This window comes from Pseudophryne corroboree, chromosome 10, assembly GCF_028390025.1.
Source record: "Pseudophryne corroboree isolate aPseCor3 chromosome 10, aPseCor3.hap2, whole genome shotgun sequence".
NCBI classification, from domain to species: Eukaryota; Metazoa; Chordata; class Amphibia; order Anura; family Myobatrachidae; genus Pseudophryne; species Pseudophryne corroboree.
The window spans coordinates 43,461,339-43,749,080 of record NC_086453.1 but is presented as its reverse complement, the minus strand read 5'-3'; the positions used below and the strand labels follow the sequence as shown (position 1 = coordinate 43,749,080).

At 44.2% G+C, this 287,742-nt stretch overlaps 3 protein-coding genes across 3 annotated transcripts in view; all 3 read left to right on the top strand.

Moving 5' to 3' along the window:
- The first annotated feature begins 49,175 nt into the window (after window positions 1-49,175).
- On the top strand, window positions 49,176-91,479 carry LOC134965160 (sialic acid-binding Ig-like lectin 13). Its single transcript, XM_063941681.1, has 6 exons — window positions 49,176-49,329; window positions 50,435-50,791; window positions 54,256-54,555; window positions 55,800-55,829; window positions 57,453-57,575; window positions 91,355-91,479. Exons 1-6 carry the CDS (start codon window positions 49,176-49,178, stop codon window positions 91,477-91,479), a joined length of 1,089 nt encoding a protein of 362 aa, XP_063797751.1.
- Window positions 91,404-197,556, top strand: LOC134965926 (sialic acid-binding Ig-like lectin 14). Its single transcript, XM_063942329.1, has 8 exons — window positions 91,404-91,488; window positions 111,193-111,299; window positions 124,838-125,197; window positions 150,963-151,259; window positions 175,868-175,990; window positions 176,956-176,999; window positions 189,890-190,001; window positions 196,350-197,556. The coding sequence occupies exons 2-7, from the start codon at window positions 111,242-111,244 to the stop codon at window positions 189,986-189,988; spliced, it is 981 nt and encodes a 326-aa protein (XP_063798399.1). The 5' UTR covers window positions 91,404-91,488; window positions 111,193-111,241; the 3' UTR covers window positions 189,989-190,001; window positions 196,350-197,556.
- A 41,517-nt stretch (window positions 197,557-239,073) lies between these two features.
- Window positions 239,074-287,742, top strand: part of LOC134965924 (sialic acid-binding Ig-like lectin 8) — a 155,259-nt gene continuing 106,590 nt past the window's right edge. The window contains exons 1-2 of the mRNA XM_063942328.1: window positions 239,074-239,213; window positions 264,111-264,220. Of these exons, the coding sequence (XP_063798398.1) occupies window positions 264,160-264,220 (61 nt within the window). The 5' untranslated portion in view covers window positions 239,074-239,213; window positions 264,111-264,159. The remainder of the gene's footprint in view (window positions 239,214-264,110; window positions 264,221-287,742) is intronic.

Sequence of the window (287,742 nt, the reverse complement as noted above, 5' to 3'; positions counted from 1 at the left end):
ACGGAGAGGATCCGACACTTCACTATTCAATTTGCGGGCATTGCCATCAGGTTTTTGCCCATTTTCGATAATGCCGTTCCGACTTTTTTTAACGTCAAGTCAGCATTGTCGAAAACGGGCCAAAAACCTGTCAGAAATGCCAGCAAATTCGGCAAAACAGGTGTATCGTGAGCGAGTTCGCCGATCCACCTGTTTTTCGACATGTTGGAATTTCCGAAAAGTTTAAAAAACGTCCCTTTCATTGAATAGGGCGAATCGAAATTCGCCCTAAAAAGGGTGAAAATGGAAGTTTTTTCGACCTGTCGGGCATTCTGACATGAATTGAATATACAGCTATGTGTACATACGTACATTCACATATAACGGTACAGTTTAATTTACTGTGAGCTAATTTGTGTCTATAAACTTTTACAGTGAAAATGTATTTTGTATTTCTTTTCATGTAATATTGTCTAGTCTCCTTTTGTTCTTTGGATTTATAATAAATTATTTACCTGTTGTACTTTTTGCAAATATATCCTGGGCTTATACATTTACGAGCACTAAGAACTCCTTATTTTTCTCTGTGGTCTATAAACTATTAATCGTTATTATGTGAACTCTATGTAGTTAGTTATATTATAAAAATGGATTACATTTCATAAAATTTAAGATGGTACCATAACATGGGGAAACACTATGGGATACATGAGTTCTAGATCTGTTTCCAGCAACAAGCATTTTACTAAAGAAAGACAAGAGGCCACTCACAGCTATCGAAAGTAGGCAGTTCATGCAATCAGGGCCAGGCCAGTTCAAGGTTTCCTTGTAGCTTAGGAAAAGCTTCGGCCATACTACCTCTTCTCCTTCAATGCCCAATTCCTAGCCCCTCACACATATCACATCTGCATAGGCGTGCGCAGCACATTTTATTAGGGGGTGCACCGTCGGAGGGGTGTGTCTAGCACCACCTTTTGGGCGTGTCTAGCACCATCTATTGACGGTCAGCGCAATATAAAATATCCACCCTTGTACCAATCCTAATAAAGCAGATACATTGTCAGATGTTGTGGTGTGCACCAAACAAACACCCCTGATGCAATTACAGTGCTCCTCCTCAGCCTGGTCTGGCTCCCTCCCTCTTTCCCCTGCAAGCTGCAGCAGCTTACTTACAAGTCAGTCACTCACTGACAGTCGCAGACTAGTACTGCTGCTGCTGGAAAAACGAGTGACGTGTCAATGCTGCTGCCGACCGCCTGCCAGTATTGAATTTGTCTTCCTAGGAGGAACACTGGCTGCATGCTGATCCTCATCAGTGGCTGGCATTGGCACAGCATAGAAGGAGAGAGGTGGGCATGTGGTGGGTGGGCATGCGAGCAGCATGACGTACTCACATCACGCAGTTTTTGTACATGGAGGTGGAGCCGGGAGTTTGAAAGCCGGTGGCAGTGTCACCCTTGATTAACCCAGGCATCCGGTCAGTAATGCAGTCCTGACAGGGTGCAGCGCAGAGGGGACAGTAATCAGCCTGCTCGGCTATTGCTGCATCAGGCATGTGAGATCAGGTGTCAGTACATTAGGGGGTGCCTGTGCGCACCAGGCACCCCCCCTGCGCACACCTATGCACATCTGTACAGTAAAATAATAGAAAATTACCTACCAGTGGACTGTAAAGCCCCGTACACGGGGAGAGATGTGTACTGAGCGATCTGTCACAGACCGCTCAGCAAACATCTCTCCCCTGCTTAGCACACAGCGCAAGGTCTGCTGAGCGAGGGGGGGGGGGGGCGCTCATTTCACCCAGCGGTGAAATGAGTGACCTGCTAGATTGGCCTGCATGCAGGCCAATCTAGTACCAGTGAAAGCGACGCGAGGGGCCGTGCATCGCTATCGCTCTGGTGAATGCACACGGAAAGAGATCCGTGCTTAACTTCTAAGCAATATAGGTGGTCATTCCGAGTTGATCGCACCAAGCAACTTTTTGCTGCTGCTGCGATCAATTAGTCCACGCCTATGGGGGAGTGTATTTTAGCTTAGCAGGGCTGAGATCGCTTGTGCAGCCCTGTTTAGCAAAAAAAATTTCAAGCAGAAGTAGACTAGGCCTATACCTACTTACCCTGTGCGATGGATCCAGCCAGGGCCGTAACTACGTGTGTGCCAGGTGTGCCTGGTACACAGCGCAGTTGCCCTGAGGGCACAACGGCCAGCGGCATGTAATGAGTCAAACTGACTCACTACATGACGCCTCTGCTGTGTGCGCCGCACTGGTGAGCTGGAGAGGAGCAGCGCCAGAGGCAGCAGATGAGGGAGGGGGACTAGAGCCGCAGCAGCGCTATGTCATTGGTAGTGGCGCAGCTGCAGCAGTCCCCTCTCTTTCCGTATTGGCTGCCCAGCGCTGCTGTGAATGCTGGGATGCGGTTTATTCATCCCAGCATTCACAGCAGCAGCGGGCAGCCAATACGGAAGGAGAGGGGACTGCTGCAGTGGCGCCTCTACCAATTACATAGTGCTGCTGCGGCTCCAGTCCCCTTCCCTCCTCCTCCTCCCCTGCCTGCACCGAGGGAGCTGCCAGCACGAGGAGCCTGACTGCCAGTGGGGGGAGATGGTAAGTATCTCTCTCTCTCTCTCTATTTCTCTATCTAGTCTGTCTGCCGCAATGTGTAAAAAGGGGGACACTGTCTGACGTAATGTGTAAAAAGGGGGACGCTGACTGCCTTAATGCGTAAAAAGGGGGACGATGTCTGCCGTAATGTGTAAAAAGGGGATGCTGTCTGCCGTAATGTGTAAAAAGGGGGACAATGTCTGCCGTAATGTGTAAAAAGGGGGATGCTGTCTGCTGTAATGTGTAAAAAGGGGACGCTGTCTGACGTAATGTGTAAAAAGGGGGACGCTGTCTGCCGTAATGTGTAAAAAGGGGACTCTGTCTGCCGTGATGTGTAAAAAGGGGGACTCTGTCTGCCATAATGTGTAAAAAGGGGGACGCTGACTGCCGTAATGTGTAAAAAGGGGACTCTGTCTGCCGTAATGTGTAAAAAGGGGGACTCTGTCTGCCATAATATGTAAAAAGGGGGACGCTGTCTGCCACAATGTGTAAAAAGGGGGACGCTGTCTGCCATAATGTGTAAAAAGGGGGACGCTGTCTGCCACAATGTGTAAAAAGGGGGACACTGTCTGCTGTAATGTGTAAAAAGGAGGACGCTGTCTGCCACAATGTGTAAAAAGGGGGACGCTGTCTGCCATAATGTGTAAAAAGGGATACTATCTGCCGTAATGTGTAAAAGGGGCTCTACCTGGTGTAGTGGCGCTACTGTGCAGCGTAATTTGAATAATGGAGACTACTGTGCACTGTAGTATGAATTGGTATTGTGGCCACGCCCCTTCACAATAAAGCCACGCCCCCATCATTTTTTTGTGCGCCTATGGCGCGCACTGCCCCTGTGTTGCATGGGGGTGCGCCAATGCTGTTTCTTGCACACAGCGCTAAAATGCCTAGTTACGGCACTGGATCCAGCGATGATGGGCCCAGCTTTGACGTCACTCCTTTGCCCTCCGTTCTGCTGGACATGCCTGCGTTATACTCACCACTCCCCGAAAACTGCTCCATACAGTCCGGATCCGCCCTGGCACGCCTCCTTCCTGTCAATATTCTTTGCGGGCGGCTCTGCGACCGTTTCCTTTGTAAGTCGTGACGTAACCTGGCGACCCCTGTCACCGGGCAACGTCGTGCACGTGCACTGCACCCGCCTCGCATGCGCATTCTGCACCCGTTCATACCGCAGCAATAAACCGCTGCGTGCGAACAGGTCGGAATGACCCCCATAGTCAGATTACTTAAAATTTAAGCACGGATCTCTCCATGTGTGCACCCCTTAAGGGCCACATGCAGAATGCTGTCCAGGCTCTATTGCTGTCTGTGGGCAAATATAGAAATTATGATAGATTTTGAAACAAAAAAAAAAACTTGTTTCAATACGCCGTCAAAAATAACACACAATGCAGAGAGTATACTAGTGAACAATGGGGGTCATTCCAAGTTGTTCGCTCATTGCCGATTTTCGCAACGGAGCAATTAAGGCAAAAATGCACATGCGCATGGTACGCAGTGCGCATGCGGTAAGTATTTTAGCACAAAACTTAGTAGATTTACTCATGTCCGACCGAAGAATTTTCATCGTTGAAGTGATCGGAGTGTGATTGACAGGAAGTGGGTGTTTCTGGGCGGAAACTGACCATTTTCTGGGAGTGTGCGGAAAAACGCAGGCGTGCAAGGATAAAACGCAAGAGTGTCTGGAGAAACGGGGGAGTGGCTGGCCGAACGCAGGGCTGGTTTGTGACGTCAAACCAGGAAGGAAACGGGCTGAGCTGATCGCAGTGTAGGAGTAAGTCTCGAGCTACTCAGAATCTTCCTGTACTGTTCCCAAATAGCACGGCCATAGCGTTTAAATATGTTGGTCCCACTGCTGTGTACAAGGAAGAGGGGCAAGGCACTGAGGTAGGAGGCTGCATGGCCCCCACAAGAAAGTGCACTCTATTCATATTTTCTACCATGGATTGTAAGCACAGATACCACCCCCGAACATTATCCTGCCCTTCTATAGACTCCTCACTTGTTACTCTTAAGAAATTGAGGAGATGGCTGGCAGGCAACTATTACTGTCACTATATTAAACATCCATCTTTGGTAACTGCCAGCCTACAGATCATATAGAGAAAAAAAAATTCCTTCTGATGCCCTCCTCAACCCATCACCCAAAGCAGTTGCCTAATGGTAGCGATGGGCATGGTTACTGTAGTAACCTACAGTTAGTGGAAGTGGTGGGTGGGTGGAGCCATGACAGAAGACAGAAGGAACGGTCAGACAGGTAGCCAGGAGAGTGCAGTATCACGCGGACCAAGGGAGTGAAGGATTTGGAGAAGGAAAGGGTGGTCGCAGTGTCAAAGGCAGCAGAGAGGTCAAGGAGAATAAGCAAAGAGTAGTGACCCCTAGATTTAGCAGAAAGGAGGTTATTGCAGACTTTTGTGAGGGCAGTTTCTGTGGAGTGGAGAGGACGGAAGTCAGACTGGAATGGGTCAAGCAGTGAGTAGGAGGGAAGAAAGGCAGTAAGGCGGTTATAGACAATACACTCAACGAGGTTGGAAGCAAAAGGAAGGAGAGAGATGGGTCGGTAGTTGGAGAGAGTGTTTGGATCAAGGGTAGGTTTTTTTTAAAAATAGGGGAGACGAGTGCATGCTTGAAGGCAGAGGGGACAGTGCCTGATGAGAGGGAGAGACTGAGGAGGTGGGAGGGGATAGGGTCAAGTGGGGAGGTGGAGGAGTGTAAGGAACAGATGAGGGCCATGACTTCCTCACCAGATAAATGGGAGAAAGATGTTGGTAATAAGGAAGGGGAGGAGTGGTACGGGAAAGGAGGTGGCTGGTTTCTGATTCTTTGGTGGGATGTGATGTCCTGACGTATGGAGTCAATTTTGGATGTGAAGTAAGTTGCAAAGTCAATAGCAGAGAGCGAGGAAGGGAAACAAGGTGGGGGTGTACAGAGGAGGGAGTTGAGAGTGGCAAAGAGACGCCAGGGGTTCGAAGACTGGGAGGAGATGAGGTTCTTGAAGTATGACTGTTTAGCAAGGGACTTCGAGAAGAATCTCACAAATCCTGGCAGCGGTGAACACAAAGTGCATCCAAAGTTACCTTTAAATTCCACTGAATAATGACAGCACTCTGGGGTAGTAATGTGAAGTGAGTCCCCTCATCCAGCTCATATACAATTAGAGTAGTTCCCAATTCATCAATATACAATCCAAACCAATACAAAATATTGGTGACAGCCTCACAAGCTAGAACATATACAATTATTCCAAAGTTGCATCAATTTGTGATGACAAAGAGTACACAGTTGTACGGAAGTCATACTGTCCACCCGTGGTTGACAGAGCGTCAGCTTCCTTAAGCACGATCCCTCTGTGATCTGCACACTTCCTTTCTCATGTTAAACACACTTTTCTCACTTTAGCCCCAACAGACAGAATACGAATGCGCCTAATCAGTAATAAATGTAATTTAAATCCCCCCTTCCCCTGTACTTAGTACTTTCAGTGCTCTTCATTCATGCCATGCAGGGTACTTGATCTCCCAACGTCATGTACCGCAGACAGACACATAACACATTTAATATTTTACTCCTGTGTAGCAAGCCCAGTGATTCTAGCTATATGTAATTGCTAGTTGAAATTGCTAGCTTAGACCATTGCAGCTAAGCAGATCTATGTAAGGCACAGCTACATGACAGTAGGAGGTAATGAATCAGTCTTTGATATCCCCTACTAGTTTGCAGCTATGCCATACATACTGTAGATCTGCTTAGCTGCAGCAAGCTAAGCATTACTAGACTTGCTACACAGCAGCAAATTGCTTATGTGTAAAATGTCTGACTTTGGAACATGAGGTTGGGAGTACAAGTCCCCAGTATGGCATGCTGAGCAATGACTGTTTTAAATGCAAGATTGGATTTTAATAAAAATGATTATTGACTAGGTGCACATACTGTATATAGGCCCTCATTCCGAGTTGTTCGCTCGGTAAATTTCATCGCATCGCAGCGATTTTCCGCTTAGTGCGCATGCGCAATGTCCGCACTGCGACTGCGCCAAGTAAATTTGCTATGAAGATAGGATTTTTACTCACGGCTTTTTCTTCGCTCCGGCGATCGTAGTGTGATTGACAGGAAATGGGTGTTACTGGGCGGAAACACGGCGTTTTATGGGCGTGTGGATAAAAACGCTACCGTTTCTGAAAAAAACGCGGGAGTGGCTGGAGAAACGGAGGAGTGTCTGGGCGAACGCTGGGTGTGTTTGTGACGTCAAACCAGGAACGACAAGCACTGAACTGATCGCAGATGCCGAGTAAGTCTGAAGCTACTCTGAAACTGCTACGAGGTGTGTAATCGCAATATTGCGAATACATCGTTCGCAATTTTAAGAAGCTAAGATTCACTCCCAGTAGGCGGCGGCTTAGCGTGTGCAATACTGCTAAAATCGCCTTGCGAGCGAACAACTCGGAATGAGGGCCATAGTACTATTACCAATAGCTTACAAGTTAGGTCTCTGAAGATGGTATAGGAGGTTTGGTATTCAAATCTCTTAATTAGAGAGTGTTGTCTATTTTAATACAGTGATACTGTATTAATTCTTTGAAGGTTATCTTTACCATGGTGCAAGCATAAAAAATCTGATTACATTTGTCTCCCATGTTAAATGGGTGACTATGACATACTGTGTGTGTTCCAGAGTCTGATTTCCATGTGGGATAAGTTGTGATCTGTGTATTTTAATACAGAGAATATTGTATACTTGTATTTTTTTGTATTTGTGTTATAAGAGTATAGATTGAGAAGAAAGGGGAGTTAGGAATAGAACGGGCAGACATATAATCAAAAAGTCTTTATCTGCCCTGTGTCGGCAGACAGAGGTTGAGCTTTTCAGAAGCCTGGAGGATGAGTAGCTCCACCTCCTGGTGCGCTGCTCAGTGGGATGGATGTACTGTATGGCAGGATGTGATGTCATGACATCAAGTCGTGTATACTGGAGGAGGCTGGGAGCCACTTCAGCAGATAAGAGGAGGATGCCGTCACCGAGGTGAAAAGATTGCCCACCCATTAATCACATTTTAGTTAATTCATGACACAAAATAAAATTTTGTGTTACCCCACTCGACAAAATAGGCACCCCCCCCCGTTCCTACTCTGTACATTACAAGCAATGTCCCATTCTGCAAAATACAGTACCTCCTATTGGCCTGTACAAAGGCTGCCAATTTGCCCAGCAAGCCAATACAGTGTTGGAAATAGAGGTGCACCAGTGAAAAGTTGTGATTGTCCCACCAATATACTGTAGGAGCTATGTTAATATAATGTCACACATAGTAACATAGTAACTAAGGTTGAAAAAAGACAATTGTCCATCGAGTTCAACCTATTTGTGGTCTCCTATGCAGTCTTATTATAGGACTAGTTATTTTAATGTTAGGACTAGTTATATTAACTATAATGCGTGCCTACGCACCATAACCCTGAATATCTTTATCCAATAGGAATTTATCTAACCCATTCTTAAAGGTGTTGACTGAGCATGCTGTTACTACTCTCTCAGGCAGGGAATTCCAAACACGTATTCTACTTACTGTGAAAAAACCTTTTTGCCTCAAAGTGCGGAAACTCCTCTCCTCTAACCTAAGCGAGTGACCACGTGTCCTCTGTGCTGATCTTATAGAAAACAGGTCCCTCTCGAGCTCTGTGTATTGACCCCTTATATATTTGTAGATGTCCCCTCTTAGTCTCCTCTTTTCCAATGTAAACATGCCTAGCCTTGCAAGCCTTTCCTCGTATTCCAGGTTCTCCATGCCCTTGATTAGTTTGGTCGCCCGCCTCTGAACCTTTTCTAGCTCCAGGATATCCTTTTTGTAATATGGTGCCCAAAATTGCACACAGTATTCAAGATGTGTCCTCACTAGTGATTTATATAATGGGAGTATAATACTCTAGTCCCTTGCATCAATTCCCCATTTTATGCATGCTAATATCTTATTAGCCTTCTTTGCTGCACTCCTACTTTGGGTACTGCTGCTTAATTTGTTATCTATGTGAACTCCTAAGTCTTTTTCCAGTACAGAATCCCCTAATATTACCTCATTTAGTATGTAGGTGGTATTTTTGGTCTTGCCCCCACAGTGCATTACCCTACACTTGTCTGTGTCAAATCTCATTCTCCATTTAGCTGCCCACACTTCCAGTTTAATTAAGTCGTTGTAAAGAGACTCAGCATCCCCCTCCGTAGTTATAACCTTACACAATTTGATATCGTCTGTGAAAATTGACACCATGCTTTCTAGACCTACTGTTAGGTCATTGATGAAAATGTTGAACAAAAGTGGTCCAAGTACAGACCCTTGTGGCACACCACTTAGTACTTTAGTCCAATTTGAAAATGATCCATTGACCACAACGCGCTGCTCCCTATTATCTGACCAATTACTGACCCAAGTGCATATTGTGCTCCCTAGCCCTATTTCTTGTAGCTTATAGATAAAACGCAAGTGTGGTACAGTGTAGAAAGCTTTGGCAAAGTCTAAAAAGATTACATCCACCTCCTTACCCTGATCACTTGTATGCAGGGCCGGATTAAAGGCCACATGGGCCTGGAGTTGAAAATTTTCAAGGGCCTATATTGAGAAGTAGAGCAGCTGTGACCAGTGCTGTGTGAATGTGGCCAGAGCCATGTGGGAGTGTACACCCTATACACTATATGCCCCTATGTCTCCCTACATACATAAACATAGAAAAATGGGATCATTTCAGATCAGCAATGAGTTATCCCCTGGCCCTGTTCTCCGCACTGTGCAGGACACTGGTTTTGTACCCATCACCTACTGTCTCTCCCTATCACTCTCAGTTTCTCCCTGTCATCCACTGCCACCCCCTGTCACTTTCTGCCTCCCCTTGCCTTCCATTGTCACCCTCTGCCTCCCCCTGACTTATGCTGTCACCCTCTGCCTCTCCCTGTCACCTACTGCCGTTTGGCATATTGTGAACTTAGGTTGGGGTGATATTTTTGCACCTTGGCCCACAACTCACAAGTTCCGCCACTGCAATTAACTATGTACATTTTGTCAGTAACACTAGAAAAAATTGGCTGGTTAACATTCCATACAGACAACTTACAGTACAAATACTGATACCTTCAAAACACAGGCTGAGACACTTTTGTGATCATTTGTAGCAAAACAATATCAATCTAAAGAAGGGATATATTCAAGAGCACTACATCTAGATTGGTCCACTTTATTGGAATATTCAGAATCCAAAAAAAAGTAGGGAGGATCACCAGTTTTGAAATCTTTTCATGTTTCAAGTCTAGATGCAACACTGCATCGGGATCCGGTCATGTGACCGGTGCTCGGGATCCCGGCGGTGATCATTGCGACACCGGGATCCTGAGCGATCAAAAGTCCTACAGTTGGCATGCTGACTAACATGGACTATTCCCACTTGTGGGTGTCCATGTCTTTGTTGCGGTCACCTCACCCCCACTCATGGGCATTCTGCAGCTGGGATCCTGGAGTTAGTATGCTGACTGCTGGGATCCCCACCTCCGGTCAGCTTGCCCCAACCCACTGCATCAAGCAAATACTGCAGTATAGAGTTATGAATAAAAAAAAAATCAACCTTTATTGAAAAATTGTCTGGACTCCAATTCAAATGCAATCCTTAAAAGGTCAAACAACCTGGAGAATTATGTATCACCTAGATATTTCAGTAAAAAAAAAAAAATTCTATCAGCCTGTGGCACTGCTGAGGTGTTCTGATGTTGTTTCTTGTTCAGGAGCGGCTTGACAAGAGGAATACGACATTTGAAGCCCATGTCCAGGATCCACAGAAACATAGAAACATAGAATTTGACGGCAGATAAGAACCACTTGGCCCATCTAGTCTGCCCTTTTTTTTAAATCATATTTTTATCTCAAAACTTATTTGATCCTTATTTCTTTGTAAGGATATCCTTATGTCTATCCCATGCATGTTTAAATTGCTCTACAGTCTTAGCCTCTACCACCTCTGATGGGAGGCTATTCCACTTGTCCACTACCCTTTCTGTGAAGTAATTTTTCATCATATTTCTCCTGAACCTCCCCGCCTCCAGTCTCAGTGCATGTCCTCGTGTCCTATTACTTCTCTTCATATGGAGAATGTTTCCCTCCTGGACTTTGTTAAAACCCTTGATATTTTTGAAAGTTTCTATCATGTCCCCACTTTCCCTTCTCTGCTACAAACTATACATACAGTATTGAGATTTTTTAGTCTTTCTGGGTATGTTTTGTGATGTAGGCCATGCACCATTTTAGTTGCCCTTCTTTGTACAGTCTCTAATGTATTAATATCCTTTTGAAGATATGGCCTCCAGAATTGAACACAGTATTCTAGATGAGGCCGTACCAATGACCTATACAGTGGCATTATTACTTCTTTCTTTCTGCTGCTGATTCCTCTCCCAATGCAGCCAAGCATCTGACCAGCCTTCCTCATTACTTTGTTATATTGCTTACCTGCCTTAAAGTCACCTGAAATTGTGAATCCTAGATCCCTTTCCTCCTCAGTAGTTTCCAGTATAAGGCCATTAATACTATATTTAGCCTTTGGATTATTGAGACCCAAGTGCATGATTTTGCATTTTTGGGCATTAAACTGTAATTTCCACACTCTTGACCATTCCTCTAGTCTACCTAGATCCTCAGTCATTTGTTTTACCCCACCTGGTGTGTCTACCCTGTTGCATACCTTTGTGTCATCGGCAAAAAGGCATACTTTCCCTTTAATGCCATTTGCAATGTCACCAATAAAGATATTAAAAAGCACTGGTCCAAGTACAGATCCCTGGGGGTACTCCACTGCTAACATTTCCCTCCTGTGAATGCACTCCATTTACCACAACTCTCTGTTTTCTATCCTGCAACCAAGATCTTATACATTCAATAATCCTAGTAGCCAAACCCAAACTTCTAAATTTATTTGGCAGTCTGCGATGTGGAACAGTGTCAAAAGCCTTTGCTAAAGTCTAGATAAGCTATATCCACAGCTCCACCTTTATCCATCACTTTAGTCACACAGTCAAAAAAGTAAATAAGATTTGTTTGACATTATCTCCCCCCAGTGAATCCATGCTGTTTGGTATCCTGTAAATTGCTGGATTTTAGATAATCTGGATTTGAGATAATCCGTCTGTGTGTGGTGGCTTTTGATGCACTAACTCCAGCCTAAATCCACTCCTTGTGAAGCTCCCCCACACTTTTGAATGGCCTTTTCCTGACAATCCCCTCCAGGCTGCGGTCATCCCTGCACCTTTTTATTCCACACTTTTCCCTTCCACTTAACTTTCTATTAATGTGCTTTGATACAGCACTTTGAGAACATCCAACTTCTTTTTCAATTTCCTTTTGAGGCCTTCCCACCTTGTGGATTTTCTGCACAACTGTCAGTTCAGCAGTCTTCCCCATGATTGCGAATTGTACTAAACCAGACTGAGAGACCATTTAAATGCTCAGGAACCCTTTACAGGTGGTTTGGATTAATTAGCTGATTAGGGTGTGACACTTTGAGACTACAATATTGAACCTTTTCACAATATTCTAATTTTCTACAATTTTGGATTTGGGGTTTTCTTAAGATGTAAGTCACAATCATCAAAATTATAACAAATAAAGGCTTGAAATATCTCACTTTGCATGTCATGAGTCTATATAATATATTAGTGTCACCTTTTAAATTGAGTTACTGAGATAAATGAACTTTTGCACAATATCTAATTTTCTGAGTTTCACCTGTATCTATAAATCTATAGTTGTGGCTACCAATATATGGGGAGAATTACGGAGATGCTAAGATCGAAACTTATTAAACTTAGGAGGAATATCTGGAACTGCAAATTAGACCATAGTGTTCCCGGCCACTTTCTGCTATTCCATCAAAATAACCCAGAAGGTTTAGAAATAGTGGTTATAGAACACATAAAGCCTACACCAAGGGGAGATGACTAAACTAGGTATGAGAGAATCCTATTGGATCCAGGTCCTAGATACTGTGAGCCCAAATGGTTTAAGTGAAATATTAAACTGGACTTCTTTTTCCTTGTACCTGTCTATAACAATCCTGTATATACTGTAATAGAATCATTGGTGTCAATATTTTTGACTATTATAGTGATCTAGTTAATAGTGTTCACTAGTAAACATCTTTATCCCCTGAGAAGGGTTAAATATCTTCCATATAAAGGGTTTTCAATTTTTTTTTAATGACAATTGGGGTGAGAGGGGTGGAGTGGGGAGACAAACCAATATGTTACATTAGGTTTTAATTACATTTTCATACTAAGCCATGACTTTGCAGAAAGGCAGAACTACCATCTTTGTTAGGGCAAGCAATTTGGATGTAGTTCAATTGGTAGCTATATAAACTGATTCATGTATACTCTACTGTCTCTTCTGTGTTATCACGTCTTTCATTAATGAGCTTAGTGGTTATAATAATTGTCCATATTAACATTATAAGCAGTGTAGAAAACACAAACAGTCACTCTGTGATTCACTGGATATTAGCAATATCAGATTTTCCTACAGTGACACAATGCATTGGGCATTGTAACTTCTGCTTTCTACTTAAAATGAATTAAAAAATTCCCTTTTTATAAACAAAGTCAAATCTACAGTAAGTCAGGAAGAAGAGTTTGTTGGCTGGTGAAGAGAAGTACTAGTAGTATTAAAATATAACAGAAGAATAAACCAAGGTTTGCATCGAGAAATAGACACAGAGGAAACAATACACATTTGAAATTTAGAAAAGACACAACGCACAGAGGTAAGAAAAAGGAACTGACTTTACAAATGTATCTACATATTATGTCATTTTTTTAAATAATTCTACAGTACTGTGAGTGAGAATATAAAATTATAAATAGGGTTAGAGAGATTTCATAAAGGCAATTAATTTTAAAACATAATGCTTTAATGTTAATATCTAAAATAATGACATATAATAATGATTATATTATATGTATTATGGTCATATTTCTTGGAGTATAATAACCTACTGTAATAGTTTTTAAAAATATTAGAATAAATTCTCAATCAATCATACTGTACTCTGCATTTTTCAAATACAAGTGGGAGTAGGATAGGTGTGTGTATGTAAGTGTGAGTAGTATACAGTAGTGAGCGTAAGATGTGTGGGTGTATATACTACTCACGCTAACACACACACCTAACCTACTCTCACTTATATTACCCACACTAATACATCCTCAAACATACCCTACTCCAACTTATAGTTACTACCCACACTAATGCACCCTCAAACCTACCCTACTCCCACTATACACCTTAAGCTTACCCTACTAGCTGCACTAAGGGTTCCATGCACTAAGCCTTGCAGCAAGAAAAAGTAGAGAGAGATAAACTACCAGTCAATCAGCTCCTAACTGCCATGTTACAGGGCATGTTTGAGTAGTATAGGTGGAAGTAGAGTAAGTGTGAGGATGTATTAGTGTGAGTAGTATAGGTAGGAGTAGAGTAAGTGTGAGGATGTATTAGTGTGAGTAGTATAGGTGGGAGTAGAGTAAGTGTGATGATGTAAGTGTTAGTAAGTGTTAGGATGTACTAGTGTAAGTAGTATAGGTGAGAGTAGAGTAAGTGTGAGGTTGAATTAGTGTGAGTAGTATAGGTGGGAGTAGCGTAAGTGTGATGATGTAAGTGTTAGTAAGTGTTAGGATGTACTAGTGTAATTAGTATAGGTGAGAGTAGAGTAAGTGTGAGGTTGAATTAGTGTGAGTAGTATAGGTGGGAGTAGAGTAAGTGTGAGGATGTATTAGTGTGAGTGGTATAGGTGGGAGAAAAGTAAGTGTGAGGATGTACTAGTGTAAGTAGTATAGGTGAGAGTAGAGTAAGTGTGAGGATGAATTTGTGTAAGTAGTATAGGTGGGAGTAGAGTAAGTGTGAGAATGTATTAGTGTGAGTGGTATAGGTGGGAGAAAAGTAAGTGTGAGGATGTACTAGTGTAAGTAGTATAGGTGAGAGTAGAGTAAGTGTGAGGTTGAATTAGTGTGAGTAGTATAGGTGGGAGTAGAGTAAGTGTGAGGATGTATTAGTGTGAGTGGTATAGGTGGGAGAAAAGTAAGTGTGAGGATGTACTAGTGTAAGTAGTATAGGTGAGAGTAGAGTAAGTGTGAGGATGAATTTGTGTAAGTAGTATAGGTGGGAGTAGAGTAAGTGTGAGGATGTATTAGTGTGAGTAGTATAGGTGGGAGTAGAGTAAGTGTGATGATGTAAGTGTTAGTAAGTGTTAGGATGTACTAGTGTAAGTAGTATAGGTGAGAGTAGAGTAAGTGTGAGGTTGAATTAGTGTGAGTAGTATAGGTGGGAGTAGAGTAAGTGTGATGATGTAAGTGTTAGTAAGTGTTAGGATGTACTAGTGTAAGTAGTATAGGTGAGAGTAGAGTAAGTGTGAGGTTGAATTAGTGTGAGTAGTATAGGTGGGAGTAGAGTAAGTGTGAGGATGTATTAGTGTGAGTGGTATAGGTGGGAGAAAAGTAAGTGTGAGGATGTACTAGTGTAAGTAGTATAGGTGAGAGTAGAGTAAGTGTGAGGTTGAATTAGTGTGAGTAGTATAGGTGGGAGTAGAGTAAGTGTGAGGATGTATTAGTGTGAGTGGTATAGGTGGGAGAAAAGTAAGTGTGAGGATGTAAGTGTTAGTAAGTGTTAGGATGTACTAGTGTAAGTAGTATAGGTGAGAGTAGAGTAAGTGTGAGGTTGAATTAGTGTGAGTAGTATAGGTGGGAGTAGAGTAAGTGTGATGATGTAAGTGTTAGTAAGTGTTAGGATGTACTAGTGTAAGTAGTATAGGTGAGAGTAGAGTAAGTGTGAGGTTGAATTAGTGTGAGTAGTATAGGTGGGAGTAGAGTAAGTGTGAGGATGTATTAGTGTGAGTGGTATAGGTGGGAGAAAAGTAAGTGTGAGGATGTGCTAGTGTAAGTAGTATAGGTGAGAGTAGAGTAAGTGTGAGGTTGAATTAGTGTGAGTAGTATAGGTGGGAGTAGAGTAAGTGTGAGGATGTATTAGTGTGAGTGGTATAGGTGGGAGAAAAGTAAGTGTGAGGATGTACTAGTGTAAGTAGTATAGGTGAGAGTAGAGTAAGTGTGAGGATGAATTTGTGTAAGTAGTATAGGTGGGAGTAGAGTAAGTGTGAGAATGTATTAGTGTGAGTGGTATAGGTGGGAGAAAAGTAAGTATGAGGATGTACTAGTGTAAGTAGTATAGGTGAGAGTAGAGTAAGTGTGAGGATGAATTTGTGTAAGTAGTATAGGTGGGAGTAGAGTAAGTGTGAGAATGTATTAGTGTAAGTGGCATAGGTGTGAGTAGAGTAGGTGTGAGGATGTATTAGTGTAAGTAGTGTAGGTGTGAGTAGAGTAAGTGCAAGGATGTATTAGTATAAGTAGTATAGGTGGGAGTAGAGTAAGTGTGAGGATGTATTAGTATAAGTAGTATAGGTAGGATTAGAGTAAGTGTTAATATGTATTAATGTGAGTAATATAGGTAGGAGTTGAGTAAGTATGAGACTGTATTTGTGTAAGTAGTATAGGTGGGAGTAGATTAAGTGTGAGGAGGAATTAGTGTGAGTAGTAAAGGTAGGAGTAGAGTAAGTGTGAGGATGTATTAGTGTGAGTAGTATAGGTGGGAGTAGTGTAAGTGTGAGGAAGTATTAGTGTTAGTAGTATAGGTGGGAGTAGATTGTGTGAGGATGTATTAGTGTGAGTAGTATAGGTGGGAGTAGATTGTGTGAGGATGTATTAGTGTGAGTAGTATAGGTGGGAGTAGATTGTGTGAGGATGTATTAGTGTTAGTAGTATAGGTGGGAGTAGCGTAAGTGTGAGGATGTATTAGTGTTAACAGTTTAGGTGGGAGTAGAGTAAGTGTGAGAATGTATAAGTGTAAGTGGCATAGGTGGGAGTAGAGTAAGTGTGAGGATGTATTAGTGTGAGCAGTATAGGTGGGAGTAGAGTAAGTGTGAGAATGTATTAGTGTGAGCAGTATAGGTGGGAGTAGAGTAAGTGTGAGAATGTATTAGTGTAAGTGGCATAGGTAGGAGTAGAGTAAATGTGAGGATGTATGTGTGAGGATGTATTAGTGTGAGTAGTATAGGTGGGAGTAGAGTAAGTCTGAGGATGTATTAGTGTAATTAGTATATGTAGGAGTAGAGTAAGTGTGAGGATTTATTTGTGTGAGTAGTTTAGGTGGGAGTAGAGCAAGTGTGAGAATATATTAGTGTTCGTAGTATAGGAGGGAGTAGAGTAATTGTGAGGCTTGTCATGATCCTGACTGTATTTCTCATATTCTGTGGCTTACCTCAGCATATCCTGTAACTTGCATTTGCTTCAGCTCAGCATAAAGACTGCAAATCTGTGTTGCTTACCTTTGATTGACTACCTGAGTAGGTATTCCACTGAGGAATCAGTAATCAGCTGTGAGCAGTAGTGCCGAGAGAGGGGAGGAGAGGGTAGGAATTACCTGGGCCCAGGTCTGATGGAGGGGCCCAGTGGGGACCCAGGTCCATGCCTCCTGTGATTAGATCTTGCCCCCTGAAAAGTACCCGGGCCCAGCCAGGCTCTCAAATGCCCTGTCTGGAAGGCATGCCATTCTCCTGTGAGTGGGTGCATCTCATGTGCTAGACACACCCCAAAAAAGCCAAAGAGGTGTGGCTATGCCCCCAGCATGCTGTGGTCACACACCATCCAGGGGGGCCCCAGGAAGTTGTTGTACCGGGGCCCAGGATTTATCTTGGCAGCCCTGGCTGTGAGCAGCATTTGATTCTTCACTGTGTTCAGCAATCTTGAGTTTAGGCCTAAAAGTCAGCATACTCTGTTCATTTGTAGTAGTTCAAGCTTCAGTGTTTTTTCAGCCTGCTAGACCTCACTCCACAATCAGCGCCTGACCTGGAGCTCTGAAGTTACATTGTCTGATCACCTGAAAATGAGCTAGCCAATCCTGTGCCAGTCTGAGACTCCCTGAATCACCTGACTCCAATTACCAATCACCAAGGACCAAGAGGTATAAGTAGAGACATGTGTAACATCAGCTGCCAAATCCTTGAGTTACAAAGCTCAGTGTGACTGTGAGCTTAGTAGCTGAGCTCCCTAAGAGGTAACACTATTACCTTAGTCCCTGCAAAACTATTTTGGGAGTAGAGTAAGTGTGAGAATGTATTAGTGTAAGTGGCATAGGTGGGAGTAGAGTAAATGTGAGGATGTATGTGTGAGGATGTATTAGTGTGAGTAGTATAGGTGGGAGCAGAGTAAGTGTGAGAATGTATTAGTGTAAGTATTGTAGATGGGATGGGATCTACAAAGGAAGAACATGATTCTAGATTGAGACAAGTAATGGAACTTGTCAAGAAAGTGAATCTAAAGCTAAACAAGGAAAAATGTGAACTTAGCATGAATACACTTACCTTTATGGGCGACGTGGTCTCGGGTCAAGGTGTAAAACCAGACCCAAGGAAAATATCAGCCATAGTGAACATGGAACGTCCTAACAACAAAGACGACGTCAGAAGATTCCTAGTAATGATTACTTACTTAGGAAAGTTTATTTCTCATCTCTCTGAATGAACAGCTTCTCTTAGATGGTTGTTGGACAAAGATAACGAGTGGATGTGGTCACATGAACAAGAAGAAAGTTGGCAAAACTTGAAACAGATCATTACAGAGCAACCAGTGTTAAAATTCTTTGATCCTGTTAAAAGAATAAGAATTTCAGCAGATGCTTCGCAATTTGGCCTAGGCTCAGTGCTGTTACAAGAACATGAAGATACATGGCAACCAGTAATCTATGTATCAAGAGCACTGACAAGTGCTGAAACAAGGTATGCTCAGATAGAAAAAGAACTTCTAGCGATCACATATGCATGTGAGAGATTTCATCAGTTTGTATGGTTAAACATTTACAGTGGAAACTGACCACAAGCCATTGATAGCTATCATGACTAAATCATTACATGACTGTCCCATGAGAATTCAAGGAATGCTTTTCAGACTACAGAAATATGATGTACACTTGCTGTACTGTCCCGGCAAATACATGTACATTGCTGATACACTTTCTCATGCTGTGGACAAAAGTGAAGGTTCCAAAAGTCTGATGGATGAAGAGATAGAAGCCTATGTTAATTTGATCATAGCTTCTCTACCAGTGTCTCTTACAACAGACAAGAACAGATTGGGAAAGAAACTGAGACAGATGACACAATGAAAGTGTTGAAAGATATCATTCTGAAAGGTTGGCCAGCAGAAAAACATGCGTGCCCGCTGTCTATCCATGATTATTGGATGTACCACAGTGACCTTACAGTTGTCGATGGTCATTGGAAAAGGAGCTGCACACTTTCAGGACTTTCTGCTGATAAAACCCGTGGCGGTGGTGCCAGGCATATCAGCCTTGGACCACGTTTGCTATTCCATTAGCTAGCCCACCGCACGGGAGTGCAATGGTGAGAGATATATTTCCTATCCTATGTACCAGTCACTTTATCCTTGTTTGATTTGCACAGAGACATAACAAAGCAACTGTGTGTGATTAGATCGGTGGGGACCAGTTGTTGAACTCATCAGTTGCAGCTATACCGGGCCAATAGCCCTCTAGCACATCTGTAACATCATCAGCTGGCCCACCGCACGGATCACATATGGTGAGAGATCCCGCTCACCATTGGATGCACCAGTCACTTTATTCTTTCCATTTGTTGTATGTAAATGAACTCTTTAATGTCATGTCTGCACATGTTTTGTTTGTATAATAAACATTGTTCCCTTTTTACCATTCGATTGGGTCACATGTATCAGACAGGAATTGTTTTTACCCAGGTCATTAAGGATCATCTATAAGAGACTGAGCGCCAGTGGTGCCCTTTAACTCTTTTTGTTGATGGTATTATTTACAAAGGCAATAGGTTTGTCATACCTGCACGACTAAGAAAAACTATGCTGTGTAAGATACATGAAGGCCACTTAGTAGAAGAAAAATGTAAGCGGGGAGAGTGTGAAGTTATGTATTGGCCAAGAATGAACCAAGACATAGCGCAGACTACAGCTACATGTGAATTATGTCTTACGTATAGACCGAAACAGCAAGTCGAGCCACTGAGTCCTCACGCAGTGCCAGAGAGACCGTACCAGAAAGTTGGCACAGATTTGTTTGATTGTAATGGGAAAATGTACATTGTCATGACTGATTATTACTCTTACTACCCTGAGGTGAAGACACTACATACAACTACTAGTAAAGCCGTAATCAATTGCATGAAGCCAATCTTTGCAAGGCATGGTGTTCCTATGGAAGTGTTCACTGACAATGGTCCTCAGTTTTCCAGTGCTGAATTTAGACAATTTGCTGATGAGTGGGAATTTGTCCATACTACGTCAAGTCCCCACTATCCACGCTCAAATGGGTTGGTGGAAAGTTCAGTAAAAACTGTAAAGAGTCTCATGAAAAAAGCTCAAGAAGGTAAAGAAGATTTCTTCAAAAGTATTTTAATCTACCGCAGTACACCTTTACAGAATGGACTTTCTCCTGCACAAATGCTGATGGGAAAGAGAATTAGAGCCAATCTCCCGATACATGATGAACTGCTTAATACACATAACTCAGCGTTGGTCAGACTGAGTAAGGAACGTCAACAGGCACAACAGAAACTGTTCCATGACAGGCGAGCAAAAGGCTTATCTGATCTAAAATCGGGTGACCAAGTCCGTCTCAGAGATCACGAGAAAGGTATTTGGGTGCAGAAAGGTATTGTGCAAGCACAAGTAGCACCAAGATCTTATACTATACGTACAGAACGGAAGTAAGAAGAAATTGGGTGGATTTAAGATCTCAACCTAACCATAATGAAGACAACATGACTGAAGAATACCCTTCATCTGACATGTATGATGATCCTCATAATGGTGAAGAAACCACGATTCTAGAAAGGTCCAACATGGTTGATGAAACACAGACTGTGTATGAAAGACCCAAAAGGGAAATACGCAGACATGAGAGACTCATTGAAATGTGTTAGATGATGTTCTTAACATGACGTTGTTAATTGTTGCATTGAAACGTACAGGGCTTATCTTTAAAGAATAGAGGATGTGATGTTAGTGTATTAGAATGCATAATATTTATAGACACTCCCTTACTAATCTGTGTAAGCCTGAATCTTCAGTGATGGTCCCTGGGACCAGGGGAATGCTGAGAAGTGGGTGGTCCAGTGTGCCTGGAGTTGGTGATGAAATAAAACAGCACAGCAGTGAACTCACATGTCTCTGTGTCCTGATGACTAGATTTACAAACATATGAACAAGTTAATGGATAAATATTGTGATGACTGCACAAAACATACAGTATTAAAAAAGCAGCATATACACTTAAAGAAAAAATCACCAAATTTTCAAAGAAATACAGTACATAGTAGATAAAATGTATTATTGCGCTTACACTGTATATGATGAAACGATTCTATATATGGAGTTCTCATGTAGTCAGAGGTATGGAACACTAAGTCATAAAGGAATTTAACCCTTAAAAGATGCAACTATGGAAAAGAATAATACAATAGTGCAAATATGCTAGTAAAACATGAGATTTCTTTTAATAGTCTGTAGGTACAACTCACAAACGCAGATTTATAAAGGGCGTATCACAATTGAAGATGGTTCACAGCTAGAAGTAACCAAGCGAATCCAAAATACTTTCTTGTGACAAGATGGAGAAAAAACTGTAATGGAAGAAAAGTGCAATAGTGCAAAACCGGATGTGCAAATAAACAAAATTTAATTAGCACCAAATGCACTCACAAACAAAGATTTAAAAAAGCTTGTAATAAAAGACTGGATGGAGGGAGCCGCATATACTTATCGACAGATAAGTTCCACAATTGTCCCACAGGGTCCCGGATACTCAGGGGAGATTTTTTCAGAGGTGCTCCGATTCCAAACAGTTCCAGAATAGCCACAGCTGCTTAATGCATTTCGAACCAACGGGTTCTTCCTCAGAAGCGTTTAGTGGCTAGATTGATTTAGAGGGCATATATATACCCCCTCTTGTTTTTCTAAACATTTTCAGGTGTATTCCAAAGTAGTAACAGGTGTATCTAAACAAACTTCCGTCAATCACATAGACAGGAAGCGGCGGCATGCGTTCCACAGCATGATACGTCACTTCCTGTCCAATAGGACCAGAGACGCGGCGTACTGGGGAATCAAGACAGGAACCCACGTGGCGCGCTCCTTCATGTGGCGCGTCACTTCCTGTGCAATGTAGTCATACTTCCCAATGGAGACGGACGTTATGCGTTCCATCTTACAGACCTGCGTGACACGCACCTTAATGCGGTGCGTCACTCCCTGTGCTTTATAAAACACATTAAAATTGGAAAGTATGCATTCCATAATACGTCGCGTCACCTCCTGTTAATTAAAAAAGCAACATAATACAAATAAAAATATACTTTTAAACTCATATGATAATGCGTTCCAATAATGTCCATATATCCTGGTTATATGCGTTCCAGAATGCAGAGAGTATTCCAAACGAGTGATTGAGCAGCATTAAGAGACAAAACCAAATATCTCAAATATTTGTTGGAAAGTCCAGTGAATCCAAATGAGTGGTACCCAAAAAAGAAGAAATAAATAACAGTTCTCAGATACAAGATAGGAAAAAACAATCAGTATAATAAAATAAAATATGAGTGAGACATTTTAAAACATATATGTAACTAGGTTAAAAACCACTTCATTTCGAAATCTGTATTTAAACCTTTTGGTTGCAAGGTGCCTAAATTAAAAATCCATCTCATTTCAGATTTCGCCAACCTGCTTTCCATATCTCTAGTTTTCCAGGTTGGCTTAATCTGTTGGATACCTAGAAAGTTTTTTATTTGGCATTCTTTTTTGTCATGATGATTTTTGAAATGGTTAGAAAGTGAGTGAGATTCTAGACCTTTACGAATATTGTATATATGCTCGGCAAGACGTGTTTTTAAATTCCTGCTTGTCTTGCCGACATATATAAGGCCACAGGTACACTCAATAATATAAATAATGTTTTTAGAGTGACAAGTAATAAAATCTTGAATGATAAAAGTTTCCCCGTTTGCAGTAAAATTGACAAATTTATTTTGTACACTTTTTACTGTCCGACACATTAGGCACTGACCGCACCTATGAAAACCCTTAGTTCTATTGCTGACTCGAAAACCATCATCAAGGGTGCTCCTAACTAATTTGTCTTGCAACGATGGAGCTTTTCTATATATGAAAGTTGGACCTTCAGGAATTATCTTTCCTAAAACTGGGTCCTTTTTCAAAAGGTGCCAGTTTTTCTTAAAGATGTTTTCAATGTCTTTAAACAAAGGATTAAATTGACTTATAAAGGCCCAGTTAGCTCTATTATCATCAGCAGTTACTTGTTTAGGCTTCTGTATGAGAAGATCTTCTCTTTTTATATTACCAACTTTACTTTGTGCCTTTTCAAGTAATTTTTCAGAATAACCTTTAGCTGAAAATCTCTCTGAGGTTTCTTTTATTTGATTATCACATATCACTGGGTCAGTGCAATTTCTTTTTATTCTCATAAATTGGCTGAAAGGAATACCTTCCAGCCAGTTATGATGATGTGAACTCTCTCTTTCTATGTAACTGTTTGAATCAGTCATTTTCCTGAACGTCTTTGTTTTAAAAACGCCATTTTCTACATAGATGCACAAATCTTGAAAGGAGATTTTTTCAACACTGTTATTAAAAGTCAGACAGATGTTATAGTCATTAATATTTAGTTGATTTGAGAAGGCAGTAAGGCTCTCTTCACTGCCATTCCATAGGAACATGATATCGTCAATGTATCGATGCCAGGATACCAGACTCGTCCCCAGTTGATGGTCCTTGAAGATTGTATGATCCTCCCAATATGCCATATAAAGGTTGGCATAACTGGGGGCGAATCTGGTACCCATGGCGGTGCCCACCTGCTGGACGTAATAGGTTCCGTCAAAATAAAAATAATTGTTATCTAGAATAAAGGAAATGGCATCTAAAATGAATTTCTTAGTTACTTCATCATAATTGCTTTTATTAAGGAAATAGGATACAGCTTGAATACCCTTTTCCTTACTAATAATCGTATATAGTGTACTGACATCAGCACTACATAGAATACTTGAGTCGGTATGGGTAAATTTGTCAATAATTCTCAAAGCATCACCAGTATCTTTTAGATATGCAGGAGTTTCTAATACTAGGGGCTGTAAAAAGAAATCAATTAGTGCTGACAAATTTGAAGTCAGGCTATTACAGCCCGATATAATAGGGCGACCAGGAGGGTGGAGGGGGTCCTTGTGAATTTTAGGCAAAACGTAGATGGTTGGAACAGAAGGTTCTTTTATATTGAGAAAATCATGCTCCTTTTCACTTATTACCCCATCTTGTAATGCTTTGGTGGTCAAAACTAGTTGTAACGATTTCTAGGGTTCTCTGTGTGTGCGTACTTGGAAAGATGTCAGCTGAAGCCAGGTGAAAATTAAGTAAAGTTTATTGTGGAAAAAGTAATAGTAAAAAATAAATATAAACTGGATCCTTGATTGCATGGAACAAAACACGATAAATGGAATATTTCAGGTTAAACATAGATGCAAAATAAACATGAAGGTATCCGGGTTTAAATCAAGCAGGGGAAAAATAACATACCAAAAACGAAGTGATCAGGCAGGAATGGAAACAAACTGCAAATAATAGTCCAGGAATGTAAATGCTGAACCGGCAGGGTAAGAAGTCCATAAGCAAGGCACATGAGTTAGCAAACTGCAGGGAAGTCTCCAAGATGCATATAAGGCAGAATCTGGACAGGATTACTGGAGAGAGCCCAGTCTCACTCCATACGGAACCACAATGATCTGCACCTAGATGCCTGTGAGCTGGAGTTAAATAGCAGCACCAGGAGTTGGGCTCCAGGTGCACACAATCAGGTAATTACCCTGCAGAGGCAGTGTGCAACTGCCATTCAGACCTGAGGCAACAGGTGAGACCCCTAGAGGCAGGAATGAGGTAATGCAAGGCAAAAACAAACACAAACATTCCTAACATTATCCCCCCCTTAAACAGGCGGATTCCAGACGCCTCAAAGTTCACCTTCTCTTCTTTTTTCCTTTTTTCTTTATGGGTTGCCTAACCCTATTTGAAGGTGTCACAAAGACACTATTAGGCAATACAGGTCCATCAATAACGAGTCTAGGATCATACAGAAGCTCACTCTCAGAGTCGGAGCCACAACCCAGCGGTAGAACTGACTTCTTATTTTCCTGTATGGAATCAAGAGCGGATGGTAAACTTGTAGATGCTAAACTTGCCGAGCAATCTGCGTGAACACCTAGAGATACCTGCCCACATCTGAAAAACTGAGGGTGCTCCCCAGACTGCAAAGGCAGGTTCTCAGACGGGCACACCTTAATAGACTCATCTAGGAGAGTGAGGACAGTTGGTGGACAGAATCTTTCTGTCACAGCTTTGAGGAAAGCGGGCAAATCTTGTAACACTGGATCTCCCTTATCAATAAGACCATTTACCCACTTCAAGGCCCTCCCTCTGAATCTCATACATAAGTTAGCAATGATATCAATAGGGGACAAGTCATCAAAACTCAGAAAATATCTGAAGAGAGCTAAACAGTGAGAGATATTTCCGTAAAAGTAAGGCAGTTCCTCAACGACTTGGGTTTCCAAATTAGATTTAACATCAGGGAGGATAGACAACTGTGGCCTCCCAGACAAGACGGACTCTTCTTGCACCTTAGACGGAGAAGTCTCAGATGGCCTCGGCTGGGCAGATACCTCGGGCAAATCTTGGATCTCGGGCATGGCAGGCACCTCTATCTGGTGCTGGACAGGCGGAACCCCCTCCTGGGGCTGGACAGGCGGAACCCCCTCCTGGGGCTGGACAGGCGGAACCCCCTCCTGGGGCTGAACAGGCGGACCCCCCTCCTGGGGCTGGACAGGCAGAACCCCCTCCTGGGGCTGGGCAGGCAGAACCCCCTCCTGGGGCTGGGCAGGCAGAACCCCCTCCTGGGGCTGGGCAGGCAGAACCCCCTCCTGGGGCTGGGCAGGCAGAACCCCCTCCTGGGGCTGGACAGACCTTGGCCGGACCTCTGGCAAGGTGGACACCTCTCGGACCTCTGGCAAGGCGGGCACCTCTCGGACCTCTGGAAAGGCGTGGACCTCTGGCAAGGCGGGCACCTCTCGGACCTCTGGCAAGGCGTGGACCTCTGGCAAGGCGGGCACCTCTCGGACCTCTGGCAAGGCGGGCACCTCTCGGACCTCTGGCAAGGCGTGGACCTCTGGCAAGGCATGGACCTCTGGCAAGGCGGGCACCTCTGGCAAGGCGGGCACCTCTCGGACCTCTGGCAAGGCGGGCACCTCTCGGACCTCTGGCAAGGCGTGGACCTCTGGCAAGGCGGGCACCTCTCGGACCTCTGGCAAGGCGGGCACCTCTCGGACCTCTGGCAAGGCGGGGACCTCTCGGACCTCTGGCAAGGCGGGGACCTCTCGGACCTCTGGCGAAGGGGACACCTCTCGGACCTCTGGCGAAGCGGACACCTCTCGGACCTCTGGCGAAGCGGACACCTCTCGGACCTCTGGCGAAGCAGACACCTCTCGGACCTCTGGCGAAGCAGACACCTCTCGGACCTCTGGCGAAGCAGACACCTCTTGGACCTCTGGCGAAGCGGACACCTCTCGGACCTCTGGCCGTGAGGCAAGGGCAACAGGGACCTCATGCCGTGAGGCAAGGGCAACAGGGACCTCATGCCGTGAGGCAAGGGCAACAGGGACCTCATGCCGTGAGGCAAGGGCAACAGGGACCTCATGCCGTGAGGCAAGGGCAACAGGGACCTCATGCCGTGAAGCAAGGGCAACAGGGACCTCATGCCCGAAGGCAAGGGCAGCAGGGACTTCATGCCCGAAGGCAAGGGTAGCAGGGACCGACACCCCTCCTGGGGTCGCAGGGCCGGACACCCCTCCTGGGGTCGCAGGGCCGGACACCCCTCCTGGGGTCGCTGGGCCGGACACCCCTCCTGGGGTCGCTGGGCCGGACACCCCTCCTGGGGTCGCAGGGCCGGACACCCCTCCTGGGGTCGCAGGGCCGGACACCCCTCCTGGGGTCGCAGGGCCGGACACCCCTCCTGGGGTCACAGGGCCGGACACCCCTCCTGGAGTCGCTGGGCCGGACACCCCTCCTGGGGTCGCTTGGCCGGACACCCCTCCTGGGGTCGCTTGGCAGGACACCCCTCCTGGGGTCGCTTGGCCGGACACCCCTCCTGGGGTCGCTTGGCCGGACACCCCTCCTGGGGTCGCTTGGCCGGACACCCCTCCTGGGGTCGCTTGGCCGGACACCCCTCCTGGGGTCGCTTGGCCGTACACCCCTCCTTTTGAAATTTGAGCACCACAGTGGCATAACTGAGCAGAATTTGGCACTATGGCAGAATGAGGAAAGCTCTTTTTATGTTTGCGAGCAGGACATAACTGAATAAAATGTCCCGACCTGCCGCAATAAAAACAGAGCTTCTTATCCCTTCTATGTCTCCTTTCTTCCTCAGAGAGGCTGGGTCGTGGAAAGCTCCAAAACTTGCCTTTGCTTATGCTAGGAAAACAGCAGCCAGAATTGAGAGCACCAGACTGATCTTTTCCCCTTTTTTCCTGCGTCTCCTTAAAGGGAGCAGGTAATCTTACTGAACCTTCAGGCAGAGCAGACAGTATCTCTGAAGATAGGATTTGAATACCCTCCAGTTTCTCTCTGAAATCCACCAGAAATGCAGGACTCAAAAACGGCAAAAACTTGAGAGGCAGGGAACCTTTCTGAAGTGAAGCCATTTTATGAGATTCAGCTGAATCAAAACAAAACTCCTGCACACGTTTATTTTGGCAGATCATTCTGTAACGATTTCTAGGGTTCTCTGTGTGTGCGTACTTGGAAAGATGTCAGCTGAAGCCAGGTGAAAATTAAGTAAAGTTTATTGTGGAAAAAGTAATAGTAAAAAATAAATATAAACTGGATCCTTGATTGCATGGAACAAAACACGATAAATGGAATATTTCAGGTTAAACATAGATGCAAAATAAACATGAAGGTATCCGGGTTTAAATCAAGCAGGGGAAAAATAACATACCAAAAACGAAGTGATCAGGCAGGAATGGAAACAAACTGCAAATAATAGTCCAGGAATGTAAATGCTGAACCGGCAGGGTAAGAAGTCCATAAGCAAGGCACATGAGTTAGCAAACTGCAGGGAAGTCTCCAAGATGCATATAAGGCAGAATCTGGACAGGATTACTGGAGAGAGCCCAGTCTCACTCCATACGGAACCACAATGATCTGCACCTAGATGCCTGTGAGCTGGAGTTAAATAGCAGCAACAGGAGTTGGGCTCCAGGTGCACACAATCAGGTAATTACCCTGCAGAGGCAGTGTGCAACTGCCATTCAGACCTGAGGCAACAGGTGAGACCCCTAGAGGCAGGAATGAGGTAATGCAAGGCAAAAACAAACACAAACATTCCTAACACTAGTAAAGCATCGCTAATCTTCTGTGTGGGGTCAGATATAAGTTTTCTATATGTATTGCCTGATCTTAACTGCTTCATAATTTCTGCTACATAGTCCGATTTATTCATGAGGACCACCCCTCCACCCTTATCTGCCGGTTTTATGACAATATTTTTGTCATCTTTCAAGGCTCTAACTGCCTCATACTCTTTTTTTGATAAATTACATTTTACCCTTTTTCTTCTTTTTAGTAGCTTTTCAATTTCATCAATAATAAACTAAATATTAATGACTATAACATCTGTCTGACTTTTAATAACAGTGTTGAAAAAATCTCCTTTCTAGATTTGTGCATCTATGTAGAAAATGGCGTTCTTAAAACAAAGACGTTCAGGAAAATGACTGATTCAAACAGTTACATAGAAAGAGAGAGTTCACATCATCATAACTGGCTGGAAGGTATTCCTTTCAGCCAATTTATGAGAATAAAAAGAAATTGCACTGACCCAGTGATATGTGATAATCAAATAAAAGAAACCTCAGAGAGATTTTCAGCTAAAGGTTATTCTGAAAAATTACTTGAAAAGGCACAAAGTAAAGTTGGTAATATAAAAAGAGAAGATCTTCTCATACAGAAGCCTAAACAAGTAACTGCTGATGATAATAGAGCTAACTGGGCCTTTATAAGTCAATTTAATCCTTTGTTTAAAGACATTGAAAACATCTTTAAGAAAAACTGGCACCTTTTGAAAAAGGACCCAGTTTTAGGAAAGATAATTCCTGAAGGTCCAACTTTCATATATAGAAAAGCTCCATCGTTGCAAGACAAATTAGTTAGGAGCACCCTTGATGATGGTTTTCGAGTCAGCAATAGAACTAAGGGTTTTCATAGGTGCGGTCAGTGCCTAATGTGTCGGACAGTAAAAAGTGTACAAAATACATTTGTCAATTTTACTGCAAACGGGGAAACTTTTATCATTCAAGATTTTATTACTTTTCACTCTAAAAACATTATTTATATTATTGAGTGTACCTGTGGCCTTATATATGTCGGCAAGACAAGCAGGAATTTAAAAACACGTCTTGCCGAGCATATATACAATATTCGTAAAGGTCTAGAATCTCACTCACTTTCTAACCATTTCAAAAATCATCATGACAAAAAAGAATGCCAAATAAAAAACTTTCTAGGTATCCAACAGATTAAGCCAACCTGGAAAACTAGAGATATGGAAAGCAGGTTGGCGAAATCTGAAATGAGATGGATTTTTAATTTAGGCACCTTGCAACCAAAAGGTTTAAATACAGATTTCGAAATGAAGTGGTTTTTAACCTAGTTACATATATGTTTTAAAATGTCTCACTCATATTTTATTTTATTATACTGATTGTTTTTTCCTATCTTGTATCTGAGAACTGTTATTTATTTCTTCTTTTTTGGGTACCACTCATTTGGATTCACTGGACTTTCCAACAAATATTTGAGATATTTGGTTTTGTCTCTTAATGCTGCTCAATCACCCGTTTGGAATACTCTCTGCATTCTGGAACGCATATAACCAGGATATATGGACATTATTGGAACGCATTATCATATGAGTTTAAAAGTATATTTTTATTTGTATTATGTTGCTTTTTTAATTAACAGGAGGTGACGCGACGTATTATGGAATGCATACTTTCCAATTTTAATGTGTTTTATAAAGCACAGGGAGTGACGCACCGCATTAAGGTGCGTGTCACGCAGGTCTGTAAGATGGAACGCATAACTTCCGTCTCCATTGGGAAGTATGACTACATTGCACAGGAAGTGACGCGCCACATGAAGGAGTGCGCCACGTGGGTTCCTGTCTTGATTCCCCAGTACGCGCGTCTCTGGTCCTATTGGACAGGAAGTGACGTATCATGCTGTGGAACGCATGCCGCCGCTTCCTGTCTATGTGATTGACGGAAGTTTGTTTAGATACACCTGTTACTACTTTGGAATACACCTGAAAATGTTTAGAAAAACAAGAGGGGGTATATATGTGCCCTCTAAATCAATCTAGCCACTAAACGCTTCTGAGGAAGAACCCGTTGGTTCGAAATGCATTAAGCAGCTGTGGCTATTCTGGAACTGTTTGGAATCGGAGCACCTCTGAAAAAATCTCCCCTGAGTATCCGGGACCCTGTGGGACAATTGTGGAACTTATCTGTCGATAAGTATATGCGGCTCCCTCCATCCAGTCTTTTATTACACGCTTTTTTAAATCTTTGTTTGTGAGTGCATTTGGTGCTAGTTAAATTTTGTTTATTTGCACATCCGGTTTTGCACTATTGCACTTTTCTTCCATTACAGTTTTTTCTCCATCTTGTCACAAGAAAGTATTTTGGATTCGCTTGGTTACTTCTAGCTGTGAACCATCTTCAATTGTGATACGCCCTTTATAAATCTGCGTTTGTGAGTTGAACCTACAGACTATTAAAAGAAATCTCATGTTTTACTAGCATATTTGCACTATTGTATTATTCTTTTCCATAGTTGCATCTTTTAAGGGTTAAATTCCCTTATGACTTAGTGTTCCATACCTCTGACTACATGAGAACTCCATATATAGAATCGTTTCATCATATACAGTGTAAGCGCAATAATACATTTTATCTACTATGTACTAAACATATGAACAAAACAGTTATGGGAGTGCTATCCTTATCACTTATTTGTCAGGGTAACTGTCTTAGCTAGGAAATAGTGAAATCATCCATCCGGGTGTGTACTGTTTCACAATAGGTTTGAACATCGGTGTTTGAGTCATTGATGCAACATTATTTGCCTTTGTCTATTCTTTTGTCTGACACCAGCATAATCCTTGTGCAAGTGCCGACACTAATGATGTGGACAGAAAACTGGTGGGCGGAGAGGTCTCCCACTTGAAGCCACATGGATCTTCTCATTAGCATAAGGAAGTAAATTAGGCTTCCGTGGCTTCATGTAAATGGGTGTGGATCATTGGATTGACCAATATTAGGTCGACAGTCAATAGGTCGGCTTCATGTGGTCTACATGAAACTGGTCAACAGGTACAAAAGGTCAACACAGTCAAGATGTCGACATTCAAAGTCGACACATTCTTATTTTTTTGGGGTGTGTAAATTTAAACTTTAAACCATACGTAACCCCAATTAGTGTACCGTGTCCACCAAGGGGCCTCGCTCTGCTACCACTGCGCTCAGCTCTGGTTACTATTCTCAATTGGTGAAGGATGACATAATTTCCAAAAAAGAATACAAAACTTGTGATGACCCATATGTGTGTCGATTATTGTCATGTTGACCTTTTGTAGCTGTTGATCTTAAGCACTGTCGACTTTTTACATGTTTACCTAATGCATGTCAACCATACTGGATCAACCTATTGCCTGTCGACTTAATACTGGTCGACCTATCTTCTGGATACCCATGCAAACACAGCCACTTTGGATCCAACTGAGAATCAGGACAGAATGAGTTGTTGTGTACAATGGATATCGCATAGAGCTTCGCAATTGTTGTCGTGCAGGCTTACAGCACAAAATATTGTTGTACACATGGAATGCTGGAATGAATACTGACCAAGATCAGCCCTGACTCATATTTGTGTGCAGATCTGATGGTTTGCAGGGCAGAAGTGGATCCAGGAGAAAAAGTAAGGGAAGGCACAATGATAGCGGAAGGGGTGGGGGTAAGTAATCTAAAGGGCATGGCCTCGATACAAGGGGTTTGGCCTCACAGGATATGTTGTCCCCATGAGCCACACCCATAATTTTCATCACACTAGGGGCATTGGGTGCAACAATAAACAAGGCCTTGATCCTAAACTGCTTGATTTGCCTTTGGTCTAGCCATGGGCATGGCCACAAAATAGTACATTCACATTATACTGCACAATAGTGTCAGTTAGTCCCATTTCACCACACAGTAGTGTCCGTTAGTCACATTACACCACACAGTAGTGTCCGTTAGTCACATTACACCACTCAGTAGTGTCTGTTATTCACAATACACCGCAAAGTAGTGTCTGTTATTCCCATTACACCACATAGTAATGTCTGTTATTCACATTACATCTCAAAGTAGTGTCCGTTATTCACATTAAACCACACAGTAGTGTCCGTTATTCACATTAAACCACACTGTAGAGTCCGTTAGTCACATAACACCACACAGTAGTGTCCGTTAGTCACATTACACAGCACAGTACTGTCTGTTAATCACATTACACCACACAGTAGTGTCAGTTATTCACACTAAACCACACAGTAGTGTCCATTATTCACATTACACCCCACAGTAGTGTCCATTATTCACATTACACCACACAGTAGTGTCCGTTAGTCACATTACACCACTCAGTAGTGTCCGTTATTCACATTACACCACATAGTAGTGTCCGTTATTCACAGTACACCACATAGTAGTGTCTGTTATTTACATTACACTGCACAGTAGTGTCTGTTATTCACATTACACCGCATAGTAGTGTCCAATACTCACATTACACAGCATAGTAGTGTCTATTTTTCACATTACACCATATAGTAGTGTCTGTTATTCACATTAGACAGCACAGTAGTGTCTGTTATTCACATTACACCGCACAGTACTGTCTGTTATTCACATTATGTCATACAGTAGTGTCCGTTATTCACATTACACCACATAGTAGTGTCCGTTATTCACAGTACATCACATAGTAGTGTCTGTTATTTACATTACACTGCACAGTAGTGTCTGTTATTCACATTACACCACATAGTAGTGTCCAATACTCACATTACACAGCATAGTAGTGTCTGTTTTTCACATTACACCATATAGTAGTGTCTGTTATTCACATTAGACTGCACAGTAGTGTCTGTTATTCACATTACACTGCACAGTAGTGTCTGTTATTCACATTACACAGCATATTAGTATCCGTTATTCACATCACACTGCACAGTAGTGTCTGTTATTCACATTACACCACACAGTACTGTCTGTTATTCACATTACACCGCACAGTAGTGTCTTTTATTCACATTACATCTCACAGTAGTGAAAGACAAAGGTATAGAACCTGTAACGGTGCGCAGTTAGAGCAGCTTGATTTAGTAGAAAACACCCAGAGGTAACTCTCATAAAAGCCTCCCCCAGAGGGTCAAACAATTGCAAAAAAATGGTGTTAATACATACAACCAAGCGCGTCAAAGCAGAGATAGCATTTTCTGGACCCACTGTCACATGTGGTGCTGTCTCAGAATGAGTATCCAATATTTACCGGAAAAAAGGGAACAAATAAAGTGCATATAGTGAAGCACCGTTTGGACTAACTTAAAACAAATCAAAGTGCATAGAAAGTTGCACAGATAAAAACAGTTTTAATAATCGAACATCAAACATCAAACATATATAGCAGCATTAATGGTAGCCAGAGGTGTCCAAGCAGGGAGTCCAATCAAATGTAATTACGAGCAGCAGATAGGAATAGAGGCATATAAGATAGGTAAGTCCTCAGAAATTGCAGGAAACACCTCACCGCTTCCCCTGGTCCTTCGTGCTGGATCTCCCGGTTCAGTCTCAGATGAGTTTAAGCCAACGCGTTTCTACCCATGTTCATCGGGTCTTTCTCAAGGCTGTTTGGTGGTATGTCCTCCATTGTGTCCCGTTTGTCTATTTAAATATAGTGTCCCCCAATCCCCGTGCGGCGGGCACAGGTGGCTCCTATACAGTTGATTTCCTACAAGTCCCATGAGCACCTCCGCGCCTCGCCGTCACTTCCGCTTCCGGTCGTCGTGTCTGTAGCCATGGCAACGCGGCTAAGCACATCCGTCACCGTGGCAACCCGCTCCATTCAGCATAGCGTGTTTTACTCGTGAATAGTAGAAGTTCTCACAGATCATGATGCGGGCATGTAGTTTGTCATCAAGTGTGTTGGAAAGAAAAAATATATAAAGGAGATCACTTAATAGACCATATAGTGTACACAAATTGATATTACAATGGCTAATAAAATGATTAGAGAATACAATGTGTCACAGAATTAGAGTGCAACAATTTAGGTGCAATCAGACAGAAAGTGATAAAGGATAATATGAAGCAAAGCTGGGTTAGAGGAACCATTTTATCTCGAAGTCGAGATTAAGCCCACCCGGCTGTAATGTGCCCAGTTCATAAATGCTTTTCATTTCTACTCTCGCTAGTTGCGCTGGAAGATCCCTTTGTCTCCAATTGCCTTTTACCCACTGCAAACCTAGAAATCTTCTAATTGCCATGGGGTCTTTGTTGTGTGTAGTACAGAAATGATCAGACAGAGCATGCGTTACCAGACCATTTTTAATATTTCTAAGGTGTTCGCTGATTCGCACCTTTAAGGGTCTGGAAGTTCTGCCAATGTAAAAAAGTCCACATGTACATTCAACGGCATACACAACATTTTTTGTGTTGCATGTAACAAAGGTTTTAATGTTCACCTTCTTCCCATTTACCATAAGTTCGCTAGTTTTGCTGTTCCCATCGCCTTTAACTGTACGACACCCAATACACATCCCGCATCAAAAGAATCCTTTCGATTTAATCGTGGGAAGTGATTTTGTGGGTGGTAAAGCTCCCCTCACCAATGCATTGCTCAGATTCGGAGCCCTCCTGAAGATGCATTTTGGTTTATTGGGGAGTTTGTTGCCCACTATGGGGTCTCTTTTTAGAATTCCCCAATGTCTTTTGAGAATCCTTTCTAGATCTCTATGTTGACTGTTGAACGATGAAATAAAGGCCCATTCATAGGGTGTCGGTTTGATGTTAGGTACCTTATCTTTCTTATGTAGAAGTACTTCCCTAGATAGATTGCCTGCCGAGGTTGCTGACTCGCTTACTTTCTCCAGTTTGTATCCGGATGCTATGAAGTTGTTCTGCATCTCCCTGGCTTGTTCTTTAAAGGTCGTAATCTCCGTACAGTTTCTTCGCAAGCGTTGCATCTGTCCGCATGGTATGGATTTTAGCCAATCCGGATGATGGCAGCTGTTGTATTGGAGATAGGCCCTAGAATCCGTAGGTTTCTGTAGTTCTTCGTTTGCAATGCACCGTTATTTGGGTAAACTGTTACAACCAAGAAGTGTAACTCCTCATTACTTCTTTCGAAGGTCAGTGCTATATTGAGGGAATTATGATTTAAATGTTTACAAAAAGCATCCAGTGTTGGGCAGTCACCTCTCCATATAAAAAATATATCATCGATATACCTAACCCAGGACACCAGGTTCGCTCCGAAGGGATTATTGTCCCAAATGTATTGCTCCTCCCATAACCCCATAAAGAGGTTGGCATAGCTCGGAGCGAACCTGGTGCCCATGGCTGTGCCCACCTTCTGCAAATAAAATGTGTCCTTAAAATGAAAGTAATTGTTCGTTAAAATAAATTGCACACCATCCACAATGAAATTCTGTAGTCCGGTTCTGAGTGCACTTTTACTCAAAGCTGTTGTAACGGCCTTAAGGCCGTCCTGATGGTTAATCACGGTGTATAACGACTTCACGTCGGCTGTAACCATAATGTCCGACTCTTCCCATACTACAGTAGCCAGATGTTTAAGGAAATCTGTAGTGTCTCTTAAATGGGACCGGTTCTTTACCACTAAAGGTTGTAGATGGAAATCGAGGTATTCGGACAAATTGGAGGTCACTGAATTAATTCCAGAGACAATTGGCCTTCCCGGTGGTCTAAGGGGGTCTTTATGTATTTTAGGTAAGACGTAGATCACAGGAATGACCGGTTCCTCATTATAAAGGTATTTGTACTCTCTTTCCTCAAGGATGTTTTGCTCTAAGTACTTTGTCAACAAAGATTGTAGTTTGTCCATAATCTCCTGTGTAGGATCTTTTTTCAATTTGATATAGGTATCTAGGTCTTCCACTTGTCTTAACACCTTCCCCTCATAGTCTGCCTTGCTCAGGATCACTACCCCCCCGCCTTTATCGGCGGGTTTAATAACTAGATCCGTGTTGTCCTGCAATCCTTTTAGGGCTTGTCTTTCCTTCCAAGATAGGTTGAAATTAATTTTGCTATTGGGTAATTCCTTCAGATCCTGATGGACCAAACCATAGAAGGTGTCTATGAATTTACCCTTCATACAGTATGTATCGGATAAAAAAAATGATTTTGGTTTGAAGGGTGTGTTGTTGGTCCCTGTCATAGTGGTTTCCCCGTCATCCTTGCTAAGAAATAAATGTTTTAAAGTGAGCTTCCTGATGAATTTGTTTAAATCTATGAAGGTGGAGAATTTATTCATAGGGATAGAAGGAGCAAATTTAAGTCCTTTTTCCAGGATTGACACTTCCTCCTTAGCCAAAATATGATCGCTTAAATTAAAGATTTTAACTTTTCCTCCCTCAGTTTCTTTATCAGTGGTCTCTCCGATGTCATTTCTCATCCTTTTCCTCTTATTAGATCTAACCCTTCTTTTCCTGACCCTTTTGCTGTTCTTCCCTCTTCGACATCCTCTCTTGGTCATTTGTATCTGTGAGTGAGTCGTCCTCACTCTAAAAAAGGAGCACCCCCATTACGTAAATTTGGGGAATAGCCCTTTCTCCCCAAATCTGAGATGGCTTGACGTCTTTCCTTATATGAGCCTATCAATCTGGGAGGTGTTGTTTGTACAGTGTCCCTTGCTCTTTCCTGTGTCGGTGTGTTGTCTTTAGGGGGGGTGACGTATTTGTCTCTTGTCCCTCTGATAATTGTCTCTTTGTGGGAGGGGTCTATTGGCCGGTCTCAATGTATGGGGAATTTCTGTTAAGTCTCTGTTGTTTTTCTTTCTATCATTCTTTGTTGCTTGATTTCCTATGTAGTTTTGTGTATTATAATCCCGTTGAGCATTCCTGGCCCTTGAATTACTAGGAGTTTCCAAGGTCGCTCCCCGTCCGGCCTTTCCTCCACTCTTGTCCCTATTGAATTTTTTTACCTTTCTCTCCATCAGGATCCTTTCATTCTTTTTAAGATTGATCTCAATTTTGCTCTCAAAATCTTTGTACTCTTTGGTGTCAATGAAACGTTCTGTCAGATCCCTTTGGGCAGTAATAGCCCCTTCCAATTTGCTTAGCTCCTTTTTTCTATCTTCAATAATTAGCCTTATAAGTGAGAAGGAGCAAGTCTGGAGAATCTTGTCCCATTCTAGTTTAAAAGCGTCGTTGGCGGATGCAAAGGAGGCACTCTTCTGGATGATCAGACCTTTCGGTACCACTTGGTCATTTAAATATTTCTCCAGTGTTAGTACCTCCCACCAAATGCGACTCTCCTTTAAAAGGATCTGTTCTAATTCTCGCATAACAGCACGTTTCATTGACACCAAAGAGTACAAAGATTTTGAGAGCAAAATTGAGATCAATCTTAAAAAGAATGAAAGGATCCTGATGGAGAGAAAGGTAAAAAAATTCAATAGGGACAAGAGTGGAGGAAAGGCCGGACGGGGAGCGACCTTGGAAACTCCTAGTAATTCGAGGGCCAGGAATGCTCAACGGGATTATAATACACAAAACTACATAGAAAATCAAGCAACAAAGAATGATAGAAAGAAAAACAACAGAGACTTAACAGAAATTCCCCATACATTGAGACCGGCCAATAGACCCCTCCAACAAAGAGACAATTATCAGAGGGACAAGAGACGAATACGTCACCCCCCCTAAAGACAACACACCGACACAGGAAAGAGCAAGGGACACTGTACAAACAACACCTCCCAGATTGATAGGCTCATATAAGGAAAGACATCAAGCCATCTCAGATTTGGGGAGAAAGGGCTATTCCCCAAATTTACGTAATGGGGGTGCTCCTTTTTTAGAGTGAGGACGACTCACTCACAGATACAAATGACCAAGAGAGGATGTCGAGGAGGGTAGAACAGCAAAAGGGTCAGGAAAAGAAGGGTTAGATCTAATAAGAGGAAAAGGATGAGAAATGACATCGGAGAGACCACTGATAAGGAAACTGAGGGAGGAAAAGTTAAAATCTTTAATTTAAGCGATCATATTTTGGCTAAGGAGGAAGTTTCAGTCCTGGAAAAAGGACTTAAATTTGCTCCTTCTATCCCTATGAATAAAATCTCCACCTTCATAGATTTAAACAAATTCATCAGGAAGCTCACTTAAAAACGTTTCTTTCTTAGCAAGGATGACAGGGAAACCACTATGACAGGGACCAACAACACACCCTTCAAACCAAAATCGTTTTTTTATCCAATACATATGAAGGGTAAATTCATAGACACCTTCTATGATTTGGTCCATCAGGATTTGAAGGAATTACCCAATAGCAAAATTAATTTCAACCTATCTTGGAAGGAAAGACAAACCCTAAAAGGATTGCAGGACAACACGGATCTAGTTATTAAACCCGCCGATAAAGGCGGGGGGGGTAGTGATCCTGAGCAAGGCAGACTATGAGGGGGAGGTGTTAAGACAAGTGGAAGACCTAGATACCTATATCAAATTGAAAAAAGATCCTACACAGGAGATTATGGACAAACTACAATCTTTGTTGACAAAGTACTTAGAGCAAAACATCCTTGAGGAAAGAGAGTACAAATACCTTTATAATGAGGAACCGGTCATTTCTGTGATCTACGTCTTACCTAAAATACATAAAGACCCCCTTAGACCACCGGGAAGGCCAATTGTCTCTGGAATTAATTCAGTGACCTCCAATTTGTCCGAATACCTCGATTTCCATCTACAACCTTTAGTGGTAAAGAACCGGTCCCATTTAAGAGGCACTACAGATTTCCTTAAACATCTGGCTACTGTAGTATGGGAGGAGTCGGACATTATGGTCACAGCCGACGTGAAGTCGTTATACATCGTGATTAACCATCAGGACGGCCTTAAGGCCGTTACAACAGCTTTGAGTAAAAGTGCACTCAGAACCGGACTACAGAATTTCATTGTGGATGGTGTGCAATTTATTTTAACGAACAATTACTTTCATTTTAAGGACACATTTTATTTGCAGAAGGTGGGCACAGCCATGGGCACCAGGTTCGCTCCGAGCTATGCCAACCTCTTTATGGGGTTATGGGAGGAGCAATACATTTGGGACAATAATCCCTTCGGAGCAAACCTGGTGTCCTGGGTTAGGTATATCGATGATATATTTTTTATATGGAGAGGTGACTGCCCAACACTGGATGCTTTTTGTAAACATTTAAATCATAATTCCCTCAATATAGCACTGACCTTCGAAAGAAGTAATGAGGAGTTACACTTCTTGGATGTAACAGTTTACCCGAATAATGGTGCATTGCAAACGAAGAACTACAGAAAACCTACGGATTCTAGGGCCTATCTCCAATACAACAGCTGCCATCATCCGGATTGGCTAAAATCCATACCATGTGGACAGATGCAACGCTTGCGAAGAAACTGTACGGAGATTACGACCTTTAAAGAACAAGCCAGGGAGATGCAGAACAACTTCATAGCATCCGGATACAAACTGGAGAAAGTAAGCGAGTCAGCAACCTCGGCAGGCAATCTATCTAGGGAAGTACTTCTACATAAGAAAGATAAGGTACCTAACATCAAACCGACACCCTATGAATGGGCCTTTATTTCATCGTTCAACAGTCAACATAGAGATCTAGAAAGGATTCTCAAAAGACATTGGGGAATTCTAAAAAGAGACCCCATAGTGGGCAACAAACTCCCCAATAAACCAAAATGCATCTTCAGGAGGGCTCCGAATCTGAGCAATGCATTGGTGAGGGGAGCTTTACCACCCACAAAATCACTTCCCACGATTAAATCGAAAGGATTCTTTTGATGCGGGATGTGTATTGGGTGTCGTACAGTTAAAGGCGATGGGAACAGCAAAACTAGCGAACTTATGGTAAATGGGAAGAAGGTGAACATTAAAACCTTTGTTACATGCAACACAAAAAATGTTGTGTATGCCGTCGAATGTACATGTGGACTTTTTTACATTGGCAGAACTTCCAGACCCTTAAAGGTGCGAATCAGCGAACACCTTAGAAATATTAAAAATGGTCTGGTAACGCATGCTCTGTCTGATCATTTCCGTACTACACACAACAAAGACCCCATGGCAATTAGAAGATTTCTAGGTTTGCAGTGGGTAAAAGGCAATTGGAGACAAAGGGATCTTCCAGCGCAACTAGCGAGAGCAGAAATGAAAAGCATTTATGAACTGGGCACATTACAGCCGGGTGGGCTTAATCTCGACTTCGAGATAAAATGGTTCCTCTAACCCAGCTTTGCTTCATATTATCCTTTATCACTTTCTGCCTGATTGCACCTAAATTGTTGCACTCTAATTCTGTGACACATTGTATTCTCTAATCATTTTATTAGCCATTGTAATATCAATTTGTGTACACTATATGGTCTATTAAGTGATCTTCTTTATATATTTTTTCTTTCCAACACACTTGATGACAAACTACATGCCCGCATCATGATCTGTGAGAACTTCTACTATTCACGAGTAAAACACGCTATGCTGAATGGAGCGGGTTACCACGGTGACGGACGTGCTTAGCCGCGTTGCCATGGCTACAGACACGACGACCGGAAGCGGAAGTGACGGCGAGGCGCGGAGGTGCTCATGGGACTTGTAGGAAATCAACTGTATAGGAGCCACCTGTGCCCGCCGCACGGGGATTGGGGGACACTATATTTAAATAGACAAACGGGACACAATGGAGGACATACCACCAAACAGCCTTGAGAAAGACCCGATGAACATGGGTAGAAACGCGTTGGTTTAAACTCATCTGAGACTGAACCGGGAGATCCAGCACGAAGGACCAGGGGAAGCGGTGCAGTGTTTCCTGCAATTTCTGAGGACTTACCTATCTTATATGCCTCTATTCCTATCTGCTGCTGGTAATTACATTTGATTGGACTCCCTGCTTGGACACCTCTGGCTACCATTAATGCTGCTATATATGTTTGATGTTTGATGTTCGATTATTAAAACTGTTTTTATCTGTGCAACTTTCTATGCACTTTGATTTGTTTTAAGTTAGTCCAAACGGTGCTTCACTATATGCACTTTATTTGTTCCCTTTTTCCCGGTAAATATTGGATACTCATTCTGAGACAGCACCACATCTCACAGTAGTGTCTGTTATTCACACTAAACCGCACAGTGGTGTCCATTATTCACATTACATCACGCTGTACTGTCTGTTATTCACATTACACCGCACAGTAGTGTCTTTTATTCACATTACACCGCACAGTAGTGTCTGTTATTCACATTACATCTCACAGTAGTGTCCGTTATTCACATTACATCTCACAGTAGTGTCCGTTATTCACATTACACCACATAGTAGTTTCCATTACTCACGTTAGACAGCACAGTAGTGTCTGTTATTCACATTACACCGCACAGTAGTGTCCATTATTCACATTACACAGCACAGTAGTATACATTATTCACATTACACCGCATAGCAGTGTCTGTTATTCACATTACACCGCATAGTAGTGTCTGTTATTTTCACTACACTGCACAGTAGTGTCTGTTATTCACATTATGCCATACAGTAGTGTCTGTTATTCACATTACACCACATAGTAGTGTCCGTTATTCACAGTACACCACATAGTAGTGTCTCATACTAGTGTATTTTACTCACATTACACAGCACAGTAGTGCCTGTTATTCACATTACACCGCATAGTAGTTTCCGTTAGTCACATTACACTGCATAGTAGTGTCCATTATTCACAGGACACTGCACAGTAGTGTCTGTTATTCACATTACACCACACAGTAGTGTCCGTTATTCACATTACACTGCACAGCAGTGTCTGTTATTCACATTACACAGCACAGTAGTGTCTGTTATTCACATTACACCGCATAGTAGTGTATTTTACTCACATTACACAGCACAGTAGTGCCTGTTATTCACATTACACTGCATAGTAGTTTCCGTTATTCACATTACACCGCATAGTAGTGTCTGTTATTCACAATACACTGCCCAGTAGTGTCTGGTATTCACATTGCCCAGCACAGTAGTGTCTGTTATTAACATTACACCGCATAGTAGTGTCTGTTATTTACATTTTTCCACACAGTAGTGTCCGTTATTCACATTATACCACATAGTAGTGTCCGTTATTCACATTACACTGGATAGTAGTGTCTGTTATTCACATTACACCGCATAGTAGTGTATTTTACTCACATTACACAGCACAGTAGTGCCTGTTATTCACATTACACTGCATAGTAGTTTCCGTTATTCACATTACACCGCATAGTAGTGTCTGTTATTCACATTACACTGCCCAGTAGTGTCTGGTATTCACATTGCCCAGCACAGTAGTGTCTGTTATTAACATTACACCGCATAGTAGTGTCTGTTATATACATTTTTCCACACAGTAGTGTCCGTTATTCACATTATACCACATAGTAGTGTCCATTATTCACATTACACTGCATAGTAGTGTCTGTTATTTACATTACACTGCACAATAGTTTCCGTTATTCAAATTACACCACACAGTAGTGTCCGTTATTCACATTACACCACACAATACTGTCTGTTATTCATATTACACAGCACAGTACTGTCTGTTATTCACATTACACCACACAGTAGCATCTGTTATTCACAATACACTTCACAGTACTGTCCATTACTCACATTACACAGCATAGTAGTGTCTGTTTTTCACATTACACCATAAAGTAGTGTCTGTTATTCACATTCCACCGCACAGTAGTGTCTGTTATTCACATTACACCACACAGTAGTGTCTGTTATTCACATTACACGGCATAGTAGTGTCCTTTATTCACATCACACTGCACAGTAGTGTCTGTTATTCACATTACACAGCCCAGTAGTGTGTGTTATTCACATTACACCGCATAGTTGTGTCTGTTATTCACATTACACAGCACAGTAGTGTCTGTTATCCACATTACACCACATAGTAGTGTCCGTTATTCACATTACACTGCATAGTAGTGTCAGTTATTCACATGACACTGCACAGTAGTGTCTGTTATTCACATTACACCACACAGTAGTGTCCGTTATTCACATTACACTGCACAGTAGTGTCTGTTATTCATATTACACAGCACAGTACTGTCTGTTAGTCACATTACACCGCATAGTAGTGTATTTTACTCACATTACACAGCACAGTAGTGTCTGTTTTTCACATTACACTGCATAGTAGTTTCCGTTATTCACATTACACCGCATATTATTGTCTATTATTCACAATACACCGCCCAGTAGTGTCTGGTATTCACATTGCACAGCACAGTAGTGCCTGTTATTTACATTACACTGCACAGTAGTGTCTGTTATTCACATTACAATGCAAAACGAGTCTTGCAATTTTGCTCAAAGTGTGTGGAGGATGGCACGTGGCACCATTCTTCGTCCCCATTTTGAAGGCATGTTGGGTCCAGGGTCTGTGTCATCGTATGTAGACTTCCTGGACCCTGACATCCGGATCCTATGTCCAGCCTGAGAAAGCTTCAGCTTTCGCGGGCTGTCCAGAGGTGGTGTCACAAGGTGGGTGCGGGGATTGCTTCCCGCAGTCGGGTGTCATCCGCTGAGGGGTGACACCAAAGTGCCAGCTCCTGCTCAGTGACAGGTGCCGGGTGCTGCACTGTAACATTATGTGTAGCAGCCAGGCTCCTGTCACCATGTAGGAGCTAGCACTGCAGACACGCCAGTCTCAGGGGGCAGGCCGCATCTCCTGGACCCCGGAGTGACAAAAACACAGGTTGGGCACTTAGCCGCGCCCCCTCCCAGGAAGCCACGCCCCTCCTGCGGGTAGTCCTGCGAATCCACACCCCCTCATTGAAGTCATGCCCCCTGTTGACCCGGGCATATAAGAGGTGAGTGAGGCCTGTGACGCCTTTGCCAATGCCTGTAGCCATTGTGAATCACGACTGATGGTCTTAATGGTGATCCGAGGCCAGTGTCGAACTGGGGTGTGAAGGGCCCATCGGGGGATGCACTAATAGGGGCCCATACTTATGGGAGTGGCCAGCCTACAAAGGGGGTGTGGATAGCCTCCACAGAGGCTTGAAATACACAATTGTCTTTTGCAGTGTAATGCAACATATCTACCATGTATAATACAAGTGCACAGTCTGGAACCTGATCCCTAGAGGAAGGAGTGGGCCCTAAGGCAGTGGAGCCCACCGGTGGTTTCCCCTGTACCCCTGTGGGCCAGTCCGACCCTGTCCGAGACTGCATCCTCAGTTCAGCCCTCAGATTCTCAGTAATGCTAAAAGGGGGTGTCTGTCTCCTAGAGAGACGCCTCCTGCTGCATTTGAATTTTCATGAGACGGAGTTGCACAGCCACTTCCTTAAAGCTGTAATATAAATCAGACTCAGTCTACTTTCAATGGATGAATCCAGTTTACATGCAGTTCCCACCAAACAGATGCACAAATTCCTTTTTTATGCAAACAGTTTTTCTGCATCAACCAGGCATACTGTAAGTGAACCCCTATTCAATGCATAAAATTGGGCACCTAATTTATTATTGTAGTGCTAAGTTCTCCAGCTGCCATTCTTTTATCATTGGTTCAAACATCTACATTAGAATTATAGTATAGATTGTTACGCTCACTTTTACCTTCTCTTCATGTAAATACTATAATTTTTTTTTTAGGTACATAACAGACTGCGCCTGCAATACCAAGATGCGGCGCTTGAGTATCTGCTTCCTACAGGAATGCTACACTGCAATAATACTGGTTCTTCCTTTACTGTGGCAAAGTGAGTCATGATTGATTATTTTCCCTGAATTTAAATAACCAAAGAAATACATTCATTTTATTAAAATAACCTCTCTGTAATATAATGTAAATGGTAATGATAACAAGATACCGAGATATAAGGCAAATGTAAAGTATCGCATTTATTTCCTGCAACTCTGAAACTATTATTCTGGACTGAATTTAATGTCAACTGATCCGTAAAATATGGACAAATACAGTAGATAAATGTACTTTTAATGCATGTGACTTCACATTCGTGGTCGTAATAGTGTAGTCTATTAATTATCATTGGAAACTCCTCCAAAAAAAGATGGAGTGGAACAACTTCCCCATACCTGTTACAAGGTTCCTGCCCATGTGATGCCCTGGATCTCAATGCTTTCCCACAGTGCCATCTTTCCGGTGATATATTCAGAAAGATGGCATACTGTATGTGCAGAAGAGATCGAAGACCCTGGCCCAGTGCCAGAATCATTGCTAGCTCCTGTGCGGCACCATCTTTTGCAATATATCATTAGACGGTGGGATAAGCATAGGGATCCAGTGTGCCACACAGGCAGGTACAGTTGCTGGTCCTGTGCGCAGCGTGTGCATCACTGTAGGGCATCCCTCCTTGCTCATTGATTAGCTGAAAAGATATATACCAATAGGTAGAAGATCGGGCGCTGTAGGTTGCCGCACCTCTAATGCTGCTGCTAATTATAGTGGGGTAGTCACACCCAATTAGATAACAAAACACAAACAAACAGTAGCAGCGCTAATTAAATTAATAATACGTGAAGGATTGAGTAATAAAACGTTCTATTTAATAAAATGGCAATCTATAGCCACATTTAAACCACACATGTACACAGCTCATGAAATGAATAATTAAAATGGGTCTCAACTTATAATTGCCTCTGATAAACAATCCGTTCCTATTTAGTGAACTGGATAAGCAGATGATATGATTTAGGTGAAAAAAACAGACTGACTGCGCAGTCTTAGCCTTCCAACTTTACCAATGCCGCTAGAGGTGCAGTCCCTTGGAAATCTTTGGTGTATATAAACGTCCAAGCGGGTTCCTCAGTATTTTGCGGTGTCCATCTCCTTAGGGTGGTAAGTTGTTTGGTGTTGGCGGTTATTTCCACAATCTGTCTGCAACAGTGAACGTCCAGTTCTGGTCCGGATTTGAGCAAATATAAAGTGGCAGATGATGACCCAAAAGATTCCTGACGCGTTTCGCTGTAAGCACTACAGCTTTTTCAAAGGATATCCGCAAAATACTGAGGAACCCGCTTGGACGTTTATATACACCAAAGATTTCCAAGGGACTGCACCTCTAGCGGCATTGGTAAAGTTGGAAGGCTAAGACTGCGCAGTCAGTCTGTTTTTTTCACCTAAATCATATCATCTGCTTATCCAGTTCACTAAATAGGAACGGACTGTTTATCAGAGGCAATTATAAGTTGAGACTCATTTTAATTATTCATTTCATGAGCTGTGTACATGTGTGGTTTAATTGTGGCTATAGATTGCCATTTTATTAAATAGAAAGTTTTATTACTCAATCCTTCACGTATTATTAATCATTGATTAGCTGAGTCTGTTTTCCAGATAGAACTTGTGATTTATAACATCATACATGCTCTATAGATAACTGGGCGATTCAGCGTCATATGCATCTCCTCTTGCAACTGCACAGGAGTAACTGTAGCTTTAGGTCATTCACACATACGCTGTTTAGTGAGAGCATGTCAAGGGCATATAGTTGTACGTTCAGGATATGCAAAGTTAAGATACTCATAGATATATATAATTTCAGACACATATCTTGAACCAACTATGGTATTATTGCAATACAGGTTGAGTCTCCCTTATCCAAAATGCTTGGGACCAGAGGTATTTTGGATATGGGATTTTTCCGTATTTTGGAATAATTGCATACCATAATGAGAGATCATGGTGATGGGACCTAAATCTAAGCGCAGAATGTATTTATGTTACATATACACCTTATACACACAGCCTGAAGGTCATTTTAGCCAATATTTTTTTATAACTTTGTGCATTAAACAAAGTGTGTGTACATTCACACAATTCATTTATGTTTCATATACACCTTATACACACAGCCTGCAGGTCATTTAATACAATATTTTTAATAACTTTGTGTATTAAACAAAGTTTATGTACATTGAGCCATCAAAAAACAAAGGTTTCACTATCTCACTCTCACTCAAAAAAGTCCGTATTTCGGAATATTCCGTATTTCGGAATATTTGGATATGGGATACTCAACTGGTATAATGAGGACAGCTAATTGATAAATCATGTTGATACAGGTGGTGTAGTCGCACTTATGTATACAAATCTCATTGAATATCCACATTTGCCATTATTTGATTAATTCACATATCCAAATTAAAACCATTCAAAAATTGTGATATAACTAAATATGTGGTGAGATTTGCATCCTTAGTATTGCACAGATCCAGAGATAAATATGTACATGTTGTTAGTACTGTATCGGTATTAAGCAGAGCTTAGTAGATCATGGTTAGTTCTCTTAGCTCCAATCAGTTTACTGGTAACCAGTCAGCTGTGCAGACTAGGTCTCATTGTGCTGGGCTTCGTTCTGACTCCTGAATGCTGTAGCTGGAGTAAGAATCTTACTTGGGTCTTTGATTGGTGCTGATTGGATGTTTCAGCCCTTATGGGGATTCTCTTTGGACATTCTGTTGTGGGTTGTAATCAGTCTGATCCTGTCTTGTCCTGATGCATAAATGGATTCCTGCTCGGAGTTGCTCAGCCAAGTTCATCTGCCTGTACAATTTGGAAAGCCTGTTACCTGCTGATATTTCTCTATAATGAAGCTAGCATGGACTCTGTGAAAGATCTGCAAAGTATCTTGCTATAGTGCTAATGATTTGTGCCTATTGAAAAGAACTGTGTGGCATTTCATAATAGTACAATTAATCTGGAGTATTCTGAAGATCGTTTCAATAGCTTGCTGCTGTGCAAAGTACTTGTGCTGTTCAGCTGTTTGCAAACGTATATTGTGGATTATACTTGTGTTACTGGAAAGTAATGTGCAGAATTTAATTTAGTTAGGCATGCAAAAAACTGTTACTTCTCATCAATTCTAAATGGAGAAGACTTCTATTTATTTATTATTTATGATATTTGAAAAACTAGTGAGCATACTCTTCAGTGAAGATTGACCCGTGATATATTGAATATCTGGTATGCTATTTTCTGTATATAGTTTTTGTACAGTAGTCTCTTAGATGTCCTGATCACTTTAAATATATGTGTCTGTGATCTTGAGCTTACACTGCTTAGAGTTGAAGTTCTGGCGGCAGCTGAGTATTAGTGAACAATTGTAGTTCTGGGAAAGGGAGCTGTTATAAGCAAAGCACATGGCAAGTGGGTTCTGCAAGTTCGGGATCATAGTGGGTACTCATAAGATACAACTGTACCTGGATATGGGTAAAAGAACACTTAGGAGGAAATGTGATATAGTGAGAGTTTAGCAAAGTTGATTCTGGTGTGCTTTCACAAAGAGTACAACTACATCCAAAGTCACCAGAATCCCCAAACTACTGTTCTTGCCAAGATACAAAAAAGCTGGCCAGATATTTCTAATGTTAAATTTACAAGTCACGAGATGTAATAGTGAGTGTGTTGTAAACGTGCCAGAAACGCGCAGAGGGTCCCAGCAAGACTAATCTTCATATAATTGATTTATTACATTTTCCCCTTAGTTTCGAATGTAATATCTGGGTAGTTGCAAAATGGTAGTTGCAATAGATTATAAATGGCTGGAAAATTGGCATACTGTAGTACTGTGAAATTACCACCCATCGCCACAAGTCACCATCCCTACTTTTACAGTGTTCAAAGTACAAGTAGCCAGATGTAAAAAGTGCCAAAATTAAAATCTGCCAAATACCCAATGTAAAAAATTGATAAATAATAGAGATCTAGAAAAGTCCCTGGCCAATGAGAAGGCTGTCTTCGCGACTATCTTGCTGGAACCACTGATGTAAAAATGAATTAATAAACTGTCTCCTCTATACCTGAACTCTTTGGTATTGGTCCGCTAGGGAATGAACAAACATGTGAACATAACTTGGCCATACTACGTAAAGAGTATTAGGTCAATCTTGGTACTTCTGCCCTGAGAGTTCAAGGGTAATAACCAAATATACAGTAGTATGCTCCTTTTACAATATTATTGATATCACTTGTGTCCCTTATCAGAAATTACTGATAAAAGATGGGCCTGCATAGAGAGGGAGGGAAAGGGAATGGAAGGGGAGAGAAGAGAAGGGAAGAGAAGAGAAGAGAAGAGAAGAGAAGAGAAGAGAAGAGAAGAGAAGAGAAGAGAAGAGAAGAGAAGAGAAGAGAAGAGAAGGGATTGATCTTAGTAGGTTAAAAAAAATTAGAGGAAAAAAAATAGAAAATTGTTACTTACCCTAATTTGGAGATTCTGTGATGCCTGTATGGTATAGCACTGGAAATCCTCTCTCTTGAAATGAAAGGTCATGAAGGGGCAATAACTACACTTCTAATTCAGGTAAGTACTACACAAAGAAAAAATATCATTAAAATAACATTTCACTATTAGAAAATAAAATAATATAGTAGGTTCAATACATGCAATTAGTACAAAATGTGACTACATACATGACAACATAAACAAATCAATGGTTAATGAGCTTACAATTTTATGCAGTTTTAAGCAATTTTAATTTACTATGTGAAAAATATGCATTATTTTCTGGAAGAATGAATGTTTATTAAAATAATAATAATAATAATAATAATAATAATAATAATAATAATAATAATAATAATCTATCTTTAACTCTCTTTTCTGATATTTTATATACAGCACATTTTATTTTAGGTTTAATGGTCATTTAAAGGCATTGGGTAGTAGAACACCGATTACTTCTTTACTTCCTTACATCTTAGCTGTATTGTGTACTGAGAACTGTGGTGCTAATTGGTCAGTGACCAGCCTCAAGGGGAGGTGTGGCGATCCGTGATTGGCTTGCGGAAGCCATCTTAGATTTAAAAAAATAATGTTAAAGTGTCATTTTTTAAATTGGAACTCTGCATGTCCCTGTTGTGTACCCTGTATTGTTCTAGCGTGTGCTGTATGTACAGCGCTGCAAACCACTTGTGGCATCTTATAAACAAAATTTAGTAATAATAATAATAATAATAATAATAATTTATCAAAGGTTGGAGAGAGATAAAGTGGAGCGAGATTAAGTACCAACCAATCAGCTTCTGAATACCATATTACAGGCTGTGTTTATGAGCTGTTTGGTTGGTACTTTATCTCTTTCCAATTTATCTCTCTCTAAGCTTTGATAAATCTCCCCCCAATCACTGCATCCCAACCTTCCCCGCCTTGCAGTGTAAATACAGACTATGGAATTTGGATGTCCCTGAATATTATGAATAAGTCCAAATGGCAACTACTGTGGCTGATATTTGCACCTTTCTTTCCCCTGTTTCACATAGACTCCAACTCCCAGTTTTTGCCAGGATTTCAAATACAAGTTCCAAGGAAGGTGATAGTCCAGGCGGGACTCTGTGTGCACATCCCCTGCACCTTCACTATTCCATCAGTATATAAGTTGTCCAGGAATGCCAAAGGAATCTGGCACAAAGCCGACACAGCAAAACAGAATTTATTCACTTTTAAGGATGATTTTGCAAATGAGAAATTCATTGTTACTGGAGCAGTATGGGAAGGAGATTGCTCTCTGAGGATCAATGACGCAAGATCAGAAGATTCTGATCATTATATTTTCAGATTTGTAGACATAGCCACTCAATATTCTTTCCTTGAGGGCAAGCTCTACGTGGAGGTGGTAGGTAAGTAAAATAGGGTCTACTTGGTCCTAATGAACAAACAATGATTTATTTCAGTGGATCTCAAAATGTGTGCTGTGGCTCCCTGGGTGCCTCAGGACACTTGTTGGGGAACCTTGGATTGATGGTCCAGGACCAATTCAGATTCTTTAGTATTATGTATTAGGCAAAATCAGTGCTGGTGGCTTCCAATCAAAAAATATGTGGACAAACAAAAGCAAATCTTGTCCCTCACCACACAACTGGAACTTACGGATGACATATAAACACAATTTATGTCATTTAATATTTCTTTAAAAATTTCTGAATAAGAAACTTTTGTCCTAGGGGTGGTGTGAAAAAAAATCTGATACTCTAGGGCAGAGGTTCTCAAACTCGGTCCTCAGGACCCCACACGGTGCATGTTTTGCAGGTCTCCTTACAAAATCACAAGTGAAATAATTAGCTCCACCTGTGGACATTTTAAAATGTGTCAGTGAGTAATTAATACACCTGTGCACTTGCTGGGTTACCTGCAAAACATGCACTGTGTGGGGTCCTGAGGACCGAGTTTGAGAACCACTGCTCTAGGGCATAGGTTCTCAACCTCGGTCCTCAGGACCCCACACAGTGCATGTTTTGCAGGTAACCCAGCAGGTGCACAGGTGTATTAATTACTCACTGACACATTTTTAAAGGTCCACAGGTGGAGCTAATTATTTCACTTGCGATTCTGTGAGGAGACCTGGAAAACGTGCACTGTGTGGGGTCCTGAGGACCGAGTTTGAGAACCTGTGTTCTAGGGCACCGTGATTCAGAAAAGTTTTGAAACCACTGGCTTATTGGTTTCCAATTCCAGCTGTTTCATTGAGCTGATAAAAAGACACTACAGTAAGCTAAGATGTTTCCATCTGTAGCAAATTATCTGAACTTCACATGTTCACGTTTTGTTTTTGTTTTTTAGTACTCAGCAGTATTTGCACATGGACTAAGATATAACAAATTGCTCAAAGAAAACTGTCCAGGCTCTTGTGGTAACCAAGTGTCTCTGCACGGTATCCGATCACTAGGTCAGCCACACTTAGGTCGACAGTCATTAGGTCGACCACTATTGTTCAACATGTATTAGATCGACAGGGTTTCTAGATCGACATGGTCACTAGGTCGACATGACAAAAGGTCGACATAAGTTCTTTACAATTTTTTTTAATTTTTTTGAACTTTTTCACACTTTACGATCCACGTGGACTATAATCGGGAATGGTAACCTGTGCCGAGCGCAGCGTGGCACCTTGCCCAAAGCATGAGCCATGCAAGGGGACACGGCATACTAATTGTAGTTCCCGGTCACTCTACGAAGAAAAATACACCAAATTTTTTTTTTAAACTCATGTTGACCTTTTGTCATGTTGACCTTGCTCATGTCTACCTAATGCGTGTGTCGACCTACTTTGTGTGTAGACTTAGTCACTGTCGACCAATAGTGGTCAACCTAGATACTGTCGACCTAAGTGTGGTCGACCGTATGAACCACGCCCCTCTACACATACATGCATAATCATTACAGTGTGTATAGTGCAGATTCAGCAGAGATACTAGTCTACAGTTACCGATGTCAAAATGAAAGGGCACCTGGCAATCACATTTCATGAAAATAAATTAAAAAGGAAAGTGAAAAGCGGCACAAAAACATCAACATTTTTCGCTTTCATTTATCTAGTGGTACGTTAGCAGGGAAAAGGGAAGGGATACTACTGCACTAGCATATTGTAGAAAAGTTCCAAATTAGAACAAAGGAAACCCCTAGTTGTATTCTATATCAGATATTTGAATTATATAGAGGGGTGCTGCCACTGAATATATTGTTGCCAATATATAGTTATGCACAAAATGAAACAGAGAAGAATTGGACTTGAAGTGGCGCACTCAAACATTAAATTGATACATAAAATATAACTTTTATTAGAGTATATTTGTTAAAAAGGCCTGTAGAAGTCCAATTCTTCTCTGTTTCTTTTTGTGCATTTATCTAGTGGTAAAGGTCTGTACTACCGAGGAGATAAAAGAGCGAAAAGGCGGCAAGTGCCCTGTGTGTATGCCCCTCCCATCCAAAGTGACTGGGGATGGGGGTGTAATGCAGCCTGCTGGTCTACAGAGGCACTCAGGCTCTGCGTGGTGACCCCATGTGTGACGATGTTGGTGATGTTTCTGCAATCATGCAGCGCCGAACGCAAATGATGCAATGGCAGTGGGCGTTCTTTTGCTTGGCTAGGCTTCTGCCCATGTTAGTATATAATCGCAACTGCGCACGGCAAATCATTGCAGCAGGAGTAGGAAGCGCAACTGCACCTGAATGACCCTCAAAGATCATTGCCGCAATGTGAAATGTATTTCCAAAACCATACAAAAGCGTAAGACCTTAATCCCTTCAGAAGGAGGTGTGGTTGTTTAAGCACTTATTGGGCCTGATTCAGACCTGATCGGTGCTGTGCATTTTCGCACATTAGCGATCAGGCCTGAACTGCACATGCGACCGGCGCCACAGTGCGCCGGCGCATGCCAGACAGCCGACGGCTGTCTCAGCCCTGTGATCACCTCTGCCTGATTGACAGGCAGATGTGGTCACTGGGTGGTAGGGAGGAGGCGGGCCGGCGGCGTTTGGCCGCCATTTAGGGGGCGTGGTTTGGGCAACGCAGGCCTGCCCAGACTGTTGGGGGGGCAAGCTGCGGTGGCTGCGTGACGTCACACGCAGCCCTTGCGACCCGGGCAGTGACGAGTAGCTCCTGCCAGTGCGCAGGAGCTGTGCTGGCTGGGAGCTACTCTGAAAGTACAAAAGTATCGCCACTGTGCAATGCTTTTGTATTTGTGCGGCGGGGCAGGGCCTGACATGCGGGGCGGACTAGCCCTGTGCTGGGCGTCCGCCTGGAAGTCAGGGAAGCAGATCGTAGATGTGCTAAATTTAGCACAGCTACGATCAGGCCTGAATTAGCCCCAATGTGTAGTACCTATGCCATCTTCTCCATCTCAAAACATTTTTAGGGGTCATCAGGGGGGGTTTCCAGGTACTCAGAAACCCCCCTTGCGTGCGCCACTCTGCTTTAGCACCATTGAGATAAAACACTTTTGTTTATGTGCAGAGTATTTAGAGATTTGTGCAGTGTCTGATTTTCATCTACAGGCTGCCATTGTGGGTGTTTTTTCGCGCAATCCACAGATCATTGTTTATAATTTTTCATAAACTATTAAATAGGCTGTTGTGGCCAGCCGGAAACAGTGGCCGCCAATGGCCCATCATGTTTTATTCAATTTAAATGGCTAGTAAGAGAGAATAAAGGGAATTCCAACTAGATGTATTGAAAAACAAAAACTTGCAGATTCTTATTCTTAAACATGAATAATTGTTTTTTTTCCATTTAATATTTTTTGTAATTATTACACATACATAAAGTTGTCATCTTATATTTTATTGTTTCAATGTTATATTTTAGAGTTAACAGATATACCAGAGATCTCTCCAGCGAAGCGGTTTGCTGCTGGTGAGAAGGTGATGTTGACCTGTACAAGTCCTGGAAGATGTTCTGGGAAATCTCCACAGATCACATGGGAAGGAGACATAAACAGGAGAAACATCCAAAGTTATACAGTAAACCATGAAGACGGTTCCAGGACCTATCATTCCAATATCACATTTATCCCAACCATTGAAGATGACCAATCATCACTGACATGTAAAGTGACTTTTGTAGACAGCGGGACCTCCAGCAATAGCATCTTTCTGAGTGTGGAAGGTAAGTTTCATGTTCCTACAGAAGTTGAAACAGAAAACAACAGAACCATATACAATATATAGACTCATAGGGTAGCAGTTAGCATCCTGCCGTGGGGGGCCTGGAGGTTAGGTTTAGCCATGAGAAGGGGTGTTAGCGTTAGGGAGCAGGGAAGGGAAGGTTAGGGTTAAGGGACTGGGGAGGGAGGGTTAGGTTTAGGCACTTAGATGGGGAGGTTAGGGACTGGGGAGGGAGGGTTAGGTTTAGGCACTTAGATGGGAAGGTTAGGGACTGGGGAGGGAGGGTTAGGTTTAGGCACTTAGATGGGAAGGTTAGGGACCGGGGAGGGAGGGTTAGGTTTAGGCACTTAGATGGGAAGGTTAGGGACTGGGGAGGGAGGGTTAGGTTTAGGCACTTAGATGGGGAGGTTAGGGTTAGGCACCAAGCGGGGAGGGTTAGGGTTAGGCACCTCCGGGGAGGGTTAGGCACCAGGGTAGGGATTAATGGGGGTCTGTCTGGATTCTGATAGAGGGGATGCCACTGTCAGTATACTGACAGCCAGCATCCCATCCATCTGCACATCATACTGAACCCACAACAGTCTAATTTGTGGTACAACAGTCCCATTTGTGGTACAACAGTCCCATTTGTGGTACAACAGTCCCATTTGTGGAGCTCAAAGGAGCAGAATTTTGTCCAAAGTGTTAATTTCTGGTCAGATAAGGGCAGGGTTTAGGTGCATTGTGATGTCCTAATATTGAGTTTATAAATGTAGATAAATACTGTATGAGAATTAAGGAGCCCTGTAGTGTAGAGGCCGTGACCCTCATTTTTCTCATCTAATTAGCAGGATTTCCATACTGGCCAGCTTAGTGTGTAGTCACCTGATTGGATGTCCAACCAAAGATGGATACCATGTTATGTGGGAATAGCTATGTTATCAAAAGGTCTATTCACTTAGGGCTTTCACAACAGGAGAAGAGGGAGAACACACGGCAGTGGTCATGCTGACAAAAAGATTTTTTAGGGCCAACTGTAGAGGTTTGAGGGTGTGTTCCTTAATGGCATTGTTGATATGTTCATTGATACATAGGGTGACATCTAGGAAAAAAATAATGAGTTTGACCATCACATCGCTATTCTCTATTCTGTATGAGAACATGAGGTGACATACTGCTTGTTTGCTGGCTTCAATAGCTGTTTTTAAATGGTTTGTGATCCCCCAAAGTAACAATGCTTTGCTGTTTAATGTGTTTTTCTTTCAGATAATCCCTCCATAGTTTTACCTGCTTCAGGTAAACATACAGTATGTGGATACAATGATGTGGTTCTGTAAATGATTGTCAAAAATAAAAATAAAAACTGGTACTTTCAAAGTATTATTACTATTATTATTATTATTATTATTATTATTATTATTTGTACAGCACTTTTGTCCAGCAGGACTGAAAGTCACTTTACAAGCATCAAAAAGCAGTAGGCATAGTGAACATAGCGGGCACAATGAGCATAATGCAGGGTTAGTGCAGCCATTTTAATTAATAAGTTCTAAAGGTTACATAACCCACCCACAAAAGGTACCATGTGAGGCAGCCATTTTGGGTGCGTTATAAAGGTAACCATGGGTGTAATAGGCAACGCCTAGACAGTGCCGAATCTAGGATTTTGTGTCACCCGAGGCAAAGCAGCAATTTGGTGCCCCCCGCTACCAATATTTCTTTAGTAGGGATGGTGACCGAACTAGGGAATCAGGGTAAGCAGATGATGTAGGTAACTCAAAAATAGTGGTTGAGATAGAAGTGTGATTATTGAGGGATGAAACTGCCTTAGTAAAAGGGATCAATTTATTAATTGCAAGCATCTATTAAAAACAATAGACAAACACCTATTAAAAACAATACTATGTGCCATGCCACATGTTTCAAGGTACTCACAACACTAACAGGACCAGAGGCAAAACTTAGGCACGTAACCCTAGCAGAGGTGACTGACACCATAGGAATCAGATACTGCAGTGATGGATGGATGGAATAAATCCCAAAACAGCGGCATTAGAGTATTGTGGTGTCACAGGAGGCAGGTGCCATGTAAATGGCTCTGCACCACCCAGGAAGTCCTGTTTGCCCGCTTTGGCCCTTACCTTTAATCTGACTTTCATAGTCTGCTGTTTGGTCCTTTTGTCTTTCTGTGGGTTGACATCCTATACCCACTTCACTGTCATATCATTGCCATTGCCACCTCCTTACCTCCATAGATTCAGTTCACCAGGGAGCAATGTTTGCTAAACTCTGCCGGATAAAGAGGAGACAAGGTGGTGGGAAGATGGTGGGATGTCTGCGGTGTGTCTCCAGTGTGTATCGGCCACTCTGTATCACACAGCCACAAGTCTTCCCACTGCTGATAGATGTAAAAGTGCCCATCTGTGCGCCCCCACAAATCCAGTGCCCAGGGCACATGCCCCCCTAGCAGCCCTGGCCTAGAAGTTATTACACAAAGTGGGAAAGTTCCAGTGTACTAAAGCTAGAGGACAAGCCCTTACATAACAGACGGTTCCAAGTATTTTTCATCCTAACCACAGATGTACCAGGTAAGGCAGCCATCTTGGACGTAGTACAAAATGTACAATGTTTGAGATAAGCCTTACAAGGAAATAAGACATATACGGGTGACTGAAATGTGTGTAATATGGTATATGCACTGTGACTGAGTAAATAGATCCACATGTTGTTCACCCCGGCCATTATGGTTATGGTGACAAATCCCATAAAACCACATAAAACAACAGTGTGAGTGGCTCCTCAGACTTATACAAATAGGGAACTGAAAGAATGTACAGTAAGTTTCTCTACTACAGCGTAATCCTATCTACACTGAGCGCATTCTACAATATGCAGTGACTCACAGATCCTATGTTTTAGATTGCGGGAATGTGGATTCTAAAATCATTGCTGGGATTGTAGCTGGTAACGTCATTATCCTGATCCTGATTTCGCTGGGACTCTTCTGTTTTCTCAAGAGATACATGGAGAAAAGACCATTAGGTAAATGATAATGCATTTAAATAAGATAGACGTATTTCTGGCATTTCTTAGTACCTCCTGCTGCATGTATACATTACAATTTAAAATTTTCTCCATGAACGTTTTCCAATTCATTTCTTGGTCAATATATATATATATATATATATATATATATATATATATTACCAATATAAGGCGGTACTCGGAGACTTTCGCAAAAGTAGAAACGTGTTTAATGTGAGTCAACGTTTCGGGAGCCGAACTCCCTTCTTCAGAACACAGCAAACAAGTCTTGCCGCCTTATATTGGTACTACACATTGAGCTGCTGTCTCTCAAGGAGTGCACCGGAGCCGATACCCTGGTAGGACGAGGAGTGCCAGACCTATCTTTGGACTATATATATATATATATATATATAATAGATAGATAGCTAGATAGATAGATAATACAGATGCCCTCAATGCGCTAACATACTTATACACTAAATTAGTGTTAAATCACATACAAGCCAAATCATTTTCTATCCAACTGTCTGTGTCCCTAAAGATGGTCCTTTGCCATCCATGTACCAATACACAATAGATGCTAGTGGGTTCTTGGGTATGCCAGATAATACTCCTTTATATATGTCCAATGACTGGCTGAGCTGGATGGCTTTAGTGTGGCATACCTTTACATTCTATTAACACTTTTCACTTATTAATTTTTTAACACTATTTCTCTATTTTAATTAAATTGTTATGTTTGTATCACCCTCTCTATAGCTTCGGCTTCCTAAATACTAATTTATTAACACTATCGTTTTTTCATTGGTATGCTACGCTGGGCTTTCTGGCTTATGCTGGTGTTTTGGGGTGCCACACCCTGCACCTAAGATATAGCGCTAGGGACCCCAAATATACAGAGACGCCTTGATGCGGCTTTGGGGCTTAACCACACATTTGCGCAAATATGTGTAACGAAGATCTCTGAATTCTATTATTATGTGGGATTTACATCTAGTTACTGTTATCATTCAGGGTCCTGGGGGAAACCAATTGCCTTTTTTTCTTGTTCAGAAATACCCCTCCCTTTCGAGCACCTAAATGATATCACTAAGCTAATTGAGCATCTACCAATATATATGTCTATATGTCCAATGACTTCAGTAATATCCCTTTCTTAATATTCCTTTTGGTAATATACCCAATGGATGAGATATGTGATTAAGTTGGTGTGTATCTTGTACCAAACTTCTACAACCACATTACACAAAATTGAGATTTTATTAAAATTGATACATAGTTTACCAGGTAATGTGATATAAATTTTTCAGGAAACAGACGCGATGAGTGTGAAGGAACAGAATCTGATTATCAGGTATGATATGGTAATAGCTGTATTTGCATCAGTAGTAGCTGTATATATTTCATGTTAATACAGGTTGAGTATCACTTATCCAAAATGCTTGGGACCAGAGGTATTTTGGATATTGGATTTTTCCGTATTTTGGAATAATTGCATACCATAATGAGATATCATGGTGATGGGACCTAATTCTAAGCACAGAATGCATTTATGTTACATATATACCTTATACACACAGCCTGAAGGTAATTTTAGCCAATATTTTTTATAACTTTGTGCATTAAACAAAGTGTGTCTACATTCACACAATTCATTTATGTTTCATATACACCTTATATACACAGCCTGAAGGTCATTTAATACAGTATTTTTAATAACTTTGTGTATTAAACAAAGTTTGTGTACATTGAGCCATCAAAAAACAAAGGTTTCACTATATGACTCTCACTCAAAAAAGTCCGTATTTCGGAATATTCCGTATTTTGAATATTTGGATATGGGATACTCAACCTGTATTAGAGATGTGCACCGGAAATTTTTCGGGTTTTGTGTTTTGGTTCTGGATTCGGTTCTGCGGCCGTGTTTTGGATTCGGACGCGTTTTGGCAAAACCTCCCTTTTTTTGTCGGATTCGGGGGGGGGGGGGGGGGTGTTTTGGATTCGGGTTCTTTTTTTTTTCAAAAAACCCTCAAAAACAGCTTAAATCATAGAAATTGGGGTAATTTTGATCCCATAGTATTATTAACCTCAATAACCATAATTTCCACTCATTTCCAGTCTATTCTGAACACCTCACAATATTATTTTTAGTCCTAAAATATGCACCGAGGTCGCTGGATGACTAAGCTAAGTGACCCAAGTGGCCGGCACAAACACCTGGCCCATCTAGGAGTGGCACTGCAGTGTCAGACAGGATGGCACTTAAAAAATAGTCCTCAAACAGCACATGATGCAAAGAAAAAAAGAGGTGCACCAAGGTCCCTGGATGGCGGTCGCTGGATGGCTAAGCTAAGCGACCCAAGTGGCCGGTACAAACACCTGGCCCATCTAGGAGTGGCACTGCAGTGTCAGACAGGATGGCACTTAAAAATATAGTCCCCAAACAGCACATGATGCAAAGAAAAGAGAAAAAGAGGTGCACTGTGGTCGCTGGATGGCTAAGCTAAGCGACACAAACACCTCAATATCACAGGAATTATTCGTTCTAATCAATGGTATTATTGGTCCAAATCACTGGAAGAAAATGACAAAATCACTGGAATCATTTGGCAAAATCACTGTAATTAATAATTAATTATAAATCACTGATATTAATTGGTAAAATCTTGCTATCGCCTGCCTAGTGAAGTGGAATCTAGATGGGATTTTGTACCGAGGACACAATAACTTCATCAATTGTCTAAATCCCTATGCACTAATGGCGGAAAACGGGCGCACGTCTAACAGCGCACTGATTATACTGAGAACTGATTATACTGATCAATCACTGATTATACTGAGCACTGATTTTACTGAGCACTGATGATACTACGGAGAACTGACACTGAGCAGCGAGAACAGCACTGGACTATTGTACTGTAGTATACTGGTCACCACAATGCAGCACTGACACTGGGCACTGTACTACTGTACTGTACAACTATACACAGTTGGTCACCAAAATGCTGCACTGTACTACTATATATACTGCTCACAACAATGCAGCACAGATATGGATACTTGAAGTGACACGGAGCTGCAAGATACAGCAATGGCCTACTGTACTGTACAATTATATACTGTTGGTCACCAAAATGCTGCACTGTACTACTATATATACTGCTCACAACAATGCAGCACAGATATGGATACTTGAAGTGACACGGAGCTGCAAGATACAGCAATGGCCTACTGTACTGTACTACTATATACTGGTGGCCACCAAGGTGCTGCACTGTACTACTATATACTGCTCACAACAATGCAGCACAGATATGGATACTTGAAGTGACACGGAGCTGCAAGATACAGCAATGGCCTACTGTACTGTACAACTATATACTGTTGGTCACCAAAATGCTGCACTGTACTACTATATATACTGCTCACAACAATGCAGCACAGATATGGATACTTGATGTGACACGGAGCTGCAATTTACAGCAATGGACTACTGTACTATACTACTATACTGGTGGTCACCAAAATGCTGCACTGTACTACTATATATAATATATATAGTATATACTGGTCACACAACAATGCAGCAGATATTGAGCACTGATGATCAGGATACTGTTTAGAACTGAGTCTGACACGGAGCTGCAAGATACAGCAATGGCCTACTGTACTGTACTACTATAATTATATACTGGTGGTCCCCACAATGCAGCACACTGAGCACAGATATTTGCAGCACACTGAGCACAGATAGGGAGCTTTTCAGGCAGAGAACGTAGATATTTGCAGCACACTGAGCACAGATATTTGCAGCACACTGAGCACAGATATGGAGCTTTTCAGGCAGAGAATGTAGCCACGTCCTCTCCGTTTAATCTCCAATGCACGAGTGAAAATGGCGGCGACGCGCGGCTCTTTATATGGAATACGAATCTCGCGAGAATCCGACAGCGGGATGATGACATTCGGCCTCGTTCGGGTTAACCGAGCAAGGCGGGAAGATCCGAGGCTGCCTCGGACCCGTGTAAAATAGGTGAAGTTCGGGGGGGTTTGGATCTCGACGAACCGAACCCGCTCATCTCTAGTTAATATTATCCAGTTTTATACCTTATATGGATATTCATATTTACAGGCAACATTTCAGACTGTATAACAATGAAAACGTAAGCAGGATACACACATGTACAATCTCCTGCTGATTGGGTTAATGCCTCCATTGTATCCCCAGCTTCATCTGCTGTTACCCCCGTACACACATATACAATACTGATGTTAATGTTATATGTGTGAACGGGCTTCTATGGGATTGGGAGGTCGGCCAGACAAATATTAAAACAACACATAAGGGACCCTATTCAGCAGAAGTTGCAGTTTTGCTAAATTAACGCCCAGCACAGGGCAAGACCACCCAGCACGCAAATGCACACTAGCAATGCGATTGCAATTCAATTGCGATCCCATAACTTAACTAGGGATGCCCCCCTGCCTGCGCAGACTGGCTGAGAAGGCAGTGGCATGTCGTATTTTGGGGGTCATTCTGAGTTGATTGCTAGCTGTCGTTGTTGGCAGCGATCAGGCTAAAAATCAGCATTTCTGTGTATGCGACGTCCGGGTACAAAGCCCGTTGTGGTTGTGCACATGTTCTAGCGAAGTTTTCAGTCGCACTGGCGGTCGCAAGAAGATTGACCGGAAGGGGGCATTTCTGGGTGTCACCTGACCGTTTTCAGGGAGTTTTTGCAAAAACGCAGGCGTGTCTGAAAAAACGCAGGCGTGGCTGGGCTTTTGCTGGGCGGGTGTATGACGTCAAATCTGGACACAAGTAGGCTGAAGTGATCGCAAGCGCTGAGTAGGTTCAGAGCTACTCAGAAACTGCACAAACTGTTGTTTTTGCAAAGCTCAGCTGCACATGCGTTCACACTTCTGCTAAGCTAAAATACACTCCCCAGTGGCTGCTAAAACTAGCTAGCGAGCGATCAACTCGGAATGACCCCCATTATTTTAATCAGCAGAACCTGCTTGTGCAGCCTATTCACATAGCGATGCGTATAAGATGCATTTATGGCAAAAAAGACTCCTGAAATGAGCAGAGCTGCCTGGCAAATGATGTCTCACTCATGCCAGGGATCTCTCAATCTCTTGATGTATGCACAATGCTTATATGCCTTACAAATGAATGTGCCTTCTGGGTTCCCTTCCCCCAACCAAAGCCAGCATGAGCCATTCACTTACATACAGTACGTATCGGCCGTGTTGTGTTTGTCATTTGCTAAGCAGTACACCCAGTCCGTGAAATCACAAGTCTCACAGTGGGTGGGATTAGTGATGGGGGAGACTGCATAATAAAGCAATGGAGAGGCCAGGAAGAAATACAGTAAACTCAATCTCATAAAGATAACAGTCTAGTAATTTGAAAAGCCATACATGTATTGTATATCTGTGTGTAAAAAGTAGCATTATGGGGAGATTCAAATGTTTGAAAAGTCAGTTGGGAGTCTATTTTTTCCTATCTAACAGACAGGGAAAAACAGACACCCAACCGACTTTTCAAACATTTGAATTCCACCCAATATCTGTGTAAAAATAAGCGTCCACAGTTTTTTTTCTAATTTTCCCTAAACAAGTTCTGTCATACCTTGTATGCAGACTCAGACATGCACACAGATATACCGTCAAATTTAGAAAAAACTGTAGGTGCTACTTATTACACAAATATACAATACATGTGTGTCTTTTGCGGGAATCGAACCCTAGCTCACAGGCATGGTAACCATTGCGATACCACTATGCCAAGAGAGCTATGGAGTCAGGTGACTGACACCTGTAATGACATAGTGATGTCGCTCATTGTGTTTTATTTCATATATAGTGCTGTGTGTCCCAACTCTATCATTGATTGTAATGATTTTTTATATTTAGAGAGCTGTGTATACCTCTCAACTGTGCTTTTCTTTGTGTGCGTTGGAGACGCTGAGCCAATCTTTTTCTGTGTTTACATTTCTAATTAATGTATGGACCATCTAAAAAAGTAGTTCTTAAAGTACAAACATCATTTGACATTACAAAGGACACTTCACACACGTGCAATGGTGGTTTTCAAGAGCGACACCGGGTGCACGAACACCAGTATTGCACCCGACAGAGACTTAGGTGGTAATTCAGACTGGATCACTGCAGCGTCAGCGTTCACAGTCTGAATCACTTTGTGGAGTGTGCACGCGCACCCCAGGAGCCCAGTGAGATGCTAAAATGCTAAAAGCATCTCACGGTTGTGATCGCCTCTTTCTGATTGACAGGCAGAGGCGGTCGCAGGGCGGGAGGGGGCAGGCCAATGGCATCAGTATGCCGTTGGCAGGCTGCAGCGGCTGCGTGATGTCACACACAGCTGCTGTGACCCGGGAAGTGGTGTGTAGCCGCCTGTCAGAACAAGGCTAGGCTGCACAGGAAGGGAGCTACTCGCCGCGTGCAAAAGCATCATTGCCGTGCAATGCATTAGCGCCATTGAAGGAGGGGGGGGGGGGCAGAGCCAGACATGCGGGGCGGACTAGCCATGTGCTGGTCGTCTCTCCGCATGTCTGAGAAACTGATTGTAGATGTTCTACATTTAGCACATCTATGATCAGATCTGAATTACCCCCCTAATTCATTACTCTGTGACGGAATATACCACGCTGCGACAAGGGGCAGGCAAATGTAATGCAAGCTTTTCGCACTACACGCCACATGGAGACTACATTTGTAAATCAGTGCACTTATACAAATTGTAACACTTTAAATAAATGAAATTAGAGTGCACAATGTTAGTCCTTATTGTCATAGATCATGTAGTGTACTATAAAAATATTCAGTTGCTGATTACAATAAAACTGTAAGGATTAATTTTTATTATAGGAGTCAATTTGTTTAAAGACATATTTTTTAAACTGTAACGTAAACAGGTCTTTCTAGTCTTTCTTTGCTAGTCAGAAGATTATATCGTTTTTATTTATCTTTCAGAGCTGCTATGTCTTTGAGGATATTTTATTGTACTGCACAATACTGTCTTGTTACCATCTTCAGTTTATGCTATATTATACCTTATTACACATTCAAATCCATAAAGTTTCCCACCCTCAACAGAATGTAAAGATAACATATTAATATTTACATTAACATTTTTTTATGTTGTTATTGAAACCCAATAATTCCATATGCATGTGGTGTTTCTAACATAAGGCTCCTCTGTACATTGTTATTAGGACTCTTTAAAATTGAATATAAATACTATTCTTATACATTAACATTTCTTCATGTTTGCTTTAATATTCAGCACTTTTTTTCTTCTTTTTTGAAGGACCTAATAGGACAGAAAAACTACATCTACCACAATATTAACATGCAGTGAAAACAGATATCCACAATGAGATGTTTTTATGGAAATTGCAGTAACAACTGTTGGGTCAATAATCTATCTGTATGTTGTAACATTCTACGTAGAGTGATGCATTGTGACACACACAGGCAAGCTGATTTCCGAGATTTGGTCATATGCAGTCCTAACTCCATTACACCCTCTAATCATCTGAAAAACAATCTGTTAAAAACTATATCTTACTAATATTTGTCAGTGACTTTATCTTCACCAAAAAGCAAAGTACGGGACTATCTTAATATTTAACAGAAATATGGATTTGTTCTATCTATCTATCTATCTATCTATCTATCTATCTATCTATCTATCTATCTATCTATCTATCTATCTATCTGTCTATCTGTCTGTCTGTCTGTCTGTCTGTCTGTCTGTCTGTCATTCTGCCTGTCTGTCTGTCTGTCTATCTATCTATCTATCTATCTATCTATCTATCTATCTATCTATCTATCTATCATATAAAGTCAGAGTGTTGGCTTTCAGAATATCGACATTTATGATGTTGACATGGTTAAAATTATGACATCATGAATTTCAACACCTGTAAAATAACAATAGTGTTAGAATGTCGACATACTGTAGGAAATGCTGTCATTGCATAATGTAGACATTTAAGATTGGCTTAGGGTTAGCGTTATGGTTAGGGTTACTGTTGGGGTAAGGGTAACTTTTAGGGCAAATGTTAGTGTTACCTTTATAGTTATGTTAGGGTTACTGTTGGGTTTAAGGTTACCATTAAGTTTAGGGTTGCTATTGGGGTTAGGGTTACTCCTAAGGTTATGTTAAGGTTACTGTTAGGGCAAGTGCTAGGGTTACATTTTAGGTTACTGTAATAAAAAGTATCAACTGCGCTTAGGAAGTTTATAAAAAAGCTCTTAAAAGGGTAATAAAACAATGTGTAAATAATTTCAGAGCGCTTGATAATGTAATAGCATATGTGTTTGCACAAAACCTGAAAATAAAAGCATGATTAGATTGAATGAATACAGCTCTTTTATAGGATTAGTTATTGTCCATACGAGGAGGGGATTCCTTTCAATGCCGATTCCAAATGCAGGTACTTGTTAGATTCCTATCTCTCCCTGTCTAAAAGTACCTGTAACGCTGACCATATGCGTCTCCTGTCAGCGACTTCCTTTCAGCGCAGTGGTGTGTTGTAGTGCTGGCTGCTGGCGGCTGGTCTCCTCCAACGCGTTTCAGGCACAAAGCCCTTTGTCTAGGATAATTTGCTGGACACAATTGTCCTCTTTTTATTAAGAAAAACTGTAATTAAAAAAACGGAAATGAATGATTAAAAAAGGCGCAGCCTTATGTTCCTGTTTAGAGGGAATTCCTCCATCTTTCTTTTCCTATTTAATATAGGGAATATAGGTGGTAATGCGCATTCTGATATATAAAATAATTTTTTACTAAAATAAAAAAATTATAATTTATAAGAAAGCATTTAATTCTATGTCAATATTTAGTCCATTAGGACTGAGTGTATTCATTAAATAAATCCAATGGGTCTTGTTTCTTTTTAACTCCTGAGAGATATTTCCTTCTCTCCAATTAATATCCACTTTTTTTAAACCCATGAATTTTAGACTTGATGGATTTTTATTATGGTGATCTAGATAATGGTTTGATAAGCTATAGATCTCCAGACCTTTTCTTATGTTGAGTATATGTTCAAAGATTCTTGTGTTAATTTTCTTTTGGTTTGACCAATATACTGATAACCGACATTCCAACATATAAATTACACCTTCAGTGTCACAAGTAATTTTATCTTTCAACTGAAACTTCCTCTTTGTTGTATTTGATTCAAATTCTCTTACTGGCTGTGTAGATATTTGATTTGTTGTTTTACATGAAATACATTTTAAACAGTAGTAATTACCAGGACTTTCCTATAACTTCTTCTTTTTCGGTGCAGTATGGCTCTTTACTAAATTCTGTTTTAAGTTTTTGCTTTTTTATATATTATTTTGGTTTTTCTTTTATAAATGGTTTTAATTTATTATTGAGGTGCAAAATATGCCAATGTTTGTTTATTATTGCCTCATAGGCTAAGTGTTGACTATTAAACTGTGTCACTATCGCATTACTAAAATTATCTTGGTTATTTTTTTGTTGGTGCTGTATCAATTCCTGTCTAGGTTACTGTTAGAGCAAGTGTTAGGATTACCTTTAGGGTTATGTTAAGTTACTGTTACGGCAAGTGTTATCTCTAGGTTTATGTTAAAGTTACTGTTGGGGCAAGTGTTAGGGTTACCTCTAGGGTTATGTTAAAATTACTGTTAGGGTAAGTATCATGGTTGCCTCTAGGGTTATGTTAAGTTACTGTTATGTCAAGTGTTAGGGTTACCTCTAGGGTTATGTTAAATTACTGTTAGGACAAGTGTTAGGGTTACCTGTAGGGTTATGTTAAAGTTACTGTTAGGGCAAGTTTTAGGGCTACCTCTAGGGTTATGTTAAAGTTACTGTTAGGGCAAGTTTTAGGGTTACCTCTAGGGTTATGTTAAATTACTGTTAGGACAAGTGTTAGGGTTACCTCCGGGGTTATGTTAAGTTACTGTTAGGGCAAGTGTTAGGGTTACCTCTAGGGTTATGTTAAGTTACTGTTAGGGCAAGTGTTAGGGTTACCTCTAGGGTTATGTTAAGTTATTGTTAGAGTTGAGATTACTGTTAGGGCTTGGGATAGCGTTAAAGTTACTGCTATGGTTAGAGTCAGGGTTACTGTTAGGGTTATGTTAGGGTTACCATTAGGGCTAGGGTTAGTATTAGGGTAAGGGTTAAGGGTAGAGGTTGGTATAGAAAAACAATAAAAAGCATTGTCAACATTTCAACTATTTTGGAATTATATCATTGTAAACAAGCTTAATCTCGACATGGTCAGTCTTGACATTATGAATACTGTTGATATTATGACTATGTTAACATTCACAGGTCAACCTTATAAATGTGGTCAAGTCCCCATCTACCATACAAATATATAATTCTATCTATTCACTCCTCATTTCTCTGACGTCCTAAGTGGATGCTGGGACTCCGTAAGGACCATGGGGAATAGTGGCTCCGCAGGAGACTGGGCACAACTAAAGAAAGCGTTAGGACTACCTGGTGTGCACTGGCTCCTCCCCCTATGACCCTCCTCCAGACCTCAGTTAGAAATTTGTGCCCGGCTGAGCTGGATGCACACTAGGGGCTCTCCTGAGCTCCTAGAAAAAGAAAGTTTATTTTAGGTTTTTTATTTTCAGTGAGATCTGCTGGCAACAGACTCACTGCTACGAGGGACTAAGAGGAGAGAAGCTAGCTTGGGCTTCTAAGGCTACTGGACACCATTAGCTCCAGAGGGATCGAACACAGGGCCTGACCTCGATCGTCCATTCCCGGAGCCGCGCCGCCGTCCCCCTTACAGAGCCAGAAGCAAGAAGAGGTCCTGGAAATCGGCGGCAGAAGACTTCGGTCTTCAAACAAGGTAGCGCACAGCACTGCAGCTGTGTGCCATTGCTTCCCATGCACACCTCACACTCCGGTCACTGATGGGTGCAGGGCGCTGGGGGGCGGGGCACCCTGGGCTGCAATATTAATACCTTGGCTGGCAAATCACACATAATATAGTCATAGAGACTATATATGTGTAAAATACCCCTGCCAGATATACATAGAAAAAAGCGGGAGAAGTCTGCAGAAAAAAGGGGCGGGGCTATCTCACTCAGCACACTGGCGCCATTTTCCCTCACAGCTCCACTGGAAGGATCGCTCCCAGGCTCTCCCCTGCAGTTTCCAGACTACATAGGGTAAAAAAGAGAGGGGGGGCACTAAATTTAGGCGCAATATTGTGTATACAAGCAGCTATTGGGAAAAATCACTCAGTATAGTGTTAATCCCTGTGTTATATAGCGCTCTGGTGTGTGCTGGCATACTCTCTCTCTGTCTCTCCAAAGGGCTTTGTGGGGTCCTGTCCTCAGTCAGAGCATTCCCTGTGTGTGTGCGGTGTGTCGGTACGGCTGTGTCGACATGTTTGATGAGGAGGCTTATGTGGAGGCAGAGCAAGTGCCGATAAATGTGATGTCACCCCCTGCGGGGCCGACACCTGAATGGATAGACTTGTGGAAGGAATTACGTGAAAGTGTCAACTCCTTACATAAAAGGTTTGACGACATAGCGGATGTTGGACAGCCGGCTTCTCAGCTTGTGCCTGCCCAGCTGTCTCGAAAGCCATCAGGGGCTCTAAAACGCCCGCTACCTCAGATGGTGGACACAGATGTCGACACGGATACTGAATCCAGTGTCGACGACGATGAGACAAATGTACATTCCAATAGGGCCAAACGTTACATGATTGCGGCAATAAAAGAAGTGTTGCACATTTCTGATATTACCCCAGGAACCACAAAAAAGGGTATTATGTTTGGGGAGAAAAAACTACCAGTGTTTTTTTCCCCCTTCTGATGAATTAAATGAGGTGTGTGAAGAAGCGTGGGCTTCCCCCGATAAGAAACTGGTAATCTCTAAAAGGTTACTAATGGCGTACCCTTTCCCGCCAGAGGATAGGTCACGTTGGGAAACGTCCCCTAGGGTGGATAAAGCGCTCACACGTCTGTCAAAGAAGGTGGCACTACCGTCTCCGGACACGGCCGCCCTAAAGGAGCCTGCTGAAAGGAAGCAAGAGGCTATCCTGAAGTCTGTATATACACACGCAGGCATTATACTGAGACCAGCTATTGCTTCAGCATGGATGTGCAGTGCTGCAGCTGCGTGGTCAGATTCCCTGTCAGAAAATATTGATACTCTAGACAGGGACACTATATTGCTAAACATAGAGCATATAAAAGACGCAGTCTTATTCATGAGAGATGCACAGAGGGATATTTGCCGGCTGGCATCTAAAATAAGTGCAATGTCCATTTCTGCCAGGAGAGGATTATGGACTCGGCAGTGGACAGGAGATGCAGATTCTAAAAGGCACATGGAAATTTTGCCTTATAAGGGTGAGGAGTTGTTTGGGGATGGTCTCTCGGACCTCGTTTCCACAGCGACAGCTGGGAAGTCAGCATTTTTACCCCATGTTCCCTCACAGCCAAAGATAGCACCGTATTATCAGGTACAGTCCTTTCGGTCCCAGAAAGGCAAGCGGGTTAAAGGTGCGTCCTTTCTGCCCAGGGGCAGAGGTAGAGGGAAAAAGCTGCAACATACAGCCAGTTCCAAGGAACAAAAGTCCTCCCCCGCTTCCTCCAAGTCCACCGCATGACGCTGGGGCTCCACAGGCGGAGCCAGGTACGGTGGGGGCCCGTCTCAAGAACTTCAGCAACCAGTGGGCTCGCTCCCAGGTGGATCCCTGGATTCTTCAAATGGTATCTCAGGGGTACAAGCTGGAATTCGAGACGTCTCCCCCTCGCCGTTTCCTCAAACCTGCCTTGCCAACAACTCCCTCAGGCAGGGAGGCAGTGTTAGAGGCAATTCACAAGCTGTATTCCCAGCAGGTGATAGTCAAAGTGCCCCTCCTTCAACAAGGACGGGGCACCAATGTTTGTGGTACCGAAACCAGACGGTTCGGTGAGACCCATTTCAAATTTGAAATCCTTGAACACATATATAAAAAAGTTCAAGTTCAAGATGGAATCGCTCAGGGCGGTTATTTCAAGCCTGGACGAGGGGGATTACATTGTATCACTGGACATCAAGGATGCTTACCTGCATGTCCCCATTTACCATCCTCACCAGGAGTACCTCAGATTTGTGGTACAGGATTGTCATTACCAATTCCAGACGTTGCCGTTTGGTCTGTCCACGGCACCGAGGGTATTTACCAAGGTAATGGCCGAAATGATGATACTCCTTCGAAAAAAGGGTGTTTTAAGTATCCCATACTTGGACGATCTCCTGATAAAGGCGAGGTCCAGGGAGCAGTTGTTGGTCGGGGTAGCACTATCTCGGGAGGTGCTACAATAGCACGGTTGGATTCTAAATATTCCAAAGTCACAGCTGGTCCCTACGACACGTCTACTGTTCCTGGGGATGGTTCTGGACACAGAACAGAAAAAAGTGTTTCTCCCGGAGGAGAAAGTCAAGGAGCTGTCATCTCTAGTCAGAGGCCTCCTGAAACCAAAACAGGTGTCGCTGCATCACTGCACGCGAGTCCTGGGAAAAATGGTAGCTTCCTACGAAGCAATTCCATTCGGCAGGTTCCATGCAAGGACTTTTCAGTGGGACCTGTTGGACAAGTGGTCCGGATTGCATCTTCAGATGCATCGGCTGATAACCCTGTCTCCAAGGACCAGGGTGTCTCTGCTGTGGTGGCTGCAGAGTGCTCATCTTCTAGAGGGCCGCAGATTCGGCATACAGGACTGGGTCCTGGTGACCACGGATGCCAGCCTTCGAGGCTGGGGGGCAGTCACACAGGGAAGAAACTTCCAAGGGCTATGGTCAAGTCAGGAGACTTCCCTACACATAAATATTCTGGAACTGAGGGCCATTTACAATGCCCTAAGTCAGGCAAGACATCTGCTTCAAAACCAGCCGGTACTGATCCAGTCAGACAACATCACGGCAGTCACCCATGTAAACCGACAGGGCGGCACAAGAAGCAGGATGGCGATGGCAGAAGCCACAAGGATTCTCCGATGGGCGGAGAATCACGTGTTAGCACTGTCAGCAGTGTTCATTCCGGGAGTCGACAACTGGGAAGCAGACTTCCTCAGCAGGCACGACCTCCACCCGGGAGAGTGGGGACTTCATCCAGAAGTCTTCCAGCTGATTGTAAACCGTTGGGAATGGCCACAGGTGGACATGATGGCGTCCCGCCTAAACAAAAAGCTAGAAAGATATTGCGCCAGGTCGAGAGACCCTCAGGCAATAGCTGTGGACGCTGTAGTGACACCGTGGGTGTACCAGTTGGTTTATGTGTTCCCTTCTCTTCCTCTCATACCCAAGGTACTGAGAATAATAAGAAAAAGAGGAGTAAGAACTATACTCATTGTTCCGGATTGGCCAAGAAGAGCTTGGTACTCGGAACTTCAAGAGATGATCTCAGAGGACCCATGGCCTCTGCCGCTCAGACAGGACCTGCTGCAGCAGGGGCCCTGTCTGTTCCAAGACTTACCGCGGCTGCGTTTGACGGCATGGCGGTTGAACGCCGGATCCAGAAGGAAAAGGGAATTCCGGAGGAAGTCATTCCTACGCTGATTAAAGCTAGAAAAGAAGTGACCGCAAACCATTATCACCGCATATGGCGAAAATATGTTGCGTGGTGTGAGGCCAGGAAGGCCCCAACGGAGGAATTTCAGCTGGGCCATTTTCTGCACTTCCTACAGTCAGGGGTGACTATAGGCCTAAAATTGGGTTCCATTAAGGTCCAGATTTCGGCTCTATCGATTTTCTTCCAGAAAGAACTCGCTTCACTACCTGAAGTTCAGACATTTGTTAAGGGAGTGCTGCATATTCAGCCCCCTTTTGTGCCTCCAGTGGCACCTTGGGATCTCAACGTGGTGTTGGATTTCCTAAATTCACATTGGTTTGAGCCACTTAAATCCGTGGATTTAAAATATCTCACGTGGAAAGTGGTCATGCTGTTGGCCTTGGCTTCGACCAGGCGTGTGTAAGAATTGGCGGCTTTGTCATGTAAAAGCCCTTATCTGATTTTCCATATGGATAGGGCAGAATTGAGGACTCGTACCCAGTTTCTCCCCAAGGCGGTATCAGCTTTTCATTTGAACCAACCTAATGTGGTGCCTGCGGCTACTAAAGACTTGGAGGATTCCAAGTTGTTGGACGTAGTCAGGGCCCTGAAAATTTATGTTTCCAGGACAGCTAGTGTCAGGAAAACTGACTCGTTATTTATCCTGTATGCACCCAACAAGCTGGGTGCTCCTGCTTCAAAGCAGACTATTGCTCGCTGGATCTGTAGTACGATTCAGCTTGCATATTCTGCGGCTGGACTGCCGCATCCTACATCAGTGAAAGCCCATTCCACGAGGAAGGTGGGCTCTTCTTGGGCGGCTGCCCGAGGGGTCTCGGCTTTACAACTTTGCCGAGCAGCTACTTGGTCGGGGTCAAACACATTTGCCAAATTCTACAAGTTTGATACCCGGGCTGAGGAGGACCTAGAGTTTGCTCATTCTGTGCTGCAGAGTCATCCGCACTCTCCCGCCCGTTTGGGAGCTTTGGTATAATCCCCATGGTCCTTACGGAGTCCCAGCATCCACTTAGGACGTCAGAGAAAATAAGATTTAACTCACCGGTAAATCTATTTCTCGTAGTCCGTAGTGGATGCTGGGCACCCATCCCAAGTGCGGATTGTCTGCAATACTTGTATATAGTTATTGTTTAACTAAAGGGTTATTGTTGAGCCATCTGTTGAGAGGCTCAGTTATTATTCATACTGTTAACTGGGTAAAGTATCGCGAGTTATACGGTGTGATTGGTGTGGCTGGTGTGAGTCTTACCGGGGATTCAAAATCCTTCCTTATTGTGTCAGCTCTTCCGGGCACAGTATCCTAACTGAGGTCCGGAGGAGGGTCAAAGGGGGAGGAGCCAGTGCACACCAGGTAGTCCTAAAGCTTTCTTTAGTTGTGCCCAGTCTCCTGCGGAGCCGCTATTCCCCATGGTCCTTACGGAGTCCCAGCATCCACTACGGACTACGAGAAATAGATTTACCGGTGAGTAAAATCTTATTTTCCCCACCACTGTTTTCCCTATTTGTACTGAAGGTAATACATGAGGATTTTCTGTGTGCCTCTTCCATACATTTTGAGTGTAGAATTACACTGGGGAGAAAGTGGGATTGCTGAAAGTAGTAATTTGTCTTCCACATTCTGACATCACACCAATGCACCCAACTGCCAAAATAGCAAATACATGGCTTTTAGGGAAATATAACTGATTTCTGTTGCATGTTCATTCTATCCAAACAGAGATAAAGGCAAAAAAAATGACAACAAATTATGTGCAACGGTAAATGTGATGCTTGGCCAGTTTTATGCTACTACACAGTTGTTTCTTAATCTCAAACTGATGAGGTGTGGATTAGGAGTTTTACTTGTAACATTTGGTCATCATAACTTCCCTTTCAGCTTCACCTCAGAAGGAAAATACACATCCACCTCTGCACTTTAGCAATCCAGGAAAGTTAGTGGACAACATCTAGTATTTACTATAGGTTACACTATTTCATTTCTCTTCTATCTTCTCTTCTCCAAATTAATTACACATTTCTGCAAAGAGGTTGCCTTTTATAGTGCACAGATCTTGCATGCTTCATAGTCACATTTTATCTAAGAAAAAAATGATTTTTTTAATGTGTTCAGACTCTATACAAATACGAGGCAGATTGGAAAAACTGACCAAAATTGTGTGAATCATAACTTTGCTTACTCACAGGGCTTGTGATTAAGGCTTGTGGGGGCCCCGGGGCAGCTAAATTGTGGGAGCCTCCATCAAAATACTGGACCCATAATATACTCAATATGGCCACAGTTCCACCTCTGCCCCCTGTAAAGCATGCAGTGCTCCCCCTGGTGGCCCCACCCCATGCCCACCGATGTACTCACCTCACAGCCAGCTTGCATAGTGGAGCTGCTCCCAAGTCTATGGAAGTGATGTGTCATGTGACGCTGATGAGGGGAGCTGAAAAGTGCTCTGTGCAGTCTTTATAGCCACAGCAGCCCCATCTGAGAAGAAGTGGTGCTGGTCACCTATTCTCAACAATTGAAGGGTCAGACTGAGCCTGTGTGGGGGCCCCACCGCCATTGTCACCCCGTCCCCCTTAATCTTGCCCTGCTTACCCAAAGCAACTATCCATAAGAGGCTAATTGAAAACAACAGCAAAAGATTAAAGAAGGAGGACCCTTTAAAGTACAAGCGGGAAGCCTTAATCAAAAACGATAATGACATAGCAGATAACCTAAATGAGTTTATCTCATTGGTATTTAGAAGAGAGGACCAGATGCAGGGATTAACACGCAATCTCAACAAAGATAATGTCCCACTGATAAGTGCTTATTTAAGTGAGGAGGTAGCCTGTGACCAATTAAAAAATGTAAATATTAATAAATCACCTGGTCCCGATGGAATTCACCCAAGGGTTCTCATGGAGCTTCACTCTGAACTAGCAAGTCCGCTATTTTTGATTTTCAATGATTCAGTTATATCAGGTAAGGTTCGCAAAGACTGGCGTATAGCGGAAGTAGTGCCACTATTCAAAAAGGGAAGTAAAGCAGAACCTAGTAATTATAGACCAGTTAGTCTTACATCTGTAGTGGGGAAAGTATTGGAAGGTATTCTAAGGGTCAGTATACAGAAGTTCCTTGAAGCCAATAAGGTCATTAATAGGAACCAACATTGATTTGTGAAGGACAGATCATGTCAAACAAACTTACTTGGCTTTTATGAAACAGTTAGTGTGAACCTTGATCAGGGTAAGGAGGTGGATGTAATCTTTTTAGACTTTGCTAAAGCTTTTGACACAGTACCACACATGAGACTTATCTATAAGTTACAAGAAATAGGGCTAGGGAGCACAATATGCACTTGGGTCAGAAATTGGTTAAATAATAGGGAGCAGTGTGTTGTGGTAAATGGAACTTTTTCAAATTGGATTTAAGTGCTAGGTGGTGTGCCACAAGGGTCTGTACTTGGACCACTATTGTTCAACATTTACATTAACGATCTAACAGTAGATCTAGAGTGCATGGTGTCATTTTTTGCAGATGACACCAAATTGTGTAAAGTTATAAATACGGAAGGGGATGCTGAGTCTCTTCAGAATGACTTAGTCAAACTAGAAGCATGGGCAGCAAAATGGAGAATGAGCTTCAATACAGACAAGTGTAAGGTAATGAATGCACTTTGGTAGCAAGAACAAAAATAAAACCTACATACTAGATGGGGTAATATTAGGGGAGTCTGTAGTGGAAAAAGACTTAGGTGTTCACATAGACAGCAAACTAAGCAGCAGTACCCCAAGTAGGATTGCAGCAAAGAAGGCTAATAATTATTAGCATGCATAAAGCGGGGAATTGATGAAAGGGCCGAGAGTGTTATACTCCCATTATATAAATCACTAGTGAGGCCACCTCTTGAATACTGTGCACAATTTTGGGCACCATATTACAAAAAGAATATCCTGGAGCTAGAAAAGGTACAGAGGCAGGCCACTAAACGTATTAAGGGCATGGGGACGTTTGCAAGGCTAGGCATGTTTACACTGGAAAAGAGGAGGCTAAGATGGGACATGATCCACATTTACAAATATATAAGGGGGCAATACAAAGAGCTGCGGGGGACCTGTTTTTGGCAAGATCAACACAGAGGACACATGGACACCCACTTAGGTTAGAGGAGAGGAGATTCTGCACAAAGCGGCAAAAAGTTTTTTTCACAGTAAGGACAATACGTGTTTGGAATTCCCTGCGTGAGAGAGTAGTAATGGCGGATTCGGTCAACACCTTTAAGAATGGGTTAGACAAATTCCTAATGGATAATGATATACAGGGTTCACACCATAGTTATTATAAAAGATGAACAAACACAACAACCGACATCAGCAACAAACAAAATTAGTCCTAAAATAATACAGCATAGGAGACCACAATTAGATTGAACTCGATGGACAAATTGTCTTTTTTCAACCTCAGAAACTATGTTACTGTGTTACTAACCCAAAACTGCACACATCCATACAAAGGAACATTTCTCAAGATTGCCATGAGGAAATCTATTGTGAAAGACAAACATATTGAAACAATTAAGTAACTAACAGATTAAACTGTCTATAGTTTGAGAACCTCAGGATTTGTTAGCTCTAATTATAATAAACCAATAACCAATACACAAGAAATAAAGGCACAAGACACAAGTACTGGGATTTAAATAAGGTGACATCTTGTATTAATATGATATAGATTGGATAAAGGTGGCCTAAGAAAGTTTTGTGAAACTCAGCTCTAACCAAGATATACTTCACTAACAATTAGGACCACCTGTACTGTTCCTGACACAAACTGAGCTGAGGTCTACACTTCCATCTCTGTTAGTATAGTAATACTGGGGCCCAACCTTAATGAAAAAGACCAGGCCCACCTTTGGGCAGACACAGCTCACCCTGAGATCATACTTGCCTACCTGACCCTCTCAATGAGGGAGAAAATGCTCTGTTCCTGGACTTTCCTGGTAATGTATGATTGCCATCACCTGTGGTGAAACACCTTTCTTATCAATTACCTAGCTCACCACAGAGGACACATGGACACCCACTTAGGTTAGAGGAGAGGAGATTCTGCACAAAGCGGCAAAAAGTTTTTTTCACAGTAAGGACAATACGTGTTTGGAATTCCCTGCGTGAGAGAGTAGTAATGGCGGATTCGGTCAACACCTTTAAGAATGGGTTAGACAAATTCCTAATGGATAATGATATACAGGGTTCACACCATAGTTATTATAAAAGATGAACAAACACAACAACCGACATCAGCAACAAACAAAATTAGTCCTAAAATAATACAGCATAGGAGACCACAATTAGATTGAACTCGATGGACAAATTGTCTTTTTTCAACCTCAGAAACTATGTTACTGTGTTACTAACCCAAAACTGCACACATCCATACAAAGGAACATTTCTCAAGATTGCCATGAGGAAATCTATTGTGAAAGACAAACATATTGAAACAATTAAGTAACTAACAGATTAAACTGTCTATAGTTTGAGAACCTCAGGATTTGTTAGCTCTAATTATAATAAACCAATAACCAATACACAAGAAATAAAGGCACAAGACACAAGTACTGGGATTTAAATAAGGTGACATCTTGTATTAATATGATATAGATTGGATAAAGGTGGCCTAAGAAAGTTTTGTGAAACTCAGCTCTAACCAAGATATACTTCACTAACAATTAGGACCACCTGTACTGTTCCTGACACAAACTGAGCTGAGGTCTACACTTCCATCTCTGTTAGTATAGTAATACTGGGGCCCAACCTTAATGAAAAAGACCAGGCCCACCTTTGGGCAGACACAGCTCACCCTGAGATCATACTTGCCTACCTGACCCTCTCAATGAGGGAGAAAATGCTCTGTTCCTGGACTTTCCTGGTAATGTATGATTGCCATCACCTGTGGTGAAACACCTTTCTTATCAATTACCTAGCTCACCACAGGTGATGGCAATCATACATTACCAGGAAAGTCCAGGAACAGAGCATTTTCTCCCTCATGGAGAGGGTCAGGTAGGCAAGTATGCCTGAGATAGGGAAGGTGCCCTGCAGCTACCACTTGTGCCCCCTTTTGAAGAACAAACTAGAAAAAAGCCATCTACTGTTTGTGGTGGTCACTGGTTTCACTGATCACTTGTTTAAAATAATAGAAAAAAAAGAATCTACTGTTTGTGATGGTCACTGGTTAGTACATATGGAAAACGCCTCCAAATTCCAAAAACCGACATTTTCGGGTTTTGGGGCGAATTTTCCCTTTAATACATCCCGGCCATTAGGTGAATATACTTGGGATTATTACTATAACCTAGGGATGTGTGGCGGGCACTTTTCAGGTTTTGGTTTTGGATCTGGTTAATTTTTGAAAAGAACATAAAAACAGCTAAAACCACAGAATGTGGGAGTAATTTTGATCCTATGTATTATTAACCTCAAAAACATTAATTTCCACTAATTTCCAGCCTATTCTGAACACCTCACACCTCACAATATTGTTTTTAGGCAAAAAGGTTACACCAAGGTCACTGGGTGTCTAAGCTAAGCGACACAAGTGTGCGGCACAAACACCTGGCCCATCTAGGAGTGGCACTGCAGTGGCAGACAGGATGGCAGATTTAAAATTTTGGCCACAAAGAGCACATAATGCAAAGGGGAAAAAAAGGTGCACTGAGGTCGCTCGATGACTAAGCTAAGCGACACAAATGTGCGACACAAATACCTGGCCCATCTAGGAGTGGCACTGCAATGGCAGACAGGATGGCAGTTAAAAAAAAAAAGGCCCCAAAGAGCACATGATGCAAAGAAAAAAAAAGGTGCACAGAGGTCACTGGGAGACTAAGCTAAGCGACGCAAGTGTCTGGCACAAACACTTGGCCCATCTAGGAGTGGCACTGCAGTGGCAGACAGGATGGCAGTTTTAAAAACTAGGCCCCAAACAGCACATACATGACAATGTATTTCACTTTAATTTAATTGTCACGCAGTTGGAACTTGTCAAAGTTGTTGTCAATTAAGCTGGATCTACATAGGAAACCAAAAGCAGGAAAAGGGTGGCATTGGCGTTAAAGCTATTGACCACATAGTGAATGGCACAGTCACCTCACTTGGAGGACATGTAATGGCATAAACATCCCCAGCTCAGATTCACTTAGGCAGGACAGGATGCCAGTCAGGCTTACTTAGATGGTATACAGTTAACAAGTATGTTCTATCAAGGTGTAAGACACCCAGGGACAGCATGGGTGGTTGCCACAAGGGGGAGCAATATCTGTTCAATATCTCTGCCAGTGGGGAGATATCCCTGTTCAATAAGAAAAGCACAACAGGGGTTATGTTATGGCAGACAGTATAAGAGACAGGATACTCAGTTAATAACAATAAAGCTAAAATTTCATACTAGTCCTAAGGCTTGACCGGATTACATCTCAATAAACCATAAGTATTGGTGTTGAGTGCAAGCTCCAAATAGCATTAGATAGGGGTGCAGAATAGGCATAAACAATGCAGTCGGTGGGCAAGTGTGATCATATCAACCCTGCTTCTACCCTATAGCGTACTAGACCTTAGAAGGCAGCAACGAGGCAAGAGCAGCCACGGGGAGCTGGAAGGAACCAGTCATGCATGAAGAGGGCAGGCAAACCAGAGCCGACTAAGCCCTGTGTAGGTCCCTTCCAAGTCTGTGAAGTCTGCCAGTACTCCCAGTGTGCAGATTGGATCTGGGGTGCTGGTTGTGGAAAGGCCTTCACAAGATTGCAGCAAGGATCACTGGACCACGGACATTTGACCTTGTGTGCCCGTGGCCACAATGGAGTTTCAGACCTTCCCTTGGGCTTCTTTGGGGCAGAGGGCTCACTCAACGGGCACCCTTAAGCCTGAAATTTGGTGTGGTAGATAGATTGCAAACTGCAGCGATGCAGAAGGCGCCCTGGGGTCCATGGTCTGTAGACTTTGGGTGTAGGGTTGCCCGGTAAGTAGGTTGGAGTACTTTTGGCGGCCCGGTCTGGTCAGAGAGGGACCCAGGGATGGTTTTGATTAGCCGCTGCCAGAAGCCGAGGTGTAACACATTCTCTCTGTATGCACACCAGGCCACACCCCAAACCTGAGGACTAAACATATCTTTTTAAATATAATCTGTTGTGTGACACTTTCAAATGTAGTTTTATATGTGTTAGAGGACAAGTGAAGAAATCATAACCTGATCCAGACGGGATACGGTCGTTAGGTCAACAGTCATTAGGTCGACAGTCATTAGGTCGACCACTATTGGTCGACATGCAATATGTCGACAGAGTTGCTAGGTCGACATGGTCTATAGGTCGACGTGTGATAGGTCGACGTGAAAAAAAGTCGACATGAATTTTTCACAATTTTTAAAAAATGTTCAACTTTTTCATACTATACGATCCACGTGGACCACAATTGGGAATGGTAACCTGTGCCGAGAGCAGTGGTAGTGGAGCGAGGCACCTTTCCCGAAGCATAGTGAGCGAAGCAAGTCATGCAAGGGGACACGGTGCACTGATTGGGCTTCCTAGTAACTCTACGAAGAAAACAACATCAGCAAAATTAAAAAAACAACTCATGTTGACCTTTTTTCATGTCGACCTATCATACATCGACCTATAGACCATGTCAACCTAGCAACCCTGTCGACCTATTGCATGTCAACCAATAGTGGTCGACCTAATGACTGTCAACTTAAGTGTGGTCAACCAAACGATCCATACCCATCCAGACTCTGTCTTGGAAACATAACTTCTGCCCTGGAGCAGTGGTGGATTTCCCACTAGGCACGTGAGACACATGCCTAGGGGCGGCACTTGCTGGTGGGCGGCACTCCAGGACGCTAAGGGCCAAGTGATTCTTTTTCTTACATCGTTATGACTTTTGAAAAAACATTTTATTTAGCAAATGACGGGGCTGGGACAATGGGCAGCACATTGTGGTCCAGGAGTTGGTAGTAGTGTGAGGCTGGGCTTCTTTGGTGGTCTGTAGGTATCTGATATGAGGTGATTGGGGAGGGGGCAGCAAATAATGTGCCTATGGGCGGCCTGACCCCTAAATCCACCCCTGTCCTGGAGACTGTGTTAAGTTGCACTTTTAGGACAGGTCTGGGTTCAAGCTGGACCTCACAATATAGAAGGAAAAATATCTGGGTACAGGCTTCAAAGCAAAAGTGGTATCTGTTTTTAGTATTAGGTTCTGGTTTCCTGGCACTACTCATAGGGCCTAGTTCAGACCTGATTGCTCGCTAGCTATTTTTTGCAGAGCTGCGATCAGATAGTCGCAAACGACAGGGGAGCATATTTTAGCTTTGCAAGTGTGCGAACACATGTGCAGCCGAGGGGTACAAAAAAGTTTTGTGCAGTTTCTGAGTAGCTCAGAACATACTCAGCCGCTGCAATCACTTCAGGCTGTTTGGGCCCAGAATTTACGTCAGACACCCGCCCTGCAGACGCTTGAACATGCCTGCGTTTTTCCAAACACTCCCAGAAAACGGTCAGTTGCCACCCACAAACGCCCTCTTCCTGTCAATCTCCTGTGCGAAAGGATTCTTAGTTAAATCCATCGCTCAGCAGCTATCCGCTTTGTACCCGTGTGATGCGCCTGTGCATTCCGGTGCATACACAGTTCTAACCTGATCACTGTGCAGTGAATAAACCAAGCGTGTGATAAGGTCTGAATGACCCCTATTTAGTCTGTGTGTCTGCACATAGCAAGCAGTGGTGAGTTTAAATATATTAAACAATTTATATTTACAAATGTAGATCAAATTTGAGACATGTTGAGAAATGACACTGTCTCAAGATCACTTTATAATTTCAACAGCCACTGCTTTCTTCCTTGGGGTAAATTTACTAACATTGGAGTTCTATTTAAGATGGGATGTTGCCCGTAGCAACCAATCAGATTCTACTTCTCATTTATCTAGCACCTTCTAGAAGATAATACATAGAATCTGATTGGTTGCTATGGGCAACATCCCATCTTAAATAAAACTCCCATCTTAGTAAATTTACCCCCTTGTGTCTGTAGTGTTATAAACTGCTGAAGGTTTGAATAAAAAGCTAATCTCTGAATAAGAAAAACACACCATGACTATTCCATTATAAAATGTGTATTCAATATTGAGAATTCGACAAGAAACGGATGCCATTCAAATCTAATGGCATCGGTTTATCTGATATCATCATACATTTTATTCTAATTAGCAATTGTTCCTACCCACTGACAAAGGCCCTCATTCCGAGTTGATCGCTCGCTAGCTACTTTTAGCAGCCATGCAAACGCATAGTCACCGCCCACAGGGAAGTGTATTTTTGCTTTGCAAGTGTGCAAACGCCTGTGCAGCCGAGCTCTGCAAAAACATTTTGTGCAGTTTCTGAGTAGGTCTGGACTTACTCAGCCCTTGCGATCACTTCAGTATTTTTGGTCCCGGAATTGACGTCAGACACCCGCCCTGCAAATGCTTGGACACGCCTGTATTTTTCCAAACACTCCCAAAAAAACGGTCAGTTGACACCCACAAACGCCCTCTTCCTGTCAATCTCCTTGCGATCAGCTGTGCGAATGGATTCTTTGTTAAATCCATTGCTCAGCAATGATCCGCCTTGTACCTGTACGACGCGCATTGTGGTGAATACGCATGCGCAGTAGAGACATGATCGCTGCGCTTGCGAAAAATGCCAGCGAGCGATCAACTCGGAATGACCCCCAAAGTTAGTAATATCTATTGATTGACTACATGATGGTGACATTTAAAAAAAAAATATGGATATAGTTGAATATATTCTATTTATTGACATGTCAGAAGTTAGCACTGGGGGGTCATTCTGATGTGGTGTGAGTTGCTATCACTTCCTTGGAAGCAGCAGAGATAGCGATGAATGGTAACGCAGCAGGAGGCGTCTATTACAAGCATACGTCTTCTGCTGCAGTAGTGATCCCACCTGCATTCTAGGACGCAGAATGGGATCATTCAATCACCATCGGGTGGCTTATGGTACCCAGGATGCCGCGTAAGCCGCCCTTCACAGAGGCCAGGACATCTCAGTTTGCTGCTTATTTTGGGGATAATATATAATGACAAGCAGAATGATATACAAGTCTTTTCTTTATATACCTTGAATAGTCTAATGACTGGTTTATGAATAAAGATAACAAGGTACTCAGGGGGGATATGCATGAAAAAGAGATAAAGTACCAATCAATCAAGTCAGGTCATTTTTCAAACACAGCCTGCAATGTGACAGGAACTGACTGGTTAATGCTTTATCTCTCTACACTTTGGGGTGAATTCAATTATGTCTGAAAACATTTTTTTAAATGTTTTTTGTTTTTGTTTTTTGGGGGGTGACTGCACTGGCTTCACTGTGACTGGCAGTGTCTACATATTGGAATTCCTACCTGTCAGTCACAGACACACAGGGCAGTCCCTCCGGGACTGCCAGACTAGGCTGCATTTAGGAGAGAACTGGCATCCTGTAGGAAGCCACTCCCTGCCTCGTCAGCCCTGGCCAGCTTCTACGGACTGCAGCCAATGTAGTCCCCAGAAGCTGGCCTTTTTGCGCATGCACAGTACCTTCACCGCTACAGTGCATGCGCTGAGCCCCAGGGTCTGTGAACCACATAGTACAGGTGCCAGGACCTGGGTGATGGCGGGGACCAGGCAATGGGGTGAAGGTGGCGGAGACCCAGCAGCCCTCCTCCCCATGCATGTAGGAGCCGCAGCTGCTAAAAGGTATATAAAAAATGTAGACGAGTCTCCTTTGTCCACAACACTGATTTATGAAAAGCATTATGAGATGGTGAGAGGGCATAAAATGTGCCCTACCTCCTGCATACAGAGTCTTGTACATTTAAGGACACTCTCACTTGAGTTTCCTGAAGTTCACATGTTATAATCAGCCAACGACACCCTACACAAAAAAAACACTGTTTTCCAGAGATGTGGTTGCTCCATTTTTGGTCAAATAAAAACATGGCTCCCTTCATTTGATGCAGTAGGTTTTCTAGTTTTTAAAATGGTATGCCTTTGGGGGGCATGGCCTTGCTGTCTTTGGGGACAGACGTGTCTCACTGGAGTTCCCAATGCCATATCTCTCCCCTATATCCTTACACTAGGGGTAAGGCAAGTGGTGCCTCACATACCTTACCCCTCCAGCCTCTGCCAGCTTCTGGACACTTTAGAGGACCCTCCGCTGAGCACTTCGCTGTGCCCAAAGCCTTCCAGGTGCGGAGGCCTAGCCGAGCTCTGAAAATCATGTCTGGCTGTGCCAGTGATGCCTGGCACACAGCACATATGCACTGTGGACACAGAACTGGCTGCCAGGACCCGCATGGCTGCTTACTTCTTCTTACTGTGCTGCCCCAGCCAGCCACACAGCAGCCCGCCACTGCTGCTAGCTGCAGTGCTGCTTATAGTCATGCATATTGTGGTGCCAAGCACACCACTTCATACTAGACAGCGGGCAGCACTGCAGCTTCCCCCCTGCATGCTCTGCTCCCCTCCCGACTTACCCAGTTTCAGCAGCAGGGGCAGCATCTTCTGGGAGAGTCGTGATGACATCTCTCCCAGCGGCAAGTCCACTCCCACAATGCCTTGTGTCACGAGGAGCCGCAGCGTTTGGCCGGGGCGAGTCTTTCTCAGTGAGTCGCAGCAGTCATCTGAGTCAATGACTGTGGTCTATGAACTGTGGAACCACCAGTTAGACAGCCAGTGATTGTACCCCCACCCTGCCTTCAGTCATAAAGATTGGGCGGAGGTGAGTGGATATACAATGATTGTCATTTTATATTACAGTAACAATGTTTTAAATGCAGTAATTTGATTGGGGGAGGAGGAGCAGAATTATCAAGGAAGCAAGGAAGGTTAGGTTCTAATTGAAATAAAATGAAAGAGGCATGGGCAGTGGGGTTATTAATGGGCAGTTAAAGATATAATAAATATAGAGGGGGTGAGGTATAAAGAGGGGGATTGGGGGGAGTAGTTTTCACCCCACAAACCCCTCCTCTGTATGCCTCACTCTTTCTAAATGTATAATAACTTTACCTGACGGGCAGGTGGGGGGGACAGGGGCACACACACACACACACACACACACACACACACACACACACACACACTATACACCCTGTGGGTGGAATAGGGGAGAGGAATGGTGAGGAGGAATGAGGTATAGGTGTAGGGGTTCTCCTGCCATAATGTGTATAAGGGGCTCTTCTGGAGGTAACATGTATAAGGGGCACTACTGTGGTGTAATGTGTATAATGGGCTCTACTATGTGGTGTAACGTGTATAAAAGGTACTACTGTGGTGTAATGTGTGTAAGGGGCACTACTGTGGTGTAATGTGTATAATGGGCTCTACTGCGTGGTGTAACATGTATAAGGGGCTCTTCTGGGGGTAACATGTATAAGGGGTACTACTGTGGTGTAACATGTATAAGGGGTACTACTGTGGTGTAACATGTATAAGGGGTACTACTGTGGTGTAATGTGTATAATGGGCTCTACTATGTGGTTTAACGTGTATAAGGGGCACTACTGTGGTGTAACATGTATAAGGGGTACTACTGTGGTGTAATGTGTATAATGGGCTCTACTATGTGGTTTAACGTGTATAAGGGGTACTACTGTGGTGTAACATGTATAAGGGGCACTACTGTGGTGTAACATGTATAAGGGGTACTACTGTGGTGTAACATGTATAAGGGGTACTGCGTCGTGTAATGTGTATAATGGGCTCTACTATGTGGTGTAACGTGTATAAAAGGTACTACTGTGGTGTAACGTGTATAAGGGGCACTACTGTGGTGTAATGTGTATAATGGGCTCTACTATGTGGTGTAACGTGTAAAAAAGGTATTACTGTGGTGTAACGTGTATAAGGGGCACTACTGTGGTGTAACGTGTATAAGGGGCACTACTGTGGTGTAATGTGTATAATGGGCTCTACTGTGTGGTGTAACATGTATAAAGGGTACTACTGCATGTTGTAAGGTCAATAACGGACACTACTGTGCTGTGTAATATGAAATGGTACTATTCTGGGGCCATGCCCCTTCCCCATAATACCAGACCGCTATATGTTCTGACCCCATTTTAAACATGGGGGGAGAGGGGGCACCAATTCCCTTACTGGCACAGTTCCCCAAAATGTCTTGTTACGGCACTGGTGTATTGTTTAATATGTACCTGTCATTTAGTTTTTTGTTTTCTTTTCCCCTTTTCCTCTCCTCCCCCTCTCTTTTTGTCCTTTGTTATGCCTTATTTAGATCTTTTACTCTGTACACTTAATATTTTAAAATGAACATTTGGGAAGTACTTTTGCTAAACATTCCGTGTCTATATTGCTGTGGATTCTTTTTGCTGTTTCCCTGAATAAAGAGTTAAAAAAATAGTCTGCCTTTTGAGGATGTCATACTATTCTTACACAATGTATGCATTTCATCCAAGATTGCGAAAACTACTGTAGTAAAATAAAATGCACAGAATTTCAAGTGTAGATTTTAGTATGAAAACCCACATCAAGGTGGATTGATGATGTTAAACCGCAAAGTATTTCTTGGTCACTGTTAAAAAACAAATATATACATGTTTGCTTTTAGTTTACGAGTGGGTCCAGTTCTCCGAGAACCGGACCCACCCGAACTTCCCAATCCGAGTCTGGATCAACGTCCGGCTCACAAAACAAGGCAAAACTTCATGATCATGCTGTCGGATTCTCACCGGGTTTCTGGATTCTATAAAGGTCCCGTTGATCGGCGCCATTTTCACTCCGGCTGTAGCAAATGCACTGAATGGACAGGTCCATCTCAGTGCCGTGTTGTGTGGCGTGGGGCATAGGCGTGGGGCTGGTGGATGTTGTGGGGCTGGTGTATCACTACAGGGGTGCTCTGCCTGTCATCTGCTGTATCTGACAAGGGTTGCTCTGTCCACCTAGGTGTGATCTATTCATACATTCAGGGGCTCCGCAGCAGTGTAAATTAAATTAATAAAAGCTAAAAAGCCTAAAGTATAATTATACATTTTTTATTATAATTTTTTTTCTTGTACCCCAGTGTACTATACAATTTGTATTTTATTTTCATAAGTACTATGACACTGGTGGTCAGACCACAGTATATTATTATTTCATACACACTTATTGTGTGACACTGTTGGAGAAATGAAACCACAGTGTTTGATTACTATTTATGACTCATACATGTATTGTATTCTGCAACACTGTGGGTGAAGGTGGTACCACAGTAATATATTTTCATACTAATACAAGTATTATGCAACACTATGGGCCTAATTCTGAGTTGATCGCAGCAGCAAATTTGTTAGCAGTTGGGCAAAACCAGGGCCCTCATTCCGAGTTGTTAGCTCGTTCTTTTTCTTTGCATCGGTGCGATAAGTCGCAAACTGCGCATGCGCAATGTTCGCAGTGCGTCTGCGCCAAGTAAATTAGCAAAAAAGTTTGGTATTTTACTCATAGCGTAACGAAGAATTTTTATTGTTCTGGTGATCGTAGTGTGATTGACAGGAAGTGGGTGTTTCTGGGCGGAAACTGACCGTTTTATGGGTGTGTGTGAAAAAACACTGGAGTTTCAGGAAAAAACACGGGAGTTGCTGGAGAAACGGGGGAGTGTCTGGGCGAACGCTGGGCGTGTGTGTGACGTCAAACCAGGAACGAAACTGACTGAACTGATCGCAGTGACAGAGTAAGTCTCGAGCTACTCGGAAACTGCAAAGACATTTCTAATCGCAAATATGCGAATCTTTCGTTCGCAATTCTGCAAAGCTAAGATACACTCCCAGTAGGCGGCGGCTTAGCATGTGCAATGCTGCTAAAAGCAGCTAGCGAGCGAACAACTCAGAATGAGGGCCCATGTGCATTGCAGGGGGGGGCAGACATAACATGTGCAGAGAGAGTTGGATTTGGGTGGGGTGTGTTCAAACTGAAATCTAAATTGTAGTGTAAAAATAAAGCAGCCAGTATTTACCCTGCACAGAAATGAAACGACCCACCCAAATCTAACTCTCTCTGCACATGTTATATCTGTCCCCCCTGCAGTGCACATGGTTCTGCACAACTGCTAACAAATTTGATGCTGTGATCAACTCAGAATTACCCCCTATGGGTGAAGGTGGTACCACAGTAATATATTTTATTTTGTACTTATATATGTATTGTGCGACACTGTTGGTGAAATTAAACCGCAGTGTTTGACTCATATACGTATTGTGACATGTAGGTGGTACATTTTCTGTACAAATTGTGGCGTGTGCTGCACCCTGCTTCGTTCATGTTTGTACTTTGTTGATACGTGATAGATATGGAGGATGAACAATTGAGAGGAGACCAGGAAGCACATTCTACTGTTGCAGCTGCTGCCACCAGTCATGACAATACAAGTCCGTCAACATCATCTATTAAGGCCAATGCCCAAGGGCATTGATGGCTTAAGTCAGGGCATATAAAATCAAAGAAGCAATATAATTTTACAGTGATAAAGAAAAAAACATCAAAAGGGAAGTTAGCCGCAGAGAAACATAAAATTGGCAATATGCCATTCACCACAAAAAGTGGCAGGGAAAGACTCAGAGTCTAGACGAGGTGTCCAAAAAATGAAAACAACTAATGCAGTAGAACAATCTGTGCATTCAGAACCGTCGCACATTCCTGAGAAATGTTTAGGGATGTCCATGTTAGCTATTTGTGAGTCTGACATTTCTCACACTGCCCTCATAGACAGGCTGTTTCTAGCCAAGTGCGAGATGTAAAGATGCACCCCCCACCATTGACATTAAAAAAATGCGCCCCCCCCCCCCATAGATATAAAAAATACAAATTTGTGATTGCCAAAGGCACAAGTGCTCCCTGCAAGGGGGCATGGCCTCACTAAAATGGGCATGGCCTCACTAAAATGGGCGTGATCTCACCTGAAAAGACTACCATACACCCCAGTTTTTGACCCTGCACAAACAGATCATGGCCACCATAGGGGGAAAAAATAAATTCCACCATATTGAGCCCCACACAGTAATGCCCACTGTACCATATTATGCCACACACCACAATGTCCTTGATGCATTATGCCCTACAGTAAATCTTCTAATTACTTTTAAATTACCTGCTCGTTGCCAAGGGTTTCAAGCACTGGGTGTCATGCTGGTTGTCAGGGGTTTCATGCTCTGGGATCCATGCTGGTTGCCAGGGTTTTCATGCTCTTTGACGGGTGTCATGATCGTTGCCAGGGTTGTGTAATGCTAGTTGCCAGGGCTGTGTAAATGACACAGCCCTGGCAACTGGCATTACACAGTTCTGGCAAATGGCATTACACAGCTCTGGCAACTGGCATTCCACAGGGTAATGTCAGTTGCCAGGGCTGTGTAATGCTAGTATCCAGGGCTGTGTAGTGCTTTTTGGGGTGTTTACAGCACCTGAAAAGCCACCCACCAGCATCTCCCTCCTCCGCCTAATACCCGTTGCACTGTCCTAGTGTCCTGGCTCCCCCTCAGCGGAGTGTCCTGGCTCGGCCCCGAGCGGAGTACTAATGACGGGGAGGTGAACGAGCACTAGGAGCCAGCTGCGGCAGATGCCCCATGCGATGCCATGCCTTGCCCACTGCAAGAAACGGCTGTGCTTATAGAGAAGCCTCTTTCACCTCCTTCCAACATTTCTGTACTATCTGCACATGTGGGGAGCAGTACACGTAAAGATGGTGATGAGGGCATAATAGAACTTGAGGATTCATATGTGGAAGTGGAACAGGATGAGGGGGATATGTGTATACTACTACCATCTGACCGTGAGGATGTTGATGATGATGTTGTTTGTGTAAGTCAGACACCAGCGGCTGTAGTTCTTGCCCATGATAAAAAGAAAGCCATTGTGATGCCTGGGCATAAGACTAAAAAAGCGAACTCTTTGGTGTGGAATTATTTTTCCACAAATCCTGACAATGATTGCGAAGTCCTCTGCTCCATTTGTGAGGACAAAGTTAGTAGAGGTAGGGACATTAGCCATCTAGGCACCTACTCCATGTTACATTATTTGCGGCAAATTCATGAAATTTAATTTACAAGATTATAATGTAATTAACACCTCATCATCATCTTCATCATCATCAAACGCCTCATTTATTGATCGGCAGTAGTCCTTCCAAAAAATATTATTTTGGGTGCCCAAACAAAGCAAGCACTTCAGCCACAAAAGTGTCAGTCCCTGTCACTGAAATGCTTGTTACACTGTGCGTGTCCTTTTTATTATCCAACATAAGGGTGGGAGGGGGGGGGGGTAAAAAGGACATTTCCATCTTGCACCACTTTTCATTTCTGCACTGCTGCGTGGCAATGTTTTATAGATGTGCTATAAACTGCCGTATGTTTGTGCCGCTGCTCTGTCAGTTAGTAACCAGCCAGCTAGCTGCAGCCTTTGGCCTAAAACTGATGAAAACAATATTGTGAGCGGTGAGGTGGTCAAAATTGACTGGAAATGAGTGAAAATGAATGTCATTGAGGTCAATAATACTGTAGGAACAAAAACAGGCCAAAATTCTGTGATTTTAGCTGTTTTTATGATTTTTTTTCTAAAAAAAAAAAAATACAGATCCAATACCACAACCCAAGATTTCGGCAGGCGCACGTCTCTATTTTTTTCGCATGGTTTTTCCTGAAAATTCTAATTCTTCTGAAGAAAACAAAATTATTGTGTGATCACTACATAAACAAATGATTGATATGGAAATGTAACCATCCCAAAAAGTGGCAAGATAGGCTCTGCACAAGGTTGAGGAAAGCTTCTGCTGTGAAAGCGTTATAGAAGGGGAAGTGTGGGGGAGGGGGTATTTTAAACGCATCCCCTTATTACATCTATATACTAAACTGTATCTTTGAGCTCTTTACCGTATACTATGTTCATGATGTCGGCTTGTGTCACAGATCAGGTATGTTCGCAAAAAATATATAAAAACAAGAAGTTTTTGGTATTCTTACTCTTGTTCTTATGTTACAGGCAAGTGTTAATTCCATAAAAATATAACATTTTTTACAGAACAGGTTAAGCAAAAAACTAATCTAATCCCATGTGGCATATACTGTATATTGCACAAGGAATTCACATAATAGGATGAGGAAGAGATTTGGTTGCATCTTATTTTACTGTGTCTTTCAGTTTAACTTCTGCTTTTTATCTAGCTGAAAAGCTATCGGAATGTACAGAACAGACAGAAGGAGGAAAGGGAGGAAGACAGACACTGATGAACTGTACAACAGACCAACATCTTTTGATTACAGACAGTGAATGGAGAGAACATTTGTAACAATTCCAGGTAACAAAAAAGAGCCAGAGAAAATGTTAACTTTTTGCATCTTATGTGTATAACTGAATAATCAGTATAGTCCACAGGTTCTCAAACTCGGTCCTCAGGACCCCACACGGTTCATGTTTTGCAGGTCACCTGTACATTTTTAAAATGTGACAGTTGGTGATACACAGTGCAGCTGCTGGGTGACATGGAAAACGTGAACCGTGTGGGGTCCTGAGGACCGAGTTCGAGAATCACTGGACTATAGTCACATTAATTTTGATTATCATATCTGAGCAATGTTACTGGTTCTTTGATTAACAACATATCTCTGTATAAAACAAAAAACCAGGGGCCTAATTCAGAGTTGATCGCAGCAGCAAATTTGTTAGCAGTTGGGCAAAACCATGGGGGGTCATGCAGACCTGATTGCACACTAGGTTTTTTCACAGCGCTGCGATCAGGTCGGAACTGTGCATGCGTATGCACCGCAATGCGCAGGTGCATCGCATGGGTACAAAGCGGATCGTTGCTGTGCGGTGGGTTTTACGAAGAATCCATTTGCACAGCCGATCGCAAGGAGATTGACAGGAAGTAGGCGTTTGTGGGTGGCAACTGACCGTTTTCTGGGAGTGGTTGGAAAAACGCAGGTGTGTCCAAGCGTTTGCAGGGCGGGTGTCTGGCGTCAATTCCGGCCCCGGACAGGCTGAAGTGATCGCAGCGGGTGATTAAGTTCTGAGCAACTCAGAAACTGCACAAAACTTTTTTGGACTGCTCGGCTACATATGCGTTCGCACACTTGCAAAGCTAAAATACACTTGAATACACATGAATTAGGCCCCATGAGCACTGCAGGAGGGGCAGATATAACATGTGCAGAGAGAGTTAGATTTGGGTGGGGTGTGTTCAAACTAGAATCTAAATTGCAGTGTAAAAATAAAGCAGCCAGTATTTACCCTGCACAGAAACAAGATAACTCACCCAAATCTAACTCTCTCTGCTCATGTTATATCTGACCCCCCTGCAGTGCACATGGGCCCTCATTCCGAGTTGATCGGTCGCAATGCGAATGTAGCAGAGTTACACACGCTATGCCGCCGCCTACTGGGAGTGTATCTTAGCATCTTAAAAGTGCGACCGAAGTAATCGCAATATTGCGATCACAAACCTCGTAGCAGTTTTAGAGTAGCTTCATACTTACTCTGCCTGTGCGATCAGTTCAGTGCTTGTCGTTCCTGGTTGACGTCACAAACACACCCAGCGTTCGCCCAGGCACTCCCACCGTTTCTCCGGCCACTCCTGCATTTTTTCCGGAAACGGTAGCGTTTTCAGCCACACGCCCCTAAAAGCCGTGTTTCCGCCCAGTAACACCCATTTCCTGTCAATCACATTACGATCGCCGGAGCGATGAAAAAGCTGTGAGTAAAAATACTATCTTCATAGCAAAGATACTTGGCGCAGTCGCAGTGCGAATATTGCGCATGCGTACTAAGCGGAATTTCACTGCGATGCGATGAAAAATACAGAGCGAACAACTCGGAATGAGGGCCATGGTTTTGCACAACCGCTAACAAATTTGCTGCTGCAATCAACTCTGAATTATCCCCCAGATTTCCTGTTTCTATTCGACACTGAGTCATTTGCACACTGAGCCTACAGTATACTTCACTGACTCCAGTCCAAACTAAGTCTATTCTACACTGAGTCCACAGCATTCTACACTGAGTCTATCCCATGCTGAGTCTATTATACACTAAAGGGGGGTACTCACGGAGCGATATTCTAAGCAATCTGACTAGATTGCTTAGAATATAAGCCTGATCGCTCTGTGTGTACCCCTTACAGCGATAGCGATGCGCAGCCCAGCGCATCGCTGCTACTAGATTGGCCTGCCGTGCAGGCCAATCTAGCGGGTCGCTCACTTCACCCAGCGGCCCCCCGTCTCCCCCGCACGCTCAGCATACATCGCCCTGTGCTGAGCGGCGGGAGAGATATGTGCTGAGCGGTTCGCTCAGCACACATCTCTCCAGTGGCGGAACAAGCAAGCGGTGGGCCCAGGTGCGACAAAATGCTTTGGGCCCCCCCCCATCCAAGTCCACCCCAGGGGCAGTGCGCTCCGTAGGCGTGCGCAAAAATACATAGTGGCGTGGCTTCGTGGGGAAGGGGTGTGGCCACAAAATACCAACACAGTCGTCTCCATTATTCAAATTACGCCGCACAGTAGCACCACTACACCAGGTAGAGACCCTTTTACACCTTACAGCGAACAGATTCCTCTTTTTACACATTACAGCAGACAGCGTGTCCTTTTTACACATAACGGCAGACAGCGTACCCTTTTTACACATTACGGCAGACAGCGTGCCCATTTTTACACATTGCGGCAGGCAGTCCCCCCTTTTTACACATTGCGGCAGGCAGTCCCCCCTTTTTACACATTGCGGCAGGTAGTCCCCCCTTTTTACACATTGTGGCAGGCAGTCCCCCCTTTTTACACATTGCGGCAGGTAGTCCCCCCTTTTTACACATTGCGGCAGGCAGGCACAAGCAAGAAAGAAAAAGAAAGAAAGAAAGAAAAAGAAAAGAAAGAAAGAAAGAAAGAAAGAAAGAAAGAAAGAAAAAGAAAGAAAGAAAAGAAAGAAAGAAAAAGAAAAGAAAGAAAGAAAGAAAAAGAAAAGAAAGAAAGAAAGATTTATACTTACCCTCTCCGCCTCAGGCTCCTCGGTGCAGCGTCAGACGATTCCCGGGCAGCAGAGGAGGTGGTGGACGGAGGTGAAGGAGAGAGCCGCAGCAGCGCTGTGTTACTGGTGGAGGCGCTGCTGCTGCTGCCCCTCTGCTTCCCTATAGGCTGTTCTCGGAAGACAGCCTATAGGGAAGCAGAGGGGCAGCAGCAGCAGCGCCTCCACCAGTAACAAAGCGCTGCTGCGGCTCCCTTCTCCGCCTCCCTCCTCCTCCTTCCCCGTCCGACGTCCGTGCCGCTGGTCCTCTCCTCTCATCTGCGGGCGGCTGTGCGCTGCGGGCAGCGGTTGCCCACAGCGCACAGCGGCATGTAATGAGTCAGTTTGACTCATTACATGCTTGGGCCCCTGGACAGAGGCGGGCCCCAGTGCAGTGCACTGCCTGCACTGCCGGTAGTTCCGCCTCTGCATCTCTCCCCGTATCGGCCCGTCTATATGGGCCTTAAGTCTATTCCACACTGAGTCTATTGTACACTGAGTCTACAGTATTCTACACTGAGTCTATCCCATGCTGAGTCTCCTCTACACTGAGTCTATTCCACACTGAATCTATTGTACACTGAGTCTACAGTCTATTCCACACTGAGTCTACAGTATCGAGTACTACAATGACTCTATTCAGCACTGAGTATATTCTACACTGACTCTATTCTACACTGAATCACATACTTGGGTAAATTTACTAAGATTCGTAATTTTCCGTTTGAGGTCAAAGTTCAATCACGAATGACATCGAAAGTGTAAATATGCAACTTTTTGAATTTAGTACGACTAATTTACTAAGCTGCCGTATTCTGCATTTTCGGTTTTACCGATGTCGATGTCATTCGTTTTTTTAGGCAGTGTTTTACGTGAGTGACTTGTAAAACACTGCCGACTTTAATACAATGAATCTCGGCCGGATCTGAGAGATCCGTGCTGGGCTTCATTGTGCACTTTAAAAAAAAAAAAAAATCAGTGTTAAATAAAAAAAAAAAAATGCGTGGGGTCCCCCCCTCCTAAGCAAAACCAGCCTTGGGCTCTTTCAGCCGGTCCTGGTTGCAAATATATGGGGGAAAAAATGATAGAGGTTCCCCCATATTTCAACAACCAGCACCGGGCTCTGCGCCTGGTCCTGGTTCCAAAAATACGGGGGACAAAAAGCGTAGGGGTCCCCCGTATTTCTGAAACCAGCACCGGGCACCACTAGCCAGATACATAATGCCACAGCCGGGGGACACTTTTATATAGCTCCCGACGGCCCTGGCATTACATAACCAACTAGTCACCCCTGGCCGGGGTACCCTGGAGGAGTGGGAACCCCTTAAATCAAGGGGTCCCCCCCTCCAGCCACCCAAGGACCAGGGGTGAAGCCCGAGGCTGCCCCCCCCCATCCATGGGCTGCGGATGGGAGGCTGATAGCCGTTGTGTAAAAAAATGAATATTGTTTTTTGTAGCAGTACTACAAGTCCCAGCAAGCCTCCCCCGCAAGCTGGTACTTGGAGAACCACAAGTACCAGCATGCGGAGGAAAACCGGGCCCGCTGATACCTGTAGTAATACTACTAAAAAAATACCCCAATAAAAACATAAGACACACACCTTGAAAGTATAACTTTAATACATACATACACACCTCCATATACATATACTTACCTTATGTTCACACGAGGGTCGGTCCTCTTCTCCATGTAGAATCCATGGTGTACCTGTGGAAAAAAGTATACTCACAAAATCCAGTGTAGAAGCCTCTTCTTCTTGTAACCCATTTGTAATCCAGGTACTTGTCAAAATAAAAAAACGGACACCCGACCTCGCACTGAAAGGGGCCCCATGTTTTCACATGGGACACCTTTCCCCGAATGCCAGGAACCCCCTCTGACTTATGTCTAAGTGGGTTCCATCAGCCAATCAGGGAACGCCATGTTGTGGCATCCTCCTGATCGGCTGTGTGCTCCTGTACTGTATGACAGGCGGCACACGGCAGTGTTACAATGTAGCGCCTATGCGCTCCATTATAACCAATGGTGGGAAGTTTGTGGTCAGCGGTTGACCGAAAGTAACCTCACCGCTGACCACAAAGTTCCCACCATTGGTTACAATGGAGCGCATAGGCACTACATTGTAACACTGCCGTGTGTCGCCTGTCAAACAGTACAGGAGCACACAGCCAATCAGGAGGGTGCCACAACGTGGCGCTCCCTGATTGGCTGAAGAAATCCTCTTAGACATAAGTCAGAGGGGGTTTCTAGCATTCGGGGAAAGGGGTCCTATGTGAAAACATGGGGCCCCTTTCAGTGCGAGGTCGGGTGTCCGTTTTTTTATTTTGACAAGTACCTGGATTACAAATGGATTACAAGAAGAGGCTTCTACACTGGATTTTGTGAGTATAATTTTTTCCACAGGTACACCATGGATTCTACATGGAGAAGAGGACCGACCCTCGTGTGAACATAAGGTAAGTATGTGTATATGGAGGTGTGTATGTATGTATTAAAGTTATACTTTCAAGGTGTGTGTCTTATGTTTTTATTGGGGTATTTTTTTAGTAGTAGTACTACAGGTACCAGCGGGCCCGGTTTTCCTCCGCATGCTGGTACTTGTGGTTCTCCAAGTACCAGCTTGCGGGGGAGGCTTGCTGGGACTTGTAGTACTGCTACAAAAAACAATATTGATTTTTTTACACAATGGCTATCAGACTCCCATCCGCAGCCCTTGGATGGGGGGACAGCCTCGGGCTTCACCCCTGGTCCTTGGGTGGCTGGAGGGGGGGGACCCCTTGATTGAAGGGGTCCCCACTCCTCCAGGGTACCCCGGCCAGGGGTGACTAGTTGGTTATGTAATGCCAGGGCCGCCGGAAGCTATATAAAAGTGTCCCCCGGCTGTGGCATTATGTATCTGGCTAGCTGGTTTCAGAAATATGGGGGAACCCTACGCTTTTTGTCCCCCGTATTTTTGGAACCAGGACCAGGCGCAGAGCCCGGTGCTGGTTGTTTAAATATGGGGGAACCTCTATCATTTTTTTCCACATATTTTTGAAACCAGGACCGGCTCAAAGAGCCCGAGGCTGGTTTTGCTTAGGAGGGGGGACCCAATGCAATTTTTTTTCAAAAAATACACACTTTCCCATCCCCTTCCCACTGATAAACATGCACGGATCTCATGGATCCCTGCATGCCTATCCAAACACGGGATAAAAAAGCAGGTCTGTTTTTTTTTAGCACTTTTTCACTAATTGTTTTTCTGCACGGCAGTGTTTGGCTATTGTCGGCAGTGTTTGTGATTTGCACTTTTTAGTAAATTACCGATTTCTACCAAATTGCAGGCGTATTTGACTGATGGTGTATTGATTCGTGATTTTTTCCTAGGACTTCCAAAATATTACGAATGCCCTCATCACTGCCGAGATTTTTGCTTAGTAAATTACCGAAATGACACTTTGAAGAAAAAACGGCATCTCGGTCAAAATCGGGACCTTAGTAAATATACCCCACTGATTCTATTCTACACTGAGGCTATTCTACACTGAATCTTTTACACACTGAAAGGGCGAGATTGAATTCTTTGCTCGTCGGCAGCCACAAGATGGTGCCCAACGGAGTGTTATGATTCCCGTACTCCAGACCAGAGGAGATCTTATGGCAGAGGTCTGAGTACTGGAAAGATATGCTGGTTACGGGAGCAAGAAAGCCTAGTAACCCCTGGCGCCCTAACTCCGTTGTCTCGCCCGTGTTATCAGAAATCCCCTGCGAGACTATGGTTGCTTGAGCCCATGGCAGCCGCGTTCGAAGGGCGGATTATGTCTGCACAACCCCGATGCCCCCTCAGGTCTTAATGGGAGACAAAGGGAAATCCGAGACAGGGTGATAACAAGGGGCCCTCTGACTAAGCAACCAGGCCAGGGGTTACAAGCTATCTAACTTAAACCAAAAGTATGTGCGGACAAACCGCCAGGGAAAAGGACAACCAAAGATCCACTGATCCGTTACTCCTATCCAGCACCGCTGGATACCAGAGTGGATCTGTGGGAGCGGAATCCTCCGCAAAAGCTCCGGAACACAAAGAAACTAAATAATAAATAGTAAGCGGTCAAGCCGCAACACACGGCTACGCCGCGACTCACGAACACCACAGGATGTTAAAGGTGCTCGGTCGGACTCCAGGAATAGATGACAAATTCCGAGTTCTGGATCACTGAGGACAGGAACAACCGGATTGAGCAGGACTGGAAACTCTCTGTAACTGACACAGCAAACAGGAAGCTATCACCGGCGTCTGTGAGAAGTCCTGAGAGTGCTTAAATTTGAGAACCCTCCAATCATGATCCAGACAGGGTAATCACATAATGATGCCGTGCAGCTGCATGCTGCACGGCCAGAATACACTTGCACTGATTAATTAAGACCCAGCAACGGGGAACGCGGTCCGACCGTGGCGTCCCCGTTGCTAGGGTCTGAGCGGCTCCGTGCGCCCGGCGTCTAGCGTTGCTAGGGAGCCGGCGGCTGTCTGCCTGCGGCGTCCCTAGTTGCTAGGCGCCGGGCCGCACTGACGGGCGGACCCTCGGCGCCTAACAGTACCCCCCCCCTTGAGGAGGGGTCAAGGAACCCCTAAGGCCAGGTTTCTGATGAAATTCTCGAAAAAATGCCCTTTTGAGCCTCGGGGCATGGAGATCCTCATCCAGGACCCAAGACCTTTCTTCTGGACCATAACCTCTCCAATGTACCAAAAAATAAAGCCGACCCCGGGACAACTTGGAATCGAGAACCTTCTCCACTAAGAACTCCTGCTGACCCTGTACATCTATTGGTAATTTCCCCTGAGAGATCTTGCGAGGAAATCTACTGGACGAAACATATGGTTTTAACAAGGAGCAATGGAAGGTATTTCCGATCCGTAAAGTTTTTGCTAAACGTAACCGGAAAGCCACTGGATTGACTTTTTTGATAATATGAAATGGTCCAATAAATTTAGGACCCAATCTGGCTGAGGTTTGTCGAAGTTTAATGTTGCGAGTCGACAACCATACCCTATCTCCAACTTTAAAAGTGCACGGCCGCCGGAGCCTGTCAGAAAATTTTTTCTCCCGAAATGCCGCTTTTCTGAGAGCCAGGTGCACTTTTCTCCAAATGAGTTTGAGATGAGAGGTCAAGGTCAGTGAGGAGACAGAGGAATGTTGAAAAAAGGAATTAGCTCTGGGGTGAAAACCAAAAACTGTAAAAAATGGAGATACATTGGTGGAGGAATGACAGGCATTGTTGTAAGCAAACTCTGCTAACGGAAGAAACTCAGACAAGTCATTTTGGAGTTTGGCCGAGTACAAACGCAAATATTGTTTTAATGATTGATTAACTCGCTCAGTCTGCCCGTTGGATTGGGGATGGTAGCCAGACGTTAAAGATAATTTCATCTTTAATGAGGCACAAAAAGACTTCCAAAATTGTGCAATGAATTGTGGACCCCGATCAGAAACAATATCAGTGGGTAACCCATGGAGTCTGAAAACATGGCGGAGGAACAAGACTGCCAATCCCTGGGCAGATGGCAATCGGGGAAGAGCAATGAAATGGGCCATTTTGCTAAAACGGTCCACTACCACCCATATGACTCGGCATCCGGCTGACAGAGGGAGGTCCACCACAAAATCCATGGAAATATGAGACCATGGCCTAAGAGGAACATTCAAGGGCATAAGTTGACCGATAGGCAAGGAACGGGGAACCTTATGCTGTGCACAGACCTGACAAGAAAAAACAAACTCCTTAATGTCTTTGGAAAGACCAGGCCACCATACCGAGCGGGAAACTAATTCAAAGGTTTTAGCGATCCCCGGATGCCCGGCAACTTTGCTATCGTGAAACTCCGTCAAAACCGTTGCTCTCAAAAACTCGGGGACATAAAGACGACCAGCAGGAGTATTTCCAGGAGCTTGATGTTGAAGCTGCTTTAACTGGGTAAATAAATCTTGTGTGAGGCCTGCCCGAATGACTGAAGACGGAAGTATGGGAGTAACAGGACTGTTGTCTTGAACTGGAAGAAAACTGCGTGACAGGGCATCTGCCTTGGTATTCTTGGAACCTGGCCTGAAGGTGATAATGAACTTGAAACGAGTAAAAAATAAAGCCCAACGAGCTTGCCGGGCATTCAGCCGTTTAGCTGATTCAATGTATTGAAGATTTTTGTGATCAGTCAAAACTGAAATGGTATGAGTGGCTCCTTCAAGCCAATGCCTCCACTCCTCGAAAGCCCATTTAATAGCCAGTAATTCCCGGTTACCAACATCGTAGTTGGATTCAGCAGATGAGAATTTCCTGGACATAAAGGCACAAGGATGTAATTCTAGGGAATCCGGATCCTTCTGAGATAGGATAGCCCCTACTCCAACCTCCGAGGCATCAACCTCAACAATGAAAGGCAATTCTGGGTTGGGATGTCTGAGGACAGGGGCTGAGACAAAGGCTTGTTTCAAGGCCTGAAAAGATAACTCCGCTTCACGTGACCAGTTGGTAGGATCTGCTCCCTTCTTAGTCAGTGCCACAATGGGAGCAACTAGGTCAGAGAAAGAGTGAATAAATCTTCTATAGTAATTCGCAAACCCTAAAAAGCGCTGAATTGCTTTTAAATTGGTGGGTTGCGCCCAACTAAGGATGGCTTGGAGCTTCTTTGGTTCCATACAGAATCCCCGAGGGGAAATAATTAGAGATGAGCGCCGGAAATTTTTCGGGTTTTGTGTTTTGGTTTTGGGTTCGGTTCCGCGGCCGTGTTTTGGGTTCGACCGCGTTTTGGCAAAACCTCACCGAATTTTTTTTGTCGGATTCGGGTGTGTTTTGGATTCGGGTGTTTTTTTCAAAAAACCCTAAAAAACAGCTTAAATCATAGAATTTGGGGGTAATTTTGATCCCAAAGTATTATTAACCTCAAAAAACATAATTTACACTCATTTTCAGCCTATTCTGAACACATCACACCTCACAATATTATTTTTAGTCCTAAAATTTGCACCGAGGTCGCTGTGTGAGTAAGATAAGCGACCCTAGTGGCCGACACAAACACCGGGCCCATCTAGGAGTGGCACTGCAGTGTCACGCAGGATGTCCCTTCCAAAAAACCCTCCCCAAACAGCACATGACGCAAAGAAAAAAAGAGGCGCAATGAGGTAGCTGTGTGAGTAAGATTAGCGACCCTAGTGGCCGACACAAACACCGAGCCCATCTAGGAGTGGCACTGCAGTGTCACGCAGGATGTCCCTTCCAAAAAACCCTCCCCAAACAGCACATGACGCAAAGAAAAAAAGAGGCTTTTTACTGATATTTGGTGTTTTGGATTTGACATGCTCTGTACTATGACATTGGGCATCGGCCTTGGCAGACGACGTTGCTGGCATTTCATCGTCTCGGCCATGACTAGTGGCAGCAGCTTCAGCACGAGGTGGAAGTGGATCTTGATCTTTCCCTAATTTTGGAACCTCAACTTTTTTGTTCTCCATATTTTATAGGCAGAACTAAAAGGCACCTCAGGTAAACAATGGAGATGGATGGATTGGATACTAGTATACAATTATGGACGGACTGCCACGGTTAGGTGGTATAAAAAAACCACGGTTAGGTGGTATATATTATAATAATAATACAATTATGGATGGACGGACTGCCTGCCGACTGCCGACACAGAGGTAGCCACAGCCGTGAACTACCGCACTGTACACTGGTTGATAAAGAGATAGTAGTATACTCGTAACAACTAGTATGACACTATGACGACGGTATAAAGAATGAAAAAAAAACCACGGTTAGGTGGTATATATTATAATAATAATACAATTATGGATGGACGGACTGCCTGCCGACTGCCGACACAGAGGTAGCCACAGCCGTGAACTACCGCACTGTACACTGGTTGATAAAGAGATAGTAGTATACTCGTAACAACTAGTATGACACTATGACGACGGTATAAAGAATGCAAAAAAAACCACAGTTAGGTGGTATATATTATAATAATAATACAATTATGGATGGACGGACTGCCTGCCGACTGCCGACACAGAGGTAGCCACAGCCGTGAACTACCGCACTGTACACTGGTTGATAAAGAGATAGTAGTATACTCGTAACAATTAGGATGACACTATGACGGTATAAAGAATGAAAAAAAAACCACGGTTAGGTGGTAGGTATATAATAATAAATAATACAATTCTGGTCGGACGGACTGCCTGCCGTGTGCCGACACAGAGGTAGCCACAGCCGTGAACTACCGCACTGTACACTGGTTGATAAAGAGATAGTAGTATACTCGTAACAATTAGGATGACACTATGACGGTATAAAGAATGAAAAAAAAACCACGGTTAGGTGGTAGGTATATAATAATAAATAATACAATTCTGGTCGGACGGACTGCCTGCCGTGTGCCGACACAGAGGTAGCCACAGCCGTGAACTACCGCACTGTACACTGGTTGATAAAGAGATAGTAGTATACTCGTAACAATTAGGATGACACTATGACGGTATAAAGAATGAAAAAAAAACCACGGTTAGGTGGTAGGTATATAATAATAAATAATACAATTCTGGTCGGACGGACTGCCTGCCGTGTGCCGACACAGAGGTAGCCACAGCCGTGAACTACCGCACTGTACACTGGTTGATAAAGAGATAGTAGTATACTCGTAACAATTAGGATGACACTATGACGGTATAAAGAATGAAAAAAAAACCACGGTTAGGTGGTAGGTATATAATAATAAATAATACAATTCTGGTCGGACGGACTGCCTGCCGTGTGCCGACACAGAGGTAGCCACAGCCGTGAACTACCGCACTGTACACTGGTTGATAAAGAGATAGTAGTATACTCGTAACAATTAGGATGACACTATGACGGTATAAAGAATGAAAAAAAAACCACGGTTAGGTGGTAGGTATATAATAATAAATAATACAATTCTGGTCGGACGGACTGCCTGCCGTGTGCCGACACAGAGGTAGCCACAGCCGTGAACTACCGCACTGTACTGTGTCTGCTGCTAATATAGACTGGTTGATATTTAAAGAGATATTAGTAGTATACAACAATACTATACTGGTGGTCAGGCACTGGTCACCACTCCTGCAGCAAAAGTGTGCACTGTTAATTAATATAATTGTACTCCTGGCTCCTGCTAACAACCTGCAGTGCTCCCCAGTCTCCCCCACAATTAATTATAAGCTTTTAATTTATACATTGATGACTGTGCAGCACACTGGGCTGAGCTGAGTGCACACAGACTGAGTCACACTGTGTGACTGACTGTGCTGTGTATCGGTTTTTTTTTCAGGCAGAGAACGGATATAGCAGAGAGAAGTGAACGGATATATTATATTAAATAAAAGTTAACTAGCAACTGCACTGGTCACTGACTGTGGTAAACTAACTCTGTCTGCGACTCTGCACAATCTCTCTCTATCTAATCTATCTATCTCTATTCTAATGGAGAGGACGCCAGACACGTCCTCTCCCTATCAATCTCAATGCACGAGTGAAAATGGCGGCGACGCGCGGCTCCTTATATAGAATCCGAGTCTCGCGAGAATCCGACAGCGTCATGATGACGTTCGGGCGCGCTCGGGTTAACCGAGCAAGGCGGGAAGATCCGAGTCGCTCGGACCCGTGGAAAAAAAAGTGAAGTTCGTGCGGGTTCGGATTCAAAGAAACCGAACCCGCTCATCTCTAGAAATAATGTACCCTAAAAAGGATACCTCCGTGACATGAAATTCACACTTCTCCAGCTTGGCATATAGGTGATTTTCACGTAATTTTTTTAGAACCTGACGCACCTGGGTAACATGTTGTTCTATAGAGTCAGAATATATCAAAATATCGTCTAAGTAGACTACAACGAATCTTCCAAGAAATTCACGGAGCACATCGTTAATGAGATCCTGGAAAACTGCCGGAGCGTTGGACAGGCCGAATGGCATAACCAGATACTCATAGTGGCCTGACTGAGTACTGAATGCCGTTTTCCACTCATCACCTGACTTGATTCTGATGATGTTATATGCTCCTCTCAGGTCAATCTTAGAAAAAATCACAGCCGAACGTAGCTGATCAAAGAGGACAGAAATCAGCGGCAAAGGGTAAGTATTCTTTACTGAGATTTTATTCAAGGCTCTAAAGTCAATGCAAGGTCTGAGTGATCCATCCTTCTTCTCCACGAAGAAGAAGCCTGCACTTAAAGGGGATTTAGATGGCCTGATAAATCCTTTCCCTAGGCTTTCTTTAACATACTCATTCATGGCCACAGTTTCAGGTCCGGACAATGCATATAACCTTCCCTTAGGCAAAGTGGCACCAGGAATTAACTCAATAGCACAATCATAAGGCCTATGGGGAGGCAGAATATCCGCATTGCCCTTGGAAAATATATCAACAAAATCCTGGTATTCCACAGGAATGGGTGCGGGAATGACAGCAGCTATTCTGATGGGAAGCGTAATACATTCCTTATTACAGATGGTACCCCATTGTAAGATCTCCCCCGACTGCCAATCAATTATGGGATTATGAAAGGCCAGCCAAGGGTGACCCAGAACCACAGGAACTGCTGGGCAATGGGTAGGGAAAACTCAATCTTTTCAGAATGCAGAGCTCCTACCGAAAGTAGAACAGGAGGTGTACAGAGAGAAATAACCCCATTGGACAAGGGACTCCCATCTAAACCATGCATGGTGATACACCTACCCAAGGCTAACTGAGGAATACCTAAGGCCTTGGCCCATGTTAAATCCATAAAGTTCCCTGCAGCTCCACTGTCCACAAAAGCCGAGACCGAGGAACAGAGGCTGCCAAAGGAAACTTTAGCTGGAACTAACAGTGAATTATTTGAGGAGATAAGCTGCAGACCAAAGTGAACCCCCTCACAACTCACTTGGTCGAGGCATTTCCCGACTTGTTCGGACAACTACGGGCAAAATGTCCCTTACCCCCACAGTATAAACAAAGACCAGAATTTTGCCTTCTGGTTCTTTCTTCAGGAGACAGTTTGGAGAGGCCTATCTGCATGGGCTCCTCTATGTCCACAGCAATGGAAAAAACACAAGGAGTAGACCCGACAGATGCTCCTTTTTCAGCCCTCCGCTCTCTGAGACGACGATCAATCTTAATAGAGAGCTCCATGAGTTTATCGAGAGTCTCAGGAGCGGGATACTGAAGGAGACTGTCTTTTATAGACTCGGATAAGCCGAGGCGAAACTGACTGCGCAGGGCTGGGTCATTCCATCCACAGTCGTTCGACCAACGGCGAAACTCCGTACAATAAATCTCTGCGGGATTCCTACCCTGTCTGAGAGCACGCAACTGACTCTCGGCGGATGCCTCTCTATCAGGGTCGTCATACAATAATCCTAAAGACCCCAGAAAGGCGTCTACAGACAATAAAGCCGGATCGTCTGTCTTTAAACCAAAAGCCCAGGTCTGAGGATCCCCCTGTAGCAAAGAAATAATAATTCCTACCCGCTGAGATTCCGTACCTGAGGAGACTGGTCTTAAACGAAAATACAGTTTACAAGACTCTTTAAAATTAAAAAACTGCTTTCTATCCCCAGAAAAACGGTCAGGCAGATGCATTTTTGGTTCAGGAATGACCCTCGGGGAAGTCCGTAACAGATCTTCCTGTGACCTCACCCGAAGGGACAGATCCTGAACCATCTGAGTAAGCTCTTGAATCTGGCTAACTAAAAGCTGGCCAGGATTTGGCCCAACACCGGTGGGATTCATGAGGCTGACAATTCTCCCAACTGAATAAAGGAAAAAATTAACTCCTGTTAATTTTAAATTTTAGTCTGGCCGGTGATAATGTTATGATTCCCATACTCCAGACCAGAGGAGATCTTATGGCAGAGGTCTGAGTACTGGAAAGATATGCTGGTTACGGGAGCAAGAAAGCCTAGTAACCCCTGGCGCCCTAACTCCGTTGTCTCGCCCGTGTTATCAGAAATCCCCTGCGAGACTATGGTTGCTTGAGCCCATGGCAGCCGCGTTCGAAGGGCGGATTATGTCTGCCCAACCCCGATGCCCCCTCAGGTCTTAATGGGAGACAAAGGGAAATCCGAGACAGGGTTATAACAAGGGGCCCTCTGACTAAGCAACCAGGCCAGGGGTTACAAGCTATCTAACTTAAACCAAAAGTATGTGCGGACAAACCGCCAGGGAAAAGGACAACCAAAGATCCACTGATCCGTTACTCCTATCCAGCACCGCTGGATACCAGAGTGGATCTGTGGGAGCGGAATCCTCCGCAAAAGCTCCGGAACACAAAGAAACTAAATAATAAATAGTAAGCGGTCAAGCCGCAACACACGGCTACGCCGCGACTCACGAACACCACAGGATGTTAAAGGTGCTCGGTCGGACTCCAGGAATAGATGACAAATTCCGAGTTCTGGATCACTGAGGACAGGAACAACCGGATTGAGCAGGACTGGAAACTCTCTGTAACTGACACAGCAAACAGGAAGCTATCACCGGCGTCTGTGAGAAGTCCTGAGAGTGCTTAAATTTGAGAACCCTCCAATCATGATCCAGACAGGGTAATCACATAATGATGCCGTGCAGCTGCATGCTGCACGGCCAGAATACACTTGCACTGATTAATTAAGACCCAGCAACGGGGAACGCGGTCCGACCGTGGCGTCCCCGTTGCTAGGGTCTGAGCGGCTCCGTGCGCCCGGCGTCTAGCGTTGCTAGGGAGTCGGCGGCTGTCTGCCTGCGGCGTCCCTAGTTGCTAGGCGCCGGGCCGCACTGACGGGCGGACCCTCGGCGCCTAACACGGAGCTATTTAATTGTAGCTCCGTTCGCGTGCAATGGCTGCCGGCGTCTGCATTTCATCTTGCACCCCACAGGGGTGGTGAGCTGAAATATGTGTAAAGAGACCCGTTTGAGTGTCCAAATGGAACTTTTCACAATCGCGCCCAGCACTTTGGGTTTAGCTGCTTTACCCAGCTAAACCCAACCTCTATGAGCACGATCAGGGTGAAATAAAAGATCTATTGTATATCACCACAAGATCTCCCATCACCTTAGATGAAAGATCGGCAGCAATATAACATTTGAATATCATCCGCTGAGTCTATACTACACTGAGCCTATTCTACACTGAGTCTTTTACACACTGAATATATTCTACACTGAGTCTATTGCACACTCAGTCTATTCTACATCATACCTAGACTAATCCTTCTGTACAGAGTCATATCTGTGATCTATAGTGCTTACTGTACATTTTAGAGGTCAAGTAGTTTATAAGAGCAATCAAGCAAAACACGTTGGGGGCAGTTCAGTTCCAAGCAATATATTGTTCTGATTTGTGGTTCTACACATCACTTGGAATTATGGAAGCCCAACAATTGCGGTTCCAGAGGTAGGGCTGCAGCGCAGTCCAAAATTCAAACAGGGGAGCTACACCAAGTGCCACAATTGTGAACTGTGCTGCAGCCCTACCTCTGCAGCCGCCACTGTATACCAATATTGCAAATTTTCCTCCTCACCTCTAGCATGCGTGATGAAAATTCTGCAATATTGGTGATTGTAAATTGCAAGCAAAATGGTTGGAAAACCTGCAATTCATGACCATTGCTGAAAATTGAATTGCCCCCTTGAACTTTTCAGTGTGATGTTTAGTTGAAAATGTCCTTACCATACAGTCAGTCGCACACAGCAGACAGAGAGGGGGGAGGGTGGTGGTGGTGGTGGTGGGGGGGGGGTGCTTCCCCCCCCCTGGTATCCCCCCAGCACACTAAAGATCACCTGTAACCATACCTGAACATATATGGTAATAGAATTTCAGTTTGTCTGTGACCCCTCCCCCTTTCTAGCACCTGATATAATTACAGGTTGAACACGATGGGCAATTTGCCTCTATTCAACCTCAATTACTATGTTACTGTGTTGCTATGTTACTATCTACAGGGATGATAGAGCAACTGCCACTGTTTGTCTGCATATGGGCCCTCATTCCGAGTTGTTCGCTCGCTAGCTGCTTTTAGCAGCATTGCACACGCTAAGCCGCCGCCCTCTGGGAGTGAATCTTAGCATAGCAGAATTGCGAATGAAAGATTAGCAGAATTTGGTGAATAGAAATGTCTTAGCAGTTTCTGAGTAGCTCGAGACTTACTCCTACACTGCGATCAGTTCAGTCAGTTTCGTTCCTGGTTTGACGTCACAAACATACCCAGCGTTCGCCCAGACACTCCCCCGTTTCTTCAGACACTCCCGCGTTTTTCCCAGAAACGCCAGCGTTTTACAGCACACTCCCATAAAACGGCAAGTTTCCGCCCAGAAACACCCACTTCCTGTCAATCACACTCCGATCACCAGAACGATGAAAAATCTTCATTAGGCCGTGAGTAAAATACCAAACTTTTGTGCTAATTTACTTGGCGCAGGCGCACTGCGAACATTGCGCATGCCCAGTTTGCGACTAATCGCTCCGTAGTGAAAAAAACTAATGAGCGAACAACTCGGAATCACCCCCATGGTTAGTTGCGTAAGTTCATATACTGTTTATATACAGATAACCCTACTGTATGTTAAAATGGATGTTTCACATTGAATAAAAAAACAAAACCCCAATTTAGTAAACAAGAAGCACCTGACACGTAGGGATATACAGTATTTACTCAAAAACAATCTAAAATCTATGCATATGTGCAGTATGAACTCATATGTGTAATGTTTGTAATGTATGCTACGTTTTTTCCTCCATGTTGCTGCTTGGCGATGCATTGTACCACAAAGAATTCCTAGTGTACGTGAGTACACCTGGCCAATAAAGCTGATTCTGATTCTGATTCTGATGACAGGAGGCAAGATAACTATTTGTGCCCCCCTTTCCCACTATATATAGATAAATGAATAAAGATAAATACATACAGTATATGGAAATAGCTTCATCAGTAGGTGAAGGGAGAAAAAGATAGCAGTGGCTACCAATAAACGTCATTGGATATTTGAATAGTGTCGCTGAACACACAGAATGGGAGGAGGGGTGCCCCCCTGCAGAGCAGAAGCCTGGCGGCAGCTGACTCCATTCCCTCCCACAGTAACGCCTCTGCATACGGTGTTTAACACAACTTGGGGAGTTTTGGCAATATAGTTTATATACAGATAACCCTACTGTATGTTAAAATGGATGTTTCACATTGAATAAAAAAACAAAACCCCAATTTAGTAAACAAGAAGCACCTGACACGTAGGGATATACAGTATTTACTCAAAAACAATCTAAAATCTATGCAAAATCGTCCAATATCGACAGGATGTTCCAGGGGCAAAATTCCATATTTACTAAAAAAATTCTATTTTTTTTAAATGATTTGTTTTCTCTCTCTATATATATCTATATCTATATCTATATATATATATCTATATATATATATATATATATATATATATATTAGTCTATGGTATGGTCAGTGTTTGATCAATTTTTGTTTGGTTTTAAAAACACGATTGTTAGCTACACTCCAATTTGCATTTAACATCCTAGAAGACATCAATGATTTTCTGTGTTTTTTTTAAATATATTTTTGATCAATCTTGGATGATTTTTGGTCTATTTTGTCTGATTTCTTTATCTTTTGTATACTTCCAACATGTAAAACCGACCAAAAATCGAAGGAAAACACAAAATCAACCACATACAGTATACTCTTAAATGTGTTAAGCTCCGTGAACCTGGATACTTAATAACTGGGTAGCCAATCAGTACCAAACTCTTACATCGTTCAGCCTGCAATTGTAAGAAGCCATTCCTGACTGGCTTAATGGCTATTGCGCAACCAGACTTAAGTAACTAGGGTCACTTTTTTAGATCAAGTCATTGTTAACAGAAGACACAGTAGGTAAGTTTAGGCCAACATTGTGAGACTACAACATGTAATTGTGTGAGCAGGAACTTGTCACCTACAGTGCGTGTTGGATGTCACAACACATTGGGGTTAATTCAGAATCAAACACAAATCAGCTGTTGGAGGGAGCCACGTTGCGAGCTCAGAAAAAAATGTGGTTCTTTGCCTAAATTCAGAGTTTGCCACATCTGTGCAGCCACGCAGCCTCTATCCACTTAATTGTGAAACTAGCAACTGCCATCACTATCAGTGCGCATTTTCATCAGCCGTATCCTTGTCGCAATTAAAAGCAGATGAATTTCTGCATACACTGAACCTTGGATCGTTCACAATTCTGTCCTCACCCTCACCGCATGCCCTTGCAACCAGAACTGGATGAAGGGTCACGTGAGCCTGGGGCTGAAAATGGGCCTACAGTATACCCAGAAGGGCAGGATCTGTGACTAGTCCTGTGTGGATGTGGCCAGTGCTGTGTGGGCGTGACCAGCACTATGTGGGTGTGGCCAAAGCCACTTGCTTGTGTACACGCTATCATGGGTATGGACCTATTTTTATGTGGAGGACTGGAGCTGTAGTACGATCTGACCCATTGTAAATCAGGCCCTGTATGGAACACTTAACATACTGTATGTGCAAACGGAAAACATAAGATTTACCAGTGGGCGGTATGCCGTCCGTCCATATCCCGAGAGTGGCATCCCAAACGCCAGAATGCCAGCAGCGGGGAGAGCGCTAGGAGTCCCCTTGCGGATGTGCTGCATTTGCCAAGCTGCGGCCTTGGTGGCTCGTTGCGCTCACCACAGGATCTATTCCCACTCTATGGGTGTCGTGGACACCCACGAGTGGGATTAGTCCTGTTTTGCTGGGATTTCGGCTGGTGGCATTGCCGGCTGTTTTCTGGCGTCAGAGTCCTATCGCTGGGATCCCAATAGCCGGCAAATTGAACGGATCCTGTGTAAACATCGAACTGCCATCAAGGCAACATCAACACACTCAGCCCAAAATGGAGGTGCGTCTAAGATGTGTACAACTCTGCATCAGCAATGTGTAAAGTCATTTGTGTTTAATGCATATTCACAATGAAAAATACTTGGACCCTAACTATGACAATATTGTATTGCAGCTTATAAGGACCACCAGTGAATCTAGATCACGTAAGTGTGGATGCTGGAATGGGATTTTCTCACCTGGAGCATTGCTTGTCCCTGGTCTTGATGTCCCTGATATGGAGTGAGTATGGTCTAATGTAAATCATACAAAAATGAATTGTAAACACAATGAATATTCAGCACAGGATCTGAGCCAGGTCCCCTTCCCATGTCACCTTGCCTATTTATGTCACCTAGTGCAGCTTACTAGCGCTGTCTATATTGCTGGGGACTCCTTATCTACAAAATCCGTCTTTAAGTCCTACAATTACATGTTCTGCTGCCCCTATATACCCAGCCTTCCATCATTGTAGATTATAATGGTTGATGCACCAATGGCAGCGTATATTTAGCAATTAAATGGAAATAAAAAATAACTAATGCTGCCATATTCACCGGTTTGTAGGAAAATAGGACATATTTAATGTATAAAATAAAATAAACATGAAATAGTGATAAACAAATGCCAGCTGACCCTCTGCTGTCATCGGCCCGGGGCTATTTGTCATTTTTTCAAATTCAACTATGGGAAAACATCAATGTTTTTTATAAATTCGATTTTGAGTGGGATAGGAGTTGAATTTGATTTCAGAATCGAGTGATATTCAAATTTGCCTTTAGTAAATCGCTTCAATCAAAACCAAATGGAAATCAAATGTCAAATCCCTCAAAACTGAAAATACGGGAAACTAACTTACCAGGACCATGGTCTCTTAGATGTTTTTTAACAGGGAAATCTGCTATGTACAGAGACAGGGGTAAACTGGGAACTAAAAGTGGCCCTGGAAAATTTTGTAGAATTTGGATGACATGGGTAGCGCCAGAGGTTTAACATACAATGTAGCCAAGGCAGAGCTACTGTACTGCACAGAATGAATGGGACAATACAGTATAATATGCGTTGGTGGGCTGTCTGTCATGTGGTGGGTGGGCCCACATGTCATCAAACAAAACAAGCCTCACATATATGTCAGCCCACTGGTAATCTTCCCCGGTGGGCCCTAAGACCACTCCACCTCTGCACGGAGATGATTCATGTAATTGGGCAGATAGTACATGTCTCAACTGCAAGTGTCAGGAATCGACTCACCAAGCTGACATCTGTCCGCCGCTGCGGACTCCGTCCTGGGTCCCTGCGTTCATCTGTCATCCGCGTCTCTGCCATCAGACGCCATCCTGGGCCTGGGAGCGCTCCTGTGATAACGGGCGTGTAGCACGCCGCGTTCCCGCTAGGCCGCGGCATGGGCGCCGCCATGACAGCCTCCAGCAGTCAGCATACGGCGGCCAATCCGGTGCTTGGCCGCACCCACTTTTCCTCACTCCACCAATGACTGTTTAACAAGGGGTATATATGAAGCTGCAGGATCAGTCTGCAGGGATCCTGAACTTTGTGTCACTCCTGCGACTCATGTGTAAGGATCTGGTTCCTGTTTCCTCCGTGTACCTGGATACCTACCTGCTGTTCCGTGTTCCTGGCTTTCTACCTGAGACTTTGTACTCCTGGTTACTTTTCACAGCTCCGTGGAACTTCAAGCCCCAGCAATACCTGCTTCCATCTACAGGCTTCACACTCATCACCATCTCTGTGTGCTTCAGCCTAGCAGTAGAGACTGACTCCAGGTGTGTTCCATCTCTCCACCTGTGATACAGCTTGCTTGCTGCCAGTGCCTCATCACCTGCACTGTGAGTCAGACTCCTGCCTCTGCTACCAGGTTTGCTATACAACACCATCTCTGCTGGTTCCATGTTTTAATCTGCTCTGGTTCCCATACCAGAATATTCTCTGCCAAATTATCACTCATCTGTTATCATCACTACCGGTTATTATTTCATCAGTCACCATTCATTCTGTTACCATAGACTTTCAGCTGCCACGCTGTACAATTGACATTTGCATTTCCTACTGTTATTTTCTGCTGCCGTTTTGTGAACCATCTGTTTAATAAATATCATTGCGCTCATGCGCAGAAACATAATCCAGCCTCCTCGTTTTCTCCCATCCACCTCCACTGACCCACTAGCGCCCCCTCCGGGGACACAGACAAAACCAAGTCTGACAGTAAGTTCAGGATCGATGGACTCGGATGGTGGACGGAGTGTGGGGTCAGAGGCCTTGCAAAATCTGGTCTCCCGTCTGGATGGTCAAGAGGCTGCGCAGCAGCAGATGTTCCAGTTCCTGCAAGGGATGTCCTCCCGGATAGATATACTACAGCAATCCCTGCCTAGTGTACACACTTCTACAGTTCCTGTTACTCCAGCACCTGCCAGTACTGTGAGTTCCCCTATGCCGGCTGCATCAGCTCCAGTGTCACGTCTGCACCTGCCCGTGCCAAGCAAGTATGATGGCAGCCCAAAGTTATGTCGCGGGTTTCTCAACCAATGTGAAATCCAGTTTGAATTGTTGTCACATAATTTCCCCACGTCAAGATCCAAGGTTGCCTACATCATCTCTCTACTTTCTGGATCTGCTTTGAGTTGGGTGTCTCCTCTGTGGGAACGTGCCGACCCTCTGATTAACAACTATACAGAATTCGTGTCAACCTTCAGACGGATCTTTGACGAGCCTGGTCGTGCAACATCAGCTTCTGCAGACCTAATCCAACTTCGTCAAGGTACCCGTAGTATGGGACAATATGTCATCCAGTTCCAGACGTTGGCCGCAGAGATTCAGTGGAACAATCAAGCCCTGGTAGCAGCTTTCTGGCATGGACTCTCTGATCGGATCAAGGACGAACTGGCAACCCGCGATCTTCCTGTACAATTGTCTGATTTAATTTCCCTGTGCATCAAGTTGGACTCTCGCATCCGCGAACGCAACAATGAACGTGCTCGGAGTGAGCCATGCAGATCAAGGATGATACCTTCCGTACAGTTCCAGTCTCCACCTTCTGATGAGCCTATGCAAATAAATAGGTCCCGCCTAACTCCTGAGGAGCGGTCAAGAAGACTTCGTGAGAGACTTTGTCTTTATTGTGCGGCTGCAGGTCACCAGATTAATTCCTGCACAGTGCGTTCGGGAAACGCCAGATCCTGACTTGTAAAGGAGGAGTCAAGTTGGGATCTTCTAGACAAGCTCCTTCTAATCAAGACCTTATCCTTCCTGTGACTTTAGAGACTTCAGTTGGGCTTCAGTCTGCATTAGCATTAGTGGACTGTGGAGCCGCAGGAAATTTCATCACCCAAGCTGCGGTAAATAAATTTTGCTTGCCTGTATGTGAACTTTCTTACCCAGTCTACATTACCGCCGTGGATGGTAGCCGAATCTCCAAGGGGAATATTTCTCACCAAACTGCACCAGTGGTTTTGGGAGTTGGGTTCCTACACTCAGAATTAATAAAGTTCTTAGTCATTCCTCAAGCCACCCAGGAGATCGTTTTGGGCATGCCCTGGCTCCAGCTACACAATCCACAGTTTGACTGGTCAACGTTACAACTTACTTCATGGGGTTCACATTGCCATCAGTCCTGTTTAGCCCAAGTTTGTCCAATCAAGTCTACTGAAGTAAAAACCCAGTCAAGTCTTCCTGCGGCTTATCAAGATTTCTCTGATGTCTTCAGTGAAAAGGCCGCGGATGTCCTGCCGCCCCATAGAGAATGGGATTGTCCCATCGATCTCCTTCCTGGCAAGAAGCCACCTAGGGGGCGTACCTACCCGTTATCTGTTCCTGAAACTGAAGCGATGAGCGACTACATCCGGGAAAATTTACAGAAGGGATTCATCCGTCCTTCATCATCACCCGCTGGTGCAGGCTTCTTCTTTGTTAAAAAGAAGGATGGAGGACTGCGTCCATGCATTGACTACCGGGGTCTCAATGACATTACCATTAAAAATAGTTATCCATTACCACTCATTACCGAATTATTTGACAGAGTTAAAGGAGCCCGCATCTTCACCAAGCTAGATCTCCGCGGTGCCTACAACCTCATCAGAATCCGGAGTGGTGACGAATGGAAGACAGCTTTTAACACTCGAGATGGTCATTACGAGTACCTGGTAATGCCATTCGGGTTGAGTAATGCCCCAGCAGTGTTCCAACACTTTGTGAACGAAATCTTCCGTGACGTTCTGTATAAATACCTCGTTGTTTATCTGGATGATATCCTCATCTTCTCCCAAGATCTTCCCTCTCATCGTCTACAAGTCCGTGAAGTCCTCCGACGTCTTCGTGAGAACCGGCTCTACGGTAAACTATCCAAGTGTACCTTTGAAGTTTCCTCTATACCCTTCCTGGGTTATATAATTTCCGGATCGGATCTCCAGATGGACCCGACAAAGTTGGAAGCCATTGCCAATTGGTCCATTCCAAATTCTCTCAAGTCTATTCAGCGGTTCCTGGGATTTGCCAACTACTATAGGAAATTTATTCGGGGATTCTCCACTCTCATCGCTCCTATTACCAACTTAACTCGGAAAGGGGCAGACCATTCCAACTGGTCAGAAGAGGCTTTAGCGGCCTTCCAGAAGATCAAGCTGGCCTTTATGTCTGCTCCAGTTCTGTCCCAGCCAGATGTAAACAGACCGTTCGAGTTGGAGGTGGATGCCTCTACAGTTGGAGTTGGAGCTGTTCTCTCCCAGAAGGGAACCGATGGGAAAATCCACCCCTGTGGATTTTATTCTCGTAAATTCCTCCCTGCAGAAGCTAACTACTCCGTTGGAGATCAAGAACTACTGGCGATTAAGCTGGCCCTCGAGGAATGGAGGTATCTCCTGGAAGGGGCCAAACATCCATTCAACATCTACACGGATCATAAAAATCTGCTATATTTAAAGGCAGCCCAGTGCCTTAATCCTCGCCAGTCCAGGTGGGCTATGTTTTTCTCACGTTTTAATTTTAAGCTTCATTTCCGCCCAGGTTCGCAGAATGTTAAAGCTGACGCCTTATCCCGATCTATGGAATCCGAAGAGGAAACGCCTGACTCAGTTCCACATTCCATCCTGAGTCCAGTGGTATTTGCTGCATCTCAAGTCTCCCCAGCTCCTCCTCCTGGTAAGACTTTTGTTTCCCCAGAACTCCGTCCCAAGTTGCTGTCTTGGGCCCATCAATCCAAGTTTACTGGTCATCCCGGTGTCCTGAAAACCTTCAAGTTCCTCTCTGAGACATACTGGTGGCCAAAGATGAAAGTTGACATCAAGGATTTCGTAGCATCCTGTCCTGAGTGTGTGCAGCACAAGACTCCTCGTCAGTCTCCAGCAGGTCAGTTACAACCATTGTCTATTCCTAGTCGCCCTTGGTCACACCTGTCCATGGACTTTATCTCCGACCTTCCTCCTTCTCAAGGATACAATACCATCTGGGTTGTAGTGGACAGATTTACCAAGATGGCCCATTTTGTTCCTCTCCAGGGTCTCCCTTCTGCCCCAAAACTCGCCCAAATCTTCCTACGGGAGATTTTCCGCTTACATGGTCTACCCTCAGAAATAATATCCGACCGAGGTGTACAGTTTGTAGCGAGGTTTTGGAGGGCTCTCTGTTCTGCCATGCAGGTTAAACTGAAGTTCTCGTCATCTTACCACCCTCAGACGAATGGGCAGACAGAGAGGGTAAATCAAGAACTAGAGACATTTTTAAGATTGTATGTTTCATCTTCTCAGGATGACTGGTTTGATCTGCTCCCATGGGCCGAGTTTGCCCACAACTTCCGCTACCACACTGCTACTGAGACAACTCCATTCTTTGCAGTATATGGGCAACATCCTCGTGTTCCAGACTTCCAAGAACTCCCTCACATGGATGTTCCTGCTGCCACTACTGCCCTGAGTCAGTTTTCTTCAATCTGGAGGAAGATTCACATTTCTCTCAAAAAGGCCTCCAGCCGGTATAAATACTTTGCTGATCGCAAAAGACGCGCAGTTCCTAGCCTGAAACCTGGGGACAAGGTTTGGCTGTCTACCCGGAACCTCCGTCTTAGGGTCCCGTCTATGAAATTTGCACCACGTTTCATTGGCCCCTTTCCTGTCGAAAGAGTCATCAACCCTGTGGCCTACAAGCTGAAGTTACCACCTTCTCTGCGAATACCTAATGCTTTTCATGTTTCTCTCCTCAGACCTTTAGTCCTGAATCATTTCCAAAGAGCTCTTCCAGTTGGCCCCAAAGTTCGAACTCAGCGGGGCGTGGAGTTCGAGATTGGCAAGATTCTGGATTCCCGTTGCCGGTATGGACGTCTTCAATACCTTGTCGATTGGTCCGGTTATGGCCCAGAGGAGAAAAGTTGGGTGAATTCGTTGGATGTCCATGCTCCAAGGTTGGTCCGTGTCTTCCATAACACTCATCCTTCCAAGCCACGTGGGTGTTCGGTGCCCACCCTTAAAGGGGGGGGTACTGTCAGGAATCGACTCACCAAGCTGACATCTGTCCGCCGCTGCGGACTCCGTCCTGGGTCCCTGCGTTCATCTGTCATCCGCGTCTCTGCCATCAGACGCCATCCTGGGCCTGGGAGCGCTCCTGTGATAACGGGCGTGTAGCACGCCGCGTTCCCGCTAGGCCGCGGCATGGGCGCCGCCATGACAGCCTCCAGCAGTCAGCATACGGCGGCCAATCCGGTGCTTGGCCGCACCCACTTTTCCTCACTCCACCAATGACTGTTTAACAAGGGGTATATATGAAGCTGCAGGATCAGTCTGCAGGGATCCTGAACTTTGTGTCACTCCTGCGACTCATGTGTAAGGATCTGGTTCCTGTTTCCTCCGTGTACCTGGATACCTACCTGCTGTTCCGTGTTCCTGGCTTTCTACCTGAGACTTTGTACTCCTGGTTACTTTTCACAGCTCCGTGGAACTTCAAGCCCCAGCAATACCTGCTTCCATCTACAGGCTTCACACTCATCACCATCTCTGTGTGCTTCAGCCTAGCAGTAGAGACTGACTCCAGGTGTGTTCCATCTCTCCACCTGTGATACAGCTTGCTTGCTGCCAGTGCCTCATCACCTGCACTGTGAGTCAGACTCCTGCCTCTGCTACCAGGTTTGCTATACAACACCATCTCTGCTGGTTCCATGTTTTAATCTGCTCTGGTTCCCATACCAGAATATTCTCTGCCAAATTATCACTCATCTGTTATCATCACTACCGGTTATTATTTCATCAGTCACCATTCATTCTGTTACCATAGACTTTCAGCTGCCACGCTGTACAATTGACATTTGCATTTCCTACTGTTATTTTCTGCTGCCGTTTTGTGAACCATCTGTTTAATAAATATCATTGCGCTCATGCGCAGAAACATAATCCAGCCTCCTCGTTTTCTCCCATCCACCTCCACTGACCCACTAGCGCCCCCTCCGGGGACACAGACAAAACCAAGTCTGACAGCAAGTACCTATGCAAAAAATTAAGCTGGTACATCAAAATCTTCTCGCAATTGAGAAATAGATTTCAATATCTGGGAACTATATAGTTGGCCTATAGAAGATATACCTATAGTACACTAGGGTCCAGTCTGGGGTTTAGCTGAGTCTGTGGTAAGCTACAGATGGGCTAATCACTTCACCTTGTTTGCTGCCTTTAAAAAACGTGTTTTGTTCAGTAGATCATGGCTCCGGATGCCAGCTAGTGGCCTGAGGCTAGAGGGGAGACAGGGACTATGTTAGGAGACATTTGGAATATGCACTGTTTGTGATTACCAGAACTTGGATTGTTATACTGCTGTATTAAGAACTACCTGTAAAACCTTCCCTGCAAAACTTGCATGTGAAGCTGTATCCTGCCTGCAATGGAAATAAAGGGGGTGATTCAGAGCTGATCGTATATGTGCTAAAAATAACACATATACAATCACAATCTCTGACATGCGTGTGGGGGGGGGGACACGGGACGCCCAGCACATGGCTAGTCTCCCCCGTATATCAAGCCCTATCCCACCCCGTAGAGGTGCGAAAGCAACACATGGCAGCAATGCTTTCCCACCTGGCGAGTAGCTCCCTGCCTACGCAACCTAGATGCGGTAACAGGTGGATACCCGCCGTGTTTTGGGTCACAGCGGCTACGTGTGACATCACGCATCTGCAACTGGCCCACTGCATCAATGAGCCCATCAATGAACCAGACACGCCTGCGTTATCCGGACCGCGCCTTCCCATCGCTGGTCAAACACTGCACGCCCCCTCCCGCCCCGCAACCACCTCTTCATGTCAATCAGGCAGAGGCAATTGCACCAGAGAGACGCTTTCGCATCTCACTGTGCGCGCCCTCGCAGTGTGGCCGCTGGGCATGCACACAAGACAATGGGCTTCAGGCTGCGAATGCTGACGTTGCAGCAATCAGGTATGAATCGGGCCCAAAGAGTGTTGGATTATACTCCATCTATGTGATTCCTATCACGATAGATAGATAGATAGATAGATAGATAGATAGATAGATAGATAGACAGACAGACAGACAGACAGACAGACAGACAGACAGACAGACAGACAGACAGACATATTGGTGGTCATTCCGAGTTTATCGCTCGCTAGCTGTTTTTAGCAGGCGTGCAAACACTATGCCGCCTCCCACTGGGAGTGTATTTTAGCTTAGCAGAAGTGCGAACGAAAGGATCGCAGAGCGGCGGCAACGTTTTTTGTGCACTTTTAGAGTAGCTCAATACCTACTCAGCGCTTGCGATGACTTCAGACTGTTCAGTTCCAGATTTGACGTTACAAACACGCCCTGCGTTCGCCCAGCCACGCCTGCATTTTACCTGGCACGCCTGCGTTTTTCCGAACACTCCCTGAAAACGGTCAGTTGACACCTAGAAACGCCCACTGCATGTCAATCACTCTGCGGCCACCAGTGCGACTGAAATGCTTCGCTAGACCTTGTGTGAGACTACATCGTTCATTGTAATAGTACGACGCACGTGCGCATTGCGCCGCATACGCATACTCAGAAGTGCCATTTTTTTGCCTCATCGCTGCACAGCGAACGAATGCAGCTAGCGATCAACTCGGAATGACCACCTTTGGGACAAATAACTATATTGGATTTACCCCTTTTTGCATAGTCTAATTAAAGATCAGCTGACAAGGTTGCAGTTTTACTACGGTTAAGTGCTAATACAGGTAGGTACATATATCCTACTGTGATTTTAGGAAATGGCCGGTACAGATTTAAACAACTCAGATGTCTTCATGAGTTCAAGCAGCATGAGTTTAAGCGCTAGAACATGCGTAACATAAATACTGTTATATGTTAGCTATACACTAACTTTAATAGCAAAGGGAACAGGAAACATCTAGTCAAGTTAAAAGACTCAAATTTAGCTGCAGTCTCTTTGCAAGAGAAAAGCTGGATGAGTGACAACTTGTGGATACAAAGGCCCTCATTCCGAGTTGTTCGCTCGTTAGCTGCTTTTAGCAGCATTGCACACGCTAAGCCGCCGCCCTCTGAGAGTGAATCTTAGCTTTGCAGAATTGCGAACGAAAGATTAGCAGAATTGCGAATAGAAAATTCTTAGCAGTTTCTGAGTAGCTCGAGACTTACTCCTACACTGCGATCAGTTCAGTCAGTTTCGTTCCTGGTTTGACGTCACAAACACACCCAGCATTCGGCCAGCCACTCCCCAGTTTCTCCAGACACTCCCGCGTTTTTCCCTGAAACGCTTGCACAGGGACAGTGTGGGGAAGGGAATGATAGGGACAGTGTGGGGAATGGAATGATAGGGACAGTGTGGGGAATGGAAAGATAGGGACAGTGTGGGGAATGGAATGATAGGGACAGTGTGGGGAATGGAATGATAGGGACAGTGTGTGAAATGGAATGACAGGGACAGTGTGGGGAATGGAATGATAGGGACAGTGTGGGGAATGGAATGATAGGGACAGTGTGGGGAATGGAATGATAGGGACAGTGTGGGGAATGGAATGATAGGGACAGTGTGGGGAATGGAATGATAGGGACAGTGTGGGGAAGGGAATGATAGTGACAGTGTGTGAAATGGAATGACAGGGACAGTGTGGGGAATGGAATGATAGGGACAGTGTGGGGAATGGAATGATAGGGACAGTGTGGGGAATGGAATGATAGGGACAGTGTGGGGAATGGAATGATAGGGACAGTGTGGGGAATGGAATGATAGGGACAGTGTGGAGAATGGAATGATAGGGACAGTGTGGGGAATGGAATGATAGGGACAGTGTGGGGAATGGAATGATAGGGACAGTGTGGGGAATGGAATGATAGGGACAGTGTGGGGAATGGAATGATAGGGACAGTGTGTGAAATGGAATGACAGGGACAGTGTGGGGAATGGAATGATAGGGACAGTGTGGGGAATGGAATGATAGGGACAGTGTGGGGAATGGAATGATAGGGACAGTGTGGGGAATGGAATGATAGGGACAGTGTGGGGAATGGAATGATAGGGACAGTGTGGGGAATGGAATGATAGGGACAGTGTGGGGAATGGAATGATAGGGACAGTGTGGGGAATGGAATGATAGGGACAATGTGGGGAAGGGAATGATAGGGACAGTGTGGGGAATGGAATGATAGGGACAGTGTGGGGAATGGAATGATAGGGACAATGTGGGGAAGGGAATGATAGGGACAGTGTGGGGAACGGAATGATAGGGACAGTGTGGGGAATGGAATGATAGGGACAGTGTGGGCAGAGTCAGACTGGCCCATAGGGGTATAGAGGAAACAGCCCCTGGTGGGCCTCACTGCCTAAGAGGTTACCCACTCCTCTGGGGATTACATTATACTGCGCAGGACCATGGTGTATTCACTATAGTGCAATGCTGTTATTTATCTACTGCATTATCATGCATGCACTTTTTATTTATTTATAAAGGGGCCCAAATCATACAATGTCTAATAGTTAGTGAAGCACCTGTGGTGGATGGCCTTACCCCTATGCATTGGACGCTAACACTACAATCCCCTGGTGGGCTCTTCATGCACACTGAGTGTGGGGATTGGAATGATAGGGACTGTGTGGGGAAAGGAATGATAGATACAGAGTGGGGAAAGAAATGATAGGGACACTGTGGGCAAAAGCAAGGTAGGGACAGTGTGTGGAAAAGGCATGATAGGGACAGCGTGGGAAAGGAAAGATAGGGACAGTGTGGGGAAGGGAATGATAGGGACAATGTGGGGAAGGGAATGATAGGGACAGTGTGGGAAAAGGAAAGACACGGACAGTGTGGGAAAGGAAAGATAGGGACAGTGTGGGGAAGGGAATGATAAGGACAGTGTGGGAAAGGGAATGATAGGGACAGTGGGGGGAAAGGAATAATAGGGACAGTGTGGGGAAAGGATTAATAGGGACAGTGTGGGGAAAGATATGATAGGGACAGTGTGGGAAAAGGCATGGTAGGGATAGGGGGAAAGGCATGGTAGGGACAGTGTGGGTAAAGGCATGATAGGGACAGGGGGAAAGGCATGGTAAGGACAGTGTGGGGAAAGGCATGAAAGAGACAGTGTGGGGAAATTAAGGATATGGACAGTGTGGGTAAAGTCATGATAGGGAGAGTGTGGGGAAAGGCATGGTAAGCACAGTGTAGGGAAAGGAAAGATAAGGATTGTGTGGGTCAAGGCATGGTAGTGTCAGTGTGGGGAAAGGTGTTGAAGGGATAGTGTGGGGAAAGGCATGATAGGGACAGTGTGGGGAAAAGAATCATAGGGACAATGTTGGCAAAGGAATGATAGGGGCAGTGTGGAGAAAGACATGGTAGTGACAGTGTGGGTAAAGGAGATGAAGGGAAAGTGTGGAGAAAGGCATGGTAGTGACAGTGTGGGTAAAGGAGATGAAGGGAAAGTGTGGAGAAAGGCATGGTAGTGACAGTGTGGGTAAAGGAGATGAAGGGAAAGTGTGGAGAAAGGCATGGTAGTGACAGTGTGGGTAAAGGAAATGAAGGGAAAGTGTGGAGAAAGGCATGGTAGTGACAGTATGGGTAAAGGAGATGAAGGGAAAGTGTGGAGAAAGGCATGGTAGTGACAGTGTGGGTAAAGGAGATGAAGGGAAAGTGTGGAGAAAGGCATGGTAGTGACAGTGTGGGTAAAGGAGATGAAGGGAAAGTGTGGAGGAAGGCATGGTAGTGACAGTGTGGGTAAAGGAGATGAAGGGAAAGTGTGGAGGAAGGCATGGTAGTGACAGTGTGGGTAAAGGAGATGAAGGGAAAGTGTGGAGAAAGGCATGGTAGTGACAGTGTGGGTAAAGGAGATGAAGGGAAAGTGTGGAGGAAGGCATGGTAGTGACAGTGTGGCTAAAGGAGATGAAGGGAAAGTGTGGAGAAAGGCATGGTAGTGACAGTGTGGGTAAAGGAGATGAAGGGAAAGTGTGGAGAAAGGCATGGTAGTGACAGTGTGGGTAAAGGAGATGAAGGGAAAGTGTGGAGAAAGGCATGGTAGTGACAGTGTGGGTAAAGGAGATGAAGGGAAAGTGTGGAGGAAGGCATGGTAGTGACAGTGTGGGTAAAGGAGATGAAGGGAAAGTGTGGAGAAAGGCATGGTAGTGACAGTGTGGGTAAAGGAGATGAAGGGAAAGTGTGGAGAAAGGCATGGTAGTGACAGTGTGGGTAAAGGAGATGAAGGGAAAGTGTGGAGAAAGGCATGGTAGTGACAGTGTGGGTAAAGGAGATGAAGGGAAAGTGTGGGGAAAGGCGTGATAGGGACACTGTGGGGAAAGGAATGATAGGGACAAGGTGGGGACAGGTATGGTAGGGACAGTGTAGGGAAAGGCCCCACATGGCCTTCATTACTGGTCCCATTTGCGCTTGATCAGAATGGGTCCTGCACGTGTGAAGAACTGATAATTGGTACTTTGCTGCATGCAACGCTACTCCAACCACATCTGAAATACCCCCAGTGTGAGGTAAGGCATGATAGGGACAATGTTGGGACAGGGACAATGTGGGGAAAGTAATAGGGGAGTCTGGGGAGAGGCATAGGGAGAGTGTGGGGAAACTAATAGGGGACAGGGGAGAGGCATAGCGACAGTGTGGGAAAGACATGGGCCCTCATTCCGAGTTGATCGGTCGCAAGGCGAATTTAGCAGAGTTGCTCACGCTAAGCCGCCGCCTACTGGGAGTGTATTTTAGCATCTTAAATTTGCGAACGATGTATTCGCAATATTGCGATTACAAACTACTTAGTAGTTTCAGAGTAGCTCCACACTCACTCGGCATCTGCGATCAGTTCAGTGCTTGTCGTTCCTGGTTTGACGTCACAAACACACCCAGCGTTCGCCCAGACACTCCCCCGTTTGTCCGGCCACTCCTGCGTTTTTTCCGGAAACGGTAGCGTTTTTATCCACACGCCCCTAAAACGCCGTGTTTCCGCCCAGTAACACCCATTTCCTGTCAATCACACTACGATCGCCGGAGCGATGAAAAAGGCGTAAGTAGAAATACTATCTTCATTGTAAAATTACTTGGCGCAGTCGCAGTGCGAATATTGCGCATGCGTACTAAGCGAAATTTCACTGCGATGCGATGAAAATTACCGAGCGAACGACTCGGAATGAGGGCCATGGATATTTTTTATAAATTACTATTTGTTAGAATATTTTGGCCATGGCTCTCCAAATGCTGAAATTAGTCCAGGAAAAGCCCCAAGCATTTTGGTGAGAAATCCTGTATCTGTGTTCCCTAAGAAAAGAAAAAAGAAAAAAAATTATTAAATATTTATTTTTTATCTCTGCAGGCATTGATCAAATGGCAGGATTTATCATAGATGCACCAAGGGAGGTGACCGTGCAAGAAGGACTTTGTGTGCACATCCCATGCACTTTTGCAGTACCTGGAGATGTGACATTATCCCAGACTGCCAGGGGTTACTGGTACAGGCCAGATATCTATGGTGAATGTGTGGCTGCTAATGATGGATCTTTAGTCTCTGATAATGCTAAAGGACGATTCTTCCTGACTGGAGACGTGTCGAGAGGAGACTGTTCCTTATCCATAACTAACACACTCTTTGGAGATACAAACTCTTATCAATTCAGACTTAACGATACAGTCATGATCGACTATCGTAATATTGTGCCCCGTCTGACAGTAACAGGTGAATAAAAGGAGCATTTAAATCGCAAGTATCACACAACTGTTTTTAATATTTCTCCCTCTTTATTTTAATATGCTGGCAAAGTTTTTCTTTTTATGAAAGACATATCACATAGAGTACCAGTGGTGAACAGACTAGTTCAGAGATTCCCAAACTTCATCCTCAAGACATCAAAACAGTCTGGACTTTGAGAATATTCATGCTTGAGCAAAGGTGACTTAATAAGTACTAGGGATGTGCGCCAAACGGGTGTGGTATGTAGGGTCGACCACACTTAGGTCGACAGTGTCTAGGTTGACCACTAATGGTCAACAGTATGTAGGTCAACAGGGTCTCTAGCTTTGACATGTTCTAGGTCGACAGGTCAAAAGGTCGACATGAGTTTTTTTTTGGGTGTCGTTTTCTCCATACAGTGAATGAGAACCCCAATCAGTGCACCATGTCCCCTCGCATGGTTCACTTTGCTCGTCATGCTTCAGGCAAGGTGCCTCGCTCTGCTACCGCTGCACTCGGCACAGGTTACTATTTCCAATCGTAGTTCACGTGGATCGTTACGTATAAAAAAGTTTTTTTTTTAAAGATTGTGAAAAACTCATGTCGACCTTTTGACCTGTCGACCTAGAACATGTCAACCTAGACACTGTTGACCTAGAGACCGGATCCTGTGCCAGACCCTGTGTTTTGGTTTTGGATCTAATAACATAATGTATTGGATTCAATTTTGGTTTTGGATCTGTATTATGTTTTTAAAAAATGATAAAAAAACTGCTAAATTCACACAATTTGGGCCATTTTTGTCCATACAGTATTATTAAACTCAATAACATTCATTTTCAGTCAATTTTGAACAGTATACTGCAGAGTCACAGTACTTGTATGGATACACAGTTGGGTACGGCTTGCGGAGTCCACAGTACTTGTACATTATGGATACAAAGTGGGGTACAGCATGTGGAGTCCACAGTACCTGTAGGTTATGGATAACCAGTGGGGTACTGACTGCGGAGTCCATAGTATTTATACATTATGAATACACAGTGGGGTACAGCACAAATAAAAAACAATTTTCTAAAACTTTTTTACTTTTTGTGAATTTTTTAAAACTTTGTTCACAATTGACACTGCGGAGTCACACCTCTTATGTGAACACAGTGGGGTACTGCTTGCAGCATCACAGTACTTGTATGTTATACTCTAGATGCACATTGGGGTATGGCCTGCAGAGTACAGCCTGCAGAGTCATGGTACTTGTATGTTATGGATGCACACTGGGGTACGGTCTGCAGAGTCACAGTACTTGTGTTATGGATACACACTGGGGTACAGTCTGTGGCAACACAGTACTTGTGTTATGGATACACTGTGGGGTACGGCCTGCAGCATCACAGTACTTGTATGCTGTGGATACACACAGGGTATGGCCTGCGGTGTCAAAGTACCGGTATGCTGTGGATACATACTGAGGTATGGCCTGCGGTGTCACAGTACTTGTATGCTGTGGATACATATTGAGGTATGGCCTGCGGTGTCACAGTACTTGTATGCTATAGATACACACTGGGGTATGGCCTGCTGCATCACAATACTCGTATGTTATGGATACACACTGGGATACAGCCCCCAAAATTATTTTTAATTACTTTTCAATTTTTACACTTTTGTTTTACTTTTCTTGACCTCTTTTTTAACTTTTTAAAACTTTTTTTATTTTATTTTTACTTTTTGTAAACTTTTTTTTAACTGAAAAGCAATTCCTCACCTGCACCAGAACATTTAAAAAACCCTAATTATTGGCATACAAAATGCCATTGTACCCACTGTCCACGTAACCACAGATATGTGAGCAAGTGAAACTAAGCAAACTAAAGGTTACAAGACTGTGAGAGCTCTGGTTGAATTGCCTTCAACAGCAGCAGCATCTAACAACAGTGCAAGCTCATTGAGAGGCAGGCTACTTTCTGTATCACTGGCTTCACTAAGAGGCATACTGCGGATAACCTTTTAGAAAAATTAAGTGATGTCAAAGCAAAATGGCTTCCACACTTGGACTTTCCTCAGAATTTGTGATTTCTGATAACACCAAAATATTGTGAGAGCATTACAGGTGGGTGAAGTCCAACACGTCCCATGTTCTGCTCACACAATCAACTTGGTGGTACAAGGTTTTTATTTTTAAAAGACAGGGGTTGTCTGGTGCCCAAAAAAAATCAGCACATTTTTGGCATTCAGCCACATCATGTAGAAGATTGCTGCAGCTGCAAGAGCAGTTCAATTTGCTCGCTACACCTAGAGCAAGAGCTGGTAACCAGATGGAATTTCACCCTTTATATGCTTCATCCAAAGGAGGAACAGCAAAACCATCCTCAGCTTCACAACAAGCCATGACATTGGAAGAGGGGGAAGAGTGTATCTTAGTCTAGTGCAGTGGTGAATACTTTCTGTCATCTGCAAAGTGCTAAAACCCTTCAAAGTAGCCACCAGTGACGTCAGTTCAGATACTGTTAGCTTGAGTCAGGTGATACCCCTAATTCGACTTCTGGAAAATCAGTTTCAGAAATTGAAGGAGGAGATGAATCAAAGCGATTCTGCTAAGTATGTTGGACTTGTAGATCAAGTCCTCTATTCGGGTCAGGATCCAAGGGTTGGTAATATCTTGAAATTGCATCACTACATTTTGGTGTATCTGTTTGACCCTATGTTTAAGCCATACGTAATTTCTTTCTTTCCAACTGATCCAAATCTTAAGAGATGCAAAGAGCTCCTGGTGAGCAAGTTGGCAGCTCAAGTGGTACAGGACACAATGATGTCTCCTCCTTCAGTTTCTCCAGCAACTGTTGCTGCAAGGAAATACTCAGCTTCCCCAAACACCCAGTAGTGATTCCAGAAGTCCACACAACATTTTGACATCTGGGGGTTTATTTACTAATATTCGTGTTTTGTCCGTTTTGAAGGGTGTTTGAACTCGAATGGTATCGGGTGCATTTTACTGCAACTTTTTGAATCCTGATACGGTCATTCACTAAGCTGCTGAGTTTTGCACAATCGTTTTTTCCGATGTCGATGTGATTCGTAATATCAGGCAGTGTTTTACGGGAGTGATGAGTAAAACACTGCCTGAAAAAACACAAGGAAACCCGGCCGGATCTGTGAGATCCGTGCAGGGCTTCATTGTGTGCCTTAAAAAGTTAATTAAAGTCTTTAAAATCCTGGAAAAAATTGCGTGGGGTCCCCCCTCCTAATCATAACCAGCCTCGGGCTCTTTGAGCTGATCCTGGTTGAAAAAATATGGGGAAAAAAATGACAAGGGTTCCCCCATATTTAATCAACCAGCACCGGGCTCGGTGCCTGGTCCTGGTTCGAAAAATACGGGGAACAAAAAGCATAGGGGTCCCCCGTATTTCTGAAACCAGCACCGGGCTCCACTAGCTGGGGAGAAAATGCCACAGCCGGGGGACACTTTGATATCGGTCCCTGCGGCCGTGCCATTAAAACCCCAACTAGTCACCACTGGCCAGAGTAGCCTGAAGGAGTGGGGACCCCTTCAATCAAGGGGTCCCCCCCTCCAGCCACCCAAGGGCCAGGGGTGAAGCCCGAGGCTGTCCCCCCATCCAAGGGCGGCGGATGGGGGCTGATAGCCTTTTTGAAAAAATGTGAATATTGTTTTTAGTAACAGTACTACAAGTCCCAGCAAGCCTCCCCCGCAAGCTGGTACTTGGAGAACCACAATTACCAGCATGCGGTGGAAAACCAGGCCCGCTGGCACCTGTAGTACTACTACTAAAAAAATATCCCAATATAAACAGGAGACACACACCTTGAAAGTATAAGTTTATTACATACATGCACACCTCCAAACATACATACTTACCTATGTTCACACGAGGGTCGGTCCTCTTCTCCATGTAGAATCCATGGGGTACCTGTGGAAAAAATTATACTCACATAATCCAGTGTAGATCGGTCCTCTTCTGTTCTCTGTATAATTCACGTACTAGTCAAAAAAATAAAACGCAAACCCGACCACGCACTGAAAGGGGCCCCATGTTTTCACATGGGACCCCTTTCCCCGACTGCCAGGACCCCCCCCTGACTCCTGTCTAAGAGGGTTCCTTCAGCCAATCAGGGAGCACCACGTCGTGGCACCCTCCTGATTGGCTGTGTGCTCCTGTAGTGTCTGTCAGGCAGCACACGGCAGTGATACAATGTAGCGCCTATGCGCTCCATTGTAACCAATGGTGGGAACTTTGTGGTCAGCAGTGAGGTTACTTTCGGTCAACCGCTGACCACAAAGGCCAGCCTGTACATAAGCATGTGCAATCACCATTCTAATCCATCTGGTCAAGGTCTGCTTGTGAGCAGGCCAGCCACGTTTGTGAAAACCAAACAGTACAAAGAGAGAATCAGAGTTCCGAAGGGATGCAGTTCTCTTCACATAGATACTGAGAGCCCGTACCACATCCAAAGACCGCTCTTTGGAAGACAAGCCAGGAGAGGCAAAGGCTGGAACCATGATCTCCTGATTAAGGTGGAAAGAAGACACCACCTTAGGTAAGTACCCGGGACGTGTTCAAAGAACCGCCCGGTCACGGTGAAAGATCAGATATGGTGACCTACAAGACAAGGCACCCAGATCCGACACCCGTCTAGCAGAGGCAATAGCCAGCAGAAACAATACCTTAAGAGAAAGCCACTTAAGGTCTGCAGATTCAAGAGGCTCAAACAGAGACCCTTGCAACGCCACCAGAACCACTGACAAGTCACAAGGAGCCACAGGCGGAACATAAGGAGGTTGAATCCGCAACACACCCTGAGTGAACGTATGAACATCAGGTAAAGTCGCAATTTTTCTCTGGAACCAAACCGACAAGTCAGAAATGTGAATCTTGATGGAAGCCAGACGAAGGTCCAACTCCAGGCCCTTTTGTAGAAAGGCCAAAAGTTTGGCCGTACTAAACTTGTAAGCGTCATAATTGTTAGTGACGCATCAAGCAAAGTAAGAACTCCAGACCCTATGATAAATCCGAGCAGAAGCCGGTTTCCGGTCCTTCAACATAGTTTTAATGACCGCCTCAGAAAATCATTTGGCCCTCAAGACGGAAGCTTCAAGAGCCACGCTGTCAAAGCCAACTGAGCTAAATCCTGATATACACATGGGCCCTGATCAAGGAGATCTGGGCGCTGCGGAAGTAGAAGAGGACGCTCTATCGAGAAACCCTGAAGGTCTGAGAACCAATGCCTTCTGGGCCACGCGGGAGCGATCAGAAGTAGGATTCCTCCTTCTTGCTTGAACTTCCTTATTACTCTGGGCAGGAGTGACACCGGAGGAAACACATATGGCAGCTGAAAGTTCCATGAAATTGCCAGAGCATCCACGAACGCCGCTTGAGGATCCCTCATCCTTGCTCCGAAGACCGGAACCTTGTGATTGTGTCGAGACGCCATCAGGTCCACATCTGGGAGGCCCCACTTGTCCACTAGGAGTTGAAATACTTCTGGATGGAGGATCCACTCTCCGGCATGTACGTCCTGACGACTGAGGAAGTCTGCTTCCCAGTTTAGGACCCCCGGAATGAAAACTGCCGATATGGCTGGCAGATGGCATTCTGCCCACTGAAGCATTCTTGATACTTCCCTCATTGCCATGCAGCTGCGAGTGTTGCCTTGATGATTTATGTACGTCACCGTGGTGGCGTTGTCCGATTGTTCTTGAACAGGTCTGTTCTGTATTAAATGCTGGGCCAAGTTCATAGCATTGAACACCGCCCACAGTTCCAGAATGTTTATCGGGAGGAGAGACTCCTCCTTTTGTCCACCGACCCTGAAGGGAGTGTTGCTCCAACACCGCGCCCCAACCTCTCAGACTGGCATCCATCGTCAGAAGGACCCAGTTGGAGATCCAGAAGGGACGGCCCCTGCTCAATCGCTGGTCCTGAAGCCACCAGCTCAGTGACAGACGGACCTCTGGAGACAAGGAGATCATGTGAGACCTGATCCGGTGAGGCAGGCCATCCCACTTGGCAAGAATCAATTTCTGTATAGGGCGGGATTGGAATTGAGCGTATGCCACCATGTCGAAAGCCAACACCATGAGACCTAGCACTTGCATTGCCAAATGTATTGACAATTGCGGATGAGATAGGAAGCATCGAATCCTGTCCTGAAGTTTCAGGACCTTCTCCTGAGACAAGAACAACTGTTGGTTGTGACTGTCTAACAACGCCCCCAGGTGCACCATGCTCTGAGCAGGGACCAGGGAAGATTTCTTCCAGTTGATGAGCCACCCGTGGGCTTACAGAAACTGGAGCGTCAGATCCAGATGGCATAGGAGAATTTCTGGGGAATTCCCCAGGATCAACAAGTCGTCCAAATACGGAAGGCTCCTGACCCCTTGACGGCAGAGTACAGCCGTCATTACTGCCATGACCTTGGTGAAGACTCGCGGAGCCATGGTCAAACCAAAAGTCAATGCCCAAAATTGGTAATGGAGGTTGCCAACCGCAAACCTCAGGTACTGCTGATGCGACATTGCAATGGGAATATGCAGGTAAGCATCCTGTATGTCCAGGGAGACCATATAATCCCCAGGTTCCAAGGCCAGAACAATAGAGCAAAGAGTTTCCATAGGAAACTTGGAGACCCTCACAAATTTGTTCAAGTACTTGAGGTTGAGAATGGGTCGAGAGGACCCATTCGGTTTCGGGACTAGGAACAGCGGTGAATAGTACCCCTTGCCTCTCTGAGCCAGAGGCACATGTACTACCACTCCTGTGTACAGGAGGGTCTGTACCACTGAATGAAGAGTTTTTGTCTTCACCTGATCCGAAGGGACGTCTGTCAGGCAAAATCGATGAAGGGGATGATTCTTGAAGGATACGTCGTAACCTCGAGTGAAGACTTCCAGTACCCAGGCATCGGAAGTGGTCTTCATCCATTCCTGGGTAAACCACAGAAGTCAGCCCCCACCCTGGGATCCCTCAGATGGAGGCCTGCCCCATCATGCGGCAGGCTTGTCAGTTTTGGAAGCAGGCTGACGGGCAGCCCAGGCCCATTTAGGTTTGGGATTAGTGGATTTGGAAGTGTGAGCCTGTTTCAGGTACGCCTGACTCTTTGCTTTCCCTGAAGGATGAAAGGAGTGAAAGGAAGTACTCTTAGCCTTCGGTACCGAAGGAGCATTACTAGGTAGACAAGCTGTTTTAGCAGAGGCTAAGTCAGCCACTATCTTATTGAGGTCTTCTCCGAAAAGAATGTCTCCCTTAAAAGGGAATACCTCCAGGGTTTTCTTAGAGTCCAGATCCACAGACCAGGACCGCAACCAGAGAATCCGGCGAGCCAAAATGGACGTAATAGAAGCCTTAGCCACCAGAATACCGGCATCAGAAGCCGACTCCTTAATGTAATTAGAAGTTGTGACAATGGCCCTCATTCCGAGTTGTTCGCTCGCTAGCTACTTTTTGCAGAAATGCACACGCTAAGCCACCGCCTACTGGGAGTGAATCTTAGCTTTGCAGAATTTGCGAACGAAAGATAAGCAGAATTGGGAATAGAAATTTCTTTGCAGTTTCTGAGTAGCTCGAGACTTACTCTGCCACTGCGATCAGTTCAGTCCTTTTCGTTCCTGGTTTGACGTCACAAACACACCCAGCGTTCGCCCAGACACGACCCCGTTTCTCCAGCCACTCCCGCGTTTTTTCACGAAACGCCTGCGTTTTTTCGCACACTCCCATAAAACGTCCAGTTTCCACCCAGAAACACCCACTTCCTGTCAATCACACTACGATCACCAGAACGATGAAAAAACCTTGTAATGCCGTGAATAAAATACCAAACTTTTGTGCAAATTTACTTAGCGCAGGTGCACTGCGAACATTGTGCATGCGCAGTTTGCGACTAATCGCTCTGATGCGAAGAAAAATAACAAGCGAACAACATTGTCTAGCATGATCAGAAACGTTGGAAGGCAGCTCAGCTTCCAACTCCTGAGCCCACGCTTCAATAGCCTCTGCAGCCGAAGTCCCTGCAATGGTGGGCCGATGTGCAGCACCTTCTAGGGTGTAATCGCCTTTAAACAACCCTCCACATGCTTATCCATCGGTTCTTTCAGAGATGTAATGGTAGTTACAGGCAGAGCTGAGGATACCACCAGCCACGCCACTTGCGAATCCACTGGCGGGGGTGTTACACAATTTTTACTTAGCTCCGCCGCGAGGGGATAGCGAGCTAACATCTTCTGTGAGGCGTGAATTTCTTTCCTGGATTTTCCCTGGATTCCTGACGTATGTCAACTAAATGGTCAGAGTGAGGCAAAACCTGTTTAACCACTTTCTGACGTTTAAATCTGTCCGGTTTCTTAGAGGCAGTATCAGGCTCTGGGTCATCAGTAATTTGAAGAATTATCCTGATTGCCCCCAACAAGTCAGGAACATCCACCTGTGAAACAGATTCCCCATCAGAATTATCAGTGTCTGTGGGGTTAGTATACACGCCATCCTCATCAGACGAGGTGTCTGGGACGTTGGTGGATTGTGAGGAAATAATAGTCCGCTTAGAGGACCCCTTGGTCTTAGGCGGACGAGGGTGAGATTTCTGTTTAGTCAGTGATTGGTTCAATTGCTGTAACTGAGTAGACAGTTGATCTGCCCATGGCTGATTAACCGCAGGGACTATAAGGGGTTGCACCGGCACAGGAGGTCCCATAGGGGGCATAAGTCTAGTTACCAGTGTATTCAATAACGTGGAGAAAGTAGCCCAAGGTGGATCATTATGCACCGCCCTTGCTATGGTCCCACTGGGGGGTAGGGAACCCCCAGAACCTGAACCCTCTGCTGCTATGTTTTCCTCTAAAGTGTCTACAGCGTTACCACCACACACTGTGGGATCAGCCCCAACTCTGTCGCCGCTTGTAGCTGACATATCTGAAAGCTCAATTCAAGGCAACCCAGCACAATATCAGCAGCACAACACCTGACAAGAACCCCCTGTGTAGTGTATTAGCACAAACAGAGCGTTCCAGAGCTATATGGTGACTAAAAATTACAGAGAAAAATACACATTAAGTATATCTTGTGAAACACCTATATTAAGTAATAATTCTGACGCACTTAGGCCCTCATTCCGAGTTGTTCGCACGCTAGCTGCTTTTAGCAGCCATGCAAACGCTAAGCCACCACCCTCTGGGAGTGTATCTTAGCTTAGCAGAAGTGCGAACGAAAGGATCGCACAGCGGCTTCAAAGTAATTTTGTGCAGCTTCAGAGTAGCTCCAGACCTACTCCTAGCTTGCGATCACTACAGACTATTTAGTTCCTGTTTTGACGTCACGAACACGCCCTGCATTTGGCCAGCCATGCCTGCGTTACCCCAGGCACGCCTGCGTTTGTATCTGACATGCCTGCGTTTTTACACGCACTCCCCGAAAACAGCCAGTTACCTCCCAGAAACACCCACTTCCTGTCAATCACTATGCGGCCAGCAGTGCGACTGAAAAGCATCGCTAGACCTTGTGTGAAACTGCATCGGCTGTTGTGAAAGTACATAGCGCGTTCGCAGTGCGCACCATACGCATGCGCAGAAGTGCCGCTTTTTTGCCTGATCGGTGCGCTGCAAACTAAAGCAGCTAGCGATCAACTTGGAATGACCACCTTAGCCCCCTCAGGTTACAGAATATAGGGATAGCAATCTGAGTGAGATACACGAAATGGAGATCACATAGCAGCTATATGCACACACACGTAGTCACATTGGGGGTCATTCTGACCCGATCGCACGCTGCAGTTTATCCCAGCGGTGTGATCGGGTCAGAAATGTGCGTGCGCCGGCACCGCAGTGGCAGAAGCGGTCGCTAGGCGGGGCGGAACGGTGGCATTTGTCCGCCATTTCATGGGTGCAGTCCAGCCAACGCAGGCATGGCCGAACCGAAAGGGGGGGCGGGCCGCAGCGGCTGCGTGACGTCACACGTAGCCACTGTGGGTCGGGGAGCGATGAGTAGTTCCCGGCCAACACGCTAAAGCTGCGCTGGTCAGGAGCTACTCTTGAAGTGCAAAGGCATCGCTGCTGTGCGATGCCTTTTCACTTCTGCAGGGGGGGGTGGCACTGACATGCGGGGCGGGATAGCCCTGTTCTCGGCGTCCCCCCGCATGTCAGTGTGAATGATCGTAGCTGTGCTAAATTTAGCACAGCTACGATCATCTCGGAATGACCCCCATTGTACAATTCAGAAATTATGACATGCAATAAAACTGCACTAGACTAGCAATACAGAGTAATACTAAGTAGAGGTTGAGTATCCCATATCCAAATATTCCGAAATACGGAATATTCCGAAATACGGACTTTTTTGAGCGAGAGTGAGATAGTGAAACCTTTGTTTTTTGATGGCTCAATGTACACAAACTTTGTTTAATACACAAAGTTATTAAAAATATTGTATTAAATGATCTTCAGGCTGTGTGTATAAGGTGTATATGAAACATAAATTAATTGTGTGAATGTACACACACTTTGTTTAATGCACAATTATAAAAAAATATTGTCTAAAATGACCTTCAGGCTGTGTGTATAAGGTGTATATAAAACATAAATACATTCAGTGCTTAGATTTAGGTCCCATCACCATGATATCTCATTATGGTATGCAATTATTCCAAAATACGGAAAAATCCCATATCCAAAATACCTCTGGTCCCAAGCATTTTGGATAAGGGATACTCAACCTGTATAGCTATACACTCAATAGATATATCAATGCACAGTAAAGACTGGATGTATATCACAGGGTACTTGTACTAAATAACCCTGACTAAATGCACTTTTTCTTAACTATCACTGTCAGCAGACATGTAGATTACTTAAGTGTCCTGTAAAATGCACAGCGCTGACATGCCGGCGGCTTTACAGAGGAGGATTTGCCCAAACAGTCCCAGGATCAGCTCTGCTTGTCCTAATTAGTGATGAGCACCGGAAATTTTTCGGGTTTTGTGTTCTGGTTTTGGGTTCGGTTCCGCGGCCGTGTTTTGGGTTCGAACGCGTTTTGGCAAAACCTCACCGAATTTTTTTTGTCGGATTCGGGTGTGTTTTGGATTCGTTTTTTTTTTTCAAAAAACCCTAAAAAACAGCTTAAATCATAGAATTTGGGGGTCATTTTGATCCCAAAGTATTATTAACCTCAATAACCATAATTTCCACTCATTTTCAGTCTATTCTGAACACCTCACACCTCACAATATTACTTTTAGTCCTAAAATTTGCACCGAGGTCGGTGGATGACTAAGCTCAGCGACCCAAGTGGCCGACACAAACACCTGGCCCATCTAGGAGTGTCACTGCAGTGTCACGCAGGATGGCCCTTCCAAAAAACTACTCCCCAAACAGCACATGACGCAAAGAAAAAAAGAGGCGCAATGAGGTAGCTGTGTGAGTAAGATAAGCGACCCAAGTGGCCGACACAAACACCTGGCCCATGTAAGAGTGGCACTGCAGTGTCACGCAGGATGGCCCTTCCAAAAAACACTCCCCAAACAGCACATGACGCAAAGAAAAAAAGAGGCGCAATTAGGTAGCTGTGTGAGTAAGATAAGCGACCCAAGTGGCCGACACAAACACCTGGCCCATCTAGGAGTGTCACTGCAGTGTCACGCAGGATGGCCCTTCCAAAAAACACTCCCCAAACAGCACATGAAGCAAAGAAGAAAAAAAAGAGGCGCAATGAGGTAGCTGTGTGACTAAGATAAGCGACCCTAGTGGCCGACACAAACACCTGGCCCATCTAGAAGTGGCACTGCAGTGTCACGCAGGATGGCCCTTCAGAAAACTAGTCCCCAAACATCACATGACGCAAAGAAGAAAAAAAAGAGGCGCAATGAGGTAGCTGTGTGACTAAGCTAAGCGACCCTAGTGGCCGACACAAACACCTGGCCCATCTAGGAGTGGCACTGCAGTGTCACGCAGGATGGCCCTTCCAAAAAACACCCCCCAAACAGCACATGACGCAAAGAAAAATGAAATAAAAAAGAGGTGCAAGATGGAATTGTCCTTGGGCCCTCCCACCCACCCTTATGTTGTATAAACAGGACATGCACACTTTAACCAACCCATCATTTCAGTGACAGGGTCTGCCACACGACTGTGACTGAAATGACGAGTTGGTTTGGACCCCCACCAAAAAAGAAGCAATTAATCTCTCCTTGCACAAACTGGCTCTACAGAGGCAAGATGTCCACCTCATCTTCACCCTCCGATATATCACCGTGTACATCCCCCTCCTCACAGATTATCAATTCGTCCCCACTGGAATCCACCATCTCAGCTCCCTGTGTACTTTGTGGAGGCAATTGCTGCTGGTGAATGTCTCCACGGAGGAATTGATTATAATTCATTTTAATGAACATCATCTTCTCCACATTTTCTGGATGTAACCTCGTACGCCGATTGCTGACAAGGTGAGCGGCGGCACTAAACACTCTTTCGGAGTACACACTTGTGGGAGGGCAACTTAGGTAGAATAAAGCCAGTTTGTGCAATGGCCTCCAAATTGCCTCTTTTTCCTGCCAGTATAAGTACGGACTGTCTGACGTGCCTACTTGGATGTGGTCACTCATATAATCCTCCACCATTCTTTCAATGGGGAGAGAATCATATGCAGTGACAGTAGACGACATGTCCGTAATCGTTGTCAGGTCCTTCAGTCCGGACCAGATGTCAGCATCAGCAGTCGCTCCAGACTGCCCTGCATCACCGCCAGCGGGTGGGCTCGGAATTCTGAGCCTTTTCCTCGCACCCCCAGTTGCGGGAGAATGGGAAGGAGGAGATGTTGACAGGTCGCGTTCCGCTTGACTTGACAATTTTCTCACCAGTAGTTCTTTGAACCCCAGCAGACTTGTGTCTGCCGGAAAGAGAGATCCAAGGTAGGTTTTAAATCTAGGATCGAGCACGGTGGCCAAAATGTAGTGCTCTGATTTCAACAGATTGACCACCCGTGAATCCTTGTTAAGCGAATTGAGGGCTCCATCCACAAGTCCCACATGCCTAGCGGAATCGCTCTGTGTTAGCTCCTCCTTCAATGTCTCCAGCTTCTTCTGCAAAAGCCTGATGAGGGGAATGACCTGACTCAGGCTGGCAGTGTCTGAACTGACTTCACGTGTGGCAAGTTCAAAAGGTTGCAGAACCTTGCATAACGTTGAAATCATTCTCCACTGCGCTTGAGACAGGTGCATTCCACCTCCTATACCGTGCTCAGTTGTATAGGCTTGAATGGCCTTTTGCTGCTCCTCCAACCTCTGAAGCATATAGAGGGTTGAATTCCACCTCGTTACCACTTCTTGCTTCAGATGATGGCAGGGCAGGTTCAGGTGTTTTTGGTGTTGCTCCAGTCTTCTGTACGTGGTGCCTGTACGCCGAAAGTGTCCCGCAATTCTTCTGGCCACCGACAGCATCTCTTGCACGCCCCTGTCATTTTTTAAATAATTCTGCACCACCAAATTCAAGGTATGTGCAAAACATGGGACGTACTGGAATTTGCCCAGATTTAATGCACACACAATATTGCTGGCGTTGTCCGATGCCACAAATCCACAGGAGAGTCCAATTGGGGTAAGCCATTCTGCGATGATCTTCCTCAGTTGCCGTAAGAGGTTTTTAGCTGTGTGCGTATTCTGGAAAGCGGTGATACAAAGCGTAGCCTGCCTAGGAACGAGTTGGCGTTTGCGAGATGCTGCTACTGGTGCCGCCGCTGCTGTTCTTGCGGCGGGAGTCAATACATCTACCCAGTGGGCTGTCACAGTCATATAGTCCTGAGTCTGCCCTGCTCCACTTGTCCACATGTCCGTGGTTAAGTGGACATTGGGTACAACTGCATTTTTTAGGACACTGGTGAGTCTTTTTCTAAGGTCTGTGTACATTTTCGGTATCGCCTGCCTTGAGAAATGGAACCTAGATGGTATTTGGTACCGGGGACACAGTATCTCAAACAAGTCTATAGTTGGCTCTGCAGTAATGATGGATACCGAAACCACGTTTCTCACCACCCAGGCTGCCAAGGCCTCAGTTATCCGCTTTGCAGCAGGATGACTGCTGTGATATTTCATCTTCCTCGCAAAGGACTGTTGGACAGTCAATTGCTTGGTGGAAGTAGTAAAAGTGGTCTCACGACTTCCCCTCTGGGATGACCATCGACTCCCAGCAGCAACAACAGCAGCGCCAGCAGCAGTAGGCATTACACGCAAGGATGCATCGGAGGAATCCCAGGCAGGAGAGGACTCGTCAGAATTGCCAGTGACATGGCCTGCAGGACTATTGGCATTCCTGGGGAAGGAGGAAATTGACACTGAGGGAGTTGGTGGGGTGGTTTGCGTGAGCTTGGTTACAAGAGGAAGGGATTTACTGGTCAGTGGACTGCTTCCGCTGTCGCCCAAAGTTTTAGAACTTGTCACTGACTTATGATGAATGCGCTGCAGGTGACGTATAAGGGAGGATGTTCTGAGGTGGTTAACGTCCTTACCCCTACTTATTACAGCTTGACAAAGGCAACACACGGCTTGACAAATGTTGTCCGCATTTCTGTTGAAATACTTCCACACCGAAGAGCTAATTTTTTGGGTATTTTCACCAGGCATGTCAATGGCCATATTCCTCCCACGGACAACAGGTGTCTCCCCGGGTGCCTGACTTAAACAAACCACCTCACCATCAGAATCCTCCTGGTCAATTTCCTCCCCAGCGCCAGCAACACCCATATCCTCCTCATCCTGGTGTACTTCAACACTGACATCTTCAATCTGACTATCAGGAACTGGACTGCGGGTGCTCCTTCCAGCACTTGCAGGGGGCGTGCAAATGGTGGAAGGCGCATGCTCTTCACGTCCAGTGTTGGGAAAGTCAGGCATCGTAACCGACACAATTGGACTCTCCTTGTGGATTTGGGATTTCGAAGAACGCACAGTTCTTTGCTGTGCTTTTGCCAGCTTGAGTCTTTTCATTTTTCTAGCGAGAGGCTGAGTGCTTCCATCCTCATGTGAAGCTGAACCACTAGCCATGAACATAGGCCAGGGCCTCAGCCGTTCCTTGCCACTCCGTGTGGTAAATGGCATATTGGCAAGTTTACGCTTCTCCTCCGACAATTTTATTTTAGATTTTTGAGTCCTTTTTCTAACTGATATTTGGTGTTTTGGATTTTACATGCTCTGTACTATGACATTGGGCATCGGCCTTGGCAGACGAAGTTGATGGCATTTCATCGTCTCGGCCAAGACTAGTGGCAGCAGCTTCAGCACGAGGTGGAAGTGGATCTTGATCTTTCCCTATTTTTGGAACCTCAACATTTTTGTTCTCCATATTTTAATAGGCACAACTAAAAGGCACCTCAGGTAAACAATGGAGATGGATGGATACTAGTATACTTATGGGTGGACGAGCGACTGCCGACACAGAGGTAGCTACAGCCGTGGACTACCGTACTGCGTCTGCTGCTAATATAGACTGGATGACAATGATATAAAAAATATATATATATCAAAACTGCAGCCGGACAGGTATATATTATAATGACGGACCTGCTGGACACTGTCAGCACTGCAGACTCCTAAAGTAAGCTACTAGTATCAAGAGGATAGAAAAAAAAAAACCACAGGTAGGTGGTATACAATTATGGATGGACGAGCGACTGCCGACACAGAGGTAGCTACAGCCGTGGACTACCGTACTGCGTCTGCTGCTAATATAGACTGGATGATAATGATATAAAAAATATATATATATCACTACTGCAGCCGGACAGGTATATATTATAATGACGGACCTGCTGGACACTGTCAGCACTGCAGACTCCTAAAGTAAGCTACTAGTATCAAGAAGATAGAAAAAAAAAACCACAGGTAGGTGGTATACAATTATGGATGGACGAGCGACTGCCGACACTGAGGTAGCTACAGCCGTGGACTACCATACTGCGTCTGCTGCTAATATAGACTGGATGATAATGATATAAAAAATATATATATATCACTACTGCAGCCGGACAGGTATATATTATAATGACGGACCTGCTGGACACTATCAGCACTGCAGACTCCTGAAGAAAGCTACTAGTATCAAGAAGATAGAAAAAAAAAAACCACAGGTAGGTGGTATACAATTATGGATGGACGAGCGACTGCCGACACAGAGGTAGCTACAGCCGTGGACTACCGTACTGCGTCTGCTGCTAATATAGACTGGATGATAATGATATAAAATATATATATATATCACTACTGCAGCCGGACAGGTATATATTATATAATGACAGACCTGCTGGACACTGTCAGCAGCACTGCAGACTCCTAAAGTAAGCTACTAGTTAACTAGTAGTATCAAGAAGATAGAAAAAAAAAAAAAACACCACAGGTAGGTGGTATACAATTATGGATGGACGAGCGACTGCCGACACAGAGGTAGCCACAGCCGTGGACTACCGTACTGCGTCTGCTGCTAATATAGACTGGATGATAATGATATAAAAAATATATATATATCACTACTGCAGCCGGACAGGTATATATTATAATGACGGACCTGCTGGACACTGTCAGCACTGCAGACTCCTAAAGTAAGCTACTAGTATCAAGAAGATAGGGGGAAGAAAAAAAAAAAAACACAGGTAGGTGGTATACAATTATGGATGGACGAGCGACTGCCGACACAGAGGTAGCTACAGCCGTGGACTACCGTACTGCGTCTGCTGCAAATATAGACTGGATGATAATGATATAAAAAAAAATATATATATATATATCACTACTGCAGCCGGACAGGTATATATTATATAATTAATGACGGACCTGCTGGACACTGTCAGCAGAATGCGTTTATAGAATAAAAACACCACACGACGAGTGTTTAACTTTTTCAGGCAGACAATCACAATATACTGGTGGTCAGACAGTGGTCACTGGTCAGTCACACTGGCAGTGGCACTCTGGCAGCAAAAGTGTGCACTGTTAAATAATATGTACTCCTGCTACTGCTCCCCAGTCTCCCCCACAATTAAGCTGTGTGAGCACTGAGCACTCAGCACAGTCAGATATACATAGATGATGCAGCACACTGAGGCTGAGCACAGATATGGTATACTGTTACTTTGTCACTGTGTATCGTTTTTTTTCAGGCAGAGAACGGATTATATTAAATAATAATATAATAAAACTGCACTGGTGGTCACTGGTCAGTCACTAGTAAACTCTGCACTCTCTGAGTACTCCTAAGCTCGAGTAAATCAAGTGTCCCACTCTCACTCTCTCTCTTCTAATCTAAATGGAGAGGACGCCAGCCACGTCCTCTCCCTATGAATCTCAATGCACGTGTGAAAATGGCGGCGACGCGCGGCTCCTTATATAGAATCCGAGTCTCGCGATAGAATCCGAGCCTCGCGAGAATCCGACAGCGGGATGATGACGTTCGGGCGCGCTCGGGTTAGCCGAGCAAGGCGGGAAGATCCGAGTCTGCCTCGGACCCGTGTAAAAAGGCTGAAGTTCGGGGGGGGTTCGGATTCCGAGGAACCGAACCCGCTCATCACTAGTCCTAATGGTGCCCAAATGCTGACAGGGAGTGAGGGAGAGAGAAATATGCAGCTCCGGTGAGGAAACATTTACTCTAAATAGCGCCCTGGGGCTGGGGGAGGGGCTACAGGTAAGAGCCTTATCCCCTTGCTGGACTTCACCACCGGGTACTGCGGGGCCTTAGCAAACGGATTTTTGAGAGAATCCGACCTGTGCCCTTTCCCTTGTGGTCTAGTGGGGTCCCTGTACTGCCACAGTGTCCACGCCAGCGCGCACGGCCCACCTCTCACCGGCCGCGCCGGATCGTGGTTTCCAGTGGTTCCCACTTACCCTCCTCCCTGAGTGCGGCCAAGCGATCCTGGAGAGCTGTGGTGGGGTGTGTGACTGACGGATGAAAACCGGAGCCATCTCTGTAAGTACCCGGCAACCACGGCGCAGTAGTATACAGCGCCACAGGGGGAGGTGAAGGAGCTGCAGCAGGAGATGTCTGCAACCCTTGAAGTCTTCATTTTTCACTTAAAAAAGCTCTGTTGAGGGCTGCTGGAGCAGCCCACCTGTTGTATGCCTGAACTGCATGGCACCAACTACAAAACTGAGCTCCTGTGCACGGAGGCGGGGTTATAGAGGAGGCGGCGCTATGCATTCTGGGAACAGTCAAAGCTTTTAGCCTGTTGGTGCCTCGGATCAAGATCCTACTCTACACCCCAATGTCATTCCCTGTGGAGCCCAGTGTAACCCGCAGCAGAAAATAAAGAATAACATTTTTATTAAAGAACAACATCCATGATTCATTGCATTTACTGTATGCTGACAGAAGATACCTGGTTAGCCACAAGAATGATGACTGGAATAAAGCTGGATTGGACTGAAGAAGACAACGTTCAAATAACAATAATATCTGGAATGAAACTGGATTGGGCTGTAGAAGACAAAGTTCAAATAACAATAATATCCATAATGAAACTGGATTGGACTGTAGTGTTGACCGAACTTGATCCAAATCTTGACACTTGACAGTATTAAAGAAAGACAAAGTTCAAATGACAATAGTATCCGGAATGGAACTGGAGCGCACTGGAGTGCTCATTGGGCTTGATCCGGAATCTTAACACTGGCAGTATTGCAGAAAGACACAGTTCAACTGACAATAGCATCCGGAATGGAACCAGAACAGACTGGAGTGCTCACCGGGCTTGAGCCGGAATCTTAACACTGGCAGTATTGCAGAAAGACACTGAAGAAAGTAAAAGTCTAAATAGCAATAGCAGACGGAGTGGAATCAGGACGGACTGGATCATACAAAGTCACTGGACTGAAGGAGCTCAGCATAGAGCTGTTACTTCCTGGATAGAGACTGTTGTACTGATGAATTGGTAATCCCAGGAAGTTACCTTTATACCTTGCAGTGTGGATTCATTGGATGTTGCAGTCAGCTGACAAAAGGAGCTCCAGGATTGGACAATGGAGGATCAAATGATGGAATCCAAGATGGCAGCGCTCATGTCCGGACTTGGAGGGAAACTCTGACTAGGCCCAAACACCAGGAAGTGAGCACAATGAGAAATAAACACTGAAACAATGAAAGACAGCGCTGTTAAATATTATACACAAAAGCAGCAGCCGCTGCAGGAGACTTCATGTTGGATCAGCACTAGCGGACCTCTGGAAGCGATGTGTGGCTACAGTGCACACAGACCTCTGCGCCAGCCAGGACAGACATTGCATAGGTAAGAAAGTACTTTTAAAAGTCCGTAGTGTGACAAGTACCTTTGAGTACTGGATGGAAAAAAAGGCAATTTGAAAGCCCTTCTACAAACTTGCTTTATATTACTTGAGCTGCACACTCTCCAGTGTGTACTTAGAAAGAGTTTTCAGCACACCCCGACACCTTGTCAGCAATCACTGTAGAAAGCTACTTCCTCAAAATGTGGAAAAGATGATGGCCCTCATTCAGAGTTCATCGCTCGTTAGCAGTTTTATGCAGTCCTGCGATCAGATAGTCGCCACCTACAGGGGAGTGTATTTTAGCTGTGCAAGTGTGCGATCGCATGTGCAGCCGAGTGGTACAAAAAAACAGTGCAGTTTCTGAGTTGCCCACAACTTACTCAGCAGCTGCGATCACTTCAGCCTGTCCGGGCCCAGAATTGACGTCAGACACCAGCCCTGCAAATGCTTGGGAATGCCTGCATTTTTCCAACCACTCCCAGAAACCGGTCAGTTGCCACCAACAAATGCTTTCTTCCTGTGAATCACCTTGCGATCGGCTGTGAGAATGGATTCTTCGCACAAACCCATCTCACAGCAACAAACCGCTTTGTACCCGTGCGATGTGCCTGCGCATTGTGGTGCCTACGTATGCGCAGTTCGGGCCTGATTGCAGCCGTGCAAAAAATGCTAGTGAGCGATCAGGTCTGAATGACCCTCGATGTTCATTAAATGACTGGAAATTCCACGAGGAAGACCTTTACCAACAAGTCATTACTGAGACTTCTGTAATGGTGGATTCCAACAGAATGAATTGATATTGTCTATGTTGTACACACGGATGATAGTGAGGATGATAATGATAATGACACCTTGCCACTTGTATAGAGCTGTTAGCTCAGCTGCCTTACGCCCACTGGTAGTTTATTTTGTTGTGCCTAAACAAACCAAGCATGTCAGCCACAATAGTGGTAGTCCCTGTCACTGAAGTGCTTGCTTTGTTAAACTGTGCATGTCCTTTTTAATATCCAACATATGGGTGAGTGGGAGGGCTCAAAGACAATTCCATCTTGCATCACTTTTCTACTACTGCTGTGTGGCAATGATTTATAGGTGTGCTATATACTGCAATGTGTTTGTGCTGCTGTTTTGGAGCTTAGTAATCAGCCAGCTAGCTGTAGTCTTTGGCCTAACCTAGATGAAAATAATATTGTGAGATATTTTCTGGCATATCCAAGATGCACGTTGATGTGGTTTTTCTTCAGTAATGGTATCTTTTGGACACCCTCTCATACAGGAGGGTGGCTAGAAAGTTGTATGCAGAACCTCAAAAGTTGTATGCAGAACTTTTGATATTGGTGAATGGCACATCATCACTCCTGCCTCAGCAACTGAGTTATGTATCTCTTACAGGGAGATAGTTGGCCTTTCTGTGGCTTTACTCGCGAGTCTCCTTCTTGTCTTTATGCTGACTAAGGTTTGAGGGATGGTTTTGTCTGGTGATTGATGGAGAGATGGTTTTGGATATGGATTAATTTTAATACTTTAGTTCTGGTTTTGCAAAAAAAAAAAACACTGTCAAGTGTTTTAGTTTTGTATCTGTATTCTTTTAAATGTTGAAAATAGCTTTAATCATGTAATTTGGGTTTTTATTCCTGCAGTATTAATAATTTCAAGAACATTAATTTCCAGTCATTTACAGAAAATTTTGACCCCTTCACAGTATAGTTTTCACCAATACTGGCCAAAGGCTGCAGAGAGCTGGCTGGCTACTAATTAACAGAGCAGTGGCACAAACACATGCCAGTTTAAGGCACTATGAATCTATGAAGCATTGCCATACAGCAGTGGTAGACAGGAGGATGGCAGTTTAATAAACTATATGACCCCATAGAAAGTAACCAATAATGTTTCCATTAATCAAGAACTAGCTCAGAGACCCGAGGGCAGTACACGGAAATCGAGGTGGAGTATCTAGTGGAAGGCAAATAAAAGAATGATACAGTAGATTGATCAAATAGTAAAAAAATTGAGACGTGAACTAGATCATTTATTTTGCAACAACTGAGAAAAGAAAAGGCCAAAAAAGAATACAAGAATGATTGAATGGTTGATTACCTAGATTTAACATTTGTAAGGCCTAGATCAAGAACTGTAATCTATTTTGCAGCAACTGAGAAAAGACAAAAAAGAATACCATATTGATTGATTGATTAATTAAAATGAACATATGTGAGACACCACATTGAAGCTGTAGCCTGTTTTGCAGCAACTGAGAGGAGAAAATGCCATAAAAGTGTACCTGAATGATCAATTGATTGATTAATTCAAATTAAAATGTGTGAGGCAACTGAACAAATGCCATAAAAGTATACCAGAATGATCATTTGATTGATTAATTGCAATTAGTATGTATGAAATACCACACTATCTTTAGTAAAAAAATGTGTTGCAAATTAGGAAAGATATTAAAGCAATAACCAAACTGCTTAAAAAATTTGTTTCTGCAAAATAACCCATCACCACTGCTTTCAACCAGCCCATAATTAAAGGAAAAGTGGTGCAAGATGGAATTGTCCTTGGGACCTAGGACCTCCCACCTACCCTTATGTTGGCTGTTAAAAAGGACATGCACAGTTTAACAACCCAAGCACCTCAGTAACAGGGACTGCCACTTTTGTGGCTGAAGAACTTGGTTTGCTTTGGCCCCCACAAAACAATTTTTTGGAAGGACTACCCCTGATCATTAATGAGGAGTATAATTAAGGCCATGTTGGTGGTGAAAATTGCATATGGTGGTCCAAACTGTTGGTAACTGATACTGGCCTGCTTGTTATTACTATGGCTCACAAATGGAGCAGATGCCTTCACAAATGTCAGGATTTGGGTAAAAATAATTTCACACCCAAAAGGTGGCTTTTCTGTTCTTATGCCCAGGCATGACAATGTCTTTCATTTTATCATGAGCATGAATTGCTTCCACTGTTGACTGACTTACACAAACAACATCCTCATGATCAACATCCTTATTACCGTCAGATAGTACAAAAATATCCGCCTCATCCTTTTGCACTTCCGCACTACCATCCTCAATTTATATTATGTCTTCATCACCATCTTTACTTGTACTGTTCATCCCCACATTTGCAGAGGGTGCAGAAATGTTGGAAATAGGCTTGTCTTTGGGTAAAATGTTAGAACATCAGACTCACACATAGCTAATATGGCCACTCCTATATTTTCCTCAGGGATTTGCGATGTTTCTTAACACACAGTTTTTTATTCCAGCGTTAGTGAGTTTTTTCTGCACTAATTTGCCTGTTTTACACTTGACACCTCTTCTAGGCTCTGAGTGAGAAGGTGGTGCATCATCATGTGAGGTTACAGAAGAAGATAACAAGAACAAAGACAAATCTGCTACAAGCGCCTAAAAATATTGATAGTTGGTACAAACAACAATAAAGTGCTGCCAAAAAAGCACTGTTTATGTGCCTTTAGTAATTTATGCAAAAGAAAAAGAAAAAAGATTGGCTGCATTTACAATGTTGTTAGTATACCATAATTGTGGAGAGCTGACAACCGAAATAAATAAAATATATTTATTTAGAATAATAACACACCAAAAGACTGGTACACAATATATAAAAGAATTATAAAATTTATATATACTCTGAAAAAAAACGTAATTATATTTAATAGTCAGCTCTCCACAATTATGGTATACTAACAACATTGGCCCTCATTCCGAGTTGATCGCTCGCAAGGCGATTTTAGCAGAGTTGCACACGCTAAGCCGCCGCCTACTGGGAGTGTATCTTAGCTTCTTAAAATTGCGAACGATGTATTCGCAATATTGCGATTACAAACTACTTAGCAGTTTCTGAGTAGCTCCACACTTACTCGGCATCTGCGATCAGTTCAGTGCTTGTCGTTCCTGGTTTGACGTCACAAACACACCCAGCGTTCGCCCAGACACTCCCCCGTTTCTCCGGCCACTCCTGCGTTTTTTCCGGAAACGGTAGCGTTTTCATCCACACGCCCATAAAACGCCGTGTTTCCGCCCAGTAACACCCATTTCCTGTCAATCACACTACGATCGCCAGAGCGAAGAAAAAGCCGTGAGTAAAAATCCTAACTTCATAGCAAAATTACTTGGCGCAGTCGCATTGCGAACATTGCGCATGCGTAATAAGCAGAAAAACGCTGCGATGCGAAGAAATTTACCGAGCGAACGACTCGGAATGAGGGCCCTTGTAAACGCAGCCAATCTTTTTTCTTTTACAGAAGAAGATGCCTGACTGACAGCAGTGTTTGAACCGCCACTCACAAATAAAGGTCAAGGCCTGAGCCTTTTCATGCCACTGCGTGTGGTTTATGACATGTTGCCAATTTTATGTTTTTGTGTAGTAAACTTTCCCTTTATTAGAGGTGATTTTTTTTCCTTTAAACATCTTGAAATATTGTTTTGATTTCAGGTGCCCTGACTTAAACCCTCTCTGCCCTTGAACACCAGCTTTAGTATATGTTGAAGTTCTTGTACCTTCATACCTGGCAGTAGCCACAGCACGAGTACTTGGTTGCTGCTCCTGCTTTTCCATTAACTGATCATGATCCATATCAACTCACAGAGCTTATATTATAAACCCTCTGGAATGGCAGCTACTCAGTGTGATAGGGACTTTTATAGCATCCGAAACAAGTGAGAACCAATGCTGGGAAGATGACGTTTTGACTCTTTTTTGGATCCGAGACCGATGGAAAGACATAAGTCGGGACTCGGATCTCCCTCAGTAGGAACAAATTTGTGTTGGTTTGTTTCAAGAAAACAGAAGCAGCTTACCTCTAATACCAGGACCTTTATACTCAAAGTTTTGGTGCTTTTTTCTACTGTCCTGCTGAGAAATTATCAAGCATTTTATTTTTGAAAAATTACTGCTTTTTCATCTCTGTGCTTTGTCCAATAATGTGACTCTTGATGATCACTAATAATATCAACTGGCAGGGATGCTATAGTAGTAATAATATGATCACTGATTTTATTACTATAGGAGCTCTACAAAATGGAAAAGGGGAGTTTACTATTAAGGCATTGTATGAAACCAAACCAAAACATTTTACCAGTGCTGGCCCCGCCCTCTACACCTGTGACATCGTTACATCCTATGTAGGTGTCAGGGATGCTGATTCAGCCACTGGCTAGGGGGTGAGCATGCTAATACTGCCATTGGCACTCTTAAAAAGAGCACTACCCACAGCATCCTGCAGGCATCTCTGCAGTAGCGCTAGTGGCTGCAGGGTGCCTGGAATGGCACCTGCAAGCCACATGCAGGTGCCGTGGGGTAGCAAAGGTACCTCCCCACAGGACTCTGCGCTCTGCAGGACTGCCATCAAAAATTGTGGGCCCGGGACTGACAAAATAGACAGGGCCCCTCCCTCCCCCAAAAAATATTGTAACATTACATATAGGTGGAGTCTTGTAGACCTACAAGATCAGTTTACAGAGAGCTGATGAGCAGATGCACAGATAAGATGATGCCCAAATAAGAAGTCCTCCCTGCGCGTCAGCATGCTGTTGATTCACAGACTGGTGCAGCTGTACAGGTATTGGTGGTAGAAGCCAGGGGTGGGCCCCCTTCTCTGTGAGGGGCCCAGGACACAGTCCCCACAGTCCCCCCCTAATGGCTACCCTGGCGCTCTGGGTGGTGGAACTGCTTGCACACCCCTAGCTACAGCCCTGGTTTTATTAAATGCTTCAATATTTTACTGTATGTGATTGTAGATTAGCCCTTGGTGCCTACAATTGGTGCTCAGCCTCATCAATATGTTTACATACCTTTCAAGTTTAGGAACTATACATGTGGGACATGGTACACCATGCCTGAAAAAGGGACAGAGCCTCGGGTGGAGGGGGCATAGCCAGGATTCATGGCCCCTGTTATTGTAATTTTGGGGATGTGTTCTGTGCCCCCCAGAACAGTTAGACAGCCCAAGGCACACTTCCTCTCACTGTTAGATGCCGTACACATACACACGGCATCCATTTTTTGATCACCGCCTGCTTTCAGAGCAGAGTAGCGGTAAACACAGGCTCTCCGAACCTGCTCCACCCACTCGTGGGACCCTGCAGCCCATGGGTGGTACAGCGTCCGAATAGCAGGCTATCCTACTGGAATCAGGACAGTTGGGAGCTATGTGTTTGCACTCTCTGTAATGTTGAGCAAATTTACCTCTATGCTACTCTCTCTGAGACTAAAGGCCTGAGACATCTTCTTCAGTTATAGGACCCTCCCTGCTCGGTAAGCAGAAATAGATGTACATGCAGTGGTGCTTTGAGATACAAAGCATAGCACCATCGTTATATTTGCAAATGTATTTAATGTTGATTTAACCCTGTGATCATATTGTGCTACACTCAGACATTTCTGCATGGACCTGAGGTCATGAATCAGTACAGGCTGCTGTATGTGTAGAGTGATGCTGGAATATAACAAGTAGAATTTGGCTCGCCATATAAGTTTGTTTCTAAATTTGTTTATAGCGCTACGTGATCAACCTGAGATCTCTCCGGTGAAGAGTTTGGTTGCTGGGCAAGAGGTGACACTTACCTGCACGAGTCCTGGACAGTGTGCTGGATATCCTCCAAATATCACATGGACAGGAGTACAGGGGACTTCTAGAACTTTTCAGTCTGATCATACAGATGGTAACAGGACAACCTTCTCCAACTTCACATTTACAGCTTCGGATAGAGACAAAGAGTCACCACTCACCTGCACTGTGACATTCCAGCCCAGCATGGCGGCAACCAGCAAGACGGTTATTTTACATGTTGCAAGTAAGTTCAATGGTCTTCATGTCTTGTATTACGTGCTAAGCTAATCAGTCATATATTATACACAGCAGGGTCTATGTACTAAAGCAAATATGAAATACAGTAAAGTCTGGTTGTTTTATCCTCTGTCCTTCTTCCAGAGGTATATTATCAGGCAAGGGGGTCCATGTTCCCTCCACCTGGAAGCAATTGCACCAACACAAGCACTGAAGACCCTGGCACTGTGCCAGAGCCTACTTCTCTTGTAAAATATCTTCGTACTTCTAAAGAAAGTACCGGAACAATAACACCAACATCTGCACGTAAATTCTATAGGTGCTAGGTTTGTGGTGGGACTTACTGGGCCTCACTTCCAGCTCATTATAGATATGTCAGTGTCTCCTCATTGTGACAAAACGCTCTGTTATGCCTGGAATAGTGTAGATCAGGTTTGCCAAGATGGGGGAATTCAAATGTAAAGTACATGGGCCCAGGCTTACTCAAAGTAGAGATGAGCGCCTGAAATTTTTCGGGTTTTGTGTTTTGGTTTTGGGTTCGGTTCCGCGGCCGTGTTTTGGGTTCGAACGCGTTTTAGCAAAACCTCACCGAATTTTTTTTGTCGGATTCGGGTGTGTTTTGGATTCGGGTGTTTTTTTCCAAAAACACTAAAAAACAGCTTAAATCATAGAATTTGGGGGTCATTTTGATCCCAAAGTATTATTAACCTCAAAAACCATAATTTACACTCATTTTCAGTCTATTCTGAATACCTCACACCTCACAATATTATTTTTAGTCCTAAAATTTGCACCGAGGTCGCTGTGTGAGTAAGATAAGCGACCCTAGTGGCCGACACAAACACCGGGCCCATCTAGGAGTGGCACTGCAGTGTCACGCAGGATGTCCCTTCCAAAAAACCCTCCCCAAACAGCACATGACGCAAAGAAAAAAAGAGGCGCAATGAGGTAGCTGTGTGAGTAAGATTAGCGACCCTAGTGGCCGACACAAACACCGGGCCCATCTAGGAGTGGCACTGCAGTGTCACGCAGGATGGCCCTTCCAAAAAACCCTCCCCAAACAGCACATGACGCAAAGAAAAAAAGAGGCGCAATGAGGTAGCTGTGTGAGTAAGATTAGCGACCCTAGTGGCCGACACAAACACCGGGCCCATCTAGGAGTGGCACTGCAGTGTCACGCAGGATGGCCCTTCCAAAAAACCCTCCCCAAACAGCACATGACGCAAAGAAAAAAAGAGGCGCAATGAGGTAGCTGACTGTGTGAGTAAGATTAGCGACCCTAGTGGCCGACACAAACACCGGGCCCATCTAGGAGTGGCACTGCAGTGTCACGCAGGATGTCCCTTCCAAAAAACCCTCCCCAAACAGCACATGACGCAAAGAAAAAAAGAGGCGCAATGAGGTAGCTGTGTGAGTAAGATTAGCGACCCTAGTGGCCGACACAAACACCGGGCCCATCTAGGAGTGGCACTGCAGTGTCACGCAGGATGGCCCTTCCAAAAAACCCTCCCCAAACAGCACATGACGCAAAGAAAAAAAGAGGCGCAATGAGGTAGCTGTGTGAGTAAGATTAGCGACCCTAGTGGACGACACAAACACCGGGCACATCTAGGAGTGGCACTGCAGTGTCACGCAGGATGTCCCTTCCAAAAAACCCTCCCCAAACAGCACATGACGCAAAGAAAAAAAGAGGCGCAATGAGGTAGCTGACTGTGTGAGTAAGATTAGCGACCCTAGTGGCCGACACAAACACTGGGCCCATCTAGGAGTGGCACTGCAGTGTCACGCAGGATGTCCCTTCCAAAAAACCCTCCCCAAACAGCACATGACGCAAAGAAAAAAAGAGGCGCAATGAGGTAGCTGACTGTGTGAGTAAGATTAGCGACCCTAGTGGCCGACACAAACACCGGGCCCATCTAGGAGTGGCACTGCAGTGTCACGCAGGATGTCCCTTCCAAAAAACCCTCCCCAAACAGCACATGACGCAAAGAAAAAAAGAGGCGCAATGAGGTAGCTGACTGTGTGAGTAAGATTAGCGACCCTAGTGGCCGACACAAACACCGGGCCCATCTAGGAGTGGCACTGCAGTGTCACGCAGGATGTCCCTTCCAAAAAACCCTCCCCAATCAGCACATGATGCAAAGAAAAAGAAAAGAAAAAAGAGGTGCAAGATGGAATTGTCCTTGGGCCCTCCCACCCACCCTTATGTTGTATAAACAAAACAGGACATGCACACTTTAACCAACCCATCATTTCAGTGACAGGGTCTGCCACACGACTGTGACTGATATGACGGGTTGGTTTGGACCCCCCCCAAAAAAGAAGCAATTAATCTCTCCTTGCACAAACTGGCTCTACAGAGGCAAGATGTCCACCTCATCTTCACCCTCCGATATATCACCGTGTACATCCCCCTCCTCACAGATTATCAATTCGTCCCCACTGGAATCCACCATCTCAGCTCCCTGTGTACTTTGTGGAGGCAATTGCTGCTGGTCAATGTCTCCGCGGAGGAATTGATTATAATTCATTTTAATGAACATCATCTTCTCCACATTTTCTGGATGTAACCTCGTACGCCGATTGCTGACAAGGTGAGCGGCGGCACTAAACACTCTTTCGGAGTACACACTTGTGGGAGGGCAACTTAGGTAGAATAAAGCCAGTTTGTGCAAGGGCCTCCAAATTGCCTCTTTTTCCTGCCAGTATAAGTACGGACTGTGTGACGTGCCTACTTGGATGCGGTCACTCATATAATCCTCCACCATTCTATCAATGTTGAGAGAATCATATGCAGTGACAGTAGACGACATGTCCGTAATCGTTGTCAGGTCCTTCAGTCCGGACCAGATGTCAGCATCAGCAGTCGCTCCAGACTGCCCTGCATCACCGCCAGCGGGTGGGCTCGGAATTCTGAGCCTTTTCCTCGCACCCCCAGTTGCGGGAGAATGTGAAGGAGGAGATGTTGACAGGTCGCGTTCCGCTTGACTTGACAATTTTGTCACCAGCAGGTCTTTCAACCCCAGCAGACCTGTGTCTGCCGGAAAGAGAGATCCAAGGTAGGCTTTAAATCTAGGATCGAGCACGGTGGCCAAAATGTAGTGCTCTGATTTCAACAGATTGACCACCCGTGAATCCTTGTTAAGCGAATTAAGGGCTGCATCCACAAGTACCACATGCCTAGCGGAATCGCTCCCTTTTAGCTCCTTCTTCAATGCCTCCAGCTTCTTCTGCAAAAGCCTGATGAGGGGAATGACCTGACTCAGGCTGGCAGTGTCTGAACTGACTTCACGTGTGGCAAGTTCAAAGGGCATCAGAACCTTGCACAACGTTGAAATCATTCTCCACTGCACTTGAGACAGGTGCATTCCACCTACTATATCGTGCTCAATTGTATAGGCTTGAATGGCCTTTTGCTGCTCCTCCAACCTCTGAAGCATATAGAGGGTTGAATTCCACCTCGTTACCACTTCTTGCTTCAGATGATGGCAGGGCAGGTTCAGTAGTTTTTGGTGGTGCTCCAGTCTTCTGTACGTGGTGCCTGTACGCCGAAAGTGTCCCGCAATTTTTCTGGCCACCGACAGCATCTCTTGCACGGCCCTGTCGTTTTTTAAAAAATTCTGCACCACCAAATTCAAGGTATGTGCAAAACATGGGACGTGCTGGAATTTGCCCATATTTAATGCACACACAATATTGCTGGCGTTGTCCGATGCCACAAATCCACAGGAGAGTCCAATTGGGGTAAGCCATTCCGCGATGATCTTCCTCAGTTGCCGTAAGAGGTTTTCAGCTGTGTGCGTATTCTGGAAAGCGGTGATACAAAGCGTAGCCTGCCTAGGAAAGAGTTGGCGTTTGCGAGATGCTGCTACTGGTGCCGCCGCTGCTGTTCTTGCGGCGGGAGTCCATACATCTACCCAGTGGGCTGTCACAGTCATATAGTCCTGACCCTGCCCTGCTCCACTTGTCCACATGTCCGTGGTTAAGTGGACATTGGGTACAACTGCATTTTTTAGGACACTGGTGAGTCTTTTTCTGACGTCCGTGTACATTCTCGGTATCGCCTGCCTAGAGAAGTGGAACCTAGATGGTATTTGGTAACGGGGGCACACTGCCTCAATAAATTGTCTAGTTCCCTGTGAACTAACGGCGGATACTGGACGCACTTCTAACACCAACATAGTTGTCAAGGACTCAGTTATCCGCTTTGCAGTAGGATGACTGCTGTGATATTTCATCTTCCTCGCAAAGGACTGTTGAACAGTCAATTGCTTACTGGAAGTAGTACAAGTGGGCTTACGACTTCCCCTCTGGGATGACCATCGACTCCCAGCGGCAACAACAGCAGCGCCAGCAGCAGTAGGCGTTACACGCAAGGATGCATCGGAGGAATCCCAGGCAGGAGAGGACTCGTCAGAATTGCCAGTGACATGGCCTGCAGGACTATTGGCATTCCTGGGGAAGGAGGAAATTGACACTGAGGGAGTTGGTGGGGTGGTTTGCGTGAGCTTGGTTACAAGAGGAAGGGATTTACTGGTCAGTGGACTGCTTCCGCTGTCACCCAAAGTTTTTGAACTTGTCACTGACTTATTATGAATGCGCTGCAGGTGACGTATAAGGGAGGATGTTCCGAGGTGGTTAACGTCCTTACCCCTACTTATTACAGCTTGACAAAGGGAACACACGGCTTGACACCTGTTGTCCGCATTTCTGGTGAAATACCTCCACACCGAAGAGCTGATTTTTTTGGTATTTTCACCTGGCATGTCAACGGCCATATTCCTCCCACGGACAACAGGTGTCTCCCCGGGTGCCTGACTTAAACAAACCACCTCACCATCAGAATCCTCCTGGTCAATTTCCTCCCCAGCGCCAGCAACACCCATATCCTCCTCATCCTGGTGTACTTCAACACTGACATCTTCAATCTGACTATCAGGAACTGGACTGCGGGTGCTCCTTCCAGCACTTGCAGGGGGCGTGCAAATGGTGGAAGGCGCATGCTCTTCACGTCCAGTGTTGGGAAGGTCAGGCATCGCAACCGACACAATTGGACTCTCCTTGTGGATTTGGGATTTCAAAGAACGCACAGTTCTTTGCGGTGCTTTTGCCAGCTTGAGTCTTTTCAGTTTTCTAGCGAGAGGCTGAGTGCTTCCATCCTCATGTGAAGCTGAACCACTAGCCATGAACATAGGCCAGGGCCTCAGCCGTTCCTTGCCACTCCGTGTGGTAAATGGCATATTGGCAAGTTTACGCTTCTCCTCCGACAATTTTATTTTAGGTTTTGGAGTCCTTTTTTTACTGATATTTGGTGTTTTGGTTTTGACATGCTCTGTACTATGCCATTGGGCATCGGCCTTGGCAGACGACGTTGCTGGCATTTCATCGTCTCGGCCATGACTAGTGGCAGCAGCTTCAGCACGAGGTGGAAGTGGATCTTGATCTTTCCCTAATTTTGGAACCTCAACATTTTTGTTCTCCATATTTTAATAGGCACAACTAAAAGGCACCTCAGGTAAACAATGGAGATGGATGGATTGGATACTAGTATACAATTATGGACGGGCTGCCGAGTGCCGACACAGAGGTAGCCACAGCCGTGAACTACCGCACTGTACTGTGTCTGCTGCTAATATATAGACTGGTTGATAAAGAGATAGTATACTCGTAACTAGTATGTATGTATAAAGAAAGAAAAAAAACCACGGTTAGGTGGTATATACAATTATGGACGGGCTGCCGAGTGCCGACACAGAGGTAGCCACAGCCGTGAACTACCGCACTGTACTGTGTCTGCTGCTAATATATAGACTGGTTGATAAAGAGATAGTATACTCGTAACTAGTATGTATGTATAAAGAAAGAAAAAAAAACCACGGTTAGGTGGTATATACAATTATGGACGGGCTGCCGAGTGCCGACACAGAGGTAGCCACAGCCGTGAACTACCGCACTGTACTGTGTCTGCTGCTAATATATAGACTGGTTGATAAAGAGATAGTATACTCGTAACTAGTATGTATGTATAAAGAAAGAAAAAAAAACCACGGTTAGGTGGTATATACAATTATGGACGGGCTGCCGAGTGCCGACACAGAGGTAGCCACAGCCGTGAACTACCGCACTGTACTGTGTCTGCTGCTAATATATAGACTGGTTGATAAAGAGATAGTATACTCGTAACTAGTATGTATGTATAAAGAAAGAAAAAAAAACCACGGTTAGGTGGTATATACAATTATGGACGGGCTGCCGAGTGCCGACACAGAGGTAGCCACAGCCGTGAACTACCGCACTGTACTGTGTCTGCTGCTAATATATAGACTGGTTGATAAAGAGATAGTATACTCGTAACTAGTATGTATGTATAAAGAAAGAAAAAAAAACACGGTTAGGTGGTATATACAATTATGGACGGGCTGCCGAGTGCCGACACAGAGGTAGCCACAGTCGTGAACTACCGCACTGTACTGTGTCTGCTGCTAATATATAGACTGGTTGATAAAGAGATAGTATACTCGTAACTAGTATGTATGTATAAAGAAAGAAAAAAAAACCACGGTTAGGTGGTATATACAATTATGGACGGGCTGCCGAGTGCCGACACAGAGGTAGCCACAGCCGTGAACTACCGCACTGTACTGTGTCTGCTGCTAATATATAGACTGGTTGATAAAGAGATAGTATACTCGTAACTAGTATGTATGTATAAAGAAAGAAAAAAAAACCACGGTTAGGTGGTATATACAATTATGGACGGGCTGCCGAGTGCCGACACAGAGGTAGCCACAGCCGTGAACTACCGCACTGTACTGTGTCTGCTGCTAATATATAGACTGGTTGATAAAGAGATAGTATACTCGTAACTAGTATGTATGTATAAAGAAAGAAAAAAAAACCACGGTTAGGTGGTATATACAATTATGGACGGGCTGCCGAGTGCCGACACAGAGGTAGCCACAGCCGTGAACTACCGCACTGTACTGTGTCTGCTGCTAATATATAGACTGGTTGATAAAGAGATAGTATACTCGTAACTAGTATGTATGTATAAAGAAAGAAAAAAAAACCACGGTTAGGTGGTATATACAATTATGGACGGGCTGCCGAGTGCCGACACAGAGGTAGCCACAGCCGTGAACTACCGCACTGTACTGTGTCTGCTGCTAATATATAGACTGGTTGATAAAGAGATAGTATACTCGTAACTAGTATGTATGTATAAAGAAAGAAAAAAAAACCACGGTTAGGTGGTATATACAATTATGGACGGGCTGCCGAGTGCCGACACAGAGGTAGCCACAGCCGTGAACTACCGCACTGTACTGTGTCTGCTGCTAATATATAGACTGGTTGATAAAGAGATAGTATACTCGTAACTAGTATGTATGTATAAAGAAAGAAAAAAAAACACGGTTAGGTGGTATATACAATTATGGACGGGCTGCCGAGTGCCGACACAGAGGTAGCCACAGTCGTGAACTACCGCACTGTACTGTGTCTGCTGCTAATATATAGACTGGTTGATAAAGAGATAGTATACTCGTAACTAGTATGTATGTATAAAGAAAGAAAAAAAAACCACGGTTAGGTGGTATTTACAATTATGGACGGGCTGCCGAGTGCCGACACAGAGGTAGCCACAGCCGTGAACTACCGCACTGTACTGTGTCTGCTGCTAATATATAGACTGGTTGATAAAGAGATAGTATACTCGTAACTAGTATGTATGTATAAAGAAAGAAAAAAAAACCACGGTTAGGTGGTATATACAATTATGGACGGGCTGCCGAGTGCCGACACAGAGGTAGCCACAGCCGTGAACTACCGCACTGTACTGTGTCTGCTGCTAATATATAGACTGGTTGATAAAGAGATAGTATACTCGTAACTAGTATGTATGTATAAAGAAAGAAAAAAAAACCACGGTTAGGTGGTATATACAATTATGGACGGGCTGCCGAGTGCCGACACAGAGGTAGCCACAGCCGTTAACTACCGCACTGTACTGTGTCTGCTGCTAATATATAGACTGGTTGATAAAGAGATAGTATACTCGTAACTAGTATGTATGTATAAAGAAAGAAAAAAAAACCACGGTTAGGTCACTGGTATATACAATTATGGACGGGCTGCCGAGTGCCGACACAGAGGTAGCCACAGCCGTGAACTACCGCACTGTACTGTGTCTGCTGCTAATATAGACTGGTTGATAAAGAGATAGTATACTACTAATATTATATACTGGTGGTCAGGTCACTGGTCACTAGTCACACTGGCAGTGGCACTCCTGCAGCAAAAGTGTGCACTGTTTAATTTTAATATAATATTATGTACTCCTGGCTCCTGCTATAACCTATAACTGGCACTGCAGTAGTGCTCCCCAGTCTCCCCCACAATTATAAGCTGTGTGAGCTGAGCAGTCAGACAGATATATAATATATATAGATGATGCAGCACACTGGCCTGAGCCTGAGCAGTGCACACAGATATGGTATGTGACTGACTGAGTCACTGTGTGTATCGCTTTTTTCAGGCAGAGAACGGATATATTAAATAAACTGCACTGTGTGTCTGGTGGTCACTCACTATATAATATATTATGTACTCCTGGCTCCTGCTATAACCTATAACTGGCACTGCAGTAGTGCTCCCCAGTCTCCCCCACAATTATAAGCTGTGTGAGCTGAGCAGTCAGACAGATATATATAATATTATATATAGATAATAGATGATGCAGCACACTGGCCTGAGCCTGAGCAGTGCACACAGATATGGTATGTGACTGAGTCACTGTGTGCTGTGTATCGCTTTTTTCAGGCAGAGAACGGATTATATTATGTACTCCTGGCTCCTGCTATAACCTATAACTGGCACTGCAGTAGTGCTCCCCAGTCTCCCCCACAATTATAAGCTGTGTGAGCTGAGCAGTCAGACAGATATATATAATATTATATATAGATAATAGATGATGCAGCACACTGGCCTGAGCCTGAGCAGTGCACACAGATATGGTATGTGACTGAGTCACTGTGTGCTGTGTATCGCTTTTTTCAGGCAGAGAACGGATTATAAATAAAAGTGGTGGTCACTGGTCACTATCAGCAAAACTCTGCACTGTACACTACTGAGTACTCCTAATGCTCCCCAAAATTAGTAAATCAAGTGTCTCTCTAATCTATTCTAATTCTAAACGGAGAGGACGCCAGCCACGTCCTCTCCCTATCAATCTCAATGCACGTGTGAAAATGGCGGCGACGCGCGGCTCCTTATATAGAATCCGAGTCTCGCGATAGAATCCGAGCCTCGCGAGAATCCGACAGCGTCATGATGACGTTCGGGCGCGCTCGGGTTAACCGAGCAAGGCGGGAAGATCCGAGTCGCTCGGACCCGTGAAAAAAAACATGAAGTTCTGGCGGGTTCGGATTCAGAGAAACCGAACCCGCTCATCTCTAAAGTCTCAAAGCACCAAGGCCTGCCATGGAAGTGCACCAAAAGTGTCTCACAAAGCCATCATCACTTTATAATAGAGATGTGCACCGGAAATTTTCCGGGTTTTATGTTTGGGTTTTGGATTCGGTTCCGCGTCCATGTTTTGGATTCGGACGCATTTTGGCAAAACCTCCCTGAAATTTTTTTGTCGGATTCGGGTGTTTTTTTTTCAAAAACCCCTCAAAAACAGCTTAAATCATAGAATTTGGGGGTAATTTTGATCCCATAGTATTATTAACCTCAATAACCATAATTTCCACTCATTTCCAGTCTATTCTGAACACCTCACAATATTATTTTTAGTCCTACAATTTGCACCGAGGTCGCTGGATGACAAAGCTAAGCGACCCAAGTGGGCGGCACAAACACCTGGCCCATCTAGGAGTGGCACTGCAGTGTCAGACAGGATGGCACTTCAAAAAAATAGTCCCCAAACAGCACATGATGCAGAGATAAATTTTAAAAAAAAGAGGTGCAAGATGGAATTGTCATTGGGCCCTCCCAGCCACCCTTATGTTGTATAAACAGGACATGCACACTTTAACAAACCCATCATTTCAGCCACAGGGTCTGCCACACGACTGTGGCTGAAATGACTGGTTGGTTTGGGCCCCCACCAAAAAAGAAGCAATCAATCTCTCCTTGCACAAACTGGCTCTACAGAGGCAAGATGTCCACCTCCTCCTCATTGTCCGATTCATCACCCCTTTCACTGTGTACATCCCCCTCCTCACAGAGTATTAATTCGTCCCCACTGGAATCCACCACATCAGGTCCCTGTGTACTTTCTGGAGGCAATTGCTGGTGAATGTCTCCACGGAGGAATTGATTATAATTAATTTTGATGAACATCATCTTCTCCACATTTTCTGGAAGTAACCTCGTACGCCGATTGCTGACAAGGTTACCAGCTGCACTAAACACTCTTTCGGAGTACACACTGGAGGAGGGGGGGGGGGGGGTCAACTTAGGTAAAATAAAGCCAGTTTGTGCAAGGGCCTCCAAATTGCCTCTTTTTCCTGCCTGTCTGACGTGCCTACTTGGATGCGGTCACTCATATAGTCCTCCACCATTCTTTCAATGGTGACAGAATCATATGCAGTGACAGTAGACGACATGTTAGTAATCGTTGGCAGGTCCTTCAGTCCGGACCAGATGTCAGCAATCGCTCCAGACTGCCCTGCATCACCGCCAGAGGGTAGGCTCGGAATTCATAGCCTTTTCCTCGCAGCCCAGTTGCAGGAGAATGTGAAGGAGGAGCTGTTGATGGGTCACGTTCCGCTTGACTTGACAAGTGTCTCACCAGCAGGTCTTTGCACCTCTGCTTTAAACCTAGGATCAAGCACGGGGGCCAAAATGTAGTGCTCTGATTTCAACAGATTGACCTCCTGTGAATCCTGGTTAAGCAAATTAAGGGCTCCATCCACAAGTCCCACATGCCTAGCGGAATCGCTCCGTTTTAGCTCCTCCTTCAATCTCTCTGGCTGCTTCTGCAAAAGCCTGGTGAGGGGAATGACCTGACTCAGGCTGGCAGTGTCTGAACTGACTTCACGTTTGGCAAGTTCAAAAGGTTGCAGAACCTTGCACAACGTTGAAATCATTCTCCATTGCTCTTGAGTCAGGTGCATTCCCCCTCCTTTGCCTATATCGTAGGCAGATGTATAGGCTTGAATGGCCTTTTGCTGCTCCTCCATCCTCTGAAGCATATAGTGGGTTGAATTCCACCTTGTTACCACCTCTTGCTTCAGATGATGGCGGGGCAGGTTCAGGAGTGTTTGCTGGTGCACCAGTCTTCGGCACGCAGTGGCTGAATGCCGAAAGTGGCCCGCAATTCTTCGGGACACCGACAGCATCTCTTGCACGCATCTGTCATTTTTAATAAAAATTCTGCACCACCAAATTAAATGTATGTGCAAAACATGGGACGTGCTGGACTTTGCCCACATGTAATGCATACACAATATTGGTGGCGTTGTCCGATGTCACAAATCCCCAGGAGAGACCAACTGGGGTAAGCCATTCTGCGATGATGTTCCTCAGTTTCTGTAAGAGGTTGTCAGCTGTGTGCCTCTTATAGAAAGCGGTGATACAAAGCGTAGTCTGCCTAGGAAAGAGTTGGCGTTAGCAAGATGCTGCTACTGGTGCCGCCGCTGCTGTTCTTGCTGCGGGAGGCAATACATCTACCCAGTGGGCTGTCACAGTCATATAGTCCTGAGTCTGCCCTGCTCCACTTGTCCACATGTCCATGGTTAAGTGGACATTGGGTACAACTGCATTTTTTAGGACACTGGCGACTCTTTTTCTGACGTCTGTGTACATTCTCGGTATCACCTGCCTATAGAAGTGGAACCTAGATGGTATTTGGTACCAGGGACACAGTACCTCAAGAAATTGTCTAATTTCCTGTGAATTAACGGTGGATGCCAGACACACGTTTAACACCAACACATCTGCCAAGGCCTGAGTTATCTGCTTTGCAGCAGGGTGATTGCTGTGATATTTCATCTTCCTCGCAAAGGACTGTTGGACAGTCAGTTGCTTACTGGAAGTAGTACAAGTGGTCTTCCGACTTCCCCTCTGGGATGACAATCGACTCCAAGCAGCAACAACAGCAGTGCCAGCAGCAGTAGGCATTACACTCAAGGATCCATCAGAGGAATCCCAGTTAGGAGAGGACTCGTCAGACTTGCCAGTGACATGGCCTGCAGAACTATTGGCGTTCCTGTTGGTGGTGTGGTTTGCAGGAGCTTGGGTACAAGAGGAAGGGATTTAGTTGTCAGTGGACTGCTTCAGCTGTCACACAAAGTTTTTGAACTTGTCAATGACTTCTGATGAATGCGGTCCAGGTGACGTATAAGGGAGGATGTTCCTAGGTGGTTAACGTCCTTACCCCTACTTATTACAGCTTGCCAAAGGCAACACACGGCTTGACACCTGTTGTCCGCATTTCTGTTAAAATAATTCCATACCGAAGAGGTGATTTTTTTTTGTAATTTGACCAGGTATGTCAATGGCCATATTCATCCCACAGACAACAGGTGTCTCCCCCGGGTGCCTGACTTAAACAAACCACCTCACCATCAGAATCCTCCTTGTCAATTTCCTCCTCAGCGCCAGCAACACCCATATCCTCATCCTGGTGTACTTCAACAGTGACATCTTAAATTTGACTATCAGGAACTGGACTGTGGGTGCTCCTTCCAGCACTTGCATGGGGCGTGCAAATGGTGGAAGGTGCCACCTCTTCCCATCCAGTGTTGGGAAGGTCAGGCATCGCAACCGACACAATTGGACATTCCTTGGGGATTTGTGATTTAGAAGAAAGCACAACTCTTTTCAGTTTTCTAGCGGGAAGATGAGTGCTTCCATGCTCATGTGAAGCTGAACCACTAGCCATGAACATAGGCCAGGTCCTCAGCCGTTCCTTGCCACTCCGTGTCGTAAATGGCACATTGGCAAGTTTATGCTTCTCCAGACAGTGGGAACGCATGCATGGTACGACTTAGATGCATGTCGGGGCACAAACTAGGAATTTTGTCATCTGGGGCAAAGTAGGACTTTAGTGCCCCCCCCCCAAAAAAAAATAATAATAACAATAATAATAATAATAATAAATATATATATATATATATATATATATATATATACACACACATACAGTATATCCTCCTCAACTCCCATCATGTTGTCTCTGCAGCAGCCGAACATGGAAACACGCTAGAGAAACAGATTGCCAGAAAATGGACATGGAAGTTTAAAAATGATTTGTTAAACTAGAATGCCAAAGCCACGTTCCTGTGTTCCATCAATGATGCCCTATATGTAGTTTGTTACATTTTTTCTTGATCTTTGGCCTTACTGCGGACCTTAAAGTGGACCTGCCAGCATAATGCCAGTGTTGTTTTATATGAAATAAATAGGGAAGTAGAATAAATAATATGCCTTTCGTCATACAAATACAAAGTGACCAGAGTTTTTCCTAAAATAAAAAATAAAATAAAAAAAGTTTTCTGCAAGTTAGTTACCACTGTCGGTGACTTAAAAGAAGGAAACTATGTTTACCCTTTCCTGTGCCACATCATTGTATTATTGGAGCCCAGCATCAGTCCGGTTGCTCTAGTCGCCCGTCTCTGTGGTCGCGAAGAAGTGCAATTGGTCAACACACTTTGAGCAACACAGTGATAAATTCACCAGGTTAGTTTGTGATAGTTATCTCCCACAATTTCTGAAGGAACTGTAGGGGCTGTTGTGCCTTTTTAACCATAGTGACGATACTTGAGTTCCATGATATGTCCTCAGGTATGATGATGCTTTACAATCTGACATTAGTTACCTTCTCTACCTCTAAATTATTAGTTAAGAGCTGCAGATTTTACCTAGCCGATCTTCTGAAATAGATAATTATCTCTTTGTTTTATCTTCACTCCATATAATCAAACAATCATTAATAAGATTCACTATGGTCGTATCATAGGCAAACTTGACAATACAATAAGATTTGAACAATGGAACACAGTCATAAATAAAATAAGAGAAAATAAAATTCAACTTAAAAAGCACCCTTGTGCGGCATCAAGTAATCTCACATAGGTATTAGGCAGTTGAGGGAAGAAAGAAGAATTAACTACCATGGAGTGCGTGCAAATGGGGTTGGGTTCGGAATGCCGGTGGTTGGGATGCTGACAGTCATAATACTGACTGCGGCATCCCGATTGTGAGAATCCCTACATGGAAAGGTAAGTATATTTACCTGCCTACAATGCCCTACTTACCCTAACCCTTCCAACAGCCTAAATCTAACCCCCTTCAAGGGCTAGACTGGCCCACAGGGGAACTGGGGAAACCACCGGTGGGCACTACTGCCTGTGGGCCCTCCTCTTCTTCTGGGGATCAGGTTCCAGACTATTTACCAAGGGGCACAGAACATGTACTATGTAATGGTTAGACAAACCTCTGTGGTGGCTGGCCATGCTCCAATGGAGTGTGGCCACACCCATAAGCATGGGCTCCTACAGCAGCATCCCCCCGGTGGGCCCTTCATGCCCCAGTCCGACACTGCCCCCTTCCCACCGGAGCCTTACCTTAACCCTTCCCGGTGGTGCATGAACCTAACACCTTTTCCATAGCCTAAACCTAACTCTTCCCCCCCCCCCCCCCTCCACCACCACCACCCCCGGTAGCCTCCACCTAACCCTCCTCCCCATCAGCTTACCTCTCCAGCATCCTGGCAGTATCTCGTTCAGGATCTCAGTTGGGATGCCAGCAACAGCAATCCAACCAGTGTTGGGATTCTGGCACTGGTATTAAGAGTGCTGGGATCCTCACCTTCAGAATCCTGACTGCATTCTGTGCAAATGCTTAGTGCTCCTTAAGACCTGTGACATTATAATTTTTTGGGACAGGAAAAATCAAAGTAGCTTTTTTTATATTAGAAAAAAGCTGTGTCTGCTACATTGTAGCACTTCATATACAGATTCAGAGACTCAGTATCACACATACATGCAAGTGTTGCATAAAAAATGAATCAGGAGAGTCTCATGGTGCATGCTAGTCACATTGCATTATGACTAAGACACACTTTCGAGAAAACAGCTACAAAACAGATGCATGATATAAGCAGTCTCACAGGACCTGGTGCATCAAGATGGGCTATTTGAAGTGGCTGCAGAAATGATGTATGATGACACATCTGTATGTTATTGTTATTTTAATTGAGATTATTGTCCAAGCATCTACAGCTTTACTGTATTTTGTGTGTATATATATATATTTATATATATTTATATAAATACTTATACTTTACCCAAGATACATATACTGTACTTTACCCAAGCTGCATAAGTCATTGAACATGCTCCCAGGCATCACAAGATTCTTTAAGTCAATTGTCCCAGTATGTGGACTATTGTTTACAGCTAATACTTCAACATTCACCATATTTTCTGAAAGACATATCAAACTTTTTGATTAAGCCTAAATAGTTGGGTCAGTTTCCAATCGATTGCCTTCAATGTCAACAGTTTATATACAAACATTGATCATGCTGAGGGAATGGAAGCATGATCAATGTATTTATGCGTACCAATAAGAAAATCCCAGCCGGTACGCAGTATCGCCCCCGTGCCACCACCTAGCAGCCACTGTGTCAGGGAGAGGAGAGTGCAGTATACACCTCTCCTCTCCTACCCCTCTCCTGCCCAGTCAGTCCGGTGACTGGTCTCTCTTCCTCCGAGTCCAATGGCGGCAGCATGTGTTACAATCAAAGACCGGTTTGTGAGACAATCAGAGCTATCGGACTGGCAGCCAATCAGTAACATACAGTAGTAACATAGTATCTAAGGTTGAAAAAAGATAATGGTCCATCGAGTTCAACCTATTTGTGGTCTCCTATGCAGGATTATTTGGTATAAAATTTTGACTGATGCTGATGTCTGCCATTACGTTTTATCCCTCTTTTTTATAATAACTATAGTGTGTGACTATGCACCATAACCCTGGATATCCTTATCCATTAGGAATTTATCTAACCCATTCTTAAAGGTGTTGACTGAGTCCGCCATTACAACTCCCTCAGGCAGGGAATTCCAAACATGTATCATCCTTACCGTAAAGAAACCTTTACGCCGTATTGTGCGGTATCTCCTCTAACCTGAGCGAGTGTCCACAAGTTCTCTGTGTTGATCTAACAAAAAGCAGGTTCTGCGCAAGATCTGTGTATTGTCCCCGTATTTATTTGTAGATGTTGATCATGTCCCCTCTTAGTCTCCTCTTTTCCAGTGTACACATGCCTAGTCTTGCAAGCCTTCCTCGTATTCCAGCGTCTCCATACCCTTAATTAGTTTGGTCGCCCACCTCTGAACCTTTTCTAGCTCCAGGATATCCTTTTTAGTAGTATGGTGCCCAGAATTGTACACAGTATTCAAGGTGTGGCCTCACTAATGATTTATATAACGGGAGTGAAGCACTCTCGTCCCTAGCATCAATTCCCTGTTTTATGCATGCTAATATCTTATTAGCCTTCTTTGCTGTAGTCCTACTTTGGGTACTACTGCTTAGTTTGCTATCTATGAGGACACCTAAGTCCTTTTCCAGTACAGAATACCCTAATTTTACCCCATTTAGTATGTAGGTGTTATTTTTGTTCTTGTTACCACAGTGCATTACCTTACACTTGTCTGTATTGAAGCGCAAAGTCTAAAAAGACTACATCCACCTCTTTACCCTGATCTAGGTTTGCGCTTACTGTTTCATAAAAGCCAAGTAAGTTGGTTTGACAGGATCTGTCCTTCATAAACCCATGTTGATTCCTTTTAATGACCTTATTGACTTCAAGGAACTTCTGAATACCATCTCTTAGAATACCTTCCAATACTTTCCCCACTATAGATGTAAGACTAACTGGTCTATAATTACCTGGTTCAGCTTTACTTCCCTTTTTGAATATAGGCACTACTTCCACTATATGCCAGTCTTTGGGAACCATACCTGATATTACTGAATCCTTAAAGATCAAAAATAGCGGTTTTGCAAGTTCAGAGTGAAGCTCCATTAGAATCCTTGGGTGAATACCATCGGGACCCGGTGACTTATTAATCTTTAAATGTTTTAATCGGTCACAGACTACTTCCTCGCTTAAATAAGTACCTATCAGTGGGATATTCTCATTATTGAGATTATGTGTTAGTCCCTGAATTGGGTCCTCTCTAGTAAACACTGTTGAAAAAAACTAATTTAGTGTGTCCGCTATGTCATTCTCATTTTTGTTTAAGACTCCCAACTTGTCTTTTAAAGGGCCTATACTCTCCTTCTTTAATCTCTTGCTATTAATGTATTTAAAGAATTTTTGGGGATTCGCTTTGCTTTCCTTTGCTACTAGTTTTTAAGTTTCTACTTTAGCCGCTCTTATTTCCTTTTTGCATATTTTGTTACAGTCCTTATAGTGCTGAAATGAATCCGCTTCCCCATCAGATTTGTATTTTTTAAATGCTCGCCTTTTCTTGCCCATAAGTTCCTTTTTCTTTTTGTTATGCCACATCGGTTTATGATTTTTTTTCCTTTTTTTGCTGCTCATAGGAATAAGTTTGAGAGTATTTTTAGCTAGCAGGAATTTTAGTACATCCCATTTCTCCGTAGTATTTTTTCCTAGAAACAAACCTTCCCATTCAATATCCATGAAAAATACACTCATGTTTTGTAAAATTCGCTTTGCTAAAGTTTAGAGTCCTAGTTGAGCCAGTATAGGGCTGTGTATGAAAACTGATATTGATTGAATGTGACCATATTGTGGTCGCTGTTTCCTATGTCTATAATACCGGATACCAAATCCCCATTATTTGTTAATACCAGGTCTAAGATTGCATTGTACCTAGTTGGTTCCTCAATTAGTTGAACTAAGTAGTTATCATTTAGTGTGTTTAAAAACATATTGCCCCTTGCAGTATCACATGAATCGTTTTTCCAGTTTATCTCTGAATAGTTAAAATCTCCCATCACTACTATGTCTCCTACTCCTGCTGCTCTTTCAATTTGCTTTAGTAACAATTCCTAATCAGATACGTTGATACCAGGCGGCCTATAGCATGCACACAATACCAACTTTTTAATTCACTTTTCCCTGCATGCAATTTCTACACATAACGTCTCGACAGTGTCTACAGTCCCCTCCTGAATATCTTCCCGTATATCAGGTTTTAAAAATGGCTTTACGTAAAGACACACCCCTCCACCCTTTTTATTTAGTCTGTCTCTCCTAAACAGCGTATAGCCCTCTAGATTGACTGTCCAATCATGAGATTCGTCCCACCAAGTTTCAGTAATGCCTATAATATCATACTGTTTGCTTGCTGCAAGTATTTCTAGTTTGCCCTTTTTACCAGTAATGCTTCTAGCGTTTACATACATACAACTAAGATAATTATTATTATTATTTTGCGTTAGGGACATCTTTCACCATATATAGCAATGATGACCTGTAATCGTCATTGGTTAGTGCTTTGGTAAAATCTCTTTTAGTAACCATGTTAGTAACCTTACCGGCTGCTCTTACCCTCCCCCCAACTTCTCCCCCATTTCGTTTACTACCGCCATCCCCACTATTCTCCCTGCATGACCCGTAGTTTCTAGCTAAACCCTCCCCCTGCCGGATCGCAAGCTCTGATTGGTTCATGGAGTGGCACCTGATTTGAGATACAGGATGCTGCAGCCGCTGCAGGAGGAGATCGAACTGTTGGGGGCATATGTGTATCATGCCCTCATTTCCATTGGCCACACCCATTTATTGGCGCATGCGCACCTTTGGCAGGGTCACACAGTACCAAGAATATTTTTCTACTTGCACCACTGTATACAGTATATACATACATAAAGTACACACACATATGTTTATAGGCTGTAACTGCTTCCCTAATAAGTCCATATACTGCACATGTTTGTATATTTTAACAATCTTGTTACATTCACTATGGATGTCCCAAACTGTTCAGCTCCTTCATGTGGTTTGCAGTCACCAGTATCTTCAGTGTTAAATCACATACATTATAATCAAAAGGGTATCCGGACTATACTGTAGATTTACACTAAAAAAGTCTACAGTCAATAGGTCTACCAATAATGTAAGACAAGCATTAGGTCAAAAGGATCAAAGGTCGACACGGTCAAAAGGTCAACATGTAAAATGTAGACAGTTCAAAAGGTCAACATGGCCAAAAGGTTGACATGACAATAGTCGACACACATATAATACACACAAGGGGGCAGATTTATTAAGCCTGGAGATGGCATAAAGAAGTGATAAAGCAGTAATAAGTGCAAGCTGCTAATGCACCAGCCAATCAGCTCCAATATGTAAATTGACAGTTATGAGCTGACTGGTTGGTGCTTTATCACCTTGCACTTATCACCGCTTTATCACTTCTCTATGCCTTCTCCAGGCTTAATACATCTGCCCCAACTGTCTATATTTTTTTCAACTTTTTCATACTTTACCAACCACGTGGACTATGATTGGAAGTACTAACCTGTGCCGAGCACAGCGGTAGCAGAACGAGGCACCTTGCCCGAACCATGGCGAGTGACGTGAGCCATGTGAGGGGACATGGTACACTAATGAGGCTTGTATGTGGCAGAAAAGTGAAAAAATATCCTAAAAAACTAAACATATTGTGTCTACCTTTTTTGTGTCAACCATTTACATGTCAACATTTTTGACCATGTTGAGCTTTTGATGCTGTGGACCTTTCCTACTGTCTACCTATTCTATGTAGACTTTTTAACCCTGTCAACTTTTTGACCCTCTCGACCTAATTCATGTCTACCATTAGTGGTAGACCTATTGACTGTAGACCTTTTTAGTGTAGATCTAATAATCCCCCCCTCCCCCCTATTTTCTTGGCTTCAAATTACCCTTAAATGTTTAATTCAGAGCATGGGGCCCTGAAAACGAGAACCATCACTTGTAGGATATCAAAAACCTTTACATCTACTCTCTACTTTTAGATTTATTTTTCAGGATTTCCATACCTTATGAAGAATTTTTCTTAAATTCAAGTGTTGAATTAAAAAAATAACCCCCCCCCACCCCGCCCCCCCCCCAAAAAAAACACATACAAAATGAGCATTGGAGGGACTTGTAAGCTAGGCCAAAGTTCAATGTGGATATTCACCCAAAATGCATGCCATGCTGACCACAGGAAAGCCGATCAAACTTGCAGAGTCTCTGGTATTTCTCTCAAATTCCATTCTCCACCATATACTATATATATGACATTTACAGTATTACAACCCCATGCCCATGATATACTGTTCAAATCCATCAGTATACCACACAGTGCAACCATGATACTATACTGCCATCAACATGTTGCCAGGAGACCTTTATTCAAAGTATAGAAGTCCCATTGCTATACCACTACCAGGGCTGGTGCTAGGGTGTTCAGTGCCTCCCTGCAAACTATAAATTTGCAAATTCCCAGCCATACTAAATGCTGAATGTGCATGCTGCAAATAAGGGGTATGATCTAACAGGGAAAGGGGCATGACCACACAATAGTACATCACGCAGTAGAACAATTGTATTCACATTACACTACCCTGATTAAACCATAAACCATTACACCACATACTGTACACCCTTATTCACATTATGACACACAGTAGTGCCCCTTATTTATGCTATGTCATGTTATGCTGCACAATAGTACCCCTTAAACACATTACACCACACAGTAGTGCCCCTTATTTCACACATTATTGCCCCTTATAAACAATATGTAACACAGTAATGCCCTTATACACAATGCCCATAGTAGTGTTACTTATACACAATGCCCACAGTAGTGCCTCTTATGCACATAATGCCCACAATAGTAGTGTCTCTTACACATAATGCCCACAGTAGTAGTGCTCCTTACACATAATGCCCACAGCAGTAGTGCCCTTTACTTATAATGCCCAAAGTAATAGTGCCCCTTATACACACAATGCCCACAGAAGTAGTACCCCTTACACATAATATCCACAGGAGGAGAGAGAAGATAGTATGTGCAGTACTGAAGACTGAATGCCTTTTGCTTCTGCCTGTCTGTCATACAAGTACAGTGGGGAATTGGGGGGTAGGGGAGGTAGAGACTTGACTCTGGAGATCAGCAGCAGCTTCACTGGTGAATGAAGACCTGCATTTCATGCTGCTGTTGCCACTTTCTGTCTTACAGTGTGACAAGTGCAGCAGCTGCCAGCAGCAACATCTGAGAGCACCAGCAGGGTAGGTGAGTGAGGAGAGTACGTCTCCAGTCCTACGCCTCCCTGCTTTGCATTGTCTGCTTAGTGTGTTGTGCTGGCCCTAACCACCACATACAGTAGCCTCATAATGCCACCATACTTTCCTGCATTGACACCAGTGCACCTTGGCCTACTAGTTCCTCCTGACTTGATCACAATTCACCAGCAGCTTTTACTCTCAGTAGTTATGTTATGGGCTGCAATGTAAAAGATGAAATTAGTGCTGACTAGGAAATGCATGCTTCTTACTGTATGTTGCATTTTTATTTTAATGGCCCCATGTGGATTAATAGGTAGTTCCTTTAGAGTTGCTGCAGAAATATTTTCATTGCCTACAGTGAAGGGCAGCCATACTAGTTTAATGAAGACCCAATGTGATCTACTGTGTACCATTTACAGTAAGAAAATACTACTGGTAATTCCATGTAGCATCATTATTATAAGTGATGCCACTATGGTGCAAGGGATGTTTATATTGTGCAGCTAAGTAACAGCAACCATGTTGTATTCAGTCTTCTTAATATGTGTGTGAGTTTATATATATATATATATATATATATATATATATATATTTATTTATTTACTTGGAAAAAAGGAATAAGGTATTTAGGTGACCAATGGTGTCGATAATAGTATGAGACTAAGCAATTAAGAGTAAAAAAGTAGTAAAAGAATTTATTACAGAACGCAGCACTAAAAATGCAGTATCATTGGGTAAAAATGGCTATAACAAATGACATATACATAGAAACTACTAGGAAATTCAAAAACCACAATAAATAAATAAGTATATAAAAATACAAAAACAGATTGAAAAGATATAAAAGAGGAGAGATAAATAGCTTAACTTCTGAGTATGAGTTTAGATCAAGTGGCACCAAACGCGTTTCATCCTATCTGTACTTCATCAAGGGGGTCCCTGAGAAATACAGCCAGGAACATGACAGCGTACACAAAACTTAACATTACATAAATTGAAAAACTAAAACATACATAGCACAGGTAACAATTAGGACCACTATTCTCAGTACACCATAGAGATGAGCGCCACAATACTGCTAAAATGTAAGAAAGCAAAAGAGTAATTGGAGTACTACTAGGGAAGAGATGAATGGTTACGAGCGAGAGGAGATGCAGGTATAGACAGTCACTGAGTAGGAGAAAGCTGTAATTGAAGTGTAAGAGAAGAGGGCTGCAAGAACAGGAGAGAAGAGGGCCCTGCTCCAAGGAGCATAAAATCTAGGGGAACCAATTACTGATTGCTGAAACAAAGAATTTTGCTGAGATTGTGGTTAATTATTTTCTCTGAATTGATTGCATTTCCAGAGTAGTATATAACACCTGAAAAAGGGAGATGTGGGCTGGAGTTGGGCAAGTTGAATATGTTCATAACAAAATATATTGCTTTTAGAGACAGATTGAGTTTCATGCACTAATTTCAAGAAGACTGTGATCTTAAAAATTGTAGTTCCCATGTACAGTGACCACGCATAGTGCCCTAGCACTGGAAAATGCTTTTCATTTCTGGTCACACAGGTGGAGTCATAGGGAATTCCTGCCTGTTTTTCCAGCTGAAGTAAGTTTAAGGAAAAAAAATATAAGAAAATATATATTTTCTTAATATTTTTAAAAAGCTGATAAAGCATTCAGAGTCTTTTAATGAGTTAAGGTTCATTTTATATATTTGTAATTTTTTTTTCTTTTTGTATACAGACTCTTATTTCTTTTTACTGTGTGGTTCTTTTCTCCAGAAATTCAAATGCAACTAAATTTTTCTGGATCTGAACCAAACCAAAACTCAGCCCATATCCACAGAGGAAAACCAGTCTGAACCAAGCACTGGCTCATATCTTCCTGGAGTTTGGAATTTGGAATTTCTATCTGAATTTCAGATTTTGGATTGCAAAATTTACATGATTTTAGCTGTTTTTTATTTCATTTTTACACATATTTATCAATGATTATCTATTTATTTATTTATTTATTTATTTTTTGGTTGATTTTAAACCAAACTGTAATTCAAATCCGAATCAAAACACATGAAGGTGGTTTTGCCCCCAAATCATAACCTGATGATGAATTAGAACCTAAACCAAAACATGTGGGTTCCATGAACATCTCTATCCATTGTACTGAGATCACTACTTAATACAGGGTGGCTACCTGGAACTGGTCAATGCTGGAAATAAGCTTAGGCTATATAGTGTTAGAGTTGTTTAAAGATTTGCAGAAGGGGACATACTATCAATTTAAATTTGTAACTTTATTTTCACGTGAAAACAGTTCAGTGCACATTGTAAATAATGTTAATGCATGTACTGTAGCAATTGTGTACTTGTCACCATTAAATATTTTCTGCCAAGAACTTAGGATGGTGTAGCCAAGTGTGTGAGGGTATGGTCATATCCTACTACAGTAATTTAGGGTAAAGTGCTATTTACACTTTTCTGCAGTGCATTTACAGTGTACGTGAAGATTTGTCTGAGGACGCATTCAGTGAAACGTACGTTGGTGGCTGCTGAGTTCTGAGAATGTATCTATAATAAATGTTTGAATTAGAGTTTAGGGAATCAGGGAATGTGGGTTAGGATCTTTGATACTAATCTTATAGAAGTAGTTGTGTGAAAATTAATATGACAATGGGCTTAAATAAAGTATATTTGCTCCAGGTCTCACTCACACTAGGGCAATACATTCAATGCTCCCAGAGGGGAAGATGTACTAAGCCTTGGAGAAGAATACGTTATGAGTTAGCAGCTAGGTGCTGATTGGCTGATACTTTATCTCACCTCAAGCTTTAATACATCTATACATTGTAATCTTGGGAGCAGAGCCTTCTTAACTCTATATTTGTCTGTTACTACCCAGTTTTGTTTTATCACAGTTGTTTCCAATTGTAAAGCGTAACAGAATTTTCTGCACTATACAAGAAATTGTTAATAAATAAATACATTTGTGAATATGGTATCGCTATGTTTAGATTTAATTAAAACAGGCATTTAAACTACCCTAAAAGGAGATGTTTCAAACCTAAGAGGGAGAAAAAGTGTAGACGTTTCTTAAAACAACTTTTCAGCTTGTGTCATTTATCTAGCACAGTCTATGAAATGACAGATAGCAGCTTACTGGGTTCTTTGGCAGCCTCTCTGCTTTTCCTCTCTCAAAAGCTTGATACATATCCCTTTCAGTGTCTTAGAACATAAAATAACATAAAATGAGTGGCTAAGACTTTATACAATTAGGGGACTAAATGAATGTACAGTAAGAAGTTTCTTTACTACAGCATAATCCTATCTACACTGAGCGCATTCTACAATATACAGTGACTCACAGATTATTTTGTTTTAGATTGCAGGAATGTGGATTCTAAAATCATTGCTGGGATTGTAGTTGGCAACATCATCATCCTGATCCTGATCTCACTGGGACTCTTCTGTTTTCTTAAGAGATACATGGAGAAAAGACCATTAGGTAAATGATAATGAATTGTAACCAAATAGACATATTTCCAGCATTTATTTTTATCTTGTGTTGCATTTTTATTACTTATAATGCATATTTTCTCCATGAACATTAATTCAATGTATTTCTAGCAGAATGTTTTCATATTGCATATTTTGCTGTTTAAGATGAGTCCTCTATGAAAGATAGAAGATCTCTTCAATGGGGGAAGAAAATCTTTCCTACTAGGTGATAATTGTTAAAAGATTACTTAAATTATGGAGAAAGGTGCTCATTGAAGGTTTTAATTTTGCAAGTGGAGAAGACTCTTTTGGTGTACTGCATGTGTGCATCCACCATTTTTTTCTAGGGGAGGTCCTCAAAAATCTCCACAAAGTCCCCCTCCAATCCTCTAAATCCTGTCCCAGTGTGTAAGTAGTTCTTAGGCTGCTGGTATTCATGCATGTGACTACATAAATTATAGATTTTATTTTTCTATGTGTATTTCAAGGTTAAGTTGTCTTTGTTCCACTACATAAAAATGTTATAAAATAGTTGTTTCTCAATTAGGTAAGGCTATAAACAGTATCCAGGCATTATTAAACTATTAATTTAAATCTAAGGTAGAATTAGCTTAAATTAAGTATACACAATCCATATCTCCCATCATGACCCATTCTAGGAGGGACAAAATGCTCTCTAAACGGACTTCCTTCTTAAATTTTGATTGCAATCACCTTTGTTGAAATACTTTTCTTGCCAATGAAATAGTTAAAAACAGGTGCCAATCATATATTCAAAGGGAAGTCCAGAGCTTTATGTCCCTTCTGGAATGGGTCAAATTGGGAGGCATGCAAAGTCTAATATAGACATATCTCCGTCCCCTGGGCTCCCCTGTTTTAAGTGCCCCTTCCCCCCAAGGCTTCATCTAGCCATGGTTAAGACTAATAGTAATTATCAGCTATGTATCTTATTCCATGTAATTTAATTTCTAGGAAATGGACGCAATGAGCGTGAAGTAACAGAACCTACTTATCAGGTATGATAATGTATGGTAGATGGCTGTATTTTTATCAGTAGCTGTTTATATGTCATGTTAAATCAGTATTATCCAGTTTTATACATTATGTGGATATTCATAACAAGCAACTTTTTAGACTGTGTTACAATGAAATGATGATACATTAAGAACCTTCCTTTGTTGTCTGTTAGGTCAACTTTTAATTTAAATTCATTGCACAATCTTAGTAAAATGTATCCAGAGGCTGTGACACTGGGTAATTGTGCACAACTTGCTCACAACTTTGGTCTCCATATATAAACATAATAACATCTTTTCTGCAACATTTTAGCTAAAAAAAAAAATACATTTGCAGCGGGGTACATTGTGTTCCACAGTGAATACATCGGAGTGTAGAGATGGATCTTGATCTAGAGGCACCAACAGGCTAAAGCTTTAGACTGTACCAGGATGCATTGCAGGGCCTCCTCTATAACCCCTCTTCCAGGCACTGTGAGCTCAGTTTGTAGTTGGTGCCTGCAGCAGCAGGTCACTTGACAGGGGGTTGCGCTAGGCAGTCCTGAAAAAGCTTTTTAGAAGACTTAAAGAGCTGCAGCACTTCATATTTCAGTGTGACATACTGTGCTGTGGCTCCATCACCTCCCCAGCTGCGTCACATACTCCCGCTGGCTCTGTTCCCGAGCACTTGCGGTGGAGGTGCTCCGGTTCCTAGGCACACCACAACAGACGCTCTCTTGGATCTTGTTACTGCTACTAAGGGAGGTGGTAAGAGGGTCCCACAGGCGGGACCCACCATTAACTCGTGTTCCGATCGTGGTCTAAGGAGAAGGACTGCAGCGCTGGCGTGGATACTGCAGGGACCGCACTATATCCACCAGGACATGGGAGCACAGATTAGATAGTAAAATATCCACTTTAATAAGGCTCCATAGTACCCGGTGGTGAGGACCAGCATAGGGTAAAGGCGCTTGACCTGTAGCCCCTCCCCCAGCTCCGGGCGCCATCTACTGCTTGTGTTCCCACCCTGGAGCTGCCTCTCCCTCACTCCCTAACTGAGACTCTGGGCGCCATCTTCTCACAGTAGCTGCGACTGGTCTCTGGGACAGCAGGGCAAGGTCTCCTCTGTAAATGAGCCTGATTCATCAGCGCTGTGATTTTACAAACACTTAATTATTCTACATGTCATTTTAAGACAGTGTTAGTTAAGAACAAGTGTACCTCTACCAGAATATATAGTGCGAGTATTCTGATATATACATCCGGTATATATATATTTACTAGTCCAGTGCAGTTTTATTGTCTGACTAAAATAATTATCAGCATTGTCACTGAAACTGTGTGTGCCTGTATCTGCTGTGTGGATTTCACTTTCAGTGTATCCCAGCTATAGCTATCACTGTATTCTGTACCCTAGGGGACTAGGTGCATCAGAGTCTCAAATATAGTGCTGCACAGTATATACAGTTAAGTGTATTTTATTGTGTATTTCAGTCACCTCATACCGCATTTATTCTCTGTTTGTGTCCTGTATTCAGGGCCATCTTTTCGTATGGGCTCAATGGGCTATTGCCCAAGGGCCCCAGGAGTAAAAAGGCCCTAGCCTGATAGATGAGGGTCCCCTCTTTCCAGGGGTACAAGATTTTTGAAAATTGGCCCTGGGGAACCAGACATATCAGACTTCAAAGCAGTGGTCCCAGTGGCGTAACTAGAAATTTGCGCGGCAAAATAAGGGGTGTGGTTTCGTTGGAATGGGCGTGGTTTCACATGAAGGGGCGTGGCATTGCAGGAAAAGACTACCTTATACCCCAGTTCTGCAACCTGCACGCCCATACGTTGGCCACCACAGGAAAGAAAAATAATCCTGATTCATGCCCCTTACATTATTTGTCATTTTTCCTCATTATAGTAATGCCCAGTATACATTATGCCACATACTGCAATGCCCTTAGACATTATTCCACACACAATAATGCACGACACAATATGCACACACTGCAATGCCCCCGACACATTATGCCACACACCGTAATGCCCGTGACACATTATGCCACACACCGTAATGCCTGTGACACATTATGACAGGAATCGCAATGCCCGTTATACATTATGCTACACACTGCAATGCCCCTGATACATTATAGCACATACAATGTCTGTGACACATTATGACACACACCGCAATGTCCGTGATACATTATACCACAATGCCCGTGATATAGTATACCATACACCGTAATGCCTGTGACACATACCGCAATGCCCTGCCCGTTACACCCTATGCCACACACCGCAATGCCCGTTATGTATTATGCCACACTGCAATGACCCTGAGACATTATACCACATACCACAATGCCCGTGATATAGTATACCACACACCGTAATGCCTGACACATTATGACACACACCGCAATGTCCGTGATACATTATGCCACACACTGCAATGACCCTGAGACATTATACCACATATCACAATGCCCGCGATATAGTATACCATACACCGTAATGCCTGTGACACATTATGACACACACCGCAATGTCCGTGATACATTATGCCACACACCGTAATGCCCATTACACATTAAGTCCTACAGTAAGGCTTCTAATTACTTTTCAATTACCTGCTCGTTGTCAGGGGTTTCATGCACTGGGTGTCATGCTCGTTGCCAGGGGTTTCATGCTCTTGGTTCCATGCACGGTGCCAGGGGTTTTCATGCTCAGGGTGTCATGCTCGTTGCCAGGGGTTTCATGCACTGGGTGTCATGCTCGTTGCCAGGTGTTTCATGCACTGTGTGTCATGCTCGTTGCCAGGTGTTTCATGCACTGTGTGTCATGCTCGTTGCTAGGGCTGTGCTCCCAGTGCCACATATGTCCCCAGTGCCAGATATTCCCCCACGGTGCCAGGTACTCACATGCCCCAGTGCCAAATATAGCCCCCCCCCATGTGCCAGGTACACATATACCCCCCCAGTGCCACATATGCCCCCAGTGCCAGATATTCCCCCCCAGTGCCACATATGCCCCCAGTGCCAGATATGCCCCCAGTGCCATATATTCCCCCCCAGTGCCAAATATGCCCCCAGTGCCATATATTCCCCCCCAGTGCCAAATATGCCTCCAGTGCCAGATATGCCCCCCCCCCCCCAGTGCCATATATGCCCCCAGTGCCAGATATCCCCCCCCCAGTGCCATATATGCCCCCGGTGCCAGATATTCCCCACCTCCAGTGCCATATATGCCCCTAGTGCCAGATATTCCCCCCCAGTGCCATATATGCCCCCAGTGCCAGATATCCCCCCCCTGCCAGATATTCCCCCCCAGTGCCATATATGCCCCCAGTGCCAGATAATGCCCCAGTGCCAGATATCCCCCCCCCCTGCCAGTTATTCCCCCCCAGTGTCATATATGCCCCCAGTGCCAGATAATGCCCCAGTGCCAGGTATCCCCCCCCCTGCCAGTTATTCCCCCCCAGAGTCATATATGCCCCCAGTGCCAGATAATGCCCCAGTGCCAGATATCCCCCCCCTGCCAGATATTCCCCCTCAGTGCCATATATGCCCCCAGTGCCAGATAATGCCCCAGTTCCAGATATCCCCCCCCCTGCCAGTTATTCCCCCCCAGTGCCAGATAATGCCCCAGTGCCAGATATCCCCCCCCTGCCAGTTATTCCCCCTAGTGCCAGACATCCACCACCACCCCGCCAGATATTCCCCCCCCAGTGCCAGATAATGCCCCAGTGCCAGATATCCCCCCCCCAGTGCCATATATGCCCCCAGTGCCAGACAATGCCCCAGTGCCAGATATCCCTCCCCTGCCAGTTATTCCCCCCAGTGCCAGATATTCCCCCCAGTGCCAGATATCATCCCCCCCCGCCGCCGCCGCCGCTTTTTGGAGGGACACGGAGGGTACAGCCTTTCCTGTGTCCCTCCTGCTGCATCATCACCGGCGGCCGCGGGTCTAATAGGGGGAAGTGCCGGTTCGTGAGCCAATTAGAGCTCACGGACGGCACTTCTCCCTATCAGACCCGCGGCCGCCGGAGATGATGCAGCAGGAGGGACACAGGAGAGGCTGTACCCTCCGTGTCCCTCCAACAAGCGGCGGAGGGAAGGAGAAAGCAGACTGACATGCGGACGCTCGTCCGCATGTCAGTCTGCTGTAAATCAGTGGCGCCCCCGCAGCCCTCGCCCCCAAGCCACCGCGAGGACTGCGGGGGCAGTAGTTACGCCACTGAGTGGTCCCCATCCAAGCCTATTAATTGTTCTTCCCAGCCAGATATCTTGTTTTCTGTCTAACTTAGAGTTTTTATGAGGATATATTCCAAAAGCTGTGACTCTCCCCTTTCAGTGGACACTGGCAGCTTGTCTCTATTATGCCCAGAACCAGAGATATCAGCCTTCAAGCAGCTGGTACCTGCTCTAGGTCCACACGCCTAATATGCTGTTTTATATATTTGTCGGTGGATTGCTCTGGCTCCTGAAGTCTGATCCGCAAGTTCCCAGAACCTCCTAAAAGGTGGGACTCTCTAGTTTTTTTTTTATCCCACTAAAGCTAAGAAATCTATTTCCAGGAACTGGAGATATCTGCAGTAAAGCAAGCTGCCCTGACCCCCGGAAAATTATGAATATTAAGCCCACTCCACTATCCACCCCTCCCCTATGTATTAAACACCCCCTACTACCCTGGAAGTCATGTACCTGGGCCCCTTCATTCAGCACAATGTCCCCTTCTACAGTTTAGTGTTCTCCTTCCCGCTCCATTTGTGCAGTAAATTAGTAATTAGCAGAAATTATTTCTCCAGGTCCTACATGCTGAGCGAAAGATAGATCCCCCTATCCCCCACGGAACATCAAAGCTGCAGCTGATAGCACCCCCCACCTCTACCGGTGATGGGTGGATAGGGGCCCCAGTACATTGCTGTGTCCAGGGGCCTACAATGCTGTTAAGACGGCTCTGCCTGTATTTACTGTCACATAAATAGGGGATTTATTTTCAGGTATTGTATTTGTCTGGCTGTTTCGTACTCTTATGCTCTATGGTTATATTCACTATAATGTCTAAAACAAAAGGCGGGAAATCCACGGACACTCCTGCATCATGAAGTGCATGCGCAAAAGATTTGCCTGCAGGGGAAGTTTTGAATGATGGTCTGTGTACTATGCGTCATACATCTCACAGTCAGCATGCTGCTCCTGTAGACAAACAGGAGCCACCTTGGGCGGCATTTTCAACTATGCTTAATATGCTTGTCACACACCTTATGCCCCCTATGGGACCTCTTGTGCCATTGCAGCCACATATTGTCCCTGTGGTAAATCTACCCTGGCGGATACTCTGTCTACCCAGATACAACAACTGAATCAATCTTTGGTTAGACAAAAACCTACCCCACATCCCTCTGGGGTTAAGGGGTCATCTAAGCGGGCTGCTTCCTCTCACAATCCACTAATATCTCAGATGATACTTCTGATGAAGATGGGGAGTATACTGATTCATCAGACACTGATACAGTTGCTTCTGACGAGGAACCTGCAACTCAGGTTGATGTCCCTGACCTAGTGGAGGCTATTAAGCTGATTCTACAAATCGATGATGATGTAGATCCCACTACTGCATCTAAGAAACCTGATAAGTTTAAACGTCAGAAAGTAACTAAAGTAGTATTACCGCATTCTGACCATTTAGTTGACATACATCAGGAACCCTGGTCTTCTCCAGGAAATAAATTCTCCCTGTCTAAAAAGATGCTAGCTCGTTATCCTCTCCCTGCTGAGTTGTGTAACAAGTGGGAAAATTCACCTCCAGTGGATTCCCATGTCAACCGGCTTGTGGTGTCATCTACTCTGCCTGTCCCCGCTGTCACCTCACTGAAGTAACCAACAGATAAGCATGTTGAAGGATGCCTGAAGTCTATTTACTTCCTTTCAGGGGCGTACATAGACCCACTATAGCAGCCTCCTGGGCCTCAAAAGGAATTGAAGCATGGGTTAAGGGAATAAAGGAAGTGCTGCCTCAGGATATATTTGACACTGCCAGACAATATCTGTCTCATATTACCACCGTCTCCCATTATATTCAGAAGGCGTCCTCTGAGGCAGGTGTAATGGCGGCCAAGGCATCGACTACGTCCATCCTGGCTCCCTTTTAAGGGAGACATCCTATTTGGGGACGATCTGAATAAGATTGTGACTGACTTAGCGGCTGCTAAAACTGCATTTCTCCCGAATACAGGGGGTCATTCCGAGTTGATCGCTCACTACGGATGTTCACAGCGCAGCGATTATGGCAGAACAGCGCTAATCTGCACATGTGTATGCACCGCAATGCACACGCGCATTGTATGAGTACAAAGAGCTTTATGGTTTCGCACAGGTTTTAGTGACGCTTTCTGTCGCACTGGCGGACGCAAGGAGATTGACAGGAAGTGGGAGTTTCTGGATGGCAACTGACCATTTTCTGGGAGTGTTTGGAGAAACGCAGGCATGGCCGGGTGTTTGCTGGGTGGGTATCTGACATCATTACCGGGTCCTTCGTCGCAGCAATCATCGCACAGAATGAGCAACTACAGGGCTAGTCTTGTTCTGCACAAAATGTGTTTGCTGCCATGCTGGTGCACAGGCGTTCGAATTCTTGCAAAGCAAAGATACACTCACCCGTGGGTGGCGACTATGCATTTGCACGGCTGCTAAAAGCAGCTAGCGAACGATGGAATGAGGGCCACTATTACTTCTGCACAGAATGCAAATGCTACCACTTTTCCTTTCGACCTCAAGGGAAAGCAAAAGGTCAGATGTTCCCAAGACAAGCTCGTGCTCCCAAAATCACAAAGCCCTTAGCTAACCAATCCTGGACTGCCCGTCAGCCTGCTTCCAAACAAGACAAGCCTGCTGCATGACGGGGCGGGCCTCACCCAGGTCTGGTTAAGGACCACTTCAGACGCATTGGTGAAAGAAGTTGTTTCTCATGGGTACACGGCCTCTTTCAAGAGACATCCCCCTCGTCCGTTCCGCACCCGTTGAAGGCGCAAGCTCTACACCTGGTTGTGCATTCCCTTCTGGATACAGGTGTGGTAGTGCCGGTACCCCTGTCCCAGAGAGGCGGAGGATACTACTCGACCCTGTTTCCAGTCCTAAAACCCAATGGGTCTTTCCGGCCTATACTCAACCTCAAATCCCTGAACAAATTTGTGAGAGGGACCAAGTTCCGTATGGAAATGCTGCACTCGATTGTACTGGCCATGGAACCCGGATATTATATGGTATCCTTGGATATACAAGATGCTTATCTGCATATACCTGTTGCCATATTGCATCAGCAATTTCTGCAGTATGCTATTGGCAACCTTCACTATCAATTCCAGGCTCTGCCGTTTGGACTGGCCATGGCTCCTCGGATCTTCATCAAGGTTATGGCCGTGATGACGGCTCATCTCTGTCGTCAGTGAATCAGGATCCTGCCGTATCTGGACGACTTGCTGATCCTGGTGAACTCCCAAGATGTCTTCCTCAGTCATCTGTAACTAACGGTACACTTCCTACAAGCCCACAGGTGGCTTGTCAACTGGAAGAAGTCCTCGCTGGTCCCTGCTTGTAGCATTGTGCACCTGGGGGCACTGCTGGACACACACAGCCAAAGACTATTCCTGTCTCCAGAGAAAGTCCTGAAACTTCAGGACAGGATCAGATACTTCCTCTCTCGCCCAAGAGTGTTGATACACTCGGCAATGCAAGTACTAGGCCTTATGGTGTCGGCTTTTGACATGGTGGAGTACACTCAATTTCATTCCTGCCCTCTACAGAGGTTAATCCTTTCCAAGTGGGAGGGCCTGCCTCATTGGATCAGGTCTCAAATGATCTCCTTGACTCCAGAGGTTTGTCTGTCACTGAGCTTGTGGCTACAGGACCAGCAGTTGAGCAGGGGCTATACCTTCTGGATCCTCAACTGGGTCCTACTGACTAAAGAAGCCAGTCTGAGGGTTTGGGGTGTGGTGCTGGAGCAACACTCTCTCCAGGGTCGGTGGACCAAGGAGGAACCCCTCCTCGCAATAAACATTCTCAACATGCTTTGACTCTTACCCTGCCTCTGATACAGAACAGGCCTGTTCAAGTACAATCAGACAACGCCACCATGCTGGCATACATTAACCATCAAGGAGGCACTCAAAGCCGTATTGCAATGATGGAAGTGTTAAAAATCTTTCATTGGGTGGAACGCCATCTACCAGCAATATCAGCAGTGTTCATTCCGGGAGTCCTCAACTGGGAAGCGGATTTCCTCAGTTGTCAGGACGTGCACGTTGGAGAGTGGAGTCTTCATCAGGAAGTCTTTCAACTCCTAGTGGACAAGTGGGGTCTAACACATATAGACCTGATGGCGTCTCGACACAATCACAAAAGTTCCGGTCTTCAGATCAAGGACAAGGGATCCTCAAGCAGCGTTTGTGGATGCACTGGCAATTCCATGGAACTTTCGGCTGCCCTACGTGTTCCCTCCAGTGTCACTCCTGCTCAGGGTACTATGGAAGTTCAAACAAGAAGGAGGAATACTACTTCTAGTCGCTCCAGCGTGGCCCAGATGGCATTGGTTCTAAGACCTGCAGGATCTATCAATAGAGTATTCTCTTCTACTTCCTCAATGCACAGACCTCCTCGTTCAGGGTGCTTGTGTCAACCCGGACCTGGCCAGACTGGCTTTGACAGCGTGGATCTCCTAAGGGCAAAAGGATTCTCCGAGGCAGTTATACAAAATATGCTAAAGGCCTGCAAATCGGCTTCTGCATGGATTTATTATAGGGTCTGGAATTCTTACTTCACCTGGGGTGCTGCTAAGAATTATGATTTTTACATATTTAGTACTTCCAGACTTCTAGCTTTTTTGCAACAAGGCCTGGATTTAGGACATCGTCTGGCCTCCCTCAAGGTTCACATATCTGCCTTGTCGGTGTGGTATCAGAGGAAAATTGCGTCTATGCCTGACATACATACATTCACTAAGGGCGTACTGTGGATTCAGCCTCCCTATGTCCCTCCTGTGGCTCCAGGGGATTTGTCTGTCATTCTGAATGCCCTGCAAGAGTCTCCATTTTAACCTCTTGAGTCAGTGGGCCTTAAATGGCTTACGGCTAAGGTCCTTTTCTTATTGGCTATTGCCTCTGCCAAAAGGGTGTTGGACTAAGGCGCTTTGTCCTGTTGTCCACCCTTTTCAATATTTCATCATGACCGAGCAGTTCTCCAAACTCGCCCCGGTTATCTACCTAAGGTGGTTTCATCATTTCACCTTAACCAAGAGATTGTGGTTCTGGCCTTCATCTCTTCTGACTTGTCCTCCAAAGAGCAGTCTTTGGATGTGGTAAGGGCTCTCCGTTTATATGTGGAGAGGACTGCCTCTAATAAGAGGTCAGATGCCCTTTTTGTACTATTTGGTCTCCACAAACGTGGCTGGCCTGCGAGCAAGCAAACCTTGGCCAGATGGATTAGAATGGTGATTGCACAAGCTTATGCGCAGGCTGGACTCTCAGCTCCTGCTGCTATTAAAGCCCATTCTACTTGGTCGGTTGGACCTTCTTGGGCAGCCTGCCGTGGTGCGTCCGCAGAACAATTGTGCAAGGCGGCTACGTGGTCCTCAGTGAACACGTTCATTAGGTTCTATGCCTTTGATACTTCCGCCTTTAAGGATGCTTCCTTTGGATGCCGGGTTCTCATACCCACTAAGATTAATCTCCTCCCTTGAGGAACTGTTTTAGGATATCCCTGATGTATTCCCTGTGGAACACAGTGTACCCTGCTGCAGAAAAGGAGATTTATGGTAGACTTACCGTGGTTAAATCTCTTTCTGCGAGGTACACTGGGTTCCACAGGGTGCCAACCCTGACGTGCTTAGCTTCTATGGGTTTGTATGGCATTAGCCGCTAGTCCCTTCTCCTGTCATGAGAATGTGGTTCTATGTGACTACCATCTGCCTTCTCTTTTACCTATTTCTGCGTTGGACTCGTTAACAAAACTGAGCTCACAGTGCCTGGAGGCGTGGTTATAGAGGAAGCCCCGCAATGCATCCTTGGACAGTCTAAAGCTGTAGCCTGTTGGTGCCTCTGGATCAAGATCCATCTCTACACCCCGATGTATTCCCTGTGGAAACCAGTGTACCTCGCAGAAAGAGATTTAACCATGGTAAGTCTACCATAAATCTCCTTTTTTTCTGTACTCCCTAAATTTTATTGGAAAGAAAACTGCAGTGAAATTGCAGATTTCACTTACAGTAGTCTCCTCATCTCTTTTCTTAGTGATGCCGTCCCCATAAGTTTCCATGGGGGAATATCTATATGAAATTTATAGAGAGTAGAAAGTCTCTTCTCCAAATGTATCTCAATAACAAAGCACCATTGCAAAGAAACAATACACAATATACAGGAAGATTAAATTATTGTTGATAAAAAGAAGAAGGAAATGTAAAAAAAGGTTTTTTTTAAGTGTAATATATATATAGGCACTCACTTTTTCCAGCACACACACTTTTTCATCAAAACGTGAGTGCTGTTTTATTTCTTTTCCTGTGTGCTAGAAAAAGTGATTGCCTATATTTAACTCCTGCTGGACCCTGCACCACCAACCTAACTTTAATTACAGTGTGCTGTCTTGTTTATATATATATATATATATATATATATATACAAGTATATATCAGCAGTCCCCCAGTCATTAATCAACTTCGCTCAGGTGCCATCAGGTTTCTGTAGTAATATACAAGCAATTTCAAACAAGCAGTGGCACTCTGAGACTTAATGCATCAGTGGAAAATAGTGAACCATGTGATTTATTCAATCCTGTGAGCCAATGTTTCGAGGCCAAGATGCCCCTTTGTCAAGGTGATCACCTTGACAAAGGGGCATCTTGGCCCCGAAATGTTGGCTCACAAGATGGAATAAATTACATGTTTGATTATTTTCCTCTGTTGTTTTGAGTCTCAGAGTGCTGCTGCTTGTTTGAAATTGCTAGTGTACTGTGTATTTGTATATGTGTATATATATATATATATATATATATGTATCCAAACAGACCGGCACTCCATCCACTAGTAGCTGATGAGCCTGGGTGCATGCCAATGCAAATAACCTCTGCCAATACATCATCTAATAGCTAAAAGACACCACTGATCTTCTTCTCAGGTTACAGAAGTTGCCCGTTTTACCGGACAAATATTTGTTTTGTTGTGTAGATGTAGTAAGTCTCTACACAAACATACCACATGAGAAATGCTTATTAGAAATCAGGTCGTTAATTGAGGGCAATGTGCAATATAAGGGATCGGAAATATAATTTTTTCTTACATTGTTAGAAAGAACTTTAACAAAAAAAAAATATTTTACTTTGATGGTAATTATTATCTGCAGCAAAAAGGCTGCGCTATGGGCTCTCATGTGGCCCCGGTGCTAGCCAATGCGTACATGTTTGCAATGGAAAATATGATTTTTTGCAAAATAATGCAGTTGCAGACAGAATTTTATTTTATGTTCGCTTCATACTGTAGATGATGTATAGATATTTTGGTCGGGTTCTGAAGTGGATTTTAAAACAGAGATGGACACCATCAACAGTATAGACAAAACAATTAAGTTTACCTATGTATGTAGTGAATCGTCTATCAATTATTTGGATGTGACCATCTGTAAAATGCCAGCATGTCTAAAAACCAATATCTATTCTAAACCCACAGACACCAACGTAATGTTACATACAAGCAGTCACCATCCCCTACCCATGAAACGGGGTTTACAGTACCTCTCTCACAGTTCTTGTGCATCCGAAGCATCACTAGTGATGAAGCAGATGTGGAAGAACAAAAGAACAAAATGTTCAATACATTTCTGGAAAGGGGGTACTCTAGGTCATTGCTTATTCTGGCAAAAATAAAACATTAACCATGAAGAGAGAGGATTGCTTGAGTAGCAAGATGAGAAATTATTAATGTGTCATGTCGTTGGTGAGTGAATTCAATACAGTAAGTTCAGTAGTACGAAAGAATTCTAAAAGATATTGGCCATTAATTACATCAGAGAAAAGGATCCCCTCCTTAAAAAATACACGAATACTAAATTGTTTTAAATGGGGCAGAAATTTGAAATATCGTTTAGTAAGAAATTATCTACAGCTAAAAATGTATTACAGTCAACTCATTTTTTAACCAAAGCCCCAGGATGTTATCGTTGTATTGGTTGTCGACATTTAGAAATAGGTTCATATTTCACTCATCCGCACTGCGGAAAAAAGATTCCAATGAAACACGTTTTAACATGTACAAGTAAATGTGTCATCTACATCATCAAGTGTCATTGCGGTCTGGCCTATGTTGGTAAGACTGTGTGCTCTTTCAGGGAGAGAGCAAACCAACATAGGTCAGCCATAAGGTTAGTTAACACTTTGTGTCAGCCAGACATTCACTGACAACATTAAGATATAAATTGGTAGATCATGTTCCACCAATGGACAGGGGAGGGGATAGAGCAAAAAGATTGATCCAGCTAGAGTCCCAGTGGATTTTCAAATTAAATACAATATCCCCTTCAGGACTAAATGAAAACCTTAATTTATCCTGTTTTATTTAAACCGGGTGAACCACAATACATGACGAGTTAATATAAGTACATCTGAATAATATGGTCGCTTTTGTAGTTTTTTACATCACCGCACGGAGGATGATAACTTTCATAAGGGCGGTGACATGACATGTAATATATTATTTAGTATTTACTTTAGTGTCATTAGTCTTATATTATTATTATACACTGATTTGCTAGTAAAAGTTATAGCTATATAAATACTGTACTGGATAAACAGCGTCAGGACTATGTTGTCATTATGTATAAAGTTTTGTTGAGGCTGCTATGGTGATGGTTATACACTTCTTTTTATTGGTAGAATGTGACCGCACCACCTGACCACTGGCGTGACGCCACTGTGGCGGGGAGCGCCGGAGGCCAGGCGGGAGCGGCGGGACTGCCTAGCACACATGGGTGATAAGCTTTACAAGGTAAATGGATTTATGCTTCTGTAGCCTTGATGAAAGATGTCTGAATACATCTAAAATGTTGGCATAAAGGTTTTGTGTTCGTGATGTTTATTTGAAAAGACCAAGGAGTGCGGCCTATTAGTTGATATATATATATATATATATATATATATATATAAACACACACAGGAAATCCCTTACTCTCACCCAACCTAAACAGCCACTGGAGTGCCAAATCAAAGTCCAACCCACAAACAGGTGGGACCCATAGTACAGTGCAATGTTTTCCACATTGTGGGAATGATAGCACTCTCCAGACTTGTATGTCAATAATAAACAGCAAAACAATTTATTTAGAAAAAAATGGAAAAAACAAAACTATCTCGCAGTTCCCAGAGATTACAGGGTTCACTGATGTTTCGGTCCAAACGAGGACCTTTTTCAATGTACAACAGCACAGACACAGGTACACATGGTAACAGCAGTCAGCAGCAGGGAACTGTTTCCACAGTTGTGGAAAACACTGCACTATATATATAGATAGATAGATAGATAGATAGATAGATAGATAGATAGATAGATAGATAGATAGATAGATAGATAGATAGATAGATAGATAGATAGATAGAATATTCGGCACTCCAATACACCAGGGATACCAACACGCCGGGTGCCCTCCCAAACAAAGTAGTCATGTAGCACAGGGAAATAGGCGGCACTCACGGACTTGTGATGAAGCAAGAAACAAGATCACTCAATCTTGTTAGCTTAACGTTTCAGTCTTTATTCCACCGTCTTCAGAAGTCACAAAATATGAATATCAAAAACGTACCTTTATACAATCTAAAACAGCCACCACACGTGCAGCGTCCTCAGTGTACTCGAGGATCGACTTCCGGTTACGTCATATCTCATGGACAACAATGTCCTGACAATGTCGCATACCGGCATTCGTGTAACCCCTTCACCATGACAACATGTACACAAACACAGACTCTGTTTCCAGACTAATAAAGATAAAATACATGAAAAAATAGCAGCATATGTTATTTTACAAAAAATTCTTATTTCAAAGCAGCGCAAATGTAATGAATGGATACCCATATGATATAATATAAGGCATCCAAACAACCTATATAAACCAGTTATAGAAAACACGCAAATGAGAGGGTCTCACTGAGGCCGTTTGGAGTCACCGTATTAAGCCGGTGTTTCCAGCGGGCCTCTTTCTGCAAAATAATCCTATGCCTGTCCCCTCCTCTTTTAGAGAATGGTACTTGTTCCAACATTTTATAGCGTAAGGAGGCCAACCCATGGTGATATTATTTGAAATGTTTGGCCACCGGTTGGTCAATACTCTTACCCTCAAGTATCTGCTTGATAGCACTTCTGTGCTGTGACATCCGTTCCTTAAATTGACAACTGGTCTTCCCTATGTAAAGGAGCCCACAGGGGCATCAGATGCAATACACTACAAAATTGCTAGTGCAGGTTAAGATTTGTTTAATCCTGATCTTGTTACCATTATGGGGATGCACCACATAATCGCCAGTCTCCAAGTAGAGACAGGTTGTACAACCAGTACATTTGTAATTACCAGGTTTCCTAGATAAAAAGGTACCTGTATCAAGAGTAGAGAGTGGGGCTATATCGTTATGGATCACCATATCCCTAATGTTACTCCCCCTCCTGTAAAATGGTAAGAGCCTTCTCGCTTTTAATTTAAAGAGATCTGTATCAGACTGGATGACAGGCCACATTTTTTTTAGCCATATTAGTTATACGCTGACTTGCAGTTGTAAAATTAGTGACACATACTACAGCTTTCTGAGATTCTTTCTCATCACTCGCCTTAGACACCGGAATCTTGGGCTCTAGTATGGCCCTAGCTCTAGATGTCTGCAAGAGTTTGTTGCTATAGCCTCTTTCTAAAATTTTTTTAGTCATGGCATCTAACTGTGCTTCCTCATTTTTACTATCACTGCAAATGCGATGCACCCACAAATACTGTGAGTACGGGAGGCCATTCTTTAATGCCAAGGGATGATGACTTGAGGACAATAACAAACTATTAACATCTGTAGGTTTCTTTATATATGGTGGTACTAAACTTACCCCCCACTTTGACAATTTCTACATCCAAAAAATGAATCCTAACTGGTTGGATATCAAATGTAAATTTTATGGAATCATCCTTCTCGTTAACTAATTGCATCATTTCGATGAAACCCTCACGGGACCCCGTCCACAGCATAAATATATATTGTCTATGTAATGAGTATACATCGCGATATGCGCCTTGTACTGGATGTCTGAAAAAAAGAGGTTTTGCTCCACGCAGAACATAAAAGAAATGCCGGTGCGGCACAAGAACCCATAGCACAGCCTCTTTCTTGTCTAAAGAATTCATTGTTAAAGAGAAAATAATTTCTGAACAACGTCAAATGAAGAGGAGACATAAAGAAATCAGTGTCAGGGCCTGTATTCTTGGCATTACCTTCTATTAATGTTTTAACCGCTTGCAGTCCTCAGTCATGGGGAATGCTGGTGAACAAGCTGACCACGTCAGTCGTGCACAACCAGCATTCTTCCGGATTGACTTCCACCTCTCTCAACTTTTGCAAAAATGCGGTGGTGTCTTTTAGGTAGGTGACCTCAGCCTGAATAACCGGTTGTAAAAAATGATCAATATACTGGGCTACTTTATAGTACAGAGAATTTCTGGCCACAATTATAGGCCTCCCCGGTGGTCGCACGGGGTCTTTGTGTAACTTGGGAATTGTATAAAAGATCGGAACATATGGTGCCGTGACAGCAAGTGCTTTCCTCGTTACTTTAGTAATAATACCATTTGTTACGTTCACTGTACTTGGTACTCCAGAGACAGGGTGGATGAGCCCCAAGTACAGGAACGTGATGCTGCAAAAGATACGGAGCTCAGCAGCAACCCCTATGGAAACCTGACTCCATTGTCTCACCCTCGTAGTCAGCTTATGCCTGCGAGACTATGGTTTCTTGGGCCCACGGCAGCTGCGTAAGGGCGGATTATGTCTGCCCAACTCCGATGCCCCCAGTCTTAGTTGGAGACAAGGCGTAAACTGAGACGGGATGATGACAAGGGGAACCTCTAACTAAAGACAGAAATACAGAGTTAGGGGCGCTACAGAACTAAATGAAAGTATGCGCGGCTCAGCCGCCAAGACTAACAGCAAAGGCAATGCTGTCCACATGCCTACACAACACTGTCGAATACCGGCGAGGACAGCCAATGCAGAACCTCTGCAGAAACTCCAAAACAAATATAACAAGACGCTGCGGCCTAGGCCGAGGAATACGGCAGAGCCGCTACTCACAAAACTGGTACGAATACTGGTAAAAGGACAGGAACACCCAAAGTAGCTGACACAGGCTCTCAGGACCGGAGGACAGGCAGAATTCCAAACGACAGACCAGTGGAGCCCAAGAAGCAGAATACTGGATCAGACAAAGTCACAGGACTCCTGGACAGGAATGCTTCAAGGCAGGATACTGGATCAGACACAGGCAAAGCCACAGGACTCCTGGACAGGAATTATTCAAGGCAGGATACTGGATAAGACACAGGCAAAGCCACAGGACTCCTGGACAGGCATGCTTCAAGGCAGGAAGCAGCTAGACAGAAGCTATCACCGGCGTCTGTGTAATGCACTGAGACAGAATATAACAAGGATTTCTTCCAATCACAGCAGGGACCCTAATTAATTATGTCGTGCAGCTGCCCTGCTGCACGACTCCAAACTGACAGGTGCAATTAACAGACAGGTGAGGCTAAACACATGGAAACAGGCTGCAATTACACAGACTCACCACCTGCGGCCAACAAGAGTCTCCTAAACCAGAGCAAAGGAAATCCTGGCCTGCAAGAGAACTAACATAAAATACATGAACAGAAAGTGAACAGGAATGAACCACTGCTTGTAGTTCATAACACCATTCTCCTCAGCCCGTTGTAGTAATGAATTTAGTTCACTGGTATATTCAGAAGTGTGATCAACTGCTAATCTGCTGTATACAGATTGATCGTCCAACTGAAGATATGCCTCAGTTTTGTAATAAATCAAATCCTAAATCACGATGCCACCCCTTTTATCAGCAGGGCGCACCGTGATATCAGGATAAGAAGACAAATTACACAAAGCCACACGCTCTGCCTTAGTAATATTAGAAACATATGAACCACTAGATTTTCCACAATCATCTATGCAGTGAGAAACTGTTCTAGTGAATGCTTTAATTGCGGAATTAGTAGAATATGGGTCAAAAGATGATTTAGTCCTAACGGGACAATCTATAGAATTCTTATGCACTTCAACTCTAGAATGAAAAAATTCTTTGAGGCGTAGCTGTCTGTTGAATCTACAGAGATCAATTCTACTGTCAAAGTCTCTGTGCAGATTAGTGGGCACAAAGTTCAGTCCTTTGACTCCAGTTTTGCTCTGTCTCCCCGACGCTGGGACATAGGCACATAATATTTTGCCTTCCAAAATTAATTTAACGGCTAACCTAATAGTATGCCCTACATAGTAGAGCCCACATGGGCAGACTATAATATAAACAACATGGGTGGTGGAGCAGGAAAGTACAAACCAAATGTCATATTTTTTTGGGGTTATGAGGATGTTTAAATGCCTTAAAATTGAACATATAATGACTAGTAGTACACTCGGTACACCGACAGCAGTCAGGAGGTTTGTGGTACACATTAGGGGTCTTGGGAATACCCATACCCGAAATATCAGTTCTAACTACTCTGTCCCTGATGTTTTTACCCCGCCTGAATGCTATCATAGGCACTGTATGGCAAAATGAATGTAAGTCTGAGTCAGAAGACACTATTGGCCACAAAGCCCTGGTTGCTCTCTTGATAATGGGGCTAGATGTAGTGTAGTCAAGGGGCAATGGGATCTTTTTCCCTCTGTTTTTATTAACTGGATCCAATAGGGATTGTCTTGTCATAGCCATAACCTCCCCTTTTTGCTTCCTCAACACATCAATGTTATAGCCTTGATTAATCCATTTATCAATCATAGTGTCAAGTTCACCCGACAATACTGTATGATCACTAGTGATGTGTGCAACTCGCATCATTTGCGAATTGGGCAAACCCTTCTTTAAGGCCCCAGGATGGTGACTAGAAGCCATGAGCCTAGCCCTGCGATCTGTGGGTTTATGAAAAACCCCAGTCCATTGTCGGCAATGACGTCATTATGTCAACCCCCTTTTCATCTCCTATTAAAATTCTGATTACATAGTTTTCCTATTTCCCAGCTGAAGAATACCTATGTTAAATTTCAGCTTCCTAACATATCGGGAGGTAAGAGAATTAGTGATGAGTCAGTCAGTCAGTGAGTGAGGGCTTTTGCATTTATATATATATATATATATATATATATATAGGTGGTTAGTGCATAGAAGGCTCTAGAAGGCTCTAGAAGCCTCACGCGCCATGGACAAGTTGTTAAAATAACAGGATAGGCACGAGACTTGAGCGGGAAAAAGGTGGGGAGCTCGTGCTGGCTGTGGGAGAGTAAAAATAGGGCGACATGACAGCGGGAGTCTGCAGATCCCCCTAGCCAGTGGTAAGTTCAGCAACAAATTAGAGGGAAGGGGAGTCGCTCACCTATATAGCCCATCAGTTTCTAATAGCAAGGGGAGTACCGGAGTGCTGACAGACGGAAAGTGGTGAGATTAAATTGATACAGTACATCACATCATTCCCTTTCACAAAGTACAGGCAGTGGAGGGTGGGGGGGATTTATACATGTATGCAGAACAAGATGTCTATTTATTAATAGGGACAGTATAAAGTGAGAGGAGAAGGCAAAAGGAGGAGCAGTTAGAGTGGATGCAGACAGTATTATAAATCTATGTATCAGCAATGAATGAGTAACAGTAAGAATTAATTGAGACTGGAGCAAAGTTAAATTGGAATTATAATACATACTCATGTGGCCTAATTCAGACCTGATAGCAGCAAAATCTTTCTCTAATTGGCAAAACCATGTGCAGTGCAGGTGGGGCAGATGTAACATGTGCAGAGAGAGTTAGATTTGGGTGGATTATATTGTTTCAGTGCAGGGCAAATACTGGCTGCTTTATTTTTACACTGCAATTTAGATTTCAGTTTGAACACACCCCACCCAAATCTAACTCTTTCTGCACATGTTATGTCTGCCCCACATGCACTGCACATGGTTTTGCCCATTAGAGAAAAAATTTGCTGCTGCAGTCAGGTCTAAATTAAGCCCATTGTATGGAGCAGTGATATAATATACAGTGAAAAGGATTTTGACATGAACAGTAATAAAAAAAAATCTGTTTTTTTTGAAGGACCTGAAAGGACAGAAAAACGACATCTACAGCATTATTAACTTGCAATGAGAATGAAGAGCTGATATCCATGAAGAAGCATGTAACTGCAGTAAACCCATGGTGTCAAGAATCGATCAGTATATTGGAGGTCATTCCGAGTTGTTCGCTCGCAAGGCGATTTTAGCAGAGTTGCTTACGCTAAGCCGCCGCCTACTGGGAGTGAATCTTAGCATCTTAAAATTGCGAACGACGTATTCGCAATTTTGCGATTACAAACTTCTTAGCAGTTTCAGAGTAGCTTCAGACTTACTCGGCATCTGCGATCATTGCAGTGCTTGTCGTTCCTGGTTTGACGTCACAAACACACCCATCGTTCGCCCAGACACTCCCCCGTTTCTCCAGCCACTCCTGCGTTTTTTCCGGAAACGGTAGAGTTTTTTTCCCACACGCCCATAAAACGGCCTGTTTCCGCCCAGAAACACCCATTTCCTGTCAATCACACTACGATCGCCTGAGCGAAGAAAAAGCCGTGAGTAAAAATCCTAACTTCATAGCAAATTTACTTGGCGCAGTCGCAGTGCGGACATTGCGCATGCGCACTAAGCGGAAAATCGCTGCGATGCGATGAAATTTACCGAGCGAACAACTCGGAATGAGGGCCATTGTTACATTATACATAGAGTGATGCATTGTGACACCCACAGGAGAGCTGATTTTTGAGGTTTGGTCATGTGCAGTCATAACTCCGTTAAACTCTCTAATCATCTTAAATATTATCATCTATTAAAGACATATCTTACTAATATTTGTGAGGAACTTTAAATTCACTAGAAAATAAAACATACAGATTGGATTTATATTATTTAATATAAATAAATAAATGGCCCTTTAGCCTCAGCACACGAGGAGTTACAAACTTTATTATCAATATACACCTATCATTTCATTCATTGGTGAACCAAATACAGTCTATGTACTCCCAACAACCAATCATTATACATTATACAAACTGGAGCTGGATATTAATCCAGTTTAATAAAGCAGTCACATCATAACAATTTGATTTAAAGCAACACGTTACTTTAATTTCCTATCACAACAAATGTCACATATAGTAAATGTCAAATTGTCATTGATTTTAACCTCTATATTTCACTGTTTTGTACCCAGCAAAATGGGAAATTTTATATGTAAAACAACAATAAAAGAGAAGTTTTAGTAATTAGTTTGTGCACCTATTTTACACAATCCTTTGCCTCCTCTTGCTTACTTTTGGGTGTATTCAATAGCTGTCGGAAGCTGCCGTCTTGTCGGAAAGACGGCAGCTTCCGACAGATTTTGGTCAGGAAGGGTTCCGACCTATTCAATATGGGCATTTTTTTTCCGACAAGTTGGGAATTCCCGATTTATCGGAAGACACATGGATTGGTGCAATAGCCGCCGATCCGCGTGCTTCTGTCGGAAACGGCGCCAAATCTGACAGGTTTTGGCCCCCTTTCCGACAATCTCAATCCGATTTAAAAAAAAGTCGGATTAAGGTGAGGAGACTGGGAGTGGTGTGGCGGGCTATGGGGAGTGAGGCTGTCAGGTACCTTGAGGGCCGCCCCCTGGCCAGTCACCTCTCTCCCTGCAGCGCGGCACTGGGCAGACGTGATGCGCAGCTCCAGCAGCTCCCTGTGTTCTCACACTGGGAGCTGTTGACAGCCGCATGGACACCCGCCATTCTCTATTCTCCATTTTTGACTAAGGAGCTGAGAATAACATGACTGATCCAAAGAAAACTACATTTCAGTGGAAATTCCTGTAACAAGGATTAATGATCCAAAAGGACAGCTAGGCACCTTATACCCCTTTTAGACCTAATATAGCTGGTCGCACCCAGGCAATGCCGTAACTAGACATTTTAGCGCTGTGTGCAAGAAACTGCATCAGACCCCCCCCCCCCTTTATGTAAAACATGGGCAGTGCGTGCCGTAGGCGCATGCAAAAAATATACGGGCGTGGCTTTATGGGGAAGGGGTGTGGCCACAAAATAATATCAATTCATATTATGGTGTACAGTAGTCTCCATTATTCAAATTACGCCGCACAGTAGCACCACACCAGGTAGAGCCCTTTTTACACATTACAGCAGACAGCGTCCCCTTTTTACACATTATGGCAGACAGCGTCCCCTTTTTACACATTACGGCAGACAGTCCCCCTTTTTTTTTACACATTACGGCAGACAGTCCCCCTTTTTACACTTTTACGACAGCCAGCGTCCTCTTTTTACACATTACGGCAGACAGCATCCTCTTTTTTACACATTATGGCAGACAGTCCCCCTTTTTACACTTTTACGGCAGACAGCGCTTCCCTTTTTAACACACATTACGGCAGACAGTCCCCCTTTGTACACATTAAGGCAGACAGTCCCCCTTTTTACACTTTCACGGCAGCCAGCCCCCCCCCCCCCCCCCCAATTAGTCAGGGAGGCAGGATGCAGCTCACCGGTGTTTGAGGCCACTCCCATCGCCGAGATGCGCTGCTGCGGTGTGCTGCTGGCAGTTGAAGCGACCAATAGAAGTGCTGTATTGCATTTGCTGCAGCACATTCTCTCTCTGGACTTCCTCCTGTTCCTTGTGCGGCTCCTGTGTGTGACTGAGCCCTCCCGTCCTTCCGCCCCTTCCTTCTCTGCAGCCTGCGTGCCGTCCAGTGTCTGAGCCACAGGCTGCAGCCTCCCGTTCCATTGGACAGCTGCCAGGCAGTCTTGCGCTGCTCAACGGCGCTGGCGGCTATCTGTCACTGCGGTACAGGCGACATGATATGCGCCCCTGAGACTCGGTAAGCCGGGAGAGGGCAGAGTTGCAATGCTGCATGCTGTGTATGTCTGGTTAGTATGTACTGTATGTAGTGGTTTGCTCGGCAAAGAAGTAGTCAAGCGAAACATGGCATACTGTATATAACAGCGGGCAGCATTGCAGATAGCGGCGGGTAGTAGCTCTGCGGGTGTTGCCGAACGGTGTGCCCACAGCGCATTTGCACTGTGTGCCAGGCACCTTCGGCACACACCTAGTTACGGCTCTGCACCCAGGAGCCTGACACGGGAGCTTCCTGGGAACGACTCACTTCAGCCCCTCGGCACCGCTGTTTCCAACCCGGCATATTGCTGGGTTGGTGACATCAGAGGTGATGTGGTGGGGGGCGGTGCTTGAAGATAAGATGATCTCCAAGTGCTGCCCGTCCACACAGTCTGAACGGGAAACGTGTCACATCGAGTGTTAAACCCTGTAAACTACCCGAGTTGGGATACTGGATCACTGGACCCGGAATATTCCAGCTGGGCCCATTTACACTGCACAGCAAAAAACTGGCGGTGTTAAAGGGGTACTTAGTAATCTAAAGATCTTATATCTCCTTTAAAACTTTTCATTTATTTGTATGCTTCAAAATCTTTGTTCCTTTTTGAGAAATTGTGAAATATTAAAAAAGTATAGAGTGAATAGAAAGGAAAAAAGTGACTTAAAATATTCCAAACCAACGGCTGCTGCCAATTTGTACCTGCTATTCAAAGGTATAATAAACGCTTAATAGCCCCCCTCCCTTTTTCCTCTCTTTTATTATTATTATTATTATTATTATTATTATTATCTGTTTTCACTTTGACTGATGTCTTTATTGCTTGTCTTCTATTAATAAAAAGATGATATATACATTTCTGTATGTGGTTCTTTTTCACTTCATCATTCATTGTACCAGCTTCGATACTTTAAGTAACCACAGAAATGTAACAATCATATTCTTATCTAGCCAGTTAAATTGTGGATACATTTGTTTCTTACACCAGAGCATCAACAGAAACATTTCCTTGTTATTCCGTTATTCTAATCATGTAGCTGGTACATTCTGTGTGTGTGAATCAAAGTGCTGTTAGATCAGTTTCTCTCTTTAGCATCCAGCTTAAAGATATTGGGGGTCACAGCTACGATCATTCACACTGACATGCGGGGGGGGGGGACGCCCAGCACAGAGCTATCCCGCCCCGCATGTCAGTGTCGGCCCCACCCCCGCAGAAGTGCAAAGGCATCGCACAGCGGCGATGCCTTTGCACTTCAAGAGTAGCTCCCAACCAGCGCAGCTTTAGCGTGCTGGCTGGGAGCTACTCGACGCTCCCCGGCCCGCACCGGCTGCATGTGACGTCACGCAGCCACTGCAGGCCACTCCCCGCACGGTCCGGCCACACCTGCGTTGGTCAGACAGTGCCCCCCAAATGGCGACTTAACGGCACCGTCCAGCCCCCTCCCGTCCATCGATCGCCTCTGCCTCAGAGACGATCGCTAGGTAACGACGGATGGCATGCGCCGGCACACTGCGGTGCTGGCGCATGCGCAGTTCCGACCCTATCGCTGCGCTGCGAGAAACTTCAGCGAGCGATTGGGTCAGAATGACCGCCATAATACGATCTAAAGCGTTGTTTGTAATAATAGATTCACACTGCTGGTAACGTTTATATTTTTTATCACCTTCAAATACATTTTGAGATTGTATTGAGCTGTCTCATTATTTATAAATAGATATTGTGCCACAGATGGGAAACTTAGATCTCTATGTGCTTAGCTGGTATTACATATGTAGGAGTCGGTACTATTTATCAATAAGTGTATGGAGCCGCTATTAATAACCTCAGCCGTGCGCTTCACGCGCTTAACTGACACTGTGTATATCAGGGGTGGGGAACCTGCGGCCCTCCAGCTGTTGTTGAACTACACATCCCAGCATGCCTTGCAACCGTTTTAGCATGGCCAAATAGCAAAACTGTGGCAGGGCATGCTGATATGTGTAGTTCAACAACAGCTGGAGGGCCAAAGATTCCCCATCCCTGGTGTATATCAGCCGGCCCGATATGTTTTATTCTGTCTGCCCATGTCCAGATACACCGGAAAGGAGGTTTGAGTAGCCCTGTTCTGAGCATGTGCAAAGGGCAGGAGCCAAATAAATCAAGCTACAGGGATAATGAGGAGGTATTCTTACTGTGGAAGCCACTAATAACTTGGAGGATGCTGGGCAATGTGTATTTTGCCATTTTATATTATTTCAAGATACCAGCTGGATCTTTTCTACACACCTGGGAGTTTCTGCAGTACTTCAGGATTTATTATCTCCCGATACGGCTGCCTGAGAGCCATAAACAGCAGTCGGGAGGATTTAGCTAAACAAACACTGCTCGCAGAGCCAGCCCTAACCAATATGATGCCCTAGGCAAGATTTTGGCTGGTGCCCCCTTGCACAGACGCTAGTTCCGGTTCTGACCCTGCACCCCTTTCAAAGCACCATCACCCCTCACCCATAGCAGTCCTTATTTTGGTGCTCCTACCCTCTATATTTTAAATAGGAACAGTGTGCACATTCTGTTCACAGCCCAAAACAGGGCGTCTTTTGCTGGAAGGAGCATGGCCACTCAAAAGTACCCCCAATTCATATTACGCTACACAGTATTGCAACTTTATTCACATTATATCATGTGATAGTGTCCCTTATTCACATTACATCACACAGTAGTGCTCCTTATTTACATTACACCACACCATATTGCTTTTTATTCACATTAGACCACACAGTAGTGCCCTTTCTATAAGTTGTGCCACAAAGTACTGTAGTACACCTTATTCACTTAATTCCACACATTAGTAATGCATTTTGTATGCAGATAGAGCCACAGTCACACACAGAATATAGGCATGCTGCATATCATTTTAATCAGCAGAAGCTGATTGTGTCCCTAGGCATTCCAAATGCCCTAGGTATTTGCCCATTTTGCCTTTGCCTAGGGCCGGCTCTGACTGCATGCTCCAGAAAAAGATGTGGTAAAACTGATTTGAACTGTTTACATAGTAATCATGGCTGTGATGGACTACAATGTCTCTGTTATGATCCTGTTGCTGTTCGTGCATATCAGCTGTTGCATTTCCTTTATTTAGAATGTACCTGCCATCAGCTGACATTAGCAACTTGTCAGAATCTGCAATTTATTATGTGTTCCCTGTTTGTCTTTGGTCCTGTGAGTTTGTACAGTGCTGCAGCTGTATTGAGTTTGCAATTAATTTAAACACTCGCAGCCTGGCTTCCCTCATTGTTCAGTGTGTTTGTTATATGCCAGCTAGCCCAGCTCTCCAATGCCGGTTATATTACTTAGATGATTTGTGATACCTGGTCTGGAGAACATTACCCGGATTAACTTGTTATCTGAGTCTTTGCCTTGGAGGGATTCTGCCTGTTCTTTATTGAGTATTTCATCTCTGTCTCCAGCTATGAACTAGAGTACTTTAAGTTATTCCTGCTCCCAGATCTTTTGTCCCTATGACCTTTGTCTCTACATTAGCATTCATCTATGCATTATTGGTGTTATGTGGACTACTCTCTTGCGAGGGCTACCAGGTGGTACTAGGTGGCGTTTACACAATTACACTTGCTCATCAGTCTTTTAGCCTCCTACAATGCTAGGCTTCAACTTTAGCAGCCACCTTTCCAGGGTGAATTAGGTCTACCCCATCCTCAGATGTCCCCAGGTCTTATAGATGGACAAGGTGACTATTGGAGGCTGTGCAAGAATAAAATTCAGGTGCAGAGAGATGCTCACTGTGTAAAACCTTGATTAAGCTGCCCAATTCACAAGCTGAGATCAGTAACAGAATGTATGTGGCTGCAACAATGCACAGGGTGATATAAGCGACTTAGTATAAACTGTATATAAATGCAACAATGCACAAGATGGTAACAACAATAGAATGAAATGAGAGCAAAAAGACAAGAATCTGTGTGGAAGATCCACACATAACCTGAATTCTAGGTGAGCTGGATCCGATCAGGAAAATGATCAAGACTGGGTAACCGAAATTCAGGAGTACTCAGGGCTGACAGGTTCTCACATGTAGAAGGTACTATAACCAGTGATTTGGGAGTGAACAGAAAATGAAAATAAATGTGATTACAGCAATCAGGATGCAGACTCAATAAAAACAACTTCAGTGCAGTTGCCATGCTGCACATATACTAGATACTAAGCAATGAGGAAAGCTGTCTGCCTCTGGTGTCCCAGTTGCTAGGCGTGCGGTGGCTCCCAGCATCCAGTGTCAGCCTGTTGCTAGGCGCTGGGTGAGAACCAAGAGACATTGTGCTTGTCATCCGCCTGTTACTTGGCGCACGGTGGGGACCAGCAACCATTGCGCACGGCATCAGCCTGTTGCTAGGCACCAGATGGGAACCAGCAGCTCCAGCAGTCAACGAAGATGCGGCATCCCGGTTACCAGGTAAGTGCCAGGCCCCGCACCCCTCAGCCGTACCGCTGCTAGCAATTGGTCTATACAAGTATTGCCTCAGTGATTTAATTCTGCCGGTTTCCAACTTGAACTGTTATTTCAGCAAATCACCATTCTTATGCTGTGCTGGACTGTATGTCATGAACTCTGTGTAAAGCTAATCAATTTCATTCACTGTGGGTTCTGAGATTACATGTCATTTCTATAGGAGTGGAAAAAATTTAATTTCCATAAATTTTGTTACCTTGATATGCTGTCATGTAATAAACTGTGGCTCCTTTATATTCACCTATGTCCTAGTATATGTTACCTTATTAAACTGTCATTGCTTCCTGGGTTTAACATTTATCCAAAGTCTGCACAACACAACTCTGTCTTAGCTGCTCTAGCATATTATCCTGTCAAGCAATTCACCTGCCAGTAATTAAGGCAGGTGAATCCTAACATAGTGTACAGGCCGTGTTGTGTCATTTACTAAGCAGTACACCCAGTCTGGGAAATCACAAGTCTATCAGGAAGTGGGATTATTGATGGGGAATGATGCCTATTAAAGCAATGGGGGAGGCCTGGGAAGAAGTACAGTAAACTGAGTCTCATAAAAATATGACTCTTGTAATTTGAAATGCCACATATGTATTGTATATTTGTGTAAAAAGTAGCACCTACTGTTTTTTTTCTAATTTTGACTGTATATTCATGTGCATGTCTGAGTCTGCATACAAAGTATGACAGAACTTATTTTGGGAAAATTAGAAAAACACGATGATTGCACAGATATAAAGCTACTTTTTACACAGATATACAATACAAGTGTGGCTTTTCAAATTACGTGATCTGCTCCCAAGTCCCCGAATCAGTGGCACGGAAGTGATGCGACGCTGATGAGGGGACTCGATAACTGCTATGTGCTGCATGCAGAATGTATAGGCACAGCAGCTCCACCCGAGAACAGGTGCTGCTGGAAAAGAGACATCTACTGTTAATGGTGGTCACTTCTTTAAAAAATAGCCTGGGAAAAAGCCATATACTGTATGTGTTGGTCACTGGTTTCATTGGTCACTTGTTTAAGTCAAGGGGTCAGTTTGCTGGGGGTTAGCTTGCGTGGAATTAAGAAAGTGTGGAATTAAAGAAGTGTTTTATCCAGTTAAAAAAAAACCAGTTTTATTCTGCTTGAAACTGGACTAATCATCTGTATTTCTTCTCATCTTTCAGGTATGTGAAATCATTGATAGTGCACTACAAGGCTCAGAGTAACAATCTCCATCATCTGTTTGAATGTATGTGAAATCATTGATAGTGCACTACCAGGCTCAGAGTAACATACATGCTGCTTGCAATCTCCATCATCTGTTTGAATGTATGTGAAATCATTGATAGTGCACTACAAGGCTCAGAGTAACACACATGCTGCTTGCAATCTCCATCATCTGCTTGAATGTATGTGATAAAATGTGTTTCTTGTCATTACCTATCTATAGGATGGAATTTGTGGATTAGTTTAGAGTAGTTTTTGCCTGTTTACCCACCCAGTGTAATCTATGTTCTTTTGATCAATTAGCATTTCAATCAGGTGACCAAATGTTCAGAGGTAGGCCTATTCTTAATCAGAGACAGTATTTCTTTAGATTCAGTTAAGGTAGGGGTGGGTAACATGCGGCCCACGGGCCGGATACGGCCCACGAACCAATTTTGCCTGGCCCGCTGTCCCATACCACTGCGCAATGACAAGCGGCCCGGTTGAGCCGCTTGTCATTGCGCTACGAAGCTCAGAGATGCGGCGCCGCTGAGGAAATACCCGGTCACGCCATAGGGTCTGCTGACCGGGATTTCATCTGTGACATCAGGCGCTGGGTGGCATAGGGGGCGGAGCCATGGCAGGAGTGTGCAGAGGCCAGCGGGTAGCAGCAGCGGCTCTGCGCAGCGCAGCGGGCAGCGGATCTGGCAGAAGGCAGTGGATAATCTGGGCAGCAGATCTGCCACTGTGAAAAAAATACATCAAAGGTAAAGCTGCTATATGGGTCTGGGGGGGGGGGGGGGAGGAGTGGGGGAGAGACTGCTGTATAGGTTCAGGGGAAGGGGGGAAGGGGGGTAGAGAATGCTGTATAGGGTCAGGGGAGGAGGTGAAGGGGGTAGTGACTGCTGTATAGGTTCAGGGGAGGGAGTGAAGGGGGGTTGAGACTGCTATATGGGTTTAAGGGAGAGGGGAGGTGTGAGACTACTATGCGGGTCCAGGGAAGAGGAGGACAGGGGGGGGGAGCTAGTAACCAGCTGTGAATACGATTGATAACAGCATTACACAGGATCAGTGCCGTGACTAGGTATTTTAGCGCTGTGTGCACCATACTTGCCTACCTGACCCTCTCCATGAGGGAGAAAATGCTCTGTTCCTGGACTTTCCTGGTAATGTATGATTGCCATCACCTGTGGTGAAACACCTTTCTTATCAATTACCCAGCTCACCACAGGTGATGGCAATCATACATTACCAGGAAAGTCCAGGAACAGAGCATTTTCTCCCTCATGGAGAGGGTCAGGTAGGCAAGTATGGTGCACACACGCGCAAGACAGGAGCAGTGCGCGCCGCAGGCGCACCAAAAAAATATATAGGGCATAGCTTCATGGGGAAGGGGTATGGCCACAAAATATGCCAATTCATACTACGGTGCATAGTAGTCTCCATTATTCAAATTACACTGCACAGTAGCGCCACTACACCAGGTAGAGCCCCTTTTTACACATTACGGCAGACGGCATCCCCTTTTTTACACATTATGGCAGACAACGTCCCCCTTATTACACATTACAGCAGACAGAGTCCCCCTTATTACACATTATGGCATACAGCGTCCCCCTTATTACACATTATGGCAGACAGCGTCCCCCTTATTACACATTATGGCAGACAGCGTCCCCCTTATTACTCATTACAGCAGACAGCGTCCCCCTTATTCCTCATTACGGCAGACAGAGTCCCCCTTATTACACATTACGGGAGATGGAATCCCCTTTTTTACACATTACGGCAGACAGCGTCCCCCTTATTACACATTACGGCAGACAGCGTCCTCCTTATTACACATTATGGCAGACAGCATCCCCCTTATTACACATTATGGCAGACAGCGTCCCCCTTTTTACACATTACGGCAGACAGCGTCTCCCTTTTTTACACATTACGGCAGACAGACACCAGAGAGAGAGAGAGAAAGAGAGAGAGACAGAAAGAGAGAGAGAGAGAAAGAGAGAGGGAGATATATACTTACCATCTCTCAGGCTCCTCGTGCTGGCAGAGCTCCTGGGCAGCCGCAGTGGAGAAGGAGGAGGAGGGAGGGGGTTTGAGCCGCAGCAGCACAATGTCATTGGTAGCGGCGCCGCTGCAGCACTCCCCTCTCCTTCCGTATTGGCTGGCCGCTGCTGAGAATGCTGGGATAAGGGAACCGCATCCCAGCATTCACAGCAGCGCCGGGCAGCCAGTACAGAAGGAGAGGGGAGTGCTGCATCGGCGCAGCTATCAATGACATGGCGCTGCTGCGGCTCAAGTTCCCCCTCCCTCCTCCTGCTTCCCTGCCTCCGTCGCTGCTCTCCCTCCAGCGTGGCGCATGGCACCCAGCATTACATGCCGCTCGCCGTGCGCCCTCAGTGTAACTGCGCTGTGTGCCAGGCACACCTGGCACATAGGTAGTTATGGCGCTGCACAGGATGCTGTTTGTTTGTTTGTTTTCAGCAGTTTTTTTTTATTTATTTTTATTACTGAATGTGTTTTTTAGACAATTGTATTTTGCCTGTAAAATACTACGTATGCAGTGTAATGTATATTGTGGTGTGTGTGTTTTTATAGTTTTATACATATATATATATATATATATATATATATATATAATTCTATGTTTTTATAGTGTTTTATATATATATATATATATATATATATATATAAAGAAACAAGGGGGGAGGTATAGCGCCACTTGTGGAGTATGATCTCAGTAAATACAACTAAAATAAGATTATAATTGTTTGAACATTACCATAATAAAACACACATAACCTCATTAAAGGTGTCTGCCGGGCCCTAAGTATGCAGTGCCGGTATCGCACTGCTGGGCGTATGGAAAAATGGAGAGATAGGGTTCGGCGCTCAGTGTTGCTAAAAAATGGTGAGTTTAAAAGCCAAAAAATATATACATGTATAAAATTTATAAAAAGAATTTTGTAATATATATGAGAGTAAAACAAGTTCTTTTTGCAAAAAAGCATAAATAGCATAAAAACATACAAACATGAAAGTCAGGACCAAGTATAAAAAGGATAAGGAGTTTTAACTTAACTCAAAAACAGCAAGGGATTAGTGCAGGAAACCCAACGCGTTTCGTCTCATCAGACTTCTTCAAAGTAGAAACAGAAGTTTGTGCAGTCTCTGCACAGCCCAGGACTTGCTCTTCCAGTGCGATGATCGGGGCCGGAGCTGACGTCAGACACCCTCCCTCCAAACGCCTAGTCCCTCCTGCATTTTTCCGTGCACTCCTCTAAAACGGTAAGTTGCCACCCACAAACGGCCTCTTCCTGTCAATCACCTTGCGATCGCCTGTGCGATCGCTTTGTTCGCACCATCCCATCACTGCCCGACGCTCCCCAGCGTGGTGGACCGACGTGCCTGCGCACTGCAATGCATGCGCAGTTCAGACCCAATCACCCGCTGTACGAAAATACACAGCAGCGACCGGGTCTGAATTGGGCCCTATAACGGGTCTTATTTTGAGTTGGCTGCATTTGCATCTTGCAGCAGCTGCTGACTAAGGGGCTGATTCAGACCTGATCACTGTGCAGCTAATTTTGCTGTCCTGCATTCGGGTAGTCGCCACCCCCAGGGGGAGTGTAAATTTGCCAGTGCAAGTGTGCAATCGTATGTGTACGCAGAGCTGCAAAAGTCTACTTTGTGGAGTCTCTGCGCAGCCCAGGACTTACTCCTACAAATATTTGTCATTCATATTAGTCCCCAGAAAAGAAAATGTAGAATCTGTCTAGAGTGCGCACAATGAGCGGCTTGATCAGAATAGACACCCAGAGGTATCTCTCTAGAATACCTCTCACCTAAAGATTAGGAGCAAGTGAAGAACAAAAAATGGTATCTATACATACAACCAAGCGCATATATGGAATCTTGCTGAGGACCCAATGTTGTCTGTGGTCCTATTCCTTGAAGATCTCCAAGGTAGTAATATTATCCACAATAGGAGGAAAAAAATAAAGTGCATATAGTGAAGTACCATTTAGATTCAGGTAATAATAAAGTGCAACTTCTTTGGCACAGTATCAAACACACTTTAATAATTCATTAAGGTAAATTCATCTAAAAAACATATGTTCAAATAGCAGCACATAAAATCTTATAGCAGCATAGAGAACATGGGTTCAGATGGCAGTATATGAAATCTTATAGCAGCATAACAATATCCATATGGAAGGTCCTGTAAAATGCAATTACCAGAAGCCAGTAGGCATGAGCGCATGTCAGTTTGTCAGTCCCAAATAGGCACCTCCTGCTCTGCAACTGCTGGACCTCCGCAGTGGATCTCCCATCCGGTCTCAATGCTGATTAAACCAAGCCAACGTGTTTCTACCCTCTACAGCGGGTCTTTTTCAAGGCATCCAGTGGTATGGCTTCCATTCTCCTCACTCCCTCTATTTAACTGAGTATTTGGCCAATCCTAGTGCGGCGGGCTCAGGTGGCTTCTATACATTAATTACCTATATGTCCCATAAGCTCTTCTGTCCCCGCCGTCACTTCCGTCTACTCTGTGGCTTAATAACATCGCGTCTCTCATTGGTTCCTCGGGTCTGGCTTTTCCGTTTGGAATATACATGACATATATATGTTGGGACTATTTGAATATAACTATGAATTATGTGGCTGATACAAGAATAATGTGGGTGTGGTTCGTTTTATCGACAGTGCCTAGGTCGACAATGTTTAGGTCGACCACTATAGGTCGACAGTCACTAGGTCGACATGGATGGAAGGTCGATAGGGTTTCTAGGTCGACATGTGCTAGGTCGACAGGTCTAAAGGTCGACATGAGGATTTTTTTTTTTGTGTCGTTTTCTTCGTAAAGTGACCGGGATCCCAAATTAGTGCACCGCGTCACCTCGCATGGCTCGCTTCGCTCGCCATGCTTCGGGCATGGTGCCTTCGCTCCGCTCCCGCTTCGCTCGGCACACTTTACCGTTCCAATCGTAGTCCACATGGATCGTTAGGTATGAAAATTGTTTTAAAAAAATAAAAATTTTAAAAACTCATGTCGACCTTTAGACCTGTCGACCTAGCACATGTCGACCTAGAAACCCTGTCGACCTTCCATCCATGTCGACCTATAGTGGTCAACCTAAACATTGTCGACCTAGGCACTGTCGATCTTCAGACCGGATCCCGAATAATGTCTATCTGCACGAACGGGTTTCCATGGAAACGTAAAAGCCAGACCCGAGGAATCAATGAGAGACGCGATATGCGGAAGCGGAAATGACGTCCGTATGCGGAAAGGCTCATGGGAGATGTAGTCAGACGTGACTCACGAGCCGTCGACGATAGCCGCACTGTTTCCATGGGGATGGAGATGTTATTAAGCCACAGAGTAGACGGAAGTGACGGCGGGGACAGAAGAGCTTATGGGACATATAGGTAATTAATGTATAGAAGCCACCTGAGCCCGCCGCACTAGGATTGGCCAAATACTCATGCGCTCATGCCTACTGGCTTTCTGGTAATTGCACTTTACAGGACCTTCCATATGGATATTGTTATGCTGCTATAAGATTTCATGTACTGCCATCTGAACCCATGTTCTCTATGCTGCTGTAAGATTTTATGTGCTGCTATTTGAACATATGTTTTTTTAGATGAATTTACCTTAATGAATTATTCAATTGTGTTTGATACTGTGCCAAAGAAGTTGCACTTTATTATTACCTGAATCTAAACGGTACTTCACTATATGCACTTTATTTTTTTCCTCCTATTGTGGATAATATTACTACCTTGGAGATCTTCAGGGAATAGGACCACAGACAACATTGGGTCCTCAGCAAGATTCCATATTAGTCCCCGCCCTTGTGTGTGGCCCTCGAATATTCACTGGAAGTGTTAAGCAGCCCCCCAGCTAAAATAATTGCCCACCCCTGAGTTAAGGGGTCAGTTTGCTGGGGGTTACCTTGTGTGGAATTAATAAAGAGTGGAATTAAAGAAGTGTGTTATCCGAACAGTTAAAAAAAAAACAGTTGCACAAACATTGAGCACCATCAAGGAATGGAATAAACAACTTATTCCTACACCACCTAACCCAAATGAGCTCACAAATGACCACAACATGTTCACCAAACTACTGTTTCTTACAGTATTTCAATTCATGGAATTCTCACCAAATTTAACACATTCTACACTCACCCCAAAACTCACCCCTCTGTGCACATTACAGCTTCTATTCTCCACTCCCCTCTTCTATACACCCGTGAGCTTTATACTTACTTCTCTGCAAGTACTTTGACAACCACAATTGGCCACCATAATAAACACTTGCAAACATTCACCAATATGTATCTCGCTCTTCTGCTTTTATTAGCTGGTGACATATTACCAAATCTACTCCCCAACCACCTGTCCATCTCACACTCAGCTGTCTCAAAACAACATAGAAATCCATCTAACCTCATAAATATCATGTGTCTCCCATCCCCCTCCAAGTTTCTAAAAGGTGCCTTATTGAATGCACGCCCTGTTTGTAACACATTAACATCTATCCATGACCTCTTCATATCCCACAACCTTAATCTGCTGGCTATAACAGAAACATGGCTCACACAATCAGACACAGCTTCCCCTGCAGCACTGTCACATGGTGGTTTCCACTTCACACACACATCCAGGCCTGGTAATAGTAAAGGTGGTGGGGTTGGAATCTTAATGTCCCAATTTTTTTTTAACATATACAGTTCTACCTCAGGTTCCATCAATCACATTCACATCATTTGAAGTTCACTCAATCATGATTTTCACCCCCTTCCCTCTGCGTGTTGCAGCCATCTATAGCCCTCCTGGGCAACCCAAATAACTAGAAGATTTTTCTGCCTGGCTCCCACACTTCTTATCCTCTGACATCTCCACCATCATTATGGGCAAGGTCAATATAGCTATTGACAGTCCACAATATGTTCAAGCCTCCAAACTCCTCTTTCCAACCTCCTCTCTTGGCCTCACCCAATGGTTTGACTCCTCTACTTACCAGGAGGGCCACTGCCTTGATCTTGTGTTCTACAGGCTCTGCTCAGTTTCTGAATTCATTAACACTCCTTTCCCGCTCTCTTATCACAACCTGATCACCTTCACAATCTTTTCTATTACTCTAAACTCTATGACACGAAAACCATGCAAGCCTCCTCTACACCGCACAAATACTAACAATATAAACTTTCAACAACTTTCCACTTCTCTGCAACAACTCCTCTCACCAATTTCTACATTTACCAAACCTGACACTGCTGTATCCCACCTGCACCAGACCCTAGAGAGGGCCCTTGATGAAGTGGCTCCAGCTACCCATCACACTGCACGTAGGCTTAGATGCCAACCATGGCGCTCTAAATCAACAAGACACCTACAAAAACTGTCACATAAAGTAGAATGTCAGTGGCGTAAATCTCAGAATCCAAGTGACCTTCTCACATATAAGAACACCTACCACTCCTATCGTCAGGCCATGGACGCTGCCAAACATTTTTTCCAATCTCTTATCATGCCACCAACCCCAAGTGACTTTTTAATACATTTCAATCACTTCTTTACCCTCCCTGATCTCCCCCACTAGCTACTATCTGTGCACAAGAACTTGCTTCCTACTTCAAGGATAAGATTGATAAAATCTGAGATGAAATGGTATGCTCTAACTCAGCCAGTGACCTGCTCAATTCCCTACCTGAACCCTCTGGCACTTTCTCTTCATTTGATCTCACAAGTGAAGATGAAGTATCAAAACTCTTTTCATCCTCCAACTCCACTACCTCTCCTCTTGATCCTATACACTCACAAGTCAGCAAAACGTTGTCTCCTGTGCTTATCCCAACCTTAACTAAAATCTGTAATCTCTCTCTCTCTACTGGTATCTTTCCATCTCTGTTAAAGCATGCAGTGATTACTTCCATTCTAAAAAACACAACTCTGACTCAAACACACTTTCTAACTACCATTTCATTTCTCAGCTACCCAGTCCCTCCAAGCTACTTGAGAGACTTGACTACACTCGCCTTACACACTTTCTTAACTCCCACAACTTACACATACATATAATGCCCCAGTACAGTGCCACATACCTATAAAAATGCCAATAAATGTGTGCTTCCACACTGCCAGATACACATATGTCCCCCCAGTGCCAGATACACATATGTCCCCCGTGCAAGATAAGATATACATGTCCCCACACAGTGTCAGCTCAGCCCACAGTGCCAGATATACATGTCCCCCCAGTGCCAGATACACATGTCCCCCCAGTGCCAGCTATGCCCCAATACAAGATATACTTGTCCCCCCAGTGCCAGCCATGCCCCCAGTGCCAGATTTACTTGTCTCCCCAGTGCCAGCTATGCCCCCAGTTCCAGCTATGCCCCCATTGCCAGATATACATGTCCCCACAGTGCCAGATATATGTCCCCACAGTGCCAGCTATGACCCCAGTGCCAGGTATACATGTCCCCACAGTGCCAGTAATGCCCCAAGTGCCAGATATACATGGCGCCCTTCATCCCCCATGCTGCTCACCGCGCTGCTGCTGTCTGTGAGGGGAGGAGAGTACAGCATACGCCTCTCCTGCCCCTCGCTCTCCGGCGGCGGTGTCTCTCTTCGATTAGGCACCAGTCTGTGAGCCAATCAAAGCTCGCGGTCCTGCAGCTTTTGCTGCTGCTCCGCAAGCTCTGATTGGCTCACGGACCGGCGCTGAATTGAAGAGTGACACCGCCGCACATACATGACTCCTCCTTCAGTTTCTCTGGCAACTGTTGCTGCCAGGAAAGAACTGAGCTTTCCCTAGAGACCCACTGGTGATGAAGATTAGTGTGTTCTAATAAAATTGCCCAAAATTAGTGGCACCTCTACAGTAACTCCATCTGATATGGTCACCATCCAAAGAATTTTGAATTATTATTTTAATGACAGCATACAAATAGGTATTTCAGATAGTCCCTTTGACTACTGGAAGGAAGAAAAAGCAATTTGAAGTCCTTTATTTGAACTAGCTTTGTACTACTTAAAATGCCCAGGCTCCAGTGTGTATTCGGAAAGAGTTTTCAGCATAGCCAGGAACCTTGTCAGCAATTGGCATAGGAGACTAATTCCTCAATATATGGAAAAAATGATGCTCGGCAAAATGAACTAAACATTTCATGAGGAAGACCTTTACCAGCAAAAACATCAAAGTACAAAGTCTTCTGTAATGGAGGATTCCAGTGGGGATGAATTAATATTGTGTAAACACTGATGATGGTGAAGGTGAGAATGATAATGATGACAATATCTTGCTACTTTAAAGAACATTTCCAGCACTGTTAGCTTAGATGCCTTAAGCCCATTGGTAGCCTGTTTTGTGAGGGTCTTGTCAGTGAAGTGCTTGGTTTGTTAAACTGTGCATTGGGAGGGACCTAGTACAATTCGATTTTGCACCATTTTGCTTTTAATTATGTCTGTTAACTGCCTATTAGTAACAATACTGTTAGATGCCCATTAATAGCTTGTTATGTGGGGGCTCAAACAAACTAAAGTCCCTGTTGCTGAGTGCTATGCGTTTAGTTTCCCTTTGTGGAGAGGACCTTTGCTGTGCGGCGCGCGATGACATCATCGCGCACCGCACATCATTTCAGTCTGTACAGGGGGCATAAATGACCACGCCCCCTGTGCGAAGCCACGCCCCCCCTATTGTCGCCCGTGGCGCACAGCGCCCAAGAACCGGCCCTGACAGAGCATACACTAGATCAGTTATGTCCAAACTGCGGCGCTCCAGCTGTTGTGAAACTACACATCCCAGCATGCTCTGACACAGCTTTAGCATTCTCTGACAGCAAAACTGTGTCAGGGCATGGTGGGATATGTAGTTTCACAACAGCTGGAGGGTCACAGTTTGGACATGCCTGCACTAGATCATCTGCAATCACAGGCTAAGTGGCAAAGTAATTTTCATATATGCAAATTATTTTGCATCTATTTCATTATGTCTATAAAAAGGACCACATGTCCTCAAACAAAACAGGCCCCTTAGGTGCGTCGGCCCACTGGGAATCTTCCCTGTAAACCTTATGGCCAATCCGCCTCTGCCAATGCGTGGCTTGTATTGAGTAACAATAACGCCCAAACGGACTGCACCTCCGGTGTGTAGAATTTAATAAACTACAAACATGGTCCTGTCACGTTTTCACGTATTTCTCACTCACCTACTCACTGACTGACTGACTCATCACTAATTATCTTCCTTCCCGATATGATAGGAAGATACAATTTAACATAGATATTCTTCAGGTGGGAAATAGGGAAACTACATAATCAGAATCTTAATAAATCTCCCCAAAGGGGATGACTCATCAGGGGTTTATCTAGGGGTCCGAGCGCCCCTGGCAAAGTAAGGGGCTGGCACCCCCCATTTCCCACACACACCCTACACCTACATCATTTGAAATAAGGTGTGAGTATTGGAAATGGGGCATGATCTTGTGGGGGAAGGGCGTGGACACAATAGTACTTCCAATTCATATTATGCCACACAGTAGTGTCCCTTATTCACATTACACTGCACAGTAGTGTCTCGTATTCACATTACACCATCCCTCCCCCCTAACCCTTACCCACCTTTCTCACAGTCTGACCCTAACACCCCTAGCCTCTTCAGTGATGCCTAACCCTAACCCACCCTTCCTAATCTCCCTCCCTGCAACCTATCCTTAACCCTCCCACCATAGCAGCCTAAATCTAACCCTCCCACCCTTGCAGCCTAACCCTAACCCTCCCAAGCGGCTTGCCAGTGGAGACTTTGGCACCAACTCGATCCAGATTTTGGCTTTCTGCATCGCTACCTATGTTGGGATGCCAGCATCAGCATTCTGAGCAGTGCTGGCGTCATCTTTCCGACCGCCGTGATGCCAAACACCGGCATCTTGACTGCACCCCAAATGAAATGCTAATGAGATGCTGTGAGATGAGCCTCAAATGGACCCAGCCATTAACCGAACACCATTAGTTGGCTGGTAGAAGTGCTTCCTCTTAGAAAAAACATCAGGGTGCCATCTCTTCCAAGATAAATTGATCAAGTATACAATTCACTGATATACATTTCCTTGAACCTGGCCTTGAAATAGGTAAGATATGTATTTTCTTTATTATACTCAACAAGTTAATGTTTTCACTTACTTACTACTTACTTATATCTAACATGCATGAAAATCGTGTAGTTTTCCAGGTACTACAGTCCCTTCTCCCAAACACTGCCACTTTTTTATTAATCTTCAACAACAAATAGATCTATAGCACTGTGCTATATAACAATTGCTGTGTACCTGGTGAGAGTCTGTTACTGCCAGCGCGGCGCCAGTGTCTGTCAGCACCGCACTTGTAATCAGACTCAAAATAAACTACAGGGCTGCTGGGAGCTGTAGTTTATTTTGAGTCTGATTACAAGTGCCAGCACCGGCGCAACTCCAGCAGTAACAAACTCTCCCCAGGTACAGTCTGACAGTACTACTTTTCTACCCCTTGCCCACGGGTGGCACCGCCAGGCGACGCCTCCTACTTGCCTGGCACCCCTGGCGAGTGCCATTCTGGCCAATGGGTAGATACGCCCCTGGGACTCATCTCTGCTCAAGCCTCTAACCCCAATTAACTTTTCAATACATTTAAATTACTACTCAACCCTCCATCCCCTAAGCACCAGCCACTAGCAATGCACAAGATCTTGCTTCCTACTTCAAGGACAAGATTGATAAGATCTGAGATGAAATGGTATGCTATAACTCAGCCAGTGACCTGCTCAATTGTCTACCTGAACCCTCTTGCACCTTCTCTTCATTTGAGCCTACAAATGAAGATGAAGTATCAACACTCTTCTCATCCTCCTACACTACTACTGCACCTCTCCTCTTGATTCTATACCCTCATAAATAAGTAATGATCTGTCTTCTGTGCTCATGCCAACCTTAACTAAAATCTGTAATCTTTCTCACTCTACTGGTATCTTTCCTTGTTCAAGCATGCAGTATTTACTCCCATTCTGAAAAACAAATCGGACCCTAACTCTCTCTTAAACTTCCTTCCCATCTCTCAGCTGCCATGCCACTCCAAGCTACTTGAGAGTCCTGCATACACTCTCCTCACACACTTTCTTAACTCACACAATTTACTGGACCCACTTTAGTCAGACTTTCTTTCCAAACACTCCATGACTAAAGTAGTGAATGATCTGGTCACTGCTAAGTCTAAAGGCCTTTACTCACTTGCTTTTGACACTGTTGACCACTCTCTTCTCATACAAACACTACAATCCCTAGGTATTCAGGACACTGCCCTTTCTTGGTCCTCATTCTACCTATATAATTGCTCTTTCATTGTCAGTATCTCTAAATTCCCCTCCTCTCACTTTATCAGGTGGAGTACCACAAGGCTCAGTCCTTAAGTCCTCTGCTTTTCCCAATCTATGCCACATCTCTTGAAAAACTAACTTTTTGGGGATTTCAGTATCATCTATACATGGAAATCTACGTATCCGTCCCAGATTTGTCACCACCAGTGCAGGTCCATGTCACTGAATGCCCTTCTGCCATTTCCTCTTAGATGTCATCTCATCGAGCCACTTCAAACTTAATACTTCCAAAACAGAACAAATTATATTTATACTGGCCAATAGTAGTTACCAACCTGATATCGCTATCACTGTTGAGAACTCTACAATCAATCCTACCCCACAAGCTCACTGCCTAGGTATCGTCCTTGACTCTGAACTGTACTTTGTTCCCCACATTCAATCTGTCTCAAAATCATGTCACATACATCTAAGAAACATATCCAAAATACGACCATAACTTACACAAGACACTGCAAAAACTCTAATCCATGCTCTCATTAAGTCTTCTTAATGGTCTTACCAATAAGAGACTCTCACCACTACAATACATTCTGAATGCAGCTTCAAGGCTGATCTTCTTTGCTAGACATTTACCATCTGTGGATCCACTTTGTCAGTCCCTCCATTGGCTACCTGTATTCTACCATATTCAATCTAAAATAATTTTACTCACACACAAGGCCATTAACTAAACTGCACCAACGTACATCTCATTGCTTATCTAAAAATTTCTCCCAACCCGACCTCTACTTTTCAGAATATCTACATCTCTCATCCATAATCATTATTTGCTCCCAATTGCAGGACTTTCTTTGGGTAGCACCCACTCTGTGGAATGCCCTCCTCCTGATAATACCATAGATTCTCCTCTAGTCTCTACAGGCAAGCTTATAAAATTCTGGAACTTCCCACATAACCTTCATAAACTTTCCTATACAGTTCCATCCAGACTGTACAGCCCAAACATATCCTCACATACTGTATTCTCTTTCTTGACTTTCACATCCTCCTGACCCCTGGCCAATACTGCTGTGTGACCATATCATACAGCCAACCTAGAACCTTTGCTATCTGGTGGACCATTGGCCCTCATTCCGAGTTGATCGCTCGCTATGGATTTTCGCAGCGCAGCGATTATGCAGAACGGGGCTAATTTGTGTATGTGTATGCACCGCAATGCGCAGGCGCATTGTACGAGTACAAAGAGCATTGTGGATTTGCACAGGTACTAGAGACGCTTCCATTTGCACTGCCGAACGCAAGGAGATTGACAGGAAGTGGGAGTTTATGGGTGTCAACTGACCGTTTTCTGGGAGTGTTTGGAAGAACGCAGGCATGGCCGGGCGTTTGCAGGGCGGGTATCTGATGTCATTACCAGGTCCTTTGTCGCAGCAATCCTCGCACAGAATAAGTAACTGGGCTATTCTTGTTCAGCACAAAATGTGTTTGCTGCCGCGCGGCTGCACAGGCGTTCGCAGTCCTGCAAAGTGAAAATACACTCCCCTGTGGGTGGCGACTATGCGTTTGAACGGCTGCTAAAAGTAGCTAGCGAGCAATCAATTCGGAATGAGGGCCATTATGCAATAAATTACACATATCCTTGTGTATCAATGCCTATTTCTCTATAGATTGTACAGTAATCTTGCAAGCAGGGCCCTGCTGACTCTATGACTATCTGTTATTTCCCTGTTTTGTTTTATTCCCCTTGTTTCCAAATAACGGACAACATAATTTGCAGCGCTATGTAAGAAACTGTAAATAAATAAATAATAATATGCTACTGTACTTGTTATGTACTATTTGTTAGGGTTGGTGAATCAGGCGATAAATGTTTCCTGCAGTGTAACAATTTTAGCTTTCTGCCTGTGATAGTATCTAAGGCCAAATTATTTTTATTAGGAGAGTTCAACCAATGGATATCCAATGTATTAAATGTAACCGTTTAACAAAAAAGAATCATACTGTGGTAAATACAGATACTGTCTTGAGGGAAAACCTTCCCTTAAGAAAACTGTGAATTAATGCTGAACCGTGGGTACCAAGGAAAGGGGGATCCAAAAGGGGAAAACCCTAGAAGAAGCCAGGCAATTTCAGAGGGAACTTGTTAATCTTGTAGACAATTAAGATGGATCTACAGTACATAAGAAACCAAAAGAAGCAAAAGGGTGGCATTGGCGGTAAAGATACTGATCACCTAGTGAATGGCATAGTCACTGCAGTTGAAGGACATGTAATGGTATAACAAATCCCAGCTCAGATTCACTTAGGCAGGACAGGATGCCAGTCAGGCTTACTGAGATGGTATACAGTTAGCAAGTACAGTCTATCAAGGTGTAAGACATCCAGAGACAGCAACCTGTTGAAATTAGCCGGCATGGGTGGTTGCGGTAAGGGGGTGCAATATCTGTTCAATATCTCTGCCAATGGGGTGAAATCCCCATTCAAAAAGGCAAGCACAATGGTGGTGGTGCTGTGGCAGACAGTGTAAGAGATAGGATGCTCAGTTAATAAAAAAGCCAAAATTTTCTACCAGTCCTAAGGTTTAACCAGATTACGTCTCAATAAATGACTGGTGTCCACTGCAGATTGCTAAAAAAATCTCCAAGTAGCAGTAGTTAGGGGTGTACAAAAGACATAAAGAATGCACTTGGTGGGCAAGTGTGGTCACATCAAACCTGCTTCTACCCTACAGCGTACTAGACCTCAGGATGCAGCAAAGAGGCAAGAGCAGCCATGGGGAGCTGGAAGGAACCAGTCATGCATGAAGAGGACAGGCAAACCACGGCTGACTAAGCCCTGTGTAGGTCCCTTCCAAGTCTTGTAAAGTATGCCGGTACTCCCAGCGTGCAGAGTTGATCTGGGGTGCTGGGTGTGGAAAGGCCATTGGAAGATTGCAGTAAGGATCGCTGGACCACAGGACGTTTGACCACATCTGACCACAGCCACAATAGAGTGTCTGAGTTTCCCCTGGGCTTCTTCGGGGAAGACGGCTCACTCAACGTACACCCTCAAGTCTGCAATTTGGTTTGCTAGACAGATTTCTCTACGGTCTGCAGACTTTGTGTGTAGTGTTGCCCATTAAGTAGGCTGGGGTACTTTTGGAGGCCCGGTCTAGTCAGAGAGGGGCCCAGGGATGATTTTGATCAGCTGGTGCCAGCAGCCGAGGTGTAACACATCCTCTCTGGATGCACACTAGGCCACACCCCAAACCTCAGGACTAAACTTTCTGTTTTTAAATATCATCTGTTGTGTGACACTTTCAAAGGTAGATTTATATGTGTTAAAGGATTTGTTGCTATTTTGAGACAAGTGAAGGAATCACAACCTGATTCAGGGCAACATCCCATCTTAAATAGAACTCCCGCCTTAGTAAATTTATCCCTCTGTCTTGGAAACATAACTTCTGCCCTGGAGACTATGTATAATTGCACTTCTAGGACAGGCCAGGGTACAAGTTGGACCTCACTCAATATATAAGGGAGAATAACTGGGTACAGGCTTCAAAGCAAAAGTGGTATTTGTTTTTGGTATTAAGTTCTGGTTTTCTGGTACTACTCAAAGTTTTGTTTAGTCTGCGTGTCTGCATATAGCAAGCAGTGGTGAGTTTGAATATGTTAAACAAACTAGAATTACAAATATAGATCAAATTTGAGACATGTTGAGAAATGACACTGTCTCAAGATCCCTTTATAATTTCAACAGCCACTGCTTCCTTCCTTGTGTTTGGAGAGTTACAAACTGCTGATGGTTTAAATAAAGAGCTCATCTCTGAATAAGAAAACACACCATGACTATACCACTATAAAATGTGTATTCAATATTGAGACTCCGACAAGAAGATGGATGCCATCAGGACTTTTTCTAGCCAATATTGCTCCCTCTGCAAATTCAAAACAAATGTAGCCCCCCCCCCCCCCCCACTATAGCCAGAAAAGGGGCTTATTCTTGCTAAAATGGTTGTGGTGTTGCAGGAATATACTACCTTAACCATATTATGCCCCAAACAGTAATGTCACTAGCACCATAATAAGCCCCACTCAGTAATGCCCCTTGTTGTGCCCCACACAGTAATGCCCCTTGTTGTGCCCCACACAGTAATGCCCCTTGCACCAAAGTATGCCCCACACAGTAGTGCCCCTTGCAACTTATATTGCCCCACACAGTAATGCCCCTTGCACCAAAGTATGCCCCACACAGTAAGGCCCCTTATTTTGCCCAACACAGCAATGCCCAAGCACCAGAGTATGCCCCACATTATACCCCATACAGTAATGCCCTTTGCACCATGCCTCACTTACAAATGGGCACTGTATCTGCTCATTGTCAGGGATTGTTTCATGCTGCTGCTGCTGCTAGCCAGGCCTGCTGCCTCCGCTGCCACCGCTACATTCTCGGCACTTATATGCCATTGCCTGTCTCCTCCCTCTGGGCACCGTCTAAATGTCCCTCCTAAAATTGCCGCTGCCATCTCTATTATCCATCAAAACTGTCTTCTCTCAGACGGTGGCCATTTTGGGATGGACATTTTCACAGTATTCAATGCTGTCAGCCAGACTGCATAAAATACTGCACACAGTAGACAAGGATCGGCGCCACATGTGGTTGCACTGCTGGCCCGGCCCCAAAAAATGGCACTGGATGCCATTCTAGTCTAATGGCATCGGTTTACCTGATATGATTGGCTTAGATATTAGCATACAGTTTATTCTAATTATGAATTGTTCCTACCCATTGACAATATTACTAATATCTAGTGATTGAATGTATGTTGGTGAAATTTTGAAAATAATATGGATATAGTTTAAGATATTCTATTTATTGACATGTCAGAAGTTAACACTTGTCTGCAACACTGCTTTATGAAAAACATTACTTGCACAAGAAAAGGTGAGTGGGTATTAAATGTGCCCTACCTCCTCCATGGAGGGGCTTGTACATTTAAGGTCATTCTCACTTGCAAGTCCCCCCCTCCTCCCCCTTGCCCTTAGTAATTATTTCCAGAAGTTCACATGTGATCATCAGCCAATGGGGCAATTCAGTTCAAATCGAATTGACCAGCGCCGGGAGTTTACTCACGGGGCTATTTAATTCAGCGTGGAGTGACCATCGTCACTGGGATTTCTTCTCGCACCCCCGAGGAATGCGAGCAGAAATCTGACAAAAGCGTCAGCGCGTGGCCGGCGTGATGCTGATTCCTGACAGAAACAACATGGTGCTGGGCACATAAGTCAGAGAATGCCTGTCTTCTCAACAAAACACCCTGCTAAGCCAGGGAGAACGGGCATTCTCCGACTTAACAGCGCTCTGAATTGAATAGCCCCGGGAGTAAACTCCTGACACTGCTCAATTCACTTTGAATTAAATTGACCCCAATGACACTTGTGGTAATGAGAGCATGATATCATATGAGGTTAATGTGGAATTGTAGGCTTTTGCAGGATTGGCACAGCAGCAACAGGTCTGATGGAATCCAGTCCAGGTTTTAGCTGAGTCTGTGGTAAGCCACAGCTGGACTAATCACTTCACCTTGTTTGCGGTCTTTAAAAATGTGTTTTGTTCAGTAGGTCATTGCTCCTGATGCCAGCAAGTGGCCAGGTGATAGATGGGAGTCTGGAGTTACATTAAGAGCCATTTGGAATATGCTGTGTTTGTGATTACCAGATCTTGGAATGTTATACTGTTGTTGTTGTTGTTGTTGTAAGAACTACCTGTAAAACCTGACCTGCAAAACCTGCATGTAAGTTTGTATACTGCCTGAGGCGGAAATAAAGCATGTTGGATTATACTCCATCTATGTGATTCCTGTTACACACCCTACACTACAAAACCACTGTTTTCCAGAAATATGGGTGCTCCATTTTGGGTCAAATAAAAACATGGCTCTCCTCATTTGATGCAGTAGATTTTGTAGTTTTCAAAATTCATACCTCCCAACTTTTCAATGAAGAGACTCTGGACCAGGGAAGGGGGTGTGACCTTGGGTGGAAGGAGTGCGTCTTCTGCTTAGTGGGTGTGGCCTCGCAAAGCGGACCCGATTACCATCATTATGTGTAAAATACAAGGTGAATTAATGCTGTAGCAACTGCTCCCCCGCCCGTGGGATACTGCAACCCTTAGGTGGTACAGCAGGACAGTGTCCAAATAGCCGGACTGGAGTTGGGAGGTACGAAAAAAGTATGCCTTTTTGGAATGCCATAATATTCTTACACAATTATGCATTTCATCCAAGATTGCGAAAAGTACTGTAGTTAAAAGTTTTACAGAATTTTCAAGTGCAGATTTTATTATGGAAAACTATGTGTAAAGTACTAGGTGGATTATTGCTGTAGCAAGAACCACAAAGTATTTCTTGGTCACTGTTAATTAAAAACAAATACATACATGTTTGTTTTAGTTTACTTTCTTGGAATTTCAGTAAAAATACACTTTTTCTCTGACGTCCTAAGTGGATGCTGGGGACTCCGTCAGGACCATGGGGAATAGCGGCTCCGCAGGAGACAGGGCACAAAAATAAAGCTTTAGGATCAGGTGGTGTGCACTGGCTCCTCCCCCTATGACCCTCCTCCAAGCCTCAGTTAGGTTTTTGTGCCCGTCCGAGCAGGGTGCAATCTAGGTGGCTCTCTTAAGGAGCTGCTTAGAAAAAGTTTTTAGGTTTTTTATGTTCAGTGAGTCCTGCTGGCAACAGGCTCACTGCATCAAGGGACTTAGGGGAGAGAAGTTCAACTCACCTGCGTGCAGGATGGATTGGCTTCTTAGGCTACTGGACACCATTAGCTCCAGAGGGAGTCGGAACACAGGTCTCACCCTGGGGTTCGTCCCGGAGCCGCGCCGCCGACCCCCCTTGCAGATGCTGAAGATTGAAGGTCCAGAAACCGGCGGCAGAAGGCTTTTCAGTCTTCATGAAGGTAGCGCACAGCACTGCAGCTGTGCGCCATTGTTGTCACACACTTCACACCATAGGTCACGGAGGGTGCAGGGCGCTGCTGGGGGCGCCCTGGGCAGCAATGTATAATACCTTTTATGGCTAAAAAATACATCACATATAGCCCTTGAGGCTATATGGATGTATTAAACCCATGCCAGATATCTCAAACTCCGGGAGAAAAGCCCGCCGGAATAGGGGGCGGGGCTTATTCTCCTCAGCACACAGCGCCATTTTCCTGCTCAGCTCCGCTGTGAGGAAGGCTCCCAGGACTCTCCCCTGCACTGCACTACAGAAACAGGGTAAAACAGAGAGGGGGGGGCACTTTTTTTGGCGATATTTTATATATTTAAGCTGCTATAAGGTAGAGATGAGCGGGTTCGGTTTCTCTGAATCCGAACCCGCACGAACTTCATGTTTTTTTTCACGGGTCCGAGCGACTCGGATCTTCCCGCCTTGCTCGGTTAACCCGAGCGCGCCCGAACGTCATCATGACGCTGTCGGATTCTCGCGAGACTCGGATTCTATATAAGGAGCCGCGCGTCGCCGCCATTTTCACACGTGCATTGAGATTGATAGGGAGAGGACGTGGCTGGCGTCCTCTCCATTTAGATTAGGAGAGAGAGAGAGAGATTGACCTGAGGCTGATACTGTAGAAGAGAGTGCAGAGTTTAGTGACTGACCACAGTGACCACCAGCAGTGCAGTTGTTTTATTTAATATATCCGTTCTCTGCCTGAAAAAAACGGTACACACAGTGACTCAGTCACATACCATATCTGTGTGCACTGCTCAGCCCAGTGTGCTGCATGCCTGCATCATCTATGTATATATTATATATCTAACTGTGCTCAGCTCACACAGCTTATAATTGTGGGGGAGACTGGGGAGCACTGCAGTGCCAGTTATAGGTTATAGCAGGAGCCAGGAGTACAAGACAGTCACATACCATATCTGTGTGCACTGCTCAGCCCAGTGTGCTGCATCATCTATGTATATATTATATATCTGACTGTGCTCAGCTCACACAGCTTATAATTGTGGGGGAGACTGGGGAGCACTGCAGTGCCAGTTATAGGTTATAGCAGGAGCCAGGAGTACATATTATATTAAAATTAAACAGTGCACTGCACACTTTTGCTGCAGGAGTGCCACTGCCAGTGTGACTGACCAGTGACCTGACCACACTGACCACCAGTATAGTTAGTAGGATACTATATTGTGATTGCCTGAAAAAGTTAAACACTCGTCGTGTGACTTCACTTGTGTGGTGTTTTTTTTTTAATTCTATAAAAAACTCATTCTGCTGACAGTGTCCAGCAGGTCCGTCATTATATAATATATATACCTGTCCGGCTGCAGTAGTGATATATATATATTTTTTATATCATTATTTATCATCCAGTCGCAGCAGACACAGCACGGTAGTTCACGGCTGTAGCTACCTCTGTGTCGGCACTCGGCAGTCCATCCATAATTGTATACCACCTACCCGTGGTTTTTTTTTCTTTCTTCTTTATACATACATACTACTACATCTCTTTATCAACCAGTCTATATTAGCAGCAGACACAGTACAGTACGGTAGTTCACGGCTGTGGCTACCTCTGTGTCGGCACTCGGCAGTCCGTCCATAATTGTATACCACCTAACCGTGTTTTTTTTTTCTTTCTTCTTTATACATACATACTACGACATCTCTTTATCAACCAGTCTATATTAGCAGCAGACACAGTACAGTACGGTAGTTCACGGCTGTGGCTACCTCTGTGTCGGCACTCGGCAGTCCGTCCATAATTGTATACCACCTAACCGTGGTTTTTTTTTCTTTCTTCTTCATACATACATACTACGACATCTCTTTATCAACCAGTCTATATTAGCAGCAGACACAGTACAGTACGGTAGTTCACGGCTGTGGCTACCTCTGTGTCGGCACTCGGCAGTCCGTCCATAATTGTATACCACCTAACCATGGTTTTTTTTCTTTCTTCTTTATACATACATACTACGACATCTCTTTATCAACCAGTCTATATTAGCAGCAGACACAGTACAGTACGGTAGTTCACGGCTGTGGCTACCTCTGTGTCGGCACTCGGCAGTCCGTCCATAATTGTATACCACCTACCCGTGGTTTTTTTTTCTTTCTTCTTCATACATACATACTACGACATCTCTTTATCAACCAGTCTATATTAGCAGCAGACACAGTACAGTACGGTAGTTCACGGCTGTGGCTACCTCTGTGTCGGCACTCGGCAGTCCGTCCATAATTGTATACCACCTAACCATGGTTTTTTTTTCTTTCTTCTTTATACATACATACTACGACATCTCTTTATCAACCAGTCTATATTAGCAGCAGACACAGTACAGTACGGTAGTTCACGGCTGTGGCTACCTCTGTGTCGGCACTCGGCAGTCCGTCCATAATTGTATACCACCTACCCGTGGTTTTTTTTTCTTTCTTCTTTATACATACATACTACTACATCTCTTTATCAACCAGTCTATATTAGCAGCAGACACAGTACAGTACGGTAGTTCACGGCTGTGGCTACCTCTGTGTCGGCACTCGGCAGTCCGTCCATAATTGTATACCACCTAACCGTGGTTTTTTTTTCTTTCTTCTTCATACATACATACTACGACATCTCTTTATCAACCAGTCTATATTAGCAGCAGACACAGTACCGTACGGTAGTTCACGGCTGTGGCTACCTCTGTGTCGGCACTCGGCAGTCCGTCCATAATTGTATACCACCTACCCGTGGTTTTTTTTTCTTTCTTCTTCATACATACATACTACGACATCTCTTTATCAACCAGTCTATATTAGCAGCAGACACAGTACAGTACGGTAGTTCACGGCTGTGGCTACCTCTGTGTCGGCACTCGGCAGTCCGTCCATAATTGTATACCACCTACCCGTGGTTTTTTTTTCTTTCTTCTTCATACATACATACTACGACATCTCTTTATCAACCAGTCTATATTAGCAGCAGACACAGTACAGTACGGTAGTTCACGGCTGTGGCTACCTCTGTGTCGGCACTCGGCAGTCCGTCCATAATTGTATACCACCTAACCGTGGTTTTTTTTTCTTTCTTCTTCATACATACATACTACGACATCTCTTTATCAACCAGTCTATATTAGCAGCAGACACAGTACAGTACGGTAGTTCACGGCTGTGGCTACCTCTGTGTCGGCACTCGGCAGTCCGTCCATAATTGTATACTAGTATCCATCCATCTCCATTGTTTACCTGAGGTGCCTTTTAGTTGTGCCTATTAAAATATGGAGAACAAAAATGTTGAGGTTCCAAAATTAGGGAAAGATCAAGATCCACTTCCACCTCGTGCTGAAGCTGCTGCCACTAGTCATGGCCGAGACGATGAAATGCCAGCAACGTCGTCTGCCAAGGCCGATGCCCAATGTCATAGTACAGAGCATGTCAAATCCAAAACACCGAATATCAGTAAAAAAAGGACTCCAAAACCTAAAATAAAATTGTCGGAGGAGAAGCGTAAACTTGCCAATATGCCATTTACCACACGGAGTGGCAAGGAACGGCTGAGGCCCTGGCCTATGTTCATGGCTAGTGGTTCAGCTTCACATGAGGATGGAAGCACTCAGCCTCTCGCTAGAAAAATGAAAAGACTCAAGCTGGCAAAAGCGCAGCAAAGAACTGTGCATTCTTCGAAATCCCAAATCCACAAGGAGAGTCCAATTGTGTCGGTTGCGATGCCTGACCTTCCCAACACTGGACGTGAAGAGCATGCGCCTTCCACCATTTGCACGCCCCCTGCAAGTGCTGGAAGGAGCACCCGCAGTCCAGTTCCTGATAGTCAGATTGAAGATGTCAGTGTTGAAGTACACCAGGATGAGGAGGATATGGGTGTTGCTGGCGCTGGGGAGGAAATTGACCAGGAGGATTCTGATGGTGAGGTGGTTTGTTTAAGTCAGGCACCCGGGGAGACACCTGTTGTCGGTGGGAGGAATATGGCCGTTGACATGCCAGGTGAAAATACCAAAAAAATCAGCTCTTCGGTGTGGAGGTATTTCAACAGAAATGCGGACAACAGGTGTCAAGCCGTGTGTTCCCTTTGTCAAGCTGTAATAAGTAGGGGTAAGGACGTTAACCACCTCGGAACATCCTCCCTTATACGTCACCTGCAGCGCATTCATAATAAGACAGTGACAAGTTCAAAAACTTTGGGTGACAGCGGAAGCAGTCCACTGACCAGTAAATCCCTTCCTCTTGTAACCAAGCTCACGCAAACCACCCCACCAACTCCCTCAGTGTCAATTTCCTCCTTCCCCAGGAATGCCAATAGTCCTGCAGGCCATGTCACTGGCAATTCTGACGATTCCTCTCCTGCCTGGGATTCCTCCGATGCATCCTTGCGTGTAACGCCTACTGCTGCTGGCGCTGCTGTTGTTGCTGCTGGGTGTCGATGGTCATCCCAGAGGGGAAGTCGTAAGCCCACTTGTACTACTTCCAGTAAGCAATTGACTGTTCAACAGTCCTTTGCGAGGAAGATGAAATATCACAGCAGTCATCCTGCTGCAAAGCGGATAACTGAGGCCTTGACAACTATGTTGGTGTTAGACGTGCGTCCGGTATCCGCCGTTAGTTCACAGGGAACTAGACAATTTATTGAGGCAGTGTGCCCCCGTTACCAAATACCATCTAGGTTCCACTTCTCTAGGCAGGCGATACCGAGAATGTACACGGACGTCAGAAAAAGACTCACCAGTGTCCTAAAAAATGCAGTTGTACCCAATGTCCACTTAACCACGGACATGTGGACAAATGGAGCAGGGCAGGGTCAGGACTATATGACTGTGACAGCCCACTGGGTAGATGTATGGACTCCCGCCGCAAGAACTGCAGCGGCGGCACCAGTAGCAGCATCTCGCAAACGCCAACTCTTTCCTAGGCAGGCTACGCTTTGTATCACCGGTTTCCAGAATACGCACACAGCTGAAAACCTCTTACGGCAACTGAGGAAGATCATCGTGGAATGGCTTACCCCAATTGGACTCTCCTGTGGATTTGTGGCATCGGACAACGCCAGCAATATTGTGTGTGCATTAAATATGGGCAAATTCCAGCACGTCCCATGTTTTGCACATACCTTGAATTTGGTGGTGCAGAATTATTTAAAAAACGACAGGGGCGTGCAAGAGATGCTGTCGGTGGCCAGAAAAATTGCGGGACACTTTCGGCGTACAGGCACCACGTACAGAAGACTGGAGCACCACCAAAAACTACTGAACCTGCCCTGCCATCATCTGAAGCAAGAAGTGGTAACGAGGTGGAATTCAACCCTCTATATGCTTCAGAGGTTGGAGGAGCAGCAAAAGGCCATTCAAGCCTATACAATTGAGCACGATATAGGAGGTGGAATGCACCTGTCTCAAGCGCAGTGGAGAATGATTTCAACGTTGTGCAAGGTTCTGATGCCCTTTGAACTTGCCACACGTGAAGTCAGTTCAGACACTGCCAGCCTGAGTCAGGTCATTCCCCTCATCAGGCTTTTGCAGAAGAAGCTGGAGACATTGAAGGAGGAGCTAACACGGAGCGATTCCGCTAGGCATGTGGGACTTGTGGATGGAGCCCTTAATTCGCTTAACAAGGATTCACGGGTGGTCAATCTGTTGAAATCAGAGCACTACATTTTGGCCACCGTGCTCGATCCTAGATTTAAAGCCTACCTTGGATCTCTCTTTCCGGCAGACACAAGTCTGCTGGGGTTGAAAGACCTGCTGGTGAGAAAATTGTCAAGTCAAGCGGAACGCGACCTGTCAACATCTCCTCCTTCACATTCTCCCGCAACTGGGGGTGCGAGGAAAAGGCTCAGAATTCCGAGCCCACCCGCTGGCGGTGATGCAGGGCAGTCTGGAGCGACTGCTGATGCTGACATCTGGTCCGGACTGAAGGACCTGACAACGATTACGGACATGTCGTCTACTGTCACTGCATATGATTCTCTCACCATTGAAAGAATGGTGGAGGATTATATGAGTGACCGCATCCAAGTAGGCACGTCACACAGTCCATACTTATACTGGCAGGAAAAAGAGGCAATTTGGAGGCCATTGCACAAACTGGCTTTATTCTACCTAAGTTGCCCTCCCACAAGTGTGTACTCCGAAAGAGTGTTTAGTGCCGCCGCTCACCTTGTCAGCAATCGGCGTACGAGGTTACATCCAGAAAATGTGGAGAAGATGATGTTCATTAAAATGAATTATAATCAATTCCTCCGCGGAGACATTGACCAGCAGCAATTGCCTCCACAAAGTACACAGGGAGCTGAGATGGTGGATTCCAGTGGGGACGAATTGATAATCTGTGAGGAGGGGGATGTACACGGTGATATATCGGAGGGTGATGATGAGGTGGACATCTTGCCTCTGTAGAGCCAGTTTGTGCAAGGAGAGATTAATTGCTTCTTTTTTGGGGGGGGTCCAAACCAACCCGTCATATCAGTCACAGTCGTGTGGCAGACCCTGTCACTGAAATGATGGGTTGGTTAAAGTGTGCATGTCCTGTTTTGTTTATACAACATAAGGGTGGGTGGGAGGGCCCAAGGACAATTCCATCTTGCACCTCTTTTTTCTTTTATTTTTCTTTGCGTCATGTGCTGTTTGGGGAGGGTTTTTTGGAAGGGACATCCTGCGTGACACTGCAGTGCCACTCCTAAATGGGCCCGGTGTTTGTGTCGGCCACTAGGGTCGCTAATCTTACTCACACAGTCAGCTACCTCATTGCGCCTCTTTTTTTCTTTGCGTCATGTGCTGATTGGGGAGGGTTTTTTGGAAGGGACATCCTGCGTGACACTGCAGTGCCACTCCTAAATGGGCCCGGTGTTTGTGTCGGCCACTAGGGTCGCTTATCTTACTCACACAGTCAGCTACCTCATTGCGCCTCTTTTTTTCTTTGCGTCATGTGCTGATTGGGGAGGGTTTTTTGGAAGGGACATCCTGCGTGACACTGCAGTGCCACTCCTAGATGGGCCAGGTGTTTGTGTCGGCCACTAGTGTCGCTTAGCTTAGTCATCCAGCGACCTTGGTGCAAATTTTAGGACTAAAAATAATATTGTGAGGTGTGAGGTATTCAGAATAGACTGAAAATGAGTGGAAATTATGGTTTTTGAGGTTAATAATAATATGGGATCAAAATGACCCCCAAATTCTATGATTTAAGCTGTTTTTTAGTGTTTTTTAAAAAAAACACCCGAATCCAAAACACACCCGAATCCGACAAAAAAAATTCGGTGAGGTTTTGCCAAAACGCGGTCGAACCCAAAACACGGCCGCGGAACCGAACCCAAAACCAAAACACAAAACCCGAAAAATTTCAGGCGCTCATCTCTACTATAAGGATACAACACTTATATAAGGTTGTTCCCATATATATTATAGCGCTTGGGTGTGTGCTGGCAAACTCTCCCTCTGTCTCCCCAAAGGGCTAGTGGGGTCCTGTCTTCGATAAGAGCATTCCCTGTGTGTCTGCTGTGTGTCGGTACATGTGTGTCGACATGTATGAGGACGATGTTGGTGTGGAGGCAGAGCAATTGCCGATAATGGTGATGTCACCCCCCAGGGAGTCGACACCGGAATGGATGGCTTTGTTTATGGAATTACGTGATAATGTCAGCACATTACAAAAATCAGTTGACGACATGAGACGGCCGGAAAACCAGTTGGTACCTGCCCAGGCGTCTCAGACACCGTCAGGGGCTGTAAAACGCCCTTTACCTCAGTCGGTCGACACAGACCCAGACACGGACACTGAATCTAGTGTCGACGGTGAAGAAACAAACGTATTTTCAAGTAGGGCCACACGTTATATGATCACGGCAATGAAGGAGGCTTTGCATATCTCTGATACTGCAAGTACCACAAAAAGGGGTATTATGTGGGGGGTGAAAAAACTACCTGTAGTTTTTCCTGAATCAGAGGAATTGAATGATGTATGTGATGAAGCGTGGGTTAACCCAGATAGAAAAGTGCTAATTTCAAAAAAGTTATTGGCATTATACCCTTTCCCGCCAGAGGTTAGGGCGCGCTGGGAAACACCCCCTAGGGTGGATAAGGCGCTCACACGCTTATCAAAACAAGTGGCGTTACCGTCTCCTGATACGGCCGCCCTCAAGGATCCAGCTGATAGGAGGCTGGAAACTACCCTAAAAAGTATATACACACATACTGGTGTTATACTGCGACCAGCCATCGCCTCAGCCTGGATGTGCAGTGCTGGGGTGGTCTGGTCGGATTCCCTGACTGAAAATATTGATACCCTGGATAGGGACAGTATTTTATTGACTATAGAGCAATTAAAGGATGCTTTTCTTTATATGCGAGATGCTCAGAGGGATATTTGCACTCTGGCATCGAGAGTAAATGCGATGTCCATATCTGCCAGAAGAAGTTTATGGACGCGACAGTGGTCAGGTGATGCGGATTCTATACGACATATGGAAGTATTGCCGTATAAAGGGGAGGAATTATTTGGCGTCGGTCTATCGGATCTGGTGGCCACGGCAACTGCCGGAAAATCCACCTTTTTACCTCAGACCCCCTCCCAACAGAAAAAGACACCGTCTTTTCAGCCGCAGTCCTTTCGGTCCTATAAGAACAAGCGGGCAAAAGGACAGTCATATCTGCCCCGGGGCAGAGGAAGGGGTAAGAGAGGACAGCAAGCAGCCCCTGCCCAGGAACAGAAGCCCTCCCAGGGTTCTGCAAAGCCCTCAGCATGACGCTGGGGCCTTACAAGCGGACTCAGGAGCGGTGGGGGGTCGACTCAAGAATTTCAGCGCACAGTGGGCTTGCTCACAGGTGGACCCCTGGATCCTGCAGGTAGTATCTCAGGGTTACAGGTTGGAATTCGAGAAGTCTCCCCCTCGCCGGTTCCTAAAGTCTGCTTTGTCAACGTCTCCCTCAGACAGGGCGACGGTATTGGAAGCCATTCACAAGCTGTTTTCTCAGCAGGTGATAGTCAAGGTACCCCTCCTACAACAAGGAAAAGGGTATTACTCCACGCTATTTGTGGTACCGAAGCCGGACGGCTCGGTAAGACCTATTCTAAATCTGAAATCTTTGAACCTGTACATACAGAAATTCAAATTCAAGATGGAGTCACTCAGAGCAGTGATAGCGAATCTGGAAGAAGGGGACTTTATGGTGTCCCTGGACATAAAGGATGCTTACCTGCATGTCCCAATTTTCCCTTCACATCAAGGGTACCTCAGGTTCGTGGTGCAAAACTGTCATTATCAGTTTCAGACGCTGCCGTTTGGATTGTCCACGGCACCTCGGGTCTTTACCAAGGTAATGGCCGAAATGATGATTCTTCTTCGAAGAAGAGGCGTATTAATTATCCCTTACTTGGACGATCTCCTGATAAGGGCAAGGTCCAGAGAACAGCTGGAGGACGGAGTAGCACTAACCCAATTAGTGCTGCAACAACACGGGTGGATTCTGAATTTTCCAAAATCTCAGTTGACACCGACAACACGTCTGCTGTTCCTGGGAATGATTCTGGACACGGTTCAGAAAAAGGTGTTTCTTCCGGAGGAGAAAGCCAAGGAGTTATCCAAACTTGTCAGGAACCTCCTAAAACCAGGAAAAGTGTCTGTGCATCAATGCACAAGAGTCCTGGGAAAGATGGTGGCTTCTTACGAAGCGATTCCATTCGGCAGATTCCACGCACGAACTTTTCAGTGGGATCTGTTGGACAAATGGTCCGGATCGCATCTGCAGATGCACCAGCGGATAACCTTATCACCACGGACAAGGGTGTCTCTTCTGTGGTGGTTGCAGAGTGCTCATCTGTTAGAGGGCCGCAGATTCGGCATACAGGACTGGGTCCTGGTGACCACGGATGCCAGTCTGAGAGGCTGGGGAGCGGTCACACAGGGAAGAAACTTCCAGGGAGTATGGTCAAGCCGGGAGATGTCTTTTCACATAAATATACTGGAGCTAAGAGCGATTTACAATGCTCTAAGTCTGGCAAAACCCCTGCTTCAGGGTCAGCCGGTGTTGATCCAGTCGGACAACATCACGGCAGTCGCCCACGTAAACAGACAGGGCGGCACAAGAAGCAGGACAGCAATGGCAGAAGCTGCAAGGATTCTTCGCTGGGCGGAAGATCATGTGATAGCACTGTCAGCAGTGTTCATTCCGGGAGTGGACAACTGGGAAGCAGACTTCCTCAGCAGACACGATCTACACCCGGGAGAGTGGGGACTTCATCCAGAAGTATTCCACATGATTGTGAACCGTTGGGAAAAACCAAAGGTGGATGTGATGGTGTCCAGCCTCAACAAAAAACTGGACAGGTATTGCGCCAGGTCAATAGACCCTCAGGCAATAGCTGTGGACGCTCTGGTAACACCGTGGCTGTTCCAGTCAGTGTATGTGTTCCCTCCTCTGCCTCTCATACCAAAAGTACTGAGAATTATACGGCAAAGGGGAGTAAGAACGATACTCGTGGCTCCGGATTGGCCAAGAAGAACTTGGTACCCGGAACTTCAAGAGATGCTCACGGAGGATCCGTGGCCTCTACCTCTAAGACGGGACCTGCTTCAGCAGGGACCGTGTCTATTCCAAGACTTACCGCGGCTGCGTTTGACGGCGTGGCGGTTGAACGCCGAATTCTAAGGGAAAAAGGCATTCCGGAAGAGGTCATTCCTACACTGGTAAAAGCAAGGAAGGAGGTGACTGCACAACATTATCACCGCATTTGGAGAAAATATGTTGCGTGGTGTGAGGCCAGGAAGGCCCCCACGGAGGAATTTCAATTGGGTCGATTCCTACATTTCCTGCAAACAGGATTGTCTATGGGCCTCAAATTGGGGTCCATTAAGGTTCAAATTTTGGCCCTGTCGATTTTCTTCCAGAAAGAATTGGCTTCAGTTCCTGAAGTCCAGACTTTTGTAAAAGGAGTACTACATATACAGCCCCCGGTTGTGCCCCCAGTGGCTCCGTGGGACCTTAATGTAGTTTTGGATTTTCTCAAATCCCATTGGTTTGAGCCACTCAAATCGGCGGATTTGAAATATCTTACATGGAAAGTAACCATGCTACTGGCCCTGGCTTCAGCCAGGAGAGTGTCAGAATTGGCGGCTTTATCCTATAAAAGCCCATATCTGATTTTCCATTCGGACAGGGCAGAACTGCGGACGCGTCCTCATTTTCTGCCTAAGGTGGTGTCAGCGTTTCACCTGAACCAGCCTATTGTGGTGCCTGCGGCTACTAACGATTTGGAGGATTCCAAGTTGTTGGACGTGGTCCGGGCATTGAAAATACATATTTCAAGAACGGCGGGAGTCAGAAAGGCTGACTCACTGCTTATATTGTATGCACCCAACAAGATGGGTGCTCCTGCTTCTAAGCAGACGATTGCTCGTTGGATTTGTAGCACAATTCAACTTGCACATTCTGTGGCAGGCTTGCCACAACCAAAATCTGTCAAGGCCCATTCCACAAGGAAAGTGGGCTCATCCTGGGCGGCTGCCCGGGGGGTCTCGGCATTACAACTCTGCCGAGCAGCTACGTGGTCGGGGGAGAACACGTTTGTAAAATTCTACAAATTTGATACCCTGGCTAAAGAGGACCTGGAGTTCTCTCATTCGGTGCTGCAGAGTCATCCGCACTCTCCCGCCCATTTGGGAGCTTTGGTATAATCCCCATGGTCCTGACGGAGTCCCCAGCATCCACTTAGGATGTCAGAGAAAATAAGATTTTACTTACCAATAAATCTATTTCTCGTAGTCCGTAGTGGATGCTGGGCGCCCATCCCAAGTGCGGATTGTCTGCAATACTTGTACATAGTTATTGTTACAAAAAAATCGGGTTGTTATTGTTGTGAGCCGTCTGTTCAGAGGCTCCTACGTTTGTCATACTGTTAACTGGGTTCAGATCACAAGTTGTACGGTGTGATTGGTGTGGCTGGTATGAGTCTTACCCGGGATTCATTATCCTTCCTTATTGTGTACGCTCGTCCGGGCACAGTATCCTAACTGAGGCTTGGAGGAGGGTCATAGGGGGAGGAGCCAGTGCACACCACCTGATCCTAAAGCTTTATTTTTGTGCCCTGTCTCCTGCGGAGCCGCTATTCCCCATGGTCCTGACGAAGTCCCCAGCATCCACTACGGACTACGAGAAATAGATTTATCGGTAAGTAAAATCTTATTTTTTTGCCCATGGAGTTTCCCGAAAGTTCTAATTCATCTGTAGAAAACAAAATTATTTGTGTGATTATTTGTGTGATTATTACATAAACAAATTATTGGTATAGATGTTGAAATGTGACCATCCCAAAAAGTGCACAGAGCTGAGAAAAGCCTCAGCTGTGAAAGGGTTATAAAGAGGAATGTTTCCAAAGACTATAAAGTAATGGGGCATATACATGGTTCAGTGTTAACTACGAATTTGGACTGTATAGTCCATACCAGTAGTAAGCATAGTGCCTAATTCAGACCTGGTCGCACGCAGGCTATTTTTTGCACTGCTGCGACCATGTAATCGCCGACTACAGTGGGAGAGGGTAAGCGCATCGCAGGGGTGCTAACGGCTGTGCAGAGAACAGTTTCTGCACAGCCCAGGACTTACTTAGTCGCTGCGACGATCCGGCCCGCTGGTGACATCCGGAATCATCCTCCGGAAGGGTGGACACTCCTGCATTTTTACCGACACTCCCGGGAAATGGTGAGTTGCCGCCCAGGAACGCCTTCTGCCTGTCAATCTTCTTGCGATCGGCCCTGCGATCGCTTTCGACTTAGAAACCATCGCTGTCTGGTGACCCCCGTCACCGGACAGTGACGCGCCTGCACATTGTAACCCATGCGCATGTGCAGTACAGACCCGGCCGCACGGCTGCAAAAAAATGCAGCGTGCAACTGGGTCTGAATGACCCTCCAGTGTGTATACAGATTACGATGCCGATGCATGCTCCCGCAGGGTTGGCATCGCAAGTAAAAATAGACTATGTAGGCAGGTCAATTTTGACTATAAAGTGTACAATCTAGTACATGGTATAGTCAAAATTGGCCATAGCAAAAATCACCCAGAGCCATAATGGCACCATGGGGTATATTTACTAAGGTCCCGATTTTGACCGAGATGATGTTTTTTCTTCAAAGTGTCATCTCGGGAATTTACTAAACTCAAATCACGGCAGTGATGAGGGCATTCGTATTAGTTTGGAAGTCCTAGGAAAAAATTACGAATCAATACACCATCGGTCAAATACGCCTGCAATTTGGTAGAAATCGGTCATTTACTAAAAAGTGCAAATCACAAACACTGCCGACAATAGCCAAACACTGCCGTGCTGAAATACAAATCGTGAAAAAGTGCTAAAAAAAACAGACCTGCTTTTTTTTTACCGTGTTCGGATAGGCATGCACGGATCCATGAGATCCGTGCATGTTTTTCAGTGGGAAGGGGTGGGAAATTGTTTTTTTGTTAAAAAAAATGCGTGGGGTCCCCCCTCCTAAGCAAAACCAGCCTCGGGCTCTTTGAGCCGGTCCTGGTTGCAAAAATATGGGGGGGAAAATGACAGGGGTTCCCCCATATTTAAGCAACCAGCACCGGGCTCTGCGCCTGGTTCTGGTTCCAAAAATACGGGGGACAAAAAGCATAGGGGTCCCCCGTATTTCTGAAACCAGCACCGGGCTCCACTAGCCAGATACATAATGCCACAGCCGGGGGACACTTTTATCTAGGTCCCTGCGGCCCTGGCATTACATAACCAACTAGTCACCCCTTGCCGGGGTACCCTGGAGGAGTGGGGACCCCTTCAATCAAGGGGTCCCCCCCTCCAGCCACCCAAGGGCCAGGGGTGAAGCCCGAGGCTGTCCCCCCCATCCAAGGGCTGCGGATGGGAGGCTGATAGCCTTTTTGACAAAAATTGAATATTGTTTTTAGTAGCAGTACTACAAGTCCCAGCAAGCCTCCCCCGCAAGCTGGTACTTGGAGAACCACAAGTACCAGCATGTGGTGGAAAACCAGGCCCGCTGGTACCTGTAGTAGTACTACTACTAAAAAAATACCCCAATAAAAACAGAAGACACACACCTTGAAAGTAAAAGTTTAATACATACATCCACACCTCCATATACACATACTTACCTATGTTCACACGAACACTGCAAAAAAAACGAATGACATCGACATCGGTAAATACGAAAATGCAGAATACGACAGCTTAGTAAATTAGTCGTAATAAATTCAAAAAGTTGCAACTTTACACTTTCGATGTCATTCGTGATTGAACTTTGACCTCAGTCGGGAAAATACGAATTTTAGTAAATATACCCCCATGTGTATAGTCAATATTGGTGGATATTGGCTCTGGGGTGATCAAGGGAAATTGCATAGATCCAATCTGCCATATAGGCAGAATTGCACATTTAGAGTGCACATTGAAATTCTCTAGAAATTCCAGTTATAAAACAAAACCAAGTTCCAGTACACATGCGATATATCTTATAAATAACCTTGGGATAATTCTTATCACAGCAATCTTAGGGTAGTTTCCAGAACTACAGTATAGCTAGTATGTTTACTTTACATCACACTTCCCCAAATCTTCTGCCACCTACTTGACCAAACTTTATCTTTGAGCTCTTTCTGTTATCCTATCTTTGTGATGTCGGCTTGTGTCACAGATTAGTATGTTCACAACATGTGTTACAGACAAGTGCAAACTCCATCAAAATATTAAAATGATTACAGGACTGGTTAAGGTAAAGTGATCCCATGTACCGTGTATATTGTTAAAGGCATTCCCACTCAGATTTGAGTTGCAGCTTATTTTGTCTTTCAGTTTAACTTCTGCTTTTGAATCTGTCTGAACAGAGCTGTTAAGTAAACCACTGGAATGTACATAACGACAGACAGAAGGAGGAAAGGGAGGTAAACAGACACTGATGAACTGAACGACAGACCAACATCTTTTGATTACAGACAGTGAACGGAGAGAACATTTGTAACAATTGCAGGTAATAAAAAAAGAGCTAAAGAAAATGTAAACATTTTACATATTATAACTGAATAATTAGTATTGGCACATTAATTTTGATTATCATATCAAAGCAATGTCATTACTGGTTCTTTGATTAACAACATATCTATGTATCATACAGGAAACCAGATTTCCTGATTCAATTCTACACTACAATAAGTCTTTTCTAGACTGTGTCTATTCCACACTGAGTCTATTCCACACTGAGTCTATTCCACACTGAGTCTACAGTATTCTACACTATATGTATTCTACACTGAATCTATTCTATACTGTGCCTATTCTACACTGAGTCTATTGCACTCTGGGTCTATTCTACACTGAGTCTGCAGTATTCTACAATGTGTGTATTCTATACTGAATCTATTCTATACTGTTCCTATTCTACACAGAGTCTATTCCACACTGAATCTATTCTACACTGAGTCTACAGTATTCTACACTGTGTGTATTCTATACTGAATCTATTCTATACTGTTCCTATTCTACACTGAGTCTATTGCACTCTGGGTCTATTCTACACTGAGTCTGCAGTATTCTACAATGTGTGTATTCTATACTGAATCTATTCTATACTGTGTCTATTCTACACTGAGTCTATTCCACACTGAATCTATTCTACACTGAGTCTACAGTATTCTACACTGTGTGTATTCTATACTGAATCTATTCTATACTGTGTCTATTCTACACTGAGTCTATTCCACACTGAATCTATTCTACACTGAGTCTGCAGTATTCTACAATGTGTGTATTCTATACTGAATCTATTCTATACTGTGTCTATTCTACACTGTGTCTATTCCACACTGAATCTATTCTACACTGAGTCTACAGTATTCTACACTGTGTGTATTCTATACTGAATCTATTCTATACTGTGCCTATTCTACACTGAGTCTACTGCACTCTGGGTCTATTCTACACTGAGTCTACAGTATTCTACACTGTGTGTATTCTACACCGAATCTATTCTATACTGTGTCTATTCTACACTGAGTCCATTGCACTCTGTGTCTATTCTAGAGTCTACAGTAATCTACACTGCGTGTATTATACATAGAATGTATTCTATATTGTATCTATTCTACACTTAGGGGTCTATTCAATTATTGTCGGAATTACCGACTTGCTGGAAAAATGGCACTTTCCGACTTTTTTAAGTCAAATCTGGATTCAACCTATTCAAATCCAGTGTCGTTTTTTCTAATAACCCGGGAATTCCGACTTGTTGGAAAACACATGGATCGGCGGATTAGCTGCAGATTCACATATTTTGTCAGATTTGCAGGCAATAATTTAATATGACTTTTTGTCAACTATTTATCAGATTCCAGTAGGGGTGCTGCCAACTACAGTAAGTTTACAGACCATATTTGAAAAGGAGGAAAAAGTACTGTATACTGGGCACACAAATGAAAATAATATTTAAACCTAACTTTTAATATCCTAGTTTGGGTAAAATCTTGTGATATGCGATCACAATTGAGTCAAAGTAATAGTGACAATTAGAGGTTAATATCAGGCTTATAGAGACATACACTTATGTGTTGTACAGTTAGAAAGTGTGATGAAGATTAAAAAAAAGAAAAAATGGTGTCAACCTGTAATTACTGTCCTTCTTATTTTATTGACCACGTGGCCCATTTATCTGTTTTTCACACTTAAATGTTATTGGTTGTTTGGCACATCGTGTATAAATATCCCAATTAAACTTTTGATAAATATAGAAACATATGAATGATCCAGCTGTTAATCCCAGATAGTAGTATCTTCTATCATTATATATAGATAGCCTTCTATCATTGGCTGTATTGCCTCAGAAAGACACCTTTTAAATATTATTACACTTTTCACACTCTATCAGAGGAGTGGTGAGCTCAGTGCATTCAACAATGACTACCAATGAGAGACATTGGGCGGTATTCAATTCTTTTCACCCCGTTCCACACCCATTCTGTTTCTGCTGACGGGTGTGGTATAATCATTTCACCTTGCTACTCCTGGGGTAGTGAGGTGCCCAACCCTTTACGCAGCGAAACCAGATTATTATGGGCACAATATGAGCGAAAACGGGGATCACTTCAGAAAGGAGATTGTGCGTGATATATAATTTGAATACCGCCCATTATGTCTAAATTGAATAGTTAGCTTAAATGCCTGCTATAATTATATTCCTCAATAATGATTTAATATATAAGGAATATACCATTCAACTTTGAAACAATAAACACATCTATGTAAAAGTAAGTTTACATTCAGATTTTAATCATTCAGCAGTAAGTTCTGTGTAAGTGTTGTTTTGCCACATCATTTGAAAATAGTTATCATTTGTGTCAGTTATGTACTATTGTGCTTGAAATTTAAACTATCTTTAGCATTAAACATTGTAGCAAAATAGATCTGAGGCGGCTCCATTGCAGGCGTGCACTCTCGGCGTGACTAAGTGATCCGTCCCAAAAAAGAAGGATCTCAAGGAAATGGCGACCCTTTCCGTTCTTTATGTTCCTCAAAAAAAAGAAAAAATTTAAAACAACATCATAGCGTAGTATTTCTCTTATTTGGAATAGACACCATAGGTGAACAAAACCTTAGTCCTTGAGGTGTTTATAGAAAGATTTGGATTAAGGGGTGATATCCAATTTGAGTCAATAGTTCCCATCAGGCAGCATTCCCCTTGCGCCAATTTGTGGAATTCACAGAAATTCCTTTCTTACTGTATACGATTAGTTTATAGAAAGATGCCCATCCACAAATTTAATAGGAAGAAAACACACCTTCTTACTAGGCTTATGAGGTTACCTGATGATTTACCCCAAATTAGATGAAGTAAAAACAGCTTTATATATGAGTGTACATTCTCCTTGTATAAACACCTCAAGGACTAAGGTTTTGTTCACCTATGGTGTCTATTCCAAATAAGAGAAATACTACGCTATGATGTGGTTTTACATGTTTTCTTTTTTGAGGAACATAAAGAACGGAAAGGAGCGCCATTTCCTTTTAGATCCTTCTTTTTTAGAAATCTGTATCTGTAAAAAATGGTGGTATTCTTTGTTGTCTTTGGAGGCTGTAATCCATATTTCTGTTCTAGAGCGCTAAAAATTGTTATATTTTGTTTGTCAGGCGATACGTCCGCCTAGTCACGCCAGGAGTGCACAGAGACGCTCCCATTCTTAGCATCTCTGTCCGGGCGCGCACATGCCCGGACAGAGATGCTCTCCATTCAAGTGAATGGGGCATGTCTCCATTGCGGGCGTGCACACCCGGCCGGATGGAGACGCTCTCACACCCAGGTGGGCGCACCTAGTCACAGACAAGCGTGGCTCCATCTGTTTGTCTATTTTGCTTAGTTTATAGTTCTTAGCTGCACAAGTATTCTATGTAGCTGCTATGATCAGATGGTTGTTAATACCAGTTGTTATAGTTAAATTATATCTCTTATTACGTTGTGCCTACAGGGGACATTGATTAGATAACGCAACTATGAATAGCTGGCTCTCAATACATTTTGTTATCAAATGACCGCTCCTATTGTATTTATGTGTACAGAAGCGTTTTATTCCATGCTTCTTAGTCACAGATAATTGGCTCTAAACAGAGTAACTATTGTATTATCTGTTTAAAATTAACCAAGTGGCACTATTCAATATATTTCACTATATAATGGTAACCAGTTGTCAATAGTTTTTGTTATACTTATAATGTTATTAGTAGATAGAGAACAGCTTTTCATCAAACTAAATTGACAGGTCAACCCACCCATTTTTAACACCTCTTGATCCCCCCTTTTTTTTTTATTATGTTTGATATAAAACTGATATAACATTTTTATCAAATGATAACTGATTTGAATTTTTCTGATGAGAAAATAGTTATTTGGGCTTCAACATATGGCTTGGCATAAGTTGTAATATTCGATGACATATATGTGTAGCGGTTATTGCATAAATCCTGGGATAGTTTGATTTAAAAAAAATGTCTATCATTACATATAGTGAAAGTTTGCTTTTTTATCTAAAGGGAAAAAACATGTCTATGAACAGCTTGTACTGCAAATTGGCAGGGGGTCAGTTTCATGGGATAGGGCCTGAGGCTACCTAAGTATTTTAAAATAGACCGACACCCAATTAGCAAAGTAATCTGTCTTTATGAGTGTAGTGATCTCAGTCCCAGCTGGCTCATGAGGAATACTTTTTGCCAGCATGTTTCTGGATTCAGTGCATAAGTGCAAAGGGGCAGGAAAGTACTGTGTTATCACCTATACAGCATGCTGCCTGGTTTCCCAATAGAACTGTAGAACTGGACATCACATATTATTGTGAAACATAATCCCTCTTGTTATACTGTATGTGTTTGTGCTTATCAGGGAATAATATCTCTAGCCTGATGTTTTGTATAGAATGCATATGACGATGTATATATATGAATGTATTGGTTATTGTGTTATAGTTTGTAAAATAATGTTCCCCCATGTGACAGCTCAGATAACCTGTGTGTTTGCTGTTGGGTAGATAATTATTAACTTATTAACCCTTATTAATTTTCACCTGTGTGCTGCCGGTCTGTGCTGACATGATGGGATCCCACACCCCGGACCCACACCTAGTATTAGGGACCCCCCAGTGACAGAGACACCTTGCTGTTCGGCCTGGGGGCTTAACTCTATATCTGCAGATATACGCAACTAAAGGGGGGTACTCACAGAGCGATATTCTAAGCAATCTGACTAGATTGCTTAGAATTTAAGCATTATCACTCCATGTGTACCCCCTACAGTGATAGCAATGCGCAGCCCCACGCATCGCTGTCGCTGGTGCTAGATTGGCCTGCATGCAGGCCAATCTAGCGGGTCGCTCACTTCACCCGCAGGGTGAAATGAGCACCCCCCCCGTCTCCCCCTGCACGCTCAGCACACATTGTGCAGTGCTGAGCGGCGGGAGAGATGTGTGTTGAGCGGTTCGCTCAGCACACATCTCTCCCACATCGGCCCGTCTGTATGGGCCTTGAGATCTCTGTATTATCTGATTATTATGTAGTGTTGATTCTCACTCAGTGTGCATTAGGGATAGCATGTTTTTTCTCTTACCCAGAATTACCCTTCCCTTTTAGTGCCTGAGTGACATCACAATCTGATTGAGCAGCTTGTCAATAAATGTGCATTGTTAGGTAGATACAGCCAGTCTCAGATGTCAGACCATACAACCCCCTCATTCTTCCCCACACAATGGATTCCAGGCCACATAATCAGATTAATTAAGTAAGGTTAATTTAGTTAACATCTAGTGTGGCCCAGGGGACATGCCTGGACATGTGAAAGTAATTCTGATCTGAAACTATTCTGTAGTCAGCCCCTTAATGTAATTCACCCAATACAGAGCCAGGGGGTGTCGCATCATGGTAGGAAAGACAAAGGTTTGATAATAGCAAACAGTGGCAATTGAGAGAGTGCAGTGGAGTTTCTGGCCTGAGAGGAATGAGATGTTTTGCTTCTGAAAGTTACTGGTAGGATATCGCTTCCAGTGTGCTGAGGCCTAGAATCATTGTAGTTATCCTCTGGTTTCAAAAAGGCTACTAGACGTGCACTGAAGATGAGGCTGCCAGTGTGCTGAGCAAGGATCTGGTCACATTGTGGACACTGGATGACAAGTTTTTCCTGGGAGTGCAGACTTGTTGGCTCTGCTATACAGATACTCCCTCATACATCTATAATCCTATACTATTGTGGGGACCTAGTAAGTGAGATACCATCCTGGCATATAATAGTTACTGTTTGAGTGTACTGTGTGTGTATGTTTATAATAAAAGGCATTTGCCACTTTACTAAACTGTTTACTTGAGTGATCAGAGAATCCGTATCCTTACAAATGGTGACAAGCGGTGGGATCACTCAGTCCCGGTTTACCCTGGGTAAGGTTGCAAGAGGTGTTGGCGGAGTACACCTAAGAGCCTTGTTAACAATTTGGCACACAGTAGCCAGGTGTCTTGCTGAAAAGTTGTTGCGAGAAATGTCACAGTATGTTTGGAAAGTCAGCAGTATGGAGGCAGAAACAGAGGTACAAAAACCTCAACAAGAGAATCCTGCATATGGGCTGTCGAGCGCACAGTATTAAGGTGACCGCAACAGCTGTTAAGGAATCCCTAATTGCGAAATTTATTCTATGGGATCGAGAACACCCTGATAATGAGGAGGAGGAGGAGGACTCTGAGGAGTTGGACGATGAGGAACAAGTGATGGAATGGTTGAGACCTGCAGCCGTCACATTCGATGCCAATAACCACAGGGAGTCCAGTATTATTACTAAATTCAAACGCTAAGAGAAGATTTGATAGGCACTCTATTTTATATATCCTTTGATAACAATTGTGAGAAAAGTTTACTATTTCCATGGATTTATCATCTATAGCCTACAGTAGACGTAGATATACAAATAATAATAAATCAATAACTGACAATTAAAGTGCTATAAATAATATTCACCATACATATGTGAATATCCAATGGGGAAACACAGATTAAAGTCTATTTAACCACTATTACAAATTACAAGAATAGTAAAAGCAATGCTGTTTCTGATGGCACTCAGTGAGACGCAGTATGAGCAGTGGCACTGAGAGGGAGGGAGAGGGTACTAATCACCCTGTCCAAGGTCTGTTGGTATTCAGTGGGACGCAGGATGAGCAATGGCACTGAGAGGGAGGGAGAGGGTATATTTACCCAAGCCCAGGTCTGTTGGTACTCAGTGGGATGCCTTTTTTCTTGGAGTAATTGTTAATTCTTATAACTAGTTCTGGATACAGAGTGAGATCAGTGAAAAAATTTCAGAAATTAAGAAAATTAGCGTTTTAAGACTTGTACAGAGTGGAAACGTCTATAAATCTTGCACCAACTTGTAGCCTTAGGTTATTAGAGTACTGGGACCTTTTCTCTAAGCACTGAATGGAAGTCAATGAAATGGCAGGATGGAGAACCAAAGTGACTTCTAACATCCATAACAATGTATGATGGTGGCCGTTATATCTACCAGACGACAACAATTACAATGGATAACATGCAGATATAATTCAAAGGAGTTTATAGGTTAACTTGGCTTGTGTAATATAATAGTGGTAAGAAGCGATCTATTTGTCTTTATACGTTTAACTCTATTCTCAGAAAGGACAATTGTACAACAATTTAATGGCATGCTGACAAGGCCAATAGATTACACTATTTCATTAAAAGCATTCGGTAATAAAAAAATCCCCAGCAAAGATGAGAAAAACGTAAAATCTGTATAACTGAACACCTGAAATAAAGGGAAAAAACATTTACACTCCTTAGAAAGTAAAAACTGAACTTTCAGCATCCACTATAACATTCTCATGAGGCATTGTGTAATCAGGAGGCACATCGGGGGTCATTCCGATTGATCGCTCGCTACGGATTTTCGCAGCGCAGCGATTATGGCAGAACGGGGCTAATCTGCACATGCGTATGCACCGCAATGCGCAGCCGCGTCGTACGAGTACAAAGAGCTTTGTGGTTTTGAACAGGTTCTAGCAACGCTTCCAGGCGCACTGTCGAACGCAAGAAGATTGACAGGAAGTGGAAGTTTCTGGGTGGCAACTGATGGTTTTCTGGTAGTGTTTGGAAAAACGCAGGCGTGGCCGGGCGTTTGCAGGGCGGGTATCTGATGTCAATTCCGGGACCATTGTCGCAGCAATCATTGCACAGAATAAGTAACTACAGGGCTGGTCTTGTTCTGCACAAAATGTGTTTGCTGCCGCTCGCCGGCACAGGCGTTCGCATTCCTGCAAAGCGAAAATACACTCCCCCGTGGGCGGCGACTATGCATTTGCACGGCTGCTAAAAGCAGCTAGTGAGCGATCAACTTGGAATGAGGGCCATGGTGTCAATTGCAAAGCTTGTCTCTACTAATCTCTTCCCCTTTCCCAGCAACCTTACCAGGGAGGGCAGCCCCAATGACTTGTATAACAAGAAGAACTAGTTTCTAATTTTATGTCCATTCAAATAAACCACTATTGCCATATGAAATCTGAAAAGGTAGGATTAGAATACAACCCCTATGAACTACATGTCACCAGCTATACTTTCCAATGCCAGATTTATAGATAAGCCCGTTACTGCGACAACTTTTATTTTTTCATAGTTTCCAATGCTAATACTGGTAGCAAATTCAAATGGGTCTATCAACATGGAAGATCCCAGAAGGCTAAACCACAGCGGTGTGTGGGAGCTGCAGATACCACGGCCCTGTGTAGAAAACAAATATTTAATTTTACAACTAATCTTTTATTCATTTTATTAAGTGTTTTGAGAGTAAATAGGGGAAGGCTAAGCTGCATGACTAATACCTAGACTGTGCCATTCCTCTGCATTGAGACAATCAGTAATGAGCATGTTCTACCTGCTTCTGCCACTTTACAAATGGATTCCACTAAGCACGCTAATTCAGTTAGCCCTTTCCATTTATTGTATTAATCCTGCACTGGTTTCATTGTACGCTACAATTTCTGCAGAGAGGAAAAATACAGGCAAGATGCACCGTCATTGGAACCGGCAGGGTAAGGGGTGCAATGCAAGTAATTGTATTGGGACTTCAAGTACATTTTCTATCTACTGTATGGGAAGAAAATCACTTCAGCCAGCAATGGAGTCTCCTAACAACCCGCGGGTGGGTGAAATGTTACACAAAAGAAATGTTTGAAACAAGCCATTATGATATTACAATGACACAATCTCCCTCATCCACACCTCCTGCTTTTACATGCCTAAACAATTACGTAACAAGTTTTTAATTTACCATAATTTGGTCCCTCTGCTCATTTTTGAAAGATTAATAACCTGGAGCTTTAGGTGTCTCCCAAAAATACAAGACACACTGAAAATATAATCAGACCAAACTATGGGACTAATTCAGTAAGGATTGCAATGTCTGCATGGATCGCATGCTGCAGGGCAAGGCCACCCAGCATGCTGACCGCCACCTGCCCACCTTGATGAAGCAGAAATTGCGATCGCATTGCAATTCCTGCTTCATCGCAGGAATTAGTGATGCCTCCTGCCGACGCACCTTGGCATTTTCATAATAAATACATTATATTTTTCATTGTACACCCACATTAATAGCAAAAAAACACATATTAGACATAAAAATGTAAAAACACAGTTTTATTTTGCATGTTCCACATGTATTTTTATGAAGTAGAAAAAAAATATACAAACCATATCTTATTCAAATTTGACGTTTTATAAAAAACTGGCAATATACTTAATACTTCTAAAAAAATAAAAACCTACATGTGGTTTCACGCAATGAGAGCTGTATGGTATCGATTTCATATATTGACCACTACACTCATAAAGATGGATAGATTACTTTGCTAATTGGGTGTCCGTCTATTTTAAAATGCTCAGATAGCCTCAGGCCTTATCCCGTGAAACTGACCCCCTGACCATTTACAGTACAAGCTGTTCATATACATGTTTTTTTTTTTCTTTTTGAAAAAAAAACACCCAACCTTTCACTATTTGTAATGATAGACCTTTTTTATAAATCAGCTACACGTATATGTAATCGGATATTACAACATATGCCAAGCCATATGTTGAAGCCCAAATAACTATTTTCTCATCAGAAAAACTCAAATCAATTATCATTTGATATCAATTTTATATCAAACACAATAAAAATGGGGCGTGAACAAAATGTTATAAAAGGGGTCTGGTGGTCGACCAGACCCCTTTTATAACATTTTGTTCACGCCCCATTTTTATATTTCATATTAGTTTGACAAAAAGCGGTTCTCTTTGTTAAATAGTATCCATATCAGTGGACATCCTTTATTTGGTACTCTCTATGTACACATACCTGGCTTCTAGTAGAGGATTACATTGTTCTGTTGTTATTACTCTGCAGCTTTATCCTTGTACGTACATAAATTGTATAATCCATGCTCATCAGCCACAAATGCTTGGCCCATTACATGTGGCCATCATTAAACTGTGTTTGAATCACAGCCAATGTATTGACACAAAAAAGAAACAACAGTGTATTAGATGTCTAGGTGTGGGGATTACTGGATGACTACACCGCTATAGCTGGTGTATAGGTGTCGTGTATTTGATTAGATAACAGTTCTTGTCTCGCTGAGCTTGGTTTAATCTGAGAGCTAATCAGCTGGTTTAATAATTTGTCAACAAAATAAACATATGAAAGTATCATAAAGCATTATAGCACTCATGGACAGTCCACATACCTCCCAACATGACCCTCTCCAGGAGGGACACAATGCTCTACTCCTGGGCTTCCCTCTTAATCTATGATTGCCATCACCTGTGCTGAAACACCTTTCTTATCCATTAACCAGTCCAAAACAGGTGGCGGCAATCATACATTAAGAAAAAAGTCCAGAAGCAGAGCATTCTGTCCGTCCTGGAGGGGGTCATGTTGGGAGGTATGGACAGATAACAGTGGACATGCTAAATGCCTATACGTGTGTTTCACTGTTCACACACAGCTTCGTCGGGGCTGAACCTGAATGCCTCTCTGGGAGGGATTTTTAACAGAGTACCATCATCCAATGGGTGGCCGCAACTAAATCACGAGGGACCATCCGCCTATCCGCGGCTCCGTTCTGATCATGTATTGCCACTGATCAATCAAAGAGTTTAATCAGCAGTCTTTAGTCTTCATGGCACTGTGTAATCCCGGAACTTCATATGTAACATTGGCGCTGCCCGCTGTATATGGGATAACATGCTCCCTAGAATCACCAGGACAGCTGCACTTTGTATACATTGACTTGTACAAGAAACATATATAATTATAAGATCATATAATTAACTTGGAGAGAAGTTGAAACATCATTGTAGTATCTGTTGCTTATGTTTCCAGATGATAATATGGAGTTAACCAGATTCCAGGGTTCTGTATATCTCACAGTTAATGCCTACAGTATACACTATTAACATGGGTTATAATTCCCCACAATCTTTGAATTAATTTTTACAAATTATTAGGTATTATATAATACATCAGGTAAGAGTTTATATATTTTGCTCAGTGCGCTTATTGTCCTATGATGTAATCAGATAGATGTTAGGTCATATTGATAAATGTAGGTTATATTCATTATAAATTTATTTATTGATATAATAATTAAATATACATTACAAATATATAATGATTGTTAGTTATATATTATACTGGTATTCAATACAATATCCAACAATATCCATCAACATTACTATATATCATTGGACACTGATATAGTTCATAAGGTAAGTATTTCAGATATAATATCAGTGTCATCATTGTTTCATAATATGTACCGAGATAAATTGTAATGATATACAGTAATATAATAATATATATGCAAACAGAGAACCCAGCACTCACCAAAGTAAACTCACTTATCCTCAACAATTCAATAAATAAATGATGGGGGTTTAGTTGGTGGATTGGCCAATGCACGGAAGCCTGTATACCGATTCAAGGTACCCCACCTTCATACAGGTCCTACACTATCACAGAGTCTTAAAACCTGACTACCACACTGCTGCATCATCTGCCTGCTAGATGTAATGTGTACCGCACCAGAAGCTGTGGTAGTCAGGTTTTAAGACTCTGTGATAGTGTAGGACCTGTATGAAGGTGGGGTACCTTGAATCGGTAATCCACCAACTAAACCCCCATCATTTATTTATTGAATTGTTGAGGATAAGTGAGTTTACTTTGGTGAGTGCTGGGTTCTCTGTTTGTATTTATTAGAGCGATGTGGTCATGGGCTACATGCACCCCGCCCTGTGAGTGGTAAGTACAGCTGTGTACCCCGCTTCTGTGGTGGAGAGTGCAGTGTTACATGCACCCCACCCTGTGAGTGGTAAGTGCATAGCTGTGCCCCGCTTCTGGTGCGGTGAGTGCTGTGGTGTTTACTCTGTGTGTATAATATATATGCAATGTATATTTATTAATTTTTTTAGTTATTATATCAATAAATTAAATCTATAATAAATATAACAGTATACAGTACTTTTTCCTCCTTTCCAATTATTGTCTGTGTGGCCACCACCCTCGTGGCTGCCCACCTGTTGGTTTCGGTGCCCACACACGGTTTATAAAAAGGTACTTTACATATGTATTTAACTGCTAAAATCTTTTCATTGAATAAAGAAAAGTATGAGACGGTGCATGACTGGGTCTATGCCTTGGTCCATGTCCACCTTTAACACCTTGATCAGTAGGTCTCAGGGTTTCGTACCTATCACCCCCACTCACTAAAGAGATAGGAAACATGTTATATTGAGATACAGCAATGCAGCATAATGGAAGCAGCTTAAAAATGAAGGTAACTATTGTTGTGGGGAGACTGACAATATTTATTAGAATTTTTTTCTTTTTTGGCATAAGTGTCCGTGAGCAATTGTATAGTGTTGTATGTGTAAGTACAGTTCTAGAGAACATGGACTTTAGCAATTGGTTATTATTTCACTATGGTCAGTCCAAAAGTATCTATGTATTTACTGTTTTCTATTTGCCGTGTTGCCTCTAAAAGAATTCAGCTTATGAGAGTTATTTTTTGCTCACATTTCTCTTTGTGAGTTGTGAGGAGAGATGTGTTAGATAGGAAATATATGCTGTGTTTTTGTGAATCTGTATGTTGCATTAATGTTAGAGATGAGCATTTCGGATTCCATAGAATCCGAGCCGCTCTGAGCATGGGGATCCAAGCTCACCCAACCTGAGGCTTGAATGTTCCCACCAGACTAGTATTCCATGTAGAGGCCAAATGTCATCTTCCAGCGTCGGATTCTCACGGGACTTCGATTCCATATAAGGTGTCGCGGCCAGGACTCAGCGCTATTTCACTCAATGCACGCTGATGAATGCTGTGCAACACTCTGCTGTTTAGGCTGCGCTATGTCCATCCAGAGACTCCAAATTGTGATTGTGTAGTAAATAGTGACTGCATATATAGGGGCACGCTGCGCTGTACTCTTCTGTTTAGGCTGTGCTGTGTGTCCATCCAGAGACTCCAGACTAATTATGGCTGTGCAGTATAGTGACTGTATAGGGGCACAATGTGCTGTACTCTGTTGCTTAGGCTGTAGTATGTCCATCCAAAGACTCCAGACTAATTGTGGCTGTGCAGTATAGTGACAATATAGAGGGGCATGCTGTGATATACGCTGCTGTTTAGGCTGGCTGTGTCCAACCAGAAACTCCAGACTAATTGTGGCTGTGCAGTATAGTGACTGTATATAGGCGCACACCGTGCTGTACTCTGGTGTTTTGGCAGGCCGTGTCTATCCAGAGACTCCAGACTAATTGCGGCTGTGCAGTATAGTGACAATACAGAAGGGTATGATGTGCTATACTCTGCTGTTTAAGCTGGCTGTGTCCATCCAGAAACTCCAGACTAATTGTGGCTGTGCAGTAAAGTGACTGTGTATATAGGGGCATGCTGCACACTTCTGTGTGCTATCTTGTATTGGCTGTGCTTTACTCATGTGCGCTTTGTTCACATGCATCTATAAGCCCTGTGACCACGCAGTTCGAACTGAGCTGCAAGTTTACAATATAAAAAGAAAAAAAATATATCAATTGTTTTTGTACTGGTTGGTTGGTGCACTTTACTCAAGTGTGCTTTGTTCATTTATTTGTTAAAAATATATATCTATTGTTTTTGTACTGGTTGGTTGGTGCACTTTACTCAAGTGTGCTTTGTGCTTATTTGTTAAAAATAGAAAAATAAAATATATATCATATATCTATTGCTTTTGTACTGGTTGGTGTGCTTTACTGAAGTGCATTTTGGTACATGCGCATCTACAAGCCCTGTGATCCATGCAGTTCAAACCAAGCTGCAAGTTTAAAAAATAAATAATTATATATATATATATATATATATATATATGTAATATACTGTATATATTGTTTTTGTACTGGTTTGTGTGCTGTACTAAGGTGCATTTTGGTACACGCTCATCTACAAGCCCTGTGATCCATGCAGTTCAAACCGAGCTGCAAGTTTAAAAAAATAGAAAAAAATATAAAATACAAAAATAATAATATATATAAATATATATATATATAAAAAGAGCAATGGATAAGGTGTTTGTAAGCAACCAATGGTGTCCCATTAGATTAGGGAGAGCAGCTGTATTAAAATAAATTTACATTTTATTCATACACAAGACACACCAGTAAAAAATGGAATATCAAAACCACAGATAAATAGTTACTAAAATATCTCTGGAGATGGACGAAAATACAAAGAAAAAATCATCTAAAAATTCATAAAAAATAGTACTAATAAGAGGACCATAAATGCATAATACTACAAATATCGGTAAAAACAAGATATAAAGCATACAATCGCTTAACTTGAGAGGATGGGTTAAAACTGGTAGCACCCAACGCGATTCATCCTGTCTGGACTTCATCAAGGGGTAGTATGTGAGTGGGACAGCTCAGATATATATACACCTGTACTAATGAGGAAGTGATTGTTACCTCACTTCCTGACAATTAGAGGTTCAAAAATATAAGTGATTAATTATAATACAAAATATAATATTAGTGGTTCCTCCTCAAAGCTAATCTAGTGCTGGGGATGACCACTATATTTAAAGCACATTTGGGGTGTTAAAACTCGTATTAGAGCACCTAAAGACTGGATAACAGAATAAACACCTACCATCCACAAAGAAATCAGAATATACGGACCACTAACAGATTCTCCGCTTTGCAAAGATTGAACTCCAACAACGATGGTGATTTTTTTATCACCAGGCCCAAACAACCGATTCCGAGACAAGACAAGAAACCTCCCCAAGGAAAGAGTCACAAACACAACTCCTCTAAAAAGGAGATTCACAGAAGAAGAGGATGTCGTGGGGGCAGAAGGAACAAGCCAATACAACAACAAAAAGAGGCATCTACAATAGAACATGTGGCACCAAAAGGAATTTTTAACTTATCAAGTCACACACTATCAGAACATGAAACCTCATTACTGAATAAAGGACTTTCATATGCACCCACTAAGTGAATGAATAAATTTGATGTATTCATTGATTTGAACAAATTCATAAGAAAATTAACCCTTAAAAGACACTATCTCAAGAAAGAAGACGCCATCATCCAGAATTACGAACAATCAAAGTCGGGTCTGAAACCCACTTCAAAATTCTACCCCCTGGAATCCAAGGGCCATAATGTGGGAATCTTTTATGACCTCGTCAAAAAAGATCTAAGCGACATTGAAATAGAACCAATCAAGGATTGAAACATCATAAATAGAGAAGCAAGAGCCATTAAGGAACTCCAGGATAATAAAAACATTGTTATAAAATCTGCTGACAAAGGGGGGGGGGGGGGTTATAATGGATCGGGAGGCCTATGTGAAAGAGGCAGAAAGACTGTTGGGGGACGAAACCTCTTATACCCCACTCTCATCAGATCCGAAGGAAATTTACGTGGAAGAACTCAGAACCATCCTCTTCAAAGGTTTTAGGAGTGAGATTCTCACCAAAGATGAATACCAGTACTTGCTTAATTCCAACCCCACCACCGCCATTTTTTACTTTCTACCTAAGGTGCACTAATCCATGACGAATCCCCCCGGAAGACCAATCGTCGCTGGGATTGATTCCCTAACGTCCCATTTGTCAGAATATGTTGACGTATTTCTAAGAAAACATGTGGTAAACCTACCAGCATATTTTAAAGACACCACATCAGTTCTTAACCTGATGGAATCCTTTGAATGGAAAGAAACATACAGATGGATTACCATTGATGTGCAGTCACTTTACACCTGCATAGAACATGATAAGGGAATTGAGGCTTGCAATTAATTTCTCCGTAAAGATGCCCTAATTACAGAAGGACACTTAATTTTTATATGCAAATTGATGAATTTCATTTTAAAACGTAATTATTTTATGTTTTTAGATGATTTTTTCCTTCAAATCTGTGGAACCGCCATGGGCGTGATTTTTGCACCGAGTTTCGCTAACCCTTTTATGGGACAGTGGGAAAATAATTATGTTTTTAAGGATCATCCATTTCAGCACAACATCGTTTTTATAGACATTACATAGACGATATTTTAATTGTATGGGATGGCGATAATTCAAGTTTTAAGGAGTTTTTTATGTACATATCAAACAATGATATGAATCTCAGCTTTACTGCCAATGATAGTGCAGAGGAAATTGAATTCCTGGACCTGGTATTGACACATTCGGGGAAAGAAGTGGTCACTAAGAATTATATCAAGAAGGTTGACATGAACAGCTATGTCCACTACAAGAGCAATCACTGTCATCAATGGAAAAATAACTTCCCGTTCTCACAGTTCAACAGAATAGCCCAGAACTGTAAGAACAGCAAGGACCGGGACCAACAGCTACAGGTCTACACTGAAAGATTTAAGGCGAAAGGGTGACACAGTGAGATTCATCACCACCTATAGTAGACATGAGAATCTTATAAAAAGAACTTTAAAAAAACTTTGGAACATACTCCTAATGGACCCCATTTTAAAGGAATACCTTCCAAAAGAACCATCAGTGGTATTCAGGAAATCACAGAATCTAAAGGATCTTGTGGCACCAAGTATGCTGAGAAATTCAGAAGTATCCTTGAATATGCCAAAGTGTGTTGGTTGCTACAAGTGTGGCCGCTGTAATGTGTGTCGGTATGTACATCCCAGCAGGAAAACCTTTAAGAACAATAAGAACTCCAAAGACTATAAGATTAAACAGTTTATCAACTGTAATACTATCTCAGTCATCTATATGCTGGAATGATCATGCGGAATTAAATACATCGGGAAAACCAAGAGACCGTTGAAGCTCCGGATCCAGGAGCATGTGAGAAACATTAAAAACAAAGTCCTGACGCACGCAGTATCCAAGCACTTCCATCTGTGCCACAATTCAGACCCTGATGAACTTATGTTTAAAGGCATTGAACTGGTTTGACTTGGAGAGAGAGGTGGTGATCTTTCCAATCTTCTATCCAGAAGGGAGATGTACTGGATATTCGAATTGAACAACCTTCATCCAGATGGCTTCAACGAGGGCTATGAAATAGCCCCGTTTCTATGACGTAAGCCTTATATAACATTGCCTAGTGCTCACCAGAGTGACCTTCTTTATTTCCTACTTCTCACTTCGCTCTATTCCTCCCACTGACCTCTGTTCCATACCATTACTACAGCCATACCACACTGGAGATGCCCAACTCCGCCTGATCTTGGAAGCCAAGCAGTGTCAGGCCCAGTCAGTACATAGATGGGAGACCATCACGGAAGACTGGGTGCTGTATTTTGAAAGAGGAATATGAGGTTGTTTACATTTCTAATCTGAACCTCTCTCTTCAAACTGCATGTCTGCTATGGGAGCTCTGGTACACATCTTAAGATGGATTAAATTGATAATATAACCATCAGTGTGTGGTCGTATGCATATGTGTGTGTGTATATATATATATATATATATATATGTACACATATATATGTGGTTGTGGTCATATGTGCGTAAAGGACTATTTTACTACCTTCACGCCTCTGAATTTCGGAAATCCTAATACAATATTCCTTCTTTCAAATATAATACTTAATACGTATCCATTGCCCTCCCTCTCCGATATAGTTAAAAATATTCTGGTATTTGTATATTTGGTCTTACAGACAAATATATATATATATATATATATATATATAAATATATATATACTTTTATATTAACTAACAGCACTCTGCTGGTATTTTAATATTTTATATATTTAGAGGTTATGGACCTAATATAATAAGTTGTGGGCCTTTTTAAATTCTAAACTATTTCCCCCTTTTTTATATTTTTATAATGCTCATTATGCCCCCGGAATATGAGCACCTTTTAGGTGTTTCAAAAAGGAACTATCCTATCAAAGATGGCCGCCGGGACTTTATATTCCTTAGAAAGATGTCTGCTGACATGATTTACTTCAAGAATATGGCCGCCGCATGTACACTACGGAAGAAGTAACACACAGCGTTCCAATGATCCTGCTACACAAGGCGGACGCATGCGCAGCGGCTGATGGACGTTCGAGGTCCGCCATCCAGAGCTGGTGCGTGCGCCTCAGAGACTGTCCGACGCCGGAAGCGGGGTGGATATGACGTTACCCGCGATCCGGACAGGAAGTCCGTAGGAAATGAACTTTTGGTGCTCTAATACGAGTTTTAACACCCAAAATGTGCTTTAAATATAGCGGTCATCCCCAGCATTAGATTAGCTTTGAGGAGGAACCACTAATATTATATTTTGTATTATAATTAATCACTTATATTTTTGAACCTCTAATTGACAGGAAGTGAGGTAACAATCACTTCCTCATTAGTACAGGTGTATATATATCTGAGCTGTCCCACTCACATACTACCCCTTGATGAAGTCCAGATAGGACGAAACGCGTTGGGTGCTACCAGTTTTAACCCATCCTCTCAAGTTAAGCGATTGTATGCTTTATATCTTGTTTTTACCGATATTTGTAGTATTATGCATTTTATGGTCCTCTTATTAGTACTATTTTTAATGAATTTTTAGATGATTTTTTCTTTGTATTTTCGTCCATCTCCAGAGATATTTTAGTAACTATTGATCTGTGGTTTTGATATTCCATTTTTTACTGGTGTGTCTTGTGTATGAATAAATTGTAAATCTATTTTAATACAGCTGTTCTCCCTAATCTATTGGGACACCATTGGTCGCTTACAAACACCTTATCCATTGCTCTTTTTACATAATCTATAAAGCACTTTACCAATGCTTTTTTCTTAAGGTGCAGCAGACGCCCTATTACCTCTTAGGGAGTGTCCTCACAGGGAGATTTTTTTGAACACCCATATATTTATTTATTAATGTTATGTTCCTTGGTCTAACTACTAGTGTTGATCGGCAATCGCGTATTGGCGCTGTCCGCTCTCTCTCTCTCTCTCTATATATATATATATATATACATATATATGTAATATACTGTATCTATTGTTTTTGTACTGGTTTGTGTGCTGTACTCAAGTGTATTTTGTTCACATGCATCAATAAGCCCTGTGATCTACACAGTTTGAACTGAGCTACAAGTTTAAAAATAGAAAAATATAATATATATTATATATCTATTGTTTTTGTACTGGTTGGTGTGCTTTACTCAAGTGCATTTTGGTACACACACATCTACAAGCCCTGTGATCCATGCAGTTCAAACCGAGCTGCAAGTTTAAAAAAATAAAGAAAGATATATATATATATGTAATAAACTGTATCTTTTGTTTTTGTACTGGTTTGTGGGCTGTACTCAAGTGCATTTTGGTACATGCACATCTACAAGCCCTGTGATCCATGCAGTTCAAACCGAGCTGCAAGTTTAAAAAAAAATTAAATACAAAAAAATAGAAAAAAATAATATATATATATATATATATATATATATGTAATAAACTGTATATATTGTTAATGTACTGGTTTGTGTGCTGTACTCAAGTGCATTTTGTTCACATGCATCAATAAGCCCTGTGATCTGCGCAGTTTAAACTGAGCTGCAAGTTTAAAAAATATAAAAATAAAAATATATATCTATTGTTTTTGTACTGGTTGGTTGGTGTGCTTTACTGAAGTGCGCTTTGTTCACGTGCATTTATAAGCCCTGTGATCAACGCAGTGACCTGCGACTTGACAGCTTAATAACTATAAGTTTAGAGAAGAGCAGCCAAATACTAGTGCAGCAGCTGCTGCTGCCAGTCATGATGATGATGCTAGTCCAGAACTACATACAGGTACACAGAGATAGGGGAAGTCAGTTAGCATGAAGTACCTAATTATGTTTCTGCTACAGCAAGTAATGGCACATATTGGAACCTGCTCCTCAAAAATGGACACTAATTAACTCTTAAAAGAGCTGCAAACATTAGTTAACCCTCTTTTATTTTCAGGTTTTGCATATGCACATACACCCACTTTCAAGCGTTTTATTTTATATATTTATAATAGCTTTTACAGATTATTGATTGTATATTCTTGGCCTTTTTATATATTATATCAGGGTGCTTTGTAAGATGTTCAGCTAAGACCGGATCAAGTTTGAGTATGTGCCACTTTTTCTTTATCACTTTTTCTATTTCTTTGTTTTTATTGTTATATTGAGTGACAAAGGGGTAGGTTATTCTTTCTTTAGCTTTTGTTTTATCTTTACAGATCAAAAGATCTTCCCTATTTTTTTCCCTTGCTCTTTTTCTGGATCTTTCAATAAGTCCTTCTGGATACCCACGATAATTAAATCTATCTACATAAATTTGAGATTGGTTGTCAAACATTTCTAGGCTAGTACAGTTACGACGCAGTCTCACAAATTGTGAGAATGGTATATTCTCTTTCCACAGGGGTAAATGGCAACTTATGAATTCTAGATAACTGGTCCTATCTACACTTTTAAAATGAGTGTAGGTCTCCACTTGTTGTCTATCCTTGAAGTTTTCTGTACTTACCACTAAGTGTAACATCTCCATTTTCATGTCATTTATCTTGTGGATAAATTGCAGATTAAATTCATTAGTATTGAGTTGTTCCATACATTTTTCAAATCTTTCTGTATCTCTACTCCAGACTATCAATATATTGTCCATATATCTTTTAAAAATCACTATATGTTCCCTAAGAGGGCGCACAAGTGTTTCTTTCTCCCATTGGCCCATATATAGATTGGTGAGTCTTGGCGCACACATACTGCCCATCGCTGTCCCGCATATTTGCAGGTACCATTCATCAAGGAAACTAAAATAGTTATACTTTAGTACAAATTCAAAACATTTGCCCAGAAACTCAACCAAATTGTTGCTTATAACTAGATCCTCCCTTAGTATGTTCTTAATCACTTTAATACCCGTATCATGGGGGGTAGATGTATATAGTGATTGGAAATCTATTGAGCACCATTTATAGGCCTCAGACCATTCTGGTTCTTGTAATAGTTTTAATACATATTTTTTGATAAACATATCAACATACTCTGAAACTCTTTAGGTAAGAGAACCTATGATAGGACATCCTGGGGGGGGGGGGGGGGGATAGATTTTTATGGATCTTGAGAATATGATCTCCTGAGCTCCGGTCACCCAAACCGAACCCATGTAACCTGTACTGCAATGTTTCCGAACCCATAGTGTATCTGCATCCAACCTACACTGTTTCCAACACCCAGTGTGTGTCTCTCACTGTAACCTGCACTGTATCCAGCCTGCTCTGTAACCTGTACTGTATCCAACCCACACTGTGTGTCCCGCACTGTAACCAGCTCAATATATACCTGTGTGTCCCAATGTATTCCGAACTGTACCACACACTGTATAAAGCAGGTGCGGAACACTGTTTTTATGGTTGGAGAAATTTTGGAGCTGCTGAACAAAAAGGCCGATTGATTGGGGCTTTACATGGGCACAAAGTGGCAGTTATCAGTGGCCCAGGGCCTGAGGAGGGAGGTACAGACTGGGCACTGAGAATAGGCATATGCTGGGAGCATGTCCACATGTGTAGGGGGCATCCACATCTTCTGTTGCTATTTTACACATGGTTTAGGTTTTTTGTTCTTTGCTGTTTGTTAACTACTACTTCTTTTGAGCAATGATATTTCATACACCATTCTTTGTAAATTTCTGTATTATTTTCTATTGAAAGTGCTTGCGAGTTGGTTCCATTAGTTATTGCTAATACATTACTAATTTGAAAAATATCTTTAAACAGAAATAACTGCCGTGTGTTTGTGCCGCTGCTCTGTTGCTTAGTTTAGCCAGTCAACATTTGGCCTATTTTATGAACGATATTGTGAGCTGTGTGGTGGTCAAAATTGGAGTAGAAATGGCTGGAAATTAATGTTATTGAGGTTAATAATACTGTAGGAACAAAAACAGGCCCAACTTATGTGATTTTAGCTGTTTTTATTATTTTTGAAAAAAATACAGATCCAAAACCAAAACATATAAGGGCGATTTTGGAAAAACCAATACATGAAGTTAATACAGCTCCAAATCCAAAATACAGGGGTCTGTGCACATCTCTATTTACCACATGGTTTTAAAACATTTACTCCACCGGGCCATCACTATCTCCTCTTCCACGGTCCTATCGATAATACACACCATGCCGTCCACTATCCTCGTAAGTCATGCCATGTCAGACTATTCCAATCTCCAATTCAGTGCTTGCGTCTCAAGGTTTATCAACTGCACCAGGATATCTCTTGGACTTAGGCACTGTAGTGGTGATTGGCGTGGTCCGACATGCCACGACCTCCGAGGGCAGCAAGTTGCATCATGCGTGATTCCCAATACGACCCTGGAAGCAGAGTTTTATATAAACCATGTTGTACAGTAACCATCCTATATTGTTTTTGCCTTGGAATTCATTTAATAAAACTTTGGGCACCATGGGAGCACCCCTTGTCTGCTTTTTACATACAGATTGATCGGGTGGGGCAGATTGAGCCATCAGGAAAGTGGGATAGGTCCCGCTCAGCCGATCCCATGCCACCCTCAGCCAAGCTAGTTCATACTGTCTGGGTTGATTCATTTTCCTGCCGAGCCGACTGCTGCTCTATCATCTTCTCCAGCTAGTGGGTGCCATTAGCTGGGAGATGTTAAGCTTTGCATGTGGTTGGCACTATCCCTGAGGGAGCTCCAGTGGGGACATGTGGGCGGGAAGCCAAGCTGACCTGGGAGAATGACCAGCTCCGCAGGGTACCGCCACATGCCAGAAACAGATGCCAGACAACACACCAAGAGCACCATAGGTTAAGGAAGCAGCAACTCTCCCAGTGACTTCTGGAACTGGAGCCACAGGATAGCCAAGTCGGAGAGCCCCTGAAAACTTGTTGCCATGGCAGTACAAAATGGAGTAGCATTTGTATAGGACAGAAGGGTCCATCAGATTAGGTTAATTTTTTTCTTTACCTTCATTTGTTATTACCAATACATAAATAACATACATTTACACTATTAGACTACTAAAGCCTGATTTTTGAAACAAAATTCTATTATTTTATGTTTAATGGACAGTTACTCATAATGTATAATCATAGTAGTAAATGATACAAATATAAACATTTCTTAACTGCAATGGATGCAATTCAAACCCTATTTGAACTAGAGATGAGCAGTTTGGATTACCTCTAATCCGAATGCCCCCAAACTTCTGGTTTCCGTGTCTATTCGATCCCTGTCTCGGATTTTCCTGCCAGGTTTGGATTCCAAATCAATACAGAATGCCATCCTCCTGGTGTCAGATTCCCATGGGTTTTGGATTATTTATAAGGGCGCTGTGGCTGGGACTCGGCACCATTTCACACTGTTCTCAGCACGCTGCTGTGTGCTGCACAGTGCTCTACTATCACTGCAGCTGCTGCAACCAGTGATCATTATACTAGTTATCTAAAGCCAGTGCACAAGGGCATAGTGGGTTTAAGTCAGGGCATCTGAAATAAAAAAAATCAGTATTTTACAGGGGTAAAGACAAAATCAAATCACCTCTATTAAGTGAAGGTTTAGTGCAGATAAACCTAAATTGGCAATATGACAAAACTAAAACCAGAAGACAAATTAGAACCAAAATAAAAACAAGCAAATATAGGCCCTCATTCCGAGTTGATCGCTCGCTGCCGATTTTCGCAGCGCAGCAATCAGGTAAAAAAATAGCAAAACTGTGCATGCGTACGGGCCGCAGGGCGCACGTGCGACGTACTTTCACACAAAACTGTGCAGTTTTACACAAGGTCTAGTGACTCTTTTTCGTCGCTCTGTTGATCGGTGAGTGATTGACAGGAAGTGGGTGTTTCTGGGTGGTAACTGACCATTTTCCAGGAGTGTGCTAAAAAACGCAGGCGTGCCAGGGGAAACGGGGGAGTGGCTGGCCGAACGCAGGACGTGTTTGTGACGTCAAAGCAGGAACTAAACAGACTGAAGTGATCGCAAGGAAGGAGTAAGTTTCGAGCTGCTCAGAAAATGCACAATCTTTTTTTGTAGCAATTCTGCGATCCTTTCGTTCGCACTTCTGCTAAGCTAAGATACACTCCCAGAGGGCGGCGGCCTAGCGTTCGCACTGCTGCTAAAAGCAGCTAGCGAGCGACCAACTCGGAATGAGGACCCTAGTCATGCACACATCTCTTATGTAAGTGTGCAAACAGGAAGTTGCCACCTACATGCGGGATGCCAAAACACAATGGGGCCAGTTTGGAATCATACATAAATCAGCTGCATGTTGTATGCTCAGAATAAATGTGGTTATTTAGCTGAATTCAGAGTTTTCTTCATCTGTACGGCCACACAGCCTCTACCCATTTAATTGTGAATCTAGCTACCGCCTTCAATATCAGTGTGCATTTTCACCAGCCGTATCCTTGTCGCAAGAGATCAGAGTAATATCAGATGAATTTCTGCATTCACCCAATCTCTCCCTAAATATATAAAAATGGATAAACTGCCAAATGTTGGGAGGTACATAGAAATTCAATTGTAATACTTGTGATTTATAGCTGTCTGTGTGTCCAGCTATGCAGCTGATAATTATCAAGCTATCATGGTGATGGACTCTTTTTACTGGAGGCCTGGAGTTGTAGAACCATCTGTCCCATTGTTCATCTGGGCCTGCCTGGAACACTTAACATATTTGCAAACATCAAACTGCCGTCAAGTTACCCCCACTCAGCCCCAAGTGGAGACGAGGCTAAGATGTGTACAACTCTGCATCAACAATGTGTAAAATCATTAATGTTTAATTCATATTCACAGTGAAAAAGACTTGGAACCTAACTACCACAATATTATATTGCAGCTTATAGGGACCACCAGTGAATGTAGATCACGTAAATTCGGATGCTGGAATGGGATTATCTCACCTGGAGCATTGCTTGTCCCTGGTCTTCTTGATGTCCCTGATATGGGGTGAGTATGGTCTAATGTAAATCTTGCAAAAATGAATGGTAAATACCAGGAATATTCAGCACTGTCACATTGCCTATTTATGTCACCAAGTGCAGCTTTGTTATATGTTGTCTATGTTGGTGGGGACTCCATACCTACAAGTTCTGCCTTTAAGCCCTACATTTACATGTTCTGCTGCCTCTATATACCCAGCCTTCCATCATTTCTATATTTCAATGGTTGAAGCACCTATGGAGCCATGTATTTAACAATAAATGAAATAGAAATAAAAAAACACATTTTGATTCACCTGTTAGTAGGAAAATGTGACATATTTAATGTACAAAATAGAATAGACATGAATTATTGATAAATAAAGAGAGCAGAATGCCGTCCGACCCTCTGCTGTACTAAATCCAGGGCTATGTGACATTTTCACAAATTCCAGCATTTTGCTTCTAGGGCAGTCTTTTTCAACCAGTGTGCCGTGGCACACTAGTGTGCCGCGACCAGTTGCAAGGTGTGCCGCGGAGCCAGAGCAGCTTCCTGCACCTTCAGAATGAACTGTTGGACCGGGCTCTTCTTAGAGGATCAGTCATGCTCCAGCCATGACCTATGCCTCTGTGATGCGGCGGCATGATATCCTAGGTCACGGCCACCGCATCTCATCACTCAGTCAGCCCACCCGTCTGCATATACAACTTCCAGTTCCCGCCTGCATCCACAGCTTTCCTTGCCCACCCACATCCACACCTGCCCAACCGCCCGCTGCTCAGTATTTGCAGCACTCCACTATGAATAACCCCCGCTACTGATGGATAGGGAGGAGGACAGCTGATCTGTAGCGGCTAATATTTGTTATGTTATTTCTCTTGTGGGGAGCAATAGTATTTATGGGAGGAACAATGTGAATAATTAATGTGGGAAGCAATAGGATTTATGTGGGGAGCAATGTCATTGTATTTTCTGTGTAGCCCAATGTATGTATGGATTTTTTTATTTTTTTTGCTGTGAGGGCCAATGTGTGTTTTTGTTTTGTTTTTCCTGTGGGTGAACTGATGGTGTGCCTTGGCAATTTTAAAATATTGTTCGGTGTGCCGCGAGTAAAAAAAGGTTGAAAATCACTGTTCTAGGGTAATGGAGAGGAGAAGAACCAAACAGCCCTGTGCTTATGCAACATATAGAGGCAGATTCAATTAGCCGTGGGGTATTTAACAGTGTTGGATATCCGATCTTTAAGCTCCAGAGGATGCAGTTAACCACTTTCCTGCTGTGGTCAGGCTGGGCTTTTCCTGACATGAGCCATCATTCCGAGTTGATCGCTTGCTAGGGATTTTCGCAGCGCAGCGATTATGGCAGAATGGGGCTAATCTGTGCATGCGTATGCACCGCAATGCGCACGCGCTTCGTATGGGTACAACGAACCACGTGGTTTTGCACAGGTTCTAGCGATGCTTTCAGTTGCACTGCTGAACGCACGGAGATTGACAGGAAGTGGGAGTCTCTGGGTGTCAACTGACCGTTTTCTGGGAGTGTTTGGAAAAACGCAGGCGTGGCCGGGCGTTTGCAGGGCGGATATCTGATGTCATTACCCCGTCACTCGTCACAGTAATCATCGCACAGAATAAGTAACTACAGGGCTGGTCTAATTCTGCACAAAATGTGTTTGCAGGCGCTTTGCTTCACAGGCGTTCGCACTTCTGCTATGCTAAAATACACTCCCACCGTGGGTGGCGACTATTCGTTTGCACGGCTGCTAAAACTAGCTAGCGAGCGATCAACTCGGAATGATCTGATGTGACCATTTAAGAAATGCTCACTGGGTGGCTGCTGGAAGATGGTCTTCAGCAGCTGCCTATATCAGAAGGACCTCCCAGTCCCACTCACATCCTCCTCTCTGACTGGCTCCACACTCTTCCTTGTCAATGATCCATCCCCCCCTCCCCCCAACATACTGTAGTAAAGATTTTTTATTTAAAAAAAAAAAAAAATTCCCAAAATTGTACTGTTTTTAAATTATCACAATATTTAAATAATAGCTATGTTAAGTTGATATTATTTTTTATTTCTCTAACGTCCTAGTGGATAATGGGAATGTACTTAGGGCCTAATTCATACCTGATCGGTAGCAAGCAATTTTTGCACTGCTGTGATCAGATAGTCACCGCCTACATGGGGAGTATATTTTAGCTGTGCAAGTGTGCGAACGTATGTGTAGCAGAGCTGTACAAACAGATCTTGTGCAGTCTATGGCAGCCCAGGACTTACTCAGCTGCTGCGATCACTTCAGCCTGTCTGGGACCGAAATTGACGACAGGAACCCTCCCTGCAAACGCTTAGACACACCTGCGTTTTTCCAACCACTACCTGAAAACGGTCAGTTGCTACCCACAAACGCCCTCTTCCTGTCAATCTCCTTGCATTCGCCTGTGCAAATGGATTCTTTGCACAAACCCATCGGTGAGCAGCGATCCGCTTTGTACCCGTGCGATGCGCCTGCGCACTGCGGTGCAGTTTAGACCTGATCACAGGCTATGAGAAAATGCAGCCTCGTGATCAGGTCTGAATTTCACCCAAAGTACCATCGATACAGATCAGGTCCACTGGAGCATAGCACTTTAAGAAATCAGTTACTGTGTGCTGGCTCCTCCCCTCTAAGCCCCTCCTGCAGACTCAGTTTAGAAAAATGTGCCCAAGGAGCTGGTTGTATTCTCTGGAGCTCCAGAGAGTTTTCTTCAGAATTTATGTTAGTTTGTTATTTTCAGGCAGCGCTGGTTGGCAAACAGTCTCTCTGCGTCATGGGACTTAGGGGGGGGGGACCGAACCAACTTAATAGAGAGTTAATGGTTCGTATCCCCACTGACAGACACTGAGCTCCTGAGGCGCTGTTTCTCATGCCCCAGGGTGTGAGCCCACGCCAGCAGCATGCCGTCACCCCTAACAGATGACAAATAGATGCGGTGCCGTGAGTACTACACCGGGGTCCCGGTTAGCGGGTCCCCAGTGACAATGGCGGCATTAGTGCGCGTCAGTCAGGGGCCTCGAGCTGTGGTGCCCACCAGGGATCCACACTGGCACACAGTAAAAGGGGTATTCTAATCTCTTTTTTACACCATATTTGACATAAAATGCCAGTATAATCTTATAGGGACCGCGCGCCATTGAAGGGGCGGGGCTCCAAGAGAGCGGGACCAGAAGCTGAAAGGCACCATTTCCTGCTGCTGCTGCTGCGGACTACAGGCTGCACACTGAGATTACTCCTCCAGAGAGGCCACTGAACCACCAATTATACTGGTACCAGGGGGTCTTATAGAAAGGGGATCAGTACGAGATCCTGGTGGTCGGGATCCCGATGCTCAGGAGACTGATGCTGGGATTCTGACAGCCGGGATCCCAACGGCGAGCGCAGCACGTCGCCTCACGCACTCACTGCGCTCGCCGCGCTTTGTGTCCTGTGGAAACCTTGGGCCGTCACAGGGTTCTATTCCCCTCCGGGTGGTGGCGTGGTCCACCACCCAAGAGGGGTAAGTAGCCGGCGGTCAGGATTCCTTCCGCCGGTATTTCAAGAGGTGTCAGGATTTCGGTGTCGGTATCCTGACTGCCGGGATCCTGACAGGTGGTCAATTTACTGCCTCCCATAGAACGGGGGGAGCGCATATATAGCGGTTACACCGCTGTTCTATTAGCAAACTTATAAATATACCCAGCAGAGCGCTGCTCTGGACTGATGTATTGTGTGCTGTTCCCAATCCTCTCTGTGTCACTCCATTCAGGGCTGTCTAGGCCTACTGTGCTATTCACTAACATGTGTCACTGCACTGTGTTATATCTCTGTGTTTTCTGCTGTAAGCATGTCTGGGAAAAAATATGTGTCCCTCTTGCAACAAGTTTACACCCTCTTCACAAGGGTCCCTACTATGGCCCTCATGCACATGCTAAGCCGCCGCCTACTGGGAGTGAATCTTAGCATAGTAGATTTGCGAACGAAAGATTAGCAGATTTGCGAATAGACACTTCTTAGCAGTTTCTGAGTAGCTCGAGACTTACTCCTACACTGCGATCAGTTCAGTCAGTTTCGTTCCTGGTTTGACGTCACTAACACACCCAGCGTTCGCCCAGACACTCCCCCGTTTCTTCAGACACTCCCGCGTTTTTCCCAGAAACGGCAGCGTTTTTTCGCACACACTCATAAAACGGCCAGTTTCCGCCCAGAAACACCCACTTCCTGTCAATCACATTACGATCACCAGAACGAAGAAAAAACCTCGTAATGCAGTGAGTAAAATACCTAACTTAATAGCAAATTTACTTGGCGCAGTCGCACTGCGGACATTGCGCATGCGCATTAGTGACTAATCGCTCCGTTGCGAAAAAAAATAACGAGCGATCAACTCTGAATGACGACCACCTATTTACCCAGTGTTCTCTATCTTCACAAGGTAGTGGCTTGCAGGAACCTGAGTGGTTAGAATCATTCAAAACAATGATTACTAATATTCATTCAGAGTTAGCTGCTGCAAAGCAGGAAAGGCAGACCCTGAAACAGTCTGTAGAGGATTTCTTGGTTAAGACTGCTGACCACAGACAGGCTACTCAGCCCCCTCTGGTGGTCTCTCATAACACTCCCACAGGTGCTCCAGTCTGACTCTGATACTGAATAGATGAGGGAAAACTGGAGGTGGAAGATGACAATACACTGTCCCTGGGGGTTGAGGCCCTGATTTATGCAATTAGAGAAATCCTCAACTTACAGAATTTTTTAATGTGAAACCAAAATCCTCTGTCACCTTCCCTATCTCAAAAGAATTAAACTCCTTTACAAAAGAGGCGTGGGTGAATCCTGACAAGAAATTTATTATTCCTAAGCAGTTACTAAACTCCTTTCCCTTTCCTGCTGAGGATAGAAGGTTTGGGAAAATCCACCGTCCGTGGATACTTCAGTGTCCAGGTTGTCACATAAAATCATACTGCCTGTACCTGGGGCTATCTCCCTCAAAGACCCAGCTGACTGCAAAATTGAGACTACACTGAAATCACTATATACTGCAGAGGGTGTAGCCCAACGCCCCACTATTGCTTGTGGCTGGATATATAGGGCCATTGTTAAATGGTCCAATAATATAATAAATGGGTTTGATCCCTACCTCAGGATGAGATAATTACACTGCTGCAGCATATTCAAGATGCTGCAAACTTTATGAGTGAGGCAGTTAAGGAATTATGTCTCATTAATGGCCATACCATGGCTATGGCGGTCTCGGCTCGCAGAGCCCTGTGGCTGGGACAATGGTCAGCAGATACTGTTTCCAAAAGGGGTGTTGAGAACGTTCTTCTTACAGGAGATGCCTTGCTTGGAGAAGAGCTAAACAAGTGGATATCTCAGGTGATGGCAGGTAAGTATACATACCTGCCATCTGCTGCACCTTCTGCTAGATGTCCCTGCCCTGTGCCCTCTCTGCAGTCCTTTTGTGTGACAAAATTGAGAGGCAGAGCCAGAGGTGCGTCCAATTCTGCTAAAGGAACTCAAGGTAAGTCCCATAAACCAGCAGCTGCTGGAACTCTGGGCCAGGCCTCCAGATCCTCATCCACAAAGCCCTCCGTGTGACGGTTGGAAACAGCAGCAAGGTGACTTCCAGGTAGGTGCTCACCTTCAGCACTTCACCAATGTGTGAGCAAAGTCCTGCCGGGATCCTTGGGTGAGGGAAATTGAATCCCAAGGATACCGGCTGGAATTTAAGGAACTACCTTGTCTCAGATTCTTCAAGTTGGCCTTACCAGCTTCACCTGTAGCAAGAGTTACCTTGCAAAATGCAATTCAAAAACTGTTTTCCACAGGAGTTATTATTCCATTACCTCCTCCGCTGCAAACAAAGGGATTTTACTCAAGTCTCTTTGTGGTTCCGAAGCCGGATGGCTCGGCACGGCCGATCTTAAATCTCAAATCCCTGAACCCGTATCTTTGTGTGTTCAAATTCAAGATGGAATCCCTAATGGCAGTGATCTCTGGTCTGGAGGAAGGGGAGTTTCTGATATCTTTGGATATCAAGGATGCATACCTTCATATCCCGATATGGCCACACCATCATGCGTACCTTCGGTTCGCTGTATTGGATCAACACTTCCAGTTCCAGGCCTTACCTTTTGGCCTCTCCACTGCTCCGAGGGTATTCACAAAAGTCATGGCGGAGAAGATGCTACAATTGCGCAAGATGGGAGTCAACAAAGTCCAATAGTTGGTTGATCTCCTGATAAAGGCGGTGTCCAGGGAACAGCTGCAACACTGCATCAACTTGAAAACTCACCTGCTTACGGACCAGGGATAGATCCTAAATTTCCAGAAGTCTCACCTGGAACCGTCTCAGAGAATTCAGTTCATGGGAATGATCCTGGACATGGTATCTCAGAAGATATTCCTTTCCGATGGACAAGGCCTTGACTATCCAGGCTATGATCCGCTCGGTGCTCAGATTCCACAGAATAAAGATTGATCTTTGCATTCGATTGCTGGGCAAGATGGTAGCCTCCTACGGGGCAATACAGTATGACAGGTTTCATGCGGGTCCGTTCCAGCTGGATCTGCTAGTTAAGTGGTAAGGTTCTCACCTACACATGCACCAGAGTATAACCCTCTCACCAAGAGCATGGATCTCCCTGTTATGGTTGCTACAACTCTCTCACCTTGTGGAGGGTCGGTCTTTCGGCACCCAGTCCAGGACTCTTCTGACAACAGATGCCAGTCTCAGGAGTTGGGGTGCTGTGACCCAGGGGGACCAGTTCCAGGGGAAGTGGTCGAGTCAGGAATCTGGGATTCCCATAAATGTCCAGGAACTCAGGGCAATTTACATTGCTCTTCTGCGATCCTCCTCTCTCCTTCAGTATCAGGCCATCCAGGTTCAGTCAGACCAACAGGGAGGAATGAAAACGCAAGTGCCATCTAAGTCATATTCATTCCAGGAGTGGACAACTGGGAAGCAGACTTTCTCAGCAGGCACGACCTCCATCTGGCGGAATGGGGCCTTCACCCTCAGGTGTTCCAACAACTGGTTCACTGGTGGGGCTGTCCACAGATAGACTTGATGGCTTCTCATCTGAACAAGAAGCTCCATCGTTACTGTTCCAGAATGAGGGATCTGCAGGCTGCAGCAGTGGACGCTCTGATGGCACCGTGGAACTACCAGTTTGTATACCCTTCAATCTTTCTCATCCCAAGAGTTCTAAAAAGGCTCAAAAGGGAAAGAGTTCAGGCAATACTAATTGCCCCGGCTTGGCCTCAACGGGCCTGGTACGCGGACCTCCTAACCATGTCTCCAGAGGAACGCTGGCCTCTGCTGCTACTCAAGGACCTTCTTCAACAAGGACCGTTCGTCTATCCAGACTTACTGTGGTTACGTTTGATGGCTTGGAAGTTGAGAGGGAGATCTTAACTAGAAAAGATCTCCCATCCAAAGTTATTTCCACTAAAACTAAGAAATCACATGTACATAAGTATTCACAGCCTTTGCTCAATACTTTGTTGATGCACCTTTGGCAGTAATTACAGCCTCAACTCTTTTTGAATATGAAGCCACAAGCTTGGCACACCTATCTTTGGACAGTTTCACCCATTCCTCTTAGCAGCACCTCTCAAGCTCCATCAGGTTGGATGGAAAGCGTTGGTGCACAGCCATTTTCAGATCTCTCCAGAGATGTTCAATCGGATTCGAGTCTGGGCTGGCTGGGCCACTCAAGGACATTCACGGCGTTGTCCTGAAGCCGCTCCTTTGATATCTTGGCTGTGTGTGTACAGTCATTATCCTACTGAAAGATGAGCCATCACCCTAGTCTGAGGAAAAGAGAGCTCTGGAGCAGGTTTTCTTGCAGGATGTCTCTATACATTGCTGTATTCATCTTTCCATTTATCCTGACTAGTCTATCAGTTTCTGCCACTGAAAAAACATCCTCACAGCATGATGCTGCCACCAACATGCTTCACTGTAGTAATGGTATTGGCCTGGTGATGAGCAGAGCCTGGTATCCTTCAAACATGATGCCTGGCATTCACGCCAAAGAGTTCAATCTTTGTCTCATCAGACCAGAGAATTTTGTTTCTCATGGTCTGAGAGTCCTTAAGGTGCAGTTTCGCAAACTCCAGGCGGGCTGCCATGTGCTTTTTCCTAATGAGTGGCTTCTGTCTGGCCACTCTACCATACAGGCCTGATTGGTGGATTGCTGCAAAGATTTTTGTCCTTCTGGGAGGTTCTCTTCTCTCCACAGAGGCATGCTGTAGCTCTGACAGAGAGACCAACGGGTTCTTGGTCACCTCCCTGACTAGGGCCCTTCTCCCCAGATTACTCAGTATAGACGGCCCGGCCATCTCTAGAAAGAGTCCTGGTGTTTCTGAACTTATTCCATTTATGGATGATGGAGGCCACTGTGCTCATTGGGACATTCAAAGCAGCAGATATTTTTCTGTACCCTTCCCCAGATTTGTGCATCAAGACAATCCTGTCTCGGAGGTCTACAGATAATTCCTTTGAAACAAAAAATATAGGTGTATTAAACACCTAAACCTCCCGGCGCAATGATTTATAAATCAATATCACTTGTGTTCTAGGTTCACTATCAGCATAGACCAGGTTTTGCAAGGGCCTGAGCAGCACTAAACAAATAGAGAAAAATAATGTCAGTGCGCTTCAGTGACTGGGAACACAATGATTGTTAAATGGATGTCTGTTTTCACTCAGATAAACCAGGAGACTTGTTTATAATAAAAAAAAGTATTTTACTAGTACAAAATATCACACTTAATAATGTAACAGTATTAAAAATGTAACCATATAAATCAATTCTGTCACCTAACATTCAATATGTTGCAATATATATTGTTGCTAATAAAATTGAATCCAGCCGTTAGATACAAATTGTGATGACCTCTTATTATATAAAGAGAATATTCAAAGAGCTCTTCTGATTGCCGCTAGTGCCATAAATGAAATTCTAATTGTTGAAGCAGAAATATGTAACACCCAGTGCAGAGTTTGTTCTCCCTTGTGTTTTTACCCGATCATACGGCATTATATTTACCCCCTTTGTGGAATTGTTCTCCGATAAAGCACTATAGCACAAGTGCAAGCATGTAATCCCCGAGGATCCAAAAGAGTCCAACTGGTGGGCAGCGTATAAGCACACAGTGGGAGACAGCAGAGAGAGTGTACCTGGCGGTCGGCGCTACACCGAGCGCAATCCAAAGACCGCCGTACACGGACAGCCTCAGGTGTATCGGGTGTCCTCAGTGAGCGGCACACGCCAGAGGTTGCAGCGGCTCAACGAGAATGAACACGGCACTGGGGTACAGCACAAACAAACTAAAAAATAACAGATAACCCTTTTCACATACAGCAGACAGAGCCAGGCTTGGACTGGCCCACATGGGTACAGGGGAATCCACTGGTGGGCCCCACTGCCTGGGGGCTCACCTCCTGCTCTATGGATCAGGTTCCAGACTATGTACTTGATGGTGTATTTTCTACAATGCATTGCTGTTATTAATCTGTTATTAATCTGGTACATTATCATGCATGCAGCAGCTGAATTTACTGTATATATTTATGAAGGAGCCCAGACGTTGCAATCTCTAATGGTTAGTCAAACCAGTGAGGTGGAAGGCCACATCCCTAACATGCGCCCCTAACAATGCATTCCCTCGGTGGGCCCCACATGCCCCAGTCCGACACATGCCCCAGTCCGACACTGGACAGAGCACTCCTTTTTCAGTTACAGCAGGCAGAGAGAGCACCCCTTTCAGATACTGCAGACAGAGAGAGCTCAGATACTGCAGACAGAGAGAGCACCCCTTTCAGATACAGCAGATAGAGCACCCCTGTCAGATACAGCAGACAGAGAGAGCACCCCTGTCAGATACAGCAGACAGATAGAGCACCCCTTTCAGATACAGCTGACAGAGAGAGCACCCCTGTCAGATACAGCAGACAGAGAGAGCACCCCTTTCAGATACAGCAGAGAGAGCACCCCTGTCATATACAGCAGACAGAGAGAGCACCCCTTTCAGATAAAGCAGAGAGAGAGAGCACCCCTTTCAGATACAGCAGACAGAGAGAGCACCCCTTTCAGATAAAGCAGAGAGAGAGAGAGCACCCCTTTCAGATAAAGCAGAGAGAGAGAGAGCACTCCTTTCAGATACAGCAGACAGAGAGAGCACCCCTGTCAGATACAGCAGAGAGAGCACCCCTTTCAGATACAGCAGAGAGAGCACCCCTTTCAGATACAGCAGAGAGAGCACCCCTGTCAGATACAGCAGACAGAGAGAGCACCCCTTTTTCAGATACAGCAGAGAGAGCACCCCTGTCAGATACAGCAGACAGAGAGAGCACCCCTTTCAGATACAGCAGAGAGAGCACCCCTGTCAGATACAGCAGACAGATAGAGCACCCCTGTCAGATACAGCAGACAGAGAGAGCACCCCTTTCAGATACAGCAGAGAGAGAGAGCACCCCTTTCAGATCCAGCAGAGAGAGCATCCCTTTCAGATACAGCAGAGAGAGCACCCCTTTCAGATACAGCAGAGAGAGCACCCTTTCAGATACAGCTGACAGAGAGAGCACCCCTGTCAGATACAGCAGACAGAGAGAGCACCCCTTTCAGATACAGCAGAGAGAGCACCCCTGTCAGATACAGCAGACAGAGAGAGCACCCCTTTCAGATAAAGCAGAGAGAGAGAGAGAGCACTCCTTTCAGATACAGCAGACAGAGAGAGCACCCCTGTCAGATACAGCAGAGAGAGCACCCCTTTCAGATACAGCAGAGAGAGCACCCCTTTCAGATACAGCAGAGAGAGCACCCCTGTCAGATACAGCAGACAGAGAGAGCACCTCTTTTTCAGATACAGCAGAGAGAGCACCCCTGTCAGATACAGCAGACAGAGAGAGCACCCCTTTCAGATACAGCAGAGAGAGCACCCCTGTCAGATACAGCAGACAGATAGAGCACCCCTGTCAGATACAGCAGACAGAGAGAGCACCCCTTTCAGATACAGCAGAGAGAGAGAGCACCCCTTTCAGATCCAGCAGAGAGAGCATCCCTTTCAGATACAGCAGAGAGAGCACCCCTTTCAGATACAGCAGAGAGAGCACCCTTTCAGATACAGCTGACAGAGAGAGCACCCCTGTCAGATACAGCAGACAGAGAGAGCACCCCTTTCAGATACAGCAGAGAGAGCACCCCTGTCAGATACAGCAGACAGAGAGAGCACCCCTTTCAGATAAAGCAGAGAGAGAGAGCACCCCTTTCAGATACAGCAGACAGAGAGAGCACCCCTTTCAGATACAGCAGAGAGAGCACCCCTGTCAGATACAGCAGACAGAGAGAGCACCCCTTTCAGATACAGCAGACAGAGAGAGCACCCCTTTCAGATAAAGCAGAGAGAGAGAGCACCCCTTTCAGATAAAGCAGAGAGAGAGAGCACCCCTTTCAGATACAGCAGACAGAGAGAGCACCCCTTTCAGATACAGCAGAGAGAGCACCCCTTTCAGATACAGCAGAGAGAGCACCCCTTTTTCAGATACAGCAGATAGAGCACCCCTGTCAGATACAGCAGACAGAGAGAGCACCCCTTTCAGATACAGCAGAGAGAGCACCCCTGTCAGATACAGCAGACAGATAGAGAGAGCACCCCTTTCAGATACAGCAGAGAGAGAGAGCACCCCTTTCAGATCCAGCAGAGAGAGCACCCCTTTCAGATACAGCAGAGAGAGAGCACCCCTTTCAGATACAGCTGACAGAGAGAGCACCCCTGTCAGATACAGCAGACAGAGAGAGCACCCCTTTCAGATACAGCAGAGAGAGCACCCCTGTCAGATACAGCAGACAGAGAGAGCACCCCTTTCAGATAAAGCAGAGAGAGAGAGCACTCCTTTCAGATAAAGCAGAGAGAGAGAGCACCCCTTTCAGATACAGCAGATAGAGCACCCCTGTCAGATACAGCAGACAGAGAGAGCACCCCTGTCAGATACAGCAGACAGATAGAGCACCCCTTTCAGATACAGCTGACAGAGAGAGCACCCCTGTCAGATACAGCAGACAGAGAGAGCACCCCTTTCAGATACAGCAGAGAGAGCACCCCTTTCAGATACAGCAGAGAGAGCACCCCTTTCAGATACAGCAGAGAGAGCACCCCTTTTTCAGATACAGCAGAGAGAGCACCCCTGTCAGATACAGCAGACAGAGAGAGCACCCCTTTCAGATACATCAGAGAAAGCACCCCTGTCAGATACAGCAGACAGATAGAGAGAGCACCCCTTTCAGATACAGCAGAGAGAGAGAGCACCCCTTTCAGATCCAGCAGAGAGAGCACCCCTTTCAGATACAGCAGACAGAGAGAGCACCCCTTTCAGATACAGCAGACAGAGAGAGCACCCCTTTCAGATACAGCAGAGAGAGCACCCCTTTCAGATACAGCAGAGAGAGCACCCCTTTTTCAGATACAGCAGAGAGAGCACCCCTGTCAGATACAGCAGACAGAGAGAGCACCCCCTTCAGATACAGCAGAGAGAGCACCCCTGTCAGATACAGCAGACAGATAGAGAGAGCACCCCTTTCAGATACAGCAGAGAGAGAGAGCACCCCTTTCAGATCCAGCAGAGAGAGCACCCCTTTCAGATACAGCAGAGAGCACCCCTTTCAGATACAGCTGACAGAGAGAGCACCCCTGTCAGATACAGCAGACAGAGAGAGTACCCCTTTCAGATACAGCAGAGAGAGCACCCCTGTCAGATACAGCAGACAGAGAGAGCACCCCTTTCAGATAAAGCAGAGAGAGAGAGAGCACCCCTTTCAGATAAAGCAGAGAGAGAGAGCACCCCTTTCAGATACAGCAGATAGAGCACCCCTGTCAGATACAGCAGACAGAGAGAGCACCCCTGTCAGATACAGCAGACAGATAGAGCACCCCTTTCAGATACAGCTGACAGAGAGAACACCCCTGTCAGATACAGCAGACAGTGAGAGCACCCCTTTCAGATACAGCAGAGAGAGCACCCCTGTCAGATACAGCAGACAGAGAGAGCACCCGCCCTTGACCCACCAGACAACAAAGTACTGGAGACGGACATCATCCAGTACACTGTCCACGGGGGTCATTCTGAGTTGATCGTAGCCCTGCAAACAGCGATAAAATCCTGTGACTATTTTGATCGCTAGGTGAACGCAGGTTGATTGACAGGAAGCAGGCGTTTGTGGGTGGTAACTGTCCATTTTCTGGGAGTGTCAGGAAAAATGCAAGCATTCCCAAGTGTTTTCAGGGAGGGTGTGTGACATCAGCTCCGGCCCCATCAGCCTGTTTGTATCGCACTGTAGGAGTAAGTCCTGGGCTACGCACAGACTGGAAAAAACATTCAATGGTGAGTGAGTTGCGAATGGATTTGCAGCTGACCACCAAGCTTTTCGCAAGGCTTATACAGATTTGCACGGAGCGAGTTTTCACTTTGTCTGGGCGGTGACTATCCGATCGCAAACTGCTGCAAATTCACAGAGGAGCGATCAGGTCTGCATTATGCCCTTAATTGACAGGTACTCTCTAGTGATGTGATATATAAGGAATTGCACACCTCTATACTCCTTGTGCAGACTGTGCATACACTGTAACTCTGTTGGTGATTCTATCATTCCAGTCAGTCACTACTACCAATCAGTATGGGTGGTAGTATTCAGATGATGCTTCCTTCTGTAATACCCCATACAGTATATGTAGGTGTAGGTTTTTTTATTTTTTTAAATACAATAGGTGTTCCATTGGGTAAAATAGTCCCTCATAAATGGTTAAAATCATTGGAGCCCATAGAGTAGTGTGGCCTGTGCTATGGATGACCCTGCAACCTTAGACAAGTAAAATTGGTGCCACTGCCTCCTATAATAATCCCCTTCTGCTCAGCAACACAAAAACCCGGGAAAATGGGCCCTCACCCATTGGCCCCCTAGGTTGCACGGCAAAATTATCCTGATGCGGGCTGTTGACGGGGCCAAGGAGCCAGTAATGAGTGAGAACGGGGGTTTTCTGGAGTAGGCTGACCCTTAAAAAGAGGCACCACAGCATGGGAAGGGGGAGCCCTGCGGAGAGAAGAGAGACTGCTGACCTGTGAACCTCGGAGTGGGACCCCCATCAGGACACCTGGAGGGACTTTGTGCCGGAGTGAGGGAGAGCCAAGCGGAGAAGCTGTGGCTGGAGAACGAGTTCGGTGGTGCTGGGTAGCGCTAATAAGCCCGTCAAGGACTCCAGGGAAGAAGAGCAGACTTCACCGCTGTCGGGAGGATCGGGACCGGAGTCTGCAGTGTCGGGAGCTGCCCAGAGGAAGGAGCCGCCTGGTGAAGAGGATCGGTGACGACATCCCCATCTTGCGCGGAGCTGAGAACGGCCGAGGACGGGACCACAGGCACCGCATCGGACAACCCCGCCCTGAGGACCTGCACCGAGGACCCCGGACTGGGAGGAAGAAGACAGTGCAGCCGGAGCTTCCAGGATTGACCGGAGGACCCAGACCGGGGAGCGGAGGACTGCGCCGGCAGGGAACGGGACTCCAGACCACAGTCTTCTGGTGCAGAGGGTGCATCCCCAGCGCGGTGTTCAGCATCCCGGGTGGCGCCGAAGATCCTGGACCCAGTTCGGAGGTGGCAGAATAGCCGCAGCAGGTGGTGAGACCCTGATTGCCCTTCCGTTGGCAAACTCTGCATTGGGGGACATATTATATATAGGGGTAGGCTCCCCTTAAGTGCTGTGCCCTGCAGGATAAGTTTAAAAGGGGGTAGGCTACACAACTACAAAAACTCACACGAAAACTTGAACGTCAGTGGCATAAATCTCGTATTTCAAGTGACTTCCACACATATAAGACAGTCTACCATTCTTATAAAAATGCCCTGGACACTGCCAAACAAACATATTTCCAAACTCTTATCTCTGCTCAAGCCTCTAACCCCAAACGACTCTTTAATACATTTAAATCACTTCTGAATCCTCCCGCACCTACCCCACCAGCCACTATCAAGGCACAGGATCTTGCTTCCTACTTCAAGGAGAAGAGTGATAAGATCCGAGATGAAATGGTGTGCTCTTCGGCAGCCAGTGACCTGCTCCGTTCATTACCTGAACCCTCTGGCACTCTTTCTTCATTTGATCCCACAAATGAAGATGAAGTATCATCACTCTTCTCATCCTGCTTCTCTACTACCTCTCCTCTTGATCCTTTACCCTCACAAATAAGTAAAGCTCTGTCTCTGGTGCTCATCCCTACCTTAACTAACATCTGTAATCTCTCTCTCTCTACTGGTATTTTTCCTTCACTCTTCAAGCATGCAGTGAAAAAAAACAAAATTCTGACCCTAATGCTCTCTCAAACTACCGCCCTATCTCTCAGCTTCCTTGTCTCTCTAAGCTACTTGAGAGACTTGCCTACACTCGACTTACACACTTTCGTAACTCATACACTTTGTTAGACCCACTTCAGTCAGGCTTCCGTTCCCAACATTCCACAGAGACGGCACTGACTAAAGTGGTTAATGATTTGGTCACTACGAAGTCTAAAGGCCACTACTCGCTACTTATTCTTCTAGATCTATCTGCTGCATTTGACACTGTAGACCACTCTCTTCTAATACAGACACTACAATCCGTAGGTCTTAAAGACACAGCCCTTTCTTGGTTCCTATCATACCTTTCTAATCGCTCCCTCAGTGTTCGCTTCTCTGAATCTACCTCCTCTTCGCTACCTCTTTCAGTTGGAGTACCGCAAGGCTCAGTCTTGGGTCCTCTGCTTTTCTCTATCTATACCTTATCTCTTGGTAAACTAATCAGCTCTTTTGGTTTTTGGTTTTCAGTATCATCTGTACGCAGATGATACTCAAATCTACCTATCCTCACCTGACTTGTCCCTATCTGTACTGGACCGTGTCACTGAATGCCTTTCTGCCATCTCATCCTGGATGACATCTCGCCACCTCAAACTTAATATTTCAAAGACAGAGTTAATTATATTTCCACCGGCCAATAGTAGGTACCAACCTGATATCTCTATCACTATTGAAAACTCGACTATCTACCCTACCCCACAAGCTCGCTGCCTAGGTGTCATCCTTGACTCTGATCTGTCCTTTGTTCCCCACATTCAATCTGTCTCAAGATCATGTTACATGCATCTAAAAAACATATCCAAAATACGACCATACCTTACACAAGACACTGCTAAAACTCTAATCCACGCTCTCATTATCTCCCGCATTGATTATTGCAATAGTCTCCTAACTGGTCTTCCCAAAACGAGACTCTCACCACTACAATCCATTCTGAATGCAGCGGCGAGGCTTATCTTCCTCGCTAGACGTTCATCGTCTGCAGATCCACTCTGTCAGTCCCTCCATTGGTTACCTGTACTCTACCGCATTCAATATAAAATACTTTTACTCACACACAAGGCCATTAACCAAACTACACCAACGTACATCACTTCGCTTATCACAAAATATCTCCAAACCCGACCTCTTCGCTCTTCACAAGACCTGAGTCTCTCATCCACACTCATTACTCGCTCCCACTCACGACTGCAGGACTTTCATCGGGCTGCACCCACTCTGTGGAATGCCCTACCACACACAATAAGACTCTCCTCTAGTCTCCAAACCTTCAAGCGTTCCCTCAAAACTCACCTCTTTAGGCAAGCGTATCAAATTCCTGAACCGCCCACATAACTTTCATAAACCTTCCTATCAAATTACATCCACTCTGTACAGTCCACACATATCCTCACATGTCTTCTCATTCTATGCAATAGATAGCACCTTTCCTTGTGTACATATACCTATTTCCCTATAGATTGTAAGCTTACGAGCAGAGCCTTCCTACCTCTATGACTGTTATCACCCAGTTTGTTATTGTTATTTCAAATTGTAAAGCGCAACGGAATTTGCTGCGCTATATAAGAAACTGTTAATAAATAAATAAATAAATAGGCTCCCCTTGAGTGCTGTGCCCCGCAAGTTTAGTTAATTAAGGGGTAGGCTCCCTTAAGTTACTAGTGACCCCTGTAGCCTTTCGCTGCTTAACTCTGATATTGGGGACCACAGTGTCAAAAGGGGGTAGGCTCCCCTTGTCAGTTGGTACCGTCAGCTTTTTAATAATTGAAGAGGGGTGTGTCTTAAGTTAATGATTATAGTTGATTACTGAGTGTGTTATGCAAGCTCTGCCCAGCAAGTGTTTGATAAAGTTTATATATATATATATCTGTGTGCTGTAATACTTCAAAGGCGGGCTGATTACTGATTGTGTTATGCAAGCTCCGCTGTCATATCTCTGTGCTTATTGCTATTTCAAAGGCGGGATAGTATTGATTGTGTTATGCAAGCTCCACCCAGCAGTGTCTATCAAAGCTGTCATATTTATGTGCTTATTGTTATTTCCAAGGCGGGATATTATTGACTGTGTTATATAGAGACGCCAGCTTGCTCACTTGTTCCCGCAATTTACCTGCTTTATTGTCAATGCTGGCTATACAAGCCTGTGTTATATAGAGACGCCAGCTTACTCACCTGCTCACTTGCAATTTTAAATTAGTTTTTGTCTAAGAGGCCTACAGCTAAAACTGGCTTTATGTGAGTTTCACCGGCTTGCATTAACCTAGAAACAGGGCCGGTTCTTTGCCTTGTGGCGCCCCGGGCAAAATATAGGGGCGTGGCTTCAAATGGGGGCGTGGCCACGGCGCTGAAAGAAAAAATTAAATAAAAAAAAAGTATACTTACCATCCCCGTTCCTGATCCAGACCGCCTCCGCCGGCGCCGCCGCTCTTCTCCTCTCTTCGATCTATGGGAGAGACGTTATTATGTCTCTCCCATAGAACAGCATAGACACTAGAGGTCAATTATGACCCCTAGTGTCTGTGCCAGTATGTTGTGCGGTGCGCGATGACGTCATCGCGCATCGCACAGCAAAGGTCCTCTCCATGAAGGGAAACTAGACCGTAGCGTCTAGTTTCCCTTCATGGAGAGGACCTTTGCTGTGCGGTGCGCGATGACGTCATTGCGCACCGCACAACTAAGGTCCTCTCAATGAAGGAAAACTAGACGCTACGCGTCTGGTTCCCTCCAAAGCGGGGGGGCACAGCAGGGCACAGCGGGGGGCACAGTGGCGGATCTTGCCCTGGTGCGGCGCCCTCCGGATGGCGCCGGCACCCTCCGGAAGGCGGCGCCCCGGGCAAAAGTACCGCTTGCCCGTGGCAAGAATCGCCACTGCCTAGAAAGTTAACTCATTGTGCAAATTCCTTGTTTTATTATTATCCCTGTGACTCCTTTTCAGTTGTCAATACAATAAAATTGAGTTGTATGCTTTACGTGCCAGTCTGTCTCTGCTTCACAAAGGGATTATCACGCTTGCCTCTCTATCAGGGGTTGCTGGTAGCGACGAGGTACCGGAAGACCGTCAGCTGGAAGTAAAGACTTCAGTACACCCATGGACTGGGGGATTACACTTCCATAGGCAGGGGGCTCGGCCATGTCTCTATACATCCCTCTCACCAAATCCTATTAGCTGTTTATTATGTGTGATATAAAGTATATTATTATTGTGTCCCAATTGCCCACAACATCTCCCTGACAAACAACATCTCCAGCTGCCTGATTTTCCATATGTCCCTACTGTGTGCCCCAAGCACCTCCCTGGCAGGGCCGCAACTAGGGGTGTGTGTGCGCACGTGTGCCCCAGGCGCAGAATCTGAGGGGGTTCCAAGATGGTTACGCTGCCTCCCCTCCCTCCTCTCAGCCCTAAGAGACTACCTTTTGCCATGTCCTGTAGCCCCTGCCGCAGGTCCCCGCTCCCCAGTATTGCCCTCCAGCAACTAAAAAATTCATGATAGGGATTGGGACAGGGTTGTTGGCCACGGACTCTCCAGCTGATTGGTCTAGCTGTGGCCATACTCTTCCCACTTCCCACCCCGCAGCTGCACCGGAGCAGTACAGGATACTAGGAAGCAGCAGCAGCCGATCATCTGTTTGGGCACTGAGGTGAGATCTCTATACACCAGGACAGCTGCTGCCCCCCAAAGTGCAGTGCTAGGTCCCAACTGGCATGAAGGCTTTCTACAGCAGTTGGCCAGTCAGTCTTTGGTTGCATGCATTATGATATAGTCCATCAATCTTGGATCATTTCACTTGTGTGTTTTTACATAGTAACATAGTATTTGAGGTTGAATAGAGGCAAATTGCCCATCGTGTTCAACCTGTTTTAAGTTGTGATGATTCTACATACTTGCTGAATAATGTTTTATGACTAGTTAGCTACTATAACTTATGTTACCCCCAGATTAACCACGTTGATATTTTAAGTATTATGACCTTGGATAGCTTTCTCATTCAGAAATGTATCCATTCCTTTTTTAAATCCAATTACAGAGTATGCCATTACCACCTTCCCTTTCAGGGAATTCCACATCCTGATTGCCCTAACAGTGAAGAACCCTTTCCTCCGTTGCTTTCGGAACTTTCTCTCCTCCAGTCCAGTTTTTGCTGTTTGTGGGTTGAATTCTCCAGCTGTTTCAGTCCAGTGCTGCAAGTAGCAGTAAAAGTAAACAACACGCGTTAGAAATTTTCAGCGGGATGTAATGAGTTTCCCGGAGGTACAAAATGCCAGCCAAACTAGGATGTTTTTTTTAAAGTAGCAGCCATTTAAAAGGGAAAACCATCCAGCAAACTCGGATGCCATTACCTGCCCTTTTTTTTTTTTTCCAAATCTTATTTCTATTGTTACACTATACTGGCAATTGCCCAGTGGGGGGTGCCAAACTACTGCCTTGCTCCGGGTGCAAAAAATCCTATTTTCGGGGCTAGTCCCTAGCATGCCCCATCACCAGCAGTCTGCTTCGTCACATGCACCACTGTGTACTCCATCATCTTACTGACACGTGCTTGCAGCACACAAGTCCTTTTCTAGCCAGGAAAAATCCCCTACACAAGGGCATTTTAAAACTAAAACATTTGCTTGCGCCAAAAAAGGGGTGTGTTCTCACTGCAAGGGGTGTAGCCTTGCAGGAAAAGACTACCTTATATCCCAGTTTTTCACCCTGCTCCCCCAGACATTGGGCATCACAGGGAAAAAAATTCTGATTCATGTCCCCTACATAATTTGCATACCCTTCAACTGTACCTTTGTGGCAGGTACAGTACCTTTTTTTTTGTGGTCAGTACCTGCCAAAAAAGGCCTTGTACCAATTTTTTACACTCCAAATCAACATTGAAAGTATAGTAAAGGGGGCACAGCCACACCCCCTTTGCCAGTGGCCATGCCCCTTCCTAATTTGTACCAGTTTTCATGTGTAAAATGTTGGAGGGTATATATGTGTCATTTTTCCTCCTTAGAGTAATGCCCCTTACACCTTATGCCACACACAGTAATGCCACTGACACCATATTATGCCCCACGCAGTAATAATGAATAATTATGGCACACTACCTTCTCATTGTCAGGGTTTTTTAATGAGACAATATCATGTAGCCTCAGGGAGGGACGTGGACAGTTCTGAAGAACTCCTGTACAAGAAGAGGGGCGTGGCCAAATAGTGGAGACATGGCCAGACCCCCTCCATTAAAAAAATAAAAATCATATGCTCTGTACAGCCGCGAATCGGCCGCGTGCGCCACACATTGGGTTGCCGGTGTCCAGGGCAGCATGGTGTAGTATGCAATTGCTCGCTCCCCTACCCACACACGCAGGGAAAGAGAAGATAATGGTACAAGGGTTGGTTCTAGTGCCATGGCCTGTGTCTACTGCAAACAGCTTGTCCATCTGCATGTTTAAAATGTCCCTCCCAAAATTCAGTTGTGAAGGATGCCAGAGGAGGCAGGGGTTATTTTGGAAAGGACATTTAATAAAGGCTCAGGGAAAGGAGGAAGTGCCAGGACCACAGAGCCATGAGGCAGGGCTGGGCAGAGCCGGCCCTAGGCATAGGCAAACTAGGCGAATGCCTATGGCATTTGGTATTCCTATGGGCACAAGCAGCTTCTGCTGATTAAAATGATGGGGGTCATTCCGAGTTGTTCGCTCTCTAGCAGATTTTAGCAGCATTGCACACGCTAGGCCGCCGCCCTCTGGGAGTGTATCTTAGCTTAGCAGAATAGCGAACGAAAGATTTGCAGAATTGCGATTAGAAATATCTTACCAGTTTCTGAGTAGCTCCAGACCTACTCACAGATTGCGATCAGCTCAGGCCGTTTCGTTCCGGGTTTGACGTCACACACACGCCAAGCGTTCGGCCAGCCACTCCCCCGTTTCTCCAGACACTACCGCGTTTTTCCCTGACACGCCTGCGTTTTTCTGCACACTCCCAGAAAACGGCCAGGTTCCACCCAGAAACACCCACTTCCTGTCAATCACACTCCGATCACTTCAACGATGAAAATTCTTCGTTCGGACGTGAGTAAATCTACTAAGTTTTGTGCTAAAATACTTAGCGCATGCGCACTGCGTACCATGCGCATGCGCATTTTCGCATTAATCGCTCCATTGTGAAAATCGGCAACGAGCGAACAACTCGGAATGACCCCCGATATGCGGCATGCCTATATTCTGTGTGTAGCATTTTGTATGCAGATACAGCCACAGTCACACACAGTATATAGGCATATCATTTTAATCAGCAGAAACTGCTTGTGCATCCTAGCCACATAGCAATGCAAATAAGATGTATTTTCATAAAACAAAAAGGCACCCGACATTAGCAGAGTTGCTAACTGACTCAGGCCAGGCATCTCCTGCTGCATGGTGCATTGAGGCAGGATGTATCATGACACATCTGTATCCAAGCAGAGGCAGAGGTCACAGTGTTAGCAGCTGTGTGAATTCTGTGTGCGGGTGGGTTGGTTGTGCAACAGTGTTTGGCATATCTGTAAGGGGCATTTTGTGTGTCATTATGTGTATAAGATCATTAATAATGTGTGACAAATGTACAAGTGACATTATGTGTCATTATGTGTATAAGGGCATTAATAATGTGCGGCATATGTGTAAGGGACATTATATGTATAAGGGCATTAATAAAGGTTGGCATAATGTGTAAGGCGCATTATGTTTATAAGGACATTAATAAAGTGTGTCATATGTATAAAGGCGCATTACTGTGTGGTATTATGCGTATAACTGCATTACTAATGTGTGGCATTATGCTTATAAGGTGCTCTACTGTGTCGTGTAACGTATAGAAAGGGCACTACTGTGTGGTCTAATGTGAATAAAGAGCAATATGGTATGGTGTAATGTGAATAATTAGCAATTCAGTGTAATGTGAATAAGGGGCACTACTGTGAGAAGTAACGTTTATAAGGTAAAGTGGTACTACTGTTCGAACCAGGAGTAGAAATGTCTAGAAATGGCCCGGAGTGCTACAAGCTCTGATAGTGTTGCAATGAAGATTTATTCACAAGCACTGATAGTGGTACAAGGAACTGTTATTCACAAGCACTGATAGTGGTACAAGGAACTGTTATTCACAAACACTGATAGTGGTAAAAGGAACTGTTATTCACAAGCACTGATAGTGGTACAAGGAACTGTTATTCACAAACACTGATAGTGGTAAAAGGAACTGTTATTCACAAGCACTGATAGTGGTACAAGGAACTGTTATTCACAAACACTGATAGTGGTACAAGGAACTGTTATTCACAAGCACTAATAGTGGTAAAGGAACTGTTATTCACAAGCACTGATAGTGGTACAAGGAACTGTTATTCACAAACACTGATAGTGGTAAAAGGAACTGTTATTCACAAGCACTGATAGTGGTACAAGGAACTGTTATTCACAAGCACTGATAGTGGTACAAGGAACTGTTATTCACAAACACTGATAGTGGTACAAGGAACTGTTATTCACAAGCACTGATAATGGTACAAGGAACTGTTATTCACAAGCACTGATAGTGGTACAAGGAACTGTTATTCACAAGCACTAATGGTACAAGGAACTGTTATTCACAAGCACTAATAGTGGTACAAGGAACTGTTATTCACAAGCACTGATAGTGGTACAAGGAACTGTTATTCACAAACACTGATAGTGGTAAAAGGAACTGTTATTCACAAGCACTGATAGTGGTACAAGGAACTGTTATTCACAAGCACTGATAGTGGTACAAGGAACTGTTATTCACAAACACTGATAGTGGTACAAGGAACTGTTATTCACAAGCACTGATAATGGTACAAGGAGCTGTTATTCACAAGCACTGATAGTGGTACAAGGAACTGTTATTCACAAGCACTAATGGTACAAGGAACTGTTATTCACAAGCACTAATAGTGGTACAAGGAACTGTTATTCACAAGCACTGATAGTGGTACAAGGAACTGTTATTCACAAGCACTAATAGTGGTACAAGAAACTGTTATTCACAAGCACTGATAGTGGTAAAGGAACTGTAATTCACAAGCACTGATAGTGGTACAAGGAGCTGTTATTCACAAACACTGTTAGTGGTACAAGGGACTGTTATTCACAAGCACTGATAGTGGTAAAAGGA

Coding starts and splice junctions, on each gene's coding strand:
- LOC134965926 (XM_063942329.1), top strand. CDS start 111,242: ATGGGATTTTCTCACCTGGAGCATTGCTTGTCCCTGGTCTTGATGTCC. Junction 125,198..150,962: donor GCCCCGTCTGACAGTAACAG/GTGAATAAAAGG, acceptor ATTTGTTTATAG/CGCTACGTGATCAACCTGAG. Junction 177,000..189,889: donor TAACAGAACCTACTTATCAG/GTATGATAATGT, acceptor TTTTATTGGTAG/AATGTGACCGCACCACCTGA.
- LOC134965160 (XM_063941681.1), top strand. CDS start 49,176: ATGGGCCTGCATAGAGAGGGAGGGAAAGGGAATGGAAGGGGAGAGAAG. Junction 49,330..50,434: donor GAAGGGATTGATCTTAGTAG/GTTAAAAAAAAT, acceptor TGTTTCACATAG/ACTCCAACTCCCAGTTTTTG. Junction 50,792..54,255: donor GCTCTACGTGGAGGTGGTAG/GTAAGTAAAATA, acceptor GTTATATTTTAG/AGTTAACAGATATACCAGAG.